This window comes from Rhinolophus hipposideros (genome assembly GCF_964194185.1).
Source record: "Rhinolophus hipposideros genome assembly, chromosome: 1".
In the NCBI taxonomy this organism is placed as follows: domain Eukaryota; kingdom Metazoa; phylum Chordata; class Mammalia; order Chiroptera; family Rhinolophidae; genus Rhinolophus; species Rhinolophus hipposideros.
In genome coordinates, this window is record NC_138047.1 from 20380200 (window position 1) to 20668557 (window position 288358).

A 288358-nucleotide genomic window follows, 5' to 3' on the forward strand; every position below is an offset into this window, starting at 1 on the left:
CAGCTGGGGTGTTGTCGTGGCACAAAGTACATGAGGTCAGCCTCCCTTCATTGCTACGAAGAACCACCCTTTCTCCATATTCTCTTTTGCACCCTCCAACTTCCATGATTGCCATTTCATGTCAGGGATGGGTCATTATATATAAGCTACCACTGTTAGAGCTACAGTATCACCAAAGTTTGGGGGCCTAAGGATTCCCTGTGAAAGGATCTTAGTAGCCCACCAAGTATATCTGCTGACCAAGTATATTAGCCAGAGTTCTCCAGAGAACAGAAACCATAAGGTAGGTGTGTAGGGGTGTGTGTGTGTGTGTGTGTGCTATAGATAGATCAAGATAGCTGTATTTTAAGGAATTGGCTTGCACAATTAGAGAGACTGGCAAGACCAACATCTGCAGGGTGGGCAAGCAGCCTGGAGACCTAAGGAAGAGTCGCTGTTGCAGTAAAAGTCCAAAGGGTGTCTGCTGGCAGACTTCCCTTCTGCTTGGGGCAAGTTAGTATTTTCTTCTAGTGAGGCCTTCAACTGATTAGATGAGGCCCACTCACATAGTGGGGAGGGATCTGCTTTACTCAGACTCCACCACTTTAAATACTGATCTCATCCAAAAACACCCTCACATAGTCTGCTAAGTGAAATAAGTCAGACAGGGAAAGACAAATACCATATGATTTCACTTATATGTGGACTCAAAAAACAAAACAAATAAAACAGAAACAAACCCATAGATACAGAGAACAAACTAATGGTTACCAGATGAGTGGGGGCTTGGGAGGGCTGGATGACAAAGGAGAGGGGATTAAGAAGTACAAATTAGCAGCTACAAAATCATCAGGATGATGTAAAGTACAGCATAGGGAATATAGTCAATAATACTGTAATAACTGTATGGTGTCAGGTACAGTACTAGACTTATTGGGTGATCACTTTGTAAGTTATATAAATGTCTAGTTACTGTTGTACACCTGAAACTAATATAGTATGTCAACTATAATTGAAAAAAAAATAACGTGGCAAAAAAAACACCACAAAAAAACAAACAAACAAAAAAAACATACCCTCTAAGACACACCCAGAATAATGTTTCACCAAATAACTGGGGACCAAAACCCAGCTAAGTTGACCATGTAAAATTAACCATCACAGTGATGAGTGGGCACCCTAATCAACCTCCTCATGCACTAGAGAGTAGCAGGTATAGGCAGTACGTAACTGGGTGTCCTCCTTTTCCCAGGTTGTATAGGGGTGGCTAAAACAACTAGGTAGGGATAAACCCCCAAACCAATAAGATACCAATCCGGCCAGGATGATAGTCATTCCTTCTGGAAATCACAGTGTTGGAAAAAAAGAGAAGCCCAATAGGGGCATTTGAAGAATATCCTTGTTTCCAGGGCATGTTACACAGGGTCCTGAATGAGGATAGAGGGACGTGTGTCACATTCTCAATCCACTGGAGCAAAGGACAGGCTGCATTAGGGGTGAGGGCAGGCATGGAAGCTTACACAGCTCAAATCCGCTCTGCTGGGATATTCCCTTTTAAATGCTTTGAAGGCTGTAGCCTAGGCTTTTGCTTACCATTTGCTTTCCCAGAAATCGAATTAAAATATCTCTGGAAAAACCCTCAGTGATATTATGGATCACGTCCACCTTTATGGGTTTCACAGGACTACACACAAACGAGACAGTCTGTCCTGTAGAAGAATTTGGCCAAACAATATGCTGTGACTCAGTTCAGGGTAGTCAGCTTTACCACCATCTCTGGATTGCAAAGCAATCCTCACATAGCCCATAAAATGCACCCCGGTAGCAGAGATGCTATGGTGATTGTGGCTGAGTGAGCCACTGCAGGGGACCTCCTCCCACCCTGGAGGCTTTGAAATTAGGAGTTTCAAATTTGAGTCCACTCAGCAAACTGAACCAGCTACAGGACTTGTTTGACTTCGGCAGGAAATCAGACCAGGCCTGAGAGGAATGAGGGAAGGGACAGCGTAAAGGGTCCCCTATCTGCTCTCATAATTTTGATATTATGTGGTCAGTTAAACTGTAAAGATACAACGGGCCAGCTCGTAATCTGTGGAGATGTTCTATGCTTAGGCGACCTGAGAAGGCAGAAAACCTTCTTAACAAACAGGGTGGCAGCTGATTTAGTAATTAGTGGAAGATAAATATGCCCTCACTATGCAGCTGATTTACAATTACTTCAAAATGTGTTTTGGATTATTTCAGTCCAGTAGATTGCAAATGCCTGAGGGCAGAGTCTTTGTCTTGTTCTGTTTTGTCCCCAGAATCTGGTACCTATCAACCTGGGCTCAGGGAACACTGGTTAAGATCGGCTGATTAAACCAAGTCCAAAGTAATCTTCCTCCAAGAGCTCACACATACTTACAGTAGTCAAAAAGGAACGGGACTTTTTTTGGCCAGAAAAATTGGAATGTGCTCAGAGTGAATAATTTTTTAAAGGAATGTATTCATATATTATAATAGCCACCATCTACGCACATCTGCTTGCTCCTCTGTAAAAGGAGACTGGGGAATGGCATCTTTCCTTAGCACCCATACAACGCTCACGGACATATCTGATAGGTAAATGTGGCAGAGTGGGTAACTCCCAAACTACTCGGCCACAACACCTCTGTCTCTTCCTGGTGGAGGGACAGGTCCTGGATGATCTTACCAGGCTGCTTAATCAGCCTGGATTTTCGTTCCTTGAGGTCAGAGACTGCATATCTTGTCCTCAGCAACTAGCATACTGCCTAACCTCCACAGAAGGTGCTCAGGCAATGCATATCCAGGGATTATGTCATTGGTTCTTTCTTGCTGAGAAAGGAGATTGGAACATGAAGGAATTTCAGGAAGGCCATGATAAACAGAAATCTGGTAAAGTGGGCAAAGATTATTACACTGGAATAGGAGAAAGAATTCAGAAGAGTAGCAGAGGATAAAGAGAATAATGCCTGAGAAGAATGACTATTGAGTTGTAGAATATTGAGTAGGTGGAAGTAGTAAGAGGACAAAAAGGAAGAAAGGTAACTAGACTCCCAGGGAATACCGACCCTGTCAGGATGCAGAATAGATTATGACATATATAAAAAGATGGACAGCAAAAGATTGAGTCTCTAGAGAGATTCAATGAACGTGGAAAATAGAGTTCTCAATCTTAAAGAGCTTATACATTATATTTTTTTCATTAACAGCTATCAGGACCAAGTGTCATAGCAAGAAATAATAATTTAATTACCAGGGAATATTATCAGCTTGGGTAATTTACATATATTTCCATTTAAATAATACCTATAATATAAATGTTATAATATATATAAACACATGTTTCTATAAATTACATATTTACAACTACATCTCTCTTTAATAAACTGCTAAGTCATAGATTAAAACCCCACAAATATATGTAAATTTTGTATTTGTCATCTTAAAACTGAGGCATTTAGTACTTTCAAATGAAATACCTCCCAAAGTCATCATTTTGGATGCTGCTGAAAATCTCCAGCTCTTTTCAAAGCCATCTATCACATTATAAGTGGACCCATAATTAATGCCTGAACTTTCATTCCTGTAGAGCGGTGAATCTTGATCATTATATAATTTCATTGTACATGGTTCGTGTTCACATAAATTATATAAAAGATATGTAGTTATGTTTTTTCATGGAAAAATTAATGCGTACTTCCTGAAATAAAACTAAATGAAAATTCCTGATCACTGCACTGTACGCCTGAAGCTGAAGCTGAACAATAATGAATGCCAACTATAATTTTATATATATATATGTGTATATATATGTATATATATACTTACAAGAAGCGGAGTACAGCATTAGGAATAGAGACAGTGGAAATGTAATGGCTGTGTGCGATGTCAGAGGGGAAGTAGATGGGGGAAGTGGGGTTCACACAGTGTGAGGAATATAAATGATAAACGTCTAAGTATTACTTTGTCTTGTGCACCTGAAACTAATAAAAATAAATAAATAAATTGTTGATTTAAAAAACTAAATGAAAATTTACAAATAATAAAAAGAAAATTTTAACTTTGCTCACATTTCAATGAGAATTCGAATTTTGTTTGCCTTGGATGAAAGGATAAAATTATAATGACGCCTTTTTTACAGTGATGTTTATATCAAAGTAACGTTGATAGCTATTCAAATTTGACCTTTCTTTCTGATAGCCGTAACTGCTGAAGATTCCAATACACAAAACTCTGAGATTTCCAATAAAATTAGAGTTCACTGTATCAGAAGAGCCCAGGCTTGTGTCAAGATTCCCTGGAATACCTTCCCTAATTCTTGGAATTGAATTAATGTGCCCATCGTGTCCTTCGTCTATGAAGTGACCTTAGGAAAGTTCTGCATCTTTGATGTTGTCCTCGAAGATAAGACTTCTTAAAAAGGAAAGCAGTCATGAGCAGAGACCTTAGGACGTAGTCTGTTAGGAGCCGCTGACTTTCGCATCCCCCGGCTATCAAGCTCTGGTCCCCTCTCACCAGCCCTCATCCTGTTCCCTTCCAGATGGAGTCCTTGCCTGCTCCCACCCATCAACAACCTTCTGCACACTGTGCTACGTCCCTATGGAACAGTCAAGGGAGGGGACCCCAATCCACTACAGCCAGGGAGTAGGAGTGCAACCCAAGTGGGGTCTGAACACTGCCCCTCAGAAGCACCACTACCATCATGGCTGGGCTTTATCTGCTCCATCATGATGCCATTACAAGCAAGCCAGGTGGGCTGGCGTTTCGACAATCACGTTTGTTCCCATCAAAAAATATGTTCCAAGTTCCATACAACCCATAAAAACTGGTTTCTGGGGCACAGTCTGCTCAGAGGCCAGGGGCTGCTTGCATATGATGTTCTACTTGAACTAGACACAAGTTTCTCCCTCATTAGTTTTAACAGAGCAGCAATCCAGATGTATTTTATTCCTGTGGGAATGTAGGCTTTATGCCTATCCATGTCTCAACTGTCAGATATAGCAGTGAATGTTAAAAGAAATAAAAGTGGAAGATAAAATCTTCTAACCACGTCTCTTTTTACCACTACCAGGCAGGCCTCTATTTTCTTACTATTTTGTTCTAAGAGCAGAGTAGAAAGTTGTCATCTTCACTATGTTATTCTACAGAGTCATCCTGGGACAAGAAACTAACAGGGAAGCTGAAACATAATAGGATGTCTCAGGTTAGAGAGCTAACTTCTCTTCAGATTGAGCTTCCCAATTTGGTCAACATCAAGCCTTACTTCATCTCAACTGATTCTTAATTAGTCTTGGCCTTGTGATCTCAAGAGCCTACGATCTCCATGTAACATTAAATTGGACATGGAGGAAATGTCCTTTGAAGCGTACACACTCTTGGGTAGAATGTAACTTCCCCTGCATTTTGTAGTTCTAATCACCTGATTATTATCTTCATTCTTCATTACTAGTTATTAAGAATGAAACTGTGCTTTTAAATCTAGTACGTAATGTGTGATTAATTAAACACGAGCAGACTGATGTCTTGCCTCTCACATTATTATAATCTAGTGGTGTCTCATGGTCCCACTAAAAGCACAAATCTTTATCTCAGCAAGCTCTCTATGTTTGTGGTGGCAAACCGCCAAAACAGTGTTGTTTGTCAAAAACAGGAGTGTTTTTAGCAACAAAATCCAAGACTCTACAATCTGAAACCAGCGTATCATGGGCCAATTAACTAAGCATCTGTTACATCTGGCCCCAAACTGTTAAGTCACACTCTAGATTATCTTCATGTGTGAAACAAAGGAATCACCAGGGCTAGATGAATTTTATTTTATTTTACTTTATCTTACTTTTGTCATATAAGTCAGACTTTGCAAATAACCTCTAGATGTTCGAAGTCCTCTAGATAATTTAGGTTTTTTGTTTGTTTGTTTTAGTTTTTTATGACATTTATTTTTTAAAAATCTACTTAAATATTTAGAGTTTGTATACTTTAAAAAGTTATTTGTATCAAATGTCATAGTTTGGGGTAAAATTAAACTCCAATTCAAAGTGACTTAAACAATCAAGAGTATTTCTGACTCACATTACTGAGAAGTCGAGAAGCCGGGCAGACAGCAGGGTGTTTCAGTCAGAAGCTCAGCTCCAGTTATCTGTGCTTTTCTGAGTCCTGCGCTGGCTGCCAGCAGAAGTTAAGGTTATGGACCTCCTTTTTCCTAATCCTCATCTCTCATCTTATATAAACCTAAACCAATAATGGCGGCTTTAGAATGCCAATCACTGATTGGTTTATGCCTGGGGCACTGACCTCATCCCTACCAATCATGTGGCCAGATAGATGGCACAGGCTGTTTGGTTCATGCCAATCAGAGCCTACCCATAAAGTCGGTGGTGGGTCCATCCCACCTGAACAACCTGGATACTCTGCAATCGGGGGAGGGAAGAACGGGGGAAGGGAGGCTCACCATAGAAATGGGAAAGAGGAATGATAGATGCTAGCTAGCTACATAAGCAATTATTGAATGCCAACTGCACTATTTTCCTTAAAAAAGAACTGCTTTTTCTTTTTAGAATTGTAATAAGATGTCACAGATACTGTTTAAAAGCAGCATACAATTTTTTTTTTTTTAGAGCAGAAAGAGAAAGATAGAAATAGGACAGTATTTATCTACCCAAATAACAGTTTTACCAATATTATACTGGTTAGGAATCCAAGAACTCTGGAATCTGAGTCCTTGGATTTCAATTATATCTCCATCACTTCACCAGCTGCTTGACCTTGGGTAAGTCAGTTAGCACCTGTGTCTCGGTAACTGAGGCTAACAATAGTGCCTCCCCCATCAGGACTAAATGAAATCACACATGCAAATAAATCTTGCAGCAGTGATAAGTGTCCGGTAGTTGGTGTCCACCCATCAGAATGTGACGTCTGTGTGGGAGAGGACTCTGCCTGCCTTCTTCATCTCTGTAACCTAAGTGGCTGGCATAGAATAGAGGGTTGATAAACACTTGTGGGAAGAACGAATGAATCGCCTTTCCCCCATCTCTAATTCCCAAAACTAGAGTAAAGAAGAGGAAAGAGTTAAGGAAATCAGAGGCCAGTACAGCTGGAGCAAGTTCTTGGTGGCAGGCCAGCACTAAAATCCAGGAGGAATGGGGTTCAGAGTTGTAGATCTACTCTGAGTGCTGTTGGAACAGAGCAGCTGACAGGGGCTGGAAGAGAAGAGGTGGAAGTGTTTGTTAAATCCCACAGCAAGGGCATTTTTTCCTTTTTGAGCCTGAGAAGCAAAGGACGAAGCTGGATCATCTGGTTCAGTAACATAATCTTAAAATAAAATGAAAAAGCTGGGAGGTTCTGTGGGAAAAGAGAGAACAAGAGGATTCAAAGGAAAAAGACAATAGAGGATTTAGTCCAAAACATCTAAAAGCAAATATTGTCTTCAGGGATTTTCAGAGACTCTCAACAAAGGGAGAAAGAAATTGACGATTAAAGCAGGAAGGATAAAATTGTGGGGATGTTTCAAATATAGGGACTGCACGTGCTTCTTTAAAGGATAGCTACATGAATTCTCATCCAGATAGATAAACGTGCTCCTTTTTGAGGTGGTGTTCCCCACGCCCGAGCCTTCCTGATCTCCTGGGCTTCTGCCAAGGGGTGGCAGAACACTGACTGCAAACACGGTGCAAGAAACCAAGCTGGACTAAACTGTCTTCCCACGATAAAGCTAATGAATATTCACTGTGGAATACTCATTCAGAGGAAGGATACAGAAGAGAAGTCATATGGAAGATACAGCCAATGCACAATTCTGCATTTTTATTTTATAGAGACCTTTAATATTTTATAGAGACATTTATAGAGAGTTTTAGATTTATAGAAAACTTGCACCAAAAATAGTACAGATAGTGTCCATGTATGTCCTATGCCCAGTGTCCCCCGTTATTAAGATCTTATATCAGTATGGTACTTTGGTTACCATGAGTGAGCCCATATGCATACATTATTATTAATCAAAGCTCTTACCATATTTAAATGACTTTAGTGTTTACCTAGTCCTTTGTCCCAGGATCCCATTTAGGACACCACATCACATTTAGTCATCATGTCTCCTTAGGATCCTCTAAACTGTGACAGTGTTTCAGACTTTGCTTCTCTTGGATGACCTGGACACTTTGAGGAATACTGATTACATATTTTGTGGAGTGTTCCTCAATTTGGGTTTGTCTGATGTTTTTCTGTTCATTCGACTGGGACTATGGTTTGCGGGAGGAAGACCAGAATTGTAAAGTGCCATTCTCATCACATCATATCAAGGCTACATTATCAATATGATTTACCACTGATGGGATCTTAATCTTCCATACATTTATATCCCCTATCCATACTATGCTCTTTGAAAGAAGGTCACTGTACCGTACACATTTAAAGGTAGGGGTTATGTTCCGCTTTCTTAAAGGGGCAGTGTCCATAAAATAATTTTTAAAAAATTCTTCTGTATGGAATTTGTCTTTTCTCCCCATAAATTGAATAATGTTTTTCAAATATTTATTTATATCAGTATGAACTTGTCTTAGTCTGCTAGGGCTGCCATAATAAAACACCACAGTCTGGGTGACTTCAACAATAGACGTTTATTTTCTCACAGTTCTGGAGGCTGGAAGCTAAGATCAAAGTAATAGTGGAGTTGGTTTCTGGTGAGGACTCTCCCCTTTGTTTGGCTGCCTTCTCATTATAGCCTCACTTGGCCTTTCCTCTGTCGCATGCAGAAAGGGAGGGCAGAGGAGGGTGGGGGAGGGAGAGAGAGAGAGATCTGGTGTTTCTCTTTCTCTTCTTATTAAGACACTAGTCCTATGACCTCATTTAGCCTTAATTACCTCCTTAAAGGCTCAGTCTCCAAATACATTCATATCAGGTGTGAGGTCTTCAACGTAAGAATTTGGGGCGGGGGACACAAATCAGTCCATAACAGGACTCCTGATTATTTATTTTATACTTTGGGTTATAAAACAATACTATATATTATTTATTTCATTGTTTAAGTAGCCATTGGGAGCTCTTTCATTGACTCTTGTGTTCCCTTGACATACCTCCGTCAGTTTGTTTTCTAAGCACTCCCTTATTTTCTGTACCACAAGATGCTTCAGTCTTACCTTGTATGTTCCCTGCCCCAGCCCTCGAATCAGCCATTTCTCCAAGAAGTCCTGGTTCCTTTCATTGGAGAATGGCATTGGAAACCAAGATCTGGTTCCTGGGTGTGCTTGTTGCTACTGGGTGGTTTTGCCTCTGGGCCCTTTCCATGCCAGCACTTTTTTAGTGCTCCTTATTTGGACATTTCAAAGAGTTTGATGATAATATCTTGTCCCAAACCTAGAAAGCAGAAATAGAGTAATATAAAAAGCAAGTTCTTGAGAATCAGATAGACCTTCCAAGATTTATCCTCAGGTTTCACCATTTTCCAGACATAACCTCCTGCAAGTGACTTAACCAGAAAGTTTAGGTTTCCTCATTTTTAAATTGGAATATCTAAAAACTATTAAAAGAGCTTATATAACAGATAAAGCAAAGCATCAAACTCATGAGCGATCAATATCAGTATAAAGGGGTCACCCAGTCTTTCTGAATTTTGGAACTTTTGAGCAACAGATAATTGCTTTGGTCAATATTTTTCTTCATGGGCAGTACGTAGTGCAAGAATCAGATGATATATTTATCAAGATTCTGTCCTGTATTTCAAACCAACTGTTGGATAACTCTACGTGAGTGTATGGATGAATTCAAAATAGGGTGCTAAAGTCTTTTCCCTAAACCAAGTCCCACATTAGAATTTCATGTTTCTAACAGGAACACCATAATTCACCCAAATTATCCACATTCAAACTGATAATGCCAGACTAGATATTTCACACTAAACCTTCTGTTAAGTACAATTTCAAAATAATGACAAAGTATTTTTTTCAATAGTCTCAAAGGCATTGCCGCATTTACAAGGCACTAAGAAATGTAGGGCCAATATCTGAGAGAAGAAGGATAATCATAGTTGGTAGCCAATATACAAGGTATGATCATAAAATACAGTGAATGCTGCTGCCGAGTGCCATCCAACAGAAAGGCAGGGATCTTCAATGAGGGAAGCGGTACATCGAATCTTAGTAACAGTGTGTGACAAGTTTCAACTTGTTCAATGCACTCAGCCGGGTGGGAGCTATGGTTGAGAGAAGGTGTGTTTTAAAGTGTGCTATAAATCATCTTCCATCAAGACGACGCTCCGTGTCACACACTGCTTCTGGTTTACAGCAATTTCTGTCAAATAAAAATGTTACAGTATGTCCTCATCCACCTTATTCACCAAATCTGGCACCGTGCAACTTCTGGCTCTTCCACAATGTCAAAATGATTCAGGATATTGAAGCAGCCACAACAGCACAATTAAAGACATCCATGAAAGAAGACTTCCAAAACTGTTCAGAAAGTGGCAAGAATGATGGGATAAGTGTGTTGAAAACAAGGGGGCGTATTTTGAGGGGAGTTAATGACAATGTGTCTTTTACTGTAACAATTTTTTTTTTAAATTTAAGCATTCACTGTATTTTTTTCATCATACCTTGTATGGAGCTATTTTTCCCTAGAAGAATCTTCTGTTCTTCTAATAAACGGGAATACCAAGAGGTGGGGGTGGGATGGGCTGGTGGAGCTCAGGGAATCAAAATTGCGATCTATGGTCTTGCAAGAAAGTTGTTCAATTGTAAACACCCCACACTTAGGGTTGAGACCCCAGGACTCCAAGACTAAGCATGAATTAGAAATAGACTAGATCTTCCAGGGACTGAAGCCCAGCTTTGAGTCAATTCAATCCCTGAAAATTGATTAAAGTGAGTGAATATATTATTTCTCATAGAAGCCTGCCAGAAATAGGTGTAAACTCTATGTGGATGAAAATAACATCACATGAGGCACCAAATTACTTGTGTACTATTGCATATGTGACATCTGGTATTTAATTTTTTATAAATGTCTTTATGTGAGAGGCACATAAGGAACAAGATAATATGATCAGAACACAAGAGAAACAATACACAATATAAGCAGACCTCTCCCCTATAACTCATATAATGGAGTTAATAGATACAACCTTTAAAATAACTCTGGAAATGTTCAATGAAATTAAAAAAACAATAATAAGATTGATAACTTTAGCAGAGAACTGGAAACAATAAAAATAAAATAACCTATGGCTATTCTATAACTTAAGGATACACTAACCAAAATTTAGAACTTGATGGACTGATTGAGCAGCACATTAGTCACAATTATGGAAATCATCCATGAACTGGAAGATAAATCAGAAGGAAAATATTAAGATAAAACAAGTAGAACGAAACAGGTGGAAAATGTAAAAACAAAATTACAATATAGACTATCCTGTAAGAAGGTCACCATACTAATTAAAGTCTCAAAAGGAGATGAGAGAGACATGGGAAAGAAATAATTAACACAGATCTTAGAAGTTATATATCTCAAGAGGTATAAATAAAAAGAAAATCACAACTACACACATCAGATTAAAAGCACTTAAAACTTTTAAATGCCTATCCCTACTACATTGCACCATCCTAATTCTAACCTTTATTTTTCCACATGTAGACTAATATAATTATGTACTCACTAGTCTTTATTTCTTGCTCACTTATGGAACTGTCAGATTAGTATTCTTAACGCATCATTTGTTACCCAGGAAATACTCAAAATACTTTGGTAACCTCTGTACAACCAGCTATTGCCCAAAGGAGTATTCATTAAGAAGACTCAGCCAGGACAGTGAGGCACAGTGCTCACGAGTGTTACAATCTCTGGTAAATAGTGAACACCTAAGGTTCCTGGGGAAGGGCAGGCCCATGTGGATAGCTGAAAGGAAAAGATCGCATCACTCTGTTAGTAATCTTTAACCAATCAGAAGTGTAAGTAATAATAATGACTTACATTTATAATGCTTTTCATACGGATTTTCCTATAGGTTTATATATTTTAACTCATTTAGTCCTCACAAGTCCATGGGACACACTGGTGTTCATGTCTACATTTTGCAGATGGGGAAACTGAGGCACACAGCTGGTAAGGAACTTGCCCAGGATCATACAGGTAAGTGGCAAAGCTGAGCTAGAGACCCAGATATCTAGCTCCAGAATCCATGGTCTTAACGTCTACATTATACCTCCTCTCCACACATGAGCAGCACTGCTTTCCAAGCAGAATCATACTATGCTGAGCTGACAGCAGGAGTTAGAATTCCAAAGAGAAATGTAAATGATGCTTAGGGCTAATCTCTCACCTCCCAAGAATGACGTGCAAATGAGTGAGATCCCACAGTCCAAGGGCTATGCAACATCCCAACATTACTATGAAAAGAATTATAATTTAGATCCCATTTCTGCCTGAGATTGCCCTAGTCCCCTGATTTGGTATGATACCCTGTTTCCCCGAAAATAAGACCTAGCCAGACAATCAGCTCTCGTGCGTCTTTTGGAGCAAAAATTAATATAAGACCCAGTATTATATTATATTATATTATATTATATTATATTACATTACATTACATTATATTATATTAAAGACCCAGTCTTATTTTACTATAAAATAATTATATTAATTATTATATTAATCTTATATTAATTTTTGCTCCAAAAGACGCATGAGAGCCGATTGTCCAGCTAGGTCGTATTTTCGGGGAAACATGGTAATAAGTAGTGGCAAAAGTTTTTCAGGGGTTTTATAGGAAATTACCCTAACATCTACTTTGACTAAGTCCTCCTTGTAAACAGATGAAAAATCCACTGAACTTTTATCCATTTGGTTTAGTTTTCTCCTTCCAGTAATGCTACTTGGCATCTTTCTGTTTCTTTTATGAGAGTATTTTAATTTTCATCTTCTGGTTTTAATTTAATTTGAAATATTTCTATTTTTTGTGCCTGTGCCCAGAGGCCTTTGGGAAAAGGGACACATTTTTTAATAAGTCACAACAATAAAAACCAGAAAGGTCAAGTTATGTCAATTAGTCATGTTTTAAGCAATCTAAGCAGAAGACAAGAAATTCACTTCCAACCTTCAAATTGTTCTCTCAAAGACTGCTAACCCTTGAAAGAGGCAAGCCCATGGCCTGCACAGAGAGAATTAAAGTGGTGAAGGCCATTGATATGGGTACCTAAATGCTATGGTAAGTGGGAGGCGTTCATGTAAGTCACACAGATGACAAAACACAAAGATTCCATGGGAAGCATATGGCATTTTATAGGGGCACTACATGTCTTGATTCTTTGTGCATAGATGAATTCTGCTTAGATTGACATTCTCTAAGTCAATGGCCCCAGACAGGCCACAGGGTCCTTTGTTTTCCAGGTTTGAGTTACAACCACATAATTTTTGAAAAGTTATGTCATGGATACTCCATTACATTGTTTGGCTTGTCACTTGGCTATATTCTTCTTTGAGGAAAAATATCTCACAAACACACCACCTTACCGTTACCCCCATTACTCCCTAACCGCCTACCTTGTTAGTTTTGCTCTTGACATGTATCAATTTTTTTTTTTTTAATGTTTTAATAATTTTATTAAGTTAAAAAATCAGATTACAAAGTTTTTTCAGTTTGATGACAACAATATTATTATAAGCACAATGTAGAGAATACAAAAATGTTAACTATAGCTATCCCTGGGTGATGTGAGTATAGAAATATTTTCTTTTTTTTTTTTTTTTTTAAATTAATTTATTTATTAGTTTCAGGTGTACAAAACAAGGTAATACTTAGACGTTCATCATTTATATCCCTCATACTGTGAACCCCCCTCCCCCCATCCACTATCCCTCCGACCTCACACTGAACCATCACATTATATATATAAAATTATAGTTGGCATTCATTAATGTTTAGCTTCTGATGTACAATGCCATGATCAGGTATCCACAGTATCCCTGAGGTGGTCTCCCAAATAGGACGCATGTCCATCGGATACCCAACAAAATCTTTACAACATTATAGAATACCTTCCCCAAATTAATTTTCAAAAGAAAAACCCTGAGGCCATCTTGTGGTTACCAGCTGCTTCCAAATCCCTTCACCTTTCCCCTTATCCCCAACCCCCTCCCACACACCCATCTAACCACTCTCGGTTTTTTCTCTGCGTCCCCAAAACTGACTCTGATTAGTTCATTCACATAGTCTTTTCTTTAGATTCCATATATAAGTGAGATCATATGGTACTTGTCTTTCTCTTTCTGACTTATTTCACTTAACATAATGTTCTCTAGATCCATCCATGTTGCTGCAAATGATAAGATTTCTTTCTTCTTTATGGCTGCGTAATACTCCATTGTATAAATGTACCACAGCTTCTTAATCCAGTCATCTACCGATGGGCATTTTGGTTGTTTCCATATCTTGGCTATTGTGTAAAGTGCTGCAATAAACATAGGAGTGCATACAGATTTTTGAATTGGAGTTTTGGATTTCTCCGGGTAGATGCCTAGGAGTGGAATTACTGGATCATAGGGTAGTTCCATTTTCAGATTCCTGAGATACCTCCATACTGTTTTCCATAGTGGCTGCACTAATCTGCAGTCCCACCAACAGTGCACTAGCGTTCCCTTTTCTCCACATCCGCGCCAGCATTTGTTGTTTGTTGATTTATTGATAATAGCCATTTTGACTGGGGAAACCATCAATAAAACAAAAAGGGATCCTACTGTATGGGAAAAGATATTTGCCAATGATATATCTGATAAGGGATTAATATCACAAATCTATAAAAAACTTACTCAACTCAACTCCAAAAAAACAAACAACCCAATTAAAAAATGGGCAGAGGACTTGGGGAGACATTTCTCTAAGAAGGACATACAGAAGGCAAGAAGACATATGAAGAAATGCTCAACCTCACTAACCATCAGAGAAATGCAAATAAAAACCACAATGAGACATGTATCAATTTAATTGTACTCTTATTAGGCTGCTAGCTTGTTTGCCACCTATCTCCTCACTAAATCTTAGATAGGGAAAAACTGTATCTCTTTGGCTCACAAGTATGTCTCCAGTGCTGGCACAGTACCTAAGACATACCTGGTGCTCACATTTGTTGAATGGTTAAAAAGGATGAATAAACAAAGCACAAAATCAGGCAGGCAAGTGAGGTTGAATAGGAGACAGTCCTCGCAGGGATGACACGGAAATCTGATGTGGTTTTTCAGGTGGTTGGGAAAATATGAAAAGAAATATTGTTTTCATAGGCAAATTCCTTCTTCTGTCCTCTTTATCTCTCTCTCTTTTTTTTTAATTCAAAGTTTATTGGGGTGACAATTGTTAGTAAAATTACGTAGATTTCAGGTGTACAATTCTGTAATACATCATCTATATATCACATTGTGTGTTCACCACCCGGAGTCAGTTCTCCTTCCATCACCATATATTTGATCCCCCTTACCCTCATTTTCCACCCCCCATCCCCCTTACCCTCTGGTAACCACTAAACAATTGTCTGTGTCTGTGAATTTTTGTTTCTTCATTTGTTTGTCTTGTTCTTTTGTTGTTTTGGGGTTTATATACCACATATCAGTGAAATCATATGGTTCTCTACTTTTTCCGTCTGACTTATTTCGCTCAGCATCATAATCTCAAGATCTACCCATGTTGTCGCAAATAGTACTAGTTCATCTTTTCTTATAGCCGAATACTCTATCATTGTGTATATATACCACAACTTCTTTATCCAATCATCTATCGAAGGACACTTTGGTTGTTTCCGTTTCTTGGCCACCGTAAATAAAACTGCAATGAACATTGGAGCACACATGTCTTTATGGATAAATGTTTTCAGATTTTTTGGGTAGATACCCAGGAAAGGGATTGCTGAGTCTTTTCTTTTTACTTTTTCTTTTTTTGGTTTTTGCCTAATGATTTGCAAAGTTAGAATAAAAAAATGAGATGATGATAAATGTGGGACAAAGCAACTCACTATTTGGAAACTTTGTTTTGTTTTCTTTTTTTTAAATTTATTGGGGTGACATTTGTTGGTGAAATTGCATAGATTTCAAGTGTACAATTCCATATTACATCATTTATAAATCCCACTGTGTGTTCACCACCCAGAGTCAGTTCTCCTTCCATCACCATATATTTGATCCCCCTTATCCTCTTCTCCCTCACCCCACACCCTTTACCCTCTGGTAACCATTAAACTATTGTCTGTGTCTATGAGTTTTTATTTCTCATTTGTTTGTCTTGTTCTTTTGTTGTTTTTGGTTTATATACCACATAGCAGTGAAATCATATGGTTCTCTGCTTTTTCTGTATGACTTATTTCACTTAGCATTATACTCTCAAAATCCATCCATGTTGTCACAAATGTTCCCATATCATCTTTTCTTACCACCGAATAGTATTCCATTGTGTATATATACCACAACTTCTTTATCCATTCATCTATCAAAGGATATTTTGGTTGTTTCCATGTCTTGGCCACCGTAAACAAAGCTGAAATGAACATTGGAGCACACGTGTCTCTATAAAGAAATGTTTTCAGATTTTTTGGGTAGATACCCAGGAGAGGGATTGCTGGGTCATATGGTAATTCTATTCATAATTTTTTGAGGAACCTCCACACTGCCTTCCATAGCGGCTGCACCAATCTGCATTCCCACCAACAGTGTATGAGGGTTCCTTTTTCTCCACAGCCTCTCCAACACTTGTTACTATTTGTCTTGTTGATGAAAGCCATTCTGACTGGGGTGAGGTGATATCTCATTGTGGTTTTTATTTGCATTTCTCTGATGATTAGTGATGTTGAGCATTTTTTCATATGTCTATTTGCCATTTGTATGTCCTCTTTGGAGAAATGTCTCTTCAGGTCCTCTGCCCATTTTTCAATTGGGTTGTTTGTTTTTTTGTTGTTGAGCTTCCTGAGTTCCTTGTATATTTTGGATATTAGCCCCTTATCGGAGGCACTGTTTGCAAAAATCTTCTCGCATTTAGTTGGTTGCCTCTTTATTTTGAGATTAATTATGAGATTAGCTGAGGGCTTGTCATATATGGCCTTTATTATGTTAAGGTATTTTCCTTCTATACCTATTTTATTAAGTGTTTTAATCATAAATGGATTTTGTATCTTGTCAAATGCTTTTTCTGCATCAATTAATATAATCATATGATTTTTGTCCTTTATTTTGTTTATGTGATGTATCACATTGATGGATTTGTGGATGTTGAACCACCCTTTTGCCCCGGGGATGAACCCCACTTGGTTGTGGTGAATAATCTTTTTTTTCGATTTAGAAAATCGAATAATCGATTTGCTAGAATTTTGTTTAGGATTTTTGCATCTGTATTCATCAGAGATATTGGTCTGTAGTTTTTTTTTTGTGTGTGTTGTCCTTACCAGGTTTTGGTATCAGAGTAATGCTGCCTCATAAAATGAGTTAGGAGTACTGTCTCTTCTTCAATTTTTTGGAAGAGTTTGAGCAGAATTGGTATTAGATCCTCTTTGAAGGTTTGGTAGAATTCACTAGTGAAGCCATCTGGTCCCAGACTTTTGCTTTTGGGAAGGTTTTGGATGACTGATTGAATTTCATTACTAGTGATCGGTCTGTTTAGATTTTCCAGTTCTTCGTGGTTCAGCCTAGGAAGTCTATATGTTTCTAAGAACTTGTCCATTTCTTCTAGGTAATTGAATTTTGTGGCATATAGTCCTTCATAGTACTCTTGGATGATCCTTTGTTTTTCTGTGGTGTCTGTGATAACTTCCCCTTTTTCATTTCTGATTTTGTTAATTAGTGTCTTCTCTTTTCTTAGTGAGTCTAGCCAAGGGTTTGTCAATTTTGTTTATCTTTTTAAAGAATCAGCTCTTTGTCACATTAATTTTTTCTATTGTCTTTTTGTTCTCTATTTCATTCAGTTCTGCTCTGATTTTTGTTATTTCCTTTCTTCTGCTGACCTTGGGTTTCACTTGTTCTTTTTGTAGTTCTTTAAGTGTAACATGAGGTTATTTATTTGGGATTTTTCTTGTTTCTTGAGTGGAAACTTTTTAATGAAAAATCGGTCATCTAAATTGCTGTGAAACTAATGACTTTTCATGAAGTCATTTTTCATGAGAAAATATCACAAACTGTAACAGGATCACAGACACTAGAGGGCAGCCCAAACACCCTGTGGTGTCTTCCCCAGGCCGAATAAACAAACACAGCAATCTAGCCTGGTGTTTAAAACACACTCAAATCAACAAATCAGATGTTACAGTCTCCACTTCTTCCCACAATTAAAGAACTTCTTCCATGACCTCCGCACCTGTTTGTAGGAGACCTTCAGTTTCTTACCGGAGTCCTCCAGTCTCCCCCAAGAGCTGAATGAAAGAATGTCTGGCTGCTTCCATAGGCCATGGCTGCTGTCTCTCCCAGGAACCCACAGCCACTGTCCTGTCCTGGGTCCACGAGGTACCTGTAACACTATGTTCACAGAAGCCTCTGCTTTCAAGTCGTGGTGCAATGGCCTGAATGTTTGTGTGTCCCCCTCTTGCCCCCAATTCATATATTGAAATCCTAAGCTCCAATGTGATGGTGTTAGGAAGTGGGACTTTGAGGAAATAATTAAGTTATGAGGGTAGAACCTTCTGTCATGCAGGACGGCCTGTGGGTTCTCTGCTCCCACTCCCCACATAAGAAGGCACGATGTGGCTAGGCCAAAAAGGAACACCCACGGAGCCATAGGTAGGGGAGTCATACCACTATGGTCTCACTGGAGGCTGGTTCACACGACGTACGACCTGCTGTCCACTTTGCGGCCAACCGACCGACTCTCCTTGACTCCCTAACGTAGCCGCGGCAGTTATATCAGTGGCCAATGGCTCAAGGGTTACAGCTGATGGCCAACTAGCCACAGCTAACGGCCATCTACTACCCGAGCGAGCACCTTTCCACATGAGGCCGAGAGCCTGGAAACTGCTCTCTGGAGCTCTGTCCCCACACCTTTATTAATGAGATTAGTGCCCTTATAAAAGGGACCCCAGAGAGCGATTCACCCCATTTCCATGTGGTCATGGGGCCATGTGAGAACACGACGAGCAGGCAGCACTCTGCAATCTAGAAGAGGATCCAACCATGCTGCCACCCTGACCTTCGATTTCTAGCCTCCAGGACTGTGAGAAACAAATTTGTGTTGTTTTTTATAAGCCACCTAGTCTATGGTATTTTGTTATGGAATCCTGAATGGGCTAAGACACCTGGCACGTGCATGGGTGGGAACAGTGCCTGCCTCCCCATTTTAAGTGAGCCTCCTTCCCAGAGACCAGAGCTCTGCTGCCCTAAGCCCTAACACTTTGTTGGAATTTAATAATAATAAAAAGCCTCTCAAAAATATTGCACTGGACTCAAACATGAGCTTTTGGGGAGCTGGTCTCCCTAATTGCCAGACTCCAAATTTATAACAAGATGTTGTGAATTGTTTTTCCCTGTAAGTTTGCTTTAGTCACTTTGGCCAACAGTTACCTAAATGGTCCATCCCGCCAACACATTGGACATGAGAGGTTTTTCAGGATTCTGGAGTGTACTGGCCCTAATTGAAATCTGTAAATCATTCATGTTCCTGAATATAAGCTCAGGTGTCCCTGGGGCTTAGCCTCTCAGGAAGATTTATCCCAAAATGTTAAGGCTTTGGAAGAGCATCGATTTCCTCGGTTTCTTTCCCTTTAGAGGAAGAATTGTTTTATTTATTTTTATTTTTGTTGAAAGCAGAGCTGTATTTAAAAGGCTCATTCTAAAAAGAGATCAAGTCAGAGTCTGGTTTCGACTAGTGGGAATTTTCCTTCAGCTGAACCAACTCTTGGCTGTGCTTGAACTTTGGCCAACGCTGGGGCCACTGGGCAGTGCTTTTAACTTAAAAGTGACTAATAAAGTCATGAAGGAAAATCATAAAAGAGCATGACAAACAAAATTATCAGAAAGAAAAAATATATATGATTTTACTATGATGAGAATCACCTTCCAGGTACCAGAATAGAAAATTTGCAGACATAAGCTTAAGTTAACAGCGACACTCGATGAATTTAAAAATTCTTTCCCTTCAATTGGTTTAAGTAGCCAGGTTCTACTAATCAGTTGTTTCTAACATTGCAGAAAAACTAAGTACAGTTAGCCAAAAGAAAAACCTGAGATCACCTGGATTCCAGAAAATACAAGAGACTGAAAAACTACCTTCCATTTCAGGTGCATTTTTAAAGCTGATGGAACATCCAAGAACACACTGTTTTTACATTGGCTTATTTTGTAAATGGTTTAATTAACATATTGAAAATGGGGTTGTGTTAATGAAATAATTATGTTGGGACTCATACCCCTTGATTTGAAGGCAGGATCACATTTTATTATATAAAGAAATAGATTTAAATGGAGTCAGAAATAACAGTTGGTTAAATTACGAATGTATTTGGTCTTCTGTTAAAAAGTATTCACTAATGGTTAAATGTTACAACATCTCTATTTTTAAGTACTTTGTACATGGCTACAACCCAGCAATCTTTTTTTTTTTTTCCTGTGGTGCTCTTTACTTATTTATTTTTGGAAAGTTTTGGCCAAATCTGTTCCATCTTTGACCTTTGAGTTCTCTTCTTTTCTTTTTAAAGAAACAACTATGTGTACCTTTCCCAGTATTAAACATACACACGTACTCACGTGCATGACAAACAATTCCCAGACTTGCTTTTCTGACAAATAAATCAGCGCTAGGAGATCTTTAAAATGTCAAACTTCTCATTCAGTATGAAACCTGTCACGACCCATGTGTTTCTTTGACGGCACCCCAGACCGTACTGATTGGCATGCTTCCCATGTGTCAGACACCTATTCAGACCTATCCCATCCCTGCAATTATTGCAGTTTTTCCCCCCTGACTTCTTGGGAGAGGTATTACTGTCCCAGGCTTTTGGCCTCCCGGGAAGGTCAAAGAGTTTCGAGTTAGTTTGCTTTTCCTCCACTCTTTGAACATCAAGGCACAGTAGTCCCCTCCCTTCTTCACAGGAAATGTGTTCTACAACCCCCAGTGGATGTCTGAGAGTGCAGACTGCACTGAACCCCGTAGGTACGAGGTTGTTTTTTTCCCTATATGTAGATATATAGGAAATATATTTTCACTTAAAGGAAGCACGTTTTGGTTTCTCTTTGGCATATGTGAATTGCCAGCATCACTACTCTTAGGCTCTGGGGACATTTGTAAGTAAAATAAGGGTCACTTGACCACTGCAATATGGCAACAGTCGATCTGATAACCAAGGTAGCTACTAAAGGGCTAACTGGCACGGCGTAGCTACAGTGTGGAGACTCTGGACAAAGGGCAGGACAGAGCAGGATGGCATGTGATTTCATCAAGAGACTCAGAATGGCGCGCAATTTAAAACTGATGAATCGTTTATTTCTGGAATTTTCCATTTAATATTTTGGGACCACAGTTTGACTGAAACCACAGGAAGTGGTTTCAGTGGCACCATCAAACGCTTTTCCAAGACCTCTTGGAAGAGTACACAGCTATTTTATCCTACTTCTTAATCATTATTCACAGGCATGCTCGAAGGGTCAGCCCAGAATAGTTTACGGATTCTAAAATGCCTTCTTCTTATTGTAACTTAAAAAGATTCTTATAGACCCAATAGCATGAGGAACTGGTTTTGACACCTGACAGTCCCAGTTTCAACTCGTACCACTTACTTGCTCTGTGAACATGTACATTATTGCACCTCCCTAAACCCTAATGCCTTCATCTGTAAAGTGGAAAGTGACATTATTAAGAATACAGGCTTGTTGTGTAAGTCAAGAACAAGTGTGTTTTAAAAGAAAGGAACAAGTAGATGTAGCCAATTACGGGGCGATAAGGAGACTCTTCTTTCCCTACCTACCCTAGCTTAAATAAAAAGATACGGAATATATCAGAAATACCACAAAGCAAGGGAGTAACAAAAGGGGACACCCTACACGAATCAAAGCATTTTATAATATAGAGCTACTTCCGCCCAGTAAATTGGTACATGGCCCCAGGGCACATCTAGGATTATGCTATTACTTTCTAGCTATTTAAGTGTTCCATTTCAACCTACGGCTTGCCTACAATAGACGAATGTATAAATTCCAGCATGCCAGTGTCAGGAAACGATGGAGTTGAGTTTATTCCCCAGCCTCAATGTCCTCCATAGCTCTGAACAGCCCATGCGTATGTTGCATGTGAATTACTGATTGACATTTACTACAGGGAACATGGCTTTTATTAACAATAGCAACTTGACGAGAGAAACAGACTCTGTCTCACACAGAAGGACTTTGGACTAAGAAAAAAGTCTTCTACTATCTACTCCTAAGTCCTTGCCGGGGAAAGGACTATCCAGTTAGAAAATTATCCAGCCTGGTGATTTGCCAGGTCATCTTATAGCTTATTATTTTCTACTATTTTTATAGGGACGAGACAAGCAAAGATAAAGACATAAAATTCAAATCTGTCTACCACGTGGATTTTGATGTAAGAGAGATGAGAAAGTCCAGCTTTTCAGTTCAGAGATTTTCCGTGGATAGACTCCCCAGTCTGCACCATCAGACTAACCACGTCTCTGAAGTGCAGTTTATGCTTCCAGCATCTCTGGGGCTGTACAGTAGGAACTCGGATCCAACAAGTCCAGTTGTTAACTCACCATTTACCTCCCATCCTGCTCTCCTTGCCCAATCATGACTGTTTGTTATTCTTCTTTCCTAAGTAGACACCTTCAGACTCACCTTGGACTCTTTTTCACTTTCATTTTGCCATCAGTTTTATGACCCCTTTCCTTCTCATTAACACTGTGGTCTTCCCTTCCCACCCCTTCCTTTCTCTTCCCTTCTGTACATCACACTGAGGTCCTCATCACCTGCTGCATTTGGGCAACAGTTCCTTCGAACAACGTCTCCCTTTCCTCCACATGCCTCCTCACCACTGAACTTTTTGAAGCCCTGGGGACATGTCACACCTCTGTTCTAGAGCTGCCTCCCTCAGCCTCAATAATGTGCACTTTGTTAAGATCTTCTGTCTCAGGAGAGCCATCCCCATTTCCTACCGCTCCCTAACGCACTCTTTTATCCCAATCCCTTGCACAACCGTTTGTTTCATCCTAGTCTTTGCGTCTTTAACACTCACCCTCAACTTCTCCACCCACGATGCCCCAATCCAAGCTTTCTATTCAAGTCCCGCTGAGATGTGCATCTGCCACCAAATCTCCCTAAAATACTTTGGAAACTACTTACCTCTCCTGTCTCTAAACTTGTTTTTCTTTTTTTTACCCTAGCCCCACCACTTTAGTACTTAACTACTCTAGTTTAGCATCGGTCCTGTTTCCCTGGAAGACCCTTTGTTACGTGAGGGCATCTGCGCTAGGTTACTCGTCCCGGTTCTCCGCCTACATACTCATTCTTCATGTCCACCCCCAAACGCAGGGCACAGAAAGAGATCAGTAAGAGAACTCCTGGAGACTCCAGCCAACACCTTCTACCCCTGCTGAGGGTAGACTGTAAATTCCAACATTCCTAACTGCCAGTCTTCAGCGCAATTACACAGGGTCCACAAGAGGTAGTACCAGGACATTTAACGTGTTCCACGTGCCTTTGAGAAAGACCTAAACACCCGGTGGCTTTCTTTGTTCATTCGTTTCCTCTGCAATGACGTGGGGTGGAGCTGGGGCAGGAGAAGATTATTGGGATTTAAACTATAATTCCTAGTTACAGATGAACAAACGCATCGACTCTCAGGGGCTCGCAGGACGGCAGAGGTGGGGCAGCGAGGGCGCTTTATCTCATCTCGCGGTGGGGTTCGCTTTCACATGCTTCCCTTTGGGAGACACTGGAGCAAACTCGCGCCCCACGCGGGGGCATTGCTTCCAAAAGCAATGGCTTGAAATGACGTGTGCGAGCCTCCGCTCCTCCTTGCGATGCGACTGCAGCAGAACACCAGGAGGACGACGCTGGCGCCGGCCGCCAGCAGGGGCGAGCGCTGCCGCGGAGTCCCGGCCCCCGCCCGCCGTGCGCCGACCCGCCGCTAGGAGGCGCCGCCGCGCGCCCGCCCCCGCCCGCTCCCGGAGGAGGGCTCGGTCCCCTCCGCCAGTGCCTGAGCCGCCCGGGAACCGGCGGGGCGCAGACCGCAGGGGACGCGCGGCTGAGCGCCCGGGGCTGTCACCGCGGACGCGCCGTGCGCACCGGGACGCGGGCATCTGGGCGCCGCCAGCCGCTGCCTGGACGGAGGGCGATGTCTGCCGGGGCCCGCCGCCGTCCCCGGGGCAGCCGGGCGCAGCCGCTCGCGCCCCTCTGCTGCCTCTCGGCCGCGCTGGGGATGCTGTGGTCCCCCGCCACGCAGGCGTTCAACTTGGACGTGGACAAGCTCACGGTGTACAGCGGCCCCGAGGGCAGCTACTTCGGCTACGCGGTGGACTTCCACATACCTGCCGCTCGCACGTAAGTCGCCCGCGCGGGGAGTGCGCGCGCGAGGGCGAAGCCGGCTGCAGGCGGGGTCCCTGCCCCTCTGCGGGAGGAGCCGCGTCTGCCCCACAGCCCGATAGAAGGCGGTTCCTGAGGGTCCCTCCCGCTGCCTCGTTGGGGTCCGGTCCCCGGCTCCTGGCCACCAGCCTCTTTTTTTCCCTTTCCAGGTTAGATGTGCCTTGTGCACTTTGATCTAGTGACCTGCCACTTGCATAGAACACACAAGTCCTGGGGACTTCCCAGTACAAAGACTCGAGCATCGTACAAAGGGGAAAGCGGGACCAAGCAGACTTCAGCCAGTTAAAACAACGACCACAACACGGGCTGTTTATACATAGCCTGTAACAATTAAGTGTCTGGGCGCAAGTGCTGTCTGCTTCAAGCAGCTGGGCTCTGTCCTTGCTTCTCTCTCTCTCTCTCTCTCTCTCTCTCTCTCTCTCTCTCTCTCTCTCTCTCTCTCTCTCCTCCCCCCCCCCCCCACTGTATACACAGCTCCACTTAAAGAGTTAGGACTATTTGCACCCTCTTCCAAACCAGGTTTCAGACGCCCAGGTTTCCAAAAGGAAATCAACTTTGACAGTGGGTCTCCCTCATCAATACGCTTCTGCCTAAGACCCCCACCACCCTAGTCTCAGTGGGCACGCGGCTAGAGACGGCATCGCGTGCTCGCACTTGCATGATTCCCACCGACTGATTTTTCTCCAACCCTTTCACAGACCGAGTGTCTTGGTGGGGGCGCCCAAAGCCAACACCAGCCAGCCAGACATCGTGGAAGGGGGCGCCGTCTATTACTGCCCTTGGCCCGCCGAAGGGTCTGCGCAGTGCAAGCAGATACCGTTTGACAACACCAGTAAGTGATATTTGTCACTCAACCGTGGGCCCTGGTTTCAAAGAACCAAAGCCATCCTGCTCGAGTCAACTCCCCACTTTGTACTCATTTGGCCTATCTGATGGGTCTGTGTTGTGGGCTGTGCAGGTCCCTCGGGAAATCAGCTTTTTTTAAGCCTGAGTGGGAGGAACATGCTGAGTGGATGCCAGAGAGGGAACAGTATTTTGACCTGGAGTATTTGCAAGCACCCTAGTAACTTCTGTTTCCTTACTGTCCTGAGATGAGCATTTTCGGGGTGAGCAGATGCTTTCGAGAAATACAAATGTTACACCCTAACCTTGATAATGAAGAGAATTTGGTTGCTTCCCAAAGACAGAGCTGGGAAAAGACAAATCCTTAGCATTTCCAGTGCCCAAACTCTGGAGGCAAGCCTCAGCAGCTACAGACCCAGACATCGCTCCATGTTGCTATTTAATTCTTTACAGAAAGAAAGAATTTTCCTTCAAAATATTGGACATTGGATACAAACTAGTACAGGCGGAGTGTGGATGGATTACATTCATTTCCAAAATCCCTAGACAGATGTTTCCTATTTAATTAAAGGGAAAATACATTTTAAACAATTCAGGCTGGTTATGTTTCCTCTGGTGTTTTCTCTTTGGGTCCTGAGAAAATAATTTAAACGTAATGCTTTCAAAAACATTGACACTGAATGTTTTAATTTGTACCTCCAAAACTTCATGAATGCAAAAGGTATACATGATCAGAAAGCAAATATCTCTTTTCAGAAAAAATGTGACTTTGTCAACTCAAATAATGTTCTTTGATGAACAATAATTTAAAATACCTTTTGCCCCACACAACTATTTTATGATATCATTCTTCATTATTGTTACATTAGTGTGCATTTAGAATTTATGTAGAAAATCCATTTTCATAGAATTTTGATGAAATTGGATGGGTGGTGTTTACCGATTACTTGAACTAATTTGCATTTTTTTATTTTAAAGGAAAAAATAATTGCAGTTCTATGAATATTGAAATCATTTCACATGAAAGAAATACTATATAAGCATTACTTTGAATTATGACCAAATTAGGAAAACATTATATAAAATGATTTTAAAATTATGTTTTTCATATGTATCTATATATGGTTACAATAGGTCATTTACCATTTTATTAAATAAATTAGTTATTTCATGTCAACTATTATAAGCTTTTACTTTTAAGTTTAACTATTAGAAACTGGAAAAAATAAGCCACTTGATGTTAATCCGCAGAAGAAATCTTTCAATTCATTTAATCAGGACTTTAGATGCCTTCTAGTTACTAACCTCTAGCCTGAGAATAAATTTCCTAAATCGGAAGAATTAAGCATAAAATTAATGGCATTTTAATAATCCATGTCAAAATCATTTGTATTTTAAAAAGTATTTTAAACGTAAGCCTTTATAAATAAAGACATAAGTCATTGGTGTTATTTGAACTTACGTTAAGAGAAATAAGCATTTATGTTTTGAGACATGTTTGATGTATTTTTATCAAGAAGCAATCTAGAGTCATGGACATGATTTTAATAACCTCCTAGACCATTCCCATAACATATCACCTCAGGATCTGGTTAGTATATTTTTCCTTTGATAAAGGAAGAAACAGTGTCTGCCCAGATAAGTCATACCTGAATGCATTTCTAAGTACTAACCCCAGGAGATGTCATGGTTTAATAAATGAAAACCAGAGGATACAGACATCAATATGAATTTTATAAACTGACCACTCCCAACCAAAAATTTCCAATGTTAAATTACAGTAGGTAACATTTTCCAAAAGTTCATTCTAAAGCAACAGGAGCTTTGAATTCGCTTTCCCATAGAGACCTAATTGTGAAAGATTGTGCATCGGTTTCCAGAATAGCCCACAGGAATGCACTTGACCCTTATTGTAGATAAATTATATTTGCAGTGAAACAGTAGGGGACAAACTAGTACCACTGTGGCAATTAAATAAATAGGAACATAATCTGAGTGAGAAAAGATCAGTGTTACTTGGAGACGAGAACAGGGGGTAGATGGCATCATCTGTTCAGGTTCTGAAAAAGACATCTGAATATCTCACAGGACTTTACAGATTATTTCTTCTGGTTCTACATGATGTCTTATTTTTCCTTCTAAATATATGAGGTTTTATTCTTGATAGACAGATGCAGTCGAACCAAAAAAGGGAAACAGGAAGGGAGGTACAGGCATCCGAAGTAATTGAGCAAGAAATGAAATTTAAGAAAAAGCCATACAGAGGAGTCCACGGAATATTTGTGAGAAATGAACGGTCCATGATGGAATGAACAAAGCCTGGGGGAGTTTCACAGAGAGAGAAGACAAGAATCGCTGAGAAAATAAAATTCCTCATGTTAGCCATCAGGGGGTGCTGTGGGCCCAGGAACTTTGATTGCTGCTGGGAATGGCCTGAGAACGGGTGGGGGGAAAGAAATGAAAGGAGGACACTCAGGTGTTTGCTACTGAGCGGCTGCCAACCCACTACCAATCTTTTCCATGCGCCAGTTACTTTCTCCATGCGCCCCCAATGGCACTGCCCATGGCTGCCATTTGCTGCAAAGCTGGGAAAGGCAGGAAGGGACAGCAGGAGCCAGCAGAGCTATTTCCAGTTTGAGCATCTGTTCTGTGCGTAGAGTGTGATCTTGGAACCAAACATGAAAGGCAGAAACAAAGGCATTGCTGACTCGGGGTCTTGCCATCGATGTTACCAGAGGCATTACATTTATTGATCGCCTCCTTGGTACCAGTCACTTACACACATTCTTTTTAATCCATAAACAAAACATCCATCTCAAACTCATTTTATGAATAAGGAAACTGACATCAAAGGTGTTTTGATATATCCAAGACCACACAATGGTAAGAAGTAGATGCAGGATTGGGAAAGAGGTCTGTCTGCTCCAAAGCTGGCCTTTCAGAAATGGGGCGGGGACTGGTTCTAATGGAGGGCAAGGTCAGGGCAGATGCTATGGAGCTGAGACACTGCTCACCTTTCCTTGCCCTCCTTAATTCTCCCACCTCAATGTTAACTTCACAAATACCAATTTCAATGATCCTACAGAGAAGCTCTGAAAGGGAAAGGCAGTTTGGGTAGAGGGTTATGGAAACCAGAGGTCCTAGAAAGAGGCTTTGTCTTGGTGGGAATAATAGGTTGCATATGCCCCCTGGTTTGCCACAGCTCCCCACTGCATGCCCCTCTCTGTGTCCTCATCAGCTGCTTCCTTTCTTGCTGTCTGCCCTTTGGCAGAAACAGTTTCCTGAGAAAGAGGAAGAAAAGCTCTCTGCTTGACAGAGTAGTGGTTCTGAGAGCTGGACACTCACAAACTGACATTCACGTAATAGTGGGGTGTTTCAGGCATGCAGATATATTGCAAATATCCCTCTATAGAGATAGTCATGACTTGCCCTGTCTTTACCCTGTCTGCTTTTACTATGACATCTGAATTCAAGGCATTCTAAATAAATTGGACCTTTCGATGACATTGTTTCAACTCATTCAGGCCCCTGGGGTGTCTACAATTTTGTGTTCGCTGTGGTAACCTAGACACTGAAAGAGACTGGCCTATAATTCAGTGCCTGAATCTGGTTGTGATCTTGAACCTCAGTTTATTTAAGGTCAACTGACTTTAAAAAAAAAAAAAAGAAAAAACTTGCCTTTTAGTTTGAAATTCTTTTCATTAAATCTTTTTTTCTTACATTATCATATAACTTGGATTTTTTTTTTATTACTTCTCATCATAAATGCAACAACAGAGGAAGCTGGGAATAGCCTAGCACTTCAAATGCATGAATACTATTAAAATCTGTGGTCCTTTCAAGTATGGCAAAAGGAAACTTTAGGGAAGCATATGGCGGTGGGGGAGGTGCGAAGTGCAAAGAGTAGATAATTTTCCTGCTCTGTACAAAATCAAGTGGTTCCCAAAAAGCACTTCTCTCATCTCCCTTCTGTCTTTCCCTCTTACTTCACTAGAATACAATTCCCCCATCACCAAATTGGTTTCTTTCACTTTTGCCTCCTTTTAGGAACACTAAACTATGCCCCATGTCTTAACTTAAAACATCACATCTGCCAAATTCATGCCTCTCATTACTAAATCTACTTCAATGTTCATTTCTTCTTTTTCCTACATTTTCCAAACCCATGTATGGATTAAATAAGAACTGCTAGATTACAGCCCTTGGGCTAAAAGGGGATTGAGTGAAACAGAATGAAACAGACACCTATCTTTAGAATGAGAAAAGGCAAATTGCAACCACAATAACAATGGCTAGTACACAAATATTTGGCTGTTTTAAATGCTCCAGTGAAACATTTTGAGGAGAAAGATAATAGCATGTGCTCATTAATGATAATAATCGTCATAGTACTAACAATAATGGCTTGGCAATGTACCTGGGAACCACTCGCAATTAGGGACCCACAGAAAGAGTGAACAGGAAGAGGTGGGAAGTGCCATTGAGATTTGAACATCATCTGAGAAAGACTACTTCAATTTGCGGTGCCTTAATTTAGTACCTTTGCGTAAAACAAACAAACAAACACCCCTCCAAAAAAGAACAATAACAACAACAACAACAAAAAGAAACACCTTAAAATGGTAGGTCATTTGGTTAGGATATTCAAAACTCTGGAATGGTAAGATTTCTGTTGGACTTGTGTTTTAGCTGGGAGACCGGAAGCCTTTGTTTTGGGGGTGTCTGTTTTATTTTGTATTGAGTGAGCCCACAGTAAGAAGCAGCTTAAAGCATCTGGCGCTGTGACTGGTACAGGATTGTTTTTTGATAGTCTTGGGTGTGCCCTTTTTCTCATGTGAGGGTTGGGAAACATATTGGTCGCATAAGTCTTGCTTTTCCAACTTCCTCAGAAAGAAATCAGTTTTTGTTCAGGAACAAAGAAAAGAAAAATGTAGGTCAGAGCTACCCAAGTAAATGACAGAGGAAATAACACAAATGTGACAGAACTCACCAAGAGCAGAAATCTGGGCTCTAGAAAGTTCAACTGAAAATGAAAAAAAGGGAGAAGGCAGCCTATAGATAACCTGCTCGTTTAAGAATGAATAATGCCATCCATGTATTAGGGCAGACAGCTTACTCTGCTAAGTACTGATCCCACTGTGTCATCAAGGGTGGTTTAGCTGGATGGCTTACTTATTCTAGAAGCAATTCGTGATGGTGACCATGTCTGATTTGCTGGCCTGAGAGATGCAACCAACATCCCTAAACTTCTCCCAGTTGGCTCAGACTTTTGTGCGACAGAATGCAGCGAAGTCCTGATATGAGAAGGGAGGAGGCAGTGGTCCCTACATCACATAGCAACGGAGGAAGCAATTAGAAAAAGGAAGTCCTTGAAACTCCAACAAGAAATGGGAAACAGATCTGCACTATGGCTTGCTGAGTCGTATGAGCGTTAGGCGCCTGTTGCTTAATCTGCAAAATTCTTTCAAGAAGTTGGAAGTCTGTGTGATGGAACAGGCTTCCAGGCTCTTGGCAGGAATGGTCCGCGCAGCAGCTGCAGCATTCTGGAGAAATGTAGGAAATGGGCTTGAAATTCTTCTGAAAGCAGGAAAACACACTTTGACATTTAAGCTGGCCGGCTGAGATGTGCTCATTCAAACTTTACCCCTTGTGTATAGAGTCCTGTAGCTGTCACTGTGCATGAAGAGAGTTTGAAAAGCTCAGCTCAGGTGCGCCCTGACTGACACCTTCCAGAGACCCAAACATGGATTTTTGAGGAAGAGGGATAAAAGACAAATTATTGATCTCATTAGAATCACTCACTTAAAAATTTAATTTTCCAAATTCAGTGTAACTGCATCTTTATAAAACCATATTTGGTGCACCAAGCAAGGTGTACCTATACAATGAAATCCTAAAACAGATTAAAAATAATTTTAATTCTGGGTTATGTTATATGGAGATTTAAGGTAGATAAGCAAATCATGATTCACCAATAAGCAATTTATACTGAAAACATTCTATTTAATACACTCGTGTTATTGTATACGAACTTTAGCCAGGAACTCTCAGACCAGTTGGAAGGAATAGAGCTGAACCCCAACTCTGTAGAAAAGCCAGCATATCTCTGATATTTAGGGGATTGCCCCAAAGATCTGCCAAATTGAGAAATTCTTCTGCAACCATAAGCATTGGTGAAAGTGATCATTTACCCTTTCAATTGTTTTATTAAAATTAAGGCATAGATTACAAAAATAAGTCTTTAAAGAAATGGTTGCCAGGCATTTAGAGTGGGAAGGAGGGGTTGTCCTCAAAGGGGCAGAACAAGGGAGTTTGGGGAGGTGATGGAACTCTCTGTGTCTTAAATGTAGTGGTGGATACACTATTATATATATTTGTCAAAACTCATTGAACTGTACATCACCAAGAGTGAATTTTACTGGATAGAAATGAAAAAGAATGAGAAAAGAAGACATTATGGAGAATGTTATGTATCCAATATGATGATTCAGTTTGGTTTTGTGGCCATCTCTCTGAGCAGGTGGGCTGTTAGCTCTTAGACTATGGAAAGGTCTGATGTAATAATAACTGGAAGTACTAGGACTTGTGATCCCTAAAGAGCTTAGACTACTGCCTCTAAATAAGGGCGAACAATTATATCATCATGGAGGACCTTCTTTATAATTCTTTAAACAAAGGATAACACATTAAGAATGTATTTAGTAAGAGAATTGTGAATGAAAACATGTTAAGTCAGAATGACTTTTTGCAATGAACCGTCATACTTGTGTAATTCTCATATCCTTACTGAAATTCAAGCATCACATCCCTCATTGACAGTCATTAAAGCAAGGAGAACTTGCTTCAAACACATTACTGTAGTTATTAAAATTAGTATCATCGTACTGCAGGGCATTTGCTTATTAAAATTATATCAACTTTATTCTTTAGTTCTGATATTTAACATATGGACATAGATTTGTAAATGACATTGCAAAAGGGAAGACTGTATCAATCTGCCCTGATTTCCTGGGCATGCAGAGATGAGAGAGAAGGGCACACACCATTGCTTCAGGGAAAGGTTTGTGCGAGGACCCTGCACAGCCCACGTTACACACAGCATCTCACTCTAGGTGACAAGTCAACTCCCCCCGACAGATTATGGCTTCATTTCAGATTTGTCTCAGACTCCCCTATGATTTTCCCAGATGTCTCCAACTATGCCACGTCCCTCTTGCCACACGGCTTACACAACTTATCTCTATAGCACAGCCCAGCTTATCTGTCAGACATGTATTACATAGTACACGTTTCCCCACTCACTCTGGGTCCACGTTCTAGTACCTCTTTCTTATCTACCCAGAATATCTTCTCTTCCAGTAATGACTTCTGGAACTTCTAGCTTCTCTCTTCCTACAATTCTGAACAGGACATATGTTTCAGAAATTAATTCGAAAGTTGCTGCAAATCTTTTTTTTTGGAAGAAGGGGAGCATAACACTAAAAAATAATGTTTTCGAATATCCTCAGTATGAAGAGTCAAGTAAATTATGGCATAATCACACAAGTAAACGTTACATAACCATAAAAGATGGAGTCTACCAAGAACATTGTTAATAAGAGAAAATGCTTTTGTTTTAAAGTTAAGTGAAAAACATAAAATTCACAATTGTTTCAACAACCTGTAAAGGGGTACAAGAAGGGGACATGCCATGAGAGGCTGTCTTTGGGGAATATGATTAAAACCATTTTTTCTTTTTCTAATGCATTTTTTTCCTTATTTTTAAAACCATTGAACAGGCATTCATTTATGACCAGGAAAAATAATGATAAATACACTTGAACAAATTTCTGAATGAAATTATTGTGGTCACTGAAGTGTTATGAAGATTAACAATAAAAGACCACAGAATTAAGGTTCAGTACTGGCTGATGGCAATCTTAGTTGCTACTTCTTTTGTGTTGAGTATAGACAGTACTTTAGAAATACACTTATAGGTGCTTATGCTTCAAAATATGAGGATATTTTCAGTAACAATTATATGTATAAAAATAAGAAGATGCAGTGTATCTATCCCCTGCCTTTGTTCTAGATTATCTTTAAACCAATCGAAATGTAGACTTCACATCTGACACAGCTGTTTCTAGAGTCTTTTAGAATAAGATAGATGTTTGTGAGTAGAACTGCTTTTGAGTATACCTGCGGAAGCTGGGCAGGTCAAAAGAAATTAATTCACAATCTTCTTATACTGCGGTCAGTGCACAGAACTTGTTATAAGACACCTTTGGCAAAAATCAGAATGACCACAGGTCCCGATAATTCTCTGCACCTTAGAACATGGAAGACATTCGGTTGAGTCAAAAAATCCAGGTAAAACTCATGAAGCAGTATGAAATTTCACAACATGAATCGGTGTTTCGTTTTTTATCTGTTATGTGCAACAAATCAGATATTTTTTCTTTAAAACATATGTCCCAGGGATGAGTTACAACATCTATCTGGAGTATTCCTCCTTCTGAGGCACACCGTTCTACTCATTCTCAAGTAAGGTTTGTAAATATTCCGCAGCTAAGATGTATCCGTTTAAGTAAGTTAAGAGTATGCCCGTGCCCTTGTCAACAGTACCAGTTGAGCAGAAAAGAGTGAAAGGTGCTGGGGGATCTGAGGAGGCTGGTAAATTGAGGAGCATTCCCCAAGATCTCTTTTACTGTGAACATGCAAAAAAAGTCTCCATGTCAAATATATCTGGAAATGGCTGCATTCACTCCCCTTCTGTATTAGTCAGGATGTACACATAAAGGAAGAGATTTAGTCTAAGGAATTGGCTCATACAATCATACAGTTATAGAGACTGAGAAGTGCCACGGGCTGCCATTTATCAGCTGGGCACCCAGGAAAGCCTGTGATGTGACTGAGTCTGTATCCAAAGGTCAAAGAACCAGGAGCATTGAGGTAAAGAGAAGATCAGTGTCCCAGCTCAGGCAATGGGGCGGCGGGAAGGGCCAAATTCTTTTCTCCTCTTTCTTTTTGTTCCATTCAGGCCCTCAACAAACTGGATGAGGCCCACCCATTGGGAGAGGGCAAACCTCCTTCCTGAGCCCACCAATTCAAATGCTAATTTCATCTAGAAACACCTGCACAGACAGACCCGGAAATAATGTTTAGTCAAATATCCCGCCATCCATGATCCAGTCAAGTTGACACAGAACGTTGATCCTCACACCCTCTATGAGACTCACATGCAAATTCTCTTAGAAGAGGCACTGAGAATTCATGAACTAAAGAAACCCGTTAGATTCTCAGGATAGAATATTCATTGACAGTCATTATTTTTCCTCACATTCCTTAGGCCAAAGCATGCCTAGGTATTGCTGTAGTAACAATGGCCCCAAATGTCTGGCTTAAAACAACCAAGACGCATTGCTCGCTCACACCACTCTATGTTTAATATGAGTTGGTAGAGAGCCTCTGCTGTTTCAAGTCCCCCACAGATCAGACAAATGGAAGTTCCTTACTGACATATACTTTCAAGATCACTCTAACTGGAAAGGGGATGTGGTAAAATGCACATTGTCTGTTAAAGCTTGACATGTATTCCTCACGTTGGGTAGACCAAAGCATGCCTAGGAGGTTGGCCATGCCAACTTATTTGAATATCTAATCCTTTCTTTATCCATACCTATCAAAATGTATCTACAACCTTGAAAAGAATACTAGGAAGCAAGTGCAATAAAAGAGGTTGTCTTTGGAATTGCAATTCAAACAAACTTTTCTTCTATTTCTAATGGGCATGTGTTGCAGGACATATCGTGGGGGACACTGTAATCGTAGCATATTTCTTTAGGGCTACAGTTCTAATTTCCATACTTATGGTAGAGAACAGACACATGGCAAGGAAATGAAGGTGTTTCAACAGATGTGAGGATAAAAGAGACTTTCATACCGATAATCACTCCTTGACATGTTCCAGGTAGTCTCCACTCTCTACCACGAATATTGTTTGGGAAGATGGAATACCCTTCATTCTTTCAGTCAGGCTCCCTGAGTGACTGCTATTAAGTCGTAATGTCTTTTCCCCCTCAGAGTACCCTTTGGTTAATTTTAAACCAATTTTTTGTTTTTTTACTTATAAAAATGTTATCTAAAGGGAACAGTGAAGTTGAGAATAAAGCTTAGTGTTAGCAAATAGTAAAATTCCATTTCAGTGACTAGAAGTGTTAGTGACTTTGTACAAGCAAACGCAGGTCTAAACACTTGAAATATGGCTGTTAACAAAGTCCAGGGCCTTACCCTGGTGGGGTTTACAGTGACTAACCAGTGACGAGTTGAGGAAAAGCTAAGGTTAAGGAGACAGAGTGGTGAGTGTGTGTGTGTGTGTGTGTGTGTGTGTGTGTCCGTGCGTGATTATTTTAGATTGAGTGGGGTATTAGCTTCCTGTTGCCATTGTAACAAATTACCACACATTTAGTGGCTTTAAACACCACAATTTGATTACCTTACATTTCTGAAGGCCAAATTCTAAAACAGGTCTCACTGGGCTAAAATCAAGGTATTGGCAGGGCTGCCTTCCTTTCTAGAGGCTCTCAGGGAGCATCTGTTTCCTTGCATTTTTCAGCTTCTAGAGGCTGCCCACATTCCTTGGTTCGTGGCTCTCTTCCATTTCCAAAGCCAGCAATGTCTCACAGTGCCGTCTCTGGTTCTCCTTTTCTGCCTCTTTCTTTCACTTTAAATTATCTTTGGGCTCACCCAGATAATCCAGGATAATCTCCCCTAAAGTGAGACTAAAGAGACAGGTATAGGCAAGATTACACAGTTCTTTAAAGGCCAGGGTCAGGATTTTGGATTTTATTCTAAGAGTGATGGGCAGCCAATGGTGCTTTTTAATAGGCAAGTAACATACTTTGAATTATGTTTTTAAACATTTAATACACTGTAGACAAGCAAGAGCAGGAGCAAGGAGACTAGTTGGGAGACATTCCCTCATCTAGTGATGAAGAAGTATGGTTTGGGACGAGAGACAGCAGTTAGGATTCAGAAATGGTTAGATTTGGGATTCATTTGAAAGTGCAATTGGTAGGATTTCATTTTAGATCAGATGAAGGGTACAGAAGAAAGAGAAAATTTTGACCTGAATAAATGGAGGAATGGGACTCAGACAGGAAACAGTGGGGAAGGAGCAAGTCTTGGAGAAGACATCAAGAGTTGAGCCCAGATATGTGAAATTTGAGATGCTTATTAGACATCCAAGTGATGTCAAATGGGCAGTTGGATAAATAAACCCAGAGTTCAGGCAAGAGGCTTGGAGATTTAAATTTGGAAGTCATAAGTATGTAGATGATATTTAAGACCATGACTTACAGAGTGAGTGTGAATGAAGAGAGGAGAGGAGAAGATAAGAGAGGAGAAGAGAGGAGAGGAGAGGATAGGAGACGAGAGGAGAGGAGAGGAGAGGAGAGGAGAGGAGAGGAGAGGAGAGGAGAGGAGAGGCAAAGACAAAAGAGAAGGGAAAGGAAGAGGACAGATCAAGGTTGAGACTGAGTCTTGGAGCATCCTGAAATTTAGAGAAATTCTGGACAATTGAGGATGTATGAAAGACAGACACCAAGAAGGAGGGGCCAGTTAGGTAAAAGAAGTCATGAAGCCAATGAAGAACGTCTTGGGAGGTAGAGTGAAATGAGGACTGAAATTTGAACATTTGATTTGGCAATGGAAAGTTCTGGATGACTGAAAGAAGCAGTTGCAGTGGAGTGTGTCAGGGGAATGGGAGAAGACCAACAGGAGACAAGTCTATATAGCCATTTTTTCCCCTCAATGAGTTTTGCTATAAATAGGACAACAGAAATGTAACAATCAAGAAGATATTATAGCATGTTTATAGTCTAACAGGAATTATTCTGTTAAGAGGTAAACAATGATGATTGAAAGAGAGGTGGTGTATGCAGGAACAAATTCCTGAGAAGATGAAAAAGAATGGGTAGGATTCTTATGCAGATGGAGGGGTTGGCCTTAGAGGGGCACAAAGGCCATTCATCCTTAGTGACAAAAGAAGGCAGAGTGAGGGGACACCTCAGAGGAGGTTGGTGGGTTTGGTGATAGGAGGAAGAAACTGATTTTTTCTTCATTTCTTGAAATAAGAAGCAAGATTTTCTGCTGGGAGTGAGGAGGTAGAAGGAGAAGATTGGGAGAAGGAGAAAATGTGAATAGTAACAGCAGAACGGCAGAATGAATTGAGTAGTGAAGTAATAGGATTACCAGGCAGTGCACTGGGACCGTGTGAATTATAAATATGAATTTCTTTGTGAAAGGAATACATTTTTGCCTCTGCTCACGCTACAATGTGGTCCTACCTGATTGGGCTGGAATTTAAGACCTCCCAGGGGACAATTCCAATTCCATCTTGGGTGTTAATCTTCCATAAAGATACAATGCAGACACAGAAGGTTCGAATTCTGAAGTGCCCATTTTGTGTAACATTGGGACTGGCAGTTGGTTTTTTTTTGGTTTTTTTCACAGAGTGAACCATTCTGTTAGATGATGGTTGGGATGCTTTTTACTATAACATCCTCTGGCAACAGGGATGAGATACAGAGGAAAATGCAAGCATACAACAGGAGTAGTGTAAATACATTTCAAGTGCTATTGGGAGGCAGGTTTATACAACCTTCATCCTGAAACCCAATCATATCCTGTATTTAAAAGCATTGCTTTGAGGTCATATTGAAGAGATTTATGTCATTTAGTCTGCTTCCTGAGATTCCCATGCTGAGAGGTTTTCATTACTTCTTGAAGCAAATAAATTATTGGGCACTGAACAGAAGCATGCTGTGCTCCTGCCAATCGGAAGGTGACATATAAGCCATATTGAGATTTCTCATTTCCCCAGCTGTATATATAACCAAGATATTTGATCCCCAGGTCATTATTCCAAGTGTGAGAAAACCTAGAGATGAGAGAATGTATGAAAAATTCAAGGAGCTGAAAGAAAATCACTAGGTTGGGAATGACAAGAGATGATACTGGCAAGGCCAAGGTGATATAAGCTTGGTTTTAGGGATTTTTGCATTTTAGAAAGAACTCTGGCTTCAGGACAGAGAATGCCTTTGAAGGTGACAAGCCTGGAGGAAGGGAAACCAGTTAGGCGGTCACTGCAGAAACTGAGGCTGAAGAAATGGTGGTCATGAACATGGAAGTGGCAATAGAGATAGAAGTAGATGGACTTAAGAGAGATTTAAAAAGAAGATTCAACAAGAATTTATTACTGAATAGAATTTGGGAGTGCAGAATTGGTGATTGTCAAGGATGTGTTCCAGGAAACTGGCTTGGTTGTTAAGGCTGCCATTATATTGGGGCGGCTGGTTAGCTCAGTTGGTTAGAGCACAGTGCTCTTAACAACAAGGCTGCCGGTTCAATCCCCACATGAGCCAGGGTGAGCTGCGCCCTCCACAACTAGATTGAAAACAACTACTTGACTTGGAGCTGATGGGTCCTGGAAAAACACAAATAAATAAAAGGTGTTTTTTTTTTTTTAAAATACTCTCATTATACTAGTTATAAATAGTGAACAAGATGGATGTTTGTTCACAGACATACTCTCTGACCTTGCAATACACTCTGACATCCAATGGATGAGAAGATTAGTGGCTGGCAGTTCTAATCAAGGGATAAGTGCTGTAACAGCAGACAATGAAGAGGGTTTTAGGTATTCAAAAGTAGGGCTCCTGTCCCTGACTGAAAATGGGGCAGGGGTCTTTCTGTGTATCAGGGAAAGCTTTTCGGAGGGAACATCATTAAAGGGTCAGACAGCTGAAGGGTGATGTGTGTGTGCGCGTGTGTGCTCAGGTGCGTGTGTGCTCAGGTACGTGTGTGTCTCAGCATGTCTGTCTCTGGGGTGGGTGAGATAAGAGAAAAAACCATTTTAGCCAGTGTAGATGAGGTGGAGTGAGTTGTAGCAGATGAGGTCTAAGTTGATGTCTCAATCTATACAACCAAACTGTAACCAGCTCTGCCTTTCAGATTTTCGTGTCATATTAGAGGAGTTTTTGTTTTGAATCTGATCTGCTGCAGATGGCTTATTTTTGCCCTTTGGAGAGGTAATTCTTTCATTTAACATTTGCTCCTCTAGCTGCATCATACAAATTAGCAGAACACCCACCCAAAAACCACTTGCATTGAACCAACAAAAGTCCACATGTATTTCCCGAACAAACCTTACATACAATCTGAGTCAACTTACATATGAAAAACATCTCAAAGGATAGTATATGATGTAGAAAACTCATTCATATTTATTACTAAGCAACGGCCGGAAGAACACTGGCTAGGCACTATTGCTTATTAAAAACAGGAATTTGGGAACATGATCTCTAGTCTTGGGAAGATAAGATAAACATGAAAATAATTGGGGCAAAAATTTTATATTCTCATTTAGATAAAAAAAACTATGTAATAGGAAGTTTGTAATACATTATTGATTATGCTATCTCAAATCCATATTTATAAACATTATTGTTAGAACTCTAAAAGCATACATTCAACTCAGCTTTATTACCGTGTTTCCCCCAAAATAAGACCTAGCCGGACCATCAGCTCTAATGCATCTTTTGGAGCAAAAATTAAAATAAGACCCGGTGTTATATTATATTATATTATATTATATTATATTATATTATACCCAGTCTTATATTAAAACAAGACTGGGTCTTATATTAATGTTTGCTCCAAAAGATGCATTAGAGCTGATGGTCTGGCTAGGTCTTGTTTTCGGGAAAACACGGTAGTTATTTGGTTATGTATGAAACAAAACATTTAGATAATGATATGAAACAATTATTTATATAAAAGTTTCATGATTTCCAGAAAATAAATGTCTTAAACTAGAGGAATGAGCTAGAAGCCTCTTGAACACTGAATACTGGATGGGTTTACCAAACATAACAGCTTCTGTGTCCAGGGAGTAGGACTCCTACTACCTCATATAATTCTCTATATCAGTTGTGTTATTTAATATTGTTTGAATTTTTAAAAATGATAATCTGAAAAAAATTCAATTCAAAAAGAGTCTTTGGCCCTACATTTTAAAACGGGTGTTTAAGGAAGTGATTTGGATTAGTTGGCAAACTACTAATGGAACTTTAGAATTCCAAAGGAATGAAATTTTGCAAGAGTAATGTCACATATGAAGTTTCGGAGTGAGACTTAGTAGAAGACATAGAGGAAGTTACCTGAATGGAAGGAAACACCATATCTGGAGATCAGGCATAGGGTCTGGGACCTACGCTGTAGACAACAGGGTATTTAGATTTGATCTACTAGGTAAGACAGGAAAACACGTGTGTGTGTGTGTGTGTGTGTGTGTGTGTGTGTGTGTGTGTGTGTGTGCGTGCGCGTCTACATACACACATATTTGTATGTAGTATACATATGAGGTCCCACAATGAAGTTCGAGAACTCATCCTAAAAAAAGTGCTACATACCTCATTGCTGAATATCACTGTGGTCACCTTTGAAGTACTCCCCTTGGGAAGCTATGCACCGATGCCAGGGCCCAGTCTACCCTTCAAAGCAATTTTGGAATTCTTCTGGAATGGCCATCAGAGCTGTCGTCCTATTACCCTTGATTTCCTGAATGTCATTAAAATGTCTTCCTTGCAATACTTCCTTTATCTTTGGGGAAAGAAAGAAGTCACTGGGGGCCAGATCAGGTGAGTAGGGAGGGTGATCCAATACAGTTATTTGTTTACTGGCTAAAAACTCCCTCACAGACGGTGCTGTGGGAGCTGGTGCATTGTCGTGATGCAAGAGCCATGAATTGTTGGCGAAAAGTTCGGGTCGTCTTTTTCACGCAGCCTTTTCAGCACTTCCAAATAGTAAACTTGGTTGACTGTTTGTCCAGTTAGTACAAATTCATAATGAATAATCCATCTGATATCAAACAAGGTTAGCAACATCGTTGCAACAAGTTCACAAACTTAACTGTCAGACCTTGTATATGGTATAAATAATAAATCTCAGTCACTTGGAATATTCACTTATCAGAATAACACACTTCTGTCCATTGATGGATTCATGGATAGAGACGATGTTAAACACACACCCATACACACACACACACACAGGAATATTATTCAGCCATTAAAAAAGAGGAACCTCTGCATTTGCAACAACATAGATGAATCTTAAGAACATTATGCTAAGTGAAATAAGTCAGACAGAGAAAGACACATACTGTATGATCTCAATTGTATGTGGAATTTACACAAACAACAACAACAACAACAAAAAACAACCCCAAATTCATAGAAAAAGAGTTGAGCTTTGTGGGTACCAGAAACGGGGTGGGGGGAGTGGGAGAATTGAATGAAGGTGATCCAAAGGCACAAAGTTCCGGTTACAAGATAAATGAGTACTGGGCATGTATCGTACAGCATGATGACTGCAATCAACACGGCTCTTTGGTGTATAAGAAAGTTGTTAAGAGAGTAGATCCTAAGAGTTTTCATCATCAGGAAAATTTTTTTCTTTTTTTATATCAATGTGAGATAATGAATGTTACTAAACTTATTGTGGTAATCATTTCATGATATACACCTAAGTCAAATCATTATGCTGTATACCTTAAACTTATATAGTGCTGTATGTCAGTTATATCTCAATAAAACTGAAAAAAAAAACTCATTTCTTAAACGTTATATGGAAAACTGAACTAGCGTGGTATTTTCTTAAACACTTGAAAATTCACAATAAGATAATCAAGAGTATCAAGGCTACAGAGGTATTATTTAACGGTTTGTAGTAATCGTTTTAGGGTATTTGGACTCATACATTTGGAAATTTAATTTTCTGGGACACGAAAAATCAATTCAGGTTCTTTTCTTGGATTGGTTTCTTTTAGACAAGGAGTTCTCTGACCACAGCTATTTTATTTAAAATTTTCCATATGAGTATTTCCTGTTCTCACATACAGAGTTTCAATTTCAATGAAACTTTTACAGCATACATTGATTATGGGAAAGATTATAAACAAACGTTTAAAGATTTTTTTCCCCTTTTTCCTGGTTAGAAATGTCTGGACAGCTCCTGCAATGGCTTTGAGAAAATTCCTAAGGTGATGCACTTAAAGTGATGACTTAAGGTTCTAGAGAAACTTGTTGTTTCCAGTATGAGGTCGAGGACTTTATAAATAGTTTTCAAAAATCGTCCATCTGCCAAAACATTTAGTCACACCTGTGTCAGTTTCAGCTTTTCTCTTCTCTCTCCCATGGTGATCTATCTTCACTTCTTGTAATTCCTCCCATTTTACTAAACTAAAAGATTAGAAAAAGGTGCTTGTAGACCATATGTGCACCATATTCTACATCCCCTCACTCTGCTCTGAAATGAATGCTTTCATGAAAAAGGAACCAACAGTGAGTAGGCTTGCCACACGTTGGGATTCTTTTGCCCAGAGACCAGTGCTGCCAATTTCAGAGAGGTGCCTTCAAGCCCAGAAATGTCAGACAAGCCAAATCCAATTTATTGCTACCACCCATCTCAATTTCTTGGGTTGGCCTACAACTCTTTTTATTTTATCTTTAGGTTTTCTTTTCTTTCTTTCTTTCTTTCTTCCTTTCTTTCTTTCTTTCTTTCTTTCTTTCTTTCTTTCTTTCTTTCTTTCTTTCTTTCTTTCTTTCTTTCTTTCTTTCTTTCTTTCTTTCTTTCTTTCTTTCTTTTTTTAATCATAGATGCAATAATGTTCTCTGTTGCATCAAAACTCAAACAATACAGAAATCTCTGAGGCTAAAATATAAAAAGCCATTGAAACATGGACACTGCCTGTCTTCAAGATAAACAACACTAACAGTTTGGTGTCTATATACTTACACATATCCATACACAGAACGTTTGATTTTTAAAGGAAAGTGTCCTTTACACTGAGCAATGTCCTAGACAAACTTCTGAACGCAGATAAGAGCTTGGTCATTCAACAAACACTTATGAGGGCCTATTGTGTGCCAAGCACTGTTCTAGAAATGGGAAATACAGAGGTGAAGCAGAGAGCATTTCTGTCCATGTGATTTATGAATATCTGAAGGGGAGAGACAGTCAATAAGCATTCAGACTAAGAAATAAGATCATCTCAGATGGGAAGGTGCTATGAAAAAAAGTATAAAGGACAATGGGAGATGGATGACAACGGGTAGAGAACTGGCTGCTCAGGGAAGGTGTCTTGGAGGAAGTGGCATTTGAGCTAAAACCCGAGTAATGAGGAGGCAGCCATGCCAGAAAACCGTGGGAAGAATATTTCAGGCAACGGGAATAATAAAGGCAATAAGGAGGCAGAAAAAGCTGGGCATGTTCAAGAGAGGAATATGTCTGCAGCTTAAAGAGAGTGAAAAAGTGGGAGGAGATAAGGTGCGAGAGGTAGGCAGGGGCCAGATTATATTGCCCCCCTTTGGCTGTGTCAGGAGTTATTACTGCAGAGGTGGAATTACCACGCTCCAAGAAAAAAAGATGGATTGTTCAATAATAGTGTTAGGACAGCTGGCTTTTCCTGCTGAAAATAAGTAAGACATCTATACCACATCATATACAAAACCAAATTCCAGATGGACAACAATGCCCATAAACAAAGTTAAAAGACTAGCAAAAATTGGGAGAAGATATTTGCAACATATACATGAGGAAAAAGAATCAATCCTCGGAATACATATTGAATTCTTACTAATTGATAAAACTAATAACCAAACAAGAAAACGAGCAAAGGATCTGAACTAGCAATTCACAGAAGGAACACCTGTATGGTCCATGAGCATAAAAAGATGATCCACCTTACTAATACTCAGGGACAGGCAGATGAAAACGGAACAAAATGAGGTACCATTTCATAGTCATCTCGGTTGGCAAAAACTTAAGAGGCCTACAGTAACAAGAGTTGATGGTCCCTCTCTCATGAGCTGCTAGTATGCATGGAAATTGTAGCTCTGGAGATCAGCTGGCATAGATGATAAAATGGATATGATAATTCTCCATGACCCAACACTGTCATTTGTAGTGTAGTGCCTGAAAGAAACTTCTGTATTTATGCAGATAGAAATGGACATAAGGATTCTCAGGGCGCCTGTTTATTGGAGTGGAAAAACTGAAAAATCTAAATGTCATATGTCAATGTAATGGATAAATAAAATGTAGATGCCTATTCAGTGAGATACAATACCATACAGGGGTAAAAAAGAATGAGCTATCTATATTTACCTATCTATCATCTATCTATCTATCTAAACATGGATATATCTCAACAAACGTAAAATTCAGTGTCAAGCACAAGACTGCTACATACAGATAGCACAATACCATCTTTTCTAGTTAAAGGAACACACCAAGGAATGCTGAATAATAATCAATTGCTGGCAAACTACAACTAAATCTGACCACCACCTATTTTTTTTGTTGTTGGTTTATTTTGTTTTGTTTTATGGCGTATAAGCTAAGAGTAGTTTTTACATTTTTAAATGTTTGAAAAACACTTTTTAATGAATAATATTTAATGACACGTGAAAAATACATGAAACGCAAACTTCTGTGTCTGTAATAAAGTTTTATTGGAAAACAGCCACGCCTATGCTCTTACATATTGTCCACAGGCTATTTCGGCTACAAGGGCAGCAATGAGCAGTTCTGACAAAGACCGCCGAGACTGCGAAGCCTAAACCATTGATTCCCAATCCTTTACGGGAACATTTGCAGACCCTGTTCTATATTATTTGTGGACATTGTTTTTTAAATGGCCAGAAGTATACACATCAAGTTCATACTTCTGGAGAAGGAGGAGAGGAGAATGGAACTGGAGATAGAGGTCAAAGGGTAAAGGTTAAAAAACTTAAAAATGGTCGATTCTGCCTGTTGGGAACACAAGTGTTTCTTATCTTAAGTCCTTGTACTTTTTGTACTTTGTTAAAGCCTCGGAAAAGCTAAAAAGAAGAGTATATTTTGTAGATATTATGCTGTATTTGTGCATACTATTATTGTATATGTTCTAACAGTTGAATAGTAGTCTGTTTTATAGATGACAGAAATTTATTTTTGAATCCCGTCCTTATGAAGATTTAAGTTGTTCCAGGGTTTGCTATCACAACAGTACGGCAAATATCTTCATATTGTACCTTAAAGCATTTCAATAATTATTTCCTTTGAACAAAATCCTAGAAGCAGAATTCCTTGGTCAAAAAAAAAATTTAAAAATTTACATTTAAAATTTTGATATATGTTGCCAAATGGCCCTTCCAAAATGCTGCATCAAGTTTTTGTCTTGAAAACAATGTGAATATCATTCTTTGCCAAACTGGTAGGTGACAAGTGTTAAATCATTATTGTTTTAATTTGAGGCTTAGGATCTCTCCATGAAATTACAGGCTATGTGATTTCTTTTTTTCCTACAATGCCTGTTCATGTCCATTCCTTCGTATTCTTGGTCCAGAAGAAATTTGTGGCTGAAAAATAACCCATGAGTTACACTTTTAACCAAGTTATTATATACTTTAACCTTATAATAGCAGAAAAGACACCTCAGGAATCACAAAAGAAGAGTCATATCATTTTCTCTAGCAAAATGAGGCCGAGTTTGGAAGTGGCTTCTCTTTCCCCGTAATCCATTTTCTTCCTCCCAGCAGCCTGCTTTTCTTAAATCCTTTCGGGATCTCCTATAAGTATATGTATTTTTGAGGTGCTAGTCTTCTTTCCATGGCTTTTACTGGTTTCGAACTGTCAGAGCCACTGTAGCACGTTCTCCCTGGGCTTTACTGAAAGCCACATTGACATTCTGTGAGGTGTCACTAATTTGTAATACTTGCTGAGTATCACAAATCACTAATAATAACACATTATACATGTGTGTCTGTGAGGTACTCTCCAATTCTTGACTTGGCGTGAGTTTATAAGTTTCTAATTATACATACAACTTCTCAGCTTATAAAGCACTTTCACATTCCTTTATGTATTTTTTTATATATAGATGATGTATTACAGAATTGTACACTTGAAAACCTATGTGACTTTACTAACCTTTGTCATCCCAATAAACTTTCATGAAAAATAAATAAATAAATAAAATTAAAAATTTTTAAAAATTCCTTTATCTTACGTGATCTTTATGATTCTGATCACTTGTGAAAAAGGAAAGGGAGAAGGTGTTCTCAGCCTCATTTTACAGAAGAAATCAAAACTCCAAAAGATTAAATCAATTGCCCACGATCACCCAGTTAATGGTGACAAGATGCTTTGAGTTCTACGATCTTCCAAGGTGTCTAGAAGCAAATAGAAATGTTTATATTTTCAATTTTATATTGTAATCTTGTAAGATGCTCTAATTCTTTGCCAGTTGTGTGCAATTGAGGTAAGGATTTCCAGAACATTTTTTTTTTAAAGCCCAGAAACATCAAAGGCATACCATTTGTAAGAAGGAAATTCATGATTTTCTACTAATATGTCAAAATGTAAATTTTAGGTTAAGATTGAGTATATATAATTCATTCCTTTTTAAATAGCCTGTAATCATATGTAAACTCAATTGAAGGTTAATTACAGTATATTTTGGCCTCATTTAACAGGAGTTAAAAGTTCATGTTGTAATGCGTTTATTATAGCGTCAAGGAGGAAAAATTAAATGCATACCAAAGGAAACACAAACAAATAAGATACCCTAGTACAAATGTCTCTCGAAATTCATTAGTTATTACTGAGGAAGCTCCAGTTAGAGCCATGTGGTTAGAGCCATGTGGGAAATACTTTGACCGGGAATCAAGAGTGAAAGAAAAGATATCTGCTTTTTATTAAGACCTGCAGTGTGCTATAATTGGATTGAGTTTCTACCCAGACGGCCCCCCTCATGCTGACATCTGCCAAGTGTATGTAAAACTGTGTTGAGGTGTTATTTTCTGTGGCTGTGTGGACACATGTTACTCAGTTAAAAACTGAGGCCTTGGGAGTCCTCCATGCTGATTCCTGCTAACCCATGTCGAGAAAGCTTGTGACTTCTGACTAGGGAGATGCCTATGTTTATATGTTTCACTATTGGAAAAGATTCAGAATTATTTAGAGAAGTTATATACGTTTAGTCTTTGATCTGACACAAATCAATTGCAAAAGTATAGATTTGAGACTCTCAGAGTCCACATCAGATTTACCATCCCGTTAGCTCTGAAAATGTAAGTTGTAAAACAAAATATTTCCTTTAAGTGGTGAAATGTTCAAATACATGTTCAAATACATCTTTTAATTCAATTGGTATTGTTCTAAATGAAAAGTCTAGCTTAGACTTACTTAGTCAAAGAAAATCCCCCTCTCTATGAAAATTGTTTTTCAAGTATTTTTAATGGATGAGTTCATTATCACATATTTTAATTGGCTGCCACATTTTACAAGTTATTATTAACAATTCATGTCCTCCTTCTCAGACAACAGAAAGATCAGAGTTAATGGAACCAAGGAACCCATAGAGTTTAAATCAAATCAATGGTTTGGAGCGACCGTGAGAGCTCACAGAGGAAAAGTGGTGGTGAGTATGAATTGTGTGCTTATGCATTGCCATGGAATAAAATGTACACTGAAATGCTTTAGAGCTCATATTTACAAAAATCCTTTCATCTAAGACTATGTCAGACTTTCAAAGAAAGCTTATCAGCATTCTAAAACAGAAATTGAGTGCTTAAAATTAAAGACTCTGTTTAAAGCTATAGGAAATAAAGCTTGTTTTCCAGATCAATGAGATATTTTCAAATATTTCAAAACAGCTAAGGAAGATAGAAAAATAAAAGCTACATCTTAAAGAGGTAAATAATTTATTGCTTAAGATTGATTTAGAGGACTGATTAAAAATTGACCAGAGGGGGGGGGGAAACAATTGACCAGAGAAATAGGATTACTATGGTTAGGATTTGTTAAAAGTTAATTGACTGTGATGTCATTCCTCTTTTTTAGAACTAAAGGAAACCTTTATTTAAAAATATAAGTATTAACTACATGGTTTTCTGAGTACATTAATACTTTTTAACTTTAAAAACTCTCACTCCCAAATAGATATATTTCAGCTTTAAAATGATATAACTTTATGATTCTATTCTCTTATTTTGAGTGATGATACATGTCTAAGTTATTGAGAAATAAATGAAAGCATTAAGCTAATATAGACATTTTTTTGTTGGGGGAATTTTTTAAAACTGTAGGCTTTAATTTCCTTATAATAGCAAAGCAATAATTTGGCTTTTAGGATTTCTTTAAAGGTGCTTGAATTATGATTTAATAAGTTTCTAAAGAAAATGCCTTACTTTATTTGGTGTGTGGTTAACCATCCCAAAAGATTTTTACATAAAACAGGTAATGTATAAAATACAGTTAGTCCTCTCTAATTACAAACCCAGAATTTACAATATGCTCTCTGTAGAACTTTATTTGCATTAATACAGTTTTCACAATCCAGAATTGGTAAAAACTTTTTTTATCCTTTAGTGATGTATGACTTACATGAATTACTATTGAAATAGTCATGTAATGACTATTTAGGATTCAAAAATGTTTCAGGTGCTGTACTGATTTCTTTTTAAGTCTTAAAAATGTTTCTGTAACATAATTGTGTGTTTAGTCAATATTTATAGAAACCTACAAAATCATTGAAAATAAAACAATGCCCCAAGTTCATAATGGTTAATCTGGGGGCATGCTTGCATTTTCAAGGAAATGCAAAGGAAATAGGATAATATAAAGTACATTTCAAGTACCACTGAAATGACCACTGAAACTTAACAGAATCAATAATTAAATTCTATCCTATGTGACAATTATTACAACTGCAAAATGCTGCAAACAGAAGTATCATTTTGAAGATCTAGGTATCAGATGTGTACATGTTAAGTTTGGGTCAAAGACCAAATACATCACATTGTGATTTCACATCACTGTGAAACTGAGCAGATATGAAAAGGATAATATTTAGAGCTGACAGCAGGCAAGCACTGGAAAAAATTTTCGTGGCATTTAAATGTCTTATGGTGACAGGGAAGGTGAGGCCAGCTGTCATAATACCCAGCCACACAGGTGAATGCTGTCACTGCTCAAACCCCTCCTACTTTTCACCATCTGCACCTTATGTTAAATGTATTAACCACATAACCTGTCAGTTCACTAAGAGTACCTTAAGACAAGGGAACTGAAATGAATTAGAAGTTTTAAATATTGGCAGAGACCTCCCAATGTATAGAGTTGCAAAACCAAAACCTTTTTTAAATTGAGAATGTAAGTTATCTTTATTAAGCAGTTATACCTTGGATTGATTACCAAAGATACCTCTGGAATCATGAAAGGACTTGAAAATTGGGAACTGCCTTCACTTTTCTGGCATTATTTTAAGTGTGATGTTATTAAATTAGGAGATAAGCTAGTGGTTCCATATGCTAGGAATTTGTAATTCTGTGTCATTGGAAATGACTGTTGGAATAATCAGATAAACACTTATGGAGGATTAGAGCTAGCAAAACAAGTCAAAAGGTGCCTTTATTTTCTCCATATTTATTTTTATTGTCTCTCATTCCTAGCAAAATTAATGTGATTTAATTTACTTAAAGAGGATTTCTTATATCTTTTTTTATATTTGGTATTCTTTCAAATATCATCCTCTTGTTAAGAGTCTAAGCTTTTGAAGAAGCGACCAGAATATTTCATTCAAGAATCATGTTCTAATTACTGTAAATTATTTTTGTTTTTATGCAAATAAAAACCATTGAATGAAAAATAAAGCCAAGAACACGATGATAAGGGTGTCATGTGTCCAAAGAAAGTGATTGTTTAAAAAATCATAAGATACACCTTCAGTGATCAACTAGGGGAATCCACAAAACAGGTTTTTAAACTTGTCTGCATCCTTTGATTAGAAAATAAATGTTCTTTTGGTGTTTTTTTTTTTTAAGCAACAATTAGACAAAAAAGGAACTAGTTCTTATTTTAAGACGTCACACTGATTCATTCACTGTTTAAATGACCATTCGCTTTTATGTAGGTCCAATTTAAAAAAAAAACCTATGAGTTTTTTGCGTTGAGGAAATATTTATTTTTGCCAAGTTACTTTTATTTAATTTTAAATCCTCTGGGGGAAAACGCATTCCTTTGTATACATTTAATTGGTTCCAATTCTACGGGGCATTAATGTTAACAAATTGGCTTTGGAAGTTTAATTAACTCTGACTACCAAGGTACTCATTAGCATGCTGGAGACCAATTAATTCACCTAATTATTTAATATTGTTTGTCACAAATTTAGGTACATTAATCAACAAGTCAAATTAAATCATAGCATGAGGAACCTATGTCAAAAAAAATATTTATTGCCTTTGATGTTTCCCAGGCTTGCGCACCGTTATATCACTGGAGAACTCTTAAATCCGCACCAGAAAAGGACCCAGTCGGCACTTGCTACGTAGCAATTCAGAATTTCAGCGCGTATGCTGAGTACTCTCCTTGTCGGAACAGTAAGTTATTTTGATTTGTTGAGACTGAAATTTAGCTCAAGACCGTACAGGTAATGTCAGCAGCCCCTTGGTAAGGAAAATGAAATAGGGGTAAAGATTACTGACCATCTTCCAGAATGTCTTGCTGTGGCATGAGGGCCCAAATACAGAATTCTGCTGTCTTCATCAGTGTGGTAGAGAATTTCTGGTTGTGAGATATTTTGCGGTAGAATTGATTGGGTCCTTATTGGAGGTCTTAAACTCACTGTTGGGATTCAAAATTCACTCTGTGATCTAAAGAATGCTGACACCCACTTGACTCATTAATCGCAAGGATGCTGTTAGTTATTGTAAGAAAATAATAGTAATAGAAACAGAGCCACTTTAAAATGGAGCTAGAGCTGCCATCCCTGAGGAACTGCCTTGCCCCTCTTCTGCCTCAAACCTTTGGAATGCTAAAACAAGGCCAAATAACCTTAGGGCTGGGCCTAAAGCAACACTGTGTCCCCCAAAAAAAACTGTTTGCAAAGATAACAAGAAAGCAGATATTATGACATATGGCTACTGGACTGAAAATTACAAACATTATTTAAAATTAGCGTCACTATGTTAGATTTTCAGCACCAATTGAAATGCCTTCCTTCTATTTATGTAATTGTTCCCCTTCCCTTTCTCATAAATGTCCTTTGCCTTTGTCTCCTGATCAGAACACTATTTGTTTTTTTTGGCCTGAATCAGTGATGCCCGAAGAACTATTGTTTTTTTTAATCTTACATAAATGTTTGTTGCCTCTCACTGTGAAAGGCTTTGTATTTTTCGGTTATTAGCATGCTTGTACCTGGGGACACGTTGCATATGAGCTCTCTAGTCAGCCTGTGCTCTCAATGGCTTCTGCGTTCTTTGGCAGCTGTGTACTCGGGTTATCTGCGTGATACGACTTACTCCTTTAAGTGTTTAATCCCCGTTTTTCAAAAAGACTCGGTACACATAGAGGCCTCCTCTCATCTGGCGGTTCTAGGAATCTTCCAGTGAAGCATCCTTTAAAGCGAACCTGCGAGTGCCATCTTTGGGGCACTGTTGTTTAATCACTTTGTCTTGGCATACCCAAGGACTTTGGGACATTATTAGTGATTGATTGATGCACTCTGAGTCCTATTGTGAACTCTCCCAATTTTCTATGTATCATGTAGGTCACTGGAATTTATCAGGAAGCAACCAATGGATTTTTATTCTTTTTCTTGACAATTCACAAGACCACATTGAGGAAAATGGCATTAGAAAGAATATTGTAGTGACTGATTTCCAGATATTGATTTTTAAAAACTCAATCCCAAATTAGATTCTCAAAACTGCAAGTAAAATTTCCCTATTTTGGTAACTTTTTAAAATTCAAGATTACTTTAGGCAAAATAATGAACAAGTATAAGAAATAAATCAATAAAATTAAGAATGGATCAGTTATGATGTTTGCCAGATGGGAGGGGAGTTGGAGAGCTGGGCGAAAAAGGTGAAGGGATTAAGAAGTACAAATTGATAGTTACAAAATAGTTACTGGGATGTAAAGTACAGCATAGGGAATATAGTCAATAATACTGTAATAACTATGTATGGTGCCCGGTGGATACTAGACTTACTGGGGGATCATTTCATAACTTATATAAATGTCTAATTACAATGCTGCACACCTGAAACTAATATAAAATAATATTGAATGTCAACTGTAATTGAAAATTTTTTAAAAATTTAAATAATAAAGCACTTAAATGAAATTGTGTTACAATTTAAAAAAAAGAATGGGTCAGTGATAACAGAGGGTTAATAAAGAGACGGCTGAGATTTAAAAATCTAAAGGACTCAGAGTGGAACAGCTAACTTTGATGGTTTGAGGTGAGGATTTTGGCACAAAGAAGATTATGACTTCCTGTTTAAAAATACTAACATAAATCAGCCACTTACTTACATCATGACAAATGTCAGCTGAAATTAGGATTTTACTTTAACTGGTTTTAAAACAGGGGTTTCTTGTAGATAATGAGACTTAGTTATGTATTCAACACATTTATTAAACACACTGAGCACTAATTCTATGTTTAGAGACTAACACCCAGAACAAGAGAAACAAATCCCTGTCTTCAAGAGACTTACATTTCAGCAGGGGAGACAGACAACAAACATGTAAATAAATAAGTTGAGCTTCAGTAATTCCACTTCTGGGTATATACCTGAAGGAAATAAAATCACTGTCTTGAAAAGACATCTGCACCATCAAATCGCAGCATGATTTTCAAGAGCCAAGACTTGGAAACAACTTAAGTGTCCATTGACAGATAAATGGATAAAGAAAATGTGGTATATATACAATGGAATATTATTCAGCCATAAAAAGAATGAAATCCTGCCATTTGCAACACCATGAAAGGACCTTGAGGGCATTATGCTCAGTGAAATAGGTCAGATAGAGAAAGACAAATATGTCTTTACATATCTGTATGACCTCACTTATATGTGGAATCTAAAAAACAAAAACAAAAACAAGATACAAACTCCTGGATACAGAAAACAGATTGGTGGTTGCCAATGGTGGTCGTGGTGGAACCAAATGGGTGAAGGTGGTGAAAAGGAACAAAGTTATAAATCCTGTGGATGCAATGTGCAGCATGGTGACTATAGTTAATAATACTATATTTTATATTTGAAAGTTACTAAGAATAGATTCTTAAAAGCTCTCATCACAAGAAAAAAAGGAAAAACTTGTAACTATGTGTGCTGATGGATATTAACTAAACTTATTGTGGTGATCATTTCACAATATGTATATATATCAAATTAGGTTGTACACTTTTGACTAATACAATGTTACATGTCAATTATATTTCCATAAAAATTTTTGAAAGAGTAGGGCCAGCCCGGTGGCTCAGGTGGTTGGAGCTCTGTGCTCCTAACTCCGAAGGCTGCAGGTTGGATTCCCACATGGGCCAGTGGGCTCTCAACCACAAGGTTGCCGGTTCAACTCCTCGAGTCCCGCAAGGGATGATGGGCTCCGCCCCCTGCAACTAAGATTGAACATGGCACCTTGAACTGAGCTGTCGCTGAGCTCCCGGATGGCTCAGTTGGTTGGAGCAGGTCCTCTCAACCCACAAGTTTGCTAGTTCAACTCCCGCAGGGGATAGTGGGGCTGCTCCCCCTGCAACTAGCAACGGGCAACTGGACCTGGAGCTCAACTGCGCCCTCCACAACTAAGACTGAAAGGACAATATCTTGACTTGGAAAAAAGTCCTGGAAGTACACACTGTTCCCCAATAAAGTCCTGTTCCCCTTTCCCAATAAAATCTTTAAAAAAAAAATTTGAAAGAGTAAATAAAGTCCTAATATAATGTTAGGTAGTGAAAGTACTACAAAGAAAAATATAACAAAGCAGGTGAGAAGGGAGTGACATGGCCTGGGCAGAGAGAGGAGCTTTTTCACAGGAAGATGAGAAGGGCATCTCTTCACAAATGACTGTTGAAGTAGGGAGGTGGGGAGCTTTCCAGGCACGGGCTACAGCAATAAGAGTCTTATTTTGTGTCATGTTCCACTGAAGGGGCTGTGCTCCTGTGTTCAGTAAGAAGTCATTAATATGCTAAAGATAAAAATCACATAGAAAGATAAGTTAAATCCCGAATTTTCTCAGAATGAATTGCAGATCTGAGATTCAATACAGAACTTGTTTCATCAATTTCTATACCTATGTGCATCATAGTTTTCATGACTTGCTAAAGATGCTTACCCATAATAGTAAACAATTGCAGCTAAAATGACGAACCCATCTTTCACCCACCTCTTGCCCTCATGATATATCCTTTTTCCCACTAACATCTAGGATAATCGTTTAGAACACTTGTCACTGCTTCTTGTTCTGCCTTTTTGACTGACTGCCTATGCGATGGGAGAGCTCAGATTAAAATACAGCACGTGGCATCTAGACTGGTGGGGTAAGAGTTTCAGTGTGAGTTTGAACCATTATCTGAAGATATAAATTATAGGAGGCTTGCATCTTGAGTTACACAGCACATTATAATGCCAATGTACTTACTGTTTATTTTCCTAACTGAAAGAATAGTTTGACAAAGTTAAGAGTGGAGTTTATAGACTGCTGTCAATATGTACCAAAATTAACCCAAAATGGATCAAAGACCTAAACGTAAGACCTGAAACAATAAACAATAAATAGAAGAAAGCATAGGTACTAAATTTACAGACCTAGGTTTTAGAGAGGATTTTATGAATTTGACCTCCAAGGCAAGGGAAGTAAAAGCAAAAATAAATGAATGGGACTATATCCAACTAAAAAGCTTCTGCACAGCAAAAGAAACCATCAACAAAACAAAGAGGAAGCCAGCTGAATGGGAGAAGATATTGGCAAACAACACCTCCAATAAGGGGCTAATATCCAAAATACATCAAGAACTCATACAGCTCATCAACAAAAAACAAAAAATCCAATTTAAAAATGGGCAAAGGCCGGAGCAGACACTTCTCCCAAGAAGACATACAATGGCCAGTAGATACATAAAAATATACTCACCTTCACTAGCTATTAGGGAAATGCACATCAAAACCACCATGAGATACCACCTCACACCTTTTAGAATGGCTATCATCAACAAGACAAATAATAACAAGTGTTGAAGAGGCTGTGGAGAAAAAGGAACCTTCCTACATTGCTGGGGGGAATGTAAATTGGTGCAGCCACTGTGGAAAACAGTGTGGAGGTTACTCAAAAAATTAAGAACAGAATTACCATACGACTCAGCAATCCCTCTTCTGGGGATTGCTACTCCAAAATCTGAAAATATTTTTCCGCAAAGATATATGTGCGCCGATGTTCACTGCAGCATTATTCACAGTGGCCAAGTCATGAAAACAACCAAGTCTCCTTCAATAGATGACTAGATAATGAAGATGTGGTACATATACTCCTATATACTGGAATATTATTAGGCCATAAGAAAAGATGAAATATTGCCATTTGTGACAACATGGATGGATCTTGAGATTATTATCCTAAGTGAAATAAGTACAACAGAAAAGTCGAGAACCATATGACTTCATTCATATGTGGCATATAAAACTGAAAACAACAAACAAATAAGACAAACAAACAAAAACTCAAATGCACAGACAACAGTTTAGTGCTTACCAGAGGGTAAGGGAAGAGGAGGGGGTGGTACAGGAGGATAAAGGGGGTCAAATATATGATGACGGAAGGAGAACTGACTCTGGGTGGAGAACACACATGCAGTATATCGATGATGTAATACAGAAATGCACACTCGAAATCTATATAATTTTACTAACCAATGTCACCCCAATAAATTTAATTAAAGAAGTTTATGTTGGAGTTTATGTTGAGTTGCGGAATAGCTAAAGAAGTTGCCAAGAATTCTTTCAACTTTAGTACATATTCATGGTTTTCACATCCTCCTGGTTTCTAACGATTCTTCCTTCTCCAGTCCACCCAAGGAGCATACTTCCTGTCTTCCTCAGGAGTTCACAGTTCATTAACACAAAGCTAGCTTGTTCATGAGCATATGGTCCATCTCAGAGAACAGGAACATCAGCAATATTATTTTCAAAGGAGAATTTAAAGAACGCACTCATGTTCATCCACACCACAACCCCCTCCCCTGATAACTTGGAGCAATATGGGTGCTAATCTGCTCATTCATATTAATGGTGAGCCTATAGCTCTTACGGTCATTCATAAATCGCGTGGGGATGGTTTACACACACCCTCATTCTACTTTGGAAGCCAACAAAGAGTAGCGAGGGCTCAGCATGATTCCCTGGATTCCTAAGTTCACTCTGGGACATAATTGTAAAGTTTATAAGTGCTCTGAAATTCCAGGAAGAAAAATCCCTTCAGCTCTCATGAACTATAATTCTAAGAGAAAAAAATTGCTTTGCAAAAGAAAGAATATCACATTTTATTATAGTCACCACTTAAACATTTGAGGTTGGTTATTTTCTCAATTAATTTTATGAAAAATTACTATTTTCTCTTAATTTTTTCAGTTTTGAAGCAAAATAATTGCAAAGAACAGTCATACTTCTCTTTTGAATAATTTACAATGTTAAAAATACAAAAATCAGTTGATTTTCAAAAGGATTTTTAGAAACATTTGTGCATTAAAAAAGTATGTCTTAAATGTACTCAAGATTACATATGTATGTTTACATTATATATCATGTATTCATATATTTTTCATATATTTTGTATTCATATATATTTCTAGATGCATACAAATATTTACACATGTGAGCCAGAAAAATGGTACATAGACATTTGAGGTTATAGAGATGAACTTTTAGGGAACTATTTTATAGCATTCATAACTATAAACTACAAAAATATTGTTATCAAATAAGGAACAAATTTTGTTAAAATACATTGTAAGATATCATGCACTTAAAAATTTGTTGAGAGTGTAGATCTCATGTTAAGTGTTTTTATCACAAAAAACAAACCACGAAAAGCAAAGGACACTAGAAATATTTTAGAGGTGATGGATATGTTTACTTCCTGGATTGTGGTGATGGTATCACAGGTGTATGCATATGTCCAAACTCACCAAAATGTATACATTAAAATGTGCAATGTTTTTGTATGTTAAGTTTACCTTAATAAAGCTGGAAGAAAAGAACTTAGCTCTAAAAAACACAAAACATTAATTGACATTTGAATTAAAAACAGATCTCATCATCACCCCTTCCTACCCCCGCAACAAGAAGAAAAAAAAAAATCCACAGTGTATGAGGTAGAAAAGTATTTTAAAATATAAAAGGAGCATCTGGAAAGAGCAGGTGATGACAATGCTAAAATTAGCTGAGTACTAGCCAATGTGAAAAAAAAAAAAAAAAAAGCACCAGAAACCATTCTAGGGAAAGCTGGAAAGGTCAAACCTATTTCAAAAAGCTTCTGGAACAGGCACATACCCAGTCAATGAATTTGTTCTGTGATGATGTGCATTTCCTCTCTTGCCATCTTCTTCTAGTTTCCATTCAGGAATATCCTTGATAAGAAAGGAGTAATTATGTACATGTTCATATCTAACTATGTAACGACTGAGATTCCCCTCTACTGAACTACATTTTGGGTTTAATTTAAGCACTTTAGAAGTTGTAGAAACTCTTTCAAAGTAAAAGTGACAAGTAGTAAATTCCTGATCCTACTGTCCTAGAGACTTGTTAATGACGATATCATGGGAATTCACATGTCGGGCCAGTCTATGTTTTCAAAAAATGGTGCATTCCGTTAGTGACCTGGATTGGACAGAGTACAAAATAAGCCATTACTAGAGTTTGCTCTCTTGTGAACACTAGCATTGCAATGTCCGAGATTCACTGTGACCAGAAATGCAATTTCCAAACTGACCCAATGGCAATAGAATAATGTAAAGTTAATTTCCTATTAGAGATCATAAAAATTGGCATATTTGTTGGTGCCTTCACCCTGGTGACCAGTACGTTTAGCCCTCCCTTCCTCAAGACGTTGCTTTTGGGAAAGATCTGGCTTCATTCAGAACACACAGTCAATGCAGGAACACATTACTGCCTCTTGGAGAACTGAAGCCTAGTTGGGAGGTGGAGATTTCATTTCTTCAAACGTGAGTTGTAAAACCCAGTACAATAACTCCAAGGGATATCATTCCTATGGATCTTACTCTAGAATCACAATGATATTTGGGACAAGAAAATGATGGAAATAGGTTTAATAAATGACTTGGAATAAATTTAAAAGGAAATATAAACACATATTGATCTTTTTAAATGTAGAAGTCTACAGAGAAAACAAGAGAATATCCTGAATTGGTTATTAAAATATGTCTTGGGAATGATGACATTATAACATCATATATATTTTGATCATTCTAGGTAATGCTGATCCTGAAGGACAAGGTTACTGCCAAGCAGGATTTAGTCTGGATTTTTATAAGGTGAATTCCTTTTTCCTTGTACCTTCTAAATATTGCTCTTACCTGAATTTTTTTTCTTTTTCTTTTTTTTTTTTTTTACCTTCTGCTTCTCACTTCCACCCTCATCCCTCAGTAACCAGCAACAACAAAAGAACCTTTGGGTGTATATCTAGCCTCTTGTGGCAACTCCTTTACATTTTTTGTTTACTCTTTATTTCCACTCATCTATGCATATGATAACCTACTAAAATAGTACAGAAGTACATATGATGAAAAACAACCGTCTTTCTCCCCACCCCTTGAGGTAAGCATTTTTAAATGAAAATAATCTCAAAAACTCAGTAAAGAAATGTGCTTCTAGACAATAGTTTAGTGGTTACCAGAGGGTAAGGGGGGTGGGGGGCGGGAGATGAGGGTAAGGGGGATCAAATATATGGTGATGGAAGGGGGAAAAAAAAGAAATGTGCTTCTGAAGAGATCACAAGCATCTGTACATTGTTTTATCTCTTTGCTGTAATTGACCTATCAGATTCCTTTCACAAAATTAAACACAGAAATGTGTAATAAGAATACAGGGGGCAAAGACTCCATGGTTTTAAAAATATAAATTTCATCAACATGTGACGTTTTACACTCTGTCTTTTCTTCCCCCACTGAAAATTAAAGATGCAGAGTATAGAAGGTGGAGTTATATAAGAGAGAAAATTTATATTTGCTAGTCTGGACTTTTTGCTCTCTCGTGGGAAGGGTGAGTTTGCAGATATATATATGGAAAAAAAATAGGCATCACTGTGGCCTTGAGTAAATAGGAACCAAATTTTCATTTTATTGCCAAGGCTCAAAGGACCATGTCTGCTAATTGCAAAGCACTAAATATGTAGATATTTTGCTTCATTGCAGCAGTGCCAAAAAAAACCCCTGAACTTATATATTCTCAGGGGAGAGAATTCAACTCAACTAACTGCATCCAATTAAAAGTATTTAATATAACATTAAATAATTGAAAGCAAGAAAGGAAAGGAAATGACCTGTGTGATTCAACAATAAGGGCCTCTTTTAAAAATTGCTTTTTTATGTATCACACATTGTTAGAGCAATCCTTATTAACAATAATTTATCACCCTTTAAGAAAATCACCGTCTTTCTTTTCCAATTGTTGTTCCTGTTTTATAGAATGGAGACCTTATCGTAGGAGGACCTGGAAGTTTTTATTGGCAAGGTATGTTGTGTTAGCAGAGAAGAAATGCCCGTTTGTTGTTACTAACAAGGAGATGAAGCAGAGTAACGTTAAATATTGACTTTTTATCATGTGAATTTTATATCCAAAGTTATCATTTCTCAAATGAATGAAGCATCATTTCAGTTTGTACTTTGTTGTATACATGATGTTTTAAAATACAGTGGCAACATAATTCATTTATTCACCACCTGTTTGCTGCAGCTATGCCAGGCTTTGTGCCAACTGCTGGAGACATAATAATGCACAAAGATAGACATTGTTCCTGCCCTCACAGAGGTTACTATCTGCGGAAAGACCAGGCATTCATTGAATACTTATACAAGTACCTGAGAAACCCCAGGCATGATACTACCTATGAAGGAAAGGTGTGTCAAAATGGGCCGTGAAATTATAGGAGGCTTTTCCTGGGTGGCTGCATGCAAATGTCCTCTGGCTGATAGGTAGCTGGAGCGCCACCTGTGCTCTGCTGAGGAAGCCCTGAATCCTGGGCAGGATGACATCTGCCCAGAGGGGGTGACTTCCTCTAATTCTTATAAAGGTGTTACACAGGCCAGCAGCAGCCCCGCGGTCTACTCATTTGGAAGCAGGCAACCCTGAACTGAGATCTGAACCTCAAGTAGGAAATAACGAGGCAAAGAGAGGAGGGACTGTGTGAAAATGTCATTTGCAGAACATTTGGTTCGAAACGTCCACGGAGACTTTTGGTCCATGCCAACCCATCTACCTAACCCATGTGCCATGACCAGCTAGGCTGCTGAGGCAAGAAGGGTTATTATTGCCAGTATAGCCACAACATAATTATTGGACCAATAAAATGTAGCAGTATTTTTATGCTTTAATCCTGTAACCCCAAAGTGTAAATAAACATTATGGGCTATTTGAACCCAGGGACCTTTTCTAAGCATGGACCTTTGGGCAGGATCAAATGTCCACTAATTGAAAATGTTCCATGACATAAAGAAGTGCAGGGAGGTGAGAATGGAGGGAAATCAGGGTGACAAAACTACTGGAGAATTTTCAGCTCAGGACACTAGAACCATGTCTGTGTTTTGAAAAGATTGCTCTGGCTGCAATATGGAAAGTGGATAGGAGGCTGGCCAAAGTGAAATATCAGCAAACTAGTTAACAGGTTATAGGCTGGTTCTAAGTGTGTAAGGTAAACTAGTTATAAGGTTCAGATGAAGACGTTTGCTTCTTAGAGGGGTGACAGTAACATTTAAAAAGAGGAGAAATTTGAGAGATGCTTTGAAGGCAAAATAAATGGCCTAGATAGTAGTTTAGACGTATAGGGGTGAGGGAAGGGAGAATGTCAAGGGTATATTTCTGACTTATGGAATGGTTATAGGTGGGCCCAACACACTGAGATGGAGAACACTGGAAGAGCATAGGTTTGGAGTGTGTTGGAGAGGAAAGAGTATGAGTTTCCTTTGGTTATGTTGAGTATGAAAATATTTGAGGTATCAAGAATTTTCACCTAAGTATGTATGTATGTATGTATGTATGTATGTATGTATTTTGCAATAATAGATCTATTTTATTAAACAAATGGATGTACTTATTTTGTACAAAACACAGTAACATTTCTTCCTCTCCTCTGCCTCAGGCCACTACAGTAGAACCTCATGTTTATAAAAACACTTTTTCACCTAAGTATTTAGATGTGTGGGTTTAAGCTCAGAGAAGATATCTAGGCTTAAAAAAGAAAAATTACTTGTGTATCGGTGATAACTGAAATCATGGTGTGGACAGGCTGCCTAAAGAGAGATTACAGAGATTACAGACTGAATTATGGCTGTATTAGGACAAAGATAGAGTCTGAGAGATAGTTGACTAATGTTGTTTTGTTTTTCATGGAAGAGACCTGATCATGTTTAAAAGCCAATGGGAAAGATATAGGAGAGACGGATTTATGATAAAATTTTATATGAAATTACTGTGAAGCTTAATTCATACATAGGCAACTATGAACGTCAAATAATTAACATTTCAGTCTTTAAAATTGTTTTGCAAACTGAAAAATAATATATTTTATGCAGTGGATCACTATAAAATAAAATTATGTGTTTGAAAGATTATCTTTTAATTCATTTGATTAATTTCACACAAGTCTTTCTTTTCCTTAAATAGAAAAATGTCTGCTACAGATGATTTGCTGAAAATTAGCCATATCAAGGGCATATAGAAGCATTTGTCTGAAATAGATAATTTAAAATTTTATTCAGTCTTAAGATTATAATGTTTATAGAAGCAGCTAAAAGGAAACAAGCAAAGGCAATATGTATATAAGAGATAGAAAGGGGGTATTTAGCTTTACCCTAGAGAAAATTGGCAAATTCTACAGATATTGTTCCAAAATTCATGTGTAAATACCATTGTCTTCGTATAAGAACAGTTATTTCAGGCACAGTCACTTGGAAATATTTATGGCCTCGTTTGGCAGTTTTATTCTTTTTGGACTTCAAATAAGACTGTGGGAATTATGTGTGAATTTTCAAAGAATAATTTGGCTTTAAAATTAATATTAAATGTTAGTCTCTTGAAAGCATTCCTCCATTTTTCCTCCAAAGAGCATGAGATCACATCTTCCTTAGGTGTCCATAACAGACATAGAAATGCTAGAAATTGTAGTGGGAAATTACTGGCCATCTTAATACAATCATATTTCAAGATGTCTGATAGTGACTTTATGTGGGAGTGATTAACCAAAGTTCTTATCCTATCAATATTGGTGGCTATGGATTCCTTTGTTTGCTAAAATTCTGAATCTCACTGGAACTCGCTGCCTCGCACTGTCATAATGTTACAGTTTAGCATAAAAAGTAAATGGCTCAAAGATTTGCTAATTCCTTCCTTTAACATAGCTGGTATTGTTTTACAATCTCCTAATCACATGATTTAGATTTAATACATATTTTGTGAGAACACAAAATGTCTTATTAGAATGCCAAAGGAGACCTTTGTTGTAATGCCAGATACCCTAATAGCAAAACCACGTGACCTTGGAAAACATACTTGAGCTCTTAGGGCCTGTTTCCTCACCTGTAACAAGTTATAATTTGGCTAGATGGTCTCAAAGCTAGATGACATTTCTTCTAGCTAGAATGTTCTAGAATAAAAATTTAATCACATAAATTTTGCTTACAGGCATTTTCACTCTTAGATATTTTTATCTTTTGGAGGTAGAAGGAGTATGTATGGTGAAGGCAGCAGGAAGACAAATAAAATATGTAGTTCATCTTTGGTTCTTCTATCAGAATGGAACGCTCTACCCAGCTATAACCAATTTCATACTGAAGTTCTAGTGACAGGCAAGAAAATATATCATTGGAAATACATGCAATTCCATGACCATTTTTAAGGATGTATGTGTTGTTCAGATGTTCTGTGTCTGCTGAGGGAGGGCCTGCCTCTTGTATTCATTCAATAGATGTATTTAATTCGTTTGAATGCAGGTCAGGTGATCACTGCCAGTATTGCAGACATCATTGCAAATTACTCATTCAAGGATATTCTAAGGAAATTGGCTCGAGAAAAACAGACAGAAGTGGCTCCAGCTTCCTACGATGATAGTTACCTTGGTGAGATACATTGCTCAAAACATTTGTGGTTTCTCAATAGACAAACATATTAAATATAGAGACAAAGTTTATCCCTCAGTTACCTGATATTATTTGGTACCTTATGCACGTTTTCCTTTCTTATTACCTCAGAGTGGACTCTTTTCTTTTCTTTTGATTCAGTCATGGCACATGACACATAACCTACATGATTTGAAAGCTAATTTATAGGCTCTCTAAACAGTCTCTTGCATATAAGATATTTTGCCGGTAGTAAATACTGTGGATTAGTGGGGCTGCCTGGTACTACACAGGCAATATAATAGCGGCCTTTCTGGTTTCTAGAGCAACAGCAAGAGACATTCCAGTTGCTAGAATGACCTCAAAATTCATTATGTACAATATCATTTCATCACTACTGTTTCTCACCTTTGGTATCCTATTGGCATTTTGATTGCTCAATGAATTTTTAAAAGTTATAGTTATGTTTTGTCACCTCACCTCACTTTAGAGCTAAATGAAATTTGTGGAAGACCGTCATTAAATGAATTAGGAAGTAGGCCTCGTTGGTGATCACAAATAGCAAAACCTCTGCACAAAAGATACCTTTAAAAGTATCATGTCTGATCCCAGTGAATCAGTTACCTTAAAATCCAATAGCCACCATTTACAATTGAAGGTGGGGTATGAAGCATTCCTGCTTTAAAAAGTGACTTCAGAGTCTGACTGTGTGGCCACACTCAGGCGTAGCGGGTCTATTGAGCCTCCAGGATTTAGTATAAAAGTGTTCCTATTGGTTCAATTAATTTTACCCTTTATAGAACCCTAAACTTTTATGTTGTAACATTTGTTGAGATTTCTATACAAAGCAGTACTATGGTAGTTCTTTCAGTTTTCTAGATATAGAGCTCATTGGTAAAGCCTCATAAACTTGTAATTAGTTTGTCTCTTTTCTTTAAAACAGGATATTCAGTTGCTGCTGGGGAATTTACAGGAGATTCTCAGCAAGGTGAGAGACATTGTTAAATGTAAGTCCTTTATAACACATGGGGATAAGGTAAAATGATCTAAAAAGACCTTTTACAAGTGTAATTTTGTTTGCTACACAAAATGTATATAAATAGAATCCCAGAATGTATATGATAATATTTTGTAGGAAAAAAGAACACTTTGGCACAGATTTTTAAGTCTCAAAGGATTTCAGAAGACTGAATACCAATCTTTACAAATCTAGTTAAGCAATAAAAATTAGCCCAGTAGTCCTAAGACAGGAATGAAAAAAATACAGATGATTAAGTGACTTAGACAAAAGCCATGCTGTTAGTGACACATCAAATGTGAGGAATCAAGATCCCTCATTTTAGTCTCTGGAATCTCTTATCAGACATGTTCAAATTAAACTCTCTATCCAACAACAGCCCAACATCTCCACACTATTTCCTTTTTCCCTTTGGAGATGCCCAAACCTAAAATAACAGAACAAACTAATCCATATTCTCATATATGCCCCTCACTTTTTGTTTTCCCTCCTCTGTATCCATCCTCATTTTCCAGTGGTCAAATGCTACTCATTTTGAGGAGGGGGGGTTAGGTCAATTTCAAATGTTATTTCCTCCAGAAATCCTTCCTTAGTTTTCCTCTTTAAACTCCTATATCATCTCATTTTGCCTTTTTTAAGGCATTTACCATTCATTCATTCATTAAATATTTTTTGAGCACCTGCTACATACCAGGCTTTGTGTGAAGTGTTGAACACACAGAGGTGAATAAATGGTCCTTAATCTCAGAGTTTACAGTCTAATGGGGCTGACAGACATTAAACAATGAGCACAAATTATCTGATTAAAACACTGTAGTAAGTGCTAGGGTAAAGTTCTAAACACAGAACTAATCCCATTCATGAGGACTTACGTTCATGATCTAATCACCTCCCAGAGGTCCCCACTTCCTCATCCATCACATTGGGGGTTAGGATTCATCATATGAATTTCACGGGACACAGACATTCAATCCATAGCAATACCTACCATATACAAGACAATAAATGGTAGCTTTTACTTTACTAGTAATATTTATTGAATACCCAACCAGCAATCAATATTTGCAATTTTCTATCTTGTTTCATATGAACACAACTGCTTTTCACTAATGTGTTTTAACTAATTCACAAATAATTAACAGTAAATGAAATATGGCCATCTTTAGGAATCATCACAGCTCTTTTAGTGGTTTCATGTTGACAAGACATTTGTAAAAATAATAATAAGTGGAGCCGCTTTAAAATGGAGTTGGAGCTGCCATCCCAGAGGAACTGTCTTGCACATCTTATGCCTCAAACCTATGGAATGTTCAAACAGAGCAAAATAACCTTTGGACTGGGTCAAAAGCAACATCGTGTCCTAAACAACTGTTTGCAACGATAACCAGAAATCAGATATTTTGACTACCTGACTGATGGCTAATGGACTGAAAATTAAAAACATTCTTTAGAATTAGCATCACAATTTTACTTTATCTGCACCTATAGAAATTCTTTCCTTCTATTGATGTAATTGTTTCCCTTCCCTTTCACATAAATACTTTCACCTCCTAATCAGAACAGTATTTATTGTCATGATTAAAACTGTAGACCATGACTTTGCTACTTACTAGCTCTATGACCTAGTTACCTAACAACCCAGTGCCTCCATTTCTTTATTCCTATAGAGGTTTGATGATGGTGATGATAGTATCATCTATCAAAAGATTCTTGGGGGTGGCCAGGTGGCTGTTGGTTAGAGCACGAGCTCTGAACAACAGGGTTGCCAGTTCGATTCCTGCATGGGCCAGTGAGCTGCGTCCTCCACAACTAGATTGAAGGACAACTTGGAGCTGATAGGCCCTAGAGAAACATACTGTTCTCCAATATTCCCCAATAAAATTTATATATAAAAAAAGATTCTTGTGAGGATTAAATGTGTTAATCCTATATATTCATAAGACAGTGCAACACCTGACACATAAAAGCGCTATTTAAATATTGGCTATAGTAAGAACCTTTGGGTTAGGGACCATCATAGACAGAATTGAATAACTATCACCTTTATAAAGTCAGATCTTAAAATCAATGATTTAGCAAAGGAAAGTGCGAAACGTGCCAAGTAATTTTTAAACAGAGAGCTAAGCTCTTGTTGGAAAGCTTTCCAGAAGAGCACACAGTTCTCACCCAGGAAAATTAACGATGATGTATGACAACTCATCGTGTGGAAAGATGGTAGAAAATCAGAATTTTCCATTGGATCTCAGAATATCTAGAAAATAGATCCAAATTTTAAGTGATTTGCAGGTATCTTAAAGTAAAGGCACTAGCAGAGTTCATAATCTGTTCATCAGAACACTCCCAGTCCAAGAATGTCCATATTCACTATTTACTTACTTAGACAAGAAGGAATCGGAATTCTATGAAAACAAGTGAGCAATTTGATGTCCAGAGATGAGAGATTCTTAATACTGGATCCTTATAACTCTTGGGGGGACTTCATGGCATTTGAACCCCTAGTAATTGTATGCAAAATTTTATATGCATGTGAATTTTTCTGGTGAGAAGATCCATCACTTTCATCTAATTTTCAAATGTGCTCAAAAAAGGTCCTCCATTCTCATTTTAAAATGAGACGTGGTGAGCTAAGGCCCAAGAAATTGATCTTTCCCTAATGAATGCTAGGAAGTTCATTTAATATGATGGAAAAAAAAATGTTGATTTTGCTGCCAGTTCTTGAATTCTACTACTCACTAACTATGTATGGTGACTGAACCTTTCTAAGCCTCGATTTCCCAACCTGCCAAAAAGGGACTATTTATGAGAGGTTTAGTGAGGGAAATATTATAAAAAACATGCCACATTGTCCAGTGGGTAGAAGACATTCAAAAAACCCTGGCTTCCTTTCTGCTTCTCACCAGTGGGTTTGATATCCACATCATGTATTTTGAGGCCAGAGATCTAAAACTTTCCTGAACATACTTATAATATTAAGAGACCTCTAAAGGTTTTGCCATGAGTTATTGAAATGGTTCTAAGAACAGTCTCCTATTTTTCCTTCTCACTGAATATTTAGGTAGTTGAGTGACAGTTCTCCTAACTTGCTTCAGATTCCAATCAATTTACTGGCTTGATCATTTTTAAACAGTTATGAACACTTTTAATCAATATTACATTTAATAACGTCTTTGTGTCATGGTCATATTAAGTTACAGACTCCAAAGTTCCTGAGTATGATGATGGTTGATGTTTTTCAATGAAATTCTGAGTGTTTGTGGGATGTGAGATGTAGTAGTTGCCCTGTATCTCAAATGGCATAATTTCTCTTAATCTTTCCTGGTTGACAAGCCTGATCCTGAAATCAAGCAACTCCATTATTTAATTCCTACCAAACAGATTACTGAAAACCAAGCAGCGTGCTACCAATTCTAACAGCTTTCCTCACCACCTATCCAGACAGCTTAGTTTTTCTGAACCCCATTTCATTGTTTAAGGGCTCACTTCCCCTTCCCTCCTGTTGTGACAGTTGACCTGTCCATGCTCCTATTGAAAGCTAATCATTCCACTTTGCACCAGATCCCACCCCTTTTGTGACTCAGAGATGCGACTCTAGCTATTCTTGGTTCTCTATCTCACATCATCAGTTTTTTCCCTTTCTATGGGATCACTTCCACCAACATACGAGCACACTCTTATTTCTCCCATCTTAAAAAAAATCTCTTATCCCACTTTCCCTTCCAGCTGCTGCCTGTATTGCTCTGCTTCAAAACAGCCCTCCCTGTTCTCTGCCTGTATCTCTGTCTGCTAGTTCTGCAGCTTCCCTTCTCTTAAAGTCACTCCTGTTAGAACAGACCACTACCCCTCTAGTGAAACTGCTCCTGTCAAGCAAACCAGAGGTCTCCATGCAGCTCATCTTCCTAGACAAACAGGAGCATTTGCCAGAGTTAATCAATCCCTCCTCATTTCTTCCCTTGCCTTCCCAGACACTGGCAGGTCCTTCTCCCTCTGTTTTACTGGTTCCTCTTTAATTTCCCTCACCTCATTCACGTGTTCCAGGGTGAACTATCTGGACTCTTTTTTACTCTTTGAATTCTCTTTGGACAATCTCATCCAGTCTCACTTACTTCTCCAGCTTACACTGAAGTCCAAGTTCATGTATCCAGCTCTCCACTCAACATCTCTATCTGAATAGCTATCCTAAACTTAATGTGCTCGTAACCGAGCTTAGGTCTTCCCACTGGCACATGCCCTCCCCTCCGTCATCTCCGTTTCAGTAAGTGGCAATGCCAACCTCCCAGTTACTCAAACCAAACACCTTGAAGTCAGCCTTGAACTGTGCTCTTTCTCTTATACCCCATCTATATCTTACCCATGAGCAAATCCTGCTAACTAAACTCTCAAAAGAAGACCAGAATCTGACCATGTCTCATCTCCTCCACGGCATCTACTGATCCCAGTACCCATGGGCATTATTGCAATAGCTTCCTAACTGGCTTCTGTGTGTTCATCCTTGCCCTCCTGTGTTCTACCCTAAACCCAGCAGCTAGAGTGGCCCTTTAAAAACAGACATCAGATCCTGTCATTTCTTTGCTCCTGATGATGTCCCAATGCATTCAGTCTAAAATCCAAGTCTTCACAATGACCTAAAAGACTCTAATCATCAAGCTACTAACTACTGTGACCTCGACTCCTACTCCTCTACCTCTCGGTCCCTCTACTCCAGCCACCCTGGTCTCCTTGCTAGCCTTTGAATACGCCAGACACACTTGTACCTCAGGACCTTTGACTCATTCCCTCTGACTAGAACGTATTTCTCCCCAATCTCCGTAATATTTACTTCCTCACTTTCTTCAGTCTTTGCTCAAGAGTCACCTTCTCTCTAAGTCCTTCCATGACTACCCTAATAAATCACAAGTCCTTCTTCATCCCAACTCCAGCAATCGCTGTATCATGGTACTGCTTAGTTTTCTCCATCAACCTTATCTGCTTCTTATCTGCAACCTTATCTGCTTGACTGCTTCTTCCAACTAGAGGATTAGCTCCATGACAGCAGGCAATTTTGTCTGTTTTGTTCACTGCATATCCTGTTTGCCTGTAAATATTTGTTGGTTTAAATGAGTTAATTTACTACGGACAAGTCCAACATCTAACCCCAAAGGAGTCTTCTCTGATTATTAATGGTAGCCTCAGGCGCACCCAGCCCTGCTGGAGTTCAGCACACCGGGGAGAGTTCAGCACACGGGATAGAGTTCCTGATGGAATTTGTGCTCTCTCCTCAGGGGCAGGATTGGAGGAAGAGGAATTGAATCGAAGGGGCCTCTCTTCCAGGCTCTTCTTCTTTAAATTAAAATTTTAACCCCAATGAATCAAAGAATAATTTAGGTTTACAGAAACAAGAGCTGGAATGATCTTTGGTAAACAGCAATTCCAGCTCCTACCTGTTGAAGGTGCCTGAAAAAAATTAGGTTCAGTGACTTATCTCAAGTATACAGCAGAGCCAAGGATCAAAACCATTGCTTTCTGAATCTGAAGCCAGATCTCTGTGCCTTGGGAGATGCTGCCCCTTTCCACCAGAGTTGTTTCCTGTGTGTCTATAATTGATTGATTGATGCTTCTTTCTGGGGGTCACCTTGGCTGCCAGGTTGTGTCCTAATTCTGCTGCCAACAAACAGTTCCAGGGGGCCAGACTCATATCACCTAGGATATGTGGCTTTTCCTTATGCAATCGAAGCTGTTTTAACATGATAGTGTGATAGGAGCTGTTAGTATTTACACTGATACTGAAGATGTCATCACGATAAAAGCTGGAGTAATCAAGGTAAGAGTGTTAACCTACAAATCACACACAGACATGAGAAGCCAGGCGTATGTTCTGGAGGAAGAAACACATGGAGACTGGTGATGGAGACTGGTAAATCTCAGAGTATGACTTTTGGTCTTCTGTTTTCTATTGTCTATAGCAGAAGCAAAATCCCATGCATGCAAAACCATGACTTCAAACTTCCAGCTCCCTACATGATGTGCTCATTTAAAAAAAGCACTATCTTTAACTGGTTTGTTGTATAGCTTTAAAGTATATGTGTAATTCACCTTCTAAATAACCATTTTTCTCACCAGAATTGGTTGCTGGAGTTCCCAGAGGAGCACAGAATTTTGGATATGTGAGTACGAAGAATGCACTACAGGATATTTTCTTATGTATGCACAGAAATGTTTTGTTTCATACAACTTTCAAATCTTTTTAAATGCCCTTTAATTGCAAACCTTAATGGATCCATGCCTACCTCCTTCCAAAAAGAGGCCAGATTTTTCTGTTTTTCTGGTCTAAGTGAGGGATCAGCTCCATAATCAGTAAGACCCAGTGTCTAATGAACATGCAGGGCACCTTGTTCAAAATCATTAAGAATTTCAGGTGATAGCTGGACATTAAACCAAGGGCACGGTTCATCTGAGCCAGGGGCCTGTGTGACTGCACAGGTCACACACCCATGAAGCCAGCTACCCTTGTACCTAATCTAGGAATAATTGCAGAGGATCCCATTGTGGATAGGATCAACACATTAATATGTCTTCTATGGTAGAAATGATAAAATCAAATGTTATTACCCTAGGGCCATCACAAATTACCACACACTGGGTGGCTCACAATACGCAAATTTATTCTCTCACGAGGCCTGAAGTCGGAAAGCAAGGTGTCTGCAGGGTCACCCTCCTTCCAGTGCACGTAGGGGAGCACCCTCCTTGCCTCTTCCCGCTTCACACAGCCCTGCCTTTCCTTGTCATCCAGCAGCTTAAACTCCATTTGTGGCTTGGTTTTCATATGGCGTTTGTCCATCTGTATCCATGTGTGTCCTCCCTTTTCTTACAAGGACACCAGTCATTAGATATGCGGCCCACCCTAAACCCAGGATGAGTTTTATCTCGAGATCCTTAACTTATTTCAATTGAAAAGACCCTACTTCCAAATAGAAACATGGAGTATTCAAACCCACTATAACTAGTTACCACACAAATAGGAAAAGAAGATAAGTAAAGCTTATGGAAAGAAAAACTTTTGAAATAAAAATATTTTAAATCTTTTCTTTTCTTTTTTAATTCTACTAACCTGGTAATATGTACAGAATTGGGGTTGGCAAAATAGAATTTAAAGGAATAATTGTGCTATGTGAATAACATTAAAATTTCATTTTTTGCAAAGAGCCATAATCTCCAATCTCTCACAGTGGGATATGCACAAAAATCCTGATTAGATCATTTAACTGACCATCATATTAACTGCTCTCAGTATTTTTGAATTCAAATATTATTTCTCTACTTCAGAGTAGGAAGCACGCATTTTGTCTGAAAGGATCCCAGACTTAACCATAAACAAAAGGTTCAACTGGATTCCTTTAAAGATCATTCTCATGGCCTTACATTTTTATTTTATATATAGCTAACCATTTATCACTCTTCCGCAAAATTTAAAAATGATTTAAGTTATTATTTTTTTTTCTCCAATGCTATAGCAAATAATGTAACCTATCTAATTTCTGTAATTTCAGGTTTCAATCATTAACTCTACAGACATGACCTTTATTCAGAATTTCACTGGTGAACAGGTAAAGACATTTTAATATCAAATAATTACTGCCACTAGGTACTAATAGCATATAGTAATACTTATATCATTTATTCATTCATAAAATAAAATAAATATTTACTGTGTACCTACTATGTTCTGGAAGCTGTTCTAGGCACTGGGAATAAAACCAAGATCCCAACTTTCATGCCACTGGGAAAGGGAATTGGGGGAAGACAATAAACAAACAGATAAGTGCCCATGATAATTTCAGGTAGTGGTAAGTCATAGAGAATATGATTCTTAAAAGCCAAAATGCCACTAACTGCTAGGATCTGAGAGGGATCTTGTTATATTGTTGGGTTCTGAGAGGGACCACATTATATTGCTGGGATCGGAGAAGAGCCTGTTATATTGCTGGGATCTGAGAGGGACCATGTTATATTGCTGGGATCGGAGAAGAGCCTGTTATATTGCAGTCCTGCATGTAGTGTGCCTAGTGGTGAGTTCTGGATTCCCGCCTTCCTCTGAGAAGACATAGGCTTCTTGTAGGTCCCACTAGTGGTTGAGTCAACGGGCCTGGGCACTACCTCCCTTCCTCACTGTGACTGGAGCCCTGCCTTGATCCTAACATTATACGAGGTTGACAAGCTACCTGGTTCTGTTCCCTGCCTCCCAGTTAGGAAGTGCTCCATACTCAGTCACTGGCTGAGGTCTTATTAAGAATGGGCCAACTTTCTGAAAACAGGCTTCTGTCACTCTCCTCATGTAACATGGCTTGGGGTCACATTCATTAACTACCCTGCGTTTCCCTAGGTGTTGTGACCTATGGAAATTCACCACATTTCTTTAACCAATGAATGTGGTACTGCCATCTAAGGGAGCCAATCGTGAGTTGAATTAGTTTCTTTGGGCAATCAATTTTCTCTCTTAGCCGCCAACCCAGGTTACCGAGCTTCTAGCAAGTCTCACATTTTAATCTGGCCAAGTTACGTCTTGGCCTTCTGGATTATAGTATGAGATACTGAAAAATGCTCAACTGTTAGCGAGAGACATAAATTTGGAATAATACATTGTCAAGCAATTTTGATTAATAGAGTTTTTCAATGAACACTGAGCATTTTTTACATTCCTCCCTCTACCCCCAAAATTGGGGCTTTAGTTTATCCATTATTCTGCAGTTTTTAACAAAGCATTTAACAACATCTCTCATGATACTTTTGTGGTAAATATGGAGAAATAAGGCTGGGATGATAGTGAAGTTGGATGGATTTATGAACTTTGAACATTATTCCCAAGTGGTGATAATTAATGGTTTAATTCATTAAACCATTTGGCAAGACTTCTTTGCTCAGATTCATTTTACATTTTTTATCATTATAAGCTTTTAAACACTGTTAAATAATTTGGCCTTTCTATAACTTCTCATCCTCAATGCCACCTAGTTCTGCAATCTTGAACCTCAGAACTTAATACATCATAGATGAAATTCCTCTGAGTAAAGGCCACACAACACTACACCAGGAGGAAGAATTTCACACAATGTATGTTTGGGATAGAGAAAAGAGGTGGGGGAATTGAATTATTGTGCAACATTTGTTAACTCATGTATTCGTTCTCTCTGCAGAGAGTACTGGCACCTGTTTTAAGCTAGGCCCAGGTCATGCAGTGCCGACGGAAAGGTGAACAACACAGACCACTTTCTGTGGAGCACACTTTCTAGCGGATTGTGATTAATGGGGCACTAAGTCACTAAAGCATTGGATGGCAGAACATGGAGACAAAAAAATCTTGACAAGCTGAAACTATGGGCCAAATCAGAAAAGATTACAAATCTTGAAAGCACAGGTTGAAAAACAAAAATTTAAGAGCTAGAATATGGGGAAGCTGATGGCACTCTGGTTAGTTACACTCAGTGTACTCATGGGTTCTGATGTGTTCTTTGGTATCTCTAAGAAGGAGGAGCCCAGGATGGTGAACCAGCTGAAAATATTTCCTTATGAGATTTCGTATGACAGTGGAATTTGATTTATTCTGTGAGGTTCAAGATTGCAGAAGTAGGTAGAATTAAGGACACGTAGTTATAGACGGATCAGAGTTTAGCAAAGAAAATTCTAATAACTGAGACCACAAATTGAATGGGCTGATTGTTGAACATCTCCAGAGGATGTCCAAGCAGATGTCAGGGGTGTTGAGGGGAAAATTATGCATTGGGTCAGGGGTTAGACTAAATGACTCCAAGACTCTGTCCACATCCAAGAGTCTGTGAATTTAAATGCACAAATGTGCTGCAATGAGATTAATCTTTCAGGACAAATTGAGACATGACTATAAAAATGACTCTTTTAACACAAAATATATCCTCTTATGGTTTTCCTTTGCAGATGGCATCTTATTTTGGATATACAGTTGCAGTATCTGATGTTAACAATGATGGGTAAGTTAATAAGAGCTTCCTCACTCACCATGTATTATACTCATCCATAAAAATGTTATATTTCTTCCTTGATGAAATACATCTTTCTATACTTCCTCAACAAGATAGAGGCTCTCTTGTTTTAACTTTTTTCTTTCAGGGCAACAGGATACATCTACTAAAGAATCCTCTGTCATTCTAGTTTACATCTTTACTGAGATTTTCCAGCAGTTTTCTACTGCTAGAAAGGGACTATTTTACTTCATGTTGTCTTCAGTTTTATGAATTGAATAGTCCTTGACCACACAAAGTCCACAGCTGTTGAAGAATCTGCTCATCTGTCTCCCTTCACCCCTTAGTACATGACACATTCATTAAACATTTGCACATAAAGAAGTATTTTTTTCTCCGGACATTGCTTTAACCAACAGACTAGTAAACACCCATAGAAGGGATGAAATAATAATGTAATTTTTTAAAGATTATATCAGTAAATTACAATTGAGCTTGGAGCAAACAAGATGATAAATTATGGTTGCATTTGAGTTATTACTTCAACAATAAATTATTATTAAATATCTCTTTGATTCACTAAAAGCACCTAACTGACAGATAAGACAAATGACCGAATAAGAAAACTAATAAATTGAGATGAACTGATTGTCCATTCAATTAATATTGTTGGAGCACTTACTATGGACCAGGCATTGTTCTTGGCGGCCAGAATATAGTGGTAAGTAAGGCAGAACAGTTTTCTCCTCTCACAGAGCTCACATTTTTGTAGAGAGCAAATACCTGAAGAATCCTGACTGTGTTCCAAGATCTCAGTACTTGAGATACTGAATCTCAGTACTTGAGATTCATCATTGACCTTAGCTGTGACCTGCGTAAAGCTAGAAATGCACTTTATACATCATGCGGTGGCATATGATTAGAGATACAGTTAGTAACTTTTGTGCCTTTTGGAAAATACCTTTTCAATATTCTTTCATTGAATGTATATTTCCCAAGTACCTACTATACACTAGTACAGTTCTACGTGCTGGGATATAGCAGAGAACAAAATAGAAAACCCCACCCTCATAAAGGTTATACTAGAGTTGGGGAGGTATAGAAGCTACGGACAAAAAATGAACAAGTCAAGCCAAGAGTGTGTTAGATGGTGATGAGCAGTATGTAGGAAAAGAAATAGGCTGAAAACAACCAAACTGTCCTTCAACAGGTAAACAGATTAATGAACTGGGGTACATGCTGGCAATGGAATATCTATTCAGTGCTAAAAAGAAATGAGTTTTCAAACTATGAAAAGACATGGAGGAACCTTAAATACATATTACTAAGTAAAAGAAACCAATCTGAAAAGGCAACATACTGTATGATTCCAACTATAGGACATTCTGGAAAAGACAAAACTATGGAGACAGGAAAAGGATCAGTGGTTGCCATGGGCTGTGGGGGAGAGAGGGATACGCAGACGGAGCCCAGAGGGTTTTTAGGGCAGTGAAACTGTCCTGTATGACACTATAATGGTGGGTACATGTCATGCATTTATCAAGACCCATAGAAAGTACATCACCAAGCGTGAACCCTAATGTAACGTATGGACTTGGGTGATTATGATGGGTCAATGTAGGTTCATCCGTTGTAACAAATGTAGCCGTCTGGTGGGGATGTTGGTAACAGAGGAGGCTGTGCATGGGGCACTGGAGAGGGAGCACATGGGAACTCTCAGTACTGGCTGCTCCAGTTTGCTTTGAACCTAAAACTGCTCTGAAAAATAAAGTCTATTAACTAAACTTGCAAGAACAAGAACAGAAGGGGCATAGGGCCAATGGGGAGGTATACGATTTTAATCAGGTAGGTAGGGAAGGCCTGCATGTTAAAGTTATAACTGAGAAAAGACACGAAGAAGGTGAGGAGGCAAGCCACGATGATATATGTGGAAGAGTGTTCAAATTCCTGGAGGGGGAAGCTGCTGGCATGATCCAGAAACATTAAAGACATAAGGAGAGGTCGCAGTGGGCAGCGGGTTCATGAAGGTTTATGAACACTGCTTTTCCTCTAAACGGGTTTACCCAGTGCCACGCAGACTCCACCCTAGATAGATGAATCTGTTTCCAAGAAGGACACCTCATCTATCTTATGAGCCCCTGGAGAATTCAGAGTGAGGCAGTGGCTTGCTCCACCTTTGGTTTTAGCAGGTATGCTGTGTCTGCAGGGTCTCGACGGCCGGAGGCCTTCTGGAAGCCCATTGCCATAAGCCAGGTGAGGCAGGAGAGAGGCTTGGACCACAGCCATAGCAGTGACAGGAAGTAGAAGTAGCCATGCTCTGGAGAGATTTCAAAGGTGTATTTGAATGCCAGCCTTATCCTAGAAGCAGATAATTCAAAATCAAATTGCTTTCATCTTCAGCTGCCTGAGTTGTGAAAAGAAAGTAACCATTAGGACCACCACTCATCATTTCCAACCTGGATGAACTGCATTTTAGTAATTAAATACAGTTACTAAGAGCCTTTTAGTAATTAGGAAGAATATTGCTCAAGATAAACTTGAGTCCTAAACTTGTCATGTTGTCCAGATTTAAGAAGCCCATTGTTTAGGGAAAACAAAAAGTCTCACAGTGGCCTTTGGGATATGTGTAGACATATTTCTCTCCACAGATGGTGGCACAACAAGGCCAAGGGCTTCTTCCTGGAAGCCACAGAGCATTTTCTAGGACATAGATTAACTCAGTATGTTCCCTTCCATGGTTCACTCAGCTTTGAATCCTTTCAACTTTCCCCCAGTTTCACAATATGCCCTGCAGGGCACTGTCTCCTTCCTGAAAACACATGCATTTTAGTCTATAGCAAAGTTTTGTGACAATGTTTATAGTACTTTTTTTTTTGCCATGTTAAGAAGAAAAAGAAAACTTGTGAGAAAAGAACCTCATTGGTTTCCTGCCGATCAAAACAACATGGTAGTAACAAACACAGGAATTTTCCAGTGATAATTTGGTCTTTTTTGATGTTCTTAAAAATTGCTATGCACATTATTTCTTTCTTATTAGTCAGTATATTCTGACTTCTTTAGACTGCATTGAAAAATACATTCATTATCTTAATATTGCTATTTTTAAAAATAAAGTGCCCACAGATTCTCAGTCTGTATGTAATTTGCTGTTTTAAATTACTTAGATGCTCCGTAAATTCAAGTCCTATTAAAAGTGGCTATGAAGCCACTGAGAACCTTTCATCCCAAATAAAGATAGACAACTCATGTGAAGACTGAGATTATGATAATGAAGATATAATTTGCCATTGTCTTTGTAGCACTTGTGTTTCTAGAACAATCACTTGATATTGTTGGCTTTCCAATAGACACAAATAGGGAAAACATAGCCGCTTGTGTTTCTGGGATTATACTTGATCCCAGGATGGGGGCTGGAAAACAACTAGTAACAGTGACAGCCAGTGTCCTTACTGCCCTGGATGGGTTCTCATCCTCAGGGAAAGTACAAAACAACCCATCTAGGAAGAGACATAAACCTTCAGTTCCTCAAAAATCTTAGCCGAACAAGAAAAGAATTGCAGCAGATCAGGTGTGTGGCAGTGACTTTTCCTAAACTCCGGGATGAGTCCGTGTCAGATACATGTGGCCTTGTTCTGAGAACATGGGCTTTTATCATTCTCAATTTCTGGCCAGATTTGCAGCAGAGATCCTAAGGCTACATGGGATTTGCAGCAAACATGAATCCTTGTGTCAAAGTTTTCCTGGATATATATATTTGGTCTCTCCAGTTTGTTAGCAGTTTCAAATGCAGAAATCTCTATTCTCCAATGAAACTGTTGTTGAACCTAACATGGCTATTAAGTAACAAAATTTTATCATGTATGATTAGCAGACAATTTTTTTCCCTTTCAAATTATCTTCATGCAAAAGACGTCTCATAACATGTGACGATTCATACCACAATCCCGTGAAACTATCTAAAATTCACCCATCAGGAAACTGAGGCACAGAAGTTAACGAATTGCCCAAGATCACACATTAACTAGGGGAAGGTCTTGATTAGTTCCTGGACCTTCTGCTGACTTAACCAACACGGTTTTTTTTCTATTTTTCAACTATATACAGAGAACTCTTTAGTAAGCTCTATAAAATACATAATTTCAGTCTGCAAGGGTTTATCATCTGTAACTACTAGGAATTTTCAATCTAATAAGTGAGTAAAATATCTGGCATGCCTCTCACTTACTTTTAAAAGTTGGGAAATGGGGTAAACTACGTAGTATATTTGGAACTGAAGAAATCCAGTAACCTTTTTTATTTTTCATTTTTATTTTTTAAAATAAAAACTGTTTATATTTAAGGTGTACAACATGTTGCTTGACATACGTAGTGAAATGAACTACGTTCAAGCTAATGACTATATCCATCTGTGTAATCCATCTTTATCCATTGCTCACATAGTTACCTTTGGAGTGTGTGTGTGTGTGTGTGTGTGTGTGTGCGCATGTGCGCGCGTACACGCGCGCACGCATGTGTGCACACATGGTGAGAGCTTCCGAGATCTACTCTCTTAGCAAATTTCCAGTATACAATACAGTATTATTAACTATAGTCACCGTGCCATACACTAGATCTCTAGAACCTATTCATCCTATATAACTGCACCTGAGCACCCTTTGGCCAACATCTCACCTTTCCCCCACCTCCCCGCCCTTGGTAACCACCATTCTGTTCTCTGCTATTATGGATTTACAAAGATAAATACATCACGGAGATAGATAGATAGATAGATAGATAGATAGATAGATAGATATGGATAGCTGTTACCTATCTACATCTATATGCACATATGTAAAACATGTAGTCTATATATGTATATACATAACATATACATGTACAATACACAGAGATTCCAATAACCTTAACTAAGGGTTATAGTAGGAGAATAACATGAGTATATGCGTTTCATGTGTTTCAAGTGTTTTACTGTATTTTGGCTGTTCGTAAGAATCTACATTCCTATTTATTAAGTGTGAATTTTATCAATTTCCATTACTTTTATAAGCAAGGGGTCTTACGTCCACCTTTTAAAAATATAAAATCATAATTTCTAAGTTATTTCACCCAAAAAACATTAAGATTGTCTTTAATGATGCTAAAAAGAACTATTAAAATAATTTTCAGTTATAGTTTTTAGTGTCATGGCATATAAGAAAAATCAGTTTGTTTGATTATATTAAAATAGCTACACTACTACTAATCATTATTCTGTACGCCTGAAACTAATATAAAAAATTAAATTTAAAAAAATCCACACTTATTACATTTATATCTTTAAATTCATTCATTTTAATAGTTTGATGAAAATATTAGTCTCCCATCAACTGAGCACAAAATAAAACAGTAGAGATGCTAAAAAAAAAAAAAAAAAAAAAAAAAAATCCACACTTGTCTGCTGCATTTTACTGAGTCACTAGCTATAATTCATAAATAATTTTACAGTGTCTGTAACTGCTACACTTTTTTTTTAAATTAAAGTTTATTGGGGTGACAATGGTTAGTGAAGTTAGTAGGTTGGTGCAAAAGTAATTGCGGTTTTTGCAATTATTTTTAACCTTTTAAACCACAATTACTTTTTCACCAACCTAATACATAGGATTCAGGTGTACAAATCTGTATTACATCATCTATATATCACATTGTGTGTTCGTTCACCCAGAGTAAGATTTCCTTCCATCACCAAATATTTGTGGAACTGCTACTTAAAAAAAAAAAATTCCAAAACATTTTCTAGCTTTTCCGCATTTATCAGTGATTAAGAAATTATCAGTGAACATTAATCTTATCCAGCAGAGTTCAGTACTAGAGTTGAGATTTAATTCCCATTTTCACCCCCAAATTCCTAATTTCCAATAGCCTTTTTTTTTTAATAGCCTAAATCTTTTCTTTTAAACCCTGGACCTGAGTGGATGTTGTGCAGTGTCTCAAAATAGGATTAAGTACATCACTTGGCTAGCTGAGTGTTTACGGTTCAGAAGTTAGGACTCCCCACGTTTTGTGGGATCAAACCAGACTTTCCTTTCTCCCACCAAGAGATAATTAAGTGCTGTTGTCCATGAGGCTACCTAGGGAACATTCTTGGACAGCATATGTCATCTTCTCTATCCATTAAATGACAAAAGCAAGCTCCCTACAAATGCTGCGAAATCTCAAGATCAGGGGGAAACAGAAAAAAAAGATAGTGCCATTAAGTAACGCAACCAGATAAGTAAATTGGTGGGAATGTTCACCTCACATTTTTTTATTTTAAAAAAGGTCTTCAGATATTATGAGTGGATTTCAAAAGTTTAGACCAAACAGTTGCATGCGTGCTGGTTGGTGGTTGGTATTGTCGAGCCTGTGCCTGTTCTGAAAATGTAAACAAAGCTGGTGAAATTCACTTCGGTTTAGTTATCTTAAGATAGCCAGAGCTACAAACTCTGTCAGTGTAAACTCTGTTAGGAATTTTTGGACAAACTTAACAACAAATGGAGATGGTGTTTTTCATCTTGAGCCTAAACAAGCACATCTGAGTTTTTTCTAATGGCTTTTGAAAGTTATAGTATTTATACGATTTCCGAAATTCACAGAATTACAATTTAATCCATTGGATTGTTTCTAGCCTCTGAAGGGCCAAAAAGAGCTAACATTAAAGAGATTTTTAGCAGTTAGTTAACTTGAGAGCATTGTAGAAAAAAGTGATTTGAAAGGAAGCAGCTTTTGGGTGACTACGTTTTAGCGCTAGATTTAGTCCAAGTATGTTCTCTCAAACAGGAGAGAGCATTATAACTGAATAAGTAGGAACTCTAGAAAACTAAAACATAAAGAAACTAAATTTAATTGATTTCTATAGTATAATTGATAGGCTATATTAGATCTTGCCTATCATAAATAATTAAGTTAATTACATATCAACTCTAGTATACAGTTTCCTAATCTATATTCTTTTAATAAATAACTACATTCTGAAAATTAGTCAAGAGCATTAGCACCCAATATGTACTATTGGGGAAAAAGAAACATAGAAAAGTTTATACATTAAATCAACACATTAACACTGTTTGGCTACAGAAAACTTGAATTCAGATTCTTTATATTGAATATTCTCATTGGTGGTATCTCTTACCCTCTCTATAGCATTATATTTACTCTCTGCTTTTCAGGAACATATTTATAATGTTTCTATATCAAACGACATGTGAAAGATGAGAAATTGAGTCTTGCATGGTATGATTAGAGTAGATTTAGACATACAAAAGAGACACCAATAAAACCTGTGTGAAAGCTACACAGAAATTTAATGTAGACATTTCAGATAAAATTAAATTTAGTATATATATTCTATTTTTATGAAATCCCTTTAAATAATAACTTAATCTCATCCAAACCACCAACATGACCTTTTTGGTGAAAACCTGATCATTAATATTATTTCTTCATCATTGTTCTTTAGATAGATAGATGATGATGATGATAGATAGATAGATAGATAGATAGATAGATAGATAGATAGATATAGATAGATATACAAATATATAGATATATGAATATATCTATATCAATCTATATCTCACCCAGGCTATTACTATGTAAAGAGTCTCTTAGGATGGCACCCAGCAGCCTATTCCACAACTATTCTATCTGAAGTTCAGTGAAAATAATTTTTACTAATAAATATTTAAAAACTTTAAACTTGAATTGGACATACTCAAGAAAGGGAAAGATTTGACAAATACATTTTGAAATAACCTAATAGTACACCGAGCCTACTGCAGTGGTTTTTTAATGATTTCTTTGCCTCCTGGTCCTTAAGGAATACATTTGACATTGCAACTCAATACACATACACAAAACTGAAACAAAAGTTTCATGGAACAATATTTTCTTGGGACATTATTATGTGTAATGCATTCACTCTGATATTTTCTATTGTATTCTATTTCATTTCTTAAAATTGCTTGTCAAGACCCATTAAATTTATTTCACAATCCACTAATGAGCTGCAAACCGAGAGTTAAAAACACCAGCCCAAACAATAATATACATTGTGCCTCTTAAATGGTATTGCTAATGTAAAAAATATTGACACTAAGTGCAAAGCATTCTACAAGACACATTGTACCAATTGCATCCAAGACAGTTATTGTCTCTCAACCTTATGAGAATACAATTATAAATTAAGAACAAATGTCTTTCTCTCGCTCTCTCTCTCTTTTTTTTTTTGGCATTTAGAACATTTTAGAAGACTTACACTTCAATATCTAGGGACATGTATTTCTAAAAAAATAAATCAGTGCTGTTATAAAATACTTTCAGAATCCAAAGACTCCTTGGATTTGCTAGTGTTCCACAATGATCGGTCAACTAATTTTCCATTTCTAGGACTCGCTGTTGGCAGTGAGAAATGTAGTGGACCAATTGTGTCAGTCCATGTCATGTTCTTCCCCTCAGAGACCAATTATATGACATAGTGTCCTTCCTATATAGAATGAGAAAATGGCCCTGCTCAATCTCTGAAATACAGAACTAGGGATTTTAGACGTCTTTCAGCTACAAGGCAACAACATACACAATCAAGTGTTTAACAAATGCCTCTTCATACAGGCAACAATAATATCAGAAAGCAAGGCAACCAGGTTCCTGCAAAGCAGGAAGGGGAAAAGGGAATGCATTTTGCCTTTTCAACAGGAACTCTTTCTGTTTGCACTGTTATAATGTAAAATATTGTGTATTCCCATCAATGGGTAGCCCAATGCCTTCACGATAACTATCATTTATTAAATACTATTGTATAACCTGTGTATATGTGTGCACATCTGGAGGCAGATACAGAGAGAAATCTTAAGTGATATATCTAACGAAGTAGCCTATTTCTATCTTATCCGCATTTTAGAGGTAATGTAGCTTGTTCAATAGGACACAGCTGGTTACTGAAAGCCAGATTTTCAATCTAGATCAGTAGGATGTCAAAACTCATGTTATTCTCATGTCATCTGTGCTCAACTTATTTTTCCAATTGTCTTTCTTTTTGCTTGTTTGTTGAATTAATAAACTTTATTTTTGGGGGGCAGATTTGGGTTTACAACAAAATTGAGCAGGAAGTGCAGAGAGTTCATACAAACTCCCCTCCGCCCTCAGTTTCCTTATCGTTAACATCTTGTGTTGGTGTGGTACGTTGGTTACCGCTGATGAACCCACACTGACACGTAACTAACTAAAGTGCATAGTGTACATTAGGGTTCACTCTTTGTGTTGCACGGTTTGTCGGGTTTTACCAAATACATTATGTTGTGTATCTTCTTGTAGTACCATGTAGAATGGTTTCATGTCCTAACCATGTCCTGTGCTTTACCCGTTCATCCTTCTGCTCACCCAACCCCTGCCAACTACTGATCTTTTTACTATCTCTATAGTTTGCCTTTTCCAAAATGCAATAAACTTGGAATCACAGCGTATGTAGTCTTTTCAGACTGGCTTCTTACACTTAGCAATTGACATTTAAAATTCCTCCATGTTGTTTTGGGATTTGATAGTTCATTTCTTTTTATTGCCAAACAATATTCCATTGTATGAAGTGACAAGGTTTGTTTATCCATTCACCTGTTGAAGGTTATCTTGGTTGTTTCTTTTTTTTTTTTAATTTATTGGGGTGACAATTGTTAATGAAATTCCGTAATTTCAGGTGTACCATTCTGTATTACATCATCTATAAATCCCATTGTGTGTTCACCACCCAGAGTCAGTTCTCCTTCCATCACCATATATTTGATCATCTTGGTTGCTTCTGATGCTTGGCAATTGCAAGTTTTTGTGTGAACATAAGGTTTCAACTTCTTTGGGTAACTACCTAGGAGAAAGATTGTGGGATCACACTGAAAACATATGTTTAACTTTGTGAGAAACTGCCAGACTGTCTTCCAAAGTGGCTGAACCATTTTGCATTCCCACCAGCAGTGAGTGAGAGTTCTTGTTGCTCCACATCCTTGCTAGCATTTGGTGCTGTCAGTGTTTGTTTGTCTGGATGTGTTGCAATTTGTTTATTCATTCACCTACTGAAAGATCTCTTGGCTGATTCCAAGTTTTCGCAGTTCTGAATAAAACTACTATAAACATTCATGTGCAGGTTTCTATGTAGACATAAGTTTTCAACTCGCTTGGGTAAATGTTAAGGAGTTCAATTGCTGGACCATGTGGTAAGAGTATATTTAGTTCTGTAAGAAACCACCAAACTCTCTTCCAAAGTGACTGTACCATTTTGTGTTCCCTCCAATAATGAATGAGAGTTCCTGTTGCTCCAAATCCCTGCCAGCATTTGGTGTTGTCAGTGTTTTGGATGTTGGCCATTCTGATAGGCGTGTAGTGGTGCAGAATTGTTGTTTTAATTTCCAGTTCTTTAATGACATATGATATTGAGCATCTTTTCATATGCTTATTTGTCATCTGTAGATCATCTTTGATGAGGTGTCTATTCAGATCTTTCACCCAATTTTCAATGGGTTGTTTTCTTGTTGTTTATATTATATACAATATTTATATAATATTATTTATATATAACAATAATATATGGTGTTATATAATACATAACAATGTTATATTGTATGTTATTATTATATATTATTATTATTTCTATTTTGTATTATTGAATTTTAAAAATTCTTTCTATATTTCACTTTTCCAATTAAAGTCATTGGTATCACTCTAGCACAGAGCCCACTTGCGTGGACCACACTCACTGTTGCCCAACTCCACGCAGGGACCCTCACTTTGGTTCACAGCACCGCCATCTAGAAAGCCTGCCTCTAGATTTAGCAGTCGGAATCCCACCCAGGTCCAATGCCATCTCCTTTTGAGCCTTCCTTGATGCCTTCCAAGTATCAGTTCTCTCCGTTTCCAGAATCCTCAGCATTTAACTTGGATTAGTTATTCTTTTTCCGACTCTGCCTTGTTTATAGTTGTCTGAGTAGCAATTTGACCTCACTTGTAAATTAATTAGGAACCGAGTTGACCTAATAGTCATTGTATTCTTTAATCACTTGCCACAGTACCTTAAATATAGTCAGTACGCAGGACGGCTATTGAATTATACAGAGAAATAAACAGTACATGACCACCACAAGGAAGTCAAGAAGTTGGAGAGAGAGGTGGGTCAGAGTGATGTTGCAATGTCTTGCAGATCCTATAAAGGAAGTGTCTTACTCTGTAACTGTTCCCTCCTCGTTCCTGCCTTTTAGATTAATGATGATAATTTAGTAATTAGTTTCCTTGGCAAACTTCTGCCTATTACCTAATCTGCCTAGGCATGAAAGTCAAATGCAGATTTGTATTTCTGTCTGACGTCATTCTTCAGATTGTTCCATCTCCCAGATAGGCGTGTTCTTCGGGCAAATTTTTGTGGAGGTCATTTGTACAGATCAAATCATGAATTTCAGTTGATGTGACTTTGTTTAAACCTTTTTAAGTAACAATAATATAGCTGTATGTTTTTTTTAAAAAAACAAATAACTTAGAAGGCTCTGTTTTATTCCTCTTTTTGCCGTCTAGCTCTGTGAAGGAAACACTTTTAACGATTTTTGGTTTTTATTCTCTTGTTGGTTATGTCTTTATCGCTAAACAATTTGGTTAAGTGTCTGTTCCTTGAATTTTTTTTTAACCTTAAAAATTATCTATTAGTTTTCTACTATAATAATATCTACATTTACAAAAAATAACTATAAATTCTCTTTAAGAACACAAATTTTACTTTTTATCTTTCTAGCCTGTACTATAACCCTCTCTGGGCTCTGTTTTATTTAAATGAAGGTAACAACAGGAAAGAAGAGAACAACATTTATTTTAAACACGATTACTGTAAAGCAACATAATTTAAACATAGTCATATAAATTCAAGACAACCTCTAATCCACTTTTAGCAAAACCTATTTAGGCCTTTTGATATATTTTACTTGTGTAGCTAGTTTCTGGAAATGCACTCAAACGCTGAAAAGGGAGAAATATCTGTGGTTTTCTTAAAGCAGTCACTTTTAACATAAAAAGTTCAGTGCGATCATTTCACAACTCTGATTGACTTACCACATACTATTCTGTAGACATAACAAAACAATGAAAGAAAGAGGATGATTGTAAAATGTCCCTTGCAAAAGGAAGACTATCATTGAAAATGTACTGATCTAGTTGATTTTAAATGTACCAAAAAGAATCCCACGTTCGCCAGTGTAATGACCTCTCTCTTTTGTCCCTACAGAATGGATGACATATTGATTGGGGCACCTCTCTTTATGGAACGAGAATTTGAGAGTAACCCTAGAGAAGTAGGGCAGGTTTACCTGTATATGCAAGTGAGCGCTCTCGTCTTCGGAGACCCGCAGGTCCTCGCAGGCACGGAGGTTTTTGGAAGATTCGGCAGTGCTGTGGCACATTTAGGAGACCTGAACCAAGATGGATACAATGGTAATTTACACCAATGTGTGGACATCATTTATGTGTCATAATCTAACGTTACTGTGTCATGAAGGAAACAGTGGACCTTTTGAAGTATTCACAGTGTCGTGTTTGGTACAGTTACTATTATTGGTTTTCACTAAAGTATAAACAATCTCATGGCAACTTAAAATATATATGTTTTACTAATTCAAAAAGATACATGCATCCCTATGTTCACTGCAGCACTATTTACAATAGCCAAGATATAGAAGCAACCTAGATATCCATCAATAGACAATTGAATAAAGAAGAGGTGGTACATATATACAACGGAATATTACTCAGCCATAAAAAATGAAATCTTACCACTGCGACAATATGCATGGATCTAGAGAGTACTATGCTAAGTTAAGTAAGTCAAATTGAGAAAGACAAATACCTTATGATTTCACTTATGTGTAGAATCTAAAGAACAAAGTAAACAAACAAAACAGAAACAGACCCATAGATACAGAGAACAAACTGACAGTTGCTAGATGGGAGGGAAGTTGGGAGGCTGGGTGAAAATGGTGAAGGGATTAAGAAATACAAATTGGCAGTTACAAAACAGTCATGGGGATGTAAAATACAGCATAGGGGATATAGTGAATAATATAGTAATAACTATGTATAGTGCCAGGTGGGCACTAATCGGAGGGATCACTGCATAAATTATATAAATGTCTAACCACTATGCTGTACACCTGAAACTGATATGAAATAATATTGAATATCAACTATAATTGAGAAATTTTAAAGTTCAAAAACAACGAAATATTTGTTTTGAATAACATAGATGTTACATAGAAATTTTCTCACATTGATTTAGAGCATCATATAACAGCTCTAAATACAGGCAACAATTATTTTTAAAATTTATATTTGGATTTAGTGACTCGAGGAGAACTAGAGAATCTTCTATATGTACAGAATCAAGACAAATAAATACATGTTGCTATATTAGCAAATATATTGCCATCTGATTAACCTTTATGGGTTATGGATAGGTGATGCTGAATTTTACTTGGTTTATAAACTTTAGCTGAAAGTCAGCTTCAGTGTTTGCAGTAAAGTAGTATTAAATTCTTAATTTAAGGTTGTGGTTCTTTAAGTTAGGAATTTATGAATGTCTTATAAGAACCCTTTCCTCAGAAAATCATGCGAGCTCACACAAAATTCTGCATATATTTTCAGGGCCGTTAGGTTAAGAACCAACATTTTGTAGCTTTCTTGTTTGAAGTTTGAGGAAGTAGTAGGATTTGCTCTAGTATTCGCATCAGATCAGTGGACTTTTAACAGGTCATCAGGACCTTTGGCAGATATTGGTCTTTAGTATTTGGTATTGTACTTTTATGATTTCTTTGAAACAAACATCTCAGCAATGCATGGTTAGTAATTTTTAAAATATCATAAAACATAAATGCATATTAAATGCTCATGGTTCCAGAAAGTTAAAAAAAAAAAAAAGACAAGTTCATGTTTAACTGATTTGCTGTTTTAAAAAACTGCCATATTCCTGGGCACCGAAGTGAAAAAAAGAATGCTAAATTATCAACGGAGCCATCTTTTTCATCATATTTTCTTTTGTGTCTTTTCTCTCAAACCGTTCATGATATTTTTAAGAGCTAAGAGAAGCATTTTTCATGACATAGAAGGGGTTCTCCTTCTCTAAGCCATGGTGACTTTGAGTATAAAGTGGGTAAATAATGCCCAACTTACTTAATGCCAAGGGGACAGATACAAAGTCACGGATTTTAGAAGAAGTAAGCTCAGTGCTCCTTTCTACCTGACATATGACAATATCTCTATTTCCTACAACAAGCTGAGTTTTTAGATCATGTATCTTTACCTGTTAAATGAAAGTGGATTTATAATCCTCATTATGTAATCAAAATCGATTCACAATTTATTCAGTCTTATCAGACGTACCTAGGAATAAAGAGAAATGAATGAATAACAAAATGAGGACACATACTGTCATCTACTGTGGTAGACAATTATGTCATGGTGGTTTGGAACTTTTTCACATAAACCTAAGTATTTATGTTTATCATTTAGAACAAGCTTGATGAACACAGGTGTAGAAGATAATTTTCATTCAATGCCATATTTAAGTGGGAGTCAGTCAATAGGGCTCTCTCTAGGTTTCCCAGAGTCCTCAACTATAAAATGGGTCTTGCCTACCTCGCAGGACGATGTAATCACTAAATGAAAGATTGTTTATGAATGAGGTGGTTTACTATTTTAATAAAAACCTCTGAAGTACCCAGCAAAGGTGCCTGACCTGGTCCAGCCAGCCCCGTGGTCTGATCCAGGTCTCTCTGTCACTCACTGCGTTCCCATGTGACCATCACTGGCTATTCCCCAAATGGACAAGCTCTTACCACCTTTGAGCCTTTGCACAGCAGCCCCTTCTGCCTGGAGTGATCGTCCCTCTGATTCCATATGGCTCATTCCTTCTAATCCCTAGATTTCAGTTTCAATATCAGCCTTAGAGACATCTGTGTGGCCACTTACTCTTAAATAGCCATCCAATCATTCTCCATCACATCAATCCTTTTAAGTCTCTGCACAGCATTTGTCACTTTTGTTCTCTTCTTGATTATTTCTTTATTCAAATTGTCTAGTATCTGCAGCAGAATATAAACTTTCTACAAGCAGTGTCTGATTCACAGCTATACCAACTGTATCCAACACATAGTAGCCCCTCAGTAAATATCTGTTGAATGGATAAAAGACAACAAATAACTTACATTTGCTGCTGTCCTACCTATGTGCATGGGAAACTTAATGAGCCATTTGGACTGGACGGTACTGCTCTTCAATTGTACTTAATTCTATTTCTAAAATGTTCTTGTTTTTTTAAAAAAAATGTCCACGTGTGTCTGTTTGCAGACGTCGCCATCGGTGCACCCTTTGCAGGCCAGAATCAGAGAGGGAGAGTACTCATTTACAACGGGAACCAGCATGGCTTAAACACCGAGGCTTCCCAAATTCTGCAAGGAGTGTGGGCCTCACAGGCCGTCCCTTCCGGATTCGGCTTTACTTTAAGAGGAGATTCAGACATAGACAAGAATGATTACCCAGGTAAGGTTTTCTTTCTTTCCCCGTGAGAGGGGCCACTTCCTAGAAAGAGCCCACATTCTCTGGGAAATGTATCATGTGTAAGCAGCTCTCAGACAGGCGGAGGCCAGGCTTGCCCACGGCACAGGTTTTTGTGTACAATTCCAGAGTGACTTTCATGAGAATTTGAAGGCAGACAAAACAAACACTCCTTTTCCTGTCAAGAAAAGCAAGATGGCTTTTTAAAAAAGGCATTGGACATAAAATTTGTCAACTTTGCAACAAAAGTTTTTACTTGAAACCCCTCCATAATTTGGTCTCCACTGACAAAGACAGCTTGCACTGAATAGATACCTTTCTAGAGCAATTTATTTTAACCCCATAATTCCCTTTTGAGCTCAGAGGTCCTACTAATTAACTGATGAACCTCAACATTTTTGTTCTAAAGCTCACGTTTTTAGAGCATAAATATTTTCCAGCCATACTTTGGGGTTTTACAAAGACAGATTGAATATTTTTAAGGGAAGCGAAAAGAACTGGTTCATGATAGAAATCATAAACCATCCTTGATGACCTAACTCATATTGAAAACTCACGGAAATCCATAACACAGAGAAGCATAATTCATCTTTTGTGCATGCTGTATGAAAATATGGATTGGTCTTAAAGAATTGTTTCAGTAATCAGGGTTTTTAACAGAGAACATTAGACTTCTTGGTTTTATGGTTCACTTTTCACTTTTATGTTGGTTATGTTAAGATGGTTTCAATAAATACTTAGAAATCATTAATAGTTAACTGACAGCTTCAACTATTTATTAAAACCTTGTCTCTCTCCACCACCCCTCCCCTAATTGAGTATTTTCCATATGTAGAGCTTTTTCTGGTTTGGGGCAGGGTTCCAATCAACTTACTGCCTAAATATACATCACTAATTTCAATCCTTCAGCTTTCTCTTCCCCTCTGGGATCAGGAAAAAGAATACCACAACATATTCTTATAAATCTGCCAGAAATCTCTCATGGCTCTAACACAGACATTTTAATGCGCTCCAAGCATGTTGCCACTATATTGCACACAATGCATCCTGCCTCCGGCAATTTCAAGAGCATTTAGTTAAATTTATTTTCTTTGGTTACATTATACTCGTCTAATCAGTGACCGTTAGTGTTTTTGTGGGGAGGAATCTCACACATAATATATTCTATTTTAAATTATCCCTAAATTAGGTTCCTTATATGATTATTTCCCCCAAAATACGCAGTTCCTGGGTTGCAATTTTAGACAGTTAATTTAGAAAGTACTGCTCTTCATGATGGTTGTTGTCTTTCCTTAGTGCCAGGGAACTTGACAGACAGAGTGGCCCTGCCTCCACAAGGGAAAGGAGATAAAGGACGTATGGGTCACATAGCCAGTCCATCGACTTCCTTTGAAGTCGCCTAAATAAGGGCCAGGAAGAAGAGAAATAGAAAACAACTTTTCTGTCAAAGAATATTCCCTTCAGGGAGGAGTAGGACAGGGAACAGAGAAACTAAAGTAAGTGCAATATTACTAATTGGTCACTTATTTTATCTTTTTCATCCCTTCTTAACAATCAGAGAAAGGTCCTTTGACCTTTGAAGCCTTTGAAGCCATTTACTAGTCACTGACTTTATCTTCTGAGCCTGATTCGATGTATTGTGACTCATGACATTAATGCAGTGTATAGCCATCTGTCTGTCAAGTAAATGTTCTTCATTAAGACAGGACCATTAATGCCCCGTCCTTGAATTCTTATCCCTCAAGAGAGTCTTGAGGCTTTCAGGGTTCATCTTAGTTAGTAGATCTGGTTCTAGTCCCAGTTCTGCCTCTTCAATGGGAATATAGATGTCTCGTGATTGGTGACCCTATAACATTTTCCCTCATCCTCATCTTCTTGAAGAAAAGAATGCCACTCAAAGCCTTTTTATATTGACACCAAGTTCCCAGCAGCCTATTGAGAGGAAACTGTCTTAGAGGCAGGCAAGTAGATTCTTTTAACTTGTAGAGTCGACTTGAAATCTGCAGGCATCATTCAGGAATTAGACATGCAACTTCCCTCATTTTTTGTATCCGTGAATTCCATTTAGCTGTCTAGCCTCCATTTCCACCATGACAGAAAACCTTAATCTTGCAGTCACTTCTAGATTCGGACTTAATCTGATTTTTACAGAGTGGCTGTGAGCAGGGAAAGGGAAATCAGATCATCTGGGTGCAGAGTCCCCCATTAGTCACTGATGAGCTGTGTGGCAGTGGACAAGTTATTTGATTTCTTTGAGCTTCCATTTCTTTATCTGGTACGACGGGGCCAGTGATACCTACTTGACTGGGCTGTGTGTGCTTGAACTTTCTAGGTTGGCAAAGAATGTTTACAAAACGTTGTGAAAGGGCTTAGAATAGGAAAGGCTATCAAGCTGATGAACATGAGCAGAATCAAAGCTACTTAATGGCACAGACATATTGGGCCACCTAGGAATTTGAAAACCTGCGTTCCAGGATGCTGCACATGGACAGCATAATCATGGACTCCACTGTTTTCTAGCTACATACGAGTGAAACGATTTCTTAACCTCGCTGAATTTCAATGCCCTTATCTGTAAAATTAGATTATAATATGTTGGTATAAAGATGAAATGAGATTATTTATATAATATGAAATGAGATGATGTGTTTAAGTTAAAATGAGATTATACAGAACATAGTTTAATAAATAGTGGCTCTTCAGTCAAGCTGTAAGACAAGACTATATTTTGGAGGTATTCCTTTTCTTAAGCACACTCGTTGGTATTATTTCCTTTTGCTTATTCAATTTCCATGGTCCTCAAGCTTAATTTATAGATGCGATTTGCTTCCCTTGCCCCAGACACATAGGACTATGACACAATTCCAGCACTCAGCCATCCTAGTGGGAGGTGAGGCATACGTGTACCAGTAATGTTAGTAATCAGTCACTTTATTTTTTCGGTTACTTATTATGTCTTTTTTATCCCTTCTTAGCAATCAGAAAGAGGTCACTTGAGGACATTTACTAGTCAATAACTTTATCTACTGAGCCTGATTCAATTTATAATAACTAATGACATTTTTCCCATTTCTCACTATGGTGATTTACTGGGTACCAGGAATGGAAAATACTCTTTCCTCTCAACCCCTTAGCTATTTAAAGGTATTTAATTTCACATAAATTAGGCCTGAATTAGGGTGATGACGATGACAATTGAAAGGAAGAAACTGACAAACTAGTGTAAATGAAAAATTGACAAGACTTGGTAATGAATGGCTGTGATGGAAGGTAGAGGAGGGGGCATGAGTAAGGAAGAGGGGATATTAAAGATGACTCTGGAATTTTGATCTGTGTACCCAAGAAAAGTATGGTATAATGGGACAGACATGGGAGATTTATTTATAGAAATATATAGATTCTATTATAGAAACAACATTTGGAATAATTTTTCTAACATTTAGCTTAACCCTTCCATATTTTTTTTAGGCTTCTTACAGTAAATATTGTCATCAGCATACATACATGAATAGGAGTCATAAGTATTTTCATTGCTGGCACCAAAATTTTTTCCGATTCAAAAAATAGATGTGTTCAGGTTTCTACTCTGGTGCTCATTGGAAAACTAGGATTGGCCAGAGGAGGATCTTGTACACATTAATTGAGCGAAAGCATTTCAGAGAAGAAACAGCTGTCATAGTCAGGAATCCCTAAAATTCAATCATCTAGTCTAATCCTGTTAAACATGATTGTATAACAAGGCCATCTGCTAAATGCATAGTCCAGACATTGGAGGGTGGAGGAGGGGAAATACTGGTTTTGTTGAGGAGCAGAAATCGTACAGGCAATAAAAACTGGAGGAAAACATGAGCTGAATGCCAAGACTATCATTGTCTTGTTCAGGCCCCTAATTATATGATGATTATATCATGAAGCCATCACAGACAATTATGCCAAATGAAATAAAATGACCCATTTTCTGTCTTAATAAGTGTGTGTGTGTGTGTGTGTGTGTGTACATCTGCGTGCAAACAATCAAGCAAGAGAAGCTACACAAGAGAAGAAATAAGAGGATAGCTTTTACCAAAGAGAATAATGTATTGTAATCAAACCTTGAGCTCCTTGAATTAATATGAAGTTTAGTTGAACTAAGTTTAAATCTTATAGTCAAGTCTATTTGTACTTCTCAAACTGCTACTCAAGTTTTTATGAAAAGCAAAACATTACATTCTTCTTGAGCAAGATTTTCACGATTTCATTATAAACACATTAGAAATTAGAATATTACATTTCTTATAAAAAGACATTAGGAATCGTGATTAAGTCAACTGAAAGAGTTCTGGGATTTGAATCAGCAGTGCCATAAAGAGAAGTAAAAATGAATGGAGAGATTAAAGAACCAGTTCTAAAACCCGTTCTCCAAAGATAGTGTGACCTTAGTAACTCTCCTTCTCTGGGCCTCACTTTCCTCACCTGTAAGTGCTTCTCCAAGGATCTTTTTAAATTCTAAACTTCTTTGGTTCCATAATCTAAGATCTAGACTTACTGCCTCCCTAGATTTCTCTGTAATATTGGGTAGATTATTAAGGTTCTATCTTAAAAAAAAAAAAAAAAAAATTGATTAAACTAGACAAAACTTTTTTTCTTGAAAATAATTTTAATCTGACAAAAAAAGTTGCAAATATAGTACAGAGTACCATAAACCCTCTCCTTGCTTCCCCTAATATTAACATTTTATATAACCATAGTAAAATTAGATCCCAATTAATCTATAGACCTATTGAAATTCTCATAATAGAATTTCACCATTTGTCCCACTAGTGTTCTTTTTTTAGTCCAGAATCCAATCCATTGCATTTGGTTGTCATGTCCCCTCCAATCTGTGACAATCCCTTGATTTTCCTTTGCTGTCATGACTTGGACACTTTTGAAGAGTTTGGCTAGACATTTTGAAGAATGCCATTGAATTTAGATTTGTCTGATGTTTGCTCATGATTACTTTGGGGTCATTGATTACTTTTGGGTTACTTTTGGGCGAGAATACCACACAATTGATGCTACTGTCTTTTTGCACTTTGGTCACTTGCTTGCAATGATATCAGCCAGGTTTCCCACTGTAAAGTCACTACTTTTTCTTTTGAAATAAGTATCTTTGGAGAGATACTACGAGACTATGCAAACATACTGTTTCTCATCAGACCTTTGCCCACTAAACTAAGCTCCATTGATGATTCTTGCCTTCAACAATTACTACTGCCTAATTGCAATTTTCTATTTCCATCATTCCTTCTACATTTATTTCTTTTTAATTTATTGGGGTGACAATTGTTAGTAAAATTACATAGATTTCAGGTGTACAATTCTGTATTACATCATCTATAAATCCCATTGTGTGTTCACCACCCAGAGTCAGTTCTCCTTCCATCACCATATATTTGATCCCCCTTACCCTCATCTTCCTCCCCCCAACCCCCCTTACCATCTGGTAACCACTAAACTATTGTCTGTGTCTATGAGTTTTTGTTTCTCATTTGTTTGGCTTGTTCTTTTGTTGTTTTTGGTTTATATACCACATATCAGTGAAATCATGTGGTTCTCTGCTTTTTCTGTCTGACTTATTTCACTTAGCATTATACTCTCAAGATCCATCCAGGTTGTCACAAATGTTCCTATATCATCTTTTCTTACTGCTGAATAGTATTCCATTGTATATATATATACCACAACTTCTTTATCCATTCATCTATCGAAGGACATTTTGGTTGTTTCCATGTCTTGGCCACCGTAAACAAGCTGCAGTGAACATTGGAGCACACGTGTCTTTATGGATAAATGGTTTCAGATTTTTTGGGTAGATACCCAGGAGAGGGATTGCTAGGTCATGTGGTAATTCTATTCGTAATTTTTTGAGGAACCTCCACACTGCCTTCCATAATGGCTGCACCAGTCTGCATTCCCACTAACAGTGTATGTGGGTTCCTTTTTCTCCACAGCCTCTCCAACGCTTTTTACTATTTGTCTTGTTGATGATAGCCATTCTGACTGGGGTGAGGTGATATCTCACTGTGGTTTTTATTTGCATTTCTCTGATGATTAGTGATGTTGAGCATTTTTTCACATGTTTATTTGCCATCTGTATGTCCTTTGCCATCTGTATGTCTTTGGAGAAATGTCTCTTCAGGTCCTCTTCCTATTTTTCAATTGGGTTGTTTGTTTTTTTGTTGTTGAGCTTCATGAGTTCCTTGTATATTTTGGATATTAGCCCCTTATTAGAACCACTGTTTGCAAGTCTTCTCCCATTCAGTGGGTTGCCTCTTTATTTTGTCGATGGGTTCTTTGCTGTGCAGAAACTTTTAACTTTCATATAGTCCCATTTGTTTATTTTAGCTTTTACTTCCCTTGCCTTTGGAGTCAAATTCATAAAATGCTCTTTGAACCCAAGGTCCATAAGTTTAGTACCTATGTTTTCTTCTATGCAGTTTATTGTGTCAGGTCTTATGCTTAAGTCTTTGATCCATTTTGAATTAATTTTGGTACATGGTGACAAATAGAAGTCCAGTTTCATTCTTTTGCATGTGGCTTTCCAGTTCTCCCAGCACCATTTATTGAAGAGGCTGTCTTTTCTCTATTGTATGTTTTTAGCTTCTTTGTCAAAAATTATCTGTTCATATTTATGTGGTTTTATTTCTGGGTTCTCAGTTCTATTCCATTGGTCTATGTGTCTTTTTTTCTGTCAATACCATGCTGTTTTGATTATTGTAGCCCCGTAGTACAAGTTAAAATCAGGGCGTGTGATCCCTCCAGTATTGTTCTTTTTTCTTAAGTTGCTTTGGCTATTCGGGGTCTTTTGTGGTTCCATACAAATCTGATGATTTTTTGTTCTATTTCTTTAAAAACTGCCATTGGGGTTTTGATAGGGATTGCATTAAATCTGTATATTGCTTTGGGTAATATGGCCATTTTAACTATGTTGATTCTTCCAATCCGTGAGCACGGAATGTCTTTCCATTTCTTTGTGTCTTCTTCAATTTCTTTCAAAAATGTCTTATAGTTTTCAGCAGATAGGTCCTTCACATCCTTGGTTAAGTTTATCCCTAGGTATTTTATTCTTTTTGCTGCAATTGCAAAAGGAATTGTTTTTTATATTTCTTTTTCTGAGATTTCATTGTTAGTATATAGGAATGCAATGGACTTTTGTACGTTGATTTTGTAGCCAGCAACTTTACTGCATTCGTTGATTGTTTCTAATAGCTTTCTGGTGGAGTCTTTAGGGTTTTCTATATATAGCATCATGTCATCTGCAAAGAGTGATAATTTAACTTCTTCATTCCCAATTTGAATGCCTTTTATTTCTTTCTTTTGCCTGATGACTCTGGCAAGGACTTGCAACACTATGTTGAAAAGCAGAAGTGATAGGGGACAGCCCTGTCGTGTTCCTGAACGTAGAGCAAAGGGCTTCATTTTTTTCACCAATAATTATGAGATTAGCTGAGGGCTTGTCATAGATGGCCTTTATTATGTTAAGGTATTTTCCTTCTATACCTATTTTATTAAGTGTTTTGATCACAAATGGATGTTGTATCTTGTCAAATGCTTTCTCTGCATCAATTGATATAATCATATGATTTTTGTCCTTTATTTTGTTTCTGTGATGTATCACATTGATGGATTTGCAAATGTTGAACCATCCTTGTGCTCCGGGCATGAACCCCACTTGGTCGTGGTGAATAATCTTTCTAATGCATTGTTGTATTCGATTTGCTAGAATTTTGTTTAGGATTTTTGCATCTGTATTCATCAGAGATATTGGTCTGTACTTTTTTGTGTGTGTGTGTTGTCCTTACCAGGTTATGGTATCAGGGTAATGTTGGCCTCATAAAATGAGTTAGGGAGTACTGTCTCTTCTTCAATTATTTGGAAGAGTTTGAGCAGGATTGGTATTAGATCCTCTTTGAAGGTTTGGTAGAATTCATTAGTGAAGCCATCTGGTCCCAGACTTTTGGGAGGGTTTTGGATGACTGATTCAATTTCGTTATTGGTGATCGGTCTGTTTAGATTTTCCAGTTCTTCATGGTTCAGCCTTGGAAGGCTATATGTTTCTAAGAACTTGTCCATTTCTTCTAGGTTATTGAATTTGGTGGCATATAGTCCTTCGTAGTATTCTTGGATGATCCTTTGTATTTCTGTGGTGTCTGTGATAACTTCCCCTTTTTCATTTCTGATTTTGTTAATTAGTGTCTTCTCTCTTCTTATCTTAGTGAGTCTAGCCAAGGGTTTGTCAATTTTGTTAATCTTTTCAAAGAACCAGCTGTTTGTCACATTAATTTTTTCTATTGTCTTTTTGTTCTCTATTTCATTTAGTTCTGCTCTGATTTTTGTTATTTCCTTTCTTCTGCTGACCTTGGGTTTACTTGTTCTTCTTTTTCTAGTTCTTTAAGGTGTAACATGAGGTCATTTATTAGGGATTTTTCTTGTTTCTTGAGATAAGCCTGTAATGATATAAATTTCCCTCTTAAAACTGCTTTCGCTGCATCCCAAAAATTTTGGTAGCATGTATTTTCATTGTCATTTGTTTTTATGTATCTTTTGAGCTGTCCTCTAATTTCTTCTTTGACCCAGTCATTCTTTAAAAGTATGTTGTTTAATCTCCATGTATTTGTGTTTTTTCCTGCTTTCTTTTTGCAGTTGATATCCAATTTCAAAGCTTGTAATCAGAGAATATGCTTGGTATGATTTCAATCTTCTTAAATTTGCTGAGGCTGATTTTATGTCCCAATATATGGTCTATCCTTGGGAATGTTCCATGTACACTCGAAAAGAATGTATAGTCTGATGTTTTAGGATGAAGTGCTCTATATATGTCAATTATGTCCATTTCATCTAATGTGTCATTTAGGGCTGCTATTTGGTTATTTATTTTCTGTTTGGATGATCTATCCATAGCTGTCAATGATGTATTTAGGTCCCCTAGTATAATTGTGTTTTGGTCAATTTCTCCCTTTAGTTCAGTTAGTAGTTACTTGGTATATTTTGGTGCTCCCTGATTGGGGGCATAAATATTGATGACTGATATGTCTTCTTGTTGTATAGTCCCCTGTACCATTATGAAATGTCCATCTTTGTCTCTTGTTACCTTTTTCACCCTGAAATCTGTTTCATCTGATGTCATTATGGCTACACCTGATTTTCTCTGGGTACCATTTGCTTGGAGTATCAATTTCCACCCTTTCACTTTGAATCTATGGTTGTCCTTGTAGCTGAGACGTGTCTCTTGGAGACAGCATATGGTTGGGTTTAGTTTTTTGATCCAATTTGCTACTCTGTGCCTTTTTATTGGTGAGTTCAGTCCATTTACATTTAGGGTGATTATTGAAACGTGAGGATTTCCTGTCATTCTATCTTTAGTTTTCTGGTAAGGCTGTGTCTCCATTGTTTCTTTGTCTTTTTGTTGTTGTCTATTATTTCTGTGCGGTGGCATTCTATGACGTTTTCCTCTGTTTCTTCTTTTATTACAGTATATATTTCAGTTCTGGATATTTTTTTGAGTGGTTACCCTTAAGTTCATGTAAAAGAAAGTTTGATATTTAGAGTATTCCATTTTCTTCAGCATGCTTACTTTCTCCATTCCCATATTCTGGTTCAGGCCTTTACTCTCCCCCTTTTTATGTTGCCACAAATTGTCCCTGTTGGTGGTCGAATAGCCTCCTTTTGTATTTCTTGTAGTGCAGGCCGTGTATTAGAAAATTCCCTCAGCTTCTGTATGTCTGGAAAAGTCTTTATTCCTCCTTCATATCTAAAGGATAACTTTGCTGGATATGTTATTCTTGGCTCATAATTTCTCTCTTTCAATAGTTCCCTCCTAGCTTGTAGAGTTTCTGCTGAAAAATCTGATGATAATCTAATGGGCTTTCCTTTGTAGGTTACCATCTTCTTTTCCCTGACTGCCTTGAGGATTCTTTCTTTGTCGTTGATTTTAGACAGCTTCAATACAATGTGCCTTGGAGAAGGCCTGTTGGGATTGAGGTAATTAGGTGCTCTATTTGCTTCTTGGATTCGAGGCTCCAGTTCTGTCCACAAGTTTGGGAAGTACTCATCAACAATTTGTTTGAATATATCTCTGTTCCCTTCTCTCTTTCTTCTCCTTCTGGTATGCCCATTATTCTTATATTACTCTTTCTGATAGAGTCAGAAAGTTCTTCTAGAGTTCTTTCATTTTTTTTAAGTCGCAAGTCTTTTTGTTCTTCCATCTGTGTAATTTCCAGGTTTCTATCTTCGATGTCACTGATTCTTTCCTCCATCTGGTCAACTTTACTACCTAAGCTGGTTATTTCATTCTTAATTTCTTCTATTGAATTCTTAATCTGCAGAGATTCTCTTTGGTTCTTTTCTAAAATTTCAAGCTCTTTCGTAAAATGCTCATGTTGTTCTTTGATTGTGTTTCTGAGTTCATTAAATTGCCTTTGTGATGTAATTGCATCTCATTGAGTTTTTTTCAGAACTTCAATCTTGAATTCTCTGTCATTTAAGTCACATATTTCCATATCTTTAAGTTCCTTTTCTGGAGACTTTTCACTTTCTTTCTGAGCAGTCTTGTTGCCTTGGTTATTCATGGCAATTACTGATTTATTATTTCTCTTCCTAGACATCTACGGAAGTGGCTTCTGCAACAGGTTGGTAGGAAGAGGTCTTTCTTTTGTTTTCCAGTACTTGTTGGTAGAATGTTTTATTTTCTCTCTAACTGCAGCCTTTTTTTCCTCTGTCACACAGTAGTGCTATGTTTTCTCTGCACTAGTACAGCTTCTCACACAATGGGGGGATTCCCTGGGAGATGGGCTTCTCCTCTGTTAACAGTTTGCCTGGGTCATAGGGTGCCACGTTCCTGTTGGGATGTGGAAAGCTTTTGAAGTTCCAAACCTCTTTCTGCACCAGATTCAGAGCCCGTATGTTTCAGCAGTTCTGTTTACTGCTGCAGGGATCCGCCCAGATAGGTGGGGCCAGGGGCGAGTTGTGAAAGGTGGCCCAGAGCAATGGCAGAGACCACCACCACAGCCAGTCCAGCTTCCACAGCTCCTTTCCCTTTGCCGGAACTAGTTGGGCTGCAAATCTCTGTCTGCGGTCCACAGTTCTCAGAACAGCAAATATTCTGTCCTTCTTATCTGACACTGCTACTGTTCCGCTTCTAGCACCAGGCATGTGGGGGCGGGGTGAGCTCTGGGGGGATAGGGAGGGGGCGGCTAGTCTCAGTGCCTAAGGCTTCCGTTCTCAGCGGCAGTGAGGGCTTATACCACCGTTTTCAGTCTTCTTCCCTCAGTCTTTTCTCCGAGGTCTCTGACGTGAGTGTTGGGTTCAGCCGTGTTATATGCTGCCCCCTCAGCCCTGTGGGCCATAAGCAGTTCGAGTTCTTCCCTCTCCCGCAGCTGCGGTAGTTCTAGGATGCAGCGAGCTCTGAGCACTGAGCTAGGTCTGCGTCCTGCGCCTGCGCGGCTCCGTCTCCACACTTCTCCTTTCCCTCCTCCCCCCCCCCACCCCGTGTGATTCTCCCACCTTTAGGTGAATTCAATAGTGGGCCTCTTCATCTTGCCTGTCTGCTATGCAGGGAGTCCTTTGTGGGTTATTGTTGTTCGATTAGTTGTAAATTCCAGGGTAGCTTTACAGAGTCTCACCTCAAGCTGCCATTTTGATGACATCTCCCTTTTTTTACATTTATTAATTGCAATTTTAATGTAAGAAAAAGATGTCTCTTCTACCCATTTATTGATTCAATGTTATATTTGTATGGACTTAGGATACTTATTTTATTTTATGGCTATAATCCATTTCTATATGTATTTATTTATGTTGTTTAAATTGTCCTGTATTTGGCCAGTGGGAACTCCTTCCAGCTGGTTCCTGTGTTCTTTTAACATTCACATCCTTTCATGAGCATTTCCTTACTTTCTGACACGGTGAGATACTTCGGGCTCACCTTGTATATTCCCTGCCCCGGCCCTGGAATCAACCAGTCTTCAAAGAGCTGCAGTTCTTCTTATTGAAGAATGGTGTTTAGAAACCAAGATCTGGGTTTCAAGGTGATACTTGTAATGCACTGAATTCTATAGATTGCCATGTTCCCCGTATAGTATAGCTACATTTCAAATCATTCATAATACTTGAAATCAACAAATTACATTTTTATTACTCAACCTATATTGTGCAAGTCAGTAGTTTTGCATTTTAGTTGTCAACAACAGGTATTTGGGTAACATTAATAATATTTAGCTAATATTGAGACCAGCCAATCAATTTGTTTTCATTTTTAAAGATGATGAATATGATGGTGATGATAGCAAAATATTTACTGATTATATAATACTCAAGAGAATGTGCTATGGGAATACAATTTATTAATTTATTCAACAAATACTTGTTGTATTTGTTGTATTGCCTTTCATGCGCCTGGCACTCTTCTAAGTTTTTAGGATACAGCTCTGAATTAAACAAAGATCCTGCCCTTATGGGCCTGAGTTCAAATTCTAGCTGTAACAATGGCTGACTGTATAACTTTGATAAGTTACTCAACCTCCTCAAGCCTCAGTCCTCATTGGTAAAATGGGTGTAGCTGTGACTAATAATATTTCCCCTTTAAAGGGGTGTTGTAGATGTTAAGTTAGATAATAAGTGTAAAGCATTTAGCACTGTAGCACCTAGTAGCAATCATTAAATATTATTTATAAATGACATAGTCATACAATTTAACATAATTCCTGCCCATAAGAAATAATGCAATCATGGACATAAAGGTTCCAACCATTGATTGTAATACAAGACAGCATATGGGAAGAGTTTTAAGAAGGTTAAAAAATAATGAATGAGAAGGCAAAGAGAAAGTTCTTCTAGCAAAGATGTTCAAAGAGGGCTTCATGGAGGAAGTTATGCAGGGTCTTAAGATGCAGGTGTGATTATAAAGTGATTTTTATGGAGAAGGTGTTCCAGAAAAGGAACACAGCATGAGCAAAGATTCAGAGATATGAAAAGGCAATTTTGGAAGTGATTTGGTTCTAACTGATGAGAAGAGAGTCAATGAAATCTTAAGACAGATAATAAAGGACCTTGAATAGCATGTCAAACAATTGGTGCTTTGCTAGGAAAATAATGGAATAAGAGAATATGTTTTATATTTCAAAATGACACTTCAAGAATGTTAGTCTTTAGCAATGAGCAGAATGAGTCATAATGAAAAAGAAACTTAAGGTCAAAAACCATCAAAGTAGCCCAGGTGAGAGCAGTGCACTGAACCAGGTGAGTGCAGCAGTAATGCCAGGGCAGTGTGGACGTGCTGGGGATAAAGAGCCTTAGGGCCACCTTCAACTCCTGCTGAGGGTTGAGATCTGGTGGATAACTAACCAGGCAGATAGTTTGGGAGCCATTCAGCACACTTCTCAAGAAACCACACTGTCTGTGCCTTCAACCTTGAAATGTGTCTTTATATTCAGAGGTGTGGTGGTAAATGTTTGATAAGCAGATCTACAGTGGAGGAAAGCCCAAATCGGTCTCATTTACCAATTTCCATAGTATAAATAGTCCCACTATGGTTGATTTCACGCTACAGTGATTCTTATATCATAAGAGTTAAACCATTGCTCTATGTACAGATGAGGTGAACCTGACATACCCACTTGTACCTGCCCAACCATGCATAAACACACTGACCTTCTATTTTTGTGATAGCATTCCCAGGGAGAATCAGGATGTGTGATTTTCTGTTTCAATTCAGAAATTCACAGGTCTGAATTAAAATAGAAAATCACATATCCAGGTTGAGAATGAGTGTTTTCCATACTCAGAACTGCATTTATGAAAGTACAAAACAAAGATTAGCAATAGTCATTTTCAAGTTCAGTAACTTAATATGCGGACTTTATCTTTTCTAACTTAAATGAACACATCAAAGGTGGGAGACTGTCATGTCTGTAAAATAGATATTTCTATTTTGTTTATTCTGATGTAAAGATCTGTGAGAACCTTTATCTGCTCCATTTCTGGCTCACCTTTGAAGAGGCAGTCAACATTGGAAAATCATGTCTTATATCCAAAGCTGGTTATCAATGATTCTAAAAATTAGGTTAGAATTCCCTTACTCACCTGAAATGCCTCCCTCCACACATCTGAACCAGCTTCTAAGATACAACCTTTCACAAATAAGATTAAATCCATAAATATTTAACCCCAGATTCTGTCCTCAATAGATTCAAATCATATCCCACTTGTAAGTAGTAAGTATAAGTCATCAGATAAAAGAAATCTAACCACATGGCTGTTACATTTATATGGTACATATCATTTGTCAGTTTAAGGTTGTTTTTTAATAGACTTTATTTTTTAGAGCAGTTTTAGTTTCAAAACAAAATTAAGCAAAAAGTACAGAGAGTTCCCATATATCCCCAGGGCCCACACATGCAAAGCGTCCCTCTTCCACAACATTTCCTACCAGAATGGGACATTTATTAAAATTGGCAAACCTACACTGATTATCACTATCACCATTATCACCCAAAGTCTATAGCTTACATTAGGGTTCATTGTTGGTGTTGTGCACTCTATAGGTTTGGATAAATAAATGTATAGGTAACATGTAGCCATCATTATAGTATCATATAAAGTGTGCTCCACCTACCATGTTTCCCCGAAAATAAGACCTAACCAGAAAATAAGCCCTAGAATGATTTTTCAGGTTGACATCCACTGAACATAAGCCCTAATGCATCTTTTGGAGCAAAAATTAATATAAGACCCTGTCTTATTTTGGGGGAAACACAGTATTCATCCCTCCCTGCCCTCAAAACCCTGACAACCACTGATCTTTTTACTGTCTCATAGTTTTGCCTTTTCCAGAATGTCACATAGTTGGAATCATACAGTATGTATCTTTCCAGACTGGCTTCTGTCACTTAGGAATATACGTGTAAGGTTCCTCCATGTTTTTTCATGGCTTGACAGCTCATTCATTTTTAGTGCTGAGTAATATTCCATCGTCTGGATGGACCATAGTTTGTTTATCCATTCACCTACTGAGGGACATCTCAATCGCTTCCAAGTTTTGGCAATTGTGAATAAGGCTCCTATGAATATCCATGGGCAGGCTTTTGAGTGGACATACATTTTTTTACTCCTTTGGGTTAATGCCAAGGAGATTGCTGGGTTGTATGGCAAGAGTATGTTTCAAATTATAACAAATCACCAAACTGTCTTCCAAAGTGGCTATACCATTTGCATTCCCACAAGCAGTGAATGATTTCCAAGCTTCTTACATGCTGGACCAGAAACAGAGAAGTTTGTCAATTTAAGTTTAAAGTCACTACATTCCAAACACTTGATCATACAAGCTGGCTTCTTTCTGAAACCCAAGGCACTAGTAAATGTGACAGGCTACCATTTACCTGATCTTACTGGTAAAGATAGTTAATAAAATCTTGCTGCCTTGTCATGGCGAGAGTTAGGGGGGAATACGGAAGAATTGGAATAAGTTCTCCTATATTAGAACCTCCCCATTATTTCTGACCTCCCACTGCATGTTCTTTCTGTAAGTCATTTTAATTTATTGACACACAATTTAAAAGCCACATTTTAATGCAATTTACTTGAAGCATCCCTTCCTTCTTTGCACACCGTGGATGTTTTCCTGGAGTTCACTCCCCATTTAGGAACTCACTTCAAATGTCACTTCCTCAAGAAGCTTCCCCTGACTGTTCTCCTTTCTCTAAGAACACTTATCTCAAATTGAAATTATACATTTGTGTTATTATTTGATAAGTGTCTCTTTTGCACCATTAGACTGGACACTTTATTAGTGGAGGGCAAGCACTGGCTTTGGTTTTGCTCACTATGGGCTCCCCAGTGCCCAAAGCAGTGGCTGACACTAAAGGTACCTAGGAAATATTTGGTGAATGAATGAATGAGAATAGATAAATGAATGAATGAATGAATGAACCGATTTCCTTACAGCCATACACCTTGCATTTAAACCATTGCTCTCCTCTCTCTTCACTGAGCCACTATCTTGCAACTCTACTAAAATCTAGTATACCATTTTATTTTTGTGCAGAATATGAATGGAAATGGAAATAGAGATTAAAATGCCCTTTAAAAATGAACTTGGGCATTTTCTCCTGAGACCATGGGAGGCTCCACTCAAGGTGGTGCATTTATTCTTGAGAAGCAGAACCCTGGACCCTACTTCTGTATTCATTGGGCACTTAAAGGCCAAGTGCTGTTCGAACTGTTAGACCAGGAGTACAGGTAGTCAGCACGATGGAAACAGCAACAAACTGGGAGTCGGAGGGTCCATATTTTCATTTCTTCACCCATCATTTATCAGGACATGCCGGTTACATCTCTGAACCTTAGTGTTTCCAGCCATAAAAACGCCATCAGACCAATCCCCCACCCCTCAGGATTGCTGGGAAGGTGATTTGCAAACTGTAAAGAACTCTATACAGTCAACTGTTGTCAGTTTTGAACACCACCCACCAACAGGAGGTGGGAAGGACCAGAAACAACCTCTAACGCCGAGATCCAGGCTCTCTGTGCCAGACCTAGGCGTGCATTTAAGGCGATGACTCAGGTAACTTTTGCTTAAAGCCTCCTATGAGACAAGGGAGGAGAGGTTTTCAAAATAACTAACACACCAGCAAAAATCCTCTTCACTTCTTCCTATTTGCAAACATTATTTGTGTCATGCGCTTCTTCCTATATGGCCATCATTTTATGTTTTCTTACTGATTTTTGCCTGTGATGACATTACGAATAGCTGGTTCCCTGAAAACTACCAACCCTAGAAGAAATTCATGAGCTCGTGAGTGTACAACGGAAAGCCTGGGATCAGAGCAGCCCTCAGACTAAACCAGGAAGTGGTCATTCAGGGGCTGCTCAGCCCCTCTCATCGCTGGCTTCCTTTTCTTGCGGTCCCTCCACACCAGCTGCAGAAACTTACACTATTTATTTCCTTTTCTCAAGCGTGCAGTAGGGAAGGATGTAATAATCTTATTTTCATCAGGATAATAGTTACCCAGGGGAAGTAGGTGACACCCAGGGACTCCGATTCATTGGTGCTGGCCTGCATTTTTAACCAGCCCCTCGAAAAGCTGAGTGATAAGTGTCTCAAGGGCAGGGAAGCTGTCTGTTTTCTCACTGCTGATTTCTCACCAGCTCGGACAGGATTTGGCTCATAGTGGGTGTTCAACGAGTTGTTGAATGAGCATGCCCAGTATAAGGGACCGCTGCATAAATGCCATGCCTTCCCTTCTTTTCCTACCCCCTTTGCAAGTCTATAAATTTGTATCTTTGTGTATTAGTTTGCTAGGGCTGCCCTAACTGAGCATTGCACACAACAGAAATTTATTTTCTCACAGTTCTAGAGGCTATAAATCCCAGATCAAGGTATGGGCAGGGCCGGTCTCTCCTAAAGCCTCGCTCCTTGGCTTGGAGCTGCCATCTTCTCCCCAAGTCTTCCCATGGTCTTCCTTCTGTGTGTGTCTATGTCCTAACTTCTTCTTCTTATAGGGTACCGGTCAGATTAGATTAGGGCCCACCCTAATGACCTTGTAAAGACCTTATCTCCAAATAGAGTCACATTCTGAGGGACTGGTGGTAGGACTTCAGTATATAATCTTTGGGGGGACACAATTCAGTCCATAACACTTAAACTTATAAAGTCCCACAAGGTTTTAATCATAGGATTTTGTCTATGGGGCTGAATGTGGGGGAAGTGTCTTGTGAGACACCAGGCTCTTCTGAAGACTGTAATCATTCCCAGTAGGCAGCCTCCTTCAATGGGATTGGTCCTAAAGAAACAAACTTTTCTCCAGGATTTGGAGCAACTGATTGGATAGCACACATATTATAAGTGTGGCCACCACAATGATAAAGTGAAATGCCCTTGTTACAGCGAAGCATCCAACAATAGGAGAGGAAAAGGTGATTCTTGCAGCCACAGGTTACTAATAATGTATAGAAAACTATTTTCTTAAGGCAGATTCATTGTTTGATGTTTCACTCTTATTTTTTGTGGGATTGTGGGATTTTTTTTTTTTTAAGGAAAATAAACCCTCAGTAAATTAGAATGTTGCAACCTAATACCATGTTCCAACTCATAAATGTTTTCCTTCAGAGTTCATTTGGAAGCATTTCAGACAGATTGTTAGGATTATTACTTTTTGGGATAAAATCACACATTTTTTTTCAAACATTTCTTCAATTCATAATCCTCCTCTCAGTAATATTTTGCATGTTGTAAGAAAAACGCAAGGAAGAGAGGTTGCCTCTGTCTATTTTTAGATTAATGCATTGGCCAAATTCAGGAGACTCATCTAAATGCCTGCTTCCCACAGACATGAACTCCTTTTCCAGTGCCAAACACTTAAGCCAATTTCATAATCCACTTGCAAGTCAACATCGCCATATTCACACACCATCTTTAACCCCATCATTTTACACGTTATCTTTAATCCCATCATTTCTCTGAATATGCTTGTTGTACAAAAGTGAGCAGACCCTGGGTGGGTCCAGGTAAACCACTATACCTGACTACTCTCATTCGTCTTTAAAACATTGTGTTATGCGGGAAGCGGGCTCAACAAAGATGGAGCCTGGATGGTGTGAGACGCGCCTGGAGAAGATGCTCTGAGCCCTGAGCATCAGCAGTGCCAAGACAGGAGCCGAAAGTCTGTGGACAATGAGCTCAGGTAGCTGAAGCATGGAGGTGAGTGGGCTGATGTCCAGGTCTGCTTATGCCAGAGAGAGAGCCAGAAAGTGGCTGTCCCATCATGGAGACAAGAGAATAGCCAAACCCTGCAGGAGCAAAGCTGACTCAGGAGGCAAAGGAGAGCCCTGGATTGCAAATCAGAGCAGAGAGGTGCAGTCATGGGACCCCATCCAATTCTACTGAACTCTTGACTTTCTCATCTGAAGAACCTTGAGGACTTCACCAGAGATTTGGCAAAAAATAGCGACTTGTCCAGAGTCGTTCAGAAGCCAATGGCAAAGTGAACTAGAATTTAGAATTCCTGCTTTTTTAACCTCCATTCGGTAATTTTCCACTTGAGCTAAAACACTGCGTTTGAAAGAGGGCCTCAAAGATATTAGAGAGATTCAATGAGAGACAATTTACAAATCAAAATTTTCCTGTAGGTACACAAAGTACTGCACACAAATGTTTATAATGACTTTCCAACAACTGAAAACAACTCATATCCCTTAGCCAGAGATGGACAAACAAACTGTGGTCCTTCGACACAGTGGAATACTACTCGATAATAAAAAGGAATGAACTCGGACGCATGCAGTATCACAGGTGAATCGCAGACGCACTAAGCTGAGACCCAAGAGGCTACAGATTGTATACCTCCATTTATATGACATTCTGGAAAACAGATTTCTAGATGCAGAGGCTAGAGGTGTGGGTGGGGGTGGCCTTGACCACAAAGCAGCAATGGACATTGTTAGCTGGATTGTGGTGGCTATGTGACCAGATGTATTTTTCGAAGCTCTCAGAGCTGGGTACTAAAAAGGATGAAATTTACTCTATGTAAAATATACCTGAATTTTTTTCAATTTTAAATAGAGAAAAATAGCCTGTAGATATGCTCCTGAGAGACAGTGTGGTAAAATAGTTAAGAAGGCCTGGGTTTAAAACTTGGCCTTGCTATCTATTGTATTTAGCTTTTCTGTATTTCATTTTCCTTATTTAAAAATGGGGGTAATTCAAGTCTTTGCCTCATAGAATTGTTGTAACAATGGAACTAATATATATGTAGTACATGGTTAGAAAGTTAGCTTTTGTTTGATACATCTTCGTACAATTGCCCAGTATATCCTCAAGATAAATTCCTAGAAGTGTAAATGCCAGTTAAAGGTTTGAGATGATGTCATACGTATCGCCAAACTACCTTCCCAGAAAATTGTGCCACTTCTCCCAAGCAGACATACAGATGGCCAATAGGCATATGCAAAGACAATCAACCTCACTAGCTGTAAGGGAAAAGCAAATCAAAACCCCAATGTGATACCGTCTCACACCTGTTAGGATGGCTGCTGTCAACAAGACAAGTAATAACAAGTGTTAGAGCAGATGTGAAGACAAAGAAACCCTCGTGCACAGCTGGTGGGAATGCACTCAATTGGTGCAGCCTCTATGGAAAACAGTATGGAGGTTCATCAATAAATTAAGAATAGAGCTCCCATAGGACCCATCAATCTTTCTTCAGAAAAATTTGAAAATACTTATTTATAAAGATGTAGGTACCACGATGTTCATTGCAGTATTATTCATATTACTCAAGGTGTGGAAGCAACCTAAGTGTCCTGTGACAGATGACTGCAGAAAGAAAATAGAATATATATATATAAATATATATACAATGGAATACCACTCAGGCATTAAAAAAAGATGAACTATTGTTATTTGTGACAATGTGGATGGATCTTGAGAGTATCATACTAAGTGAAATAAGTCAGATGGAAAAGGACAAGAACCATGTGATTTCACTCATAGGTGAGGTATAAAACACAAAGCAAAAAATGAACAAACAAACTCATAGACACAGATAACGGTATGGTGATTACCAGAAGGGAAAGGGGGTGGGGAGGATGAAGAAGTGAAAGGGGATCAAATATATATATGGTGATGAAAGGAGACTAGACTTTGGGTGGTGAGAACACAATGGAATATACAGATGATGCATTATAGAACTGTATACCTGAAACTTATATAATGTTATTAACCCATGTTACCCCAATAAAGTGAAGTTTTTTAAAAGTTGTGCTAACTTACATTTCCACAAACAGAGTATATGAGTTCTTGCTCCTTGGCTCTTTTCTTAACATGGCCTAGTACTAATCTTTATATCTTTTCCAATTTGAAAGGTCAAACATGGTATCTCTTTGTTCCTTTTCTTTGTATTCTTTTGATGACTAATGAGGTGGACCGTCTTTTCACATACTTTTTGGTCATTGCTATTTATTTTATGTGAATTGCCTATTTATAATCTTGTATTCGAATGTTTACAATTTTATTATTAATGTATATGACTTTTTACTATGAATTAGGATTAATAATAATCATTAACATTTATTTTTTACTAGGTGCCAGACATTCAAGTAATCACTGAAAAATATTCACATTTGTTTAGGCATATACATTATAAACATTTTCCCCTGTTTCTTTCACCACCCATTCGACCTTGCTCAGATTTTTTGCTAAAGAAGTTTAAATTTTAAAATTCCTTTGTGACCTCTATATTTCCTCATGTTTATGGAAGCTTTCCCTTTTGAGTAATTGTAATCATTTCCTACAACTGTTAGAGTTACATTCCCATGTTCTCATTTATTTGGAGGTGCTTTGTGGCATTCTCATTGTCCAAAATTATTCTAAAATATTAACCGATTTTTAATCCCAAAATAAAACTGCCGGCGCCTGATTGCATTTTTAGCAACGGACTTCAGCATTAACGTTATTTCTCAAAGAGATGAGAGAATAAGAAGTGAGAAGGTAGCAGATAAAACGGCTCACGGTTTTCCTTTCTGAAATGTCAGCGCTTGGGTGGCCATGGTGATTTCCAAAAAAACGCTGGGTGATTCTTTAATCTGAACCTGCCACTGCTCTTCCTGTTGTCTTCCCCTTCATCTGCCCCACCCCCCTTCTCCTGGCAAGTTTCCACTCTCTCCCCCCTGCTCCCTGCCCACCTAAACCCAGACATCAAATCCACACTCAAAACAAAGCTGATATTTTCAAATAGAACTTCTTCCAACTCCAAAACTTTCTCTACAGATTAATGAAATCCGACTCTATGGTCCAAATATCACTTTAAAAGCTCAGCTCCTTTCTTCTTCCACATTTAAAAATAACAGTTTGGGAGAAATGAAATACAAAACAGAGGTGTAATGCATCTCGTATGACCTCACATTTTTAGGGTTATTTTTTCTTTCCAACTGATCCTGCATTCATGCTAATGTCCCTTTTTTGGATCCTTAAAAGGACTCAGTTAGTCCATCAAAAGCCAAAAGGAAAATAAACTGTGTTTCTCAGTCAATGTGAGGTGCTAACAAAGGACTTAGCGTTTGGAGAACAGTTTTGATTAAGGGGGAAGAATCAATTTTAGTTGCCAGTTTTTCCTTCAAGAAAAAAAAAAAACTGGCTAAGTGTCTTTGTATAAAGAAAGGCACAATGTTTTGTTTATTTGTTTTCAGAATCTGCCTTTAAGAAATTTCTAGAAGAAGGGAAACATTAGCTAAGGAAAATTATCATTAAATAATGATAAGTCTTGTTGTCTCAAAGTGAGAGGAAAAGTTTGCAGAGATGAATCTGAGTATCAGCACCAACATTTTTTTGTCTTCTGATTATCATTTAAATTCCAAACATGATGGAATTATTCAAGATTTTAAAAAATTGTGTGTGTGTGGGGGGTGTGTATATGTGTGTGTGTGTGTCTATGCTTAAAGACAAATGGTTGATCATAAAAATTGTATTACTTCCCACTGAATTAAATTGGAGAAAAACTATGTTTAGTTGGTGCTATTCAAAAAGCACAAAATAAGAAAAGATTGATATGAAAAAAAATCCATTTCTCTCTTTCAAAGTACATAATTCAAGTCTCTTTGTTTTATTTAAACTATATCCATGTATGTCAGGCAGTCTGTTTTGGACTCGTTTGCTGGTGTTAAAGATGGAAATATAACCATTAATTTGAATATACAGAGGGTGCCAAAAAAATGTATACACATTTTAAGAAAGGAAAACTGTATTAAAATTGCAATACTCAATATATACCAATAACAAAACAGGAATACAAGTCACGTTTGACTTCTGCAATTAGGAGAGGTGCTCAAAGTGGTTACCATCAGTGTCCAGACACTTCTGATGATGGCGAACTACTGCTTGAGCAACGTTGACCAAAGTGTCCACTTGTATACATTATTTTGGCATCCCCAGGATGTGCGTGTCCCTATACATATATTTTTATGTGCATATGTACACATAAGTGTATATACATATATACACAAACATAATTATGTATGTATGTACATGGAACATACATATAAAACATTATGTAGTACTTATCAAAACAAACGGCATATTTTGGAAGAAAAAATTGATTAGGCACACAAATCAGCAGATTACTTCTACTCCCCTACGGAGATCTGAGACTTTTAAGGTCCTGAGCATAAAATGCTTCCAGCCTTTTCCAGCAGGCGCAACACCAAGGTGGTGTCTCAAAAGACAAACATACTTTTGGGGTAGATAACTGTTTCCTTGGCCTCTGAATAACTGTGGCCACATTCTCAGGAAGAAAATTGTGGCCTATTTTGCCAGTTATTTTATTTTTTCAGAATAGGAAAATTCCCACCGTAAGGCACAGGAATTAACGTCCCTAAAAGAAAAGGCCTTCTGCTCGTGACCATTAGGAGGGTGTCTCTCAGCTTCTCATCTATAATGCACATGTAATCAGGATGCAGCCTCTATATTACTTTCTAGAATTTTCTAGAATCCGGACCGTGTGTGGTGTGTGTGTGTGTGTGTATGTGTGTGTGTATCTGTGAATGCCTTCAAGTGCACATGCAAAAATCCAGCAGAATCTAACTATAGTTGCTATTAGTTGATCTCAATAACTGTCTCATTTCCTTCCTCTCTCTCATTTTTAGGATATTATATTGTTATTACTTATCCCCCAATTTCACAGGCATTTATAAATCCCTGAGTCTGGCAGTCTGCCTGGTTCTGTGGGTGCAAGGATTCTTTATTTCTTCATTTATTTCAACCCATCCCATTCCATACAGTATTTGTGATACACGTATGCAAACCTGAAGAAAGATTCCTGCCCAGGAAGAGCTTACAGTCCTGTTTCCTTTGCCATTTGCAGAGTCAATTCTTAAAATATAAGATGTCTACTCTTGGTTTATAAATATTTGGAGCCAAATCAGTTTTCATAATGGAATGCTCCTGGTATGATGTCATGTCAACAGATATGGATCAGGACAAGGGCCACCTGTGTTACACTTGTCTAAATATCGGAGCCCATGATTACACAGGAAGAACAGAGTTCATGTCTCTCTCATCAAATCAGTAGTTTGTCCACTGGCATAGCCTCAAGGCACTGATATACCAGAAAAGATGAAAATAACAAAAAATAAATGTGAAAGTAGTTGAAAAAGTTAAAATGCTGATATGATTTTTTTCAGTGGTAGACTTAGAAACTTGGACTTCTGTCATCAAAGATTTGAACGCTTAGAAAAGAATATTTTATTCCATGAACCATAGTTGGCCAAGTTATAGCCCTTTGCTTACTGTGTTTTTTAATCTCAGGAATACAGAGCTGCTTTGATGACCTTTATTTGACTTATTTGAACGTCATCAGACACATCTTTTAAAATATGGAGCTTTGGAGTCCAATCCTGGGCTATTATCTAGATCAGATTCTATATTGATTAAGCAAGAGACATTCTGACTATGGTTTTAACCCTGAGCATGTTTGAGTCCATTTTTTTAAAGACAAACATTTTTAACAAGAATTATTGTGTCTTAGGTTGGCTTCTTCCAGCGTGGACATTAAGACGATTAGAAAACAAGCAATTTATTTGAGAAATAATCCAAAGAAAACATTGCTAAGGGAGAAGGGAAGACATATGTGGAAATGAAGGATATAATAAAAAGATTAACATCAAGGGCTGACACAGTGGGCAACCAGGGGCTCTGTCTCACTGGGGAAATCTGGGAGATGGGAAATACGTGCCTCAGAGTTGTCCCACTTCATGTGGTAAAGAAGCTATGACAGCTCCTGTCCCTAGTTATCGTCCAATTCCTATCCCTCATTGGCTGAAGGCTATGGCGAGGGCACTTCCGGCCTGCCTTCGCCCAGCCAAGAGAAGCTTTCCAGAGAAGAATCATATTGCTTATGGCCTGACGCCGTTCCTATGTTCTGGAAAGGTGAGTTCTGAGGGTTGTGGCTATAAATCATTTTCTTGTGCAAATTCCATTAAACCAACTTAATTCCTTGATCGCTTTTCCATATGGAGCGGAGAAATATATCCCCCCGCCCTTCTTTTTTTCCATTTTCACTTCTGTTCTACTAGAATGAACCAATTATGGTTTCGACCATTGTAAGTTTTCTTCTGTGGCCATAATTTCTACCAAGCTGGTTTTCTCATCTCTACATCTAAACTTGACACTGCAGATTTAGCCATCATCATTTTTATTTTTGTTTGATTGCATCCACCAACAATAACCCTATATATTAGATTAAGAAAAACAGAGTTCTGCCTGTATATTAACCAGTCACTGAGATCACTGCAAGCATTACCCCTCAAATAGCCTAAGATTGCTCTATTGCCCAGGACAGCTTATGACCCCGCTCCACCTCTTCCTAGTTGTGTGAACTTTAGTGAACTTATAGGGTAGCCTCCTTAAACCTCAATTTACTCCTTTGCAAAACTGTGCTAATAATATTATATTAAAGACGCGGTCTTATATATAGTAAAATAAAATCGGGTCTTCTATTAATTTTTGCTCCAAAAGACGCATTAGAGCTGATGGTCCGGCTAGGTCTTATTTTCGGGAAAATACAGTACTGCTTGCCTCATAGGGTTGTTGCTGGTAGAGGAATAGTAAAACAATATGTTTAAAGAGCCTGGTACACAGTAGGTACTAAGCACATGCGTTTTCCCTTTTGCTTTCCTTAAGATATGTGCCTTGAGTCTAGAGGATGGGAGAAATGGTGTTATGATGAATTTCTTAAGCATTTCTAGAAAGTTGGCCTTCCTAAGTGCAGAAGAGTTTGAGATCTACTGGTTTGTGTGTCATTTTGAGCAATTACAGTGAAATTCCAACATCCTGTCAAAAATGTCTTAAGAAAGGTGTGATTTGGTATTCTTATTTGTATCATTCTCACTCTGCAGTCAGCATTTCAGGATGCTGTATGTGTTTGTTATGTATGATCATGAGCTTAGATTGTTTCTATAAAATTTGGGCATGTGTTTTTGTCTTTTTTAGATTTAATTGTGGGTGCATTTGGAGCAGGAAAAGTTGCTGTTTACAGGTATGTGGTTGGTGATATGCAAATGTTTTTTACTGAAGTATAATTGACATATAACATTATGTTAGTTTCAAGCATACAGCACAATGATTCAATATTTGTATATATTGTGAAATAGTCACCCAATTAGTCTAGTTACCATCCATCACCATACATAGTCACAAAATTTTTTTGTTGTGATGAGAACTTCTAAGATCGACTCTCTCAGCAACTTTCAAATATACAATACAGTATTATTAACTATAGTCACCATGCTGTACATTACATCCGAGGACTTATGTATGTACTTTATAACTGGAAGTTTGTACCTTTTCACCACCTTCACCCATTTCCCCCATGCCCCACAACACCCCATACCATCCTCTACCCACCGCTCTTGCAACCACCAATCTGTTCTCTATATCTATGTGTTTGTTTTCTGTTGTTGTTGTTTTTTTAGATTCCACATATGAGTTCATACGGTATTTGTCTTTGTCTGAATTTTTTCATTTAGCATGATGATCTCAAGGTCCTTACATGTTGTCGAAATAGCAAGATGTCTTTTTTATGGCTGAATGATATTCTATTGTATACTCATATGTACACCACATTTCCTTTATTCATTCATCTATCAATGAACATGTTGTTCTAATTGTTTCAAATGCATTTCCTTTTTGTTGCTAGTTTTGCCTTTAAAAACATATACCAACCATTTATTTTGGAGAACATTTAGATGCTCTTTTAAAGTTTGGAGGAATTTTTGTCATCATTTTCTTTCCTTTCTTTCATCCCTCTGTCTTTTTATTCTCACACTTTATGACCACAATTCCACCCCCTACTAACATATTGTGAAATAAATCTTAGCAGAACTTATCAAATGACACACTGTTTAGATGTTACTATATTTGAATGTTTTCTTTTGCTTTGGAAATGCATTAAAATGTGATTATAGAAAGAATACTGGGTGGGAGAATGTTGCGATGTGCCCTGGCCTCTGTAATCACATGTGGACACTAAGTTCAGGAATAGAACATACCCGGGATTCATAGCCTCCAATAGCAAGCACTGAACAACAGTTCAAATGTGACTGGTGTGATTTCAAAAACCTGGTCATTCCACAAACTCACTAATTTGTAATCTTGGCCAAGTTCCTATAACTTTCTGAGCCTCTGGTTTTTCATCTATAAAATGGGGATAACAATATTTGCTTTATAAGGTTATTTTTGTTAAAAAGATTAAGTGTGAATCTGCATGTAGAGTACACAAAGTAGTAATGGGTGGACAGTTGGTGCTCAAAAATTTTAGATTCTTTTTCTTCTTAAAAAAAAAAAAATTGTGTAGGCACTCAAGACACTAGGTCAGGAGGTCAAGACAAAAGGCAGAAGGCACATGTTGTTAACCTAACTCAATTCCCAGAGAGATTGTAAGTTAGGTTTCCTCAACTAGGTAAGATTTTCTTCTTCAACCGTCCCAAGACATACTCACAGGGCTGATTTATACCAGCCACTCTCCACTTCAGGTTGTAGGGAATGAGATGATTGAAACTCTCAGAGTAGCAGAAGGATGAGGCTGTGTTTGAGGTGTTCTTGAGGATGCGCCCCTTAGAGCTGATGGAGTAAAACTGACTCTCGGTCCAGCTGCTGGCTGTGAATCCACCACCACATTTGTGCCAAGGTCATATATTCCATTGGCTGGTTCCCAGCCAATTACTGGGCACCACAGGGATATAAATACAGGCCCATTCTTGTGAGACGTGGAGCTCCTCTAACGGGCAACTTTGGCTCAGGGACCCCCCGTGCTCTGGCTGGGGCTTCCTTACTGGACCCCCTTTATTCCACTCCTGCCCCTTTATTCTTCCTAGGTGTTTGCCCCACTAAATGTCTTGCATGTCAAATCCTGCCTTATGGGCTGCTTTTCCAAGGACTGGAGCTAACATAATATTGAAAACAAAACTAGGTAACAGAGTACAGATAAATAGCATAAAGGATTTTAGGAAAATACCCAGTGGGCCCCATTGTGGTTATGGTGAAATTGTTTCAAGTCCTGTCCTAAGCAACACTGTCTCAAGGCACAGCCCTCCTACCTGTCAGAGGAAAACATATGCAGCCCAGTATCGTTTCATATTGTCATCTGGAGACGGGGCTTGCAGCTATCATATCTTGGAACTAACTGGGCTTTAAAAATCGCCCCATCTCCTCTCTCTACGACTTACATTCCCATCTGATTTTGCTTACCTGGGTGGTGGGAATTGAGTTTACTCTATTGGCTGCACATTAGAGTCACCTAGAAGGTTTGTTTAACATTCCAATGCCTGGCCCTGACCCCCACAGGTTCTGATTCAATTCACCTGTGGTGGGGCCCCGGTGTATTATCTGTTTTAAAACTCCGTGAATGCTTATATTGTGCAGTTAGGATTGAGAACCACAGCCCTGAGTGAAGTACAGCATGATTCTGGTAACCCACCCTCATGTGTTTAGCCAAATCTGCAAAGCTTGGCTAGAACATTGTCAACCCAACTGAAAAATCATCCACCGATAAGGCAAGAAAATTTGCAAAACTCAAGTACTTACAGACGCAGTGACCGTAGGATGTAGTTCCTCAAATATGAATAGAGGTATAGTCGCAGGTCCCAGAGAAGTATTTCACAGCAAAATCGCCAAAATACCATGAGTGCACTCCATGAACAAAGCAGGTGTGTGAATGCAGCTTTTCTTGACCGGCTTATGACATCCTTTATTTGTATGCGCACGCTACCAGATGTAATTAGCTGAGTCTGGTGCCCACCTGTTCCCGCAAATTCTTGGCACAAAAGCTGGGAATCGTGGCAGGGATCCCTAGAAGTGGAGTGGGGTTCTGCCTGTGGCTCCTGTGGCTCATTTAAACCCTGCGTTTTCTCCCTGCAGAGCGAGGCCAGTGGTGACCGTGGGTGCCCACCTTCTGCTACACCCGATGATTATCAATCTGGAGAATAAAACCTGCCAGATTCCAGAGTCCACAACCCCTGTGGCCTGGTGAGTCAGTCCATTCAAATCACCTGGGGATCTCGTAAAGACGCAGCTTCTGGGTCAGTAGGGCTGGATTGGGGCCTGGGACTCTGCACTTCTAAAGAACAGAGCTCCAAGAGAATGCTATGCTGCAGATCTGTGCACCAAGTTTGAGTAACGAGGAGTTAGTCTTTCCAAACAAACAAACAAACAAACAAACAAACAAACAAACAAACAAACAAACACCAGGATCTATGACATGATTATCTTTTGCTGTAACTTATCACATGAAGGCTACTTCTCTAATCTACAGGTTCCAAGTGAGGTGAGAGGTACAGGTGACTCTTGAATGGCACAGGCTTGAACCATGCGGGTCCACTTATATGCATTTGTTTTTTTCAATAAATGCAGTCGGCCTTTCGTGTCTGCTGGTTTCGCATCCACAGATTCAAATGACCACTGATCAAAAACAGTATTTTTGCGTTCCCAGCCTCAGATTCCCAACCACGAACGTAAAATACTGTTTCCATTAGTGATTGGTTGAATCCGCCAATGCAAGGGGCCAACTGTAGAGTCAAAAGTTGCATGTGGATTTTCAACTGCGAGGGGTTCAGCGACTCTAAGTCCCACCTTATTGAAGGGTCAATTATATAAAACCATTTGGGAAAATTCGCAGTGAAGCAAATGTTGGAGATCTCTTTTAGATTCTTGGCGTATTAAAAGAAACATTGACCAATCTGAAAATACAATCAAATACGTTGACTTTTGCATTTGTATATGCTAGGGATACCACTTTTCAGATATATAATACCCTTTTTGTAAATAATAAAGCTTGTGTTACATTACCTGGTTTCCTGTGCTGAAAACAGATGTCAGTTTTCTACCTTAGTGTGGACAGTTAGACAGAAAGTAAACATTATGAAAATAGAGATTTTTGTATCCTGAACTATATTTTTGTGGCCATGATCTCATCATCAGGAATCACAGGATAGGTAATGGTTCCTTTGCCTGGGCCATAAGAGAGCATGACACATACAGCTTCAGAAAGTGTTCCTTTTGAATCATTCCAGTCATCCAAAGGGACTAGGAGATGGAACTTGATTGGAACACAGTGACTTTGTGTCAATATGTAGGTCCCCGAGGATCAGAAGTCTGTCCTACTGGGTAATGCTAGCAGGATATGTCCTTTGAAAAATCAACAAATACTTGAAGTGTTTGAGATTTGCCCTCATTTTCCAGAAGATATGGTCTAACTCAGGCAATATGTTTGGTTCCCAAGAATGTCAGAATGCAGCACAAACCAGTCTTGACCCAAAGGAGCTGAAGTATTTCCAGACAGTTTCAACGTATTGTTGATGGCAGTACCATACCCAAGCCAAAGCCTTTGAAGGGGAAGGGTGGGGAATGAGGAGGACCCTGAAGAATTTTTTTGAAAAATATCCTTAGTGGGGAGCTCCTCATTCTTGGAAGCCTGTCCTTTTCTTAACCAGTTTTGAGAAGTAGCTGGGAACTGCCATGAGCACTTTTTTAAGTGGTTTAAAACCATAAAATATTGTAATGAAAACCTGATCTGAGAAAATATGTGAAAGAGCTAGCATCTATCCTTATTCTGGCATGATTACATGAACTTGAAATGAGCTGTGAGAGTTACTTGGGCATGAGTATTAAAAATTCAGTATTTCCCCAAATAGTCCTATGTTTGCACATTCACAGCTGAATAGACTCTAGGCTGAATTCTTTTAAGCATATGTGTGTGTGGCACGCTCTGGTATAGTGATATTGTTTCAAACTAGATCATTTTTTCTAAGGACTTGAGTATTTTTTTAAATTTCAATATTTTAATAGACTATGTGATATATTTGTTTTTATGGCAAGACTTACTTTGAAGAAACAAGAAAATGTTTCTCTTCATGACCCATTTTCTTTGTTGCATTAAATCATATTATTAAGATAAAATGCCATTTATGTTGACAGATGTATAATGTATGTCTTTATTATTTATTTGATTCTATTGCATACATTTTCTGAAAGATGTTTCATTTTTCACATTCAAAAATTTTGAATGGTGGCTCAGAGCTTTAAAAGATGGACAGTTAACAGCTGGTTCAGTCTAGAATGTGTTTCTCTGATACTGTTCTCATTTGTTCTGGAAATTTTGCTCAGTTTTTCCAAAATGATTGAAAGGCATTTGTTGATTTTCTTTTCTGTAATTTTGGTATGTATTTGATATAACTTGGTATTGTACATCTGAAAACTATTAAGTAAACTCTAACTGGGAAATAGTTCTTCACTTCCATTGATATGAATTTCTGAGTCTTTCAAACAGCTGTGTAGTTTTATAAAGTATCTGCTACTAGAAGTTCTAAATTAGAAATAAAAACATAAAGCCAGCTCAATAAATCTTAATATAATTGTTATTAACCCGTCAGAAAAATAAAAACTACTTAGTAACTATTTCCACTTTATAAATGTAAAAACCCATAACTATCCACTTTTCAAATCTGAAAAACAATTTCAGCTATGCCTAACTTTATGTAAAATCTGATCTTTGCTATCAAAGAAATAAGATTGACCCAGTTAGATTGAAAAATGAATTGCTTTCTACTTTTAAATCCTGTTTTGCATTTATCTCATTCTTTCTCCCTCATTTATGGATATGAGCACTGGCACATACTGTCACAGAATCATTGTTCCAACCTTTATTGATTGGTTTAGGACTAGTGTTAGAGGATTTGTAGTGGATTGTCCTGCCTCTGACCCATCACAAGCACTGCAGACAAAGTTTCATGTAGAATTTATGTGACGAGGGAGCTGAGTTGATTTAATGGTTGTGTTCTAATCAGTCCTATTCAAACCATAATGCACCACATTGAATACGAACATAAATTCCAGCTTGAAATTTTAACTCGATTAATTATTATTAATAACTCACAGCTTTCTCGGACAACCAAGTACTTCCAAAAAAAAAAAAATTGGACACAGAAAAAATTCCAATTTTGAAAGCCAGACCTGCTAAAAATTTAAAGATGTGATTACCTATTCATCTTTCTTGAAATCTTTAATGGAAGTAGAAGTGGGCTGGAATTTGTGATTTCTCTGGGGAAGTGGTAAAAACGCTGTAATAGCAGAGACATCTCAGGAAACTTTTGGCTTAATGGCATGTGGCAAATTATTTACCCTGAAGGGAAACATTGACTGAGGTCACGGTAGATAGATGAATCCCAGATGTGACACATTTTCATTATGCTTGACACAGGAAGCTGACACATAATTAAAGTATGATTGGGGATTATTTACTCCTTTTGGATTCTGTAGAAATATTCTAATCATACTCTAGTATTTTACTAGTAAAAATGTTAAAACTGTCATTAAGTCGTACTTAGGTACTTCCTTATATTTTTACTGTTTTAGAAATATGAAAAAGGCCTATCTCAAATGCTGGCTGTTAGGACTTGAACATTTTCAGGAGGGAGGTGAGCACATCCAGCCAAGTCAGTCAACCGGTCATGTCTTATTCCCTCCACAGTCACAGAACAGGCCCAAGTGCGGGTCATCTGATAAGCCATGGCAGACCTCTCTCTAAATTGAGTGTAGGTCATGTTCAAGGCAAAACTGTAAAATACCTCTTGTGCACATCTACCCTCTTTTTATTGTCATACGCCATGTCGATGTGCCTACCTTGATTGAGACAGCCACTCTATGCCCCTTATGTTCTTTCTCTCTCCCTTCCCTCTTCCAGTGTTTCTGCCTCAAATTGTACCCCACCCCTAGCCTTTCCCACCCAGTTCGCGTCTCCTTCCAAGCAGAGTGGGGCTATGGGTTAACCACACACCACAGTGCCCCAGGCCTCTGAGGAGTAAACTCAAGTTCTTGGACATGACTTTCAGAGAGAGCCCTGGCTCCTGCTTATCTTCCCCATCTTGTTCTAACGCACCAGCCACAGCGAATTTCTTCAGGTTCCTCAAGGGGGGTCATGTTCTTACTCATCTCCTGGCTCTACCACTAGCTGTTCCCCTGCCTTACTGCCCAGTTCTTCACTTCCTGGTGCAAGTAAGATACTCATTTGTCGAACAAAGACAGCAAGTAATTGATGAATCAAGCCATTAATTAAATCAGCTGACCTCTAGTAATATTTTCAAGTATTACATTCCTATGTAATAACGTCACCTAACTTAATTATATTAGTGTTGTGGCCAACTGGTAGGTACACACACTCACACACACACACAAATGCCTATATATGTATACATACTGATAAATATATGCATGTTAATTTTATTAGTTGTGAGTATATACTAGAGGTATGGAGGAAAATAATGTATTCATTTTATCTGGGGTGAGATAAAGGAAGAGTTCTACTTCACATTCAAAACTTTATTAATCAATAAATTGTTGACTATTATTTTCCGTAGCTTTTCCCTAAGAGTATGTGCATCTGTAACAGGCCAGAGCATTCCAAACACAATAGGTGAGCATGTTTTCCTTGTTATACTCCTATAATATATTAAGAAAAATCAACTGTAAGCATTTCTCTGCGCAGACCACATAAAACTTTTAATGAGCTCTTTATAAATACCAAGATTTCTAGTGTGTATATGTGGAAACTTCCACATAAATATTACTTGAATAATTGTTGTTAATATTATCTATAAAAACATAGAACTGGGGGAAATGACGATTTGTGTTAAACGATTACACACGTTTTTTTTTAGTTTGGGGAGTAGTTTATAAAATTTTCCTTAGCTCCTGTATCGTTTTTGATCCCAGCTATGAAAAAAAAAGTTTCCTGAGTAAGCAAGTTGAAATAGGAACTCATACCTCTGATAAAGCACCGCATTCACTGCATACTTTTCTTTTCCTGATTATATTTACTTTATTTCTGTCCTTCAGGCCTGACTGCCGAGGTGCAATTAGATTCCTTGAAACAAAAAGGAGCCGTTAAACGCACACTGTTCCTTGAGAACCATCAGTCACATCTCATCTTCCCTCTCGTGATAAAGCAGCAGAAATCCCACCAATGCCAGGACTTTATGGTTTACCTGCGAGTAAGTGTTCCAGAATCACCTTTCTGGCCTCTCACATTCAAAGCCAAATTCCAACTATTTTTCTCCACTTCAGCATCATACTTGTCCACATCTATTTTCATATTATAGGAGGAAAGTTTATTATAAAGACTCACACTTCCCTTTCCAGTCTAACTTCAGCTCACCCGGTGATGTGGTTGCTATTAATTCCCATGGCTTCTTTTTGTTTTGTACACAATCTTGATAATAGCACTAACTTAGGTGGTTTTCATTTCTAACCACCTCCCCTGCAAAAAAACATAAACGTTAAACACAATTTATTTGAATTGTTCTCCTATGTGAGTATGTTTGGCCAGATTTTATCAATGTGCATTTCAGAGCCAACTCAGGAAACTGTGTAAGCATTCAAAGCCTTTATTAAAAGTCATTTATAATTATATTTTTAAAGGAATGGATTTTTACAATGACTCCAAAACCTACTGTGAAATTTAAAAAGCTAAAATATTTATGATACAATTATTCCATCTTCTTAGCAGTTGTGAGGTTGTTCTCACTTGCATTCTGTCTCCTCCTCTCACAGACTTAGTGAGGGCAACTCTGGTGAAGGCGAGGTTTACAAACACACTCCAGAATGAAAAGCTGGGCACCTGAGCGTTGAGTCCCCTTCCGACAGTGACTGGCCCACAGCTGTCACCACAGGGTGCAGGGTGTTGTTTCCTCTGTGCTCAGGGCTTGCTACTGGGGCCATTCACTCACCTCACAGGAGTTCTGTTCCTTTTCCTGAGGGAACTCCAAATATGCTGAAGGTGTTTTGAAGTTCATGCCCATGGAGGGCTTGAAGAGATGGTAAGAGAGGAAGAGAATCAAGATGTTTTTTTCCTCTGAGTCCAAGGGGACTCATACATTCTGCCCACTTTATGCAAATAAAAATCCCAATTCATGAAAGCTCCAATGACATATATTGCCTATATAAGTGTGATTTTTTTTCACTTTGCATTTTGACCCATCAGGGTGAGTTTCGAAAATCTGGAGAACCTAAAGATTACCGGTAGCAGCATATATTTCAGTGAAGCTACAGCCCTAAGTGATTCATCTCTGAACATATATTCATTAAGCTGGCTATGACCAGTATGCTTAAGCCTGCTGTGGTGATAATTACTTCATCATTCACTTTCATTGACCAAAGTCAAAAGCCTTTCCCAGGCTAACGTCTTGCAGCTATTTCACAGAGCTGTTCTCAAGTTGGTGATTATTTTCCCTAGGATGAAACAGAATTTCGAGATAAATTATCTCCAATCAACATTAGTTTGAATTATAGTTTGGATGAATCCACCTTTAAGGAAGGCCTGGAAGTGAAACCAATATTGAACCACTACAGGGAGCATGTTGTTACTGAACAGGTAGGTCCTTGACGGTCTTTGATGGCGTATTCTCTGTCAGGTCCTAGGCGTTGCTCCTGTGACCTTAAGACAGAATCCAGCCCCTTTTGTTTTCATTCCGGCACACAAACATATAACAGTTGGGAGATTTTCCTAACATGTTTCCTGAAACACTGCATCATTGTGTTTCCGGAAACCCTTCCCTTGGTGCCACCAAGATTTAATTTGTTCAAAATGAGGCTGTAATGGAAGCAATACAGCCTGTAATCCTCAAAACATTGCCAGAGTAGCATTCCTTATAGACATTCGGGATGAATTGGAATTGGCCTATTATGTAAACTAGCCTATATCAGGAGATCACCGCCTCACATAGGGTTTCTAGCTGGGTAGAATTATGCCTGGTGAAATAAAGGCTTGGGTTTAATTTGTGGAATCGTTCATAATTTTCAAGAAAAAGGATGTGATTCAGGGTTTCCAAGATTATTCCTGATGCATGTTTGCATAACACAGGCTCACATCCTGGTGGACTGTGGAGAAGACAATATGTGCATTCCAGACTTGAAGCTGTCAGCTAGACCGTAAGTTTAAATAAATAAACTTGTACATTTTATCTAATAGAATACAGGTGTTTACTTAAAGGTCCTCTGGAGAAAGTATACACTTCCAACTACTACCAAAAAACAGTGTGCTGCATGAAATTCTTGAGCTTGGCTACACTTTGAGTGAGCCTGTGGTTTGGGTCAGTTCTTTGTCATTGGTGTCAAGTGACACACCCTAAGATTTCGCCTGGGCTGTTTCATCTTTCAGCAGAAGTGAAAAGAAAAATGTTTTTGTTCAAAGTCAACTCATCTATGGGGTGGTTCAAGTTGTATTTACTTGTCTCAGTTCTGTGGGCAAAGGATTCAGACAGGCTGGTTCTATCAACACCTTTGCCGAACTGGTTTTGGAAGTACCCCATGACTCAAAGGCATCCTTAAATTTGTCAAAACAAAATCAACTTTAATTTGCTGGGGAAAAAATGTCCTGGCACTCTATGGAGTAAAGCAGAGCTGTCACATAATCAAAGGGTTTCCCAGTTGCCTGTAATGGAAAGTCACCAGTCCAGCACTGTTCATTGCACTGCATTGTGTTATGGAAAGAAATGGGACTAAGATGTAAAACATCCTAAGGTGGAAAAAGCAGATTCATGCTTCTTCACCCTCACCCCTCCAGGACCTGTCTCTCTGCTTGCTACTCTCTCCAGGAGACTTTCTCCAAATTTTAACCCAGTGTCCAAAGCAATAATTTTGATTAAGGGTCAAAAGTGAACAGGCATTTCCAAATGTTGGTTCAATTTGAAGTTTGGAGTAAATTAAATTTCCTCAAAATACCCCAGTCAGCTATCTGCGGCCTCCTTTTCTCTGCCTCTTTTGTCCCCTCTGTTCACTTTGCAGTACACATCTGCCCTCTGAGTTTCTAACTCATCTCTCTCCCTTTTTTTCTCACTACACATCTTCTTCCTGTTGGATGTTTCCAAGGGTGTACTAGAGCTGCCTCATTCTGGCATGTGAGCCAGTTGTTCAATTTTCTAGAATTTGTGCTGGCAGGTTGTTAAGTATGTCAGCAACTTAAAATTGACCACAGTGGGAGAGGTCACTAGAATCGGCAAATGCTACAAATCTGTACTTTTTTTTTTCTTTTTAAGAACCGGTTTCTAAACATTTACCACCACCGGATGTTTTCCTGCCCTTGCCATCCAGACATGGTTCTCTTAATTCTTCTCACCACCCCTTCATGACAATCCATCTTCTTTTTGTCCCGGACTTACATTTCCACATCTCCCTTCTTTTCCTCTCAGATAAATCCTTAAGAAAAATATCCATGAATCCAGAGTATAGTATCTAATGATTCCTTTTAAACTGCATTTCTAGAGATAAGCATCAGGTCATCATTGGGGATGAAAATCACCTTATGCTCATAATCAATGCACGAAACGAAGGAGAAGGAGCTTATGAAGCAGAACTCTTTGTGATAATCCCAGAAGAGGCAGACTATGTCGGGATTGAACGCAGCAACAAGGTAACGCCTACAAATTATTTGAAGTAGTAAAGAACTAAGTATGTTTTTGAAGTCAGATCAACGTTAAGTAGAGCCATCTTAGTTGTGAGTTCCTTCCTAAATAAAAGAGACCAAAATGGCACCTTACTTTGTTAATCATGAGCCAGGAAGGGGGATGGTCAGAAGCAGTATTATTCTCTTTCTTGGCCATAATGCAAAGATAAATCGGCCAACGTGTGAATGCTGAAGCAAGGAAGAGGATACAACTGGCTGAAAGAAGCAGCTTACCCATTGCCGGATTTATCAGCTAAATTCCTAAGCTAGCTCCCACCCACCCTCACGGGCTGTTTTCAGGTCTTTGTCTTGAGTTCCTTCCTTTAAGTTTCAGTCAGGTCCCAGGAGGTCTGGTTCTCATTACTGCTTATGGAGGAAGGTCCAACCAATCCCAGCTGAGCACTGATAACAGCCTCTCAGGCACTGGCAATGCCACACATTCAGTTTTCTTTCTTCTTGGTTGACTTTTCGGGACTGGGACCAAGATAAGCCAGATCTTCGTCATTTGCCAGTCCTGCAATGCCACTATTTCTGAAACAGACACCTATGTTTTCTATCACCTTTCCTTCCTTATCAGAACATGAATCTTCCCATTCAGAGTATTCTCAGGGTCTGCTGTATTTATAATCGGTGTATCTGAAAAACCGTTACAAACGCATTGTATTAGGTTGGTGCAAAAGTAATTGCAGTTTTTGCAATTATTTTTAACCTTTTAAACTGCAATTACTTTTGCACCAACCTAATAGGATAATGGAGAGAGTCCCTTGTTTTCAGAAATCTGCGGACTCACAATTAAAGGCAGAGACTAAGTTTAACATTCTTTCATAAGCATCACCACACTTCACAAAGAGGTAGGCACAATGGGTGCTTCTTCATGACTTACTGATGGATTTGTTCATTTAATTACAATTTATTAAATGTCTTCTAGTTTCCAAATGCTGCACGTTCTGAGGAGTTTCAACATTCTAATGATTAAATAATTTAACAAAAAATTAATTCTTCTAAAGAGGTGTTAACAAATTGTTGTGATATTGGTATTTTACAGGCATTTAAAAACTTCAAGAATATATAATTCTGTATTCATGCCTCTAGTTTCATGGCTTATGTTTTTTTTTTAATTATCTTCTTAGTAAAAAAAATAAATCCAGGTGAGTAATAATCATGTATCTTTGACAGTCATAAAATCATTACGAGTTTCTCTTGAAGACATTTATAGAAAAATATCACCTCTACATACTTCCATGTAGATAATACATAAGCAAACCAAAAAAATGAACTTAAGTATGTTATTTTTTTAAATGTTCCAGGGCTCTACTCACTCATATTTTTATTTCAGTTCCCTTCATGCCACTCAGACTTTGTTAAACAAAGCATCTATTCTACAATGTTCTTCTTTTAGCAAAACATCCAGTTTACTGTTCACTTTGTTGCTGCGTGGAAAACATGGGAGAGCATTTATCGTTTCTATCTTTGGCTGTAAACGTTAGACAGACATTATCCACAATCTTAAATGAGTCCTTAACTACCCTTCTATCAGTTTCCCTGGGGCAGAGACTTAGCTCTGTCTTTGAATTTGACATGACTAAGCCACATTCTGACTGCTTTGTTTTCAAGCAGTTTGAGGTTTCTGTACCTTCTTATTTAAACTCAGTTCAAGTTTTTGTTTTTTTTTTTAAAAAAAGAAAACAATTTTTTCTCGAGGGGAAACATATTCAGATTATCTGATCGTAAGTGTTGTTATTCTTTTGTTGAAAACATTCATCTTTTCAAAAATGTAGATGCTGGTCATCTGTCTCTCTGGAAACCCTAACTGAGCCAGCCTTCATACTTCCCTTCTGTGACCTTTCTTCTACATTTTTCTAGGTATAAAGGCCTATGTGCTTTTTATCATCATCATCATCATCATCATCATCATCATCATCATCATCATAGTAAAATATATGTAACATAAAATTTACCAATTTTAAGTGTACAGTTCAGTGGTATTAAAATTATTCACCTTGCTGTGTATCCATCACCACCATCCATCCACAGAATTCTTTTCATCTTGCAAAACTGAAACTCTGTACCCATCAAATACTAATCCCCTACTTCCCCTTTCCTCAGACCCTGGTAACCACCATTCAACTTTCTATCTCTATGAATTGGTGTCTTGTGGAGCGACCTGCGGGGTCTCAGCTCCCACTTCCCGCATAAGAACGCAGGATGTGGTGAGGCCAAAAAGGAACACCGAGGGAGCCATAGATGGGGAACTCATACCACTATGTTCTCTCTGGCTCCGGGCGAGACACATGCAGTAGTCACAAGATCTGCAGTCAGCCATTCACTTTTCTGCCTGCCAACCAATCAATGCAGCCCCGCAGTTACATCAGTAGCCAATTGGCTTAACCGGTTACAGCCGATGGCCAACCAATCACAGTTGATGATCATTCACTACCCGAGCTAACACCTCCCCACAGAGGCTGAGAGCCTAGAAACTGCTCTCTGGGACTCTGTCCCCACAATTGGCGATTCTAAGGACCTTGTATACTCCACTCTATTCCTCTGTCTCACACCCACCTCACATTTCATGTGTCCAGAACTATACTTTTCATCTTCTCACACTCACGCTCTGCCTCATCCTCTACATATCCTATCTTAGAGAATGGCCCCAGCATCCACATAGCTTCTAAAGCCTGAGTTAGTCCTAAATCTGTCTAGTCCATAGCCTCTTTCCATCTCACTGCCACCGTCACTGCCTTTATCCAAGCTGGCAGTGACACATTTTCCAAGATTACCTCAACAGTCTCCTAATTCACCTCCCCGTCTCCCTGCCTCCAGTCCCTTCCCTGGAGGGGAAGTTGTCTTTCTAAAATGCACATCTGACCACGTCACTCTCCTGCTTAAAACCCTCACTAGCTCCCCATTGCTTTTAGGATAAATTCCAAATCCCTGAGATGACTAACAAAGCCCTAAATTACGAGGTGTGATCAAAAACTACAGTGAATATTTAAATTTAAAAAAATGTATTCCAGCAAGAGACACATTGCCATTAACCCCCCTCAAAATACACCCCTTCACTTTGAACACACTTATCCCATCACTTTTACCATTTTCTGAAGCAATTCTGGAAGTCCTCTTTTGTGAGCATCTTCTTTAATTACGCTGTCTTGGCTGCTTTGATGGCCTGAATCATTTTGACTTTAGGGAAGAGCCAGAAGTTGCACGGTGCCAAATCTGGTGAATAAGGTCAATGAGGACACACCATAATGTTTTTATTTGACAGGAATTGCTGTACCAGAAGCGATGTGTGACACAGAGCCTTTCCATTGTGATCACAGAATACCATGAATGCTGCTGCCAAGTGCCATCCAATGGAAAGAGAGGAATTTTAACACAGGAAATGGCGTGTCGAACCTTAGTAACAGTGTGTAACAAGTTACAACTTGTTCAGTGCAGTCAGTCGGGTGTGAGCTACGATTGTGAGAAGGTGTGTTTTAAAGTTTTGAAGTGTGCCGTAAATCATCCTCCATCAGGACAATGCTCCGTGTCACACATCACTCCTGGTATATGGCAATTTCTGTCAAATAAAAACATTACAGTGTGTCCTCATCCACCTTATTCACTGGATCTGGCACCGTGCAACTTCTGGCTCTTCCCCAAAGTTAAAATGATTCAGGACCTCAAGGCAGCCACGACAGTGCAACTAAAGCCACTCGTGAAAGAGGACTTCCAGAACTGCTTCAGAAAGTGGCAAGAACGATGGGATAAGTGTGTCTGAAGCAACAGGGAGTATTTTGAGGGGGATTAATGGCAATGAGTCTTTTACCATAACAGTTTTTATTTATTTATACATTCACCATATTGTTTGATCACACCTCATATATCTCCCCTGCTTACCTCTTCAGATTCATCACCATCATTGACTCGTACCTGTACCCCACACCCTAAATTCGAACAGGACGGAAATTCTTTTCAGTTTCTGCAAATAGCCATGCATGCCCTCACCACAGAGAGACTGTACCTGCAGTTCCTTCTCTCTGACACACTAACTCTCCTCCCTCATGTCCTTTATGCAGTTTATTTCTTTCTACTCATTCATTAGGCCTCAATTTAATAATGACAGACTGCTAACATTGATTTTGCAATTGCTATGGGCTGGCACTGCTCTGAGCTCTTGCATATATTTAATTCACTTAATCCTCATAACAGCCATATAGAGAAATGACAAGGCTATCATTATCTCCATATTTTAGATAAGGAGATATTTAATAATGTGTCCAAAGTTACATACCGTGTTTCCCCGAAAGTAAGACCTAGCCGGACCATCAGCTCCAATGCGTCTTTTGGAGCAAAAATTGATATAATACCTGGTATTATATTATATTATATCATATTATATTATAAAGACCTGGTCTTATATTATAGTAAAATAAGACCGGGTTTTATATTAATTTTTGCTCCAAAAAATGCATTATTGCTGATGGTCCAGCTAGGTCTGATTTTCGGGGAAACACGGTAGTTATTATGTAGCAGAACCAAGATGGAAACCTCAGCTGGATGGAATAGGTCCAGGCCCCTATTCTTAGCCACTGCTCTGCACTGCCCCCCATCAGCTTGTATGTCACTTCCTTTAGGATGCCTTCTCTGATTGCTTAAGTCTCACGTGCATGCCCTCTATGAATTCCTCCTACCATAAAACTTAACAAAATGTACTAACTGTGTGTTTCCATCACATGTTACAGTTGCTTGTGGTCACTTATTACAACTGTTATGATAATTGGAAATTCAATGAGAACAAGGTGTCTTTTTTATCAGTGCCGGGTAAATAAGCAATAACATAGTAAATATTTTCAGTGAATTAATAAATGAATGAATGATACTCTATGAGCTATAAACGGATTAGAACCACAGTGTTCCTGGAACAGCTGAGGAAAATAACCTAGAAATATCTAGAAAAACAATTATTGTTTCCTCTCACTCAGAGAGGAAATAAAGGTTAAAAAAAGAAAAAGGGTGGGGGATCTGGGTAGAGAAAAGCTCTTTGATTGATGTGGAAAAGCTATTTCTAGAAAGCTGAAAAAAATGTATATATAACTTTTAACCTTTAGATAAGATAAAAATATTTACTATAGAAACTAAATCCTTGAATTATATTCAGAGGACACATGGGCATTTTTTAAAAGCTTTTGCTGGGTTCTTTTTTTTTTCCTGTTTTCAGGATTGAGTTAATAATCCCAACAAAAAAACATTTCTGTATGATTAGAGTTAGTTATGAATCTTTAAGAACCTGAATACATGTGTAAGCTATTTTTGAGAAGAGAGAATATTACCAGGTTTAAAAAAGTATGAGGTATGACAATTAAGTTCACAAACTCATCCTAGATAAAGTTCTACAAATGTCATTGCTGTATATCACTACAGTCACCTTTGTAGTACTCCCCTTGGGAAGCTATGCACCGACACCAGCGCCTAGTCCACCCTTCAAAGAAATTTTGGAACTCTTTTTCTGGAATGGCCATCAGAGCTGTCATCGTATTATCCTTGATTTCCTGAATGTCATCAAAATATCTTCCTTTTAGTATTTCCTATATCTTCAGGTAAAGAAAGAAGTCATTGGGGGCCAGATAGATGAGTAGGGAGGGTGACCCAATACAGTTATTTGTTTACTGGCTAAAAACTCCCTCACAGAGAGTGCTGTGTGAGCTGGTGCATTGTTGTGATGCAAGATCCATGAATTGTTGGTGAAAAGCTCAGATTGTCTAACTTTTTCACGCAGCCTTTTTAGCACTTCCAAGTAGTGCACTTGGTTAACTGTTTGTCCAGTTGGTACAAATTCATAATGAATAGTCCCTCTGATATAAAAAAAAAGTTAGCAAGAGCAGTGCAACAAGTTCACGAACTTAATTGTCAGACCTCGTTTTTCATTGTAAGCTCTTCTTTAGGAAAGAGTGTGAATTACATCTGCTCTATGGCTCCCAACACCATCTACTCCTCTGTGCCAAACACTGTACTACACATTGTGAATAGAACAAAATCCCCTGCCCTCTAAAGTTTATTTTATTGAAGCATATGATCTACCTATAGAATTCTTTACCTAGATACCTGGGTTTGTTTTGCTTTTCTTTGTTTCAGATTTGAATCGGGGTTTTTCTCAATAAAGTGGAAAGAATGGAATAGAGGATGGTTTCTGAAACTTTTACTGGGAAATTCACATGACTTCCTTAAATGACATTTTTAAAAAGCTGACAGATAGATAAAAGGTCCTCATGTTCTGAAGGTCCTCAGGTCCTCTTCCGTGGACCTGTCATGGGGCAGAAGTTCCCAAGAGGTTGCTCCTCTGTGGAAGTCCTCATACTGCAAGCTTCTCTTTGGGAATGAGGGTGACAGGGGATGTGTTAGTAGCACTTAACAGGTTTGAGTGGAATAATGGGTGAACTAAGTAGCTATCACCAAAGGCAGAGCGGGGCCCTGGGGACATTAGGCTTTGAAATAGGGAAGAGGCTCCGAGTAGACAACAAGGTGTAGATTTCTGGGTACCTGGGAGTAATGTGAGGACAGTAGGTGGAGCTGTGAGCAGAGGGCAGGAGTCCAAAGATAACCTCTTTTACTTCTCCCTCTTGTCTAGTATAACCTTAAGACCTTCCTTCTCCAACACATAGTTCTAAGCACCTCTTCAAACTTGAGTTTTTGTGCATTTTAATCAGAATAGGATAGAGGGAAGAAGGAAACAGGAAGCACTGGGTAGACATAAAACTGTTCTCTTTCTGCCTTCCGTATTTAGAGGATTGAACTAAGATTGGTTGTATAATCTCTAAATGGGACCATGATATGTAGAAATGTGTGTTCAAAGCAATTCTGCAAAAGGTCATTGAGTTGTATGCTAATCCATAGATGCTACTGTCATTCCACTTTTTGCAAGAATAAATTTGTTTAGTCGTGTTGAATATCTTCATGGCTCAAATTTAACACTAACAATAATGAAAATAATTTCTAAACTGTTCATATTTATATGTTCATATATATACATATATATGTATGTATGTGTATATATATGTATATATGTGTGTATATATATGGTATCTTAAGCATTTTCTTCTTGAAAGAAGTACAATAAATGTGTTACCAATCTAAGACGTTTCTTTCTAAAATTAAACTTCAATCTTTTCTCTCAAGTTTCTTTTCTGAGCTGATGGTCACAATTAGTTCTTGGGCACAGTTGCCCACACAGGTGTTTGAAATCAAGAGGAGCTTCCCGCCCACAGCATTGCTTTCCTGACAGGATGTGATTTATTCTGCCCCCTGAACTTCACGCCGGTGTTCTTTCCTGTTGTAGGGATTTCGACCACTGAGCTGTGAGTACAAGATGGAAAATGTCACCAGAATGGTAGTGTGTGACCTTGGGAACCCTATGGTGGCTGGAACAAATGTAAGAGAAAACCAGAAGCACTTTCTGATTTCTGTCTCATTGAATTATAAAGAGAACTAATGGAAAACTCCCCAATTAGCACTCAGCAATTTAGCGCATAGCCATTAAAACAAATTAGGCAGGAAATTACCAGGGTAGGGGGATTTAGCATTATAACCAACACAGAGTAGATAATCTAAGGTTAAAAACACAGAGACAAATAATTTTAAATGCTTTCTCTTTGGATGTTACTCTTACATGTCTTTTAGTCACGACAAATCTATGAAGACTATTTTTTTTTACTACAGATTTCTTTCTTTGAATATTTTTTCTTTGAATTCCACTACAACTTTTTTCTTAGAATTCAAAGCAATGTAAGTAAAGGATTTAAGAAATAACCTAATTAAAAATTTTAGGAAAGACGATTAAATTTTTATTTCCAGTATACCTCGCATATGAATATCATTCACAGTATTTTTCCATATAACAATATTTCCATAATTCAGCTTTTGAATCCGTTTTCCCAGGTCTTACTTGAAAACCAGGTGTCTTACTTGAATTATACATTTTACTTGAAGAATAGTATAGCAAGAAAAAGAAAGGGTTAATACTGATCTGTAACAGGCTTATGAAAGAATAAGGATTTGGGTTTTTTCCTCTCCTCCCTCCACCATCTCCTCCTCCTCGTCTTTTATTTTCTTTGTTTCCACATTTAGGAACTTCCCATTCAGGATTACATAGACAATAAATTTATTTTATGCAATTGCAGTTTAAGTATTCACCTAGGAACTTCTTGTAATACATATCACAGCAGAAATAGTTACTTTATAAGTCATAAATCAGGGGGAAAAGAAACCCCTGAAATCTGCAAATATTACATAATTAAAAGTTATATAAACTAAACATACATATTCCTCTATTTTAAATTAGATGTTTATGTATCAATGAAATGGCCTGTTTGAAAAAAAATTCATGAAAACTTAAAATTGCATTGATTTGTATCAGAACTTCCCAAATTATATCCCTAAAACTGCTAATCCCTTGAGATAAGCCTTTATTTAAAGGGGAGTTCTGGTCACTGCTGAATATTATATCCTCTGGATACTATAAAATTTTTAAAGGCTCTGAGAAGTCCTGCAGTAAATAAACCTGTTAGCCCAGTGTTTCACACATTCATTTGAACATTTGAAACTTTCCATCTAGAAATACCTATTCCCAGTTTATACTTCAGGATACTGTGCCAGAATAATGTTTTTGCTTTTTTACACTAAAAGAAACTCTATTTCATTGACCCTGGATAGATAAAAAATGTGCCAAGCTGTAGTCTAGTGAACTCACTTCTTGGTTCAAAAAAAGTAAGCATTTAAATGAAAGATAAACTTTTATGACAGATTTTTATGAGCTAACATGTATTGATGACCCTCTGTGTTATCAACCCATCACTGGGTGCTTTTTTAATGTTATTTCATTTCCACAACCACCAACCCTATGAGTCAGGTATTTCTCCTATGTTATGGGTGAGAAAAATGAGACTGAGAGAAGTCAAATGAGTTGCCCAAGGTCACCCAGGTAATGAAGGACAGACCCAAGACACGAACCAGGCCTGAACACAAAGCCTGTGTCCTATCCTATCTGCAAAACTGTGGTAAGTCCTTGGATGAAAACTAATGGATAACAGATGAGATATTTAAATGCGGCAATGAAAGATCGAATGGAATGTCTAAGCTGAGGTATTAGAACATTTTTCATTATAATCCTTTTATATAGAAGCTGATAAATCCTTTTGCTAATTTTCATCAAAAATCCAACCACCTAATTTGCTATGAAGAGGTCTCCCTAAGGCCACAGAGACACGAGATGACATGGTAGCAGCAGAGTTGGCATCTGTTGATGGCCAGGCACTTATTCTTTTTTCAATATCAAAAGTGTGAAATCTAGACCAGAGATCATCTAAGATCGTCAATAACAAAGAATAACCTTGGAACAAAAACTGGGCACCAGTGTCATTCAAAGTGGAGGATAAAAATGGCAGTGTGGTCTTAACCACAAATGTGTTTGCGTGAGGCGATGTCAATCTGTTTTACCAGCAAATAATCTTTAGAAGTCAAGGAAGTAAATTGTTTGTATTCATTTATCTCTGAGGTCTACAGTGGAAGAAACCTAATAGCTTTCTTATCTCTCTTTAAAGCCCTTAAACACATCAAATTTTATTGCATTCTGTTGTGTTCTAAAACACTTTGATTTATTTACTTCTGCATTTTGTATTTTAAAAAGAACACTCGGTGGATTACAGTAAAATTCCAAATGTAGAAGTAGTCCTGAGTATCAAAAAGCATCAGAAATTGCCAGGAATATGTATTCTAGTCTCAATATTTAAAAAAATAGTCTTCAAGTGACTTTATGTTTTAATTTAACAAAACATTTACAGCAGTATTCAGAAGTGTGACACATGATTTGTAAGTGTAATGTCATTTTCATACAATAGCTATAGTAATATAAAATATTTAGCTGCCATATAGATTCATAACAACTTGCAAAATCTCTCAAGCAGGAAAACAAGAAAATAGCGGTTCAACAAAGGCTGTTTAGAATCCATGCCCAGAGATCTGGTGTATGGTCCTAGTTAAGAACACATGCGTCTCTCTCACTTGTATGAAGTTGTCAGACCTTCTGTGTATCTTCCCCCCATGCTGAACTGTTTTATAACGAAGACCAACAATGTGTTGCAGGCAGGTTTCATCACAATATAGTACGATTCCCATCACTGGAAGTATACAAACCATGGCACGCTCTTTCTCCTCATTGTTTTTTAATGAGAAATAACCATTTTTATTGCCACCCCTTCTATGTGCCTGGTGCAAAACTAGAGTCTGACAATATCAAGACGAAAATATACAATCCCCATTCAATAAGAAACTCAAAATTAGTACTATCATAGGCTGAGTGATAAGAGAGTAGCAAAGAAGGAGAGAAAATGTGTGCCTGACCTGGCCTGGGATCGGAGAATGTGTTGCAGGAAGTATTTCTTGTTCTGAACTTGGAAACATGAGCAGGAGTTCTCCACGCAGAAAAAGCAGGGAAAGGCTTGTGAGGTTTCCGAAGAAGAAAGAAGAGCATGTGCAAAGGCCCAGCAGCCTGGCAGAAACTTGCACATTTGGAATCATGAAAGTATTCATCATGACTGGGGCAGAGGAAGCATAGACTTAATAATTAGGCATACCTGGGTTTAAATCCCAGCCTTGCCATTTATCAACTGTGATGTTTTGGGCAAGTCAGACTGAAATGGGAGAATTCCTATTTGCAGGAATATTCGGGGCTACACAATGACGTGCTATAAAGCACTAGTGGCTTTATACTAGGGCAGTACCTGGCTTGTAGCACATTCAGTAGTGAAATGATGAAGATTTATGATTAATTAAACTTAAAATGATAATTCATTATTAATTCATATGATTACTCGTTCATGTTAACATGAGTTTTTAATCACAAGTTTGAGTCTCATAGTCTAGTGCCCATGAATACAGGTTCTGGGTCAGCTTGGAGGGATTTCAATTCCAACTCGGCAGTGTATTTTTTCTGTACCTGAAGCAAGTCCTCAGACTGCTGCTCGATTGTAAAATGTGATGAATCACAGGTCCTACTGCCCAGGGTAGCGGTCAGGCTTACATGAGACAATGCATGTCAGGCTTAGCACAGTACATGGGACAGTGTCGTTGCATAGCTTAACTACTGTTTTTACTTCCTTACTTATATTATTGGATTTCTTTTTCTCTAGGTTTTTAAAATCTGTTTTCAAATTATAAAAACAGTCTGAGCACTTTTAAAACTTTGGAAAACAAAGGTGGAAAAATAATCCACACATACTCACACACTGATAAGAGTAACATAACTATAATATATACTCTGGTATATATATTTTTTACAATATATCATTAGTTGTGTACAGTAATTGTTTCCATTGAAACACTTTATAAACCATAGCTGAAACACACTGCACATGCAACTTTTTAACCTTTTTTTCTTTGTTCATCATCATTGTATCAGATGACTTTCCCACCTTGTTGCATAAGCTTCACAGCCATAATTTCAATGTCTACATAAATGTCCATTAAATGGAAGCATCACAGTTTTCCAAATCAATCACCTCTTATATATTTAGCTTTTTAATTTAGCATACGAGGAAGGTGTCAGGAGAAGAGTTGGTAAGGGGCTAAATGAAGAGAGGGAACCAAAATGTATAGGGATTGGGTGGTCTCGGCCCTAAAGTGTCAATTGTATAACTTTCTCTCAGCTCTCAGCCATCCAGGATGGAAGCAGAAAAAGAAACAGCAATTTGGAGTGGAGTTTTACAGGATGACTTTAAAAGATTTTTATGCTGTGTATAAAGTTCCTCCCATGTAATAACGTAATGTCTTGTGTGATTTTTTTTAAATTTTATTTAGTATTCTCTTGGCCTCCGATTTGCAGTTCCACGTCTTGAGAAAACAAACGTGAGCATTAACTTCGATCTTCAAATCAGAAGGTTAGTCCTTAAAATGCCTCACACTCAATATTAAAGAGATCCACAGTGAAATAAATGCTACTTGTCAACTCCTTCACGTTAGAAGTCCACCTGAAATTAGAACCCAGGATTTCACAGCCCATTTTTAATTTTTTTTCTCAGTTATTTGTGTGTGTTTTTTTCCCCCAATGGTTTTGGCTCTGAATGAGAGATTGCTTGCTGTGAGCCAATTTATGAGAGTAAAATTTTGTCCTGGGCACCCTCCCGTCTCCTCCCCCCTCCATTTTTCCTTATTCTGATACACATTGTTCTCCCACCCTCACCCATACCTGCCATTCTCTCAGCTGGGAGACAGCTTATCCCTAAAAGCAACATTTCTGCACACACACAAAAAAAGCATAGATTCTGCCTTTGAAATCTTGAAATCTTCTAACTTTGCAAGAATGAATGAGTCTCTGATGATTTAATGTGAGCAGGATGCAGGTAAGATCACATACTAGAAAGGCAGAGCCATTTCTGGCAACTTTAAGCATATAAGTAGCTGCCCCCTTTCTCTAAGACTGACCCTGTTCGGGGATTCAGGTATGATTTTACCCTTTCACCATCTATTCTGTTTGCTTCTTCACAGCCGAAAATAATATTTAATGAGTGGGAAGACCCACAGAGAGCATTGTGCGTGAGAGTCAGGGAGTGCCAACTGTAGGCTGCTACCCGTTAGCCAGTAATAGAATCCATACAATGGCTCTCAACTCACATTAAAAGAAAAGGACATTAAATAAAATAGAGTATCTCAGAGTCCTCTTCATGAGACATTCCTTTCAGATAAACATAAATATATATATAGTAAGATCCCCGTTTGATGGATATATTGTTTTTGTGGTCTGCAATTTTAAAAGTTTGAAAAACACTGATGTAGACAGCAAACGCAGGCCTTCCATAGTTGTTTATAACTTGCCCAGCGTGTTCTAACACAAAAACAACTCTGAAGTTAGTACATACGAGTTGGTTCTCAAATACTCGCGTGCTGTGTGGCTAATCTCTAAATGTACCTCTGTCCTGCAAGAAGAAGGTGTCAAAAAGTGTCATGGCTTTTAGAAAAATGATGTTGCCCAGTGGATTATTTTTAATAGCTACTTCACTAGAAGTTTAGGATTTTAAAAAAATATATAAACTCTATAAGAATGTAGGAGATTTTTATAATGTGCAACCTGTGTCACAAACCATAGCCCTCGAACTTTGTCCTATGTTGCTAGGGAGAGAGGTTTCCTAACTTAATTCAGGTATCCTTTCCTGACCTTTATTATGTCTTTTTTGAATGTAACTTAAATATTTTCTGCTGGATCTTAAGGAGATTATTTTATTTTACTCAAATTAATGATGGGATGCAGATGGAAGGAATTCTTCAGTAATATCCCTTCCCTGCACCCAAAGCTTATTAAATCACTTCTTTGATCTACAAAATGTATATTTCCCAGAAGGCTCAGGTAGCCCTAAATATTTTCATGTGGGAAATCTGTTAATAGTTGTACGTTTTGAGAAAAAAAGAAAAAGTATTTAATAGAGAAGGACCCCCAACCCCCAGACAACAGGTTGCAGTTTCTGTTTCTCACCATCATGGTTGGTGACATTGATTCTACCTACGGTGGCATGAAGCTTCATGTCACTTGGGGAAAGATACACCTCTTATAAAATATGCAGCCTTTATTTAGAAAGAAAGTCTGTTACAAAGGAGCAAAGCGAATTCTTTGACGTTACCTCCTTACACTTGATTACAGTTATGGATAATGGAATTAGATGCAATCTATAGTTCACTCAAGGAACAGAGAACACTAAATGTTCTAAATACCTTCCCCAAATACATCCTGAAGACCATTGTTTAAATAATGAATTTGGCGATGAAGTGCTGAATTTGATGGAAAGTAGGAATGGTCACATTTTTAACATCCCCCTTCATCTAAAAGAATGGGCCATGATTATGTTCCATCCTTACATGCTGTAAAAATTCATGACTATTTTAGCATTTTCCTGAAAAACATAAAAATGGAGAAGTGCAAAAAGAACTGGAGAGGCTACTGCAACATGCATAAAGTATCAAATTCCAAAAACATACATTACAGAGATAACAGTGTTTGAGAATACTTTTAATACTCAAATACTGAAGTACTTGAGAAGTGAGCATTTATCTTCATGCTTTGCTGTCAGACTCCCAAGATGTAAATAAGCATTTAATGGATGGTTTGCATCCAGTTCAAATGTGTTTAAACCAAAAATAAACCAAAGCAAATGCTCTCAAGTTGAAAGCTTTTGACCATATTGACCACTGTTACGTACATTTGATGCCCTTTTCCACAAATAGAACCCAAAAGAAAAACGGGCTTTATAAATTAATAAACTTAAAATATTGCATGTTGCCAAATATTTGCATTAAATGGTGTCTTCGTGCCCTGGCTCTGTGTGACATGTAAACATTTTCCTCCCTCTGTGGAGCGGGTCTCAGATAGCAATTCCCACAGACAAACATGACTTTGTGATTATTTGTTGCAGTTGCTTCCTCCGTGCTGGTGAAGTGAACATTGTATTGTCTTTGCTGATATTCCAGAGACGGCAGAACACATACAGGGAGGGCTAGAAAATAGCAAGTAGAAAACAGGAAAGAAAAAGAAAATCGTGTCGGAGCAGGAAGTGAAAAAGATGTTTATCCTTGGGGCATGACATAGGGTGTAGTCATGGAGAGGAAATTCTCATGCCTGGCGTAGAACTAGCCCTGACATAAATAGCTCAGCATCCACAGTGATGATGAATGGCTTGTTTGAATGTAGCAGTGGTATCAGTGATGGAAGTTTCCTTCCAGGAAAGACGTCAAAGCATCTAAGTTATATATCATGCCCCGTGGCTCTCTTACCAGGAGATTTTTGGACACCACTGGTTGCAGTACCAAGTGTCATGGCAAGCTGGTGTGACACAGGATGATTTTGATTAGCCAACCAGGTCTAGCCTCCAAGTCCGCCATTGCTTTTGTTACATTTCAGAAAAGTCTCTGTAAGCCTCATATTGGACTCCTGTCCCAAGATGATTTCAATGCTTGACATGTATTTACATTTTCAGGATGTTGTGAGTAATGAAAATAATGTTATTTGAACCACTTGAAAACAAAATGCAATCGAATTATGGAATAACTTAAATGACACTTTTTTTTCCTCCATCATTCTAATTTGCACTGCCGCAAAGCAGTAGTGAACTAGAAAATAGAACAAAGTCAGGGTAATCTGTGGAACAATTAGACTTAAATTTCCAAAACTAAAGAGTTTCCTGTAATGTATTTGGAACCACAACGTCTGCAACAAGTGGAATTACTTAATGACTTCTCAGTGGTAATTCAGAATCCTGTCTTACAAAAAAAAAAAAAAAAAACGTTTTAGTTGACTGATCCTACCCAGATGTGATGATAATAAAGTGGCCTGGAAACTGGGGTTCAAATTTTGGTGAACAAGTCCCTCTAGGCTCATCACAAGCTTAGCAGGGATACCCCATTACAGGAAATGAGCGTAACATTTGCCTGTTTATGTCTTTTATGTGTGTTTGCAGTTTAAGTTGCCTTATCAGTATATACAATCGAACAGGACTTTTCAAAAGCAATGTGGGAACAATTCTGTCTGCTCCTCCTTTGAAAGCAGACTCTTATCCTGTCTTTTCCAGCTCCCACATTTGGAAAGCTTCACAAGCTAATCAGAACATACCCCATTATCATCATCGCAGTGTTTGAGCCTGTCCATTGAATCTGCGTGAGGTTCAATGAGGAGAAAAAGAGGAGGCTTCCTCTTCCTAATGAGAGCCGAATATAAACATGACCTATTAGTGGTGGTGTGCTCACATCTCAGTTTGTTAAAAGCAGGATCCTTTGGGACATTAGGGTGACTTCGATGAAAGCACAGTAGGACAATAAATGCAAGTGGGATTGCATCCAAAGCACAGCTACTGGTTAAGCCTCTCGTGAGACACATTTCCTTTTCCTTACAGAGCTGGCTGCTTAACACGTGCATGTTTTAAAAGTTAAATTTCATATCTAATTCTGTTTGCTTGAGAGAAAGACACAGCAAACTTGAAAATCATTTTGCCACTGTTCAAAGAAATGTTCTTAAGCATGCACCTTCCATCTTGAGATTCTGAAACCACTTGCAAAACATCATGTCATCTTCTTAATGCCTCTGCATGGACTGCCCAGCTCGCCCTTAGCAATTGCTTCTGCTCACCACCACCCCCACACACCACCCTGGTCAATCAGTGAGCAGGCAGTGAATGTACACTTATTTTAATATCATCTAAGAAATAAATCATAAGGAAGATAAATTTGCTATGAAAAAAAAAGTATGGTATGATGCATTCCAGAGCCAAATGCAAATTCTTTTTCCATTGTGTGCTGCTCTTGGATCATTCTTCGCAGTCTTACTCTGTATGAGCATGGAAAATCAGGAGTTGACTATGCTGTCCTTTCCTATTTGATGGACAATGAACATAATGCTCAGAGAAGTTAAGGAGTGTGTTCAGGGCAGGCGCTGGAAAATGAACTCAGCTCTGGTTCAGCCATTGAAACAAAAAAATGTTAGCGTCTCTAGATACCTACTGTGTTTGCAGAAAAGGTGTCTCTTCATGGAAAGTTACTATATTACTTTAGATTGTGGTGGATCTTAGCATTCCCATCTACACATGGTTATGTTTTTGTAGAATGGACATGCCATTGTTTTCTAAATGATTGTATTGGTCATGTGTGTTATACAGAATGTATTTTGTGACCATATATTATAACAACACATCGGAGGAAATATATTTAAATCATATGTCCTTGTATTCTAGTTCCAACAAAGATAACCCAGACAGCAATTTTGTGAGCCTGCAAATCAACATCACCGCTGTAGCTCAAGTAGAAATAAGAGGGTAAGTAATAAGCAAGGCATTGTAGTAGTTTTACTATAATAATAGCTTTCTGTGCGTGACAGTAATGATAAAATACTAGTAAAAACTATGTGGAATTTTCCTAATGCATTCGAGATCACAGTTCACTTTGGTTATAAAGTCTCATTCTTTTCTACCCATCATTAGCCTCCCCTTGGAAAGCAGAATAAACCCTGTATGATCATTAACTCTAAGGATATCAAAACAAGAGCTCACTTTATTCCCCAAACTGACAGGTCAGTAATCAAACTATAAAAGCTAGTGATAAGACGCCAGATAACATAGACAACCATGTAACTGTCTGAAAATCTCACTTCTCCAATAATTATTTTGGCAGAATGAAAATTCAGCCTCGCCATACCACATCTTGAGTTGAAGAAATGGCTAACTCTTAGATGTGAGGGTTGATGGGATCTACATTTTGTATCTTTTTCCTTCCATACTATTCTTTGAAGAAGGTCCCAATAAGCAATTAATCGAGAGACAGAAGGAAAGTGCTCAAGTGAAAGGCTTAGGAATAACTACCATCTGGGAAAGTGGTGCCTGGTGGGGGGGAAGAAATTAGAAATGGATTGCATGTAGTTTTTATCTTGTACAGAGTAGACTTCACTAATTTTAATTCTTGTCTCTTCACAACAATCAAGGTTGGCTAAAAATGTCAACTGGTCTTTTGGGCTCAACTGTCTCTGGGGCTCCAGAAATCCGAGTTCCCTTTTCTTTTTCCATAGGTCCTGAGTGGTTTACACTCCTCTATGGAGACAACAGTAGATTTCTGCACTCAGAGCCATTGTCACCTTGCATTTCTTACTGCTGCACCCTGCTACTCTCCGTGGAGGGAGAGCGGGGGCCTTTACCTGTTATCCTGGCACCACTGAATCTCCACCTAGTGGAGATAATAATTAGAATAATAATTAGATAATAATTATATAATTAGATAATAATTCGAATAATAATAATGCCTAACACCTACTGATACTTTCATGTGCTGGGCCAACATGTTAGTACATCTTAATGCATGTATGTACTAGTGTCCTCGCTGTACAAGTGAGGGAATTTTGGCACAAGGACTTGAAGGCTACACAGCTAGGAAGCGGGAGGCTAGAACATAAATACAGGCAGCAGGTGTGTGTTTACAAATGATCATTCTGTACAGCCTATGAGAGAGTGTTTTGAACCTTATCTACACCAAATCTTATTTTATGTATGCTTCAGTGATTTTTTTTTTCTTGTTCAAATGAATGTTGTTGACATTCACCACTTTAGTGCATGTGCCTATAGTTCAATGATTTTAATTGCAGAAGAGTATAACACTGTAAAACTATGCCATATCTTACTTCTCCATTCTACTCTTGATGAACATTTAGGAGTTTCCTTCCTTTCCTTCCTTCCTTTCTCTCTCTCTCCTTCTTTCTTTCTTCTCCCTCTCTTCTTTCTTTCCTTCCTTCCTTTCTCCCTTCTTTTCTTCCTTCCTCTTCTTCTTTCTTTTTTTTTTTCACAAACTTTCTTGTATATATCTCCTGGAACACATGTAGAAGGATGTCAGAACGGTATATGCTTAGACAGAGAATTTCAGGATCAGAGAGTATACACTATTTAACTTTACTAAATAATACCAAACTGTTTTTAAAATAGTTACACCAAATTACAGTCCCACAAAACTGGATGAAAGTTTCCATTGCTTCACATTATTAACTAAGTCACAAAAGGGTCCAGTTTTTAATTTTGGGTCAACCTTACAGATAAGAAATAGTATGTAACTGAAGGTTTCATTTGCAGTTCCCTGATTTCTAAATAAGCTTGAGCAACTTTTTTATGTGTTGTTTTTTTTTTTCTTTGACTCATCTTCCTATTCAGGGAAATTTCTGTTCACATTTTTGCACATATTTCTACTGAGAGGCTTAACTTTTTCCTATTAGTTCCTTTTATATCCCAGAGTTTAGACATTAATTCTTTATCAGTTACATATATCGCAACTATCTTTTCAGTTTGTGAGGTATGGGTTTTTGTTTAAGTCAGGTTTATTGAGGTGTGATTTACTTAAAGTAAAACTCACCTTTTTTCAGGTGTCCAGTTTGAAGGATTATGTCCGATATATAAAACAGTTTGATTACCCCAGATAGTTCCTTCATGTGCTTTTGTAATCAACCCTTCCTCCAGCTTCAGGCCCTGGCAACCATGACCTACTTGCTCTGCCTATAGTTTTGTCTTTTCCAGAAAATCATATAAATATATCCCTACAGAATGTAGCCTTTTAAGTCTGGTTTCTTTCACTTAGCATAATGCAGTTGAAAAACATATATGTTCTTGCATGTATTTGTAGTTTCTTTGTATCACAGAGAAGTATTCCTCTGCATGGATGTCCCAGGAATTGTTCACGAGTTAGTTGGTGAATATTTGGGTTTTTAATTATTCCCAGTTTGGGACAATTAATAATAAACCTGCTATAGGTATTTCCATACAGGTCTTTGTTGGGACATTTGTTTTGACAAATGGAGATACTGAGTTGTATGGCAAGGGTATGTTTAACTTGACAAAATACCGCTGAACTGTTTTCCAAAGTGACTGTACCATTTCCATTTTGCATTCCCACCGACAAAGTATGAATTCCAGTTGTGCTGTATTCTTGCCCACATCTGCTTGAGGCTTGTTTCTTTCTTTGTTTTTAGCCATTCTAGTAAATCTACAGAAATAGCTCACTAAGGTTTTTAATTAGCATTTTCTAAGGGCCAGTGGTTCTGAACAGCTTTTCACTGCCCTTTGGCCATCAGTATCTGTTTTTTGGTGAACTGTATCTTAAAATGTTTGCCCATCTATTATTGGGTCATTTGTCTTATTATTGAATTGTAAAAGTCCCTTATATATTGTGAATACAAAAATCATGTACCAGATAGATTAGGGTCCTGCAAAGATTGTCTCCCAGCTTATGATTTGGCTTGTTCTTTTCTTAACAGTGATGTTGAAAGAGCAGACATTTTTAATTTTGATGAAATCTAACTTTTAAATATTTTATAATATGTGCGCTTTGTGACCTATCTTTTAAAATAAAAATCTTTGCCTTATCCAACATCACGAGACTTTTTCCTATTTTTTCCCCATAAGTTTTATAGTTTTACATGTTGGTCTATGATTAATTTTCAGTTAATTTTTGTATCTGGTGTGAGCTGGGACAAGGTTCATTTTTTTGCATGTGAATATCCAGTGGTTGCTGTGCCCTTTGTTGAAAACACCATCTTTTCCTCACTGAATTACTTAACACAACACCTTTGTTGAAAGTCAGTTGTCCCTCTGTGAGAGTCTATTTCTGGACCTCTTATTCTGTTCCCCTGAGCCACATGTATAACAAGTCTTGAAATGCAGTAGTATCCTGAGATCTTGGTAAACTCACCAATTCTCGTGGTTTCTTCTTGGTTGATTTCCTAGGATTTTCTATAGAATGATGATGTTATCTGTGAATAATATAGACCATTTTATTTCCTCCTTTCTAATCTGTATGTGAAAAAGTTTAGCCGACTACAAAGTTACAGGGAATAGTCCCTACAAGAGATCACCTTAGCTTCTGACACGCCCCCAAATCTACCCTCAGTTTCAATAATTCACTTAGAAGGACTCACAGAAGTCATTGAAAGCTATTATACTTGTGGTACAACTTATTATAGGGAAAAGATATGAAAATCAGTCAAGGGCAGAAGTGCATAACATAGAGTCCAAGGAAATATGAAGCAGAGCATTTCCGTTGTTCTCTTCTGTAGAGTCAGGAAGTATTACTTTCTTGATATTGATGGGTAGTGGTTTATTCATGGTATATCATCAACCAGGAAAGCTCACCTGAGCCTCAGTGTTCAGTTTTTTCGTTTTTCTGTGTGTTTTTTTTTTTGGGGGGGGGGCTCCATTACATAGGCATGACTGATTGATTGACCACTTAATTGATCGTAGTCTCCAGGTTGACTTCCATGATTTGACCAAACCTCCCATCCTGAATCACACTGTTGGTCTTTTTGGTGTGGGCAAATCCTACCCTAAATCATATTGTTAGAATATCTAGTGTGTCCCAAGCCCCCCAGGCAAACAAAGATACTCCTTCATCTTCGGCATAAAATGTTGAGAGCTTAGAAGTTTCCTCTTAGAGGCTGAGGGCAAAGGCCTGACCTCTTTGGGGACAAGGTTAAATTGTTTACTACGTAGTTATGCCTTATTTCTTTTTCTTCTCTGACTGCATAGACTAGGACTTCCAGTACAAGACCCAATAGACGTGGTGAAAGGACACATCCTTCTCTTGTTCTTAGATCCAGCCTTGACCTTAAGAGGAAAACATTCAGTCTTTTACCATTAAGTACGCTGTTATCCTCAGGGTGTTTGTAGATGCCTTTATTAGGTTGAGGATGTTCGCTCTTTCTGTAGTATTCTTGAGAATTTCTAACACGAATGTGTGTTCGTTTTTGTCAAGCGTTATTTTCTGTGTCTAAGAAGATGATTAAATGGTTCTCCCTTATTTGTCCATTAAAGTGATGACTTGATTAATTTTTGTTTTTGAATTTTTAAAAATTTTTTAGATTATTTTTTTTAATTTAGTTTTCAGTAATCGTTGACATACAATATTATGTTACTGTCAGGTACACAACATAGTGATTAGACATTTATATACAGGTACCTTATGAAGTAATCAGCCCAGTAAGTCCAGTATTCATCTGACACCATACATAGTTATTACAATATTATTGACTATATTCTCTATGCTGTAGTTTACATCCCCATGACTATTTTTATAACTGGCAATTTGTACTTTTTAATCCCTTTCACCTTATCTCCCATCCACCCTACTCCTTTCTGTCTGGCAACCATCAGTTTGTTCTCTGCATCTGTGAGTTTGTTTCTCTGCATCTGTGAGTTTGTTTCTGTTTTGTTTGTTCGTTAATTTTGTTCTTTAGATTCCCTATATAAGAAAATCATACCGTATTTGTCTTTCTCTGTCTCACTTATTTCACTTAACATAATGCCTCTAGGTCTATCCATGTTGTCGCAAATGGCAAGATTTCATTATTTTTTATAGGTGAGTAATATTTCATTGTATATATGTACCACATCTTCTTTATCCATTCATTTATCAATAAACACCTAGGTTGCTTTCATATCTTGGCTATTGTAAATAATGCTGCAGTGAACATAGGGGTACATATATCTTTTCAAATTAGTGTCTTTGTTTTCTTCAGATGAATACCCAGAGTGGAATTACTGGGTCATACGATAGTTCTATTTTAAATTTTCTAGTTTCATATCATTGTGGTCAGAAAAGATACTTGGTATTATTTCAATCTTTTTAAATTTATTGAGACTTGTTTTGTGGTCTAACATGTGGTCTATCCTGGAAAGTGTTCCATGAACACTTGAAAAGAATTTGTATTCTGCTGTTTTGAGTAGAATGTTCTATAAATATCTATTAAATCCATCTGATCCAATGTGTCCGTTAAGGCCAATGTTTCCTTGGTTTTCTGAGTGATCTATTCATTGATGTCAATGGGGTGTTAAAGTCCCCTACTATAATTGTGTAAACTGTCAATCTCTCCTTTGATGGATGTTAATATTTGCCTTATGTATTTGGGTGCTCTTATGTTGGGTGTGTAGATGTTTATAAGAGTTTGTTCCTTTTGTTGGATTGATCCCTTTATCGTTATGTAATGCCCTTCATTGTCTTGTTACAGTTTTCGTCTTAAAGTCTCTTTTGTCTGAGATAAGTATTGCTACCCCAGGTTTCTTTGTGTTCCCATTTGCATAAAATATCTTTTTTTATCTCTTCACTTTCAGTCTTTTGATCCAAAGCGAGTCTTTTGTAGGCAGCATAAGCACAGGTCATGTTTCTTTATCAATTCAGCCACCCTATGTCTTTAGATTGGATCATTTAATACATTTACATTTAAAGTAATTGTTGATAGGTATGTACTTATTGTCACTTTATTAGTTATCATCTGGTTGTTTTTGTTGTTCTTATATGTTCCTTTCTTCTTCTCTTGCTCTCTTCCCTTGTGCGTTAATGACTTTCTTTGGTGATATGTTTGAATTCCTTTCTTTTTTCTGTGTGTATCCATTATAGGTTTTTGGTTTGTGGTTACCATGAGATTCAGATATAACAACCTATGTTTATAGCAGTCTATTTTAAGTTGATAGTCAATGATGTTTATTCCAATATATGGTATCATGCACTATCTCTAACAGTATTGTTTCGTTTTTTTTTCAAATTTACCATTATTTTTATAATTTTAAAAATCAACTCAAATGGATTTATTTCTTTGAATGGTAAAAAAATATTGACAATGGTTTCATTTGTTTCCAAGCCAGGTAATGTCAACACTGTCTTTAAGCAGATTGACATGTCACTTGTTGGTACAAAGGATTCATTTAGCGTAGGTCTGTAGGAAGCAAACTTGGCCATAAGAAGCAGCACCACATGTATCGAGATGTCAAGTAATAATTTTATCTTTTATAAAATAATCAGGATTGAATGAGTTTGTATTAAGAAAGCCTACAATTGTGACTAACCATTTTACGAATAGATTCTGTCTACAGCAGGTGGAGCCAACATTGGTCCATACAATAAATGGAAGTCTGCCATTTTGGACTAATAAGGCTTGAGAACAGGGTTGTGAACATCGGGTTCACACCTTACTACCACGTCATTAGATTTCAACTTCCTAAGAGCAGATAGACTTTAACTTATCAATAACCTAATTCACTGCTTTCCATCAAAGCCGTTCCTAATGTCCAGTGTTAGCAATGAGTACCTCCAATCTTCTCATTACTCAAGAGTCGTCGTGAAATAATGCTCTATCCTCCATTTTAGAATATAAGGGCTATTCGGTAAAGGTTGTTAGAGCATTGAACTGGCTGTGATCATCCTAGGTTAATTAGTTAATAATATTCTTTCTTTTTCCCTTCTTTCTTTCTAAAAACAATAACTGAAAACAGTGAACAATGCTTCACTTACATAATTGGGATCTTTAAAGAGCCATCCTTTGCCATGGTTTCCCCAGAATTGACAACATCTTCAGAGGGTAGATAAGTAAATTTTGTGAGTCATACTTTTTGAATGATTTTGCAATGCCCTGTGACAACTTTCTTTATAGATTTTTACTTGATTTTGTTGCAGAAGTGGGCCAGGAGATTTCAAATTGTGTTTACTAAAATCACTGCAGCTTTGTGGCCCCTGTGATACTCTGTATATTAGAAATAGAGAGGATGGTACTGAGTAAAGCAGAGCGATAGTCTTCACGTGTAAATAATCCCCTACTTCTCTGGACGTCAGTTTTCCTTTCATTTATAAAATGAAGGATTTTGAGCACAATGTCTCCACAGTACCAGCCCAAGTTCTAAATTTATGATTCTATGGTGCTAGAGGATTTATGACTAGTTCTACAGGATTTATGACCATCAGAACAACAACAACAAAAACGAAAGTTTTTTCTAGAGCCTCACCATGGAGGTAGGCATGGAATCAACTCTCTTAGCTAAGAAGCTAAGAGAAAAATAAAGCTTTGGGTGGTGAGGTCATCAAGACCCCATGGGAAGGGAAGCCCAAGCTCTCTGGGCTTTCCTCTAGTGAAAATGACCTGCCATGTTCCGGACTCTTCTCCTCACCAAGTCCTCTATGTTTGATCTAAACATGATTTAATCTAATCAGTAGGAAAGGGGTGCATCACAATAAATCACTCTAAGGGTAGAGAATGTTGTGCCCTGCACTTTTTATTCAATAGTTACAGATTGAGGATGAATGTAAAGGACTTTACAATTTAGTAACATTATGAGTTTTCAGTTTTTAAAATGTACTTCTTCTACTCACCCTTAGAAGACATGCAGCCAAATTGACTTTGACCAAAAGCATTTGAGATGCTTTCCAATTATTTGTGGTATACAACCCAAAACATTTATCATAATTTTCCAGCTGGGGAAATAGAGACACCCAAACATTAAATTATTTGTCCTTGGGTCAGAATTTAACCCAATCAAGTTTTTTTTTCTCCTATAGAAAGAGATTACCACAGGGAGGGAAAAAAAGATAACGTTTGAAGTTGCTATAGACTGTGTTAATTACTGGATATCCTGAAAAGATCATTTAAGATACCTGATTGCCAAAAGAGGTGTTTTTGTTGAAGTTACTTTTAGCTGAAAGTCTAGGGATTCTTTTAATGCTATCTTTTAGCTAAAAATTTCTAGAAACCATTGTGGGTTTTTTTTTGAGAATTATCCTTTTTAATATTGTGTGAAAATAATGATTTGGTTTGTAGTCAGCTTTTAATATGGAATAATGCTATGTACTGTATTTCATTCATCCAATGCTTACTCTCTAGTTGTAAGTTGCAGGCAAACATACCTATACGTCAAATTAAACTCCTACTTACATGATTACACCATTGAAGTCTTTCTGTCACCCTTGAGTTATCTATAAGACAACTCTAGAACACAAACAGGCTTTATTTTGTTTTGGTTCTAGGCCTGCCCTTGTGAACAGTATGGCTGAATTAACGGGAAGCCAAACAAATCTAAGAAAGAATATACAAGTGGTCATTTTTCTACTATGAAGTATTTAACTGGAAACTATATTTCTTCACAACTGGACATTTAACACACCACACAGAATTCTAGATTTTTACTCACAAAGAAATTCCTATTTCTTAATATGGCTTAAAGCAGGAATTATATACACTGTACACACACACACACACACACACACACACACACACACACAGGATCTATAGATAAATGTATATACAGAAGGTGCTATTAAAATTGTAATACTCAACATACACCGATAACAAAAGGTGAATGTAAGTCACACGTGACTTCTGCAATTACAAGAGGTACTCAAAGTGGTTACCATCAGCGTAATTTTAATAGTTTTTTTCCTTTCTTAAAATGTGTATACATTTTTTTGGCACCCTCTGTGTTTATATATGTATATGTTCAATTATCCATCTCAACTCAGGAACGCTCTCTGCTCTGCCCCCTAGTGCCCAAGAGATGAGATGCTGTAAAACAGTCCCTCTCTGAGCCAGACGGTGGGTTTCAGACCCTTCACTATTCCTTTAGTTATTTTACTGAACAGTACTTTCAGTACTCTTCCTTATAGGCAATATCTATTCAAATAAATTGAGAGCCACTTTTTCCTGCACTCTAGCGAAGCATTCTTTACATGTGCCCTCATCCACAGTTAATATATGATTCCATGTTTCAGAGTCTCCCACCCTCCGCAGATTGTTCTGCCCATTCCTGACTGGGAACCGGAAGAGGAGCCCCGCAAAGAGGAGGGAGTTGGACCATTGGTGGAACATATTTATGAGGTAGATGTTGTTTCTGTTGAAACTGTGTCTGGGGCTTATTCTTATGCTCTTTACTAATGAGTTCTTGATAGCATTTTAAAAGACACCAATATAAAATCTGAACTTTATGTACTGCCTGGATTCTTGCTGTTGTGCTATCACATTGCAATGGGTGGTGGTGGGGTGTCCTGATAAGTAACCACTATATAGTCCCTTACTTTTTAGTGGTGAGAGCCATTATGTAGCGAGAAACATTTTATCTTATTACTGTTGTTCTTTTTTAAATGTTCTTTACTTCCTCTCTTTTTAATCCTTGGATGGTCTAATCATGCAAGTGACTACCTCCCTAGACGTTATTTCACTTCTTCCTACAACTTCATATATCCTTAAAATCCACCCACCTTGTAAACTAGAAGTCACCAACCAGAAGGGACCAGACAGAAAATTTTATGGATTATTCACTATTGCACAAAAAAATGCATATGGAATATATATGATGGGTAGATGGTAGATAGCTAAGAATAATTTTACTGTTCATTCAAATAACCCAAATTGGACATGAATAACTGATTCATGCCTATTCGTGAGATTTGAAATAGCCCATAGACTTAGTACACTATTTTCCAGCAGCAAACCAGTGTCTCATGAAAAAAACCCTGATGATCTTTTACCCCTTCAAATGTTAAATCATGACTAGGGAAGAGTTTTGTTGATACATCATATGAAACATTTAAATCTTGTACAGTTAGAAACCAAGATACAGTAAAGGGTTAGTTTAGTAGTCGTTCTTTTTTTTTATTATTTTTTTTAAAATAAAGTCAGTGCTCTCGGTGGAGAATAGTTATTCTTCCTGTTCATTTTCAAGAGACCAGGAATGGAATTTTGATAAAAACGATGTTCCAAGCCATTTTCCATTTGGGATTCCTTCTTGATTGATGTCCTCTGTCCATTTCCTATGTAACTCATACCACTAACCTAATAATTCTGGCTATGACTTTCATCTTAAACTGCATTCTCTACAGTTAACAATAAAGCCATCTCAAAACTGATGAACTGTTTACATATATAGGGAAGAAGTACCAAGTCCTGTGCAGTGTCATCATGAAAACCTCTGTCATCCCCCCAACCTGTGCTTCAGTCAGAAGCCCTGTCCAAAGCAGGATCAAAGCTTTGCCTTAAGCTCTCTTGATAGTAAAAGGATAACACAGTCCCCAAGGCCACTTGGATTAAGAACTTCACTGGAAAAAAAAGGCTGTCAAATAATTTATTAAACCTCGTGTGCACCAGTTTCTACTTAAGAATGCCTAAACATTCAAGTTTGAAACCATATTCAAATGCAATCATTCTCAGGGCTACCCTGTTTCTGATCTTAGTTAAATGGATCAAAAAATTTTAGGGTAATAATCAATAGAGCCAAAAGCAATCATCGAATGCTTTTTACATGCTAATCTCATGTCTCAAAAATATACTGTCATCAGTAGATGCCATGTTGCTTTGATCATGTGAAGTAAATGGGCCACCTAATAAGGAAAACTAATTATAAATTGTTTTATGGACCATGATAATTGTCAGAACTGTGAGGAAAAAAGACAAAAGGTCCCTGCTAACTTTGAATGTTTTTACAACCACGATAATTTAAATATCCTTAGTGTGTTTTGCAAGCTGTTTTGTGTCCTGCAAGTACAGGATTCACGTGTTTAAAAATGTTCATCTCTTTATGAGAGGCAGTCTTTCCCTGTGACTTGCTGATTAAAACAGAAGGAGCTCAGCTTTGAAATGCACACTTGAAGTGAACTGTGGTGAGCCTGGGTCTTTGGCGTTTGATGGATAGCCATTTTTCCAGAGGGTGAAAGAGAGTGCATCACATATGGTTGTAATTGACAAATCAGTAGTCAGGAAAGAGGCGATTTCAATGTAAAGAAAGAATAACTAGGTCTTGAAAGCATATAATTCAAATTGCATTTCTAGCACTGTGAGTAAATTAATATAAATTTAAGGTAAGCATCACATTGATCAGACACGGTTCATGTGGTCTTTGGGGAGGAAATCTGCTCTTCGAGCCTCACAGATTGAAGCGTCCTCCCTGAGCACCACACATCTTGCTTTCGGAGCTCCTTCTTGCTTACAGAAATTCTATTTCCTAAGTTCCACAGTCATAGTCCAGATGACTTAAAACTAAAATTACAGGCTTTATAAATAGGTACAGAGTATGTAGAATTTGATCTCCTCCTGCTGCCTGAGTTGTACTGTGACATGTTGTGTCCCTTGCTCGTAGCTGCACAATATTGGACCAAGTGCCATCAATGACACACTTTTGGAGGTGGGCTGGCCATTCTCTGCCCGGGATGAATTTCTCCTTTATATTTTTCATATTCAAACTCTGGGACCTCTACAATGTCAAACCAATCCTGACATCAACCCACAGGATATAAAGGTAGGAGCCTGGTATAACCAGCAGCTTTGTTTATTTTTTTTATGGTAAGGTAAAAACGAAAAACAAAAACATAAAACACACACACAAAAAAACAGTGGCTTGTAAAAGAAAACAAAGTAATTATAAGTTATTTCCATGATAATTGTCCAGACCTTTTCTTTCACTTTTGTAGTTAAAATGCCAGACCTAACTTAAAATATCATTCCTAGAAAACTTAAATTTCTCTTAGTGTTATTGCTCATGGTGACTTGTTATTTATTTAGCCTATTTCAATATGTACTTGTTATATATGGTTTGACTAGCAGCACAACCAAACTAAAATCATTGACATGTCATGTTTTGCAGAATTTGTACAAAATGCTATTTTTAAAGTCTTTTTGGTATATTGCCAAAAGTCATGCGGATCTTTGCCAAAACAGCTTTTCCAGCTGTTGCCAATAGCGAGTGATGAAATGCGATAATTTGCCAAAGGCCATCTCAGTGCCCTGAGAACCCCCAGACTGGAATTTTCAGGACCCCATTCTTTAGTGACGCTTGTAGAAAAGCCAAGAGCACTGCCTGTCAAACTCTCAAGTGTCTCCAAATCACCTGGGACTCTGGGATACAGGGTCCGTGGTGGGGCCCCAAGGGGCTGTCTCTTGGCACACACCCACCTGATAGCCACGAGGCTGGTTTGGTCACACTTCAGCTAACGAGGAGCTGAAGCATCCAGAGAGCTGATCCCATCCAGATTAAGGTCCAAATTTGGCTTTAGGCTCCTTCTAGAAAGGAAAGAAATTAATTAGCATAAGCCCTGGAAAATGTCACATTTGAATGAAGGAAAAAAAAAAAAACCTTGTTAATCAGATGTCCTCACAAGAGAACTTCATTTAAGAATGAACATCCCGTAGTGGCTGCAGGGACATAGTGTCTCCATGAGAAATGATATAGAGGGCAACTTTATGAAACACTCACTCAACAGTCCGGGATACAGGTCTCCCTCTACTTTCAACCAGAGACACTGGGACATTGCCCGTTATGAAAGGCTTTCTTTTTTCAGCTCAACATGCCTTCTGTTCAGAGAGAGGAAGACTAAAAGGGGGTTCAGTATTAAAAGATTTACGGGGCAACCAGCTTCCTTCTTTATGGGGAAATAATAAAGAAGACCACTTGTATTCCACGAAATTATTTAAAATACTCCCTCCCTGGAATTTTTTTTCCATTTCCTCTCTCTTTGCTTTGCATTGAGATGATTTTCACAAAATCATCTTCATAGACAGTAGCTTATTATAAAATAACATCTTCAAATGTTACTGTGTAACACTGAAGTCATTAAAACATATCCTGTTCTGCAGTTAACATACACTCTATTTCCGTCATAGATGCTTGGAGCACGTGATTATGCAGAAGGTCTCTAACGCTCTTTGAGTGTAATGTTTAGTTTATATCTGACACTATTTATATATGTTTGTATATATTATGTAACTTGTTTAATGTGCACCACGTTGGTTGTTTTTTTTTTCTCTGTTGCAATTTAAGAATCATTTACAGTGACTGGCACAGAACAAATAGATAACTTGCCTTAAATGTTGACAGATTCATGCAAACTGAGTGGTAGTAAATAGTAAGCACCTGCATTCCCTGCTACCCAGTTATTCTTTAAGTGTAGACTTTGATTAAAAAATCTGTCAGAGGTTAGTAATTTTTAAAAAGCAACTTAATTATGGTCCTTCTATAAAATTCTCAATCTGTGGAAAATCAATGTAAGATTTGATTACAATATGAAGTAACAGCTCCATAAAATAACTAATTATAACTAATTCATGAATTCTTGAAATTCTGAATACGTGGGACACTTGAAATGTTATTACTTTCAGGTTCTCAAAGTATTGTTACCTGTATTCAATAAGCATGACTCAGAGAGTCTAAAAGAGCTTTTACCAATAAATACATTTTAAAAATTTATAGTCAGTTTATATCAGTAACTATAAACAATTGAGAGTACTTAAAGATTATTTTCCTTTCAAGATATTAAATAATTTCTCGGTGAAGTCATTAGTAATTTACTTAGCAATTTATTTCTTCCTAGATAACTCAAACAAAGCCAAAGTCTATTTTCTGTCTTAAATACAAATTGGAAATTAGTCAGGGACAAATTATTTATTATATCTTGTTATCTTCAAAAGAATAGGCCTGGGAAATTTTTAAATTTAATATCAATTTCAGATTTTTACATCAAAGCTAATTGCCATTTGTTTGTTTTTTAATTCAACTATAGATGGTTTTATTTTTAACTATCTATAGTTATTTTTTTAACATGTTTCTTTAAGTAGTAGAGAGAGAGTAGGTTTAGTAAAAGGATCAGGGAAGCAGAAATATATTTGCATAGTCAAGAATTAAATTCCAGTGTTAAATCTTACCCACTGAGGAGTGGACTATGGTAAAATTCCTTACTATTTGGTTATCAAATGTCTCTCTCTTTTTTTTATTAAAATTTATTGGGGTGACAATCGTTAGTAAAGTTACATAGGTTTCAGGTGTACAATTCTTTAATACATCATCTATATATCACATTGTGTGTTCACCAATGGAAGGAGTCAGTTCTCTTTCCATCACCATATATTTGATCCCCTTTATCCTCCTGTACCACCCCCCTTCCCCCCACCCTCTGGTAACCATTAAACTATTGTCTATGTCTATGAGTTTTTGTTTCTTCATTTGTTTGTCTTGTTCCTTTGTTGTGTTCAGTTTTATATACCATATATCAATGAAATCATATGGTTCTCGACTTTTTCTGTCTGAATTTCTTTATAAATGGGGAGTACCTCTTAAAACATCTGTCTCTGTGAGCGGTCAATTTTCAACAAATCCTTTCTGAGCATGCTCCAGTCCCCACTGGACTAGCCACCAAAATATCCCGACTGTGGACCTCTCAGAGGGAGAACTACCACCCCAACTTTCTGATGCTTCCTCTGGAAGATTTTCGGAGTTTTCCACCATGCTTTCCTCTTCCACCACGCAGTTGATTTCCTTTCAGCAAAATCCCTTTCTCTCTTCTTCACATGCACTTTTTTAGTCACTTTCTCCCTCCTGTATTTATATTTTTGCCCACTTACCACTGAAAGCAGCTTCTTTCTTCACTGTCTCTTTCCAGTGCTCACAAGTTTCTAAGCAGATTTGCTTGTGAAGAAGAAACCGTCAGATTTCCTCAGAAACATTTTCTAGGCTACTCAATCCAAGGAATCAGTGCCACCAACTCGAAAACCTTTATAACTCCCCAGTAGCCTCTGCAGCATTCCCACAACATTTCCTTCTAATTAAATGTATCAGCGTTTAACACAATGTACTTAACACGATGTTTTTCTCTACTTTTAAAATTACTCATATAGCAACTGTCCTGGCTTTACTTTTTTATTACAAATATATAGTTTTCTGCATCAAAGACATACTGTGGATAAAATAGATTTTGTGTGTGTGTGAGCTGGCTTGAGAACTGGACCACCATTTATAACCTCATTTCGAAACATAAATATATGCTGAGTGCCAAACATTTAGCCTAAAACCTTCTGAAATACAACCCGTCTATTAATTGAATATATATGCCAACTGTGACTCTCCTCACATAAGCCTCAAAGTCCGAAAAGGCCTGAACAGGATTCAGTTTTCACAATAATAACTGGTACGATTTGGTTATACCAGCAAGTTTTGAGAAGCACACACTGGCTGCCTATGAAAGCCACTCACTACCATGGTCATTCTGTACCCTGTGGCTGTTCAAGAAGACGGTGCCCAGGAGATCTCACCCATATCCACCTCACTTGGTGCCCAAATACAGAGTACCAACAACTGAATTAGGGTTGGGGGCCGTCAGCAAGGACACACTCACATGCCACGAGAAGTCGGTGAGTTCTTTTATTTAACTACTTGCCTCACAACAGGTGTCATGGGGATTCGCTTAGCCTGCGTTGTCAACACTGTTCGAACATACAAGTGTGAGGGTCAGTGGCATCATGAGCGGATGATGGGCTTCAGGAAAAGTGGAGGGGCCTGCCTAGGCCCTCGTGGTAGCCAGCTCAAGCGGGTGTGAAGGTGTGGCCGTGCCTTGGGCACACTCACTACTGCTTTCCCTTGTGCCTGTCAGGGAGAAAGTTGCTATCTTTGGTTGTTTGTTCCTCCCGTGATGGTGTCACTTCATCAAGGTCATTTCTCTGTCTTCTGTAAACTTCGCGGCATAAGCAGATGGCCAGGAAGGTCCTGCGTCCCTGCTTCATGGTCTGTGTCAAGAGGTAGAGGACTTTCATGAGGCAACTTCTCCGCATTCTACCGTCTACAACATTTTGAAACATTCAACTGTCTGCAGCATTCAGACCAATCCATTAAATCTAATTCATTCCAGATCCTTCTTGGAACAAAATTTTAGAGTTAAGTATTTCTCAACTATTCTAAAGGCAGTAAAATAATGGTTTCAAAATACCAATTTTCTTATTTTGGTGGAGTCTATCCTGAGGTTTGGAGAGCCCTTCAAACAGGCTATATGATTTCTAGATAAGATGATGTTGAAAAACTAAACACTATTAAGTATCTGAAGTGCATAAAAAATAAAGGATTTTTTTAGTTGGCAAAATTTTGTAATGAACAGCCAAATGTGAGATGCGGAGAAAGGGCTATAGAATGTAAGACTGTTCTCAGGAGAGGGAAACAAACGAAATACTCAAATTCAATTTGTGTTAAGATCACAATACAACACTCTGGGCCCAAGTTCAAGGAAGAATCCCGAGGTAGAAATGCTCCGACAGAAACTACACTGGGACAACCGACACAAGAGAGAAAGCCAGTGTTGTATAAGGAACTGTCTTTGGAGCCTGGAAAGCAGGAGGTCCCGACTAAGAAATCGTCTCTTGAACAAGACCATTCCCTCAGGAAGTCCAAATTACAATCAAATAGTACAAACATGGAAAGCAGAAACACAGAAACCGTTCATCAAGATTATAGCCTTGCAAATAGTTTTTTTATTTGTTACATCAGTGATCCCACAGACAGTGGCTTGGCTTGGCAAATTTGCATAGTTTTGTCTCATCCTTAAGAGAATTTTCTTTTTTCATAACTGCCTCCACTTATTTACTGCTTCTTATTAATTCAGAATGCAGGGATACTCACTCTTTTCTCCTTCTCTCCTTCTCTCCTTTTCCTCTCTCTCTCTCTCTCTCTCTCTCTCTCTCTCTCTCTTTCTCTCTCCGCCCCCCCCCCAAAGAAGAATTTCATTCACCCTTTACTTTTTAACAGTGCCTACAGATCCAATTGTTTGGCTACCAACAAGAATATACTCCTCGGGGCCAATTTGTCTTTACCTTATCTTCTCTGTAAGATGGTCTTCAGGTTCTCATGTATATTTTAAAATGTAAAACACATGTCCAACAACTAAGAAAAGCTGCAAAATTACCAATGGAATGAATTAATTCTTTTAGTTATGCTTTGCATGAACTTTTCAGGATGTTAAAAAAAAAAAAGTAGGTTTCGCTCCCAACAAATCCTTAAGGTTTATGTCTTAAAGAAAATTACATGGTAGACTGACCCCCTGGGCTTGTCTCTACTTCAATTTAATTATAGGCGAAGAGTTACATGAGAGAAGTCCACCATCTCTTGAATACTAGGAATACCTGAAATCCAAAGACAAATTACAAACAACAAAAAAGATAGTATGTGTTGCATTTGTTTGGGTTCACAGAGCCCTTAATTTTATTTCATCCAACTCTCTCCTTCAAAAGCTGCATTTCCAACTGTACTGCACATTCCAGCTACACAGTATCCCTTTAGCCCATAAATTTAAACCTATACCAGAGTGAAGAGTTTGGTGAAGAGTTATGAAAATAGAAAACTCCTGCTGGGGTCAAAATCTGAGTAACAGCTGGGGAAAGAACCATATTTACTAACAATTGTTTCCTTATTGCAGAAAGGAGCAATTCTCATATTTGTTCTGAAGAAGATACTTGAGTGTTTACTACCAGCTTCTCATAGCACTTGGCAAATGTTACTCTGAATTTGAGTGTCTGCCTAACATGGGTGCTGAGAAGCCAGCTTCCCTCACCTCTGAGGATTTCAGATTAAGGAAAAACATGACCTATGGGTTCACGATCAATTGTGAAACAGGCTCCAAAAGTTCATCTGGAAAATAGGCTTTAAGTGTTGTTTACATTTTTTAGAGTACTTTTTCCGTGTGTGTGTGTGTGTGTGTGTGTGTGTGTGTGTGTGTGTGTTTGGAGGTTTTGTTTTGTGTTTTGAAATAATTTCTGGAATACCGTTTGAGAAAACTGGTTTGCAAGCCATTTGAAGACTTTCTGACTATACCGTTTAAGGGTAGCATTGCTCTATCTGCAAAACAATATTACTGAAAAAAGAAACATCTTTTATCAACCTCAGCTGTGTGATGTAGTCATTCTGTAGCTGGAAGTAAGTCCTATGTTTTACTGAAAGACCACTTGTAAATATTTGTGAATGATGATACACCAGGGGCCACCAGTATAGGAGGTTCTTGATCTATACACAAGCTGCATCGCACAGGAAGTTGAAGAGTTTTCTTCTGTTATTTTACTACTACTATTACTACTACTACTACTACTACTATTACTACTAATAGTAGTAGTAGTAATAAAATAATAATAATAATAGGCTGTAACTTGGGAATAAAGAAACATTCCCTAGTTCCTTCCAGTACCTCTTCTCTGTAGTTTGATCAAAGAGAGAGAGAGAGAGAGAGAGAGAGAGAGAGAGAGAGAGAGAGAGAGAGATTTTATGATAGAAAGTATAAGGGGATCTTAGAGATTTTCACAATTTTCTATCTAAGCTCAGATTCTAACCTGATGCTGTTAAGGCTTTCCTATCAGACTCTCCTTGAGCAACGCCTGGCTTTCCCTCGTTCTCACTGAGCCGGGCCCTACCATTGTCTGGAATATTCGCTTCTCTCCAGTCGGCATGCGTGGGGCTGACTCTTCACTTTCATGCTTTATCATCCCAGTTCTTTGAATATCACTTGGAAGGACACCACCTCTGAAATAGTCAAGAGCCAAGCCTTCAAATCAATCTCCAATTTTTATAGTTTTCTCACTTAACTCCACGAGAACTTTTCCTCCTTGATATGAAAACACTCTCAAGACTGCCCTTGGCCATACTTTCTTTCCTGCCAAGCCTGGAATCCACGATGAGTTGGTTGAAACATTCTTTTACAAGCTCCCTTACTCAGCCTTCCTTCTCCATCCTTCCAAGTCCCTGCCCTGAAAATCTCCATCATGCACGGCCCAGTATTTTGGCTTCTCTACCCTTTAGGCTGATGATGGGAAGTGCTCACTGGGCGGCCAGCATCTGGAGGAATCCGCCCTGCCATTCTGATGGTCTCTCCTTCCCACTGTCTTCGCTGGCTTCTCCACACCTTCATTACTTGTATCTCCTATCCAGCCTCTCTAGCGTTACTGTTAGCAGGTGACCTTAAAGCAAGAGAATCTTCAAATGGCCCATTTTGCATCCCCAATTGTCCTACCCCCAACACACACACACACACACACACACACACACACACACACACACTCCTTCTTATTGTCTCTTCCTCATCTCCAGCTCCTTTCCATCACTTTCAGAGGAAGGAGTGTTCTCCAAAATCTAGTTCCAGATTTAACTTTGCTACATTAAGTATCCCGTTTCCTGCATCCCCAACCTCTTCCTCTCTACTAGTTCCTTCCTCAAATCCTATAAACTTACTTAAATTTCCTCCATCTTCAAAACAAACAGTAAGCATATAACTTAGCTCTGCATCCTCTTCCAGAACGAGCCCCTTTTTCCTTCCATTTTTAGCCAAGCTGTACTTCCTGTCCCTAATTTCTTATTTCTCTTTTATTCTTATTGTAATTGTAAAATGGGGTTGTTTTTTGTTGTGATTGTTGTTGTTGTTGTTTTCATATTAAACAATACTAAATGTCCATCATAAGAATATATCAGGCAATGTGGAAAAACATAAAGAAAAAATTTTTAATTTCTGATAATGTCACCACTCATTCACTATTACATTTCCCATTTATTTTTGCATTAATTTAATTTTCCATTTCACTATATTGCCAACAATTAAGTATACTCTTTAAAAATTGATAATATCATTATCATACTTAAAAATAAATTAGCAGTCTGCTTAATATAATCAAATCTCTACCACTGATAATACTTAAACAACTATTCTTCCAGATTCTTTTTCTATTTATAGATATATAAGTATACACTCATTTTCTATTAAAATACACAATCTTATTATATAAGCTGCTTTGTAACCTGCCTTTTTCCCTTACTAAGATTGTGTATCTTTCTAAATTACTATGTAGCTCTACATCACCGTTTTAAAAATCATCCAGTAGTCTTTGTATTAATGTCATAATTTATTTAACCAGTAACCTATATAAACCCATAAAGTTTTATAGTATTATCTTTTGTCTCCATTATAAATCACTGCTAAGAACATCCATTTTTTGTTTTGGTGCTTTCTTATTGGAGAAACAAGGCTGCATCTCATCTCTGAGCCACTGGGAATTGCTTCAATAGGAGAATAAGAAAAAGATTTAATTTCATACTTTTTCAAAAAGATTATCCATTTGTTCAAACCCATTCACTCTTTAGCTTCTGTAGTTCAATTTTCACCCATACTAATTCCCTGTTCAAGAAAGGTCATCCATAAATTCTTTGGTTTTTTTTCCTTTTTTTTTTTTTAAATTGAGATATAATTGATATATAACATTATATTAGTTTCAGGTGCACAACATAATTCGGTATATGCACATACTGCAAATGATCACCACAATAAGTCTAGTTAACTTCCATCACTACACAGTTATAATTTCTTTTCTTGTGAGGAGAACTTTTAAGATCTACTCTCTTAGTAATGTTCAAATATACAACACAGTATTGTTAACTATATCCCAGGACTTATTTATAACTGGAAGTTTGTGCCTTTTGACCCCCTCCACTCATTTCACCTGCCTGCCACCAATCTGGCAACCATCTATCTCTTCCTTGTATCTAATGAGCTCCATTTTTGTTTGTTTGTTTGTTTATTTGTTTGTTTGATTTTACATTCCATATATAAGGGAGATCATACACTATTTGTCTTTCTTTGTCTGACTTAGTTCATTAACATAATGCCCTCAAGGTCATCTATGTCACAAACAGCAAAATTTCCTTTTTATGGCTAAGTAATATTCCATCAGAGGTAGGTAGATAGATGATAGATAGATAGATAGATAGATAGATAGATAGATAGATAGATAGATAGATACCACGTTTTCTTTATTCATCCATCCATGAACACTTAGGTTGCTTCATGTCTTGGCAATTATAAATACTGCAGTGCACATGGGGATACAGATATCTTTTCAAATTAGCATTTTCATTTTCTTCAGATAAATACCTAAAGAAGTGGAATTGCTGGATCAGATGTCCATAATTTCTCAAGTGACAATTAAATGAATACATTTAGTCCTAACGCTTCTTTACTTCTCTGCAGGATCTGGCATTCTTAGTTACTCCCATCTTTTTGCAACTTTCATGTCCTTAGGCTTCCATTGATTCATACTCCCATGTCTGCTGTCTTCCATCTTCTGTTTCCTCACTGCATCTCCTTCTTCTCCCTGTTTTCTGGCATTTCCTGGGCTCTCCTGTGTGACTTCCTGCTTCTCATTTTCCATTTTTCTCTCTGAGCAACTTAGACCAGTCAGCAGGCTCTTAGGTATACCTTAATCGGTGCTGATGGGGAACAGCCATCAGAGGGCACATCAAATAGGGGCTGAGGTCTACCTAGGGCAGGTGAGCAGCAGGGAGCACTGGGGAACAGTTCTACATGCCAGGGATCAGGCTGCAGGGGGCTCTTGTGAGAAATGAGGCTGGAAAGCAGACTGATGGCAGTGCCTACACGGCTGTGCATGACAGACCGGCAACTCTGGACTCTCTGTTTGCCCAGTAGGTGTTTTTAGGTTCCTAGGATATCCTGAACCCTGTCATTTCATCTTTTGTGGTTCATCCTGCATCTGCAAAGTGGGACTGTCTTGTTTTCATCCCACAGAGATGAGCATACAATTATAACTCCTGCGACGACAAGGAACAACTGTATGAAAAAGATGTGCTTCTGGGAGACGGGGCGGGAAGAGCAGAAAATTAGGCTTCTGTATTCAGTTAGTCTAAACCAAAGACTGTTCACGGGATGTTATGTGTGATTTATTAGAATTCTCAAAATATGTATTCAATCATCAGATGGACCCAGCCTGGAGCCTGAGATAAAATCCTAAATTCTAGAATATTAGCAAAACCAACTCAGGCCTGAAAAAAAGCTCCATTACGGCACAGTGTTCGTGGGGCACGGTTTGGAAAAGTCGTTTTCATTAGCATGTGGTTCTCTCCTGAGGCAGCACTTCTTAGAAATACAGGAGTGTGGGGCTCAGACATGCTGAAGTCTGGTTCTTGCTCAAGTCAGGCTGTGTCCCCCCCGTCAGCGCCTCATGTTGCTGCCGCCTCGGGATCCATTCCTCACACAGAAATTTCCTCCGTGTAACCTACGCCAATACATAATGAGAGGAAAGTAATAAGAGAACAATGACTCAGGCTGGAAAGTCACTCCACGTTTCCTATCCTTCTGGAGAAATCACGTCTGCTTAAAATCTCATCCTCACAAGATAAGCTTTCCAGGTGCATTCCCCAAGCCTCATGAATGCCTCTACTTGGCGAATGGAAAGGTTGTTCCTTTTCGGTATGGTTCCTTTTGCTGTGGAACATGCTGCTGGTAAGTCAGAACATGTCTGAATTTTCACGTGAATCATACTGCGTTGAGAAAAAAATTGCCTAGAGCTCAAGGCTAATGAAAAGGTAACAAGTGTTCATGTGTATGTGATATCTCTTCCTTCCGTTTACAGCCAGCTAACGCCCCAGAGAACACCCCCGAGCTGAGCGCCTTTCTGCGAAACTCAACCATCCCTCATCTTGTCAGGAAAAGAGATGTTTCTGTGCTGGAGCCCCACAGACAGAACCCCGCAAAAATCCTGGTGAGTCATCGCGTGTACAGAACCGAGGAAACGATCAGATTGCACAGAACTCCCACATGCAGATGGTTTTAACTTCAAGTATTGTTGTTCACTCTCCTCCAATGCTCAGAGATGCCTGACATTTTTCTGGCGGTACATATTGTGAGCAATGAAAGTGATTTTTCTATGGGGACTAATGAGTATTTGCAATGTAACGTTTCCACCCTCTCAACCTGCCGCGGAGGCCACACTGGAGAAGTAATGATAAAAACATAAAATGTGACTGTTAATGTATTTCAAGAATGTAAAGATTCGAGCCTGTCCCCAGACACTGCACTGATGAGAGTTTGAAGTGAGGCTGAAGAAGGGCTGCCCGTGCCATGCGTGGGTTTTTGGACTCTTACACCTGTCAGCGTCCTGGGCTTGTCCGCAAGAGATAGGAAGGCCATTTTCCGGTTTCCTGGCCAAAACTCCCGCAGAGCCTTAGCACTGGAGTCTGTGATAGATCCAGCCTGAGCTTAGTCAGCTCTTTGCAAAACTGGGGCCCGCATGCCTGAGTCAGCATTGTCAATCCAGTTCTTTCTCTTGTTGTAATTTGAATGTTAATGTCACTGAACTATCCACGTAAAAGGGTTAAAATAGGTTTTTAAAAAAATATGTCTTGAACATGCTCTGACATTTATTTATTTCATATTGACAATATAAAAAGTTTCAAACATGGAAACGGATAGAAAAGTACAACAAGCAAGTCTGACTTAATGAGTTAAATTTAAGTCAAGAGAGGAGCGTTTGTTATAATAGAAGTACCTGAAATTACATGGCAAAATCTATGGAAGTTGGCAGACTGTGATTCGATGATACTGTAACATTTTTAAAAACGTAAGCACAGGGAGTCAATATGCTATTGAGTTTAGACTAAATTTATAAAATTATGCATATCATTATTTTTAAGAAGCTTCCAGGAGGAATAATAGAACAGAAAACAATAATTTAAGTCTTGGAGATGTAATGTACAGCACGGTGACTATAGTTAATAACACCATACTGTATATTTAAAAGTTGCTAAGCAAGTAAATCTTGAAAGTTCTCATCACAAGAAAATAAAATATGCAATTATGTATGGTAACAGATGTTAACTAGACTTACTGTGGTGATCATTTTGCAATATATACAAATATCAAATAATTATGTTATACATCTGAATCTATTATTTATACCTCATTAAAATTTTTAAATATTTTTAAAAAAGAAAATTATTGACATCTATAGAATTCTAATATGCAGTAGCAATGGGAAAGCTTGCTACTCTGTAGAACCAGTGTCCAAACCTATGGGGACCAACAATTTGGAAAATCAAGATTCAACTATGTTTTTTCAATTTCCACTTCAGCGTGTCTCATGAATACAAAAGATAGTGGAGATCAATAACCAAAATTATTTTGTAAACTATGTGATCTGTTATAGGATAAGATTTTTTCCTTCTATTTTGTTCACATTAAAGATTTTTAATGAAAGATGATTTCTAACCTCTGAATATCATAGAAACTTATTACTTGCAGATGAGAGCAAGGCAATCCTTGATTTCCATGTCTGATTTTGTTAACTCGTGTTTTATTCCCTTTCTCTCTTATTGGTTGAAAAATTGCAAATCATATGCCTCCCCATGTCCTCAAGTCAAAATAATTCTGGATAGAAAGTGATTATGCAAAGTTTATTCTAAAATCAAAAGCTAAATAAGACCTCCCACTGTTTTTGTTTAGTTACAAACAACTTACTGGATCACATTTCTGATTCGGAATTTGAAAGTGCAAAATGCCAACATCCTGTGCTGGGATCATAATTTCCAATTTGCATAGGAAAAATCTGTATCTGTAACACTGAAATGTAATTTCTCCCTGCGGAAGAATGTCCTTGCCTTTCTCATCTTGGGCTCCTGCTGCTTTTGCAGTTAATCACCCCCATCTCCTCTCCCAGCTTCCTTCTCATTTTTCTAACTCAGTTTATAGAAACCTTATCTTTCTTAACCCTCTTCAGCACTTGGTACTCTTGACCACTTCCTGAAACCATCAGCTCCCTTGGCTTCTCCCAGAACATTCTCTCCTAGTTCTCTTCCTACCTTTTGAGTTCCCACTTTCACTATTTCATGGACTTCTCTCCCGCCCATCCTTAATTGCCCCCAGAGCTCAGGATTCCATCCTCAGCCCCTCCTCTTTTCTCCCATTGACTTTGCTCTTTCCAGGAAATTTCTTGCATTCCTAGGTGCCTCCCTTACTGCACTGGAGACTTGGAGGGCTCGCTGTATATGTTCATCTGGCTGTCTGATAGACACTCCAGTCCACATGTCCAAAACTCTGTCTCCATGTGCTTCTTCGCTAGAATTCGCAATCTCAGTAATGCCACTACCCATCCACCCAGTTCCCCAAGCCAAGACAGCTCCCTCTTCCCCTCCCTGTCCTTCATCCCAACCTCCCATTAATCACCATGTATCTGTTCTACTTCCGAAACTTCTATAAAATGCATCTTCCTTTTCCCATTTCCACTGCCTCAGTTCAGGGCCTCATCATTTCTCACTTGGACTCTTGCAACAAGCACTTACCATCCTCCTTGCTTCCTACTCTCCTCTTTCCATACTTTCCTCACGTACCACCTGATCCCTGAAATACAAACATGATCATATCCCTTGCTTAAAATGCTTCATGGGCTCCCCGGTGCCTCCTGAATAAAATCTAAAGTGCTTAGCACAAATAGGAAGATTCTTTACCACCTACACTTTCTCTCTCCCCTATCTCATTGCCATCTGCCCACCCCACCCCCAAATGTCCTTTTCTCCTTTTTCCTGAACATGCACTTATCTTGTACGAGAGAACCACGTCCTCATCATCCTGTACATCCTGATAACTCTGTCTCACCCTTCAAGATTTGTTCTAAGCATCACCTTCTCCAAAATCTCTCAACAGACCTAGCTAGAATTCTCAATCTCAGTAATGCCAGTACCCACCATCTTCAGGGAATTTACAAGAATTACCTCCTCTGACTCCCAGCCTCTTTCACTTCCAGAGGGTGGGATTGGCCATACACAGCATGTCAAATATGGAACATAGGTAAATATGGGCATCCTCACGGGTGGCGTGAACTGCAGAACTTTGAGAATTCCTGCTCCTGCTGGAGGCACAAGACCCTAAGCACCTCAGTGCCCAACTCCAGTAGAACAAGAGCAGCCCGGCCACCTGTGTTTGGAAACATCATGAAAAAAATCTAAATGTACTGCCATTTATCAGACACACATTACTGATCGTTTGGTTTTTAGACAGTTCTGAGGTTCTCAAAAAAAGTTCTCGTGGCCCCCTATTCCTCAGGTTTATCTCTGTGGTTTATCAATTTCACTAAACTGAACTGTCTCAGTAAACTACTTCACATAAATCCAAGAAGCTGGTTTTTATTGAGCATCTATAGGTCAGTGCCCAGTGCTTGAGACATGAAAAATAAACAGTAGTCCACACAATAAATTCATATCAGTGAGGGAGTGCAATTCGAGAAGTACCATCCTATGCATGAGCACATGGAAAATGGATGGGAAGTTTCCCTTTATTTCCATACTGGGATTCAATCAGAAAATACGATTTGATAGGTAGAATGTCATTATAATGAATACTTTCCAGGAACATGCATTTCATATATTAAAGGTTACCTGTTATAAGTTGGGTAATCCTAGAAACTAGTTTAAAAACAACTTCATGGATGGAACTCTCGGAAGATCCTGCTTTGTAACCAGGAAGTACTTTAGATGAAGAGAAGAATGTTATGGAAGAGATGCTTGTCAGTGGGTTAATAACTTTGGATCATTGAGATAATATACACTCAGGGACCTCCCTTGAAAGCCTTCCAGAACTTTGTTTAGTCCAGGGTCAGCTGTTGTGAATGTCTACAAAAAATGTCTTCCTGACTTCTGAGAAAATGCAATAAGAATTCAATCGCTGCTGCAGGAAGCTTGTTTTAAGTCCTTAAAAAAGAGCTTACATTTTGTGTTGTATTTATGTTCCATTTTATCTCTACATTACCATTGAAGTTGATGCCTCATTGCTACCAAACTGTTTTTTTCTTGGTTGTTTTAATGTACTTGTTCTTCATTTAAATTATTAATTTATGGATTAGGTGATGGCTTCTGAGGACATAAGATATAAATAAATTGACTTAAATGTTGATTCTGAACCACAATCTAAAAACACTGATTTGCCACCACGGTTGTTGTTTTTTGCAGAATTGTACAAATATCGAGTGTTTACATATCTCCTGTGCAGTGGGACGACTAGAAGGAGGAGAAAGTGCAGTCCTGAAAGTCAGATCACGGTTATGGGCCAAGACATTTCTCCAGGTAATAAAAAACACAGAAGTACATACATGCCACTCACAGGGAAACTTTTCTCAAAAGCTCAGTAGGAAGCTTCTCTTTCTAACAATTTTTAATGTTTTTAAAATTTTCCAGTTTTTATTTTAAAATTTTTTCAGATTTACTTTTTTTGTTTTTAAAAATATTTTTTATTAAACTTATTGGGGTGACATTAGTTAGTAAAATTATATAGGTTTCAAGTGTACAATTCTATACATCATCTATGTATTGCATTGTGAGTTCACCACCCAAAGTCCATCACCATATATTTGGCCCCCTTTTCTCTCTTCTGTCACCCCCCTTGCCTTCTACCCTCTGGTAAGTGCTAAACTATTATCTGTGTCTATGAGTTTTTGCATATATGTTTGTCATGTTCATTTGTTGCTTTCACTTTATATCCCACATATGAGTGAAATCATATGGTAGTCAAGACATTGACACAACTGAAGTGTTCTTCAATAGATGATTGGATGAATAGGATGTGGTATATATACACAATGGAACATTACTCAGCCACAAGGAAAGATGAAATAGTGCCATTTGCGACAACATAGTTGGATCTCGAGATTATCATGCTAAGTGAAAAAAGTCAGACAGAAAAAATCGAGAACCATATGATTTCATTCATATGTGGGATATAAAACTGAAAAAATATTTTAAATTAGAAATTTTGCTTAACTTTTCTTTAATTTTTAAAAGAAATTTCTGTGGCGGATTTGAGCCAAAATCAGCTGGTCATCTTTCCCATCAGATGAAGACAAATACTTTTTCAGCATGACTGAAATATTATTGACATATAATATATCTAAGTTTAAGGTATATGACATGATGATTTGATACATACATATACTGCAACATGATTACAACAATAAGGGCAGCTAACACTTCTGTCCTCTCACATGTTATCTTTTTTGTGTGGGTGTGGCAATAACTTTAAAGATCTTTTAACAACTTTCAGGTATATAATACAGTATTGTTAACTATAATCACTATGCTGTACATTAGACCCCCAGAATTTACTCATTGTATAGCTAGAAGTTTGTACCCTTAACCAATATCTCCCATTTCTCCTATCTCTGAGCCCCTGGCCAACCCCATTCTACTCTCTCTCAGTTTGGTTTTAGATTCCACATACAAGTGAGATCATACAGTATTTGTCTTTCTCTGTCTGACTTATTTTACTTAACATAATGCCTTCAAGGTCCATCCATGTTGTCACAAAAGAATGGATTTCCTTCTCTTTGTGGATGAATAATATTCCATATCATGTATATGGAATATTATATATATATATCTCCCGTATTTTAGGTGAAGACAATTTAAATAACCTGCCTCCCTAAGACCTTCAGGTAGCAACTTACATTCAAATAAGTCTATTTAGCTCACTACAATATACCCAAGTGCCTGGCACATAGTAACATAGTAGTTCCTCAGTAAATATTAGTTAATGGAAATGATGGTGAGTACAAGAACACAACTCAAGCCATATGCCAAGAAAAGTAAAAATAGAAATCAGTTTAGAAGGGAAAAGAGAGATTGGCCTAGAAAGTCCATCTTACCTAGTGACCCCACAGCCTGGGCTCCAGCCAGGATGGCATCTCAGTAAAGTTCCAGGGACGTGTGATATGTAGATTCCTTGAAGCTTTGGCTTGGCTATAGTGTGGTTTCCCACACTGCCATGGAAATCTCCATTGATTATGTGCATTTGAAAAGTTTTAAATCTCTTTTATACTAAGCAGATGAGTTTTTCTTATTTATTTAAATGATACTATTCTTTTGTGACCTTCTTGTTTAGAAAGGATTTGGGGGGCAGAGGGGGGAAACTAAATGAAACTCCTACCAAGTCTGTGCATTCTTGCCCATATTTTAGCTCCTAAAAAATATTTAGTTCATTGTGCCATAAATAATCAAATTATAAAATCCTTTTGAGTCCAGCTAATAAATATAGAATTTTACAGCTCTAGATTTTCATATTTTCTAATTCAAAATACCCCTGTAGTCTCAAAACTCTAATTTTGTTTCTAAAATAAGCAGGAGGAAAATTAAAAAAAAAAAAAAAAGGTTGTGTAGCTTTCTTTTTTAACTTAAGGCAGGGTTTTTTCAACTTTAGCATTATCAATATTTGGGATTGGATAATTCTTTGTTGTGGGACTGTCCTGTACAATATAGGATGTTCAGCAGTATCCCTGGCCTCTACCTACTAGATGCCAGTAGCAACTCTCAACCCAGTTGTGACAACCCAAAACATGTCTTCAGACATCGCTGATGTGCCCTGGGGGCAAAATTACCCCCATTTTAACGACTGACCAAAGGAGAAGTGCAGTACACAATTTACATTTTTTTAAAAGTTAAACCATTATTTATTCATTCACTCAACAAATATTTCTGGAGCGTCAGCTATCGCACCAGGCACTGCTTCAGGTCCCACTTGCATTCAATCAGTTTGTTCATGGTCACTCAGCTGTCACTTCCTGTTTAAGAGTTGGGGAGAAGAGTCTGACTGCACACCCAAGCCCGCACAGTCTAAATGATAACCAGACGCGTACATTCGTTCTATCACTTTGGGGATCAAATCCCACTGAAACAAGGGAGAACAACTTTTCAATGAAACATGAGTACAGTCATTGCAACACTACTGTCGAGAGAGAGAGAGAAAACAATGATTTTAGACAGCATGCATCGTTCTATCCACGACGTTCTATTCCAGTAGGAAGTCTAGAGAGTGAAAAGTGCATCTTCATTTTCCTGTTAAAAAAGACCTAGTGAGTCTGGAAGAAATCAATAGCAATGGAGGGCCTTTCCAAACAACAAATACTTAGCACAAGTAGAGTCAGACCAGAACAACCTGCAGGGGCATTCTGAAGTCCTACCAGAGCAAAGCCTCTCTCTCTCTCTCTCTCTCTCTCTCTCTCTCTCTCTCTCTCTCTCTCTCTCTCTTCTGTCTGGGAGGTTTTTGATTGTTTCATCATGCAACCCAGAAGGAGGTAAACATTTACTGCCCTCCTAACCCCAGATAGAAAGTTTACAATTCTTGTGTGACATGATTTGCTGCGCTGTGTTTGTTTCTGTCCACACAGTGAATATGCAAATTGGTGAGGAAAAGATTTTATTTAGGTTCATCTTAGATGCTCCCCTAGTCTGTGATTGTTGCTTGAAACAGCAGCCTCCCTTCAGCTTGAAGTTTTACCTGCAATTGTTTAGGTTTGGTCATCTCCCCAGTTAAATGTTTCTGTGAAATGTTGAGTCTTGAAACATGGACTACATAAAATGGATATGTGTTTCAAAATCATTCTTGAGAAGGACTTGGCAGGAAGGTGGGAGTGGGAGAGCTCGTATGGTTACCAGCCACACTAAGTATTTAATCAATTCAAAAGCATCCCTCTCCACTTCATGTGTTACCAACTCTGTAACCTTTATGAGGACCATGCTCATCATTGTGCAAAAGTGCATAGTAGAGGCAGCCCGTGGGCTGCAAACCACAGTTTCAATGAAGCGCCAATGACAGAAGACTAGGGCATTTTCTGAGGGTTAATAACTAGTTGGGATTGGTTGAAGGTCCAAGATATTGTCGAGGGATATTAACTGCAGCTGCTTTTTCAATCCTAAATTGCCGACAATATGGCAGTGATTCCTATTCCATGAGGAGATTGCTCCATGGAAGAGGAGATTTTTTTAACAGAAGAATAATATAGTTGTTATGTAAAGAGCATGGCTGAAAGCATTCAACTTGAAACATGGAATCAATAATATGACCCTGCTCATAATTGTTTCTCATGAATTAAATACTTACCTGTGCCATGCCTTTGACCTACAGCCACAGGATTAGTTTATCTTTGATGCCGACCCAGCCAATCATAGCCTAATAGCTCACATTTTTTTATTCCTTGGAGTTCCAGAACATCTTAGAAAAATGAAGAGAAAAAAATTCATTTTCTTCCTGAAAAGGGTAGAAGGCCCCTCGGTTTGGGAAAATACTTTAAAATAAAGAACAAATCAATCTGTGCGTTGTATTGTTTACAGGCCATTTGCCTACCCCCTGATTTGTTCAGGCCCCAGACTGTGCATGGCTGACATACACAGCAGAGGTGAGAGCATGGCAGTAGCCCCTTAGTATGACTGCAGCTGTCATTTAATAACATTACCTTCCCCTGCAACATCCTGAACTTCCTAATGTAACCAGTGGGAGAGGGTGTCCAATTTAATAACTGAAAGAACTAAACCTTTTATCAGGTGCTATAGGATGGGTGTTATGTGGAGTGGGAGGATCTTCGGAGAACCGAATCATCTGATGGCGGTCACTCACTGCCCATTCGTGTGGTCAGTCCAGCAGGACTGCTGACGCCCTGCTGTGCATGCTATCCTAGGTGCTGTGGAATGTATAAACCTGACTGTCCACGGTGTGTGCCTTCCATTTTGGTACAGTCTTGTTGGGGAGAAAAGTAACAGAGAAAAAGTTAAACAACAATGTGAAAATGCCAAACAATGTAAGACAAATATTGTCGCATCCCAGAGTATGGAAGCAGAATCTCTGAGCATGATCCTGGGTGTTTCTGAAGCTCAGCAAAACACGGTGGTTTGCAAACCCCCGGAAATGACCATAAAGATGGGTGATGAGTGGAAGGTGTGAGGAGCTGTCAAATGGTGGCCAAGAGCAGGGTGGATAAAGGAAGAAGGTAAAAAAAAGTCTCCTCAGAGAAACATGGTTCTCCACGTCTACAGTTCAAATCTCATCTCTTCTTCATTAAGAAATTTTCATACTCATAAATGCAGAATCACATAGGGCAAAAACTTTCCATCTAGTATCCACACAGAGATGGAGTTCTCCCATGATTTGTTTCCCAAAGACATGACTTCTAGAGCAAGAAAATTGTTTTCTGTCACTTTTTTAAATTGAACTTGGAGACTAAAGAACACATGTTCATTGGAAGTTTGAGAGCATGGACACATATTGAGTGTGTAATTACAATCCTCAGGCACAGAACCTCATGACCAGAAAATCATGTTTCTTCTGTGTCTTCCAGCCAGTGTGGTAAGGAGAGTAGATTTAAATCACCAAGTACACACAAGATTTTATGAACAAAGATTTCTACATTTTAAAAAACACTTCTCACACAAACAACAACAACAAAAATCCAGCTTTTAGTAAAAATGGAAATGCCAGGAAACAAAAGAACATCAGAAGAATAACAACCAAAAGAATTCTTTCAAATGAATAGAGTTGCTTATCCTGGAATGTAGGGTTAGAAAGAAAGAAAAAGCCAAAGATATAGTGCCTTTAAGTATATAAAAGTTTTGCATTCTCTGGCCTGCCCTTATCATGTAGAGGAAATGGGGTTCATTGAAGGGAGAAAAAAATCGGCCACAGGGGAAAAAAGTAAACTTTGTAAAAACAGAATTTTAACAAAATTATTACAATCCAACCTGTTGAACTGGTCTCAAGAAACCCAGCATTGCATTATAGATGGTGAAGTGCTGGTAAATGTTTAATAAACTGCTCTCTGGGAGGAGAAAAGCTCCGATATACAGCATTTGCTGACTCCCATGGTGCAAATATCCCCCCCCCATGGCCAATTTCAAGCTGCCAACATGATGTCACTGAACATGGAGTTGGGAAGAGATTCCTGCAGCTCACCATCATGTAGTATTTCTTTTACAGATACAATAGACATAAATACCGTGTTTCCTCGAAAGTAAGACTGGGTCTTATATTAAGGTTTGCTCTAAAAGACGCATTAGGGCTTATGTTCAGGGGATGTCATCCTGAAAAATCATGCTAGGGCTTATTTTCCAGTTAGATCTTATTTTGGGGGAAACACGGCAATATCAAGAGCATAGATAATAGTAAAATGCAATAAAATAATTAGTAAAGACTGACTTTTGAGTTTTTATTGCCTTTTAAAAAATAATTTACTAAAGTTTACATCTATGTAATTTAAATTTTAGTAATGGCTCTATTTAACAACTGGTACTCAGAATTCCTGAAACTTTAACGATCTCTCAAGAGCGATTATGAGCCAGCTTCAGCCCACCACTGGATAGATCTAATCATTGTCTCAAATAAACGGAGGAAAACCACAGAAAAACCATTCTTGAAATGGCTTTTCTTGACTTACTCTTAAATATTTTCCTTTGACTTTAATCAACAGTTAATATGAGAACCAATAAAAAGAACTCTTGCTACAAAGTTCTGTCAAAAACATTGTGTGGCTCTAGGCCTGGGGTTCTAAATAGGGGGATTCTGCTCTCCAAGGGGACATTGGCAATAATTAGAGACATTTTTGGTTGTTACAACTCGGGGAGGGGTGCCTGTGGCATCTGGCAGGTACAGGCTAGGAAGGCCGCCAAACATCCTACATTGCACAGGTTAGTAGCCCATCTAACCCAAAACCTAAACAGCACTAAGACTGAGACACCCTGCTCTGGGTCTTCTATATAAGATGAAATGTGATCGATTTCTGTATCATTTAGTACCAGTCTCTTCCCTAAAATATTTCCCTCTATAAAATAACAAGAATTTTGTGACCCACTTTGTCTCCCCTTTGTTCTTCACTAACAGCAACTAGATTAATTCTTCTGCTTACTCCCGTTTAGGACTCTGTCTGTTTTTTATTTTAATTTTATTGTACCAAGGTATTTGTTAATAAGACAAATTCTCCTTAGAAGTAGGAAGAGGATGAATGGTTGGTTGGACGGACGTCTGGATGGATGATGAATGAATGACGGATGGATGATGGGTGGACAGTTGGATGGATGTCTGGATAGATGATGGATGGATGATGGCTGGATGATGGATGACGACAGATGGATGTTCTGGATGGATGATGGATAGATGGATGGACAATGTTTTCCATTTCCAAACAGATGGCTAGTTGGGGGAAAAGTAAAAGACAAAAAATAAGACGGAGGAAAGTTTGCTTTGGAAATGGAAAACATTGAAAACAACTGGGTGGCTACCAGTATAACTTTTAAAGGCTTTATGTGGAATATATTTAAATGAGTATTTTTAATTTCAGAGAAAAAATGATCCCTATTCTCTTGCATCCTTGGTGTCCTTTGAAGTTAAGAAGATGCCTTATAAAGATCAGCCAGAAAAACTCCCAGAAGGAAGCATAGCAGTGAGTATCTTAAAAATAAAAAGATACAAATAATTTCCTTGAAATATTTTTTTTTTAAGCACTGTTCAGGTTGGGCTGGGTTTAAGTGCTTATTACATTGACTTGAGAAAAGTTTCCCTCTTCAGATCACTATTTTCTTACTTCAGTCTGCAAATTCCTTAGTATCATTTGATCAAATTTTTAAACTTTCAATGTAATTGTTTACCCCTCAAAAAGAATCACAGAGCAGGACTAATATCATTTTTTAATCCAGCCATTTTGTTTCAAAGAAGTCCAGGTAGCAGTGATCATTATGATGAAATCATACCAATTGTTTAATTTTAATGTGAATGAGTGGGAGGGAATTCTCTCTTCCCGAAAGCCAGTTGCCAGGGAGCAGCTGCATGACATTAGACAGTAATCTTTCCTTTCTATGTAAAGAACCATAATTTTTACCTGAGCAGAAAATGCATAGTATGAGCTTCATTTGAATGAAATGTTATTTTTCTAAAATTGAAGCTATTAAGTGTTACTGACACCCAAATCTCTGTCACAGCACAACTGCTAATATCCTCAGCACCCAGATAAGGCCATGCAGAAAGGAGAGGAGAATGAGTGAGAGGGGCTGAGCAGTTTCAGTCACCAAAACTCTGCCTTTACAGCGAAAGTGATCACAACCAGGGCTCTGGGAAACAATATTAAGATTTCAACCTTCATCGCTTGGTCATTCCATAGATATTCACAATACCCATGTGCACTCTGGTCCCCAAGTCCTTGTGACTCAAGGTGAAATTTATAGACCAGCTGCGTCAACACCACCTAGGAGATTGTTAGAAATTCAGGCCTCACTCCAGTCCTGCATTTTATCCAAAGCTTCAGGACACCATGCTCACAGTAAAATCTGAGAAGCACTGCTTTGGATGGTACATCCATTGATACTACCATAATTTCTTATCAGCCCAGGTCTTCAAATGTAGTTGTAATATTTAATCTTTCTAGCCTAACCTACTTTAAGTAGTTGAAACTTATCCGTTGATTAGCGATTTCTCAACCCTAAGTATGCAAGAGTCATCACTCGTGCAACTTTAAAAATACATACATGCTAAGTCTTCACTCCAAACATCAGGATTGAGTAGATATGAGGCAGGGCTTTGCCACTGCTTTAAAAGATCTACAGGTGACAATTCTGAAGTGCAACTAGGGCTGAGAACCTCTAGCACAGGCAGGCAGCAGAGAGGAAATCCACAGTTTCAGAAGAGATTCTCTGGCTTTATCCTGGCTTCACCTCACTCTATTTAGGAAAGCTTCCAGAAATCATTTTACTTTGCTCAGGCTGTTGGCCGTGTTCACTTGAAAGAATTGTTGAGATATTTCATGCAATTGTGTATATAAAGTCTTAGCATTGCGCCTGGAACAGGGTAAGTCTCAAGTCTCAATAATAGTAACCCTCCCCAAAATGTCTGACCTTCTCTGCCTAAGTCAAGTAAGCCCAAATCGGAAATGTCAACAGATGTGCACAGTCAGACTATTTCAGTAAACTTTGGTGGCATTTGAAAGCAAGCTCTACCACATCTTTCTCCATTTAGCTCACCTCTCTTTCTCTCATGAGACGTCTGCTATAGTTTGGATTTATGTTCAACCTAGAAAGTAGAGGCTTTGGGTTTTTAATATAGAATGTTCATCCAGAGAGGTTCAAAGGCTTGTAGCTCTAAGGGAGATAAATCTTGGCCCTTTTGTTGTCTCTGAGCACATGTTCATTAACAGAAACATATGTTCCAGTTGATTCTATCAACTGTATTGCATCTTTCCATACTGTTGGCCACAGGTGACAGCCTGCTGTTCTCAACTCATCTCAGAAAATCCACAAAATATCAGATACATGCTTCCCCCACCCCCATCACCCTTTTTACTGCATTTTTGAAAAACAGTCTTGTTATCTGATGGAGATGCCTTACCACACCACGTATGTAAAGGTACCACCAGGTCCTCGAATAACGTTGCTTTGTTCAGCGTCATTTCATTATGACATTGATGAGAGGCCATAAGAACCTAAGTCTTATTGATGTCAGTTAGCCCATGGTAACGTTGGTTTCATTATACTTCATTTTGCTTCAAGTCGCAGAACCCATCCATGACATTAAGTGAGGTCTTGCTGAAATTGGAAAAAGAATTCAGGAATAGAGGTGCTTTCAGGTCTCCTGATACCTGACTGGAGAAGATCTTGTGTACGGAGTTAGCTTTGCACTACAGAGAAATGGTCTTTCTGTGGCTTAGTTGGACAGAACTGTGCTTGGAGCTGGCAGGCATTGTTTACAGTGAGTTCTCAAAAGTCTTGCCATTCTTATCTTGAAAACAGCCCGAGGAAGAAAATTCCTTTACTTTGATAGAATTCATTAGAATCAGTAGTTTGAAAATTATCAGAGCTCCAATCCATACTCTAGCACTGGGGAATCTCTAAGCTCATTCTTCTGTTATAAGGCTAAAGAATATTTGCTTGTTTTCCTAGGTCCTTGTGTGGGATGATTAGTTCATTTATGTTCCCTTTCAACATGGTCATAATTCAAGCATTTCTTGAAGCCTCTAAAGCTTTATACATTGAAAAAATAGCAATCCCCATCTGTTTCTTGCCTCATGTCTGTGTTGGTAAAAAATGAACTCCTTATGTGATGTGACACTTGTCATGTTTGGAGATGAGGGAAAGGTTGCATGAAGCAGAGGCAGAGGGATATGACTGAATGCTGAATCCCTACAGCGTAGCAGAAAAAAATACATTGTTTTTGTTATTACTATTGTTTGCTTACCAATGAACTTTGACATTTGTGTGCCATGCGACTGAAGCTGAATTCCATAACTTACATCTAGAAGAAAGTATTATTGTCTGGTATTAACTCCAAAGGTGGCTATTATAAAATATGTCATGAAAATTCTTATTTAAAAACTCATCCATAAACTGTGACCCTATTTGATTTTCAGACTTGTCAACAAAACTCTAGCAGCTTAAAATGGAATTCTTGTATTAAACAATTATTTGGAGTTCCAACTTATGACAGGCACTACTTATCTAATAAGGGCTGCTTAAACGTTGTTAAATGTTCTTTCAGCTGGTCTACCTTATGTTATTATTTTGTTCTAAATGGCACTGTAGGTAGGTGTGTCATGGTACATTTATTTAAAACATCCCTGTGACCCCACTGAAATATGTTTATACAAGATTTCGTGATATATAAATACAGACGTCAACATTAATTACAGTTGCAAATTCAAGGGAGCTTTTTCCTTCTACCTTGGTATTTTGTCAAAATATACAAAAACATATCATAAATGTCAAGGAAAAAATGTAGGCATATTAAAGATTTATTATGGTCTTTCAACCATAATAAAGAACAACAAGATTTACGACATGATGATGATAAGATTAAATGTTCCCTTCTCAGCATCACTTTAAGAAAATCTAAACTACTTACCATTTATGGATCCCACTTCCTCAAATTGCAGGTAATTAGAATAAGTGAATTGTTAAAACTTTATACTATTTCCTTAAATAGCTATAGGTTCTTGATACATAAGAATGAATGTAAATGGTTTGTTGATTAGTTGGCATGCAGTTGAATTTTTCTCCCTAAATTTTAAGTGCTTCAGTCACTCAACATTAGCCATCTTTCTTAAAACAGTTGCAATTTATAATCACAAGCCCATGTTCATGAGACAAACCTTCAGTCCTAAATACATCCCATCTTCTGCGTTGGAACCATCTTCTTGGTTAAAGAATCTTATAAAGAGGGACTTGGGTAATTCAGTTAATCACTCCATTGTGTGAGATTATACAGAATGTTCTAGAGCTGGGTAGTCCAGCATGTAGCTACTAGCCACGTGTGAAATATTTTTTTTCTATTAAACGCAGCTTTATTGTTTTGGTAAGACTACATTTTACTGTAACCTTGAAATTTTAGCAATTGTTACATACTGCAAGTGTAAAATATACACTGGATTTTGAAGACTGAGTTAAAAATAAAACAAACAAAAAAGTTGTAAAATGTCAAGAATATTTTTATATTAATTACATGTTGAAATGATAGCTTTGACATTTAGGGTTGAATAAAATATATCATTAAAATTAATACCCCATCTTTCTTTTTCCTTTTCTTTTAATATGGCTACTAGAAAATTTTAAATTACACATGTGGCTTGCATTATATTTCTATTGGACAGCCCAGATCTATAGCAGGGTCATAGAAGCTTCCAGCTTAGAGGTGATGAGGATACTTACAGCGCTTCAGAGAACATGGGCTGTTTAATAAATCTTATTTGAAATGAATGAAAAATTTTTACTATAAATCAGTGGTTAGGCATTAGAAACTAAAAATTAAGACCCATTTTTCTCATTTGTCCAATGGGTAATGTAAGCTTCTTGCAGGCTTGTCCAAATGAGCGGCAAGAAAAAACATAAATATTTGAGGAGTAACGAATTTTTAGTTATTTTCCAACATTGTATGTCTTGGCCAAGCATTCCCAAAGCCCTTTTGTAATTTCCACAGCACCAATACCAATTAAACAAATTTGGGTCCTATAGAAGTGATCAATTAAGCCTTGTCCTTTTAAGCTTGCCTTGCAGTTCACGTATCTAGTTTATTTATACAGAGCGTTGAGTGTCAGGAGAAGCTCTGCTTGACCTGTTTCCACCTGCAGATGAAATGCCCTATTGCTGTTTACAGACGTGACTGTCACATGATTCCTGAATCAGTGTGTTCTCAGAAAGCCCTCTCTTCCCAAGACATATCTGACTCTTCCAGTGATACCTTCCATCTGACTCTTCATCCACATCTTTCAAGCAGCTGTCAGCTTGCCCCTGAGTTGGAAATATGAGGAAAATTATCTGGGGCACTCTTGTTGGTTTTCTTTATTTCCACTGTCCTTCATGTAGTGACTTCTTGACAATGCAGTGAAAAAACTGGATGCGTTTGGGAAAACAGCTGGGACCAAGGAAGGTCTCTGAAACTGCACCCATTTAGATGGAGAAGACTGGGCAGGCTCAGTGCCACATGGCGTCCTGAAGGCAGCCGGCATGGCAAGCAAAGGCACTCTGAGTTTGGCACTTCTAAAACTCTTTATGTCCTGTCCTCTTAGTTAATTACATGTGATGACATACAGGAAATATATACGACATGCGCAATTCTAACGTTTGCAGTATGTAGGGAAAGGGTATGAAGTGATATTTTTTAAATGAACAGAGAGCAGCCTGGAAGCAGACTGACAACAGTTGTGGTGATGAGAACTTCAGAAGTTTGGAACTGAAAAGGACACCAGTGATCATCTCTTCCCAGACTGTCCTAAGATGCTGCGGTCAGTCTTTGGAAGCAAATGCAAAAAAAAAAAGCCAGTCGATTTCCTAATGATACCTAGAAAGCTGTTTTCTGCTTCAAGAGACCCAAGTAAGCGTATCCTGTTCAATGTAATGTTTTATTTCTACCTTTCTATCACTGCTACAAAAAAAGAAAAAGGAAAAAAGAACTTTCAAATAGTATTAGCTCTTTGTCAGTGACCTCCCTGCTCCTTTCTACAGATAGACCAGTTTTAAAGATAACACATCAAAACCTGCATGAGCCAGATGGCAAAGGAACCCAGCAGAGTACTCAGTGGCAATTCTCTCATTCCATTCCATTTCTTTTTATTAAACTAACAATCTGAACAGTCTATGACTTTTATTTCAACTCCGTTAGCTATCTTTTACTTACAGGACTGTTTCCTATGTTTAATATGAAACAGCAGGAGGTGTCTTAAGATATTAATTAGGTGAATCAGGAGAGGGAAAATCGAGAAGCATCATTGCCTGTATTACTGTAAATTACCTATGAGTTAATTTTGACAATCTCGAACACATGCACAAAATATAGACTGACACTGTGTTGTGTCTTGAGTGGACTTAGAGACTAGGGGGGAAAAAAACAAAAGAAACCTCAGAATTTTACATAGCTCCAGATTTTCTCTCTCCTTGGGCATTGTAACCAGCCTGAGTTCGTGATCATTACCATGCCTTTCACTTCCAAAATCCTGAAATTCTGTGTCAGTCTGCTTCGAGTAACATTAGGGTCATTTTAAAATACCAATTTGTGCTTTTGATCCAAGCATCCTAAAATGTTAGGACTGTACACTGGTTTCGTGTATGTTATCAGGTAGAATTCAGTAAGGGAAAGAGACGAACAGACTTAAGAAGTGATCTAGTCCATGACTTGTTCACATGGGATACGTGAAGGATCGTTTTCAAATCAGTTCCTCAGGCTGCAGAATCTGGGTGGCACTGTCACTGCTTTGAGTCCTCGCAATGCATTTCTTCAGTATCTATGAAGTGTGACAATTAAGTTCACGAACTCATCCTAGAAAAAGTGCTACATTCCTCATTGCTGAATATCACTATGGTCACCTTCGAAGTACTCCCCTTGGGAAGCTGTGCACTGATGCCAGTGCCTAGTCCAGCCTTCAAAGCAATTTTGGAACTCTTTTTCTGGAATGGCCATCAGAGCTGTCGGCATACTACTCTTGATGTCCTGGATGTCATCAAAATGTCTTCCTTTTAATATTTTCTTTATCTTCGGATAAAGAAAGAAGTCATTGGGGGCCAGATCGGGTGAGTAGGGAGGGTGTTCCACTACAGTTATTTGTTTACTGGCTAAAAACTCCCTCACAGACAGTGACCTGTGAGCTGGTGCATTGTGATGCAAGATCCATGAATTGTTGGAGAAAAATTCAGGTCGTTTCCATCATTTTCATGCAGCCTTTTCGGAACTTCCAAATAGTAAACTTGGTTAACTGCTTGTGTACTGGTACAAATTCATAATGAATAATCCCTCTGAGGTCAGAAAAAGGTTAGCACCATCGTTGCAACAAGTTGGCAAACTTGATTGTCAGACCTCAGTGTACCATGTGTCCTGTCCAAAAGCTGTGGCCTGTGGGGTGAATGCAATGCCATTGTGGCCATGGAATGTTACACTTCCTACTGATCTGTTGGATGCAAGAAAGACAGTACCAGCAAGGCCAGCTACCGCAGGAAGAAAGTTTAGGAGCGAGTAGGAAACGGCCAACCTCTGTCTCAGGGAGCACTTGTATTTCCAGTTCTTGGCACTGGTGTCCATGTGGAATGACTAGCAGTCTTACGACTGTTGATTCTGTAGTTTGGTCTAAATATAAATAATATTTGGGTCGGGAGAATCGCATGAATTACGTCATCAGTATGTCCGCTGCATAGAGGAAGTGCACCAAGATGAAAGGAGCAATAAAACCGCGACAAGCTGAGAAGAGCACACACTAAATGCTAAAATCTGGTTAAGAAGGCAGAAGCAGAGAAGTGAGCAGGGTCAGGGCCCAATACTAGAGTGCAGGCTACGAAAACATTCATGTTTCCAGCCGGGGAAAGTTCCAGAACCACCAACCTTCATCAGTAGTTCTTCCTCCCCTGACTGGTGGGTTAGACAACTATGGACTAGAGTCCCGGAGCATGTTTTAGGACTGGACTCATGTTCCTTCCAAACAACACAGTTCAAACTAAGGGTCACTTCAACCAGTTTGGCTGAGGAACGGCTTACTTCTGGCTACAACCAGATAGGCCTGCCTCAGTGAAAAACATTTTGGGTCCAAGAACATATTTATTTCTCTTTTCCTTGACAAAAGGTGTTAGCAGCATGGCTGGGTCTCCCTTGGTTTTGTTTGGGGGTCTGCAGTTTCTTTGCTGTCTGGGTCTCCAGAGGCAGAGGTCCCCAACACATGGGCAATAGGAGAGCTGCTTCTGCCCACATTGGGGATAGGGGAAAAAAGGGGAAGGGTTCACAGACACTGAGTGTGAGGTCCTGCTGGGAAGGTCTCTTTTTCCTCCAAGTTCCCCTGCAATAGTGGAGAATGATATGCGTTCCAATCGCATCTGAAAACTGGACTTAGGATTGAAGGTGTCTCCAAAGCATCAAGACAGTTAGTGTTCACTTTACTTCCTGTAGTTACTTCCATAAAATGGAAGATGGCTAGCCTCCACCTTTATTGATGGAGTACAGGACCTTGGGATTAGTTATGTGAATCACTTAGCCCCTATGGGACTCAGTTTTATCATCTGTAAAATGGGAGATTGAATGAAGTGATTTCTAACCTTCTTGTACATTCAACAACCTGTGGTTGTTCACAGGCTCACCTCTCCATGAGCTTAGCTCAGTTTGGTAGAGAAACGTGAGTGAACACACTTGGCCTTTTGTAGGGTCTACTTTTAGCCATTGTTGCTATAAGGGGCCCAGCCCAATTTAAGGTCACTTCCTTTCTACCTTGTTGGTGCCTGGTCCACCTCAATTCTATTCTAGGGTTTCTGTGCTGTTATAAGCCAAACACCAAAAAGTGGCTATAATTAGACTTTCACCCAACTGGGAGACCTGAAAATGTGCTTTTTTAAGATTCCATGTTCAAGTGCTGTAACCCCTCCAATCTCCCTTAGGATGATTTCAATTATTATATTGGTCCTTTCAGAACTACCCCTATGGTATATTGATAACTACTGCTTTATTTCACCAAACCGTTTTTAAATTCAAGCTCATTTGCTTTATTTTCCATTTCAGATTAAGACATCAGTTATTTGGGCAACTCCAAATGTTTCCTTCTCAATCCCATTATGGGTCATAATACTAGCAATACTTCTTGGATTATTGGTTCTGGCCATTTTGACCTTAGCTTTATGGAAGGTAAGTTTATTTACTGTCTTTTCCTTTTTGAGTAAAGAGGCCACTAAAGGGGTTTAGAAGGATATACCTAGCATCTTAAAAAGACAGTGATGGAGGTGTGACTTGTGGGTTTTTTATACAAGGAACATTGCATCTTGTTTGCTTTGGCAAACAATATGCTTTGGTAGCTGACAGTTAAGAAAACAGAAGGTGTTTAATGTTGCTTTTATCTTGAGATTTCCTATAAATAAAAATAAAGAGAATTAGATTTTATTAACTAAACCTGTGATCTTTTTTCTATACTGTTTAGAGTGATGATGTTATTATGAAGACTTCTTTTTCTTGTTTAATTAAACAAGAACTTAAGCTTTTTATTGACATCATCCTATCAGACATCCTTTGAGATTTTTCTCTAAAAGTACTACACAGATGCAATAATAGAGTAATTAATTGATATTTGGACTTTCAAGTAGGGTAAAAAGATCACGTATGTTATAATATTCTTGGACTTTTTATCTTGCCAATTAGTTCGTCTCCATTAGGAAGTCTTAACTTACTCTCTCATGTGTTCTACTGAAGTTTGTTCTAAAAAATCTACAATAGGAATTAATTTCTGGCCCCAAAACAGATACGACTGCCAAGTTTCACAGAGTTTTCCATTCCAAAATAGAAACAATGTCACAATTACATGACTATCAGAGTAATTAATCCAGTCACATCTTAGTTAACCACTATTGTTGTGGTTCTCCAAAAATCAAATGTGTTTTTATTTTAAAACAATATACAGCATGCTTAATAAACCTGCAAACTGAGAAAACCTTGCCTTTTAAGTTAAATGTTGGCTTTCCTGGCCATTATCAGCTGTTTTGTGCCATCTTGAGCCCACACAGTCTACTACACGCATTTAGAAAATAGATTTTAGTTTTATTCTATTATTTATAGTAACTGTATTTCCACAAGTGTTACAGTGATATGTGCCAATTGACAGAACACGGCACTAGTCCTACAAAAGAAAGGTGACTTAATAATTAACAGGCCAACCCAGTGAATTGGGCTTCCAACGTAAGAAACAATAAATAAGAATGGAGGTTCCGTGTTTCTAGGAAAAGATATATTCTTCTAAACCAAATACTAATTCAGGAGGATGAACATTCTAGAATCACCTCTTCCCTGAGTTGCTGGCTAAGCTTTGCAAAGCCCCTGAGGTGTTCCGGGATTGAAATAAATGCCCAATCTAATCTTCCTCTATAAATGATATGTTCCACCAAGTGCAAAGGGATATGCCAGTACCCCCTCACTTCCTCCTGTCGTCCATCCCCCTGAAGCCCACTGTGCCCTTCAAGAGAATCCCCCTTCCGTGGTCAACAGTTAGCACTGCCGCTGGCTCCAGAAAACAGGCAGAAAAGCAGAGAGGGAATCCCTGAGCCATGTTGCTGTAATCCCAGGAAAATATACAAGGTCCGTATGTGGTTTGTATAAAACAGGGACAGTCTCCTATTATCAGTAAGTGGCAGGAAGGAGACACAAACACGCTGTCCAACACAATGAATTCCTCTGCGAGTAAAGAATACTGATTTTACCTCCTAGCTTGGATAATCGGGAAGATTGTCATCACACAGCTCCAAGTTCCTTAGAAAATACATAAAGTGAAACTCCTTAGAATGACGGGTTTCCCAAACTCCCAGAACGATTTGATTGTATAGCCTGTTTTTCTTTTCCGTAGTGTGGATTCTTTGACAGAGCAAGGCCCCCGCAAGATGATATGAATGACAGGGAACAACTGACTAATGAGAAAACCCCTGGTGCATGAAAAGGAAAACCAAAGACCACAAAACTCCAACACTGGTCCTGTTCATAGAAAAGAAGAAACATAGGGTTAAAGAAAGGTTTTCCTGTACCTGCCAGTGTCCTAAGAAATGGAAGGGCCCCGGAAAAGATCACTTCAACTGTGCCATGCGTTTGAGAAGTTTCCACGGAGCCCAGAGACCCTTTTGGGAAAGGAAACACCTTCAACAGCATAGAAACAATCAGTCATGGGGCAGAGTTCTCTGCTTGAGTCGTTCTGTATTTGGCAGGCTCTTTGAAATGGGTACAGGATCTGAGGTGGCTTTCCAGGTAAATCTAACTTTACGGCACAGAAACAAAAATGTCTGAATCACAATAGAGTTTAGAAGGTGAACTAGGACCAAACCTTCCACTACTACTGTATCCAAAGGAATATTTGACACCTCCCTATGGAAAAGAAACATTTCTAATGACCTTATGGCTCAGGGAGACACGCATACGTTGTTGGTACTGTGAAAGTACTTTGGAAATGACAAAGATAATCTTGTAAGCGAGGATAACTATTTATTTATTTTCCATTTCTCTAGGCTGATATTCTCGTCATCTAGAGGATTTGGAAATTAAGATTTGGTTAGCTGGTTTTTTAAATCACTCACTAAATTTCCTTCTCAGATAACCGTTTTGTGCAGATAAATCGTTTGACAGAGTTTCTTCAAGATTTAGACAGTGTTAAGGAAAAGCAAATCGGTATTAGAATATAGTTTCACTTAGTATGTTGCTGCCTTCTACCTGAAATTTTATTCACACTTTCCAGGAACTCACATCTGCTTAATACAGCTTTGCAAGAAGTTGCATTTATAGTTCCTTTTGCAAAACAATGATCATTTTGTTGACTTAATTAGCAATACACAAATTTCAAGGTACTCTCAACCCTGTGTGGTGTTTAAAAGTTATGGTAAAATTTCTAGAGTCCGTTAATAAAAAAAAATGAATTTAACAATATGGATAAACATTGTCTTTAATATCCATAAGAAGCAACACCAATATCTAGCTTCAGATTAAATACCTATTTGCTCTACCTCAAATTTATGTACACGGAGAAGACATGTTAAATGTAAATAGGAAGGAAATACCGAGTTATACAGATGTGAGGTAAACCTAGAAAACGGATTCCTAAGGATGTTAGGATTGCTATCCCAGCTTTACTACTCATTTTTTACTGCTAATCTTTATAATACGTGACTTTGGAAAATAATCTGTATTGAAACTATTTTCCCATCACCTTGAACTTAACCGTCACAAAGACTTGATGTTTAAAACTCTTGTAAATAACCCATAATCACATGTAATGTTATCATTTTTGAAGTAAAATTGACCAGCCAAATTCATATAGTCTGCACAATTTTGTATCCTTTTTATAATAATGAAAAATTACTATGAAGAAATACTGAACGGATTTTATATTTATGTGCAATATTTTATAGACCTATGTACCTAAAGCATGTTTACACTGGCATTAGTTATTTTTGAAATTCATATCCTGAATATAAAGTATGATAGAACCAACAGACCCAAATCCTTAAGTTTACAAAGCCATTGGAAAATGTGTATCCCAGTTTCAACCATTACACATTATTTGAAAGATGAGCCAAACTCACAGACGCTAAATTTTCTATTGTGCCTTAACTTGGAGACAAGCCATTTGGCGAAAGCTGCACGACTTCTTTGGAGACCAAATGAAAGGTACATGGGAGAATACACTGATGAAGTTCATATTGTTCCTGCTTGTGAATTAAATCCTGTCATGGTAGAGGTTTCAAGTCCGTCAGGAATGAGGTCTTGCTCCCAGGGTGTGCTGACAGTGGGTGTCTGACGGCCCTCTGTGAAATGCCTATAGATTTCAGAGAATCACACCTGCCTCAAACAGTTTGACAGTCCCACACCAGCCTCCAGTCTTAGGTGTTAGTGGTCTAAGGAGGCTTTTATAGGGAGGTGGCCATCTAAAGGATGTGCTTTGGGGGATCCTGGACAGTTCTCTCTGCCCCAAAATAATGCCCTAATTCTTGTCATAGTGCCTGACTTTTGGCCAATAGAGATTAGCTACTCAGGATTTTAGGTCATAAAAGGTCCTTGAGAAAACACACCGTTGCTTTTTAAGCTAACAGTTGTGAAGGAACTTTCAAGTTCTTCAGCCTAGATTCATGTAGGACCCTGTGAGACGGGTTGTACAGATACTAGAGTCACTAGAGGGGCCAAGAGGAAGTTCGGGACCCAGAACAGAGCAAGATCTGAGGACTCCAAAGGCAAAGTCTGTCCTCCACACAGTCTCAGCCAAGAGTGGTCCCTTCTAAAGGGACAAGCACTACTAGCTACAGGCATTTCACAGAGGGCCATCAGACACACGCAGTGGCCCTCTCGGCCACTTTGAAGGTGGGAGCAAATGGAGGAAAGGGGACACTGAGGTCAGGTGAACCTTCCAGTTCTCAGAGCACCCCCTCTGCACGGAGAGTCCTCTAACCATGCACTGAGTATCTGCTGCTTGACGTAGCAATGCCAATCACCCCCCTAACTCATAACTATGCCGTACTTCCCTTGCAGTCTCTCTCGATGTTAGACAGCCCTTTTCAAATTCTTGCAGCTGGTTTTTAAGATGTGGAAAGAAATGGGCAAATCAAGGTTTATAAACTTGGACGGTTTTATTCAGTAAATATACAACATGGACTAATCATCACTAAAACCCTACTATTTTGACTTAACTCTTTCTTTTTTCTTGTTTTATTTAAATGCATTTGTAGATATCTGTGAAGATTTTCATGTACCTACTTACTTGTCACTAATAAAATTGAAAGTTATAGACATGATGATGTACTCGTAGTTTGTTTCACATGCAATGTAAAGCTTTCCCACAATGGCAGACATCAAGGGTTTCTGTCTTTACAACTTGATTCTTTATTATAAAAATATTTAACAGGGGAAGAAATTTGAAAGAGTGAAAATGCGACACTCCTTTGGGGTGATGAAAATGTTTCGACTTAGATTGTGGTAATGTTTGCACAACTCTGCAAATATACTAAAAAACATTGAATTGTATGCTTTAAATAGATGCGTTTTATGGTATGCAAATTAAATTTCAATAAAAATGTTTAAAATTTTTAAATTTATTTCTAATACTCCCCCCCATCCTTATACAACTGATTTCTTTTCTCTACATTGCCTTTCAAATTTTGTCTGCATATAAATGTTTATGAAGCTTTTGCTTGCATCTTTCTTTGGGCAACTCAAAGGCACCCCCTGTCTGTCAATGGCATTTGCTGAATTAGTACACGTTTCCATTTGTTTGCACGACTCTCTTCCAGCTGAAATGACCCTCGATGAGAACAGGAACCGTATCTTTTCACTTTTGTGTCTCCTATGCTTCACACCAACATCTGGTATATGGTCGGTGCTCAAAAACGTTTCTAGAATGAATGAATATATATGTGCACAGTAATAATCATGGGGATCATGAACTTTTGTAACCTGCCTCCATTACAAAGCCCCAGGGTACACACATTTTACATCTCCTGTTCATACAATATTATAATAGGTACCCAATGTCCTATTCAATTTGCAGACCATTGTTTGTTTAATTATCCCCTTCTACTGAGAATAGTCCACAGATTCATATATTAAGAGTAACATTAAGTTGAATACTTTCATACATGGGGCTTCTTTTTGGTTATCTCAATGAATGAACTTCACAACAGAAAGATTCCTTGGTTAAAGTATGTAGACTTTTGTAGTTCTTGATAACATACGATTTGTTTCTTGAGGATGCTAGATCAATTTGCCTTAACCTAAATATACCATTTCCTTCATAATTCTGTCAGTATTTTAAGATATTTAGATTATTGTTTTCAAATATTCCTTTATTTTCATTTGTATTTCACTAGAATTCAGTCCATTTAATGTACACATTTCAAGTTCTCACATTTATGAGACATTCAATATAGACCAACTATTGGTCACATTCCTTAAGTTATTAATACTTGCCACTTTGGTAGCCGGCATTCATGGCTCCCAGTGAGAAGAACCCAGGGTCTGTGAGCTTTCCCTCTAGCCTAAAGCGCGCAGTAGGATGACTCCTTCACTTCATGTTAGAGGTCACTAACGTTTCAAAGCCTAGACGTAGCTAGAGACTATGGTGCTCCAGGGGTTCCTGTGTATCCCAGGTGAAAAAATGCAAAACCAAATCTAAGATTTAGTAATATTGGTGCTGAAGATCAAAGTACCATCCCTGTACAAACTAGTCTGAGTGGAGCAAGACTTCCCCGAAGTACATGGAACGATCCATACTGGGCCAGCCCCACTGCTTAAAGCCTGCACGTGCTCATAGTGAGAAAAAAACAAAAAACAAAAACAAACGCTTACTCTGCCTTGTATGGTAGTAAAATGCTTGGTAGTTGAATGTGTGCAATGAGAGCTCAGTCTTCTCAACAAATTTTGCTGATATCTTTGTCACTTCCAGCCTTTTCATCTGGAGACACTTAACTGTATCAATACTTTCTAAACATTGAGTTGAGATTTGGGTGCGTAGAGCTGGTAAAATGAGATCAGGATCACCCCCTGCAGAATTCTGTGACAAAGTAGGATTCCCTTACAAGTTGCACACTTCCCCTGTGAAATTTTCACCATACTCACAGATTACCCCTGTAGAACCCATCATCCTGGCCCCCTTGGGAAGCGCTAAAACATGAAAAGCTTCGCTTGATATCCATGAATGTTAAGACAGTTCCTACCTGCTATCTAAAGTTCTTTTCCTCAAACACAGCTGATTTTCTCCTTCAGAACTCTGATGACATTCAAAGATTGCTTTCTTTAGTGTGAGAAGTTCAAAGCATTAAAACTTTGGACTCACTTGAGAACTGAGTCAAACCATAACTGAGTAAAACCCCAGTGATGCTTCAGTCAATGGTGATTTCAGAATAGCCAGGGGGCATAAGGCACAGCACTGCTTCCCTTGTTAAACTCTCCCCCACCCTCACTCCCAAAATACCATCTGCCTGACACACTGCCTTTTGGAATTGTTTATGAGCAAGTTCTCTGTTATTTATGATTGTTGGCCAAAATCCACATGGGAATGTAGCCTGATACTAGTACCTCTGGACAATAAAAAGTCTTGAATTTCACTTGTATCGGTACCATGGTATGACACAGTAGGAATGTTCTTAGGATTTCTGTGCTGTTGTTTATTTGGGTTGTGTATTGTGTTGCAGTAACAACCAAGTCATCAGCAAATTGCCCTGCTAGCCAACCTTTAGGTGGGATTTATCTGTAAGCAGTAGACATCCCTGGCTTTAAAATTCCAGATTTCAACTTTTGTTCACTTAATTGACTGTAGGGCGCCTGCATATTTAACTATTTTTATTTACATGAGAATTTTTAATTTTTAAAAGCTCTATATTTCTCCTCTGGATTAGCTTCCCAGGGCTGCCATGACAAAGTACCACAAATTGAGTGGCTTAAAACAGAAATGTATTGCCACACAGTTCTTAAGACCAGAAGTCCAAAATTAAGATGTCGCCAGGACATGCTTCCTCTGAAGGCTCTATGCAAGGAATTGTTTCCGTAACTGTCTCATAGCTTCTGGTTCTCTCAGGTATTCCTTCGCTTGTAAATGTACCACTCCAATCCTGCCTCTTCACATGGCATGCTCCCTGCCTGTCTCACATTGTCTATCATCTCTGTGCTTCCGTGTCCATGTTTCCCCTTTTTCTAAGGATACCAGACATATTGGATTAGAGTTCACTCTAGTGACCTTGTTTTAGCTTGGTTACCTCTGTAAACATACCTCAAGTACAGTCACATTCTGAGATACTTCAACATATCTTTTTGAAGGTATGAACTTCAACATACCTTTTTGAAAGGACATAATTCAACTCACAATATCCTCCTTCAAAAGTATCTACGTATCACATAGGACAGTTTGACATGTGAACGAAAGATGACAGAGCACATATGAATTAGGAATAGGCTTAAGAGTTTAAAGAGAGTATCTTTAAGAGTCTCCTGCTCTACTAACTGAGCTAGCCGGGCATCTAAAAGAGAGTATCTTTCTATCAGTCTTTTGATTTCGACTCACTCAAGTAACATACTAGCGTTACCCAGTACTTGACAGATTTATAAATATTTGTTTTCCCTCACTTACTGCCTTCCTGCACATATTAGATTAAGACCGTTGCATTCTTCCTATTATTTACTCATCAGCTATGCTCTGAAATTTCCTACCACCACCACCCACATTCATTCTCCACTTTCCTCTTCCTTTGAAATAATCCTCTTATTCTCACGGACAGTATGAATAAATGTGAGTTTTGTGATATAATAGAGTAGGGTCCACACTTGTTGGAACCTGAAGAGTGTTGGTCACTGAGTTAGTGGGAAGCTACAGGGAAGTCCCTTTCTTTGGGCTTGATCCCCAGGCGCACTGTCCACAAAAGGCAGGCACTGACCTCTCTGGAGGTGGACTGAGATTTGTGACATGGAGATGAGAAGAGAGCTTTGTATAGTGACAGAATCGGGGACGGGGGTGCAAGGAAGGAAACAGAAATCCAAGGAACTTCATCCCCCTGACAATGGGAAAGTACTGTCTAGTGTGAAGTTTGTAACTTCTTTTCCTCCTACATTGCAATACCTTTCAGTGACCCCATTTCAGTGGAATTTGATCTCCCGTTCAATGGTAGACTGCACTGATGGCCCCAGCTCTTCACTCTTCTTTGTATCCATTCCCTTTGCCACATGACTTTGCTGTTCCTCCTGTCAAAAGGCCACCTATGTTTCCCTACCCTTGATTCTGAGTTCGACCATGTGACCTGCTGTGAACAGTGGGGTGTTAACAGAGGCTCGAAAAAACACATGCCTAATAAAGCTTAATCTCCAGTAAGTCTTCCATTACCATAGCAGGACATGATGGGGTAACCTCTTTGGCCCAAGAGGGGAATGGAGCAGAACCACCCCACCCAAACCCAATATAAATTAGCTACTTCCTACCAACCTGTAGACTAGAGAGAAATAATATATGTAATAAGCAGCTTATCTGAGAGCAAGATAAGCTTGTAGGCACCTGAATCCAGAGCCCAGTCTCCACCACTACCTTACGCAGTTCCTTTCTCCTAACTCACAGTGGAGGCTGAAGGTGCCAGCAAATAACAGGAAGTGTGACACGCCCTGAAATCTCACTTCCACTAATAGTTTGTATGGGAGGAGCAACATCACACTGAGGAGGCCATGGCCAGAAATTCCCAGTGGTAAGAGGGGCCCACAGTGACCTGGGAGCAGGGAAGGTCTTCCTCCCCGACCATCTACTCTCCACTCGGCCATATGCCAGGTCTTGAGATAATCACAGGATAATTCTCCTTAATATACACTAGAGGAGGGTTCCCATGCAGAGAAGGGAAAAATACCTCTTGGACTCCATGTCATGATTTAAGTATAATGATGTACTATATCTGTGATAATAGATACATATTATATGAATACATACTATATGTGCACTGAGCATTTAAAAAAAGTGTATAGGAAAGTATAATAGGTATATACGGATGGGGCTATAAACAAGGGAACTAGTATATTAGGAACCCTTCACATCTGTGAAGTGTTGCCATCTTCAAGGAGGCCTTCTTTCAGAACTGTTACTGTAATGACAGTATTAATACAAGGCTGACATTGCTCAGTGAATGGTTAAAAATTCCTCCTTTGGACTTCAGATCCTTCTCCAGTCAAGTAAACACATATACTGAGAAAAATATACGATTCACAGACACCTGACATTTTGTGTTTTCACCTTTTCCAGCTAAGTACAAGCACATGATGATTAATGTAAAAAACTTCTCTTGATCACACACAGTTATGCTATTGGACTCCTCACCCTAAAGTGGAAGATAGGTTCCTGCTATTTGGATTCTGCCCACAAATAGCTTCCACTGTAAAACTTAGAGTCCCTTTTGTGCTTGGCAATTTGTGAATACGAAATTTTAAGAAGTCCAGTCTCATTCAACATTCCCATGGGTGGTGACCAAAGCACTTAACTTGAGTCACGCCCTGGACACTACCCATCACAATCTTGTCCCCTCACAGTAGTCACAGCCATTATAGTCATTAAGGCATTGAGTATCAGAGAAAAGGACTTATAACCGCATCATCATTTCCTAGCTCTTTCTATATTTCACTAGGGTCTGAGTCTTTGGTGTCATTGTGAATTCTTTCCTCACATCCAGTCAGTTATGTCCCACCAAGGCTTCTGTTTCTTGAAGTCATCCTGTGACTTCCCGAACAAGCTCTTGCCTAAATTGCCTTAGCCACTTACCTTAGCCAATTGCCTTAGTCACTTACCTAGGGACTCTCGCCCCCCACCCCCACGACACACACACACACACACACACACACACACACACACATCCCTCCATCCTTAATACTGTTGTCTGTGATTGTTGTTACAAGTAAATTGTCTTTTTTGGTTTAGAACCAAGATTTTATTTTTTATGGTTATATATTTTTTAAATCTAGTCCTTTTGACCCAACTTTAAGTATTCTTTTTTCCTCATAATCCTATACCCTTATATGTCTATCCAAGGGGCAGGAGAAAAACCTCACTCTACCAAGTATTCATCACTGAAGTTGCAATTCTGTGTCTGCAGCTTTTGTGTTCACATGAGAAAAAAATATATCCTTTAGCCAGGTTTAACTCAAGACAAAAATTATGAAGAGGGAGAAGGAGTTAAGGGTTACATCTGGAGAGAGTTAAGGTATGTGGCTGGAGAAGCAGCTGGGACGATGTAATAGGGCAGCTTCCCTCATGTAGCCATTTTGCTTGAGCTTGAAAATGTGTGGGTTTTCGAATGGTGTGGTTTTATTTGGAGAGAAACAATACCGTGTGCTTTCAGAGAGGAAATCTATGTGTATTCGTGCTCTTAAACAACATTTTGCCCTGAATTTATTGATCAGGATGATACCATTAACTAAAATTGGGAGTCTTGAAGAAATTCTAAATCTTGCATAGCAGTTCATTATTGAGCACTATTAGAGCTTTTGGTAAGATTTTGTGGAGTGCATTTTTTAAACAGTTCAAAAACGTAAGGTCTTTATTTATCTGTTCCTCTTTGATGTCTGTGCTGCTGTTACTTCACTTACTCCCAGACTAGCAACCTGATAATCCAAGCTGAGTCATTAAGGGATGGTGACTAATGGCCTTGAGGGTTGCCAGCAAGAATGTCCCTCCAGCATCTTGCCTTTGTTGGAATCATCTGAGAATTTGTCATCCATTCTCTTCTCTCATCTGTCTACAAGCGCCATTTGATTAATAATAAAGAATAATTCTGGCACATAAAATCATTTTGAAATGGAAACGTTTCCATCTGAGTATAAAGCAGTATTTTATCTATGCTAAAACATGACCTATTATGCCAATTGCTGCCCCAATTTGTTTACAGAAAAAAAAAATAACCTGCCAAAATGTTTTAAACTCTTCTTTAGATTTGATGAGAGAGAACAGTTTAGGAAAGCTTCTTTATTTACAAACAAGTTAGGTTCCAAGAGGTGGTTCATACGTGAATTTGTTAATAAGTTCAAAGGCGGCAATTCCTGAGGCATTTCCTCCAAAATAGAGAATGAATGGGTTCTTTGAATCTTGGAAGCTGGGCATAAACTTCTCTCACTTACTGAGAAGTACTCTCTCAAGAACATCTCTCATTCCCTGACTTTCCTTCATGACATAATCTCTCAAAAGAGTGGGCCATGCTGCCATCTCCATTACCCTCACTTCCCTGGAGCTGCCTGGTCTTCCATTGATCTTCTTGACGCCAAATTCACTGGCCATCTTTTGCCCTTCATCTCCAGTTCTCAGCAGTATTCAGCTCAGCTGACCACTTCATCCTTTGGGAAATATTCTTTTCTTCTGGATCTTGAATCACCCCATCCACCTATACTCTTTCTCACTGTTCATTCCTCTGGTCTCTTGGATATTCTCCTTCTCCACTGCTCAACTTCTAAATCTTGGTGTTTCGTAGTGCCCCATCCTAGGCTCTCTAATTTGGTGTATTCACATTCTCTCTAGATTACCTCTGCCAGCTAGTGGCTTCAGATACCACCTTTATGACAATGGCTTCAGTTCTTAACCTTCAATCATGCCCGCTGACTCATTCATCATCCAATGGCCCACTCAACATTTCCACTTAGACATCTAATAGGAATCTCAACTTTAGTGTATTCGAAGTCTACTATGAAATTATGTTGTTTGTTTGATGTTTATTCCTTTATTGTCTGCCACCCACCCCAATGGCAAGGACCGGGTCTGTTGTTTTCACCACTGTATCCTTAGCATGTAGATCAATGGTTAGCACATACTAAGGGTTCGACAAATATTTGTTAACTTAATGAATAAATCCTTTTGTAAAAAAAAATTAGTTTCAAAAGGACAAATATTGAATGATACTTATATGAGGTACCTAGTCAAATTCATACAGACAGACAGTAGAATGGTGGTTGCCAGGGGCTGGGGAAGGATGAAGTAGGGAGTTAGTGTTAATGGGAGCAGAGTTTTGGTTGGAGATGATGAAAAAGTTCTGGAGATGGATAGTGGTGATGGTTGCACCACAATATGAATGTACTGAACTGTACACTTAAAAATGGTTAAAATGGTAAATTGTATGTTATATATATTTTATCACAATAAAAAAAGCAGCTCCATCAATATTGAGTCAGTTGAGGCAAATAAATCTCTTTACTGAGGTTATCCGTAAGTGTTACAGCAAGCTCCTTAGTAGCTACAATGTTCACACTTTTGCCACTTCTCTACCCAAATAGCATTTGACCCAATGGACATATCCATGGCTATGACAAAAGTTATATCTACAGGACTTTACAGTGTGTAATCTTTAAGCTCTTCAACAAATTGCTAGCCTTGTCCTGAAAAAGTGTTAGGCTTATCGACATCTACTTTGTGTGCTGAATCCTACAGCCATGGATGAACAAACCATAAATCAGATGACCCATAAGTAATATTTAAATATTTAATTATCATCAATCTATATGGAGGATTTCTTTCTTTTTCAAATTGGTTTGAAAAATATTAGCTGCATCTTGGAGATTCTACTGTTCTCTGTTTTTCTAGTGAGACTGTGTCTACTACACTCCCCCTAAGGGGTCAGGACATTAAACAGAGGGGATGGCCTTGGCTAAAACATGGTGGATGGGAAATGCCACATCCTGCTGAGAGTCCCAGCTGAAACAGATGTCCATGGCACAGAAACAGGGTGACCATGACTCTAACATTTTAAATGACACCACCACCCAACTCATGCTGCCCATTCCTGCCAGAGCAGCAGTTCAAGGGTATTTACATTTTAGTCACTTCACATCTAATATCATTTGAGTAAATTAGTAGGATGTGAAAAACTACTCAGAATAAATTAAAGGGGAAAAAGGGGGCAGTTTCCATGAGTCACTTGAATGAGAGATAAGGAGATAATCATGATTCTGTAGAAAGGATTCCACTGTTTAAATATTACTTGTCTGTAATTAATATGCCACTACTTCAGGAGCTTGAAGTTTTCAATTCAATCTTTCTGCTATATCATCTTGACCAAGTCTGTGCCATAGTGTTCTTATTTATAGGAGATGGGTAAAAATGTGACAATCCTTCACACGGCTATAATGAGGTCCATTTTAAAGGAGTTTAAAGCATGGGGCAAGTCTTAGTACAGGTCAAAGGGTTCTGTATACAATCACTAAAAATTCTTATAATGCTTCTGTAGCTCAAGCTGCATTTTATCCTTGTAATCTCACAAGAATCGTAGGTCCCTTGAAAACCTGACCTTAAAAAAATCCTTTTAATTATGTGTTGACAGCAGCACTGTCTACTCCCTCCTTTCCCAGCTCACTTTCCTCCCCCCATAGAAATAACACAACTATTCATGCTGGAAGATAGTTTTGTGCTACCACACGTGACCACAAACTTTAAATCTCAACTAAGCATCTCATATTGCTGAAATAATTAGTTAACTTTCACCCACAATGAACAACAAAATAAGAGCGGCCATCAACTATAGACTTTATTCATTATGTTTCCTTATAATCCACAGATTTGGAGCTGAATTGCTACCAAATTATTTCAGATGTGTCAGCCTTAAATGCCTTCCTCCTATGTAAAACTTTGTTGTTTTACATTTTCATTCATTTCATTCCCGTTGCTAAGGTATATTAATCAAAATCCAGCAGGATACTGTTAGAACATTCAAAGGATTGAACTGAAGAGCATTAAACGGAGAATTATTTATAGAGGTCATAGCTGTGGCTGGACAGAGAAAAAGGAAGAGGAATAAATACTCTGATCTCTCTTTCATCCCATCTTCTGACCTCCCACCAATACCTGTCATTGGGCAGCCCCAGATGGATGCCAGGGGCAGCAACCCAGGCAATACAGGCTTATGATCCTTGTCGTTGGGTACCACATGCTACTGTTCTACTGTGTCCTAATTCATTAGTCCTACATCAATGTGATATAGTACTACTATTATCCTTCCCATTTTTCAGACACATAAACTGAGGTATAGAGAGGTTGAGGAACTTGGCCAAGATCACACAGCTAGTAAGTGGTATATCCAAGATTTGAATCCAGACAGCCTAGCAGGGAACATGTTCCCAACCCATGCCCTAGCTCATTCTTTTTAATGCCACCTGTAATAATCACTGAATTTTTGTCTAAAATATATAAAGGAATCCTAAGATCAATAAGAAAAATAAAGAACCTCCTAGAAAAATGGGCGAAGGCTCTTAATAGGCAATGCACAGGAGAGAAATTAAAATGATTGGCAAACATACAAAACTTCACTGGTAATAAAGGAAATGCAACATTTTTAATGTCTTTTCTTCTCACCCATTACATGAGCAAAAATTAAAAGATTGTTATCATGTATTGACAATAGTATTCTCGTAAGCTGGGTTGGAATACAAATTAGTAGAGCTTTGGTGGCAGTAAATAATAAAATATTAAGTATCCATCAATTGATGACTCAGCAGTGCCCACTGCTTAACATCTATTCTAGAGACATATGTGTACCAAGAGAGCACTGTAATATTATTTGTAAGAGCAACATTTTGGAAAATACCTCAATGTCAATTAGCAATGACAGTTTAAAAAACTGTCGTTCAGTCTATGAAGCACTTGTTGTACAGTCTATGAAACACTGCCCATAGTTAAGAAGACTGAGAGGCGGTACTACTTGGTAGTGAAGCTTGCAGACTCTGGACGCAGACCGGCGGATATCATGTCCCAATCGCATCACTTACTATCCGCGTGAACACCAAGCTCTGACCTCTCTGTGTTGAGGTCTTCACCTGAAAGTGAGACTTAACAAGAGCACCCACTTCACGGTGAGAATTCAATAAGGTGGTACATGTGAAGTTCTCAGAACAGCATCTGACACATACAAAGTGCTCAATAAATGGTAGCTGTTGTCACAAGTAACCACATGGAAAGATCTCCAAGACACGTGGCTTAAAAAAATGCATACACATGCATTCATGCACACAGACAATATGATTGTAATTTTATATATATATAATTTATATATATATATGCATAAATGTGGATGAACATAAGCAACCACTTAAAAGTGACTTTTACAGTTGTCTTTAATCCTTTTTGGAACAAAGTGAAGTTAAAACAATAAATGATTTTTCTAACATTACATAGAAAAAAGACTAGGAGAATATGAAAAATGTTCACAGTGATTGCTTTTGGATGAAAAATTTATGAGATCATGTTGCTTGTTTTTTCTCTGTCTTTTCCAAGTTTTCCTTCAGGCTTATCTATTACCTTAATAATAAAATTTAAACAACCATGGTTTTAAACAAACACATTGATAACATAGTAATAGAAATGATGACATTTGAAAACAAAGACCTTTTCTCAGCACTGAGGGCTTTCATATTACCATATGAACTTGGGCAGAATTTCCTTTTCTACCTTTTTAAAAAAAGAGGCATGGGGGTCTGAAAACAAGTAGTGAAAATGACTCCTGGTAAAGAGGTCATGTGAATAAAGATGAAGGATTTGGAATCATTTGATTTGGAAGGAAGAAGAGATTACTTAACAAAGGTCCCAAATGTACAGGCTTTCTTGTTCAGCACAGCCTGTAGATGTGTGCTTCGTTTGACCATGGTACTCAACATAGTTGTGAATATGGAAGCTTTTACCTGGGCTCACAAACTACATTTTCTCATAGGTCCCATCATTTCTATTTGACTTAACTCCTTTTGCAGCTTTTATTTATGATTCCTGCCTAGCCTCTAAAAGCGTCTGAGCTTGCAATGCCCAGTTACACTCTTAGTACATAACCAAAAAGAAACTGAAAGCACTTTAAGAGACTTTTATTAAATGTGAAGAAATACTATACATTTTTAAACCAAAGGGAGCTTTTGCAGGCCCATTTCTGGTGACTTTTAACGTAGGATTTTTAACTGTCACAGATTATTTTTGCATAAATGTTCATCAAGACCAGGCATTAAGGTACCATTGAGAGCCCCACAACATAGCAGTTCTCCACGGCCATAGAGTATCAACATCACCTGGAGAGCTCATTAAAAATGCAAATTTCTGGCACCAAAGTACCAATCCAATTATGTGTTGTTTTCCCACCATCCCAAATTCTTTGCCCATTTCTCAGAGGCATCACCCTCAAGATGAAGGCCTCAAGATGATGGCCTATGAGGTTCTTCACTGAATCCATCCCTGAGGTTCTTATTCATTAGATGAAACTAAATCCGGGAAGTCTTAGACCACATTTCAAGAAGCAATATTGTGCTAGATACCCTTAGAGGTGCCCATTAAACCCATGGCTTCCTTCCCACAGGGGGATCCCCCAGCAGCCACCAGTTTTTATAGAATGGCCCTGCCATCAGTTCATAGCAGACTTGCACAGGAGAGGATATCTGCCTCCAGTTGGGCCTGTCAGGTTCTCTATCCTGAGGTCTGGGAATTCAGCAATGCTAGTAATCTCTACTAATAATCCAACTAGAAAGCTAGGGGAGACGTGCAGACTTAGGGGTGGCTATCTTCTGCTTCACATATGCAGAAGCAAAGAAAGCTAATCCATTAAGGAAATGAAGCAGCACTGCTGAGAAAAAAAGATTGAGAGATCATGTGATCCTGCTTTAGGACAATAACAAACATCCCCAAATTTCAGTGACATATAATACAATAGAATTTTATTTCTTGTTCACGTAACAGTATACCATGGGAATTCTTGGTCAGTGTGTGCCCAGTACCAGGCTCCTTCCTTCTTATGACTCTGCCCTCCCTTGGGTGCCTGGAGTCTTTTCCATTTTGCCAGTTTCTATGGGTCAGGCCTGGGAGCAGCAGATAAGTTCTATTGGCCAGAAGTCAGCCACGTGGCCCTGCTGACCTACAAAGGATGTTGGGAAATGTAGTCTAGTTGTGTACTCCCAAGAAAAGGGGAAATGGAGTTTGGTTAACAAAGAGCAGTCTCTGTCAAAAGCTCCAAAAAGAAAAAAATTAAGAGAATAGATGCCAAGCTATTATCAAAAAAATAAACATGTAAAATAAGTGCTGGTGAGGATGTGGAAAAATTGAAAACTGTGCATTGCTGGTGGGCATGTAAAAAGCCACTGTATAAAATAGTATGGTAGTTCCACAAAAGCATCAACATAGAATTCCATATGACCCAGGAGTCCATATGCCCAAAAAAAAACTGGAAGCAGGGAATCAAGAAGATAATTGCACACTAACATTCATAGCAGCATTATTCACAAGAGCCAAAAGGTGAAAACAAACCAAAAGTCCATCAACAGATGAATAGATAAAAAAAATGTGGTATATTCATACAATGGAATACTATTTTGCCTCAAAAAGGAAAGACATTCAGATACATGCTACCACATTGTAAAAGGAAAAATATTGTATGAGCCCACTAATATGAAATTTCTAGAGTAGTCAGTCATAGAGAAAGAAAGTAAAATAGTAGTTACCAGGAGCTAGAGGGAGGGAGTGATATCTCTAGGCCAGAGTTCATTCCTGAGCTATAGACATGAATACACATTGTTTACACTTAGATACCACACATCCAATTTGAATCCTCCCCTCTTCAGAACCCACTCTCCCCTGCTCCTCCTTCTGCATTCTCTATCTCAGTCAACAGTTCTGCTTTCAGTTGCCCAGACATCTAAGGAATCATTTTAGACTCCTCTCTATCATCCCACCACCAAAAGCATCTGTTAAATCAGAAGCAATTTATCTATCTCTGTTTCACTGTTCTGGTCCACACCTGCTTTCTTTTTCATATTCATTACTACAACTTGCTAATCACCTTCACTACCATCAATCTCTTCCCATCCTCCTTTTCTCACCCTTTTGCCAAATTGCTCATTCCAAAGCACCAATCTGATCATGTGTTGCCTACCCTCCACCCCAACTTCTTTGCCCACTTCTCAGGGGCTCTGCCTCACTGTCAAGATGATGGCCAATGAGGTTCTTCACGACACCAATACTGCCCATTTTCTTCTCTCATAGCCCCTTTCCCACAAGCACCCAATTATCTCCCTAAACTGGCTTCCTTATCATGCCTCCATGACTTTGCAATGCTCTTCGATCTGTCCAGATCACCTTTCTCATCCCCATCCTTCCCTTGGCCTACTTCCACTTCTCTGTCAAGTCAGTTGAGACATCACTACCTCCTGAAAGCCTTTTGTGACCCTCACCCCCATCTCTCATCTGGGTCATTTGGCCCTCCTATGTTTTCTCACGGTACCATAGACAGTCATTCTATGTCCATTTCTCCGTCTACTCAGTTCTGTCAGCCTTTAGGTCAGGGTCCCTCCCTTTGCCCCTGGGCTACCAGAGCTCATCTCTGTGTCTGATATGTCTAGACACAACAAATGCCTGTGATCACCACTACGGGGGTACTCATTACTTCCTGGGATTGTGTAACAAAGACAAGCTGCCAGTCAAAAAAAACCAAAAAAACAAAATCAACCAAACACCAAATATGCATTGATGTGTTCATTACATAGTCAATCTCATTTTGATTTGGGAAGGTTGTTTTTTTTGGACTATTGATTGTCATGCAAGATATTTTCTTACACGAGAAGAGTTAAACAAAGTCTTGATTTTTTTTCCATTCCTGAGAACTAATTTTATTCAAGAATTTGGACATAGAAAATACTAAAATACAATCGGAATGTAATGAAGTACTTATTTTCATTCAGCCTGGCCATGCCTCTACATGGGAGTAGTTCTGTTTGCATCTCTAGCAGGAAAATCTGGGTTTCATTTTGTAAATTCAGAACAGAAATAAGGTGCCTGAAGACATCCTCATACTCCAGCAGCATTTTTGAGAAATTCCATATACCGCACATTTCCTGATGACACCACCACTCAGAATGTGTCATTTTCTAATGAAGGAGAAAGTACAGAGGGTTCCACAAAAATGTATACATATTTTAAGAAAGGAAAAAACTGTATTAAAATTGTAATGCTCAATATATACCGATAACAAAAGATGAATACAGTCGTGTGTATACATGTTTTTGGCACCCCCAGTATAGCCATAATTTGACAAGTCGCCTCTGAAAGTTGAGTTTAGAGCTGATTTGCTCCTAATTCCCAGAAGAAATATTCATGCAATTTCTATTTATAGGTTAAATTGAGCGACCACAAGAATGCACAATAATAGAAGATCGTCACACACCAAGGGGATAACCTACTTAAAGGAAAACCACTGATCACTAGGAAAGCGCAGACCACAGATTTAACCCAAGTGTTGGCTTAGAGGAATTTGACCTGTGTAACAACTTCCCTTCCTCACGTAACAGTTCTACAGCAGGGCTTCTTCACAGGCTTAATCTAAACCTTTCTTGCTACTTTCCTCATCCGTTTCTGGCAAATGGTATTTTGTGGGACTGGATTGAGTTAAGATAGCGATACAGTTTCGGTGGCTAGGCACACAAATGTATGAATGAGGCATGGTGGATTCGAGTGCTCTCACTTCAATGAAGGGTAGGAACAGAGCCCATATAAGGTACTAGGGTAAAATTCCTCTCCTCTTGGCTCTAAAAATATCGAACAATTTCATGGTATGAATAAACAATACCTCATTCCTTCTGTAGATGAATATTTCACACAATGTTCTAGTCACCAATGTTCATGTTTGCAATCTGTCATTTCCCACATTCTTATTTTAAGAGTAATAGATAAGCTTAGCTATCCCAATTTTATAAATGTGGACATTTCCTTTTGCAGGGACCACCTTGGTACTGAGTATAAGTCAGAATGACTACGGAGTTCAAAATCATACCATTCTTTTACTGGCCCTCCCTCACTGCTATCCTTGCTTTCCACTATCATCCATTTCTAGAAGGTACGCAATATGATCAAAACATATAGTGAATGCTGCTGCTGAGTGCCACCCAATGGAAAGGCATCTTCAATACAGGAAGCAGTGCATTATACCTCAGTAACAGTTTGTGACAAGTTTCAACTTGTTCAGTGCAGTCAGCCTTCTACGATTGAGAGATGTGTTTTACAGTGTGCCGTAATTCATCCTCCATCATAAGAACACTCTGTGGCACACATTGCTTCTGTTATATGGCAATTTCTGTCAAATAAAAACATTACAGTGTGTCCTCATCTACCTTATTCACCAGATCTGGCACTGTGTGACTTCTGGCTCTTCCCCAAAGTCAAAATGACCGTGAAAGGTAAACATTTTGAATCGATTCAGGACATCAAGGCAGCCACAATAGCACAACAAAAGACACTCTCAAAAGAGGACGTCCAGAACTGCTTCAGAAAGTGGCAAGAATGATGGGATGAGTGTGTTCAAAGAGAAGGGGAGTATTTTGAGGAGGATTGATAGCAATGTGTCTTTTACTGTAATACATTTTTTTAACTTAAATATGCACTGTAATTTTTGTTCACACCTCAAATACACCTAATATCTAGAACCTCTGCTGTTACAGGAATAGCCCAGAGGTGTACAAGCACTCCTAGGGGTTCAGGCCATCACTGAGACTCCAGGCTCTGCAAACATCCTCATATCTAAGGCCATCCTCCAATCTTGAGGATTTCTAAAAGAACACACCAATTCAGGACATTCAAATCTGCTCAGTTCACCAGCATCCAACCATCTCCTGGGATGAAGATGGTTATGATTTCTTTCTTCATTCCATGGTGAAAAGGTTAGGGCCATAGGAAAATTACAAGGAAGGCTATTGAGGGTTGACTTGCCAGCTATCAATCACACTATTATGCCACATTAACTAAAATAGTGTAGAACTCACATAGGAATAGAAAGATAGACCAATGGAAAAGAATGTAGAGTCCAAACACACACACACACACACACACACACACACACACACACACACACACAAGAATTTATTACATGATGCAAATGTTTTTAATTGGTGATTCATGGAGAAAATCCTGTTACCCGATACTGTTGAAACAGTATTGGGGGATGGTGAGGAATGAAGATCAATCGTTATCTTACATTGTATCACCAAATAAATTCTGAATAGTTTAAGGTTTAAATATTTTAAAAGTCCCATAAAAATATTCCAAGAAAACTGGATAGAATGTTTTTTATAATCCTACCATGAGAGATGTTTTTCTAAGTATGAAAAAAACTCAGAATTTGCAAAGGAAAAGATTGATGGATTTTAAACTTCCCTATGGTTAAAAAAAAAACACACAGAGACAAGTTTATAGGTAAATAAACAATTAAGGGGAATATTTGCAATGCATCATTTTAAAGGTGCATACATAAAGGCATTTCAGAAATTAATAAAAAAAGAGGAATTCTCCACTACACAAAATGGGCAAAAAAAAACGAAGAGGCAATTCACAAAGGTAAAAATACAGATAACATGAAATGTTATTAGAGTTCAAAGAAAGGCCTATTAAACAACAATGATATATCATATTTCACATATCAGATTGGCAAAGACTAAAAAGAGTTATCCTATTCAGGGTTAGGTAGGCAGAGGGAAATAAGGCCCTTTGATCCACTGCTTATAGGAGTGAAAATAGATACCAATTTTGAGAACACAATCTGGAACTGGGTATCTAAATTCAAAATACTCACACCATTTGACCAACAATTCCTCTTCTGGGACTCTATCCTGGAGAAATAGACACATATGGGAAAAGAAACGCACATAACCTTGTGAGGTACTTGTATATACTGGGGAGTGGGGATGGGAACATAGAAAATAGGTCCTGGGGACCAGGGAGGACAGAAAAGAGGATTCCAGATTTCCCATGAAGTGAGAATGGAGGAGGGGATGCAGGGTGGGGGCTGGGGAGGGGCAGTCTGGAAAAACAGGCAGAAGGTGGAACAGGAGAGGATCACAGGACAGAGGTACGGCCAGGAAACACACAGTTGGGGACGTGCATTTTGAAGCTGGGGCCAGGATGCATGTGGGAACCCGGCAGGGAACGAGGACCAAGAATATGAATGATGGCTCCTAATAAAGACCACTTTTGGGGTGAAGAAACTGAAGTTTGGTTACATAGCTCCAGTTAATACAGCTGGTCACATAACTTGTAAAGACAGAGCTGGAATTCTAGCTGAGGTCCCTGTGACTGTGGAGCTCAGGTCACAGTCAGAAACTTGGACTCCACCCTGATGGCCATGGGCTGCTTTGCAAGGCACGTAGGGTTCACCTTTCCAAAAATTTTCTCTGGTGGCAGTGTGGAGGATAGAGTGGAGGTAGCCCAAGAGGAAAGGGGGGAACCAGTTGGGGGGTTTATCACAAGAAGAAAGGCCAGGAAAGATAAAGTGGGAATGGAGCAGTGGGGGATTTGAAAGATGTTCAAGAGATAAAATTCACCGGACTTGGGGACTGTTGAGTGAAAGGTGGTGGGAGGCAGAGGAGTCAAAATGACTCCTGATGTCTATCAGATATTACAGGATGAGCAAAAGTTAAGATCCAAATGCTTGCCTACTGCTTCTTGAACACACCTTATGTCCACAAGCTTTGCTCTCATTCTTCCCTTCCTGTGAAACATCATCCCCAACTGTCTCCAAGGTGAAAGCCCATCCTCCATCAAAGCTATCTCCAATGCCACCTCTCCATTGAAGCTGTCACAGAAAACTCTCCCTTCACTCCAGAGTGTGAGTATTGGAGCATTTTGTTGTTATCTCCTATTTGCTTTTATCCGCCCCATAGTTCATCAATTATGCAGATATCTTGTTTTCCTCTCATGTCAGCCTCCTGATGGTAAGGACCACATGGCCACCTCATACCCTTTTCCACGGTTTTTTGCAGTGTATAGCACAGCCCCTTATGCGTGGCCAACATTTAAATAACTGAAATTTAAAAAAAAATGTTCTCTCCCTCTTCCCTTTCTTAGATTTTTCCTTCTCAGCTTTTAGCAAAAAAATAGCTTAAATGTTTCCTCCTCCAGAAGAAACCAATGAGTTAGAAGGAAGTTTTAGAATGCCTGCAGGAGATTTTCTTAATCCTTAACTGGCTGATAACACTGCAGGAAACTATCTTAAGGAAAACAAAGTGATGAAACAGTAGAGTCCTATTACCACTTCCTTGTTATGCTGAACAGAACTTTTTGAGAGTAATTTCCAGTGGAATGTCTTCCAAATGTATATAAATAGTCATGGTCAGCTTGGTGAAAGTGTGTGTTTCCAAGATGAACAGATAAGCTAAGCAAGATAAAAGAGGTCAAGTGGTCAAGATGGATTGAATGAGACATTTACAGACATAGTTAGAGCATTTTGCTGGCAAGCAAGTGCATGAGAGCTGAGACACTCTATGGGTCTGCCTCATTTTAGATAGCACAGTACACAACTATAATCTAATACATGTATGGAAGATTGTTTACAAAACTGAAATATCCCAAACTCTATAGTAGATCAGGCACAAACAGGTATTCATGCAAGAAATAAGGCTGATCTTTGGTAAAAATGAGTCAACCCAGCACCCTTTACCATATAATGTTTTGGCCATTGCAGTGACACAAGGGTTCCTCCTGGAGTTGTCTTTCTTTCCAATCACTCCATATAAATAAGCCAGAATTTCTCAAAGTGTGTTGCTTAGAACACTAATCCCAGAAATTTTTCTGCCAAGGGGATGCCATTGTCAAATAAACTTAGGAAATGTTTAATGTTATAACATCTGAGAATCACAACGCATCTTGGCATCATAGAGGCTCTGAAACGTCCTATTATAAATTAACTTTTACTTTCATTATGTTTTTTTTCCAACTTATTTGGTCATGGGATCTCTGAGGGGAGTAAAAGTAAGACCTACTTTTGATATAGTGTTGAAACAGTGTTTCTCCAAACCCCGCTGGGGAACCTCAAGACTTTATCCTCTCTGATTCTCCCTCCTTCTTCTAAACCTCACCTCAGCCCTTGGAAATTCAATATCCTTGCTGCTCAGAGCCCACATAGGTAACTAGAACATACAAAGAGATCATTTAATTCATTTCAAGTTGATCATTTAATTCATTTCAAGTTGCTAATGGGTGATGATATTTTTTCTCTCTCCCTGGGAGCATTCACATTTTAACTGAGGCCTGCTGAAACGTAAAGGCTAAAGCAAAGGAATAATGCAGATGTCAAGAATCTTGTGCCTAGATGTCACAGAAGCAAAGTCACCTCCTCTTTCCACGTGTAGGATCACTACCAGGAAAGTGAAGGAAAATTACTCCTTCTCTCCCTTTCATTAAAGCAACTGCAGCGACAACAAGCTATCATGCTCCTTTGTAAACTGTGTGCCGAGCTCCACCCCTCATCTTTACCTGGTTCCCTCCTTCTCATGCTTTAGGAATCAAAATATTGCTTCCTCCTCACTGACCCCGAGAGTAGACTATGCACTTTCCTAACATCCAGAATATCCCCCTTCCCTGCCTCGGTAGCATTTATCACTCTGTATGTAACAGCAGCTTTCTTCTCTGTGTCAACCACCAGAATTTAATATGTGTGGAGCCAAGAATTCTGTCTGTCTTATCTACTTCTGCATGCCCAGAATCTGGTCCAGGTTAGGGTACCTAGCAGGAAATCCATAACCTGAAGAACAGAGAAATTTGTTTGTTTGTTTTTAGTCCTATGGAACTAATAACCTCATTTTCAAGAAGACATTTAAAAGAAGATGAATGTAAAAAGTGGGTAAGTTGGTGAGAGTCCAAAGGTCCCATTCAGCCATGAGCATTTGATGGAGCTTTGCTATATAAGGCATTATAGGAGAAACTGTAGGAAAATATAAGATGTATAAGATTCAGCTCCTACCTCCAAGGAACTTAAAATAATGGGGTGATCATCAGTTCTAACTCTTCCAATGGCCATCAAGACACAGCTGACACAGAAGAGCACTTCTGAGATCTGAGAGTGTCCCCAATTCTGTGTGGGTTGGCCAATTCCCTCTTGATCCACTAATTAAGAACACAAATATTTATTAGATTGAGTTTTACCCTGGCCCCTAGCACCAACAGCTGACAATAGGGCAGCTTGCTGTTGCAAGCACGGTTACTCACCCCAGGAAACCTAAGTGACTTAGTGTGTTCCTGCTACTAAATACCGTGCAGGCACTAGTACAGCCTGCCAAAGTGCAAGGGACCAGGCTTATGGGGGGCTGAGGAAGTCGGGGGTGGAGCTGTGCGGCTTTGCTGGTGTGTGTGATCGCAGCTGAATGGGGAACATCTGGGTTCTGTCAGAGTTTCCCAGAGATCTTCTCTGTCTAACTGCAGCATGAGCAAATTAAGATTGATAAATTGTATGGCTCTTTCTGGCTTTAAAGATCCCAGATGCTCTGCTAAATTAATGAATACTCTATCTCCACTCAATCTGACACCCAAACAGAACCTGGAAAACATACCAGACTCCCACTCCCCCGACCGTCCCAGCACACCCAGGGCAGCACCGCTTCTTTCAGCCTAGATTCCAGGATGGAAATTCATGTACTGAGGTAGGAGCGTGCGTGTGTGTGTGTGTGTGTGTGTGTGTGTGTACACGCATGTTGTGCACTCGTGCATTTTCAGACTAGAGCTTATCTTCACCACAGGGCATGTATGCACAATCTTGACCAACAAATGTACATCTGGAAACAAATTGCTCCATTCACCCAGAGTTCCTTAAACACCAAGCTGTCCACTACGGAATAATTCCAAGAAAGATGAGATCATTTGTGTCATTTGGAAGCTATCGTTTTACACAACTATAACACATTGCTAATAATACCACCTAAGAGTGTTCTGTTCTTATTCTCCAGCACTCAGTTCACTCACCCAGTTGTCTGCGTGGCCTGCGGGGCTGAGAGTGTGTTTCGTTTACATCAATGGGAAACAAACAATCAAATGTAGCTTCAGGAAAAGGACTTGGGGCACTTAACTAAAGCTATTCTGGTTGAGATTCTAGAGAGCAAATACAATTGGAGGAAGCTCCTTGGTGGCCACCCAGGTACCCTAAGTATGCAACTCCAAAGAAGTCACTCTTACAATGCTACATCCTTTAGAACGGAATTGACAACAAGGAAATACCTCTAAGGAAAGAAAAGCATCCTAGCAAGACCCCAAAGCCAAAAAAGCAGAAAATCCTACAAATTCAGACCACTGGACTGTTCTGATAAAGACCACTCATTAGACTGACTACATTCCCCTTCTGATAAGGGCACGAGGGGAATTAGAATTTATCCTCCATGACATTATCCTGAAAAGTTTAAAATGTTCCTAAACATCCCTATGGTAAATTCCTCATCAAGAGTGGGTAAGCACGACTTAAAACAAGGATTTTGTTCACTCACACCTCTTCTTAGCAAAGCCTGCCTACACACGGGCCCCAGCCTCCAGCATGGGAAACACATTAGTTTCCTGAGCTGTTTACGAGTATTATTTGGTTTTAAAAGTTCTCCCATTTTCAGAGTCCAGTGATCAAACCGGCAAGCCAGCTTTCACTCACTCGTTCACTCAATCATTCCTTCATCCACTCGGCCAGTGCTTATGGAGCATTTTTTATTCCACATGCTGGGACACATTGGCGAATAATAGACCTACGGTTGTCAAAATGTGGTGCGGGGACCAGGAACAGTCAGTATTACCTGGGAACTTGTTAGAAATGCATATTCTTGGGCTCCCCCTCAGATCTGCTAGGCTGCAAACTCTGGGGGTGGGGCCCCAGTAATGTTTTCTTAACAATTTCTTCCTGGAAATTCAGATGCTTACAGAAGCACTGGTATAGAACAAGGCCTCACCCTCACAGAACAGACTTACTCGTGGAGAAGATAGGCAATAAATTAGGCAATAAATAAAACAAAGAAACAAGCAAACAAACAATGGCAGGCAATGAACAACGGTTTTGTTTTTTTAGAGTAAATTGAGCACTCAGGGAGACCAGAATGGGGTGCTTTTTCAGATAGGGCCGTCAGAGAAGGCCTGCTTTCCCAGCAGTGAATAAGTGAGGGGCAGAGACATGTGCACGGCTGGCTCAGCATCATAGCGCTGCTTTCTGTTTCCCTTCAGACTTTTCAGATAAATAAATATCAGACCACACTGAAGAGAAGCTTGTCTCACCAGCCCGTCCAGAATACCTATGGAAATTTGAATCCTGAAGAAAAAGTAAAAATCTAGCACCTGCTCCAATTAGGCTCAGAAACCAGAAGATACCAAAATAGCCAAGAGCCTCAGTGATTTCAGTTACCATTTGAAACAGACATAAGAAAAAACTTCTTAACAGCAAAGACAGATACAGAATAGGCTGCCAAAGAAGGCAGAGGAATGTTTTATTGAAGGAAAGATTATTCTCCAACACTCATGGTTCAAATGCGATTCTGGTGGGAGGCAAGCCTGAAACAGATGACCCTTTGGGGTCACATTTCACCTCAAGATCATAAACATCTGCTGTATCACTTCTTCCAATGCTTTTGATGAAAATCCTCAAACATACTAAAGAACATGATGATCACACATAGACCCTCCATCTGCAATCCAAAATTGATAATATTTTGCCATATTTGTTTTATTGAGATAGACAGGTAGACAAATCAGTAACAAATAGATATTGCAAGTCATTTGAAAATAAATTACAGCAGTCATGACACTGTACCCCTTACCCCATATATATATATATATATATATATATATATATATATATATAGTCATGTATGTCCTAAAAATAAAAACATTTTCTCACATAATCACAACATTATTGTCACTGTTAAGAAAATTATCAATGATGAGCAAGACAGATGCTATCCCTATACTTTGGGGGTCACCTCAGCCAGTACAGGAGGGGTCACATGTGAGAAGACACGGCTACCACATAATGGGAATCTCTTCATTGGCTCAAAGTATACCGATCACCTACTTCTTTCATCGTACTGCCATCCATGAAAATTTCTTCTACTTACTTCTAACATGGGATTTCACCTTTGTAGTGAACCCACTATTTGTTTACAGGGCCATCTGCCTCAGGGCTCCTGGGATTAGACCCTAGTCAGTGGGACAACAAGAAGAGGTGTTAGATGACCGGTCAAGGTCATGTTAGATGGAGGCACTAATAGAAGAGCTGCGGGGGGGTGCCTGGTCAAGGAGTGTCTGGGCCATGGTGAAAGATCCTTTGGCCTCTTCAACATGTGTGTGGAGCGGGGAAGGAGGGACATAGCTCTCCTGCACTCCTTTCTTAAGGGGTTTGTCTAAAAGCTGGCACATGAGAGACACAGGCTTGACTCTCAGTGACAAAAGTAATCTGTAATACCATACTCTTTGAATAGAGTGCTAGAAATGTAAGAGAATATGGGGTCTGCTCATTCAGCAAACATTTGTGGAACATCTATTAGACTCAGGAATCGGTTAGACAATTTAGGAGATTTGGACGATCGATGCTGGCGCTGCCCTTCAGGTTACAGAACACAGCCTGGGACTAAAGTATCTGACTTTCCTGAAGACACATGGCTGTTGTGGTGGTAACAGCTCCTTTGCAAGCATATGTTTCTTAATGTCCCATCCAAGGCTGTCTCCACCAACCCCTACTGGCCTTGGTGAGATTTAATCGTACATGAGTTCTTGTGTTATTACCTGTAAGTTTTGGGAGGGCAGAAACTACTGCATCCCCGACACGGTGGTGAACACCTGTGCTGTATGGCTGGCACATAACATGTGCATGATACATTTTTTAACTAAGGGAACACGCACATCTAAGGTCATACAATATATTATAATATCTTTTCACATTTTGTACCAAACACTTTTAATTTACATTTCACTTGCTTTACCTCCCACACTGGAAAAAGACAAAGAGGTTAAAGGGGTCATGATGATGACTTACACAGCTAAGGATGTTTTGTTTTTCTCAGAGCTGATCTTACTTTTCAGAAGTGAACTATTCTAATTTTAGTTTTAAATAGTGAAAACCATACAGGCAGAAGATATTTGATACTACACTTTGGGGTGGGGGGAATCAACACTATTGCGTTATTGGTGCAACTTTAGCAGTAATCCATTGATCCTCTTCCCACTTTATTAAGGCCAGAACCACTTCATAGATTTTCTATGATTTGACAAGAAACCAAAGCTATGTCTAGATAACTTAAATTATTTATGCATCACTATGGCAGTAACCTAATTGGCATTTAACCCAAAGGAGCATTCTCAATAGCAAATACAATTTAGAGACACCATTTACCTTGTTGCTCAAAGCCTTTGGCAACTGCTCTAACCGTTCCTCAACAGGAAGTGGGCTTAATTTTTAACTCTGATTGAATTTCCCAAGGCACTGAATGGCTTATCAGTCTTCTCTCAGTTAGAATTTTGCAATAAACAGTTCATAATGATCAAGACTTGGGACTTCTTCACTGTCCGTAAGGTAATTTTTTGTAATCAGTTCAACTACCACGTCAACACCTCCCATTAGTGTTCTCAGTGCTTCAGAATTCCTGGAGGCATTCTCCAAACCCCACTATATTTTTTTATTCTATTTGCAATTCATCAAACACTCTATGGAGAGGTTATGCCATCTTTCTGTGGAAGTGGGATATCTACCCACAATGGCCAAAATCTTATACCTGATGTTACTCGGGCTCAGTTAGAAACTCCTGTGGAGCTCCTGCTCCTGGCTAAGCCAGGAGCGTCATCTCCCTCCCATGGTACCTGTGGGGACAAAGCCCCAAAAAGCAGTTTCCAGGCTCTCGGCCTCACATAGAAAGGTGCTGGCTCAGGAAGTAAATGACCAACAACTGTCTTTGGATGGCCAGTAGCTGTGGCTAGTTGGCCGTCAGCTGTAACCAGTGAGCCATTGGCTACTAATATAACTGCTGTGGCTACGCTAGCAGAAAGGAATGGGGGCTAGCAAGAAGATGGTGGCTGGCAAGCGCGGACTGCTGTTAGGACGGGTTGCAGATTATGTAGATCCTGCTTCCTGTGTCTCCAGCCCAGCTGCCAGCGAGAATATATTGGTTTGACTCCCCTATCTATGGCTCCGTGGGTGTTCCTTTTGGGCCTCACCATATCCTGCATTCTTATGTGGGGAGCGGGAGAAGAGACGCCGCAGGCCGCCCTGTACGACAGTACCATTTTATGAACTAGCTCCAGGAAACAGTGCATTGAACTAGAAGACTCTGTTCCCCAGTGTCTGCTGGTCAGCTGCGGTGTGAAGGGAAGGATCCCTCAGCTTCGATTTCACTGGGCCTCGTACTTTCTTCAGCCTCTTCACACAGGTCATTACATGTAATATGTTCTATTTATTTTTGTAGAGAGTCCAAAAGGACCAGAAGGAGTTGGTGGGAGCCCAAACCCTCAATTGCTATACGGGGTCTGCTAAGGCCTAGTTCTCCTGACCTGCCAGCGTCAGCCACTGGCTCCTCTGTCCCAGGGTCCAAGGTCCTCCAGATCAGTCACCTCTCAGAGTCACAAGGTTTTTAAGAAGGAGCAAAGGAGGGGACGGGATTGGGGGAAAGACACTCTCTGAGGGGTATAGGAGAGTCTCACTTTCCATCTTTTGCCCCCCTTAACTTCTCCTGATACTGACAGTGCCTCAGGACTTAAAAAGCATTTTTATTCAAATTCTGAATGCCAGCCCTTCTCTCTTCAGAAATGGCTGCAAAAGCTGGCCCCTTTCATGCCTGAAAGGTAAGGGGCTCTCATCACAGGAAGAATGGTGTCATGCAGTGTCTCTGGTCCCTCTCTTCGCACAAGAGCACAGGATATGGTGAGGCCAAAAAGCAACACCCACGGAGCCATAGACAGGGGAGTCATACCACTATATTCTCCCTGGTGGCTGGGTTGGAGACACAGGAAGCAGGAGCCACGTGATCCGCAATCTGCCATCCACTTCTCTGCCAACCAACCCTTTGCTAACTACAATCCTCACCTGCTAACTTAGCCGCGGCAGTTATATCAGTGGCCAATGGCTAACTGGCTACAGCTGATGTCCAACTAGCCACAGCTGATGGCCATCTACTAGAGGAGCTAGCACCCTTTGACGTGAGGCCCAGAGCCTGGAAACTGCTCTCTGGGGCTCTGTCCTCACAAATGACCAGTACACCTTCTCACTCTAGATCTCCCTACGCTGAGTGCATGGAGGCTGACATCTTTCAGTTCATCAAGGAAGCAGCAGGTCTGCACTCCTAGGGACCATGTGCGTATGGGACAGGTACCATTTCACCATGGCCTGGTCCAGGTGAAACCAGTAAGAGCTGCAGAGAAGAAAACTCACTACCCCCAAGATGACTTCATGTGTTCCACAGCAATGCCCTAGGTGAGTCATATTCGAGTGATTCTGAATTGTCTAATTTGTACTTAATGCTGGAAAATTCCATAGAAGTGAGGAAGTAGACCCCAAAGCGGCCTCATACTCTGGTTCCTTATCTGGGGAAGCTGATTAAAATCATCCGGAGGTTCCTTACCTGGAAAACATGGCCTTGATCATCTGCCCCTGCTTCACTCTTCAGCCTGTGCTCACAACCCTTCACTCCTTGTTCTGGAAACTGAACTGTTTGTAGTACCTTGTATATTCTGGGCCGCGGGTCAGCAAACGTTGCCTGCAAAGGTCCAGACAAAAAATTGTTTAAACTTTGCAGGCCATACAGATTCTGTCACAACTACACAACTCTGCCATTGTAGCATGACAGAAGCCCAGGTAATATATAAAGGAATGAACACGGACGTGTCACAGTGAAAACTTATCTATACAAACAAGTTTGTCGGGTTTTGGCAACACCTGCTCCAGGCCGTGTCTTACCACTGAGCCTTTGCTCTCACAGTTTCCTCCATCTGGAATAGCCTTCCCACTCAGATGTTTCCTTTACAGTCATGTACTGCATAACAGACAGCATATACCATGGTGGTCCCATATGATTATTGTCATGCTGGGTGTCATGCAGGGTCTCTGGTCCCACTCCCCACATAAGAACGCAGGATATGGTGAGGCCTAAAAGGAACACCCACAGAGCCATAGGTAGGGGAGTCATACCACTATAATCTCGCTGGCGGCTGGGTTGGAGACACAGGAAGCAGGAGCCACACTATCCACAGCCCACCATCTGCTCCTCTGCCAACCAACCCCTTGCTAACTGCAATCCACTCTTGCTAGCTCAGCCACCATCTTCTTGCTAGCCCACATTTTCTGCTAGCGTAGCCACGGCAGTTGTATTAATGGCCAATGGCTCACTGGTTACAGCTGACGGCCAACTAGCCACAGCTGATGGCCATCCAATCACAGCTGATGGCCATTTACTACCGAGTGAGCGCCTTTCCACGTGAGGCCGGGAGCCTGGAAACTGCACTCCTGGCTCTGTCCCCACAATTATAATGGAGCTAAAAATTCCTATCGCCTGGTGCTGTTGTGGCCGTGGTAACCTCTCAGTGGTTCTGACATCAGAGCCTTGGTAACATCCTAAAGTCACAGCAGGTGTCCTAAAGTCGTACATGGCCATCACAACATCATAGCACAATAAATTATTCACAGTTATCAACATAGAATAAAGATAAAAATAAAGAAATATTTTTTTGTATAGCTGTACAATGTTTGTGGTTTAAGCTAAGTGTTCTTGCCAGAATCAAAACTTTTTAAAAAAATTTTAAAAAGTAAAAAAGTTAACAGGAAAGTAAGTTTAATTTACTATCAACAAAGGGATTTTTATTTATAAATGTAGTGTAGCCTGATGTACAGCGTGTATAAAACCTACAGCCGTGGGCAGTCACGTCCCAGGCCTTCACGTTCACTCCCCACTCACTCCCTGACTCACCCACAGCAACGTCCAGTCCTGCAAGCTCCATTCATAGTAAATGTCCTATACAGGTGTACCATTTTTTACCTTTTATACCATATTTTTACTGTGCCTTTTCTATATTTAAATATATTTAGATACACAGATACTTTCAATTGTGTTACAGTTGCCTCCAGTATTCAGCACAGTTACGTGCTGTACAGACTTGTAGCCTAGGAGCAATAGGCTGTACCATAGAGCCTGGGTGAGTGGTAGCTAGACCATCCAGGTTTATGTAAGTGCACTCTAGGATGTTCCCACAATGACAAAATCACCTAACAATGTATTTCTCAGAACGTACCCCATTGTTAAACAACGCATGACGATATAACCTTCTTACTCTTGAAGACACAACTCATAAGCACTGCTCCATCAGTTGCATGGGCACCACCTGAGATTCTCCCTGAGGCATCTGACCAAAGGCCCATGGGCACTCTTTGCACATCTGCTACCATGGCAACCATATTCCCATGGGCACCAACCAACATCATCTCCCCTCAATACCTGTACCCGGGCCTCTCACCTCCTGACAAGGGACCTCCCAGTTGGTTCTGGTGTGTGAGATTCTGCAGGACTCCCTGAATGCCCACATATGTACAATCCAGATGTGGAGGAGATTGCCCCGTGTGGAGAACTTGTGATGAAGGGAAAATGGTAGATAAACTCTTCTCCTCTCTGACACGTAATTCTTCATGTGGCCTGTCTGAAGATGAGCCTGCAAAATCAAGCAGTTTTTTATGCTTAATACCAAGTCATACCCAGCTCTGCAATGCACCCCTGATGATGCTCTCAATTCTTTTCTGATTTATTTTCCTCATGCTTCACTCCTGCCTTCCTGAGATTAAACTCCAGGTAAAACATTGGCATAGAATATCTTACTGAAGATTCTCTTTCTGAGGAAACCTGAACTAAAACAAGATTAAATGTGCATGCGCACGTGTGTGTGCTGGGTGTGTGTTCTCGCACGCGCTTGTACTCACGTGGCTGGGACAGGTGATCTTCCTCAGGTGTTCTTCCTATGATATCCTGTATATATATCTAATGCTATATTTCTATTTGCTGTGGTAATCATCTGTTTTTATACAACTTTCCCATCAGACTCTGATCTCCTTGCAGGCAGACTGTATATCTTTATGTATTTGTATCTTCAGAACCCAGCAAATATATGGCATATCTTGTGTTGAACGACTGTGCTAAACAACAATACCAATGAAAGCCAAGCTATAACCACTCCTAATTTTCCTTTAAAAGAAAGGAAGAGGGGTGGAGGAGGGGGAGAGAGATGAGAGAGAGAGAGAGAAAGAGAGAGAGGGAAACGTTGACAGATAATAGCTGAATGCCAGAACTTGGGAGTAATTTACAATAAGTCACACAAAGCTGCATTAAGGAAAACAATGAGCTGACTAAAGAAAGGAGTGTCAGTCAACTCATCCTCTGGACTCAGATTCAGGGTCTGTAACATCCTTACACATGCAGATTCTGCTTTGGGGAATAAGTCATAAATTTTCCCTTCCCCCTCATTCCCAACCATTCTCTCCTTAACCTGTAGCCCCCAAATCTTTCCGTCCATGCAGAGACCAGACAGAATTTCCATAAAGCAATGGGGCAGAAAATGTTAAGAAGGTAAGAAGACATGGTCTAATATCCCAGATGGAAACAGTAAGTTTTATAAACATTTCTTTCAAAGATCATGAAGAACTTTAATTTTCCTTTGTTTTCTTACATAGTTCATAATAACAGAATAAAATTTTATAGAGTATAAACTTTGATAAATAAAAACTGTATAGAAAAAAACTGTAAAGAAATGCACCAAAAAGTTAAGAATTTGAGAGTTTGGTTACCAAGTTCTGAGTAAAATTTTCCTTCTTGTATTTCTCTTTATATTCCAAGTTTTCTGAAATGTGTACAGTTTTATCATCAGAAATATAAATTTTATTTTTTAAGAACTGTGACCTCCCCCACGACTTTATGAGTGTTGGTGGCTCAGTGAGAAGAGCACTAGAGTTGGGACACTGGAATATTTTAAGGAGAAAATCAGCTCCATTGCCCGGGGTTGCCCAGTACTGAAAGTCACCCAGCACCACATGCCCACGTCTGTTCATACGCAATATGAGAAAGCTGGAACAATGATCTTCAAAGTTCCTTCCAATGCCACAGAAAATAGGACTGCTATTATGAAAATTCATAACAACTGTGGAAACCGTGAGAATTTGTAGTGCAAACTTCCAACTGCAGGAAGCGTCACTGACCAAGAGGTCCAACTGCATGCTCTGCTATCCATTGTCGCATTTTCCTCCAGGTCCCACTTTGCACAGGGACGGAGCTCGACAGGACACATCTGAGAGACCTGTGACTCCTCTTAGACACGGAACCTGGCTTTGCCTCAAGGATCCCCAACGGCCTTGCTGAGCCTTTCCTGAAACGCATCGTGATCTTGGACATTTCCACCCAACCTTCCGTCCCTCTCAACTTCACTCCGTGTCAGACTTGTGTTGTGGTCTGCTGGCTCTCCATCCTTTCCTGCCTCCCTCTGCATTTTCTCACACAGGTATTACTTCTATAGAAATCTTGGCGCATTAATCTCATCTTGGCATCTACTTCTCAGAGGACCCAGAGTAACCCAGCATATTATAGGTCCACGGACTACACCTGTGGATAGAAACACTGAACAGAAGGCAGCAGGTGGTTCCGCTCCTAGGGGTACCTGGTTTATACTCCCTGTCTTGTTGTTTTCTTCCTTTTAAAAACAAATGTCAATTACAGTCGAAAAAGAGTAATATTCTGTAGACCAGTAGCATTGCTGTAGACCAGGAAAAAAAATTTTTTTTTTCAATAAGCTTTTCCTGGGTTTATTTTAAACTTGCTCTTGGTTCTTCCTCCTATCAGCCATATGTATCTCTTCAGCAACTTCTGACTCCCTACTTCATATCAGATAATAACGTTCATTCTTCATTTCTGTCATCTACAACATTAGAGGAATCTTCCTCTGAGATTTAAAGTACAATTAATCACTTTCATCCCCGTGTGACCCCTGTAGATGGCTAAGGGACCGTTTCTTGCTAAAATCCTCTATTTTTAATACAGTGGCTTCTGCCTTTTCATGGTTGTTTGTCAGTCTTTGTCCATCTTAATAACTCCTTTGAAAGTGTCAGCAGTTCGGCTGACCTGTCTCTTCTGCCAACCTCTCCCAGGTGGAGGGTGCTAGAATTCAAAGGTCTTCCCGCTGGGCTGTTTAGAATCTCCTTTGCAAGCTGAATGAGGCGGCCTCACACATTTAAATTAAGAGTCTCCAAATCAACATTTCAGAAAAGACACCCCTATGCTTTGGTAATTAAGAGGAAAAATAAGCAGCTCTCCGGGGAAGCAGAGTCCTGTCTTTGATGAGCTCTGAGTAATTCGGGGACTTTTTGGCAGACATTTCCTCCTCTGGGGGAGGGGCAGTGGGTCCTGAGGAGGGTCACCACCTAGGATGCAACCAGCGTCCCCTTCTGTCCCCTGAGCAAAGGATTCTGCCTGCGGGCCTTGTACATGGAGTGTTTCATCTCGTGGGTGACGTCAGATTTGGCTGTGGTTCACGGATTCTTGTGGCGACTGTTATGCCTGAGCCAAAACCCTTACAGAGCGATGCTCAAAGAGATGAGGAAGGAGAGAAACCCCCCCCCCCCGCACGTGCACAGACAAGGTCATGCCTCTGCAAGGAAAGGTGCTTTGACTTTGACCCTTTCTCAGCCAAGACTACAAAACTGTCTCTAAACACTCTGTCCCGAAAAGCCTCAGGTTGCATCAGATGAGATGGATGGAGACATAGTTGATGCAGGAGAGCCCTGCCAAACTCCCCAGAAAAAGAGCTGGGCCAATCTTGGACGCGTGGGAGGGGGGTCTCACCCCACCGGATATAACTGTCTAAGTCCTGGGTCCCAGGGCACTGAATCAGCTCAGGATCAAGTGTCCCCATTCCCTTGTTTGACCAGAATGACTAAAATAGAACGCTTTACTCAGCGAACAAATAACAGATTTTTTTCTACCTCTTGTTCCCATTTCTATTTTATTGTCCTCAGGGAATATAGAAAAAGCAAATATTATCTATAGCAATTTCCTCTTCGCAGAGGCCACATGCATGAGGCTTTATGTCCCCAAAGAATTTGTAGCCTTTCTCTAATATCCTTTCTTCAGTGATTTATTGTGACATTTCCAAAACAAACAACCAGACAACCAAAACATGCTCTTGGACAGAGAGGCTTAGGGACACAAGGTTATTGGTTTTAGGCAGCAGGCAGGATGCCTGCCTGGGGAACCAATGAGCCCATCTCTTCAGCCTGAAGAACGCTGTTGAGTTTCTCCAGTCACCCGTGAATGCATTACCAATACACAAGACTCCCTCTCTCCCCCCTTCTAAGAGGAGGCCACTTTGCAACAGAGGAACTTCGATTTCTAAACATAAATCTCTTGCTAATACCCACATTCCTCATACACCCTTCAGACAAGATTTGGGGTTTTCTTAGTAAACTTAGACTGAAACTTCAGCGTTTGTCGTTAATCAACTTTAATCCCAGGTTACAAATAGCCTCACTAAGAAGTAAGGAATTTTATCCCCTCTGGTATGGATGTAATTCCCTTCCTTCCAAGAGTATTCTTTCTAAATCTAAACTCTACTGCAAATCTCCTAAAATGGAAGAAATCAAGTGGTGGGTGTCAGGGGAGGGGAAATGATAGAGTTAGTGACTTAAAGGATTATGAAACAGACCAAGGCTTTTGGGACTCTGAATATGTCATGAATTTAACAAAAGAATGATAAAGGAGAAAGAAGATACTCCTAACCAAGTTTGGGGATTTCGGATACATCCTATGTTATGAATGATCCCTCCAAAAGAACTCTCTTCAAATACATTTACCTTGCCCATGTACATACATCTCCAGAGACTATTTCAGAAATGATTTGTTGTTTTACAGGTGAAATAAAGGCATTACCCACCCCTGAGAAATTAATGTTAAGCTAAATTCTTTAACCTGGACAATACAATAAAATCAGATGGCCCAGTGGTATTAGTTAGTGTGAAATTATTGTTTCAATGACTTGATCTTTTTCTAATCTCAACTGAAATTAAATGTAAGGTGGGTAAACAAAGAAATCATGTAATTTTCTTGAGAAGTGGGATTAGTGATACAACTCAATTGGGTTGTGTTAGAGCTGAGCATAGGGCATGTTTGTTAATGAGATGGAAGATGAAAAGTAGGGGAAGTAAACAAAATTAGAAGAAAACACAGAAAAAAAGAAAGTAGAATTAGAGGTGTGAAGTTTTAATCCAGGAAAATTCTACTTCCAACAGAAAAATATCCACAATGCAGACCTCAGAAAGCATGGGTGAGACCGGAGCAGATTAAAAATCCTGGGAGGATGTGAAAAACAGCTGACTGGGTTTGTTCAGAATAATAGGGACACCAAAGACCAGTGTTCTTTAGGGGATTAATGAAACTGTTCTTTCTACGAAAAGACAATTTTCCTACTCTCTGTAAGTTGATTGATTTTTACCTCCAGTTCTATAAAAGAGAATAACTGAATTCCATTGAACTGAGGAAAATGGAAGTTGGGACTATATTCAGTGTGACGGATATTGGGACCAACATTCTCACTCACTGTGGGGACGATACGCCATATGATACCAAAATGTTATAGTTACATTTCAGAGTTCATGATATTTGTACATTTACATGGTCTGCTTGAATCCATGCATAGTGACAATGACTTAAGGAAAATATTTTAAAAACTCAGGGTACATGTTTTGACTGAAATAGCAATGGGGAACAATGGAGGGAAAGCAACACCATACCTCAGGTGGAAATTCTTTCATATGAGAGGTCTTTGCACTCCTAGAAGGCAGGAGATGGAATGAGGAAGAATATTTCAGTGGCATTTAGAGGGAACCAAAGAACCCTGCTCAGAAGAGTGACTGCATTATGAAAAAGGATTTCCAGATGAATAGCTTAGGCAACTTTATTCTGCCCCTTTTATGCATGCCAAAGCTGACAGTTCCCTAAAGATGTTGAAAGTATCTCAGAAGAAATGTGAACAAGGGACAAATGCTACGTTTGTGGAACTTACTGCAGCCTACTTTGGTGCTGGAAAATGCAGAATTAATCAAGCTAAAAGTACTTATTGAGAATTATTACAAACCCAGGACTGTTGGGGACACTTTAAACACACTAAAGTAGTATGTAATAGAATTACCATCATTAAAAAGCATTTTTTAAATCGGAAAACCAAGATTTGAAAACAATTAGTGGGTAGTAGAAGTCAATGCTGTACAAGTCAGTGTGAAACTGCAATGAGCTCTTGGGATAGTCATGAAGCCCAAAAGGAATTCATAGGGGAGTGAGAGCAGGAAGGTCCATGGAGGCTTTCTAGATGATGGGGTCCTGAGTAAGATGTGAATCAACAGAAGAGATGGAAAATGACATTCCATAAAGTAAAATTTAAAATAAAATAATAAAATACAGCAAACAAGGCTTTAGGTGAAATTTCCAGGGGACAGTGAGGACTCTGGCCCAATCAGATCAGGGGGTCTGTGATGAGGAACACTGGTATGACACATTCTTGGAGAACTAGTGTGAGGTCTTCCAAAGACATTAGAGCAAGGCAGGGATATGTGCACTTCCTAATATGAAAATAAGAAGCCTCTTGGTTTCTAAGCAGGGAGTCAGGACAACTAGCTAGTAAGTCCAGTGCCAAAATCCAAGCATGGGTAATGAGTCTCGATTAAAAAGTGGTGGCTATAGAAACAGAGAGAGGTAAAGAGAAGAGAAACATTCCAAAGAAAAGACAAGATAGATGTTTCAAAACCATAGTCTGGAAGACTTGGTAACTATCTAACCCAAATCTCCCGGGAGGGCGGCCCCCAGATAGCCTGCCACCAGGAGTGAGATCTTGTGAGTAAGACACCATGTGTACCTCATTTTCTCAAAATACTCCTTGCAGGGGGTAGATGTAGAGAAGGATCTGTAATCTGTCAACTCAAAAGGCAGTGTCTGAGTGTTTGAAGACTACGATATATGTTGCAAAGAAGAAAACAACTGGGGGTTAAACCTGAAGACTACACATTAAAATGAAAATGGAGTGTGGGGCAGTGTACTTGGTCTATGAGTCAGAGCCCGCAAATATCCACACTGAGGTCCCCTTGTCAGCAACATCGCTGGTAACTAAGGAAAAAGCAAGGAGACAAAGTGTGATAGGGTCCCTTCCTTAAAGAAAAAAAACCAAAATGTTGCATAGGAAAGAAGGATGTCTGGTACTATCCTAATCCTGCCTTTCCCCAACTCTATCCCCACCCCCAAATTCACTGGAGTTTCAGGCTGTGGGATATACTATAATAGCAGCACCCACAACAGTTTCTCCTTATACCACTCCTAAGCCTTTCTACACAAGAGGACCTTTAAGAGTCTTCTTATCTTATGTTTCAGCTCCACTCACATATTCAGGGTGAGGATGGAGTAGCTTAATGCTCTATCTCCTCTGCCTGCACTCAATTACAGCAAGTTGAGAGGGAAGGCTGGTTAGGACATCTCACTGATTTTAAGATTACCCATTGTCTCTATCTAATGGCTTCCTGATCGTCTGTTCTAGAGTGTTAAGCAGAAAACCATAAATGTTATTTTAACTGTACTCAGATGACTAATAGAGATAGAGCAGAAGCAGTTACTGGAAGACAATGGCAGTACAGATTTTTCCTAACTCTCAGCCCCTGCTTAAGGCCAGGATGGTTTTGCAATGACTTCGAGGTGTCTTGAACTACAATTCCTTATTGGATAAAACTTTGTCAGACTGTTCTGAACACACTTCCCCACACTCCTTATCTTTATTACTTGTTTGAATAGTCAAATGTATCAGTAACATCTCATCTAAATGAATAGAGTAGACATATAACAATCTATAGGGCAAACAAAATGAATATATATATATATATATATATATATATATATATATATATATATATGGCAATCATGTAGGAATGTTACAGAAATCATCTCTGCAAAAGTGTGCTTAATAGAGATTTTATAATAAAATGTCAATGCAAGCATCATTCAATTATCTCTGTGTGTTGTTCTTTCACAGTATTATCTATGAATACTTTAACTTTACTCTGACTTACCTCACCACATATCCTGTCTGAAGGCCTCATTCTCTCATGCTCAGTTGCTACATGTGCAAAGCTAACATAATTAATTATCAGATTGAACTAAATAAACATAATCGTGAAGATCAATGTTGAAAAGCAATTATATAGTGGACTGTTAGTTCCCTGCTATTTCTCTGCTCCTTCTGCCTGGAGTATCTTTCCCCTCACTCTTCAACAAGTGCAGAAAACCCTGCTTATCCTCCAGAGTTCACATCAGGCTTGACTCCCTTGGAAACACTTTTCTTGCTTTCATCCCACACTTCTTCTACTAAGAAAAAGACATCAGGCCTTTCTCCTGTGGCCCTCCATAGAATTTTCTGTCCACTCCCATGACAGCAACTTTTCGTGTATCTTTCCTATTCTTCCCTTGTCTCTGTCATTCAGAAAACATGAAAGGTCCTACCTTTTGCAAGGAATAATGCCAATTATCTAAGTGCCCTACCATTTTACCGTGTCCTTTAAACTTCTCTTTTGTCTCTCTGCTTGTTCTATTAATCATTCTATTGGTGTCTCCACATCATGTTATCTGTCTTTATAGCAAACCTCTCTTACAACCAAGATTGGCGAGATGTGCATTTGTTTTTATGCCAGCGTTTGGGAGTGGGGAAGGGAAAGGTGAGGTGGAAGAAATAGAACAGAACAATCAGCTCAGAGGAAGGTGTTTTTTCCTACCATTTCTGCAATAAATATTATGCATAAATATGTTCAAATGGATTAGTGATCTCCTTTATTTTGTTTTCAATCATTAACACAGTGTGAGTTCCCTGTACCTTTATCTATCTGCTGTTGCCGCATGCTTGAGAAAAAGGGTCCTATTGTTTATTAAGACATTGATGATCTCCCTGAAAAAGCTTCCATTTTAAGACCGAACACTTGAAGCGAACATTTTCAGAGCAAGAAAAACAAAATGAGTTTCTGGCATGCATAGAGAAGAGACATATACGTAGAGGATAAGGTTAAATTTCATTATTAGCTCATCCATTCAACAAATGCTTATTGAGATGTACTATACGAGTATACTGGGAATTATTCTAGGCACTGGAGATAGATACAACAGTAAATTTATGAAGCTTGCTTATGAAATTTCAAAGAACTATAGAAATCACATTTTAATAAGTCAAAGGAAGTACAATGACTCAGCACCTAAGAAATCTCAGTAAAGATATAGAAATTATAAGAAAGAATCAAATGGAAATTATGAAGTTGAAAAGCAGAATAACTGGAGGAAAAAATTCACCAGAGGGTTTCAGCAGCATATCTGAGACGGCAAAAGAAAAAAATCAATGAACTAGAAGATAGAGCTATAAATATGATCCCACCTTAGGACAGAGAGAAAAAAAGATTGAAGAAAAGTATAGAGGCCCAGAGAGTTGAGAGACAATATCAAGTGTATCAGCATACATGTAATGAGAGTTCAAGAAGGAGAAGGGAGAAAGGGGCAGAAAAATTTTTTCAAGAAATAATGGCCAAAAACTTCACAAAGTTGAAGAAAAATATTAATCTACAGGTTTAGGAATCTCAACAAACCCAAGTAGCATAAACACAAAGAGATTCACACCTATACCTATCATAATTAAACTGCAGAAATACAAAAACAAAGAGAGAATCTTGAGAGCAACAAGAGAAAAACAATTTATACAGCGGAAAAACTATTGTGGCTGATTTCTCAATGTACACATATATAAACAAAAACAAGAGACCTTTGGTTCAAGTAAAGATCTTTATTTGCAGAACAGCTTATATCAGTTTCCCATTTCCCCACAGGACAATGAGATGAATGCCAATATTACCTGCACATGCAAAAAGATTTGTACTACAGGAGAGCAATCCCCAAAATTATGAGACAGAGCTCAGATAGGAACTTCTTGTACATCTGCACCTGAAGGGATGGAAGGAGAAGCCTTCACTCTGGAATGTAAACGAATCCTCTCTATGAGGATGAGAAGTTTATGTTACCCTTTGGAATAAACAATAATTGTCTTCAGTGAAGATATCTTCTACTCTCTCTGGAATCTTCTACCTTAAACTTCCAAAGCATGTTTGCCATCAAACATCTTTTAACTCAAGTTCCAAAGCTCTTCATTTAGAAATCCCTGATCATGCAGAAACGTGAAACTATCCATGAAGCACTGTCTTTTGACAGCCAGAAGACAGTGAAACAATGTATTCAAACTGTTGAAATAAAAAAACTGTCAACCAAAAATTCTATATCCACCAAAACTTCTATTCAAAAATATAAGTGGAATAAAGAAAATCTCAGGTAAACAAAGACTGAGTGAATTTGTTGTTAGCAGTTATGCATTGCAAGAAATACTAAAGGAGATACTTTGGGGGGGGGGGGAAGTGACACCAAATGATAAGTTAAATCCACAAGAAGAAACGAAATGTGCTGCAGATGGTAAATATGTGATTAAATCTAAAAGACTATATTAATGTTTCTTCATTTGAAAGGCAGAAGATTCTATAAAGCAATAATTATACTTTTTGTTGGGCTTATAACAAATAAAGATTTAATATATGATAATGCACAAAGAAGAGGAGAATGGAATTATTTTGAAGCAATGTTTCTATATTTTACTAGAATTAAGTTAGTATTACTCTGAAATAGATTGTGCTACATTAAGATGCATATTATAAATCTTGGAACAGCCACTAAGAAAATAACTAAAACTTACATGGTAACAAAATCAACACGTGATTTGAAATGGTAGCTAAAAATATTTACTTACATAAAAAGACAGTAAAGGAAGAATAAATGAAAAAATGATGTGGGACAAATAGAAAACAAACACCAAAATGCAGTTAGAAATCTGTCCATATCAATAATGGCATTAAATGAAATTGGACTAGATGCCCTATTCAAAAGACAGAGATTGCCAAATTGAATAAAGAGCAAGAGCAAACTATGTACTGTCTACAGGAGACAAACCTATGTTCATTGACATAAAGATATTCAAAATAAAAAGATAGAATTGGGTCGGCCCGGTGGCTCGAGTGGTTAGAACTCCGTGCTCCTAACTCCAAGGCTGCCGGTTTGATTCCCACATGGGCCACTGGGCTCTCAACCATAAGGTTGCCAGTTCAATTCCTCAAGTCCCACAAGGGATGGTAGGCTCCGCCCCCTGCAACTAAAATTGAACACGGCACCTTGAGCTGTGCTGCCGCTGAGCTCCCAGATGGCTCAGTTGGTTGGAGCATGTCCTCTCAACCACAAGGTTGCCGGTTTCGACTCCTGCAAAGGATGGTGGGCTGTGTCCCCTGCAACTAGAAAACGGCAACTGGACCTGGAGCTGAGCTGTGCCCTCCACAACTAAGACTGAAAGGACAACAACTTGACTTGGACAAAAGTCCTGGAAGTACACACTGTTCCCCAATAAAGTCCTGTCCCCCTTCCCCAATAAAATCTTTAAAAAAAAATGAAAGATAGAATAAAATACATACCATGCAAAAAACAATCATAAGAGAGCTGGAATGGCTAGTGTCTATATAAATATCAGGCAAAATAGATTTTAAGAAGATAGCTATTTATAGAAACAAACAACAACAAAAAGAAGCTTCATGATGATAAAAGGGTCCATTCAGCAGGAAGATATAACAAATATTGGTGTATATGCACCGAACAACAGTCCCAAAATACATGAAGCATAAACTGATATAAATTAAAAGAGACACAGTTCAATAATAATATCTGGAAATTTCAATACCTCACTTTTGATAATTGATAGACGTCTGATAATGGATAGAACCACTAGACAAAAAAAAATCAATAAAGATATAACAGAAGTGAACAACACTATTAATCAAACTGATACTTATAAAACACTCTATCCAACAATTGCAAAAATGACAAATTTTATCAAGAGCATATGAGACATTCTTTGGGATAGACCAATGCTGGGCTGCAAAACAAGTCTCAAACTTAAAAATATTGAAATCATGAAAAGTATGTTTTCTGACTACAACAGAATGAGAGATCCACAATAGAAATAAATTTTGGAAATCCCCAAATATTTGGAAATTAAACAGCATGTTTCTAAATAACTTATGGGTCAAGGAAAAAAAACATGAGGAAACTTTTATAGTATTTTAAACTGTATAAAAAAGAAAACAGCATCTCAAAATTTATGGGAAAAGTTAAAGTAGTAATTAAAGTTAAAGTTAAACCAGCTAAAGTAGTAATTAAAAAAGAAATTTATAACTGTAACACCTATATCAGAAAAGAAGATCTCAAACAATAACATAAGCTTTTACTCTATAAAGCTAGGAAAAGAAGAGCAAACACCCAAATCAAGCTAAAGAAAGGAAATAATAATGATTAGAGTGGAAATCAATAAAATCAAAAACTCAAAAACAACAGGCAAAATTTATGAAACTAAAAGATGTTTCTTTAAAAAGACTAAGTTGACAAAACCTTAGTTATATTAACTAAAAATATAAGAGAGAAGACACAAATTAGTAAAATCAGGAAGGAAAAGGGGGACATTATTACCAACCCTACAAAAATGAGAGGATTATGAGAGAATATTATAACAACTTCATGCCAACAAATTAAAGAATTTAGATAAAATAGACAAATTTCTAGAAAGACACACACTGACTCAAGGAGAAATAGAATATCTGAATAGGCCTATGTCAAACAAAGAAGTTGAATAAGAATTTTAAATCTTCCTTTAAAAAAAAGACCAGGACCAGATGGTTTTGCTGGTAAATTCTCTCAAATATTCAAAGAAAAAATTATGCCTATCCTTCATAAACTCTATCAGAAATTAGAGGAGAGAAAGCTACCCTGATACCAAAGCCAGAAAAAGACAGCACAAGAAAAAGAAACAAATCAACAAACATCCCTAATGAATATACACACAAAAATCCGTAACAAGGGGCCGGACCAGTGGCTCAGATGGTTAGAGCTCCATGCTCCTAACTCCGAAGGCTGCCGGTTCAATTCCCACATGGGCCAGTGGGCTCTCAACCACAAGGTTGCCAGTTCAACTCCTCGACTCCCGAAAGGGGGATGGTGGGCTCCGCTCCCTGCAACTAAGATTGAACATGGCACCTTGAGCTGAGCTGTCGCTGAGCTCCCACGTGGCTCAGTTGTTTGGAACGCGTCCTCTCAACCACAAGGTTGCCAGTTCAATTCCCACATGGGATGGTGGGCTGTGCCACCTGCAACTGGAAAACGGCAACTGGACCTGGAGCTGAGCTGCGCCCTCCACAACTAAGACTGAAAGGACAACAACCTGACTTGGAAAAAAGTCCAGGAAGGTACACACTGTTCCGCAATAAAGTCCTGTTCTCCCTCCCCAATAAAAATGTATTTAAAAAACTCCTTAACAAAACTTAAGCAAAGTGAATTCAGCTACGTATAGAAAGGATTATACACCATGACCAACTGAGATTTATCCAAGGAATGCAGAGTTATTTTAACATCCAAAAATCAATAAATGTAATAATGTATCATATGAATGAAGGATAAAATTCAAATGATCATTTCAATAAATGCAGAAAAAGCACTACAACAGCTATAATCAGAGAGAAAAATACCAAGTATTGGCAAGGAGGTGAAGAAACTGACATCCTAATATAATACATTGCTGATGGGAACATAAAATAGTGCAGCCAGTCACTTTGGAAATCAGTTTGACATTTTCTTTAAAAAGTTCACATCAGCTCCCCATAAAACCACTTTTAGGAATGTACCCAAGAAAAATGAAAACATGTGTTCACACAAAAGCTTTTATGTAAATGTTCACAGCAGAATTAGTCATAATAACCAAAAACTAGAAACAATCCATATGCCCATCTAGAGGGGAATGAATAAACAAAATGTGGTATACCCATACAATGGGAAACTATTCAGCAATAAAAAGGAACAAAATGATCATATATGTTACAATATGGATGAATCTCAAAAATGTGATGCTAAATGAAAGAAGCCAGGTGCAAAAAACTGTATAGTGTATTACCCCATTTATAAGAAATGTTCAGAAAAGAGAAATTTATTCAAACAGAAAGCAGATCCTGTGCTTGACTCGTGCCTGGAGGGAGGAGTAGAGATTGACAGCAAAGAGTCTCATGATAATTTTTTGAGGTGTTAAAAATTTTCTAACACTGATTATGGTGATGTTTGCCAAGATAATACATTTATTAAAACTCAAACATTAAATTTTGTTTAAAAAGTTAATTCAGAGGGAGAAACGGGCCTGTAAGACATGGGTACCTTCCTTACCATAAGGAATTCAGATTTAATGGTGGTGGAGAGCCATTAGACAGTTTTAAAAGGGATAATTACATAATCTAATTCCTGGGTTGGAGGGGGAGTGTTTGCTTTGTTTTTAATTTCTCGTGCTATGACGAACAGAATGGACTATAGGGGAACAAGAGAAAAAGAGTGAGACTAGTTATAAGGACTCTTCCTCATTCGGGCAAGAAATAATGATAGCTCGAATAAGGATGGGGACAGTGAAGTGTTCCTAATGAATTTAAACTCAAGAGAATGGAATCATTGCCGTTTAGTTCAGATAAATGAACCAGGAGACCAGAGGATAAAAATGCTAAATTTTCCCATCTCTGGACATACACATAGAGTAACAAAGAAAAAAAAGCATCTAGATGACTCCCAATGAGAAGGCTAAAAGAATAGATGTCTTAGTCTAAATTCCCAGGTTCAAAGATTTCTAAGTAATGAACTTAGAGTAAACAAGAAAACAGAATGATTTCTAATCATGCAGCAGCCAGACTGGTATTCAAAATGTTATTTACATTTTAAGAACATTTTTTTCTCCAAACATCTTATGTTTGTTTGTCCTAAAGAAATCATCATCATCAAAACTCTTGGGGTCTGTCTGTAGTTAGCAATTGTTGATTGTGCAAACGTATGTAGCCATTGATGGAGTCAATAAAACTGGGAAAACAGAAGTGGTTAATGATAGACACCCACTTTGTATTCCTGCGCTGGCGTTCAGAGGTCTTGATTGTTCTACGTGTATGTGAATCCCCTGCTTGTTTTAATTACATTCATCCAATTCTAAGTGATGCATGATATCAAGCATGACTGGGAATGGAAATATTTCTTGGTGGAATTTTTTAAATCTTGATGGCTGCAAGGAAAAGACCTTTAGGAAAACACAGAATCTTTCCAAACACAGAAGAAATTCCAGTAACTAAGACGATTCCCCAAATGGAAGAGTATTCATGCTGTTTGCCCCCACTCCTATTAGTCATGATGATACACCCCCAAAAAGGATAGAAATCTGGGAGAGTGCAAGAAAAGAGTACAGAAAATAGGACCTGGACAGCAATGAGAGGGACCCCAGAAGTATTTTTCATGTCTTGGTTTGTGAGAGGAAAGAGACGTTTATTCAAAATGCTGCTTCAGGGGACAGGAAAACGGAGAGGAGAACACCGACCTAGTGACCTCAGTGAATTGTTGGCTGTAGCTCAGGCTCTCAGCCTCCCGGCCTCGTCTGCAGGAAGCCAGCCATCCAGACTCCGAACTTCCAGTCCTAATCACAGGGGTGATGGGGCAGGCCTCGAGTGAGAAAGTCATGAGAACGTTATTAGCCACATGCAAAGTTCAGGACAACTCTTTCCTCCCAGAGCGTTCTGAGAGCAGCCGGCAGAAGCTCTGAGGCCAAGGGGCCACAGCTGCTGCTGCAGGATTGGGAGGCAGAAAACGTTGCTCTTCCCCCCAGGGGAGTTGGATGACAGTGGGTGGCCAACTTTGGATCAGAGTCCTGACTTAATGGGAACTCCTCATTTCTTCTGGGTCACTGAGTCACCGTGTCTTAGAATCACTAACCAAGCACAAACCTTACAAAGTATTTGAGTCCATCCTTCACCCACAGGTAGGACCACCTTTATAAGTTTACGATGGTAACAGAACACGATTACCTCCGTGAACTGTGCCAGATTGCTCCCTGCTGATGGGCTGGTGACTCATCCAGGAAAATGGGTGACACACACAAGCTGTCCTGTTCCTTAGCATGAGATGTCGAGTAGACTGTCAGGAGGACACATGTTTCATTAGGCTTTTCCTATGGTTGAGACTATTTTGCACTTACCATTGGCAGTCTCTTTAATACACATGGTGACTTGGCCATGAGAACCTGGCTGGGTTATGTGGCACAAGTTATACCTGGAAACTGAGGACGTATCTCTCCCAACATGCCTATAGCTATAGCAAGAATCACAGACTGTAAGGATTAGATCAACAAAACCTTAAAGGACATTGAATTCCAACACATCTCCAGTACTCAAACACCCTCTACACCTTTGCTGGCAAGTGTCCATTCAACTTGCACTCAAATATCTCTGTGTCTTTTCCTTTTGGGACAGTTATTTCCGCTTAAAGAGTCTTACTGTTAAACTAAAAGCAATTTCCCTATGACTCCACTTGACTTTAAGTTCAACAGTGCAGAAACCACATCTCTCTTATGAAGTCACCACGTCCCTCCATTTCATCTATATGAATATTCATATAATATGAGAATATTATAATCAATCTCATCAAATGCCTTGTTAAAATCTAAAAACACTGTATCATTCCCTGAGCCAGAAGTCTACAAACCTGCCATTGAAAAAAGTTAGTTCAACAGATGCCATTTTAGCTACTTGGTAGATTTCATAATGTATGACTAACTTATTCTTAGGGAACTGATACAGGTGAACACTAATTCCTTATTTGAGAACTCACATATTATTTTTTGGGGGGCACTATACTGTAAAACCTTACAGTGTTGATATAAAACTTACTGGCTCTAGTCTCAGGATATTTGAGCATGATGAATAAATAGTTCCTAACACATAACTCAAAATTATCATTTCATTGAGGAGCCCAAATTTTCCACCATTAGAGTCATTCCTTCGGTATTATTTGGTGTAAATTCTCTGCAAAGCAATCTAGAAATAGATAGCAAGAGTCTGTTGCATACTATCCTTGCACCTAGGTCAGGACACAAAAACATTCACCTGAGTCTACCTTTCAGGGCTCCAATTCGTCCCAAGGAAAGTTTCTGACATCTAAAGGTCAGAAGTTAGTTTTCTATATTTTTCAAATTTTTCTGCTTTTAATATTAAATGTTGCTATTTTTAAGTCATTTCTTAAGGTTAGAGTGCTTTATGATTATATTCATATGATTATATCAAAGGGACTGGAGTCCAACAGCACCTCTTGTTAAAAACCATATGAAAGAGCTAAAAGTTGAGAGTTGTTTGCTTCTATGGAGTGTTTTGTTAGAAGCTTATTCTAGCTTTCAAACTATGCATGCATCACATCTATCAACAATAAATTCAATGGTGAATGAAAATACATTTCTTTAAAAATAAAACAGCATGCTTTGTGAAAATCGTTTTGAAAGCAAGGAGAGGAAGGAATAAAGGCTCTCCAAAAATATCGGCATTTTCATAAAGTATAAAAGGAGTAAGGGCGAATTTCATTTAAGGAATAATTTTTGAGAACCTTTTGGGTGCTAAGCATTCTACCAGCATTTTCCTGGGATGGAAATCGGAGTCAAGCTCTATTTATGCCCTCAAGACCTTACATATAGTCAGAGGAAGGTGAGCATAAGTATACAAAATAAACAAAGTACGAGATGGGACTTAAGGTATCATAAATGACACATTTTAACAGTCGTATAGGGTTTAAAATAAAAGGAAAGAGCATATTGGGGGGTCAGAAAATTGTTATGAGGGAATCATATTGAGAGTTAAAAGATACCTACGATTTTGGCAGGAAGAGAAGGGATAAAGTACCCCCATTGTGGTCTAAAGGCACAGCGTGAACCAAGGCGTGGAGGCAACCACAAACAGCCCACACAGAGAAGGATCTTGGTCACTGGGGTGGGAGCATTGGATGCCAAAAAAGTTGGGCTGACAGGGCACCACCCTTGCTGGGTCCAGGGAAACAGTAAATGTTTTGGAGCCAGAGAATAGTATAATCAGAGTTGTGCTGTAGAAAGATTAGCTTCACAAACTCTACAGAAAAAGTTAAGAGGAGACATCAGAAGCTATCGAGCAAGAGATAGGGAAAACCTTGAACCTGCAGAAAGACCATCTTGGTCAGGTCCTCGATGGGAGGTGTGTCAGAGAACATGCAGATATGTTTCCAAACTACCTCAATTTCTTTCGGTTTAGTTTCTCCTTCCTACACCACAACATCTTCCTCTCTTAGGTTTTTCTGTTCATTTCCTCCTCTCTTCCTTTCCTCCAGAGCAGAGGATTCCTTTAATGTCCATAAGTCAAACAAGCTATTCAGTCACTCCACACAGATGCCTTTTGCTCCTATAATGAGCCAAATATTAGACATAGCCCTTCCCTCTAAGAGCTTAAATGAGTTCCTAGGGCTTTTGTATGGGTCTTCCCTTGACCAGGACGTGGTCTGGATGGTGTAACCAGCCATCCTGTGTAACCTTCATACATCACTTTATTATTTCATAAACCCCATTTTGAAGAATACATTTTTCAGAATAGGAACAGTAGGTTCATTTGACTCCAGTGAGTGTCTCTTAAAAACTTCAAGTTAAAAGGTTAGGAAAAAATAATAATAAAATCACAGAAAAGGCATTGGATCTCCACATAACTATTGTTTGATTAAGGAAATTACAGTAAGGGAGGCTTCCTTCATAAAACACAGAATTATGAACTTCCTTAACTTTCACAAATATAAACTGAATAGCCTCGTAGACTCCAGACATAATCTCACATTTGATCTCGCATAACTCACTTCATTTGACTTTAGGATCCCTCACCAAATGAAGGATTGTTATGTGATAACATAGAAAGTGACATAAAAAGATGTGTGCTAAGAAATGATAACGAAAATTCTTAGCTAAATGAATACAGGGAAATATTTCCCTTCATGAGGTCAATCACAAACTTTATAATGAAATTTAGTAGGAGTAAAAAGTAGCTAAGGAAAGATTTATAGTTAACTTCAAAATGTCCTTCTAGCCCTAGCAATATGTGGTTCTCCGGTAGCTCAATGCTGAACCTAGGATTATAATTTAGGGGCAATCCAAAGAGCATTGCTTTGGTATGAGACACCACCTGAACCCCCTGTTAAATGGAACTCTTCTCTGATACACTACATGTTTCCCTATGGAGGGACCTCCATCAAAGGAACACTCCTGGTCTAGTACCTCATCCTTTTTTCATTCTTGTCCCCAGGAAAAGGGTGCATACTTATGGATGACAGACATTGCTTCACACTTCCCAACTGAGCAGAGCTCATCTACTAAAGACTATAAGCACAGAGGATTCCATCACTTTTCTTTTCTCCGTCCCTCACTCGCTTCCACCCTAAACAAAATATGTGATCAGTGAATTTGGGAGAGGTAACTTAACATTCCACCCCGGCCCCGACCTGTTCTCAGCTAAGAGGAAGCAGTCTACCCTATGTGGGAAATCTGTGGTTGTGGAGCTGTGCCAGTAGCTCTGTAGAAAAGTACACCTAATTCCAGGTAAAGCCTTAGCAAACCCATGTGGCTACAGATCCAAGCCACTTTCTCCCAATAAATTAGCCCCACAACAAAGGGGGATTCTTTTCTATACACCCACTTGACTCCTGAGCCTATCTTCCAATTGCTTCTAAAATCAAGGAAGAGTTGAGGGCTTATTCCTGACTCCTGAGAGTCCCAATGCACACATAGTACAAACATTTTTATTACATAAATATTAACGGACATCTGTTGAGCAGGAAAGCAGCTCTTACAGAGAAAAAGCCCCAAAAGTCTTCAGATCACCAAGGTTATCTTTGCTTTCTGTAATGTAAAAATTCAGATCAATAACTCATTGACCATACTGTATGCAGCATCCTTAATGCAATTGGGAGCTGTGTGTGGTGAAGAGGAGAGGATTATACAGAGATAAGCAGTTAAGTCCACCGTTTACTGGGGGGACTGACATACAAATAACTTAGATATAAAGCAAACTGTGATCAATGACGTAACAGATGTAATAACATTATAGACAAAACACTATGAGATTTTCAACAGATGGAGCTGGGACAGCTGGATATGCACATACAAAACACTGAGTTTGCACTCCTATGTCACACCATTCACAAAAATTAACTCAAAGTAGATAAAAGATCTAAAACTCTTAGAAGAAAACAGTTGTAAATCTTTGTGACTTTGGATAAGGCGGTGGTTTTCATTTTTAACTTTCCTGTGGTAAAATAGACCTAACATAAAATGTATCATTTTAAACATTTTAAGGGGTACAATTCAGGGGCATTTAATACATTTATAATGTATATCAGCCATCACCACTATCTGGTTCCAGAACATTTTCTTAAATATAACAGCAAACACACAGCAACCAAAGAAAAACTAGACTTCATCAAAATTGAAAAGTTTGTGCATCACAGATACTATTGAGAGAGTGAAAAGACAGCCCACAGAATGCGATAAAATATTGGGAAATCATATATCTGATATGAGTCTAGTATTCGGACTATGTAAAGAACAATTAAAACTCAACAATAAAAAGATAAATAGCACAATTTTTTTTTAATGGGAAAAGGACATGAGTAGACATTTTTCCAATGAACATAGGCAAAGGGCGAAAGGGTACATGAAAAAAAATACTCAGTATCGTCAGGGAAATGCAAATCAAAATCACAGTGAGCTACCACTTCATACCCGCTAGGATGGCTACATCAAAAGTACAAGCAATAGCAACTGTTGGCAGGCCACGGAGATAATGGAACGCTCAAACATAACAATGGGGATGTAAGATGCTACAGGCACAGTGGAAAACAATTTGGCAGTTACTCTAAAAGTTAAACAGAGTTTCCGTAGGATCCAGCAATTCTACTCCTAAGTACATACCCAAGAGAATCTAAAATATATACCTGCAGAAAGACTTGTACATGAATGTTCACCCCAGCATTATTTCTAACAGCCAAAAAGTGGAGACAACCCAAATATTCATCAAGTGATGAATGGAAACAAAATGTAGTACATGCATATAATGGAATATTATTCAACCAAAAAACAAATGAAGTCATGCCAGACACAAAAATCTTCATATTGTTTGATTTCATTTTTATGAAGTGTCCAGAATAGACAAAAAAATTCAGTCAAGTAAAATGAAAACAGCTTTCCAGTAACCCACAGACCAGAAGCAAAACAAACTACAAACAAACAAACAAAAAAAACCAGGAACGTTATAACTATTCTCATTTTACAGATCATGAAATTAACTCTCAGGAAAATTACAGTGTTTTGTCCAAAGCCACACAGCTAAATGGCAGAGTCATGACTACCTACAAGCTAAGTCTTGTAACTCCTGGCTATTGGAAGGGCTCCTACCTCCAGCTACATCACATTTCCTGGGTTGAACTCTCTTCATAACCCGTTTGGTCTGCCTATTCCCAGATTGGCTGATCAGGAAAACAGACATGACTGAACTCACACAACACATATTGGTCACACTACAGGTGGCAGAATCACTGCTTTAACCTATCTACCGTCAAATTTTCCCTTATAACACCCCATACACAATAACACCCCCAACCTGACATCGAAAGGCCCTCAAGTGCTCCAGCCAGAGGATGGAAGCTCAGTGATGAGAGTGGAGAGTACAGGCTACTTTGCAGCCCGGGGAATGACACTCGTTGAACATCCCTGTTTCATAACCACAAAAATGCCATGACAACATGATATCTTTAGGAAAAGATGCAAAAAAAAAGAAAAACAATTATGTGAACACAGTGACACTGGGGACATTGGGAAAATGTACATTGGGGGGAAAGTGTGAAAATTTCACTTATCTTATTACATTAAATCATATGAATTCCACAGATATCTTGAAATTTCTGGAAAGTTGTTTTTTTTTTTAATCTCCAAGTCTTTCTAGTAGAGTGAATTTTTCCTTTTTATCTAGATATTTTAACTTCATGTAGAATAAGTCAATGTAAAAGGGGAATTTTCTCAAATTCTATGAGATATAATGAAAATGTTTATGGAATAGAACAGCTTGGTCCAATGTTTCATTTTCTGCTCTCTTTTTAGAGGAAAAGAGACAAAGATGGTCTTTCCTAGCTGAAGGACACTTTAGAGAGGTGACAGCCTTAGTAACAGAATTAGCTATAAAATATTTAGCAGCACTTAAATAAACTAATCCAGAAGCTAGATACCATGTTGTTCATAAGAATTGGAGAAAGTCAGCAGTGACTGAACTTTTGAAACACTTGCTATATTTGCTAGAGATATTAAGGCTTGGAGAGCATTTTATGTAAGCCCCGTGGTTCTCAAGGGGTCGAGAAACAGGAGACTGAATGTTAGTAAAGTAATACCAGTGGTGGAAGAAATCTTGACACATATGTGCAAGGAGTTGATGGGAAAACACAGATTAACTTTGAATAATGTAGAATAAAGCAGTGGAAACAAATGTTGACCAACCTACTAAAATATACAGGTATTCTATCAGAAAACTTAGTGCAATAGATAATTGCCAAAAGTTTTCTTGAAAATTAAATAATAATTTAAAAGCACTACATGGTTATGAAGCCAATAGGGCACAAAATTATGTATAAAGTACATACTAAATTTTGTAATTATATATGTACGTATAAAAAAAACTGAAGGGGATGTATGCCACATTTTAGTAGTGCTTATCCTGGAAATTGAGGTTGCTGGTGATATTTATTCTTTTCTTGTTGTTTTCTGAATTTTTTAAATGTTCTACAGTAAGTACATGCTACTGTAATAAATACATGCAATCAGCATTACAAAAAAGAAAACAGCATCGTGGGTTCTTGCTATGTAATTGAACCCCACAATCAGTACATTTACAAAGCTGACTATCTTTTTTGGTGGAACCTATCAAACTTTCTAGTGCTTGTGTGTCTGCATATCCGGATACTTTTACTTTAAAGCAGAGAAATTGCCTACTGTAGGGATTCAATGAGTACTAGGTTAGTAATACTTTTTCTTCATGGTTACCAAGAATAGAGGAAGAGGGACATCCAAGCGCTTCACCTACATGTTATTTTATTAAATTAAATGTTAGATGTATTTCTAGAGATATATTTCTATATTTTACTCAAATAAAAATGTGAGCGTGTTTAAGTAATAGGAAATATTTAAAACTATTTAGCAAAATGACAAAATGTTGCCAGTAGTCTTCCAGAACTCTTACAGAAATTTCATTCCCAGGAATCATTCACTTTATAAGGGAAGGATTCCTTCAATTCCAAGTCAAGCCAGCTTACTCAAATTCAGCAATTTGCATCTTCTTTATTCAAGACAGAGAACCATAAGGAAAAAAAATTCATTTAGCTATATTTGCAGTCTCAACCGGTCCAGACACAGCAAAAGATTGCCCAACCAAATTCGATCACAGTAGGAAGCAAGACATACTTTCAAAGGTTTGTGAAGGGTCTCCAAATTTTAAATCAGAGGTGAGTGACAACATGCATAAAACCTGCATAGCACCTTCCCAGGATAGCAAGTATTTTCCAATTGAGACTTTCTTAACAAGAATCAGGTATTTGATTACTGTCAGAGAGAAAACAAACTTACAAACCTGACCTTGTCTAAAAGCAAAATGTCTACCCTTCTGTGTCTCCCAAAGGAGGTAGTTGCATTCTCTAGTAAACAGATAGCTCACTGAGGGCCAGGAGTGGGTTTCTTTAGTGCACGTGCAGCCGGCTTCAGTTCCACTTCCCGAGGAGGTCACAGGGCTACCCTTCGCTCCGGGAGACAGGCAGAGAGATTTTCTTGTTGATTTATGTAAGTTTATGCTCTCAAAACAAGACACAAGGCAGCTGTTGGGGAGAAAGCCCTATTTAGAGTGTATCCCTGCTACAGTGTTGGTATTGGCACTGCAAGGAATAAAACACGAGTCCAGTCCAGTTATCACAACAAGCAGAGAATAGGGGACTGGAAACCATGCCAGTGAGAAAGGCAAATCCTTTGATTTCTGTCCACCCGTCTCCTGGCCGTCTCAAAATCTCATAAAAGTAATTCATCTTGGGTTGCGTATCCTTCCCGATAGTGTATCTGGTCCCTCTGAAAGAGGATACGTTGGGGTTTTCAAACCTTTCTAGAGTGTCTTTTTTTCCTTATATTTTCCAGATTTCTGCTCCACTCTGCTCCATGGCATACCTGCTCGTGTCTGAATGTTCTCCCTGCCCCTTTTGGTTCCTCTAAAATAAATATGACTTGCCCTAATTCTGTCCTTCCTTCCGGGATGTGGCTGACTGCCATAAAGTCAAGGGTTGAGATCAAAGGGAGGTTGCTCCTACGCAAGAGAAAACATAGATTGTCAGCTGTACTCTCTCCTGCTGGACTGGATCATGTGACTCAGGAGAAAGGGGCAGCAAAGATCTGAGGATGCTGCCCACCTCTTAATGGTCTGAGTGAATGAGGCTGGCCGCCAACGTAGGGAAGGAAACCATTTTCTGTTGAGATTTATGACCAGAGTCCAGTGTAGCCTGTTGGAAAATTACTAAAAGACTGGGTGTGAATCTCACTCTCAGATTTCTGTGTTCCCTTTTGATAAACAAAAACTCAGAAATTCAACCTCATAATATCTCTGTGGCAAAACAAGGAGAAATAAAGACACTCCAAAATAGTATTTCCTAATTAGATTCCTAATTTTGTTTTTAACTACTGGAAAATGTTTGCTTATCTACAGGAGTTCTAACCTCTATAAAAGGACCTCACCCTGAGATCTCTTCTAAATCACTTATACCTTAATTTAAGGAGTTGGCAGAGCCCATTACAGGCATATTTGCATCAGAATAGTTTTCTCTGCTCTACATCCAAGGCAAAACGTTGATTTTTCTCCAGCCTTCTTCAGTTTAAGAATCTTGACAGAGACAGAGAGACGTAAAAAGAGAGAGAGGAAGAGAAAGAGATTGGAGACTGAATCAATACTCCAAAAAATTGAACAAAGATGACCTGTATCCATTCAAAATTGACCCACATTTAAGAAACCATAACACATGCCTTCTGAGAGAGATATTGAAACCAAGTACATACACATTTGAGAGTATGAGGTAAAATCTACTCACACTTTCAGCCCAATTTGAAAGAGCAACTTCTCCAAGCAATCTTTTCATCCCTTATTGACTTAACTTTAGTCAATTGTCAATTGTGTTCCTAAAGAAATGTTTTGGGGAAATAAAATTATTAATGATCATTGAAAAGTAACAACAATGCTTCAAATATGTAATTCATCTCAGTTAAATAACAATGATATCTTTCTCAGTCTTCTCAATTGTTTAATTGACAAGTGCAACACTCAGTGTATCAGGGATAATGCTTAGGCTGCTGTTTCTATATTGAACAACTATGTTGAATTATAAGAAAAACAATGCTTTACCCTAACACACTACATAAAATATTGGCAACATTGATTCCCACTTTGTCTAGAGCTTGAACATATCAATCAAAATTTCATATTCACTTCCAATTAGAGTGAAATATTTAACCTTCTTCCATCATGAGCTGGTAAATCTTCCTATTTCTATAGGAATGGCTTATAGCCAGGAAACAGGCTTTCAGGATTACAGAACCAAAATTCTGTAATCCAGGATTACAGAATCAAAATTTTTGTTTTCAGACAAGGTTTTTCTTAAGCAACTGAAGGGCTTCATATTTTCAGTGCCTAGGTCAGTCCTGGTGTATATGTGTAACTAATACATGTTTCATAACTGATTGGTAGCCTTTAGGACATAACAGACATTTGCAAAAACAAGTGATATACAGTGGTACCTCGGTTTTCGAACATAATCCGTTCCAGAAGACCGTTCGAGTTCTGAAATGCTGGAAAACAGCCGACAGCTAGGCCTCAGGATCTTGCATCAACGGAAGTCGCGTGACATGTTCGACTTCCGAGTTGTGTTCAAAAACGGAAGCATTTACTTCCAGGTTTACGGTGTTTGTAAACTGAAATGTTCGTCAACGGAGACGTTCGAAAACCAAGGTACTACTGTATTTACTGTCTTGTTAAAAAACTTTATTTCAATACAAATTTTTAATTAAAAATTGTCAATTAACTGACAACATATTTTGTAAATAACTTTCATTTAATTCATCGTAAAATGTGGGGGGAAAAACAATTTTAAAATGTAAACATTTTCAAAGACTTGATGATGAATTTAGTTCATGAACAGGAATGCTTCTCTTTATCATGTCATTGCCACACTATGCTTACTTCATGTTTTTTTAAATTATTTTGTTGTTGTGATAAAATACACATGACATAAAATTTACCATTTCTCCATTTTAGGTGTACAATTCAGTGACATTTAGTACATTTACAAGGTTGGGCAACCGTCACCACTATCTAGTTCTAGAACATTTCATCACTCCAAAAGGTAACCCTACACCCATTTAACAGTCATTCCCCACTCCTCCCACCCAACCACCCCCCCTCCTGCACTGCACCCTGACAAATGTTAATCTGCTTTCTTTCTCTTGGACTTGCCTATTCTGGACACTTAATATAAGTGAAATCATCAGTATGTGGCCTTTTGTGTCTGGCTGTTTCGTTTAGCATAATGTGCATATTTTAGTCTTGACAGGGAACATCAATATCATTCTTGCCCTCACATTAAAATTCTAGATTTAATTTCCTCAATGAATTAGAGAGTCTCTCCCTTGATTCTTGATATTTAATTCAGAATTTAAAATTTTTTTTGCAAAACTTCAACTCACACTAGAGCCATGAAGATTGATTTTGCTAAAGGTTTCGGAGCATATAGCTTCATGCTTCCATTGGCAATATTACATGGTTTCATGTTTATATCTGTTAGAATGCTTTTCAGCTGGAAGTTGCAGAAAATTCAACCAATGGTCCATTAAGCAATAAGGGATTTATTACAGCATACAACAACAAATTCCAAAGGTAAGGTGGTTCCAGGATAATTCAGCTCTTCAGTGTATGAGTTTCTTTTAACTTTCTGTTCTGCATCCTCAGCTTATTGGAACATCTACCCCACCCTTCTCCTCCCACCAATGGTGGCAAGATGGCTGGAACAGCTTCCAAGGTCACCTCCTCACAGAAGCTCATCCAGAGACAGAAAAGGACAGCTGTTTCTCTTGTACTGACTTTTCTCAAAATCTTCCCAGCAGATTCCCTTTTATGCCTTGTTGACTAAAGTTATTCCACAAGTCCAAACCTAAAACTGGGGTGGCAAGGACAGTGGACCCGTCATGTCAACATTCACTCCTGGGTCTCAGGAGGACCCACCAAGAACACTGCCACAAAATACCTTAACATATTGGGGTTCTAGTAAAGAGGAAGGCTAAGGAAATGATAAATCAATAGGCTACCTACTGTGTCTGCTACGGTATTTGTGTTGGTTTTAATCAACTGCTTTTCTAACCTAATAAACTGAATGGTTCCCTAAGGCTAGATAGTCTAGGACATCAGATCTGAGTAACTCAGACATTTATTGAAAGAGATTGTTATTACTGAACTCTCAAAACTCACATTTTCCTTACCCTGATACCTGGTGAACAGGGAATAGTAGCCAGCTATACAAAAACATCAACTTGGCAAAAACAAGACTAGAATTGCTCTGCCATAGTGACATGTGGTAAAGAAGGCATGACATCAAGAAGATATTTTGAAAAGCTTCCAGATTTCCTTTTCATAATACTGCCGAAGAGTGTTCCCTGGGTTATTTACTCACAGTTCGGGGGCTACTCTGACAGGTTCAATTGATCAGCAATTGGATCAATTTTTTCACCACCCAATTCACTACTTTTTGTCAGAGACTAGACCAAACCCATCAGTTAGTGTCATGTAGCTAGAACCTTAATTGAACCAATAAATCCAGAGGCCCATCAATTATGGTGATGGTTAAAGAGGGAGAAGAACATAGATCAGTCACAATTCAAAGGAAAAAACAAAGCACCATTCAGAATGGGAGTTGTCGTCTTCCTCCTCATCCTGTGGGAAGAGGAAAACCTTATGAAATTTGAGGAACTCTTTAGCCAAGAGAATAATGAGGCATAAATCCTGCCTGCTGATAGTGAGAAGCCTGGCTCAGGAAATAACACCATTAACCAAAGGGTCCTCTGGTGCTAGGAACAGTGATTAATGGTCAAAACACAACATGACTTTGTGGCTTGGAAAGGGTTTGCACAGTTGACTTCCACTTGTAGGTGGTATGATTTGCAAAAACTGGAAGCAATTTCGGTGACTATTGTCATTGTTTTTGCCAGTTTCCTCTTGCTCAGCAGCTAGCTCAGGGAGAAAGGAGAGCTGTTTATAACCTTTGCTCTCCAGACTTGAAAACCTGAGACTGTGATCTGTGCAGTTGGTACGTGCTGGTTTCTCTCTAAAATGGGAGGATGGGTTGTTAATGTTACAATTTATGGAGTGCTTATCAACATACTTCAGCTTGCACATGGCTCTGGGCAAAGAACTTCATTTGTATTGGAGACAATTCACTTCAACTGTCATTTTTGTTGGTCTGGGATGATCACGTGGGCAGAGCACCGTGGTCACACACTTGGAATAAGAATAACAAAAGTCTTGCAGACTACCCTTTAGAAACTAAACTCTGTCACCTCTTCAGATGTCTGCCACATCCGTATCACTAAAATTCAAATCTCACCTATTTCCCAGAACACGGGAGAATTAAACAGGAAGACCAGTAACTCTTTAGGACTCGAAGCCTTCCAGTAAGGAATGCTAAAATATTTATTTTAAGTCTAAAATAGAAAAATAGAGAAAGGGCAGGAATCCACTGATTTTTCAGTAGCCAGTTGGAACATAAATGCATAAGCTATTTGGTTGCTGGAAGAATAGCCACCAGTAAGCTGAGTTATAAAATTGGAGTTTAAGAAATTTGGAAAGAGATGTTGAAGTCTTGCTTAAGACTCCATGTATCTTTTCCTCCTAGAAATTCCCTCCCAACCAACGAAAGCAGTTGCCCTGAATTTGGAAAAGAGGGAGAGCTGTTTCTGAAAGCTGAGTGCAGAGCCAGTTTGCTTGGCTGGTATCTGTGAGTGACTTCCCATTTGCTCTCAGTATGGGCAGCTGATTTTGAATGTCAAGCCAGGATCTGTCAAGCCAGGATTTTGCATAATCACATCAAGCCGAAGTGGACACGAGGCTAAATACTTTGTTCTCTTCTTCCTAGGAGGAAAAAAAAGGATGAAATCATTTCAATCATCTCTCTCTGTGCAAATCTCTTTAAAAAAAAAAGATGCAAATCTAAATAGCAGAGATAAGCGATTAATGGCTTTGTAAGAGAGTGGAGAGAAGGGGGAGCGGGACTTACCAGAAAATAGAGCCTCGGAGGTGTGCAACCTGATTAATATACAAGAATGACGGCCTTTTCTGATAGTTATTGAGATAAAGTTGACTTCCACTATAGAAACACATGTCCAGGGAGGCCTGACCCTATGTGGACCTTCATTATTCACACCTTCCATCTACACTTTGATCACCCAAGGAAATCCAGATCTCCCATAGACTTCAATGGGGGTTGTCGTACATTCAGGTTGAAGTACTCACAGCAGTGGTAATAGTGACATATGTTAGCATGGCACCCCTGTAGCGCTGGAAAGAGCAGGAATGGAAAGGTGTAACACTTCGCGCATATTCAAATGGGGTGAGGAACAATGCATACCATGGTCTTTTAACTGCAATTTCAAGTGCATTTTATCCTATTCCATAGTCCACTGGGGAGGTGGGCGATCTGGGAATACTGGTTTTCCCCTCTCTACAAGCTTCGTCTTCCCCATTTTCACTGGTGGCGTGTGGGCTTGTGGGTGCATGCTGTATGTCGGGGAGGAACATGGCTAACCTCTGCCTAGCAGAGGAAACACCTCTTTGCCCTTGGACTTTCAGTCTTTTCTTGCCTTCCCCCTGGTCCCTCTGTCCTTTGCTCCTCTCCACATCCCATTCTGGTGAAGTGGGTCCTCCAGCTCTATGAGCTCCCTGCTGACGGGATGTCAGACCTGGACAAGTCAAGGAGGGACCAGGAGAAGGAGACTTCACCGTGGTCTGCCCTCAGGAAATGGCATCTGCACAATAAGAGGCTTTTCATCAGTTCCCAGAGTGTCGATTCTGTGGGCCGCTCCTTTACTCTATGTGTTACAATAATACCTGTACCACTATTATTACTATATTATTACTACTACTGACTGCGGTCAGTAGTAGTAATTCTCTACTGACTGCGGTCATTGTAATTCTCTTGGCTATTTTGTTCCAGTGCCAAGTACTGCATTTATATTTCCTTTAATTCTCACAATTCCGTAAAAGTAGGTTCTGTTATTATTTCTATTATTCGTGGGATGATTCTGATGTTTGGAGGACAGAGCTAACTTGCATAAAGCCACACAGCTGAGAAGGGGAAGAGGTGGGTGGGATAAGAGAAACCTGGAACTAAAAACTTAGGCTTCCCCACTTAGGAGAAAAGAAGTTGGTGAGGACTGGCCTCTGCAGATAAGAGGTGTGAAATTGTTTTGTTGTGGTTAGCTTAAAGGGTAACCAATTTCCCCTGCTTAAAACATTTCCTTGTCTCCTATTGTGCTCTGATGACATCCAAACTCTTTCATCTCACTGACAAAGGCCTTCATGATTGGACCCCTGCTTCCTTTCCAGCCTCATCTCTCAACACTCTGCCCTGTCCCCTGTGCTCTAGCAAAATCTGGGCAAAGTCTTCCTAGAAGTCTACTCAATGGAGGGACTGGCCGAGCCGATGGCTTTGCAGTTCTGTGTGTGTGCCGTGTCCTCTTCAGCCCTCCCATCAGATTATAAACTCCTAGAAAGCAAAGGATGTGCCTTCAGTCAACAAACACATCCGTTCCTGGTCACTGCCACTGAGGGTGTATTTGGATGAGAAACCAACCTGCAATGAGGTACCCAGACCTCTCTGAGTAACAATCTAATACCATCAGTAATGGAGGAAGTAACAGGCCTTTCACCCAGATTTCGGAGACCGGGGAGGGCCTCCCTGAAGAAGGAACGAGTAAACAGAGACTTTTAGGATGAATTAGAGTTGGCCAGGTAATAGGAGAGCAGGGGCTGGGGACCGGGACAGTGCTCCAGGCTGCAGAAAGCACACAGCAGAACTGGACGCCAGAAAGCGCTTGGCTGGCTGCAGAAACCGACAGAAGGTCTGTGAGGCTGAAATTACAGGGAGGCCTATGGACTGGGAAGCAATGAGGCTGGAAAGGTAAGTAGGGGCAGAGCATGGAAGTTGTCAAGCCAGAGTTTGCACCCTGTCCAGTAACCAATGAACCGATTTTAATATTAAAATGTCTTAAGCAGAGAAGTGACATGACCAGATGGGTACTCTCTATTTCCTTTTTATTTTATTATAAGCTATTAAATAACTGTTCTCTGTATGTGTATTTAAAGACACAGGTGCTTAGTGTAGCTGGATTTCCCAAGGAAGATTAAATTTGTCAATTTCCCCCCTCAGCTCTATGTAGAAAGAAGCCAGAAAATTGTGTACAGCCATCCCCATGGAAGAAATCGTCTCCAAGAGCCAGGAAAGATTGCCAGAAGTCACGGCATTTACCTTTGGGATACCACATTGACTGGCAGATGAAAACAATCAGCCCTTTTGTATTTAAGATCAGTAAGGAAAGCTGCAGGGATCCAGTAGGCCCTGAAGACACTGGCTTCGACAGGGTAAAATAATGACCTTATTGTAGGCACTCCTTAATCACCCTTTTGAGTAGAGGTATTGGAAGAGTGGAGAGAGCTCTGTGTCCCTAAGGAGGGCAATATGTTAAGACAACCAACACTTATACAGCATTTCTTATGTGCCAGGCGCTGTCCTAAGGACCCTACATCTATATTAGCTCAGGTAATCCTGACAGCGACCCTGTGACGGCGAAACCTTCATTAACCCCATTCTCCAGATAAAGAAACTGATGCACAGGGAGGTTAAGTAACTTGCCCAGGTCACACAACTGATGAGTAGCCATGCTAGGATTCAAGCCCTATACTTCTAGAGCCAACTATGCCCCTAAGACCCCCAGCCCAGCTTATAGCCTCGGCCACAGCTGCAAGGGAACTAGAGGCTTCACCCCACCTCAGGTCTAGTCTTCCCAGCCCAGCCACTGCTCAAACATCAGTCCCCTCTCCTGTTTCCTCTCCCCTCACCATGTGACTGCAGTAGAAGATGTCTAATTCCCTTCCAGAAGTGCGCCTGTGGTCCCAGCTGTGGGGACAACCTGTACCCTGAGCTGGAGGAAAAGAAAAGCACTTCCCAGTTTTATTGTTAAATCATTCACATAACTCGTTCAACCCTCATTCCAGGTTCTCTGTTCCAAATTCCACCTCCTCCTAGAAGCTGTCCCTGACTGCTTATCTAAAATACACACACACACACACAACTCTTTATTCCCTGACCTTGCTTTATTTTATTTCACAGCACTTATCACTAGCTGAGTTTACATGGTCTATTTATTTATTTAATTGATTACTTGGTTATTGTTTGCCTCTCTTAATGAAATATTATATATAAATAACATGTATTTATGCATATGAATTATTATATATAAATAATAATATACGTGTGTATAGATAGATGGGTATCTAAATTCCATAATGGCAGGGACTTGGTGTTTCACTTCTGTAGTCCTAGCTCCTAGAACATTGCCTGGTAGCTCAGGACATATTTTTTAATTAGCTAAGTAATTCAAAGGCGAGTAAAATGATATTGACTAACCTCCCAGCCTCACCTCTACTAGGACAGCTCTTTGCCATGGAAGCATGAGTCCTGTCCCTTCTCACCTCTTTTTATCCTACTTTCACTTCTATAAGCTCTACTGTGTGAAAACAAAACAAAGCCACACATGTTTTTGGCCATTTCTCCTACTTAATGTTCCTTCTCACCCTTTATTCTATGGTTTCCTCGGACTGGCTTGTTTCTCTGGAAGGAGGGGAGAGCTGTGTCTATCTCAGACGGACTGTTTCTGTGACACGCTGCATATCGCCATGGAAGTGACCAATACCACTCAGCAGACTTTCCTCCCTTGTAGACTTGAGCTCTGTGATTCTAGCACCACACTGGGGACAGTGAACTCTGTCACTTGGAGTTCTATCCAGCTCACTGTTGGGAGTTTGTCTAATGCTACCCAGAGATTTGGAGAAGACACAATGAATGCAAACACCAAGGGAACAGAATCCTTCCCACCTCTGTGAGAACTCAAACAGACCTGCGTGGGAGCTGCCTGCAGGGAGGCTCCGTGTCCTACGTTGAAAGAAAGGCAACTTCCCTGGTCAGGAGGCGACTCTGCTGCCTCTCCCTGCGGCTGACTTTACATCCAGCTCTCTGTCAGCTGTCTTCTCTTCTTTCGTCCAAACAAAATCAGAGGAGGCAAAACAAGCTAAGATGGGTTGGCTAGCTGGGCTTTGACCATCAAAGGAAATCCAGTGCAAAGTTCTAAAATAAGGGAGGTATGCTTTTTAAATTCTCGTTGTTTTTCTCATTCTGGACTCTCCTACAAGTTTTGCTCACTTAAAATGGAAAAACAGCAGGGCATTATCTTCATGTAAATCACTGGAACAAAAGAGATATTTCCAAGGAAAGAGTCCCAATGGAAGAATCTAACAGGGACATGTTTCTTCAAGAAGAGTCAACATGTGAACATTCAGAAATCATAGTCAATATTCAGTACCAAGTCTGAATCATTTTCTCTAACACATGTTGTTACCAGGTTTATGTGAATCACTGAACATTTCAGGTAAATAAAATGTTAATTAACTTACATTTTTATTTCTATCTGAAGTGTCTTAGGCCAGAATTAACTAAATTATTCCCTCAGATTATCACTTCAAATTTTTATTTCAAGTGGTATTTGAAGAACCATTTGAAGAAAATATTTTATCCGATTGCCTATATTTCAAAAAATACTCTAAAGTCATTTAACACATTTGGACATGGTTTGCCTTACAACTTTATTTTTCTTCGTCCACAAAATTCCCTTTTTCTCCACAATGAACTTTTTCTCACCAACAGCAATATTTACTGATCACCTATCTGCATAAAGCAGCATGCTAGGTACCTTCATCTTAAATGACAGCTATTCAAGTCAATGTGCCATGGAAGCCTCAAAAAATCCCCTTACGCATTGGGTTCTCTTGGTTTGTGTCTCAAAATATTTTCTAATCATTTTATCACATGCCTGGAATTTCCCCAATTCCCCAGGCTTGTTTTAGCAAGCCTCTAGTCTGGAATCCTTTTTCCATTTCCACAGCTTTTTAAAATAATGCAACAGGGACTGCATTTAGAAATATTTAAATTGTCAACACCCTTTAAAAATGTATATCTTCAAAATGGAGTAAATAATAAGTAATCATACTCATTCAAATACAAAATATAGAAGTCTTCATGTTACATCTTTGAAATATCAACATTCCATGAAAATATTTTTGTCTCAAGAACTTATACAACTGAGATTTATTCAGATATGGCAAAAACATTCATGGTTTCTTCTAAACTCATAGCAGTCTCAGCACAGTTTCCATGTCAAGACAAAACAGAATAATCATCTTGTTCAACCTCAGAATTTTTTCACCCTGAACATCATTTGCCAGCAAGATGGGAAAAGGAAAAGTTTGCAGATTCAGATAAACCACACTGAGGGGTTCAATCTATCTTTCATTTTGTAGCTCATTGCTGCAAATATCGGACATTTGATTCACCAGCCACCTTCATTTCTGGCACACACCCTATCCCAGCTGCCCACTGCTGATTTGAGTAAGTGTGTTGGTGAGCTTTGTACACCCAGAGTTGAGAAGGATACATAGAAATATGAATGACTGCTTAACCACACTAAGATATGACCTCTTCAAAACTCTGGTCAGCAAGGGTTTTTTTTGTTTGTTTTTTTTTTATTAAATTTATTGGGGTGGCAATTGTTAGTAAATTTACGTAGATTTCACGTGTACAATTCTGTATTACATCATCTATAAATCCCGTTGTGTGTTCACCACCCAGAGTCAGTTCTCCTTCCATCACCATATGTTTGATCCCCCTTACCCTCATCTCCCTCCCCCCACCCCCCTCACCCTCTGGTAACCACTAAATTATTGTCTGTGTCTATGAGTTTTTGTTTCTCATTTGTTTGTCTTGTTCTTTTGTTGTTTTTGGTTTATATACCACATATCAGTGAAATCATAGGGTTCTCTGCTTTTTCTGTCTGACTTATTTCACTTAGCATTATACTCTCAAGATCCATCCATGTTGTCACAAATGCTCCTATATCATCTTTCCTTAACGCCGAATAGTATTCCATTGTGTATATATACCACAACTTCTTTATCCATTCATCTATCGCAGGACATTTTGGTTGTTTCCATGTCTTGGCCACCGTAAACAAATGCAAAGTTTTTAAAACTATGATGATTGTAGACCAATCCTTTTGAAATGAAAATCATTCCAAGCTTTGGCGGGATGTTAAATAAGATATTTTAAATAAGAAAACAGAAACCTGAGAAAGATGCAACAGACAGAATAAAACAAGAGATTGTTGCTTGCAGTGCTTAAAACAAGTTTGATTTTATCCTTCTGTACTACTTGAGTTTCTTTATGTGTTACCAGGTGAAAAAGAATTAGAACATTTTGTTCAAGGATTAGCACAATAGAGCACATATGTCAAAATGGCCGATGAGAGGCTGCAACTGGTCCACCGGGGTCCAGCATGCCCTTAGCGGTGAGTTCTAAGTGTTTCACTGGGAACGCCCCTTGGCACACCTTGTTTGTACCCTCCTGTTCCCCCAGGCACTCCTCACACCCCACAGTCTCTAGCCCAGATCTCCTTCTTTCTCTCAGCTATCAACTAATCCCTGGAAAGGGGTTCAATTTTTTATGTAAATGTATGTGGAAACATCTGTGGTGGTTAACTCCAGAGCCCTCTTTAAATGGATATAACAAGAGGTGCCCCGGGGGCAGCACCAGTTCAGATCCCATCCTCACCCTCATGTTGTGTGAATCAGAAGCATAGGAGTGAGTAAACTCCTGTGTGTGTGTCAAAAGAGAACACGCATAAATAGAGTTCCTTAACTATGATTGGCTGTTCATTTAATCGGTCTGTGCTCTGCATCAGGCTACGAGTCAAGGCGACCAAAAACAATAATAAAGGAGGCACGGTCCCATCAGAGAGTTCATGTGCTCGCGTGGAAGCAAGAACATAAATAAGTCATCGCAGTTCCCTGTGATAAATGATGACTACAACAGAGGTGTGTACAAAATGCCACAGAATCCCAGAAGAGACTGTGTCCTAGAAGGACCTTAAACAGGAAAGCTGTGTAGTGATAAATACCTCTCTGGCAAGCACCATGGGAGACTAGAAACCAGAAGAACAGAGCGGAGGCTCTGACACAGCCCAGACCAGAGCAGACAAAGACGGGAGGTAACACAGGGAGTGGGAACAAACAGAAAGGGGCCCGATCTTCCCAGAGAGTAAGTTATCTCATTAAGAGATCAGATAACGTTCATCCTAGAAGGAGAAAGGAGAGAGTTTGTCACCCTCTGGTGGCTAACTCCCAAAACGGAAGTATTCGTATTGTAACGTGTGTATGTCTTTGTGTATTGTTTACCACCATTCTAAAAAATAATTCTGCTGAAGATGCTGTAATCTTCAAGTGTGTAATTAAAAATGCATGGAAAAAATGTTGTTTTAATACAGTCTTATATCTGAAGGTTATGTTCTGATCTGTCACCATAACCGTACGATAGCATTCATTTAGAACCACCATTATCTGGTCATAACAGTGGTTTTATCTGCTGTTCTTTGTGCTTAATACGTCCTCAGCATGGAGTGAAAAGAGTCTTAGATTCAGGGTTTCTTGGTTCTACTTCCTGCTCTGCCTCTAATGAGGTATGAGATGTTGAACTGCTCAATTATCCCCTCTACACACTGGTTTTCCTATCAATGAAATAGTTCTAGGGTCTCTCCCCGTTCTAATGCACTATGTGTCATCTGGCACATCTAATTAGCCTTTCCTCTGCTTTGCCTGGTGGAAATGGGCCCCGTCCGTAAGTGCGCCCTTTGTCTGCTTACTTCCCTACATCTATCAGTTGTGTGTGACATAGATTGCTTACCACTCGTGAATTCTTTGTGTTCAAAGATGGTTCATAATTACTATCCATGAAACTGTTCAATAATTTAGCTATTATAGTTTTAGAAAGCCCAACATTTAGTTGTAAAAAGTTAATATGTCCAGCCTGCAAAATACTTTCTTTGTGTGTCCACACATACTCTTATCAATCCCAAAGTAAACAATAGTTTATTTTAATCAATCAGACATCTCATTATTTACTGATTGATATTTAGATTTTATTTTTAAAGGATATTCCACTGAACTGAACTTGAACAACAGCAATAAAGATAATCAAAAATGATTATTTTTTTAAATGACTACGAGAAGCACTGACTCAAATAGTGCTCCCTTCCCCACAAAACGTATTTACATGCAGACATACCTCATTGTATTGCACTTTGCTTTCTCTTCACAGATATTGCATATTTTTTTACAAACGGAAAGTCAGTGGCAACCCTGAGTTGAGTAAGTCTATCAGTGCCATTTTTCCAATAGGCTCAGATGATGATTAGCATTTTTATCAATAAGTATTTTGTAAAAGTATGTACATTATTTTTTACCCATAATGCTATTGTACACGTAATAGATGATAGTGTTATATAAACATAATTTTTATATGTACGGGGAAACAAAACAAAAAACTGTCACTCACTTTATTGCAATATTCACTTTATTGTGGTGGTCTAGAACACAACATGCAATATCTCTGAGATATGCCTGTATAAGAAAATTTGCATAACATGGCAAAAAGCAAGAAGAATGCTAGTATTAGCACACACCTCCCCTACTGAAACATGCCTGCCTTTATAAAGGGAATACATGTGCAGTATTATTCCCCATACTCCATCCCAAGGCTTAGAAACATAATAGAAAGCTTTCCTTCTTTTCTATTTGTTTTCAATGATAATTTGAAATCCCTTAGATACTTAGACTAAGCATGAAAATGCCAGATTTATGAGCTTTATATCAGATTAAACCAAAAGCTCCTCTTTTCCTTTATGGTTCATTCAGTTTTTCAGGTTTAGTTTCTCCACACAGGATTTAAAGAGAAAAAGAAATAAATAAATTTCAACAATATTGTAAACCGCATATTCTCCCTATAACATATTGTCACCAAGACTGTGGATTTTAGAGAAAATGTGTTTTTATTTAAAGATTTTATTGTGGAAGGGGAACAGGACTTTATTGGGAGGGGAACAGGACTTTATTGGGGAACAGTGTGTACTTCCAGGACTTTTTTCCAAGTCAACTTGTTGTCCTTTCAATCTTAGTTGTGGAGGGTGTAGCTCAGCTCCAGTTGTCGTTGCTAGTTGCAGGGGGCACAGCCCACCATCCCTTACGGGACGCCAGGAATTGAACTGGCAACCTTGTGGTTGAGAGCCCACTAGCCCATGTGGGAATTGAACTGGTAGCCTTCAGAGTTAGGAGCATGGAGCTCTAACCGCCTGAGCCACCAGGCCGGCCCCTAGCAAAAATGTTTTATCACTTACTTTTCTCTGGGTTTTTGCAGGGAGCAATTAGCTCTCACTCTTTGTTTTGCCTTCTCCTAATTCAGCCAAATAACCTGGAAAAATGGAAGGCGATCTGGTTTGTTTTTGAGTAATTAAATAGAACAATGAAAGATAATTTGTAAGTTTTCTGTATTCCAATCCTGAATGCACTGGATGGATGAAAAATAAAATTAGATTACCAAATGCAGATGGAGCAGGATCCAAAGTACATGAGGAGTTGTTTTTGGCTTAGAAATGATTTTGATGCAGGAAATGTTTCGATTTCACAATGCCCCTCTAAGATTATTGTTGAATGTAGATAAAGACAGAAGGATAAAATCACGTAGAATACGTACGTGAATAACTGGGAATGTTGCCTCTCATTGTTTGAAACATGGCCTTCGTACTCACAGGGGACCCCAAGTCCTTGATTGGAAAGAAATCCTGAAAGGACACACAAGAGCACTTTGCAAACGATGAAACTCAAAAATTTGAGCATAAGTCTGATCAAGATTGGACATCAATTTTTGGAAAATACAGAGACGGAAAAGCATGTTAGACAAACTGGGACACAATCAGCAGCAAAATCTCAAATGTGGGGGGCTCTGTAGGACAAGCACTCCAGTTTCCTAGTAAATCAGTAACAAGGGGAGGGAAAAGAAATGAGGAAAGGAATCCATATTTAAAAGACATTTAAGACACATGCCAATTGCAATTTGTGTAATCTTATTTTGGATCATGAGTCAAATAAACCATAAAAGTGTTATGAGATAATTGTGAAATTTTGAACCCTGACTAGTTACTTTGTGTTATTAAGGAATGACTGTTGATTATTTTTAAGTGTGATCATGGTATTGCCATTATTTAAAAGACAGAATCCTTATCATTCAGATCAATATCCTGGAATGACAAGATATACTTCAAAGAATCTGGGAGAGAAGGCATGTGTAGGCAGATAGATATGTAGGATTCAAGATGGGCCATGAATTAAGAATTGTTAAAACTGAATGGTAAAAACAAGAAAGTTCATCATTTTATTCTATTTTTGTATGTGTTTGAAATTTTCAATAACAAAAAGTTAAAAAAAGAAAAGGGGAGGGAGATGAACAGCCAAAGTTCTCAAACACAGAGACTTGCTATTTGAAGTCAAATGGAAGATGTGCATATCTACGACCCTTCTATTCCACTCCTCAGTATTTAGAAAACTGACGTTCTGGGAGGCTGAATTACACTCTAAAAGGCTTTTTGACCCCTAGTCTATTGCCTTCTAATATTTTCAAATCATTGACTCCTATAAGAAATAACAAGCTACCTTTAAAAAGGAAATGGGAAGAGAAACTGGCTGCAGTGACAACAGATGTCACGTTCTATGTTTTGTTGTTGTTATGAAATGTTTAAAGTACACAGAATATATAGGTTTATAGGAATATCTCACCCACAAACAGGAATGTGTGTTGTCCGTAACACGTGGGAAATTGGAAGCGATGTCAACATACATCATTAGAAGAATGGTTTAACAATTCATTCAATGTGCAAAGGTAAAAATGAATAAACTAGATATCAACGTGGATAGTTTTGCAAAACGTAATGTTGAATGAGAAAAGACAAGTTACAAAAGAACAAAGTCAATGGGATGGATGACAAAGACACAAATGGAAAAACTTAATTCTAAATACTAGCGAGGAAGGGTACTGAATGCAAGTGGGAATGTATAGGGCGTTCAAGTGTACCCATGATCTTTTCTTTCTTCAGCTGAGTGGTAGGAGCATGTATATTTGTTATATTATTATCTATCCTATTTTGTATCCCTTAAAATTTAATAATTAAAAACAATTGAACAAGATAATGCTTATTAGCCAGCTCCAGTAATGGACCTGGGGGTAGCAGGAAACACACTGCAGCCAGCCAGCTTGTCACACATTCATTCACTCATCAGTGATGAGTGTCATTGATTTTTTCTAGGGTCATTGATATTTTAATAATAGAAAGGTAGTTTTCTGGGAATCAAAATTCAATTTTCAGAGTGGCACAACTTTTCCGGACTTCATTGTTTTATATGTAAAAAAATATTAAAAGATTTTTTAAGGGGATTCATCTACCCATCTAAATTGTAAGACCTGGAGAAAAAAATAATAACAGAATACCTTCAGCATCTCAGCAAGAGGTATTAGAGATAAATGCCCAAGGAATGGATGTTTTCACAATTTCTCTATTTACTCAAGACACAGAATTGTAAAGAGTTTCTAAAGAGGAAATTTAAAATCTTAGTTGGTACCTGCCTGGAACTTGGTTAAGAGATCTGAGTTTCCCTCTTAACCCCTGTTCTAAGCTTCTAAGCATATTACAAGTTTCTGATTAGTGTCTCAGAAAGCAACAATTCTGAAATCTTCCCAAAAAGAAAAAGAAACAAAACAAAAAAACAGTGTAGCAGCGCCATCTATTGCACCCTCCATAATATTACACAGAAACTTGGGAAATGTCCCAAGGTCTAGAAAAAATAGGCTGAAGTGTAAAATACAAGCACAATGCCTCAGAAGAACTTTTATAACGACGTATTTATTTTATTCGTTAATACTAAAATATTACAGTGGAACGTGGAACACAGCAATACTGTAAAGGTATTTCAAACAGTGAGGTTTTATGTTTTTACAAAGTACTACACTGTTACTCACAAAAAGAGTCTTAAAATATCTTTCACTTCAGCAGGGTGTGGCATAAAGTGGGATGTAAGGTGCTAGGCAGGGCTGTGCTGGAAAATGCTTAACAAACAGCCTCCTGGGGGAGGCGAGGAGACCTGGTTTACAGCATCTGCCTAGTTCTGGTGTAAATTCTCCTAGCGTGGCCGGTTCCCCGGGCGTGGAGCTCATTCGCTCCCAGAAACTGCTGCATGTGCTCGGGGTCCAGCACTCCACTGGGTCTTCACTTTATAACTGAGCGGGTCCAAAAAGGCAAATCATGTCACCTCTGCAAACATTACTTTTTCCATCTCTGAAAGGGATGGTAAATCACCCCTAAGATGTTTTTCAACTTCAGTTATACAATTCTAAAAAAAAAGCAAAAGTTTACAAAGTAAATGAAGACTGGGAAGGAAGCAGCAGCAGCACCTGTTGAAATGCAGCTCTGGGGAAGGGCAGTGGTAGTTTTCTTGCAGCCCCTCCTCTCCTGTGCATGAGCCCTGTTTGGAAATTCTCCTCCTCTTTGCCCAGGGGGGTAACCGAGGGGTGCTGCTGACTTTGTCACAGGTAAGTGTGAAGGAAGGAGTCACGTTTGAAGTTGGAAAGCAGAATAGGAGTCATTTAGTGAAGAAAATGTAAGTTCTTCTTTACAAGATTGTCCTGTCCTTCTATTTACTGAGCCAGTCAAGAGGGACGTCAAAATACTAAAAGCCCAATCCCAGCCCTCAGTGATTGCTCAGAAAACTGAGTTCACACTCAGTTTTATATCTGTTTCCATCTAACAGCCTTGACCAGGACAAATAGTCAGGAAGAAAGCCTGGACTTCAGGGTTTTCATAACATACTAAGGAAAGTGTTAGCAGGATGTCTTGAGACTGAAGGAAGAATCCTTAGAAACGTGATCTGAAAGCTTTCCAGGTGATCCAAATGTGCAACCATAGGTGAGACCATAATCTACTTATCCATTCTACTTGTGGTTGTTTTGTTGTTGCCAGTTTGAGGCTATTACAAATAATCTAAAAACATTCTTGTACATTTCTTATGTTGCTCATAGGTACACATTTCGGCTAGGCCTATCTCTAGGAGTAGAATTATTGAATAGAGTGATATTATATATATATATATGTATATATATATATATACATATATATAAATATACATATATATACATATATATATATAGTTTTTTCCCTGAATATATTTGAATTTATTGGTAAAATTGGCCCTGGAAATAGGCTCTATCCTAGGCTTTGTATAGTGAAACTTTTACTAGGACACATTTTTTAATGCTTAAATTCTAAATCTCAGACAATATATTTCAGTATCCAAATGATGGTACATAAAATACTAATCCAACATTTGAACCTCAAGTAAAAATTCACTGCAAATGCTATCGCCAATGGTTAATTTAAAATTTTCTTCCATCTGCTTTCTCCTGAAAAAATTAAAAGTATAAAGCAAATAAATAGTCACACTTATAGGTATTTGGTATAAATATAGCTCAATTATATCCACATCCTTTTATAAAATCATTAAGAAACACAAAACATAAAGCTTTTGAAAATGACCATTTGTATATTGATCTTCGAGAAACATCTAAACAATGCAAACTAGCTAATAAAGCAATTAGTACCACATATTTTAGTCATCCAAGCTGGGACCATTTTGAGAGTAAAGGGTGATATTAAAAATAATTAAAATTTATTTATTGACCACCAAATCAGCTTAATAAAAGATTTGATTCAAAAGTGATTTTCAAAACTAGAATCCCTTATAAAATATCAAAATAGCATATATCCATGTACATTAAAGTAAAATTCTAAAAAATGAATTTTTAATCTGAATATACTTTTTCAAAAACAATATTCTCGGTACATATTCATGTATATAAATTAGAGTTTTCGCCATATCTATTATTTTTTATGAAAAACATATATTTTAATGTGGTCTTATTAATGTTTTGTAAAACTGCCTGCATAATTTCATCAAAATTGCATTTCATGCTAAGTGCCTTTGGTGGTTGAGATCTCCAACAGACTCTACTCCATAGAATGTATTTTTAATGCAGATGCTCTCTCTACAGATTCTGAGGTACCTTGTAAACTCAGAGCAAAGTCTGCTAAATGAGGGATAATCTCAATTCTATTTTTTGTCCTTTGGAAATGTGTAAATATTTATGCCCAATGTATTCCACAGATACTATCTCTTTGTGTCTAATCAGAATACTTTTCCTCAGCAAATATTTTTGTAAGCAAAAGTTATTAAATAAGTTGACTATTTAAAATTTTTCAACTGTTTTGTCACGTGTATTTACAGCAAAATTATAGGCTGTCTCAATTCCATTCATTTCTGGTCAAATTATAAACATATCCAATTAAAATTAAGAACTCTATCAAATATGTCAGTATGGTTTATAGTACAGTTTTAAATTTATATCTGGTACAGCATTTGAGTTCAAATCATTTAATTTGTTCAATCCCTGTTTGCTTTTACAGGGATAAATTTCAATGCATTTCTGATCACATGCTTGGTTTTCAGTAATTCACATTGGTAAAAGTTTCAAAAGCTAGTTTTTTTGGTGCTCGATTTTTAAAATTTTGGTTAAGATTTTCAGTAGATTCTGAACAAAATTCAACAAAAATATAGAGGCTTCTTTTCCAATACCAATTGCAGGACATTATGTATATTAACAAAGAAATATTTAAATGTTGAACTATTTCTAAAACTTGATTAATAATGGGTAGCAAATAGAGAATATATACACACATACGTGTGTGTATGTACAGATAAATAAAATTTGGACAACTATAGCTTCTACTTAGGTTGGTAGACTAGAATATTTTTTATTGTGGTAAAGCACACATAATTTAAAATTTACCATTTTAACTGAACAATTCAGTGGCATTAAGTATATTCATAATGTGTGCAAACATTGCCACTATTTCCAGAAAATTTTCACCATCCCAAATAGAAATTCTGCACTCATTAAACAGTAATTCTCCAATCTCCCCTCCCTCCAGTAACCTCCATTCTACTTTCTGTCTCTATAAATTTGTCTACTATATGTACCTTATATTAGTGGAATCACATAATATTTTTCTTTTTGTGTTTGGTTTATTTGTTAATTTAATGCTAAACTATGTATCAGAATTTCATCCCTTTTTGAGGTTGAATAATAATATTCTATTGTATGTATATATCACACTTTGTCATCCATTTGTCCACTGGTGAACATTTGGGTTGTTTCCCCTTTGGGCTATTATGAATTATGCCGCTATGAACATTAGTGTACTACTGTTTGAGTCCCTGCTTTCAATGCTTTGGGGCATATGCCTAGAAGTGGAATTGCTGGATCATATGGTAATACTGTATTTAACCTTTCTGAGGAACTGCCATACTGTTTTCCACAACGGTTGTACCATTTTGCATTCTCACCAGCAATGAACAAGATTCCAATTGCTTCACATACTCACCGACATTTGCTGTTTTCCATTTCGTTTTTTGTAATAGCCATCCTAGTGGGTATGAAATGGATCTCATTGTGGTTTTTATTTGCATTTCGCTGATTACTAGTGATGTTGAGCATATATATATAAATATATATATATATACACACATATATACATATATGTATATGTATATATAACCAATAATATATACATTTCAAATATATATATATTTTCTCCCATTCTGTGGATTGTCTTTTCACTCTTTTGATAATGTCCTTTGATGTGCAAAAGAATAGCACATCTTTTTGGCATCTTAACAAATTATGTGTTCACCACAACCCATTCCAACTACATTGCTACGCTGTATTTTCTTAATTTAATAAGAATACTGTTTTACCTCAACACAACGCTCTACCAAAATTTGTATTTGTATTATCACCACAAAAATATTATCTTTAGTGTTTTAAGCAAACCTATAGCAGCATTCACCATCATATAAATCAGCGTCTGGTATTATAGCAAATGGCCAGCAGGGGGAAGCAGTGTCAAGAACTTTTACTACAATTCAAGATTATAAAAAGATAGCTCTCCCCAGATTTTGTGTCCCCGAACATTTTTTACAGCATTCTGCATGCTGTCCATCAATGGAAAATTTTAGTTATGTTTGCATTGGAGAGAGAATGGAAGAGAGAGAAAAGTGTGTTATCTCTGGTTGCCTTTAAGATTTAACTCTGTTAAGGTATAAACTCTATTGCACATAAGTCACACAGGACTGGACGAGGTCCTGACAGAAGCTGGAAGAAGAAAGTCGAAGGCCACTAACCTTTTCCTGCCTTATTTTAATGCAACTATTAATGGCAAAATTTTGTTTCAAAATGAAAAACTCTAGGACAAATAGCATTCTGAGAAAACATGCATTAAGCCAAAACTGGTTGGAGGGAACCAGGACATGGCCCCTAGTCGTAGGAAATGACCGTGCTTCACTTGAAAGAGAGATAGAATCACCCCTCTTCCTTCCCAATATTTGATACCACTTGTCTTTTTTTTAATTAAAGTGTATTGGGGTGACAATTGTTAGTAAAGTTGTGTAGATTTCAGGTGTACAATTCTGTAATACATCATTTACATATACATTGTGTGCTCACCACCCAGAGTCAGTTCTCCTTCCATCACCATATATTTGATCCCATTTACCCTCTTCTAGAGCCCCCCTTTCCACTTACCCTCTGGTAACCACTAAACTATTGTCTGTGTCTATGAATTTTTGTTCCTCCGTTTGTCTTGTTCCTTTGTTGTTTTCAGTTTTATATCCCAAATATCAGTGAAATCATATGGTTCTCAACTTTTTCTGTCTGACTTATTTCACTTAACATTATAATCTCAAGATCCATCCATGTTGTCACAAATGGTCCTATTTCATCTTTTCTTACCGCCGAATAGTATTCCATTGTGTTCATATACCACAACTTCTTTGTCCATTCACTTGTCTTTTTAATTTTGATCATTTTGATATATATACAGTCACACCACATTGTGATTTGAATTTTACTTTACCTGTTTAATAATGAAATGAACACGTGTTTATTGACCGTGTGGATATTTTTTTTGAGGGGCCCACTCAAGCCCATTTGACTATTGGGTTGTGTGTATATATGTATTTTTCTTATTGATTTGTGGTACTTCTTAATATATTTGATAAATAAGCCACCAATTAGTTATACCTGATGTAAATATTGTGTGCTATTGTCAGGTTGCTTTTTTGGTCTCCGAATGGTTTCTTCTGGTGAACAAAAGTTCTTAATTTTAATGTAGTTCAATTTTCTGTTTCAGAAATCGTTCCTTATTTGAAGGTCATGAAGATATTATCCTATGTTATTGTCTTAAAGCTTATTTCTAACCTATCAAAATAATCCTACTGAATTGATTTTTGGGCTCTAGTAAGAAATAGGGATAATGCTTTATTTGTCCCCAATTGATAGCCCCTTGATCGAGCATCATCTCAAGATCGTCCTTTCCCTTCTGCATTTCAGTAGAGATTCTGCCAAAAATCGGGTAACTCTATATGTTTAGGTCTGTTTCTGGATTTTCATTCTGTTCCACTAATCTGATTCACTTTCCCTGTGTTAAAACTATAATCTTATAAGAAATTGGGTTTGGGTGGTATAAGTGTTCATTTATGTACTTCTTTTTAAAGACTGGCTTGGCTATTCTAGGTTTTTTACATTTTCTTATAAATTTTAGAATCAGCTTTTCAATTTTCATCAAAAGCAAACTTTGCTAGGATTTTAATTGGGTTATGTTGCATCTATGGATCAATTTGGGATGAATCAACAATATTGAGTCTCAAGACAGGACTGTGGCGTATTCCTTTAGTTCTTTGCGTCTTCTTTAATTTCTCTCAGCGACACCTCACAGTGTTCAGTGCAGACGCCCTGCACATCTTTGACATTATAATTCCTATATATTTGACATTTTTGGGTGTGATTATAAATTCCATTTTCTAATTTAATTTTCTTATTAATGGCTACCATATAGAAATGCAACTGATCGTTATATTCTGAACGTGTATCCAGCAACCTTGTTAAATTCACCTAAGTCCAAAATTCATTTGTTGAAACCCTAATCCCCCAGTACCTCAAAACATGGCTGTATTTGGAGATAGGGCCTTAAAATAGGTAAGAAAGTTAAACTGTGTCTGTTAAGGTGGGCTCCAATCCAATCTGATAGGTGTCCACGTTAGAAGAGATTAGAATGTCCAGTGCAACAGCAGGGGGTGCTATGCACAGAGGGACAACCCTGTGAAGACGCAGCAAGAGGGCGGCCGTCTGCAAGTCGAAAAGAGAGGCCTCAGTGACCCCAGCCCTGCTGGCACCTGGATCTTAGAATTCTAGTCCCTAAAACAGTGAGAAAATACATTTCTGTTGCTTACACCCCCCAGTTTGGGATATTGTGTTGTGGTAGCCGGCACATTAGTACAGAGGGGGACACTGATTAAAACCTCATTAAACGAGGAGGGGGCTCAGGGAGCGCTGGGTTGGTGACCATGTGGGGGTGCTAGAAGAGCCACCCTGAAGAGGACGTGGAAGCTCCCGTCCCTTCCCCATACCTTGCCCTGTACATCTCTTCCCTCTGGCTGCTCCTGAGTCACATCCTTTTATAGTAAATCAGTGATCTAGTAATTAAAATGTTTCTCTGAGTTCTGTGAGTCACTCTAGCCAAGTAATCAACCCCAAGAAAGAGATCCTGGGAACCTCCACTTTCTCCCCAGTCGGTTAGAAGCACAGGTGACCACCTGAAGCTGTGAGCAGCGTCTGAAGAGGAGGGAGGCAGTCTGTAGGATTGAGCCCCTAGCTTGTGTGATCTGACACTGTCTTCAGGTACAGAGTGTTGGAATTGAGTTGAATTGTGCTACACCCAATTGTGTCTAAGAATTGGTGTGGGTGTGTGTGGGGGGGGTCATCCCCACATTGGAATTGGGTGAAGAGCCTTCCTTATGTTCCATGTAGGAAAACTTAGTATTGTTTGAAAAGTGGAAATTTCAAGAAACCAGGTTTCGGGGATGACAACATGAACTGCCAAAATAACAATCTTGTGTTATTTGGTTTGTGTTTTCTAATTCGCTTCCTCTTATTCACAAATTACCATTTGTGTAAGTGAATCAAAAGAGTTGTTTTGACTTCATATAAAAAGAAGTTAAAATAAATATTGAAGTATCTAACAACATCAATAAAGCAATGTACATTTTATAACTAAATTATGAAATAAAAAAATTGTAGTAAGTTATTGGTGTAAGAGGAAAGCCCAGGCTTTAATTTAGAAAAGAACAGGAAATTCCCTGTAATAAAAATAGTGCTTTGAGCATGCTGAATTCCCACAAGTCAATAGGAATGTTTGGTGTCTTATAGTTTTCCAAAGATGAAGTCTACAATTTAGGGCAGGCGCTGTAGTCTTTCTTAAAATTGAGATGCCAGAAAAGAAAGGGATCGGCAGTTACTTCCCTTCCCACTGGAATAAGAAATTATTCTAATATTAACAAGTAATTTTGCTTATAATAGACTCTCCAAAGAAAATAAAGATGGTTTCCTTAAGGAGAGCCATCCAAACAAAAGGATCTATTCACGAGAAATCAGCAAGAATTTCAGCATCTACTAAAACTATCAGCCAAGTCTAGCAGGAAGCATAAATAATATTTTCCGTTTCAGAGAAATACATCTTATCTCCATGATTATTCATCAAAGCACAAAGCCAGGCAACTCTTAAATATTTTTGTTTCATAGAGGATAGCACAAGGGGAATTCCACTTAGAAACCTAGAGACCAGTAATCACACATCCTTGCAGTTCAATTAAATGTCTTAAGCCATCTCAGGAATAATTGGGGATAATAGAAAGAGGAAGGGTAGGCACCAGGAAAGACTGAGTAAACCTGGTACCCTAAATTCCTTACATTTGATTTATTCAAGAACCCTGTCAATTACCAACAGGGCAGAGCTGGGTGTATAGGGATATCTAAATCCACATTGCCAGCCCTCCGGACTCCTTGAAGACCAGGAATTTGTCTTCATCCCCCAAGGACTCACCCTAGTAGGTTTTCATGATGTTTCGTTTAATTAAATTACATTAAATCAAATGGCATTTGATTTACCAAAGCTAAGGTTTCATTTAGAAAAGGACAGAAATTAATAATAACAATCTTCCTGTAGTTTTTATTTGATCCAGTTGGGAAACTTTTTTGCATATCTCTTTATTCCTTTCTTCTACCAAGCACCGAGCATCTTCAGGAAAAGGAGACTGTCTTATTTGTCTTCCTAGTCTCCGTCTAGCATAGTATGCGTTCAGTAGCTACTTTTTAAATGAATGCATGAGTGAATGAATAATTCTTTAAATTCTCTTTTATTAGACATTACAACTCTATACTCCTGCAGAAAATATGTTTAAAGAAATAGTGACTCAGGAACACTGAAAAATGAAAGCCAATACATGGGATGGGATAGCAGTAAGTAAACAAAGTAGATTCAGCGTGTACATCTTATCTCTGTCCAGTACAAATTTAAACCCTAAAATAGGTATTCTGGGATAAACAAAAATGCAAAGGACCAATAGAGTAATATCAATTATCAATGAAGTATATGCCTCAACATAGGGTCCAAACTTCACAAGTGTTAGTATTAGGAGAAATCATAAACCAGATCGGAGGAAGTATTTAAATTCTGAGTGCAGAGCAAATAGCAAAGATAAGCAGTGACAAAAGGGACAGAATCAAAGCAATGATAATCTTGCTCCAGCTGCCACCCTAACCCCAGTACCATTCATTTTTATCATTGGCTCCTGAATTTCCATCAACTTGGGAAAGATAATAATAAATATTTTTTAACGTTCTTAACAGTTTGCCAATCATCCTGTGAATTGTCACAATACCCTAAGAGGGAGAGATCGTTAATCCAGTTTTATAGATGAGCAAGTCAAGGCCCAGGAATGAACTAACGTGAACCCATTACTGTGTGACTCCAAAGCCCATGGTAATGTTTTTAACTGAGATATAATTACATGTCACATTGTGTAAGTTTAAGGTGTACGACACGCTGACTGGGTACGTTTGTATACTGCAATATGATTACCTCCTGATTAGCACCATAATGCTAGCTAACAAATCCATCGTGTCACATAATTTCCATTTCTTTCTTGTGCTGAGAACAATGAAGATCTAGTCTCTTAGCAACTTCGAAGTTTATGATACAGTACTGTCGTCTGTAATCAAGAGGCTGTGCATTAGATCTCCAGGACTTACTTGTCTACTGGATGTAAGTTTGTGCCCTTAAACAACATCTCCCCAACTCCCACACCCCCATCCCCTGAGAACCATCTGTTTCACTCTCTGTTTTTTATGAGTCTGGCTTTATGTATTCCACATACGCGTGAGATCATACAGTATATGGTCTTTCCCTGTCTGACTCACTTAGCATAATGACCTCAAGGTCCATCTGTATTATTGCAAATGGCAGGAGTTCCTTCTCAGGGCTGAGTACTATTCCAGTGTGTGTGTGTATGTGTGTGTGTGTGTGTGTGACAACGTTATCCATTCATCTGTTGAGGGACACTTAGGTTGGTTCCATTGCTTGGCTCTCGAAAATAATGTTGCGATGAATATGTAAATGCAGATATCTCTTTGAGATCCTGACTTTATTTCCTTTGAATAAATATCCAGCAGTGGAATTGCTGGATTACGTAATGGCTCTATTTTTTTCTACTTTTTGAAGAACCCCCATACTGTTTTCCATAGTTACGGTCCAGGTTCTTCATCAGCATCCTAAAGCCCTGTAGCCTAGGTTGCTTCTGACATCTCAAGGTCAATGCAGCCAAGATTATAAAAATAACAGTGCCCTGAAAGTCAAGAGATTGGGCTCTCATCTGATACTAATTTGTTGCTCATCTTTGTCTCCTTATTGGATCTTAGGGGAAAGGATGTTAATTACCCTCTTCTCCAAATAGTTGTTAGATAAAAGTAAAATAATATGCATAATTTTGTCAACCTGATTTGTATGGATACTAATGTCTTATCATTATAATGCAGGCCATATTGGGGTCAGAAGTATAAATCATGACCCCAAATTTTAAGAAGGTTTCATTCTAGCTAAGGATGCTGGAACTACAGGACATTAATAGTTGCTGAACAATTTGACGCAGGCTGTAAATGCTGTGCTCTCCCATCAGAAAGCAGGGTCTAAGAAGGCTTGTTCACTGCATATCCTCAGCATTTAGAATGGAGCCAGGCACGTAATCAAGCCTTCATAAATATTTGTTAAATGAATAATAATGAATTGGTCTATTCAGACTTCAGTTAATGCATTTTGGGGACAAAACGCTATTAAAATTTACTTTTAGAATCTAAAAAGAAAGACTCCTGTTATATTCTATATCATTCCCCACATATATTCTTACAACTTACATTCATAAATATTGTACCGTAAAAAATGGTATCATGTCATGCACCAAGGAAACAACTGTAGCCACCGTTTTTTGGCCTTCCCATATCTAATCACAGAATCAAAATATCGAAACTGGCAAGGGCCCCACAGATACTGTGGTTAAGCCTTCATTTGACATCTGAGAAAACAGTGGACCAAAAAGGTCCAGAAACTTGCCAACAATCTCACTAGTTGCAGATCCAAAGCTTGAATCCTCATGTCGTGATGCCCAATTCAGTATGTTTTCCCTGGCACTCACCTGTCTCTCCATTGGTACATTCTGAATTGTTCCTTCCCAAATGCACTCTCACCTCTCCTAATTAGGTGACTTCATCTGGCCCCATCATCTTGAGGCTATGGTAGATTCTTCCTCTCTGACTCCTGAGCTCCAATGCCATTCATTCAGGTGGTGACTGCAACACGCCCAGGTGCTGCCTTTTATGGAACAGCAACAATTGCCAGAACTTGACATCCACTATCTGCTTTCCTGCTGCAGAGATGCCCCGCTCCTCCTCCATCACTCCCACATGAGCACACACACTCACATACACATGCACATACACACACACTCACATGTGTATGCACACACATAACATGGCTGACACCCAACTCTCCCAACCACCTACTAACTCGGGACTCCCCTGATTCTTGCTCACAATCTCCCTGGCTCATTTCCTCACTTCCTAAGTCAGTATTTCAGAAGTCCATGGTGTGCATAATCATACAAACATCAGAATTTAAAAAGTATATATATATACTTCCTGGATGTATAATGTGGACGAGATAGGCTGAAACCTTCATACTAAAAATACGAGGTCAAAACTAAAAATTGTCATTTTTGTGCATAAGTGCACTTACCAGGTAATGAGATAGATTCCTAAACCCAGGAACAAAGGAGGAACACAAGTCCCTTTAGGGTAAGTGGACATGAATGCCATATGTCACCTTGGGGCACCTACTGATAACAGGTGACCCAGAACAGAGAAGATAAGTGAAAAGCCAGGAGCTCATGCAGGGCAGGAAGTCAGGTCACAACCTCCCCCGTCCCTGCTCACAGATCCTGCAGTGTTATAGCCTCAGGGAAAGTGCCAGTGAGAAAAGGCATTGTCCTGGCAGAGGCAGTAGGGAGGACTGTGAGAGTAAAGGGGGGGAAGGGGACCCTCCCCACATCATTGTGTCCACAGGAAGCCCTGCACAAAGCTCTGGGACATCAATTCACTCCATTTACGGTCTAGTCTGGAAAAACACATGGCAGGAATTTTCTTCTAAAAGGCACCAGCAAAAGCAAATGGAATTCCTCTCTGCCAAGCTGAAGCCTATTTTGACACCCCAGAAACCACAATCTGACACTTCATTTTAAAAGTGGGTTAACTTGCTCAAAAGTCTTCCAATGTAGTCATAACCCTGACTAATGCCCATGCTTATACTTCCAATGTTTTTCAATATTGTTAAATGTACAAGGAATTCATGCTTAGCACAATCTTTGTGCCCTTAATTTTCACTTAATACAATATTACTGAGATTTAACCATATTGTATGTCTTTACAGTAGTTCGTTTTGACTACCTTATGATAATCTACTCTGTGGATATTCTATAGTTTAGTCATCCTTTCTCCAGTTGGTGGACACTTGGGTTGACTCCAGTTGTTAGCTATGAAAATAATTTATAAAAATTAAAAGGAATATTGAAATATTTTTACTCCTACCTCTCAGAGGTGATTACTTCTAACATTTGGAAGATATTCTTTTAAGACCTTGTTCTGTAAATTGTTTGTACAGTTAGGATTTTATAATATATAATAATATATTATATATTATTATATATATATATATATCGATTTGTTATGTCAAATTGCTTTCCCAAAAAGGTAGATTTAATTTATATCTCTGTGATTAGAGGATGAGAGGGCCCATCCACACATCTTTCAACAACAAAAGAAATATTTTAAATCCATGACAAATTGATTAGCAAACAAAGGCATCACCTTATTTTTAATTTGCATTTCTTTTACGCTAATAAGTAAACATGTTCCCAAGTGACATGAAGTTTAATTTCCACCAAACACCTGGAACCATAAAGAAAAAGCCATCAATTTTACTTTTATATCAGTATCAGGTTTAGTGGGATATTCGTATATCTTCCAATCGTTCCAGTTTGTTTGAGGAAACTTTATGAACATCTTGGTTCAGTTCAGTATTTTAATGCTACAGAAGTGGTCTCTCAGCAATAGTGGGCCTACTTATGCACTCATGCCTTATGTCACCAATTTTTCTTTTTTGTTTTGTTTTGTTTTACTGCCAAATTACTTTGAAGACTGTGAAAAGAATTAGCTGTGGGAGACGTCATCAAAATGGCAGCGTGAGGTGAGCCTCTGTAAAGCTCCACTGGAATTTACAACTAATCGAAAAACAATAACTCCACAAAGGACTCCCTGCACAGCAGACAGGCAAGACGAAGAGGCCGACTACTGAATTCACCTAAAGGTGGGAGAATCGCGCAAGCGGGGGAGGGGAAAGAGAGAAGTGCAGAGACAAAGCCGCCGCAGACCTAGCTCAGTGCTCCGAGCTCGCTGCATCCCGGAACTACCGCAGCTGCGGGAGAGGGAAGAAGTCGGACTGCTAGGGCTCCGCTTATGGCCCACAGGACTGAGGGGGCAGCATATAACACGGCTGAACCCACGCTCAGGGCAGAGACCTCAGAGAAAAGACTGAGGGAAGAAGGCTGAAAACGCTGGTTTAAGCCCTCACTGCTGAGGAGAGAACGGAAGCCTTAGGCACTGAGACTAGCCGCCCCCTCCCTACCTTCCCAGACCTTGCCCCGCCCCCACCTGCCTGATGCTAGAAGCAGAACAGTAGCAGGGTAGATCAAAAGAACAGAATATTTGCTGTTCTGAGAACTGTGGGCCACAGACACAGATTCGCAGCCCAACTAGTTCTGGCAAACGGGAGGGTGCTCTGGCAGCGGGACGGCTGTGGAGGTGGTCGCCCCCATTGCTCTGGGCCACCTCTCACAACTCACCCCGCCCCTGGCCCCACCTATCTGGGTGGATCCCTGCAGGAGTAAACAGAACTGCTGAAGCATACGGGCTTTGAATCAGGTGCAGAAAGAGCTTTGGAACTTCAAAAGCTCTCCGCATCCCCACAGAGACACGGCGCCCTATGACCCAGGAGAACTGTTAACAGAGGAGAAACCCGTCTTCCAGAGAATCCCCCCATTGTGTGAGAAGCTGGAATACTACAGAGAAAACATAGCACTACTGTGTGAGAGAGGGAAAAAAAGGCTGCAGTTGGACAGAAATTAAAACATTCTACCAACAAGTACTGAAAAACAAAAGAAAGACTTCTTCCTATCAACCTGTTGCAGAAGCCACTCCTGTAGATGTCTATGAAGAGAAATAATAAATCAGTAATTGCCATGAATAACGAAGGCAAGAAAACAGCTCAGAAAGAAAGTGAAAAGTCTCCAGAAAAGGAAATTAAAGATATTGCAATATGTGACTTAAAAGACAGAGAATTCAAGATTGCAGTTCTGAAAAAACTCAACGAGATGCAAGAAAACACAGAAAGGCAACTTAATGAACTCAGAAACACAATCAAAGAACAACATGAGCATTTTATGAAAGAGACTGAAATTTTAAAAAAGAACCAAATGGAATTTCTGGAGATTAAGAACTCAATAGAAGAAATTAAGAATGAAATAACCAGCTTAGGTAGTAGAGTTGACTAGATGGAGGAAAGAATCAGTGACATGGAAGATAGAAACCTGGAAATTACACAGATGGAAGAAGAAAGAGACTTGAGACTTAAAAGAAATGAAAGAACTCTACAAGAACTTTCTGACTCCATCAGAAAGAGCAATATAAGAATAATGGGCATACCAGAAGAAGAAAGAGAGAGGACAACAGAGAATATATTCAAACAAATTGTTGATGAGAACTTCCCAAACTTGTGGACAGAACTGGATCTTCGAATCCAAGAAGCAAATAGAACACCTAATTACCTCAATCCCAACAGGCCTTCTCCAAGGCACATTGTATTGAAGCTGTCTAAAATCAACGACAAAGAAAGAATCCTCAAGGCAGCCAGGGAAAAGAACACGGTAACCTACAAAGGAAAGCCCATTAGATTATCATCAGATTTTTCAGCAGAAACTTTACAAGTCAGGAGGGAGTGGAACCAAATATTCAAACTATTGAAAGAGAGAAATTATGAGCCAAGAATAACATATCCAGCAAAGTTATCCTTTAAATATGAAAAAGGAATAAAGACCTTTCCAGACATACAGAAGCTGAGGGAATTTTCTAATACACGACCTGCACTACAAGAAATACTAAAGGAGGCTATTCGACCACCATCAACAAGGACAATTTGTGGCAACATAAAAAGGGGGAGAGTAAAGCCCTGAACCGGAATATAGGAATGGAGAAAGTAAGCATGCTGAAGAAAATGGAATACTCTAAATATCAAACTTTTTTTTACATAAACTTAAGGGTAACCACTCAAAAAAAATCCAGAACTAAAATATATATTGTAATAAAACAAGAAACAGAGGAAAACATCATAGAATACCACCACACAGAAATAATAGACAACAACAAAAAGGCAAAAAAACAACGGAGACACAGCCTTACCAGAAAACTAAAGATAGAATGACAGAAACTCCTCACGTATCAATAATCATCCTAAATGTAAATGGACTGAACTCACCAATAAAAAGTCACAGAGTAGCAGATTGGATCAAAAAACTAAAACCAACCATATGCTGTCTCCAAGAGACACATCTCAGCTACAAGGACAAGCATAGACTCAAAGTGAAAGGGTGGAAATTGACACTCCAAGGATATGGTACCTAGAGAAAATCAGGTGTAGCCATAATGATATCAGATGAAACAGACTTCAGGGTGAAAAAGGTAACAAGAGACAAAGATGGACATTTCATAATGGTAAAGGGGACTATACAACAAGAAGACATAACAGTCATCAATATTTATGCCCCCAATAAGGGAGCACCAAAATATACCAAGCAACTACTAACAGAACTAAAGGGAGACCAAAACACAATTATACTAGGGGACTTAAATACATCATTGACAGCTATGGATAGATCATCCAAACAGAAAATAAATAACAAAATAGCAGTCCTAAATGACACATTAGTTGAAATGGACATAATTGACATATATAGAGCACTTCATCCTAAAACATCAGACTATACATTCTTTTCAAGTGTACATGGAACATTCTCAAAGATAGACCATATATTGGGACATAAAATCAGCCTCAGCAAATTTAAGAAGATTGAAATCATACCAAGCATATTCTCTGATCACAAGGCTTTGAAATTGGATATCAACTGCGGCAAAAACACAAATACATGGAGATTAAACAATATACTTTTAAAGAACGATTTGGTCAAAGAAGAAATTAGAGGAGAGATCAAAAGATACATAGAAACAAATGACAATGAAAATACATGCTACCAAACTTTTTGGGATGCAGCGAAAGCAGTTTTAAGAGGGAAATTTATATCATTACAGGCCTATCTCAAGAAACAAGAAAAATCCCAAATAAACAACCTCATGTTACACCTTAAAGAACTAGAAAAAGAAGAACAAGTGAAACCCAAGGTCAGAAGAAGAAAGGAAATAACAAAAATCAGAGCAGAACTACGAAATAGAGAACAAAAAGACAATAGAAAAAATTAATGTGACAAAGAGCTGGTTCTTTGAAAAGATTAACAAAATTGACAAACTCTTGGTTAGACTCACTAAGATAAAAAGAGAGAAGACACTAATTAATAAAATCAGAAATGAAAAAGGGGAAGTTATCACAGACACCACAGAAATACAAAGGATCATCCAAGAATACTATGAAGAACTATATGCCACCAAATTCAATAACCTAGAAGAAATAGACAAGTTCTTAGAAACACGTAGCCTTCCAAGGCTGAACCATGAAGAACTGGAAAATCTAAACAGACAGATCACCAGCAACGAAATTGAATCAGTCATCCAAAACCTTCCCGAAAGCAAAAGTCCAGGACCAGATGGCTTCACTAGTGAATTCTACCAAACCTTCAAACAGGATCTAATACCAGTCCTGCTCAAATACTTCCAAAAAATTGAAGAAGAGACAGTACTCCCTAACTCATTTTATGAGGCCAACATTACCCTGATACCAAAACCTGGTAAGGAAAACACAAAAAAAGAAAACTACAGACCAATATCTCTGATGAATACAGATGCAAAAATGCTAAACAAAATTCTAGTAAATCGAATACAACAATGCATTAAAAAGATTATTCATCACGACCAAGTGGGGTTCATCCCCGGGGCACAAGGATGGTTCAACATTCGCAAATCCATCAATGTGATACATCACATAAACTAAATAAAGGACAAAAATCATATGATTATATCCATTGATGCAGAGAAAACATTTGACAAGATACAACATCCATTTATGATCAAAACACTTAAAAAAAAAGGTATAGAAGGAAAATACCTTAACATAATAAAGGCCATATATGACAAGCCCTCAGCTAATCTCATAATTAATGGTGAAAAACTGAAGCCCTTTGCTCTACGTTCAGGAACACGACAGGGCTGTCCCCTATCACCTCTGCTTTTCAACATAGTATTGGAAGTCCTTGCCAGAGCAAACAGGCAAGAGAAAGAAATAAAAGGCATCCAAATTGGGAATGAAGAAGTGAAATCATCACTCCTTGCAGGTGACATGATGCTATATATAGAATACCCTAAAGATTCCACCAAAAAGCTATTAGAAACAATCAACGAATACAGTAAAGTTGCTGGCTACAAAATCAACGTACAAAAGTCCATTGCATTCCTATATACTAACAATGAAATCTCAGAAAAAGAAATACAAAAAACAATTCCTTTCGCATTTGCAGCAAAAAGAATAAAATACCTAGGAATAAACTTAACCAAGGATGTGAAGGACCTATGTGCTGAAAACTATAAGACATTTTTGAAAGTAATTGAAGAAGACACAAAGAAATGGAAAGACATTCCGTGCTCATGGATTGGAAGAATCAACATAGTTAAAATGGCCATATTACCCAAAGCAATATACAGATTTAATGCAATCCCCATCAAAATCCCAATGGCATTTTTTAAAGAAATAGAACAAAAAATCATCAGATTTGTTTGGAACCACAAAAGACCCCGAATAGCCAAAGCAATCTGAAGAAAAAAGAACAATACTGGAGGTATCACACTCCCTGATTTTAGCTTGTACTATAGGGCTACAATAATCAAAACAGCACAGTATTGGCAGAAAAACAGACACATAGACCAATGGAATAGAATTGAGAAGCCAGAAATAAAACCCCAGAAATATGGAGATAATTTTTGACAAAGAAGCTAAAAACATACAGTGGAGGAAAGACAGCCTCTTCAATAAATGGTGCTGGGAGAATTGGATAGCCACATGCAAAAGAATGAAACTGGACTGTTATCTCTCACCATGTACCAAAATTAATTCAAAATGGATCAAAGACTTAAGCATAAGACCTGACACAATAAACTGCATAGTAGAAAACATAGGTACTAAACTTATGGACCTTGGGTTCAAAGAGCATTTTATGAATTTGACTCCAAAGGCAATGGAAGTAAAAGCTAAAATAAACGAATGGGACTATATGAAACTGAAAAGCTTCTGCACAGCAAAAGAAACCATCGACAAAATAAAGAGGCAACCAACTAAATGCGAGAAGATTTTTGCAAACAGTGCCTCTGATAAGAGGCTAATATCCAAAATATAAAAGGAACTCATGAAACTCAACAACAAAAAAAACCACCCAATTGAAAAATGGGCAGAATACCTGAAGAGACATTTCTCCAAAGAGGACATACAAATGGCAAATAAACATATGAAAAAATGCTCAACATCACTAATCATCAGAGAAATGCAAATAAAAACCACAATGAGATATCACCTCACCCCAGTCAGAATGGCTATCATCAACAAGACAAATAGTAACAGGTATTGGAGAGGCTGTGGAGAAAAAGGAACCCTCATACACTGTTAGTGGGAATGCAGACTGGTGCAGCAGTTATGGAAGGCAGTGTGGAGGTTCCTCAAAAAATTGCAAATAGAATTACCATGTTACCCAGCAATCCCTCTCCTGGGTATCTACCCAAAACATCTGAAAACATTTATTCATAAAGACACGTGTGCTCCAATGTTCATTGCAGCTTTGTTTACGGTGGCCAAGACATGGAAACAACCAAAATGTCCTTTGATAGATGAATGGATAAAGAAGTTGTGGTACATATACACAATGGAATACTATTCGGCAGTAAGAAAAGATGATATAGGAACATTTGTGACAACATGGATGGAACTTGAGAGTATAATGCTAAATGAAATAAGTCAGACAGAAAAAGCAGAGAACCATATGATTTCACTGGTATGTGGAATATAAACCAAAAACAACAAAAGAACAAGACAAACAAATGAGAAACAAAAACTCATAAACACAGACAATAGTTTAGTGATTACCAGAGAGTAAGAGGCTGGGGGGTGGAAGATGAGGGTAAGGGGGATCAAATATATGGTGATGGAAGGAGAACTGTTTCTGGGTGGTGAACACACAATGGGATTTATAGATGATGTAATACAGAATTGCACACCTGAAATCTATGTAATTTTACTAACAAATGTCACCCCAATAAAAAAAAATTAGCTGTGGAAACACTTTGTTTTTAATCCCACATCAATCAAATCTACCCAGAAAGTAAAAATTTTATTACCCCATTAATGCTATCTTTTCAGAAATTCATGCTATCATTATTAAGACTCTCATTTCAGAAATTTTGCTGAGTGTAAATGTAAATAAACAAAAATTACCCATAATCACCACCAAGAGGTAGCCATGTGATCTTGTTTTTATATTTCCTTCTATTCTTTTCTAAGTATTTTTCCATAATTAAATGTTCAGGACTCAGTGCTGATAAGGGTATAAGAACCAGCTCCAGCAGGAATTTTAGTCACACAGAAATATTAATAGGTATTTAGTCAAATTGATTAAACTTTTCCTTTATGACTTTAGAGTTTTGTCACAGTTGAGGAAAGCCCTTTCCATCTCCCGCCCACCCATACCCTCCCAAGATTATAAAAATGTACATATTTTCCTTCTAGTTACTTCGATGGCTTATTTTTAATTTAACCTTTCTTGTACCAACAGGACAATGAGAACTTTAGAAGACCAATCCCATGGTAGACAGTATACAGTAACATTTAATTTTTCAGCTCAGTCAGGAAGTTCTTTAGATGAGCACATATTCCACAAAACTGAAAGTTGCTTCTATTTTTTAAATAGTTTTCCTAGAAAACTTCCTAAAACATTATATACTCCCTTAGAAAATTAAAATACTCTATATAAATTAGTCTTTTCTTGGTATTAGGTTAATCACTATACATAATTTATAGATAGATAGATGATAGATAGATGATAGATAGATATAGGTATCTATATATACCATATAGATATCTATCTATATATAGATATAGATATAGATATACATATATATATATATATATATATATATATATATATATATATATATATATATATTATTTTACAGTGTTGAAAAGGGGATTAATAAAGTTTGGAAACAATAGAAGTCCCCTCCAGCAAGAGTCCAGCTTTCTGTTTTTTCTACTAGTTGTTAAGTTTTTACTAGTTTTTATTTCTTTTTCTCCTGCTAGCCCATCAACTTCAACTTTTCCCTTCTGTTAGCAGGTTTCCCTCAGTTTTCTTCTGTCTGTCTTCTTTCTGGAACTCAGCGTTTCTGGGATACCATATTTGTGCAATCAGTCACTTTGGGTTTTTTGGTTTTTGTTTTTGTATCACAGGAATGAGCATGCTTTCAATCTGCCAACCATTTCCTCTAACCTTTTAAAATATGTGTAGGCTTAGCATCTGGCGTTGCAGAGAATTGGGAGTTAATGGCTGGGTAGGTGGGATGTTACATTACAAAACGGTGATCAGAGCACTATGTCTTGTTTGTGTTTGGACCGCTTGCACTTAGCACAGTACTTGGCACATACTAAAACTTCTATAAATGTTGAATGAATGAATGAATGAATGAATGAATAAAATTTATATGGAAACACTCATATGTGTAGGAGGAATCATTTTCTTCCTTTTCCAAAAATCTTGCTGACGCATAACAGGAAATTCTACCAAGACCCATTCCCCCAGGGAACTAGTGGGGAGGAAGTGATTGCTTGCCCTCCACTTCTCACTGGCATTTTGCTGTGTCTGGTGAGGTGATGGGAGACAGAGGTAGGGTTCCATGTTTTCTTCAGGACCCAGTAAAAGTGGTTACTCATAAAGGGCACATCTCTTTGGCTCATCTTGGGCAGTGTCGTGCGGGGTGTCCGGCGGGGCGGCCTGCGGGGTCTCTGCTCCCGCTCCCCACATAAGAACACAGGACATGATGAGGCCAAAAAGGAACACCCACGGAGCCATAGGTAGGGAAGTCATACCACTATGGTCTCACTGGATGCTGGGTTTACACGACGTGCGACCTGCTGTCTGCTTTGCTGCCAACCAACCAACTCTCCTCGACTCTCCTTACTCTCCTTCAGTCTCCTCCTTCACTCTCCTCGGCTCCCCTCCGTAGCCGTGGCAGTTATATCAGTGACCAATGGCGTAATGGCTACAGCTGATGGCCAACCAGCCACAGCTGACGGCCATCCACGATCCTAGCCAGCACCTCTCCTCCACATGAGGCCGAGAGCCTGGAAACTGCTTTCTGGGGCTCTGTCTCCACAGGCAGTTCTCTGCAAGCTGCATCGCTCACCTTTTAGTCTTGCCTCTTCTAATCAAAATGCACGCCTGCCTAGCCCCACCCCTGTGGGAGTAGCCAACAGTCAGCCCACCCTCTGCCTGCGAGCCAGCACCTTTGTTCAACTTAGGGAAGTGACAGCAAGAGGCCCACTTGGCCACAGATCCATCCGTAACAATAAAGTTTATACACTGACCCGCATCCTTCTCCTGTGAATATCCTTAATCTCAGGGTTCCGAAGAGAGCTTAGTGTCATTAATGGGGTCCTCCAACCCCATTCATAGAAATAACTCACAACTGTGAACATCAGAGAGCATGTGAGCAGAATGTTTGTACAATGAATGGAGGTAACGGTATAGAGCGTGGGGGAAGAAAAAGCAGTGAGTTAATCCCTCAGGAAAATTGTCTTCTGGCAAATTCTGTGGCTTTCCCTGGTGAGGCCAAGAGAAACTGCTTCATGATAATTCATTCCCTTTTCCCTTCTTCCCTCACTTTTACTTTCCTCCCCCAGATTCACAGGGAATTTCTCAAAGTTCTGGATGTGATCATTTCTCCCTGGGAGATGTGGAAAGGAGAACAAATGTCAGTTTTTAAAACGTATTTCTATATTCTGCGTTTAAAAATATGAAATTTAACCCAACGTTTCTGAGTTAATCATTGCAAAGACGGCAACAATTAACTATGTCTTTGTTTCTAATACTGGTGAAGAACTGGAGTGGAGCCTGGCCATAGGCTTGGATGACAGGGAAGGCACATTCAGGTGGAGATGAGAATGCAGAAACGGTACCGAGGAGGGGTTATGGGGCAAGATACCTGTTAAGAAGGAACAGGGAGCAAGATCGGGCAGCATGTGTGAGTCCAGCAGACTCATGTGTAACCCTCAGCCTCTCAGAAAAGGTGGGCTGAAATTCCCCTTGCATCTGGGGGAGGAGGAAAAAGACTCAGCACGTTTAAGAAGATGTGTATAGGTGTTGACTTGACAAAGGATGGAACTCTGATGGTCAGTTTGATGTGTTGGCTCGGCTAGGCTAGAGTCCTAGTTATCCAAACACTGATCCAGGTGTTGCGGTGAAGGTGTTTTGAGGATGTGATTAAGGTCCATAATCAGTTGACTTTAAATAAGGGAGATGATCCTTGCTAATGTGGGTGGGCCTGATTTACTTAGTTGAAAGGCCATAAGAACAAAGGGCGATTTTCCTGAAGAAGAAGGAGAAAGGCTGCCTGTGGGTAGGTGGGCAGCTTAGGCCTGAGGGTCCCAGCCTGCTTTTCCTGGTGGCCTGCCCTGTGGATTTCAGATCTCTCCGGAAGGCAGACTCAGACAGAGATTAGAAATTGTACTGGGGGGGGGGCGGGTTATGGGGCAGGACACCTGCTAAGAAGGAGAGGGAGCAAGATCGGGCAGAATGTGTGAGTCCAGCAGACTCACATGTTTTCCCTTCAGCCTCTCAGAAAAGGTGGCTGCTGAAGAGAATGTGGACAATACATCGAGGAGGTGGCTGGTATGTATATGAAAAAGAATAAAATACATGCAAATGAAGAAATGAAACAGAGCATCCAGGTAAATTTCGGGTGACTAAGGAAGTTTCTGTACACAAACTCTTAATCTCCTTGAAGAACATTCTAACAGGGACACTACTTCCTTCAAGGTGTGGGGTGGGGATTGGTTCTTGAGGATCCGAAAATCATACACTTTTTCTGTATAAAGCAGATGTACATACAGTACACGAATAGATATGCAATATATCTATGGTATTACAATTTCATGGTGGAGGTGATTGGGGAAAAATATGTCTAAAAAGTCTCCTTAGGGGATGGTAATGGGAAAAAACACTCTTTTGGAATGACTTGTTAAATATTGTCTTTGTATGCTTTTTTAAAAAACAAAATCATGAAAAAGGCATTGTTGCACTTTCTTACTATAAAAATAATACAGTCCCATTAGAAAAGAAACATAAAAAAGAGAAAAGATTGCTAAAAATCCCCCAACCCAGAGATCACTACAAATATACATTTAAGGGTGTGTATGTGAGAGCTATACACACAAACACAGTTTTTCTATAGATGTTTTTACTAAGATAAAATTATACACTAATCACTATTTTGTAAGTTTTTCCCACTTAATATTGCAGTAAGCTTTCCATGCAATGAAGATAAATTACAGCATAATTTTAATCCGTGTATGATATTCCACAATATAGTTACATCAGAATCTATTTAACCAGTCTCAATTAATAGAGCTTCATGTCACAGCAGTGTTTATAACAATAAACACTATATGGTTAATATTATTGTGCTGAATATCCTGTAGTTGTTTTGTTATTATTTGTTCTTGAGATAGGAGGTGTTAAAGTGTATATACTTTCTTTGAAGCATTGATACATGTTGCCAAGCTATATGGATCTTTTGAAATCAATAAATAGACTTCCACCATCATATTAATGCCTTCATAGTTTTCCATTGTATAGGGATATCATTAATTTATTTAATCAATATAATATTTAAGTGATTGCCAACTTTTTTCTTTGCTATTATAAGCAAGAAAACATCCTGGACTTGACCAATTATTCTCACAAGAAGAATTCCTGTGTGGAATTAGTGGACCAAGAGTAAGCAATTAAAAAACACAGACACAGGCAACTTTTCAACATCCCTGGAACGTTGTTCCAATTTACCCTCCCTGTAAAGGTAATTAACCATCTGCAAGTAGCAGCATTTCTGGCCTTGTGACTTGTCATGACAGATCTTGTATGTCTCTCACAAGATCAGTCTCTGTCCCCACCGTAAGTGGACCACCCCCTTTACGTCCTGCTTCCTTGTAGATTATATGGAAAGACAAAGATTTCTTCCACTGCCAGTGCCTATGGCTTTTGCAGCTGCCAGTGTTAGCAGCAGGTATCAAGGTGAAAGCCTGTAGCTCCTCTCTATAAAGATGCTTTCCAAAAATAAAGTCTGGGAAGTTTTCATACTGGTTTCCTGGCCTGCCGTTACTTTGTTTATTTTGTTTTCATTTTCAGCTTTGGATCTGCCAGGATGAGAATGTTGTGTTATATATCACCTATTGACAAAGGATTTGGGAAATTAGTTCTGGCCAAAATCTTTAATCCTGCTCCCAGAGTACTCCTTTGTTTTTTATTTTGTTTTGTTTTTGCTTCTGTGCAACAGTGAAACCGTCAGGGGCAGGATATCCAAAATATGAGTCTCCAGAGTCTATAAAATCATGGTAAGTCTTCCTGTTGTCCAGAAATGCATGGAAAATCACTGCAAGTCACGCCAGTTTGCCGAGGAAACAAATCCTGGTTGTTCGTCCTTTATTTTAGGTTTCTCAATCTCTTTCCCCTCTATTTTCTACTCCTCTCACCCAGAGCCAACCTGAGGGACGAGAAGCGAAACTACTTACTAGCCCTGGGCCAGCGGTTTGGATCGGTGGGGGTGGCACAGAGGCTCTGGGGACAGAAGCTGTGTGGGAGGCCTCACCTGGGCAAGAAGAAACCTGGGAGTCAGAAACACCTGTGCTTCCAGGTCACCAGCCTAGGAGTCAAAAGGGTTATGTCAACATTCATTGACTTCAGAACTTCATCTCCCGTCTTCTCAAAATCTCTCCTTAGGTGATCTAATCTTATTAGTGAATTAATGTAGGGATCAAAGGTGACTCATGGGGGTTTTTCATAATTTTTAAAAATTGTGCCAAAATACCCATATCATAAAATTGACAGTCTTCATTCACCATTACCCACATTCACTTTGTCATGTTACCATCACCACCATCCATCCAGAGAACTCTTCTCATCTTACAAAATGGAGACTGTACCTATGGAAGAGTGACTCCCACTCCCCCTCCCTGTAACTGAAGAATTTGGGACCTGAGCAACTGTAGGGATGGTGGTACCCTCCCTTCTCCCACACTTATCAGCTCCACTCAGCTTTTGATGACATCCCCTTGGCTTGAGCGCACTGTCTTTCAATGCTTGTTTTCACCTCTTATTATAAATATCGTTAGTTGGCGTCAGACATGGTGGTTTACTTGTGACAGCCATCTAGAGACAGCCCGTGGTGATTTTTAGTTTCAGAATTTTCCCAATGCCTAGTTCAGGGTGCTGGTGTTTCTAAGCTGCCAGTGGCCAATGTTTAAGGTCATCTAAAGTGAGCACCTAATCCCTAACTTTAAAAGTAATGAACCCCGTGGAAGTGACTCCAAGGGCACAAAGGAAATTTGAAATATTAAGGAGCTGACTGTCGGTATTATCATTTGTTTAGAGCTTTCTGGTTGCAAAGTGCTTTGTTTTCATCCAGAGTCACATTTCATCACCTCCACAACCCTCTAAGGTAGTTGCTATTTTCACCCTGGTTTTCAGAAATGAGGAAAGTTAGTCTGAAAGAGAAAGTAACTTGGCAAAAGTTGTGCAAATAAGGTCTCTGCCTGCAGTTCTCCCAAGAAGGGAGAAGTTCTTGAACGGGTAGAATATCCGAATTGAGTGCTGTAATGACTTCCTTGAAAAATAACTCACAATGTACTAACCAGTTGAGCTTTGGCTTCCATTTTGATTTGGTTGGGGAGGTTTAAACCTACATTTCACATCTCAATGTTATTTACTTGGTTATTTGAATTACTGCAGTCTCAAAAACTTGCTTAAACATTCATGTTTCTTCTTATATTGTTTTCATTCTCTTACCATAACTCAGTATGCATCTCCATCTTCATTCCTATGCAGACATTTAACTGCTTTTTGGTCAGCCATAGAAAGCTAATATTCTTTTTTTTTTTTTTTTTTATAGAAAGCTAATATTCTTTTCCCTCTCAAATGGTGCCACTGCCCATCTGGTCCTTTCCAGTTTACCTGCATCTTTCTGCATTTCTGGCACAGCAATAAATTATTAAAATGGAAAAATCACATTTTTGTCTTTTTTCTTCTTCGGATTTCCCTCCAGCCCCCTTCTCTATAATTGTCCCCCTTATAGCTCTCAGGGCCTCAGCACAAATAGATATTTTAAGGACAAGTCAAAACTACAGGAAACATTTTTTTTTATCCCTCTTCCTTGCTTCACTCTACTTTTAACACGAACCAACTCAGCATGAGGAGTTTTTCTAGGGTTTCCTCCTCATAAATGAGCTGAACTCTGCCGTCCTTTGCGGGGTTCTGCCTGCCGCAGCTCCCAGCCACGACACCTCCTTTGTCCTTCACAGGACAGATGGCGTTTTCAGTGGGGGAGGAACCCAGCAGATGTGAGCAGCTATCTTCAGGTTGTGTGGGAGAGGCACAAGGCCTGAGCTCCAGGAATGCAGAAAAGGATCCACTTTCTAATCCCAGGGTCCACA

At 38.6% G+C, this 288358-nt stretch overlaps 1 protein-coding gene across 4 annotated transcripts; it reads left to right on the forward strand.

Moving 5' to 3' along the window:
* Positions 1-24082: 24082 nt before the first annotated feature.
* Positions 24083-192033, forward strand: ITGA8 (integrin subunit alpha 8). Of its 4 annotated transcripts, XR_013993892.1 has the most exons (31): positions 24083-24456; positions 25197-25330; positions 47748-47848; positions 50687-50810; positions 58704-58765; positions 59918-59963; positions 63437-63562; positions 64506-64550; positions 70677-70720; positions 72104-72160; positions 74505-74557; positions 86808-87013; positions 89921-90112; positions 116124-116169; positions 119049-119156; positions 123542-123597; positions 124020-124174; positions 125416-125553; positions 126043-126110; positions 127443-127590; positions 134939-135031; positions 139453-139532; positions 144363-144443; positions 153682-153787; positions 156042-156200; positions 167114-167242; positions 171480-171593; positions 178622-178723; positions 187288-187410; positions 189113-191035; positions 191561-192033. XR_013993892.1 is itself a non-coding variant. In XM_081057808.1 (30 exons), exons 1-30 carry the CDS (start codon positions 24251-24253, stop codon positions 189197-189199), a joined length of 3189 nt encoding a protein of 1062 aa, XP_080913934.1. In that variant the 5' UTR covers positions 24083-24250; the 3' UTR covers positions 189200-192033. The 4 variants fall into 4 exon arrangements, 2 of the variants coding, with proteins under 2 accessions (XP_080913934.1, XP_080913935.1); XM_081057808.1 differs by having other exon boundaries at positions 189113-192033; XR_013993893.1 differs by having other exon boundaries at positions 24121-24456; positions 153701-153787; positions 189113-192033.
* The last annotated feature ends 96325 nt before the right edge of the window (positions 192034-288358 follow it).

Bases quoted from the DNA above. Each gene is read 5' to 3' on its own strand.
- ITGA8 (XM_081057808.1), top strand. From the start codon at position 24,251: ATGTCTGCCGGGGCCCGCCGCCGTCCCCGGGGCAGCCGGGCGCAGCCG. The intron at 25,331-47,747 runs GTAAGTGATATT...CCTCCTTCTCAG, and splicing joins GATACCGTTTGACAACACCA to ACAACAGAAAGATCAGAGTT. The intron at 144,444-153,681 runs GTAAGTAATAAG...TCCATGTTTCAG, and splicing joins GCTCAAGTAGAAATAAGAGG to AGTCTCCCACCCTCCGCAGA.